General features: G+C 45.8%; 2 protein-coding genes across 2 annotated transcripts; both read right to left on the reverse strand.

Moving 5' to 3' along the window:
• Positions 1 to 16,728: 16,728 nt before the first annotated feature.
• On the reverse strand, positions 16,729 to 134,912 carry LOC148220092 (syncytin-2-like). Its single transcript, XM_088155776.1, has 4 exons — positions 134,894 to 134,912; positions 133,500 to 134,219; positions 17,005 to 17,007; positions 16,729 to 16,823 (listed from the first exon to the last, which is right to left on the reverse strand). The coding sequence occupies exons 1-4, from the start codon at positions 134,910 to 134,912 to the stop codon at positions 16,729 to 16,731; spliced, it is 837 nt and encodes a 278-aa protein (XP_088011902.1).
• A 3,445-nt stretch (positions 134,913 to 138,357) lies between these two features.
• Positions 138,358 to 140,464, reverse strand: LOC148220093 (endogenous retrovirus group K member 7 Gag polyprotein-like). Its single transcript, XM_088155777.1, is given in 4 exon segments — positions 138,358 to 138,378; positions 138,541 to 139,435; positions 139,437 to 139,633; positions 140,231 to 140,464. Coding segments are annotated over 4 exon segments (1,347 nt in total).
• Between the last annotated feature and the right edge of the window lie 147,894 nt (positions 140,465 to 288,358).

Raw genomic sequence — 288,358 nt, forward strand, 5'->3', positions numbered from 1 at the left:
AAGCATAAAACCCCAAAGGTATGAAATTGACAGATTTTCATTGGGAATGAGCAACTCCTGAATTCTTGGTTCTAGAACTAGGGGCTTGTAATAAATAGACTGTCTCCTTGCCAAACGTAAATTTGGTGTAATCAACTGCTCACTGCCCGTTGAAGTGCAGGGCTAGTAGACTAATATTTGCCATGGCAGGCATATTGTATGGCTTTCCTGTTAAAAAGAAATTGGTTTTGCTCATAGCAATCTAGATATGTACCCAGTCTGACACCTATTTTTTAGGCTACATTTCCAAGTAAATGGCTTCCGTGATGATGCAGTAAGTTTATGTCATGAACAGGAATGAAGTGATTGCATGCATCCTTTTTTACCCCAAGCCAGCTGCTGAATAATGAGACAGAGACTCTCACTGACGCCAAGGAGTGCCCAAACTTTTGGGAAAAGCACTGGGCAGATAAAGCCTATTACCACATTTCTTGCTAGCGTCTCCTTCAAAGTTCATGGGTTTGTTCATCTTTTAGAGCTCTACTAGATGTCTTTGTAGTTTACACGTACTAAATGTAGCAGGTATTGCTTTCATGCCGTCCTAATAGATTTGAAGTTGGGATCTACTCAGGCTTCAATGTCTCAGAAGAAGCAACGTCGATTCTTTGAATTCTATTCTTGAACTTGAGAATGGTACTTATGTAGTTAAATAATTAATTAAATCGAATTCACTTGAATGGAAAAATTGTCTTGTTCATGTAGATTTTAACTTGGGAAATTGATATTTGAGTTCTACTATTCATTGTTGTTGCTTTTCTGTATTCTTTGATTGCACAGATAGCAGATGTACTGACCAAGTATTCTGTGAAACTGCAGGAAATGTCCTTCCTCTTGGCAGCTGATGTTCACAAGCTCATTAACGCTAAGGCCATGGTAAATGTTTTACCTGGGGCAAGATAGCAGTCTGAATATTCCTAGAATGTCTTTTTTTCCCCAAATGAAATTCATTTTTTCTGCCTATCAATCACTGAAATATAGAAGAAATTTCTACTTGGTAGGGTATTGGTTATCATTTGTGTTCTTTTCTCCCCTCATTTTCTGTAGAAGAGACAATTTTTTGTTTGTTTTTGCATGTCGTATGCTGCTTCTACTTCTGGTTTTCTTTTTTACTACACAGAATATAAAGAGAGCACTGCTGGATAATGAGAGGGCAACTGCCAAGCTACTCTTGAATCGAAGGAAATCAGAGCTTGAGAAAGAAAAATGGCATCAACTGAAATGGCAAGGGAGAGTCAAGGACTGGAAGCTCATGCAAAAGAAGTGTGTAGTTCAGAGTTTCAGGTCAGAAATGTGGCAGTCTTCTTTTGGACAATGAGAAACACAAAGTGGCTAGTGTTCACTTTTGGTTTCTCTCAAATAATACTTGATCATTTTTTCTTTCAACGTGATATCATGTATGATGTCACATATATCATGTGATTCCATTCTACATATCTACTTTCCATCCTGCAGAGAATTTATTGCAAGTGAAGAAATACAGAATCCCCCAACTGTGAATATGGAAATGGAAAAGTTGGTAAAGGAGCAGATGGTAATTGCATTTATTCATCACTGCTATGCTGCTATACAGACAGATAGTCTGTTTATGATTCAACAATTCAATGGGACATCAAGTAAATAGCAAAGCAAAACTAACTACCGAAAGCACTATAAGGGCCAGAGATTAGCTTGGATCAAAACAGGTATTCTCCTAGCATTGCTTACAAAAATTCAACATGTGAAACTGAAGGCACAATGTGGTTTGTGCCTTGTTTTGGGCATGCCCGGAAGAAGGAAATTCTGATTTCACATATGGGAAAAGAAATGTTGACATTTGAATGAGATTGTTCATATGCCGGAAAAGGTTGCTTTGAAAGGTTGTGGAAGTCCTGTTAGGAAACATGGCTTTACAAGTCCTTTCCACCAGGAGACAACAGCTGCAGAACATCTGGGTGTGCCAGTGTTGAGAGCACCAGCAAAGATCAAAGTGGAGAAATTGGTGAACAATGGCAGTGGCCTGGGGGAGAGCACGTGAGCTGCTGGCTGTGGGACCAGGGGAGTCCTGACTGATTTAGGAGGCGTGTGATGGTCTGTGCCAGCAAGAGGAGTAGTGCTGTGGCCTTGGGACACTGCAAATACTGGAATTCAGTGGGGTGACTGGGCAGGCTGAGTGTCTGAGCTGCTGGAGGGACCGAGTTTGCCCACATGTAAACATCCAGTCTCACTCTTGCCAGCCACAGAAAGGAGCAGGATGTGGCTGCTGGCGATGCCTGTCATGTATATGTAGTGTATATGTGTGCTATCCCAGCCTGCTGGGAACACTTTTTCTTTGTGACTGCTTGGGCTTAGGGAGAGAAAGCAGTCGTAATTTCTGACGTTTCGAGTTTGCTCGAGTTTCTCAGGCTGTTTCTGAAGCCACCCAGAGTTCTCTTCCTTGAAGCATTTCAATTCCTGGTAATTTTCAAAATTCAAACAGACACAGCCCTAAGCTAGTTGATCTGACTTCAGAGCTATTCTTACACTGAGCTGTTGAATGATCTGATCTCCTGAGATGTCTTCCATCTCAGTTTATGACCTGGTTCTTGTGAAAAGTAGGATCTTTTAGCCTGGAGAAGAGAGGTTTCTGGAGAGACAGTATGGTGGCCTTTGAATATGTAAAGAGGGTAGAAGACAAAGGGAGAAAGACTTTTTCGGAAGGTTTGCAGAGACAGGGCAAGGGCCATGCTTTCAAACTGAAATTAGGTTTAGATTGGCTAAAAGGAAAATCTTTTCTACAATGAAGCTGGTGAGTCACTCAAATGGGTGTTCCAGAGAAGTTGTGGATGCCCCATCATTGAGAGTGCTCCTTATCAATTTGACTAGTCTTGAGCAATTTGATCTACTGTAAGATCTACCGGACAAGGAAGTTGGACTAGATGATCTTTAATCACAGACTGTTGTATGATTCCATAAAAGACAGAATGCAATGAAGCGCATATTTCAGATTTTGGTGCAGACATATTTATTATTTCTCAATTTATGCATCATTGCAATGACAACTTGTTAGCTTCTGAAATGATGAGCTGAGATTGATTTCCTTCCTTAGTTTCATTTTCCCTGTTATTCCTTCACTCTTGGACTTTTTTTTTCGCTAGATTTCCTCTTTCAGTAAACTGCCCTGAAGTATCACTTTGCTCCCCACCTGGCTTTTTTTTTTCAATGACATCTTTTCACTGGTTCGTTTTGGGCCTTTGCTGCTTGAAGTCCAGCAGCCTCCTTGTATGAGCATTACGGAGCTTTCTTTAGAGCTTCATCACTATGCAAAAAGCCATAAATTAGTGTGTTCGATCTCACATACCATCAAGTATCACACTAATATTCCCTCTGCTGAATAGCTGGTTGGCTTACATAGACCAGCCATATACCAGGAAATCCAGAGGGCTGCAAGAATCTTGGAGACTACTCCTGCTGTTCATTGAAATTCTGGACAAGTCACGTGAGGTATCACATTCTCTTGAAAGAAGTGTATATCATCTCTGACATTCTAGAATGGGCTATTAATATTGTCATGAGTTTCTGCCTAGACTTTTTAGTATGCAAAGTCAAATTCAAATGATCTGAAATGATAGAATTCAAGAATTTTTTTTTCCCAGAATCGAAGTATGATGGAGTTACATAGGGAGAATCTTAATCTTAGTTATTCTATTCCATCTCACATCATGGCTGGGGGCAGGGAGAAGGGAGTATCTTTGGGGGACAGTGGGTTCCAGTGTAGTCAGTAAGCTGGGCAGAGGAGCCATCAGGTATTGTCTGTTGTTGTTGGGGGGGGATTGATGTGAACTCTTCCTTTCTTGTACCCTGCCACTAGTACTGTTGCTAAAATTGTTTGTTTTCACATCCAAGTGACAAAATCAGCACACTTAATGGGGGATGAAGAGGGAGCAGCGACCTCAGAACAGGAGGAAGAAGAAGCAGAGCCTGTTGTCCTCCAGAAGAAAAAAACACAACTGGCCAACTTTGCATCATCTGTGAACTTCCTGGGCGTGTGCTCTATCCCCTTGTCCAGATCACTGATAAAGATATTAAACAGGACTGGGCCCAAGACTGAGCCTTGGGGACCAGCTGGATGAACTCTATTTCCCACCACTCTGTGGGCCTGGCCATCACCCAGTTTGTCACCCAGCAAACAGCCCACCTAACCAAACCATAAGCAGACAGTTTCCTCAGGAGAATGATGCAAGACTCATTGCAAAAAGGATCAGGGAGATGCCTAGGAAGAGTCTCAGGTGAATCCAGGAGACTATAGTGGAGGACTATTCAGTTTTCCAATCAATTTGCTTAAAAAACTCTGCAAAGGTGCAATAAAGAAACAAACAAACAAACAAACAAAAAAAGCAGACCAATCAAACACACAAAAAACCCCAACCAATAATCCCCAAAGAGGCAAAAAAGCCCACAAAAAATCCCACCCTAAACTGAAAAAAAACTCCAAACCCAGCACATAAAAAAATCAGGGTGAATGTTTTTAGTAACTTAAAAAATAACAAAACAAAACAAAAAAACCCAGAAACTCACATTTCTAAAGGTGCTGTCCCAGCCAATTCTCTCAGCAGGGAGGACATCCTGAAGTGGAGCCAGTTGGAAGAAAGCAGGACAGGGCAGCACCTGGGCCATTGTCACAGGACGGCCCTGTGGCTGCCCCATTGCCAAAACCTGGACACATAAATCAAACACAGGTATGCACATGTGATTAGACACAGCAAAAATATATTTGTCTGAAAATAATACCGGTCCATTTATATCACTGGAAAGAGCATAATGCCTCGTCTCAGCTTTCTTTTCAGTCATTACAAATGTTTCAAAAATATAGGAGTGCAGAAAATGGAAATATCCAAGATCAACATGAGGACCAATAACAAACATTCCATTTTTGAAACTGCATTGGGAATCCTCTGCAGAAATTGACTCAGAGCTCTAAGATTTACAAAAAAGACCAAGAGTATTGGAGTCAATACAACACAGTGTCTGGAGACTTCAGCTGGTTGCCTTGATTTCTCAAATATGATGGAGGAAGCACCTTAGCAACTACAGCTGCCAGTTCTCTCAGGGCCCTGACATGCCTCTGGGTGGGTCCCATGGCCTTGCATGTTGAGGTTCCTCAAGTGGTCTGAAAGCTGACCTGCTACTATGGCTTAGAATCAAGTCCACCAGTCCAATAACCTGACAGATGTGGAAATAGTGACTGGCAGTAAAAATTGAGACCAACACTTGTTGAGTACCTCAGCCTTCTCCTTGTCTGTTGTCACTAGTCCTGTCTGGCTTATGGGGCTGGGGGGGGATAGGGGAGGTGTGATAGGTTTCTTTTCATCTCCCTATCCCCACTGAAATACCCGTGGGTGCCTTTATTATTCTTATTTTTGGCATGCTTTTCCAAATTCAGCTTCAGCTGAGCGTTAGCTATACTGATCCCATCCTCACACACTCATGTGTTACCACTGTATTTTCCCCATGATTTGTCTCACTGTGTATTGTCTGCATATTACCTTCTTGCATCACATCCATTAATTTTCAATAAACTTCTGGCTTTAACTTGTTTTCAAAAAAAACTTTTTGAAACTTTTCACCTCAGAAATTCACCTGGGAAACCCAAAATCCCCAGATTCACCCTGCAGTCCTCCCTGGGATGCCCAGCACTCACCTGGAAACTCCCAGAATTCCACAAATTCCCCCCAAAATTCACGGGGAACCACCAAATCCCAGGGTATTTCAGAAAATCCAACCTGCAACCCCCAAAATCACTCAAATCACCCCCAAGACCCAGTCCCCCCAACACCTCCCAAATTCACCCCAAAATGTCTCCAAGCCCACTCAAACCCACCCAAATACACCCAAATCCACCAAATTCGCTCCAAGACCCATCTGGGACTCCCAAAAATCACCAAAATTCCCTGGGAAATCCACATGCATCCCCCCAAATTCATCCCTAAATTCTCTCACGACTCCCAAATGCTCACCTGGATACCCCAAAATCAACAGAATTCACCCCTAAATCTTCCTGGCATCCTCAAAACTCACCTGAGAACCCTAAAATTCACATGTATACCTTAAAATTCACCAATTTTCCCCCAAAATTCCCGAGATCCCTAGAATTCCACTAATTCCCCCTAAAATTCAACTGGGACTCCCAACATTCTAGAAATTCACCCCTGTCCTGGGGTACAATGCAAAAATGTGTATTCTATCACCATCTGTTAAAATGTGGGAGGGGTGGTGATCCTTATTTCTGTGGGAGATATCCCCTGCTGATGTGCCATCTGATAAGATCAGGGGGATGATCATCGTTATCTTTTCACAACCCATCCTTCCTCCAGAAGATATATTCTGTTAATGGGCCATTAAATCCTCTTGTGTGACTGATAAGATTACATCATCCCATTGGGAGATGCTCCAGCCAGGGGGAGGAGCCAAACATTTCCTACCTAGATAAAAACTGAGATTTGGAACACCAAGGCAGTCCTTTCCACTGGATCCCAGAGGAAAGTTGAACCTTTTTCCACATCATCGCTGGATCTTTGGAGGAAAAATGCACCTTCTACAGGAGCACTGCTTCAACTGAACCACAATTGTCATCCAGGAGGACTGCAGCCACCATTTATACGGACTGCTACCAACACCCTGACTGACAGGGTGTCAGGTTGTATTTCTGACTTTGTTGGTGGTTTTTCTTCTATATTATTGCACGTATTTTATTTTTTCTCATTTCTCCTATTAAATTGTATTACTGACTTGGAGTCTCGCACTGGTTTTACTTTCAAACCAACACATTTATTGGCGCCCAAGGTGGGGCACGAAAGGTACTGAGAAAGGTCAGTATTACAATTTTGTATTCACCATGATTCTCAACATGCTTACATGAGTTTTATATCTTGTTCTCTATATTTTTCCGCACATGGGGAAGTATCTGCCAGCTGTAATGCTCCTGTGTAGACCAGGATATGGTATAAAAATTGCTTTATTGGCCTATTATGTCTACTGCATGATAACCTCTGAGGCAATGAACATAATTCGGAATATATACTCGACTTTGTTTGCTTGTCCTAGTCTAGGTTGCTGAATCCGGGGTTTTAACAATCACACCCAGCCCTTGGGGGGAGGGGTAAAGAATGATTTTTTCCAATCTTTCCGGCCTGATTCCGTAGTTTTTGGAAATGTTGAGTTCCCGCTGGATGCTAAGGACAGCATAATATTGTTGTTAGTTCTGCTTTGTCTCCTCTGCACAGACTACAACATGCAGGTCACAGATGTGGTTGAGATTTGCACGGCTTGGACCAGAGATGTATTCCCGTTACCTGGCAATGCTGCAGTGGAGGGAAGGTGAGGACATGGTAGGCGTCTTGGCCAATAAACTAAGGATTTATGAGGACACTGTCACAGCCCCATTTCGTACCCATGTCTCATCCGTGGAAACAAGGCTGGTGGAGCAAGTCTGAAGCTTGATTGAAGAGGGCCATCAGAAACTAAAAAAAGAACTTAAGTAAAACAACTACCAGATCTCTCCAGAACCAACAAGAGTTTCTGCCATTAGGAGCCAGCGTTCCTCAGGCAGGGAGAGAAGACACACTCCACGAGGTAACCTCTGGTTTTTCCTTCAGAAGCATGGAGAAGACATGAGGAAGTGGGATGGAAAACCCACCTCCTCCTTAGCAGCCCGGGTACGTGAGCTGAAAAGAGGGACACCTACCACAAGAAGCTCATCTAGAGTCAATGCTGCTCCAGTCTCTCATGTACAGAACTCCAGACAGTATCAGAATGATGATATGACTGATCCTCTTGAAGGGACCTCAAGAACCTATTTACAGGAAGAGACCGACGTGTACCAAGATCAGGAATAGAGGAGCCCTGCCTCTGGCCAGGTAGAGCAGAGGGATAATCGGATCTATTGGACTGTGTGGATCCGATGGCCTGGCACATCCGACCCACAAAAACATAAGGCTTTGGTTGACACCGGCGCCCAATGTACTCTGATGCCATCAAAGTATGTAGGAGAAGAATCCATCTCTATTTCTGGGGTAACAGGAGGATCCCAGCAGCTGACTGTAGTGGAGGCCAAAGTGAGTGTAACTGGTAACAGGTGGCAGAAACACCCCATCGTGACTGGCCCAAAGGCCCCATGCATCCTTGGCATAGACTATCTTAGAAATGGATATTTCAAAGACCCAAAAGGATATCGCTGGGCTTTTGGGATAGCTGCTGTAGAGACAGACGATATTAGAAAACTGAACACCTTGCCTAGTCTTGCAGATGACCCCTCTGCTGTGGGACTACTGAGAGTTGAAGAGCAACAGGTACCAATCGCCAGAACAACAGTACACCGTCGGCAATACCGTACTGACAGAGACTCGGTGATTCCCATCCATGAAATGATCCTTAAACTGGAAAGTCAAGGGGTAGTCAGCAAAACCCATTCACCCTTCAACAGCCCCATCTGGCCTGTGCGTAAATCTGAAGGAGAATGGAGATTGACCGTAGACTATCGTGCATTGAATGAGGTGACTCCACGGCTGAGCGATGCTGTGCCGGACATGCTGGAACTCCAGTATGAGCTGGAGTCCAATGCAACAAAGTGGTACGCCACCATTGACATCACCAATGCATTTTTGTCAATTCCTCTGGCAGCAGAATGCAGGCCTCAGTTCGCTTTCACCTGGAGGGGCGTGCAGTACACCTGGAATTGTCTGCCCCAGGGGTGGAAGCACAGTCCCACCATCTGTCATGGACTGATCCAGGCTGCACTGGAAAAGGCTGAAGCCCCCGAACATCTACAGTATATCGATGACATCATGGTATGGGGCAGCACAGAAGGGGAAATCTTCGAGAAAGGAGAGAAGATTATCCAGATTCTGCTGAAAACTGGTTTTGCCATTAAGCGAAGTAAAGTTAAAGGACCAGCTCAGGAAATTCAGTTTCTAGGAGTCAAGTGGCAAGATGGACATCGTCAGATCCCAACAGAGGTAATTAATAAGATCACCGCTATGTCTCCACCTACCAACAAGAAGGAAACACAAGCCTTCCTAGGTGCCATAGGCTTTTGGAGAATGCACATTCCTGAGTACAGTCAGATTGTGAGCCCTCTCTACCTGGCTACCCGCAAGAGGAAGGATTTCCACTGGGGCCCTGAGCAGCAGCAAGCCTTCGCCCAGATCAAGCAGGAGATTGCTCATGCAGTAGCCCTTGGCCCAGTCAGGACGGGACCAGTTGTGAAGAACGTGCTCTACTCTGCAGCCGGGAACCATGGTCTGTCCTGGAGCCTTTGGCAGAAAGTGCCTTGTGAGACTCGGGGTTGACCACTGGGATTCTGGAGCAGAAGCTACAAAGGATCTGAAGCCAACTACACTCCCACAGAGAAGGAGATCTTGGCCGCCTATGAAGGAGTTCAAGCTGCCTCAGAGGTGATTTGCACAGAAACACAAGTCCTCCTGGCACCCCGACTAACAATGCTGGGTTCGATGTTCAAGGGAAAGGTGCCTTCCACACATCACGCCACTGACACCACATGGACCAAGTGGATTGCCCTCATCACTCAGCGCGCCCCTATTGGGAATCCAAATCACCCTGGGATTCTGGAAATAATTACAAACTGGCATGAAGGTGAGACTTTTGGATTGTCTTATGAAGAAGAAGAGGAGCAAGTGGCACGTGCTGAGGAAGCCCCACCATATAATGAGCTACCGAAGACTGAAAGACGATATGCCCACTTCACTGATGGTTCCTGCCGAATTGTGGGCACTAACTGGAAATGGAAAGCTGCAGTATGCAGCCCCACACGACAAGTTGCACAAGCCACCGAGGGACAAGGTGGATCGAGTCAGGCCTCAGAGCTAAAAGCCATCCACTTGGCTTTGGATATTGCTAAACGAGAGAAGTGGTCAAGGCTTTTATCTCTACACTGATTCATGGACGGTAGCTAATGCTCTATGGGGATGGCTGGATCACTGGAAAAAGGCCAACTGGCAGCGCAGAGGGAAACCCATCTGGGCAGCTGAGATTTGGAGGACATTGCTGCCCGAGTAGAGAAATTGACCATAAAGGTTCAACACATGGATGCACATGTACCCAAAAGCCAGGCTAATGAAAAACATCACAACAACGAGAAGGTGGACCGAGCTGCCAAAGTGAAAGTATCACAGGTGGATCTAGACTGGCAGCACAAGGGAGAATCATTCCGAGCTCATTGGGCCCATGATGCCTCTGGTCATCAGGGGAGAGATGCAACATACCGATGGACCCGTGACCGAGGGGTGGACCTTACCATGGACAGCATCTCACAGGTCATCCACAACTGCGAGAGCTGTGCTGCAATCAAACAGGCCAAGCGGGTGAAGCCACTGTGGTACGGTGGACGATGGTCAAAGTACAGGTATGGGGAAGCCTGGAAAATTGACTACATCACCCTTCCCCAAACCCACCAGGGCAAGCGCTGCATACTGACCATGGTGGAAGCAACTACAGGATGGTTAGAAACCTACCCTGTGCCTCATACCACTGCCCGGAACACCATCTTGGGCCTAGAAAAACAAGTCCTTAGGAGGCATGGTACCCCCGAGAGAAGTGAATCAGACAATGGAACCCATTTCAAGAACGGCCTTATCAACACCTGGGCCAAAGAACATGGTATTGAATGGATATATCATATCCCTTACCACGTGCCAGCTGCTGGGAAAGTTACACGGTCTAATGGACTCCTTAAGACTACTTTGAAAGCACCAGGTGGTGGAACCGTCTAAAATTGGGAAATGAACTTGGCCAAAGCCACCTGGATGGTTAACACCCGAGGGTCCATAAAATCGAGCCGGTCCTGCCCACTCTGAACCCCTGCACACAGAGGATGGGAACAAGTTCCCTGTGGCACACAGGAAAGGTACTTTAGGAAAGACAGTTTGGATTAATCCCACCACAGGCAAAGGCAAACCAATCCATGGGATTGTTTTTGCTTAAGGACCTGGTTGCCCTTGGTGGGTAATGCAGAAAGATGGGGAAACCCGTTGTGTACTGCAAGAAGACCTAATATTTAGAGAGAACTGTATGTAAGGTTTCATTTTGTATTATATATCTGTAACAGGGTATTGGTTTGGATATGATGTAGATGGTAATAGAATAAGGGGTGGATTATGTCCGGGGGTACAATTCAAAAATGTGTATTCTATCACCATCTGTTAAAATGTGGGAGGGGTGGTGATCCTTATTTCTGTGGGAGATATCCCCTGCTGATGTGCCATCTGATAAGATCAGGGGGATGGTCATTGTTATCTTTTCACAACCCATCCTTCCTCCAGAAGATATATTCTGTTAATGGGCCATTAAGTCCTATTGTGTGACTGATAAGATTACATCATCCCATTGGGAGATGCTCCAGACAGGGGGAGGAGCCAAACATTTCCTACCTAGATAAAAACTGAGATTTGGAACACCAAGGCAGTCCTTTCCACTGGATCCCACAGGAAAGTCAGACCTTTTTCCACATCATCGCTGGATCTTTGGAGGAAAAATGCACCTTCTACAGGAGCACTGCTTCAACTGAACCACATCTGTCATCCAGGAGGACTGCAGCCACCATTTATATGGACTGTTACCAACACCCTGACTGACAGGGTGTCATGTTGTATTTCTGACTTTGTTGGTGGTTTTTCTTTTATATTATTGCATGTATTTTATTTTTTCTCTTTTCTCCTATTAAACTGTATTACTGACTTGGAGTCTCGCACTGGTTTTACTTTCAAACAAACACAACCCCAAACCTCGCTACCCGGTATCCCCCAAAATTCCACAAATCCTCCCCCAAAATCAACCTGGGACCCCTCAAAACTCACCTGGATCTCCCCAAATCGCCCCACCCCAAATAACCTGGGAACCCCCAAATCCCCAGAATTCAACCCAAAATTCACCTGGGACCCCAAAAACCTCCAAATTCGCTCCAAAATGATTGGCAAATTTACACACTCCATTTTCCCACAAACGAATCTAGAGCTGAATCATTAAAAAAACCCTGTATAATCAAGGACAAAGTACCTCTAACTAATTAAGGTTAGAATGTGGTATGTTTATTCACCGGCGGGCGGCACGGGAGTCAACTCCGAAAGGCGTGACGGCCCTGAACAAGGTTCTTTGCCATCTATTTATTCCCCAAGATCGTACATACAATACATATGCCTAACCCCAGCACCTCCCATCCCCATCCCATATTAAAATGAGCCCATTAGTCCTTCACGCGTGCACAGCTCTTCTCTTGAATTGGGTCGGTGGTCTCGAAATGGGTCAGTGGTCTTGAAGGATGAAGTCAGGAGAGTCTTCATCAGGTCTCAGTGACCCTCTGGCACGATCCAAGGCTCCGTGCTTCATGGTTAGCAGTTTACTTATTTTACGTTCTTCTGTACGTAAATTTATAATAGCAGATAATTATACCAATTAGCTCTAGCCTAAGCATCTAGTAATTATTAACCTACCATTTACCTACCTAACTTACATCTTGGTCATGGAAACTACATCGACTCTTAGAAAAAATCTTAACTTTTTAAAACGATGATTAAGAGCCCTGGGTACTTCATATACAAACAAAACGGAAAATACCTTTCTATTCATTCTCAGCAAAAAGGCTTCCCATTCCTCCTTCTTTTGGACAAAACTGCCTTCACTTTCAAACTTATTCTCTTGCTCACTTACCTGCATAATGCTTAGTCCCTCTTCTGCATGCTCATTTTCTTCACTTTTACAAGGAATCCTCTCCTCATCTACTTCTTCCTCTGCTTCTTCCATTTCCTGTGCAAAGATCACCTGTTTCTCTGTTAGATTTGTTTCTCCAGCTCATTTTTGACAACTGTCCCTATCTTGTGGCACCGCTGGCTCGAGAGAGGTGATTGTCCTGCTCTGCTCTGGGCTGGGACTGAGCTATCTTCAAGCCCTGGAGGCAATTTTGGATGCCACAACGTCAGAAAGACCTCTGGCTATTGGAGAAATGTCCAAAGGAGGGACACAGAGATAGTGAAGAGGCTGGAGGGGAAGCGATACAAAGAGTGGCTGAGGGCATTTGGTTCAGCTGCAGAGAGGACACTGAGCTTAAACCTCACTTGGGACCTCTCACCTCCTCTCAAGGGCAGCACAAGGACATCTTTTCTCTCTGCTCTCTGCGAAGAGGGACAGGAGCCAAGGGAATGCCAGGAGCTGTGTCAGGGGACGATTAGGCTGGCTATCAGGGAAAGGTTTTTTTCCTCAGAGGCTGGTCAGGCACTGAATAGGTTCTCCAGGCAATGGGCACAGCCCCAAGCCTGCCAGAGATCCAGGAGTGTTTGGTCAATGCTCTCAGGGATGCAGAGGGTGGGAATGTTGGAGTGTCTGTGCAGGGCCAGGAGTTGGACTTTGACGATCCCTAGGGGTCCCTTCCGACTCAGGAAACTCTTACCATTTTCCCCTCTTTCCTCTCCTTGCACAATGCTCTCAGCTTACTGTTTCACTGTATGTTCCCCTTCTGAAACCTCCGCTACTTCTTTCCAGTTCAAGCACAGTTCTACTGCTTACAATCCAAATATATACAGACTGAAAAACAACCAAAAAGAAACACCTGTTTGGAATGTCGTGGTCTTATTGGTTCTCACACTATCAAGTCGATTGTGCCTTGCAAGTTCTAAAAGCAAAACAACAACAAAAAACACCCACCACACCGTTTTAACATAGGGATTTGCTTTCTTCTAAGAAATCCATACCCCTTCTCAAAATGGATCTATTTCAGTAAGAGATCACCTTTAATAGATCACTTACTATCTAAAGAACCTGGAACACTCAAATCCGTAATGATAAGCCTGTTACCTTGTCGTTTTCTGTTCCAAAGGCAAATGAATTTGCTCAAGTGCCGTTTGTAACAAGGACAGAGTTCAAAGTGCGGCTCTGAGAAATGTTTGGGTTTCCCTCTCCTATCTCTATCAAAAGCACTTTCTTCAATGGCTGAAACAATACTTGATATAGTCTGAATTTTAAAGGTCATGAAAATTTTCTCAAAAGTGAAAAATTAATGTAGCAGTCAGGTTTTAAACCAACGGGAATTTTTGTTTTACCTGTTTGAAGTTTTCCTTCACACTAAAATGCTGGCTGATGGATACCTAGAAGAAATCAATTCCCACAAAATGCTTCTGGGTAAGCCATTGCGTCATCCATTACAATTTGCTTCAGTGTCCCGTTCCTGTCCAATTGAAGGTTCCTGTTTAAGAGACTCAAGTACGGAGAGAAATAAAATTAAATTTGACTACAGTGCCTTTAAATCTAAATCGAACTTCCTGATCAAGCTCATAAAACCTTTAGGCTAAATGTTGCCATTGATCTGTTTCTACTGAACACAATCACGTCCTGGCTTGTTACAGGTTAGTTCATTACAAAGAAAGAAATGCACAGAAGTTAAAATATTTCCAAAGAAGCATTTGACATCATTACTTTTGGATGCGGAACCATTCTAACACTGCTTACATAAGAGGTCAAATTACTGTCTTCCATGTTAGTTCTGCACTGTGCTCAGCGGAGCCTTTCTGGTTTATTGGCCTTTGACTTGGACATAAAGCTGTGTCTTGTTCAGTAGGGACATTATTCTGTATTTTTACATGAAGTGAAAACCACTCTTTTTCCATACCTTCACACAACAGCATTAAAACAAGGCCTAAGTAGTACAACCAATGTTCAAAGATGCTCTACCTTTTAAGTTGACGATACTAAATTCATACCTTGTTCTCATTTGATCTCAAGAAGAAAGGGTGTTCTCCAAATACTCCTTCAGCTTTTCCTCACAGCTCACCGTTTTGCTTTTTTCTAAAATTGTATCCAGATCACTTTCATCATCTAAGGCCACATAAAAAAGCTAGTAAAAATGGTTTCGTAGATACTAAAATCTCCCCAACTATTTAGGATTCAAGGAAGTTAATTATGCACATATATTCTCCACCCAGAAGAGAAAGCTTCCTCAGCAAAACTCATCACCTATGAAAATCTTCCTAGATAATGAACATCTCTGACACTGCCACCCCAAGTTGGTTGTTGTAACAATGAGAACCTCACATCCAATCAGACTCTAGACCTGCACAAGATCTCGTAATAGCAACTTGCAGCCACTTTCTACAGAAAGCAGCAGTGATCTCTATCACTGTTGCCATACCAAGAATAAGACAGGACTGTCCATTCAGCGTGAATCAAGCAGTTAGCAAAAATGCACCTGACAGAATGAAACTGAAGAGGAGAAATTCCCATCTAAAAGTCAAAGATTACATTTTTAATTTTATAGCAGGTATTTTGAATTTCAGAGGGCTCTTTGCATTAAGAAGTCCTGTCTTTATAGCACACCCTTGTTTCTATGTTTCTACCTCTATTATGGCCATTTAGCCGTCTCCTTAAAATCACTCCAAAGAAAAACATTCAAGTGAACAAGTTCTTTATAAACTGCTGGAAGGTGAAATGAATGAGTAAGAGGATATGTAACATGATAAAAGGCTGCCTGGAATTTTACGACTGGTATCCAACATGGCGTCTTCTATCTGGAGAGTAAAAAAAAATCAGTCTCCAAGTAAACTGCTAAGAATGCGGATTATCAAAACTTTTGTTTATTCTGGCACCATAAAGCAACAAATCACATTCTATAATTTATCCCTTTAGAAACAACTGCCCGACTTTTTTTATGTATAGAAAAGATTGGAAGACATTTGGGAGATCATTTCCAGCTATTCCTAAAGTCTGATCTTAAGCAGACTGGGCCATACGTCATTCATCGCTATCATATGTATTTCAAATAGAAATGATCATAAAAATACAATCTATTTATATTACAAATAATAAACACAAGAATTATGAACACTTCCACGTGAAACTCTTCCACACCAAACTGTTTCTTTGGAGTGTTTTGTCACACTATGGACCTCCTTCTAAGGTTACATCAATAGCCTACAACGCAGTAGGCATTGCAGTTGGGAGCACAGGAAGAACAGACTAATCCCAAGGAGTGATGAAAATATATGTCATCAAATAAAAGAAATGCACATCTGTTGTGTTGCGTTCTTTAATGTTAATATTCCTTCTGTGTTGATGGTTGGTCCCAGTTTCGTTCCCCTAAGTTAAGTACATAATGATTTTTCCCTTTCCCTCCTTTGCCCTAGTCAGTAATCCTAAACCCCTCCCCTTTATCTGGAACCTTCCCTGTCCCTCACCCTAAACCCTGCCCCACTGGATGTCAATCCTTTGTAGCCCCTCCCTTTTTTCTAGAAGATTCTGTGTCAAGCATTCCCTTTTGTATTCATGTTTGGTTATATTGTATGTATTTCCCCCACGGTTTACCTTACTGGCTCAATGTACCCCTTTCCTGGCCTTCTGTACCTCGCCCCGTTAACCGTTCTTGGACAGAGTTTTGTGCCATCCCCTTGCTCCTTCCCCGTACTTAAGCCTGTGTAGAACCCCTCAAACTGCCTTTTGCGGTTCCCTCTCCCAACCGCCTGACCTGTTGCCTCTTCCTTCAGTAATTCCCTTCCCCCAGAACCGTAAAAGGTCTCTCCTGCGCCTCTTTGTCCCTCCCTGATGACTCGTCCAGGCGTAGCTGTTGCTACGCCTCTTCTGCGGCTCCCAGAGTGGTGCTGGGGAGGGGCCACTCACCGACGCAGGCTTCCCGGAGCTAGCCGGTAGCCCAGGTGAGGTGGGCAGTGGGTGGAAGAAACGTCATACATCCAAGTACTCCACTACTTCTTCAAACCTACATTTTAGTTTCTCAGTCATCTGAAGCATGTAGGAGTGCAGAACTTCAGCATCTTCTGCTGTGCAAATGTTCATATCCAACAGGGTCATCTGAAGGAAAAGAAGAACAAATTATTGACATGCACAGAAGAAATACTGTGTGGCTTTCAGAGAGCCTGGCTAAACGTAGTGTTTCTTTTCTTGTGATGGACAGAGATAGATTCAGCCTCCTACATGCCATATTAAATTAGTCAACAATACCATCTGGTTGGACACAAAGGGAAAAAGTGAGGCAGAGGTGGACTTTCTTTCCCAAGATAAGACAGATTTAGCACAAGGGCTGAGGCTCCTTGCATCTTCCACATTCATGTAGGACAGCACTCCCTTCATTACCGGCATTTGTTACGGCTTTTCCACATTTCAAGTACAAATACCAACTACTACTGTGAAACCAAACGGATGGCTTACTTTTTGAAAAGAGTAAGGTGGAGGTTAAAAAGGAATTCCACTTGTTATCTCAATGTTTGGTGCATCCTCAGACGCATTTTTCTCTAATGACACATTGGACCACGGCTATCACAGCCAAAAGCTGTGGCACTCAACTTGCACATCTGCCCTTTCTCCTGACATTTGCCCTCGACCAGCTCATACTGGATGCTCATTTTCTCCACGCACTCCACATTAGTGCTGTCTGAATGCTATGGAAGAGACCACAGTCAAAATTCCCATCTTTCATAGTGCAGTGTGACATGGAAACATGACAGAGGCCATGTGCTGAATCTCAGCACACGGAACAGATCCCAGCAGTGCCTATAGACTTTTGCCCACAGACAGCAGACACTACCAGCCAAAGAAATCAAGACATTTTCATACACAGTTCTTTATCATTATGCTTCAAAGCAGCAAGGTACTTACAATCGCTACCAACTTCTTTGCTACCATACAGGCTACAAACATCCCAACAGGATGTGCTCTGGAGCAAGAGAAGGCGGGCACACTGAGGGAAGGCATGCTGCAAGGACACAGAGAAAGGGAGTATCTCCAATACTTCCCCTCTTCTTCTCATACTTCCCCTCTTCTTCTGCAAGAGTTAAAAAGGAGTATTTTTGTATGATTGAGAAGGGATCCATGTCAAAATTAACTTTTGATTTCCCCCAGATTGATTCTAACCAAGACAGTTCCTGCTAGATCTCACCATGCACAGGTGTTTGTACAGGCCAAAGGAGAGCCATGCCACAGGCAGCTTCTTTGGCTCTTACTGCCCCCTCCAAGCAACTGAGAAGGTATGTGGGAACACACGGAACAAAGAATAGAGCAAACATGCACTCTCAAAGCAACTGTCTGCCTCATCATTGCCGGGAAAAAAGAAAATATTGCTTGAATTCCAGACTGTTCTTAGGATTACCCGACCTACCTAGACTTTTGTTTCAATTCTCCAGAGTTCTGCACCATTCGCTTCCATCAGATTTGGCACGTTTGGAGTCAACAAGGTGCTATCAAAGCAGGAAACAAGAGTCAGGTATCCTAAAATACAAACCAGTCAGTACTTCAAATATAAAATTATGAATCCGAATATCCATACTACTGGGCTTTCTTTTATTTACAGCCATCTTGGCAATGAAAATAAACCTGAGATTGTTGTTGTTCAAGGCCAGCTGTTTACTGCCCGATAAGGAACTAACTGTCATCTACCTTGTTCCTATATCCACCGTAAAAAACCTCCCTGTACAGATCGTAATGCATTGCACCCACACCAATGCGTCTTGTGTTCAGGATGGATATTCAAAAGTAGCAACGTCAGATTTCTATCCAGACTCCCCTCTGAATTTATTACGCAAATAAAATCCCACGCCATGGAGAAAAAATGCCTTGACAAAAGCACCAGCTTCTAGCTCTCCACCCATATTTGCCCATTTCTACTATGTTTCAAGATTTACTTCTGCATTCCTCCATTTTTAGAGCCTGATCGCCACCTATTAAGTGTAGCTGGGGCACTGAAAATCAAGAATGCATTTTCTCAATTCAAAAGAGCTGTACAGAAATAGGTGTAGTCCCTGCCTTATTGCTGCATTTAGCAATCGCACATTGACAGGAAGCAAAGTGCATTTTGTAGCCAAGTCCTTCATTAACTCCAGCAACAATTGCTTTCCTTTATGCTATACCTTCTTTTGCCATACCCGATATATTGCAAAACCTTCAATCTCTGCTCACTGAGTACCATCTGCTCCTTTATCAACTTGTCCATTTCCATATTCACAGTTGGGGGATTCTGTATTTCTTCACTTGCCATAAATTCTCTGCAGGATGGAAAGTAGATATGTAGAATGGAATCACATGATATATGTGATATCATATGTGATATCATGTAGAAAGAAAAAATTATCAAGTATTACTTTGATAGAAACCAAAAATGAACGCTAGCCACTTTGTGTTGCTCATTGTCCAAAAGAAGACTGCCCCATTTCTGACCTGAAACTCTGAACTACACACTTCTTTTGCATGAGCTTCCAGTCCTTGACTCTCCCTTGCCATTTCAGTTGATGCCATTTTTCTTTCTCAAGCTCTGATTTCATTCGATTCAAGAGTAGCTTGGCAGTTGCCCTCTCATTATCCAGCAGTGCTCTCTTTATATTCTGTGTATTAAAAAAAAAAACCAGAAGTAGAAACAGCATACGACATGCAAAAACAAACAAAAAATTGTCTATTCTACAGAAAATGAGGGGAGAAAAGAACACAAATGATAACCAATACCCTGCCAAGTAGAAATTTCTTCTATATTTCAGTGATTGATAGGCAGAAAAAATGAATTTCATTTGGGGAAAAAAAGACATTCTAGGAATATTCAGACTGCTATCTTGCCCCAGGTAAAACATTTACCATGGCCTTAGCGTTAATCAGCTTATGAACATCAGCTGCCAAGAGGAAGGACATTTCCTGCAGTTTCACAGAATACTTGGTCAGTACATCTGCTACCTGTGCAATCAAAGAATACAGAAAAGCAACAACAATGAAAAGTAGAACTCAAATATCAATTTCCCAAGTTAAAATCTACATGAACAAGACAATTTTTCCATTCAAGTGAATTCGATTTAATTAATTCATTAACTACATCAGTATCATTCTCACGTTCAAGAATAGAATTCAAAGAATCAACATTGCTTCTTCTGAGACATTGAAGCCTGAGGAGATGCCAACTTCAAATCTATTAGGACGGCATGAAAGCAATACCTGCTACATTTATACATGTAAACTACAAAGACATCTAGAACAGCTCTACAAGATGAACAAACCCATGAACTTTGAAGGAGACGCTAGCAAGAAATGTGGAAATAGGCTTTATCTGCCCAGTGCTTTTCCCAAAAGCTTGGGCACTCCTTGGCGTCAGTGAGAGTCTCTGTCTCATTTTTCAGCAGCTGGCTTAGAGTAAAAAAGGATACATGCCATCACTTCATTCCTGTTCATGACATAAACTTACTGCATCATCATGGAAACCATTTACTTGGAAATATAGCCTAAAAAATAGGTGTCAGACTGGGTACGTATCTAGATTGCTATGAGCAAAACCAATTTCTTTTTAACAGGAAAGCCATACAAGATGCCTGCCATGGCAAATATTAGTCTACTAGCCCTGCACTTCAACGGGCAGTGAGCGGTTCATTACACCAAATTTACGTCTGGCAAGGAGACGGTCTATTTATTACAAGCCCCTAGTTGTAGAACCAAGAATTCAGGAGTTGCTCATTCCCAATGAAAATCTGTCCATTTCATACCTTTGGGGTTTTATGCTTCTGTTCTTTACCTGTCTTGAGTGTGGCTTTCTTGTGAAGTCACTGATGGGTGTTTTTCCAACACATTTCTGCTCATTACACGGTAATTGCATGGCATCAGCAGACATCTCCGAATGTCTCTTTAAAGTATGCTTTTTACTCTTCTTAGAGGACCTTGTCTTCTTCTTTCCTTCTCCCAGAAGAACTAGTATGTCAAATACAGCAGAAGAGAAAGGCAAAATAATGAATCCTACATGCCACATGCATAACTCTCTTCATTCTAGGCTATTTTCAAAATGAGAAAAAAAAAAAAAAATCATCTTTTCCTCAGAGAGGAAAAGTGGAGTAACTGGATTGTATTGCCTTGCTTACAGTTACCAGAAAAGTCAACAGCAGAGTTGAAAACTCCTGAAGCTGGCTAACTACACCTCTAAATGTTTTGCTACTGTGTTATGATTCTGTCTTCAGTTAATAGAACCTGATATACAACAAAGTGATGGGAGCACATGGAGATGCATTGGAGAGCCTACGCTGGAGGTAACACATTCATTTTTTACTCAAACAAATCCAAATTAGAAATGTTGAAAATGACCTGGGGCCATTTCAACAGCCAGCAAACTGACTAACACAACCAACCTTTGGCTTTTATTCAATCCTTTGCTTGTTTTACCTGGGCCTTGAAGATCTGTCTGCAGCCTTCCTCTCTGCAAATATATCACACTCGTTCTATTGAGAACCCATGGCTCATCACAGCTGCTTGGCCAGGCCTGGTTCCAGAAGAACTGGCAACTACATGCTGGGAGCCAAGAGATACAACACTTCACTTGGAAAAGGGCCTTCCATGAATTCTAGAATCCCAGAATGGTATGGACTGGAAGCAACCTTAGAGATGATAGATTATCTTCTTCCCACATCCTGACATGGGCAGGGACACTTTTCCACTAGTCCAGGTTGCTCCATGTCCGCTCCAGCCTGGCCCTGGACACTTCCTGCCATGGGGCTCCCACACAGCCTCTTTGAGCAACATGTGCCAGGCCTCAGCACCCACACAAGGAAGAATTCCTTTCCAATATCCCATCTACCCCAGCCCTCTGGCAGTTTGAAGCTATTCCCCCTTGTCCTGCGAGTCCCGACCCTTTTGCAAAGTCCCTCCCCAGCTATCTTGGAGCCCCAGCAGGCACTGAAAGGGGCTCGAAGGTCTCCCTGGAGCCTTCTGTTCTCCACATTGGACACCCTCAGCTCTCCCAGTCTGTCCTAGAGTGTTGTGTTATGTTGTTTAATGTTAATTTTCCTTCTGTGTTTATGGTTCATCCCAGTTTCTTTCCCCTAAGTTAAGTACATAATGGTTTTTCCCTTTCCCGCCCTTGTCCTAGTCAGTCATCCTAAACCCCTCCCCTTTATCTGGAACCTTCCCTGTCCCTCACCCTAAACCCTGCCCCATGGGATGTCAATCCTTTGTAGCCCCCCCCTTTGTTCTAGAAGTTTCTGTGTCAAGCATTCCCTCTTGTATTCATGATTGGTTATATTGTATGTATCCCCACCCTCGGTTTGCGTTATTGGCTCAATGTACCCCTTTCCCCACCTTCTGTACCTCCCCCCGTTACCCGTTATTGGCCAGAGTTTTGTGCCTTCCCCTTGCTCCTCCCCCGTACTTAAGCCGGTGTAGAACCCATTCTAACTGCCTTTTGCGGTTCCCTCTCCCAACCTCCTGACCTGTTACCTCTTCCTTCAATAAATCCCTTCCCCCAGAACCGTAAAAGGTCTCTCCTGCGACTCTTTATCCCTCCCTGACGACTCGCCCAGGCGTAGCTGTTGCTACACCCCTTCTGCTGCTCCCGGAGTGGTGCTGGGGAGGGGCCACTCACCAACGTAGCCTTCCTGGAGCTAGCCGCAGCCCAGGTGAGGTGGGCAGCGGGTGGAAGAAACGTCACTAGAGCAGAGGAGCTCCAGCTTTCCAAGCAGCTTAGCAGCCCTCTACCCATGAAACTTGACGCCACCGCTGGCCTTCCAGGCCCTACGGATATCGCTTCTGGTGTCGCTCGGCGTCACTCCTGGCTCTCTCCCCGCCCCCCATGGGGCCCTCGGGAGATGCCGCTCGGACGCCACTCCTGCCGCTCTCACACCAACGGGGGGCGGGAGGCCAGCCCAGCCTCCTCCACAATCCACAATGTCCGCCGCGGCTGCTGCGGGCTCATGGCGGCCCACAAACCCGGAAGCAAAGCTCCGGAACTGAGGATCATAGCCCCACATTTGTGTTCGTCTCTGCACAAGTCAGGCCAGAACTGCCATGCCCGAACCTTTCAGTTCAGCACGAGCATGAGAATACACCTCCGCACTGGGGGAGGAAAGGTCAAAGAATGCTCAGACTCCGACTCTCAACTAAATGCCTAGGCCCTTGCCATTTCTGATGCTACAGTAACGCCTCTTTCGCATTGCGGGTAAGAAATGCCATTGTCCTGGTGAGCAGCTAAAGGCACAGCACAAGCAGGCCAGGGGAAAAGCTCGGGCAGTGCCCTTCCTCACAACTTAGCTGTGGTGTACTCCATGCAGTTAGAGCGAAGAGAGAAGGACGACAGCTAGAAGAAGGCCTTCTCAAAGTAGTCCTCTGTCAAGCAGCTGTGAAAGGGCGCATAACACACGGCGTCTCGCTGCCCTCCATTCTACATACTTGCAACTCCCTTTGCCGACTGGAAAAAGTTGCTACCAGAGCAGAGAGGGCCAGATTGAAGAGGCAGTGCCTAGGTTCACCTTCTACTTACTGCACGTAAGCCACGTCCAGCTCGTCGCTGCACTCTGTATTTCCCTTCTCCGCAGCATTTACCGTGGTGCTCTCTGCAACTCGGAGCCTAGAAGTGACTGCCAATGTGTCCACATCCTGCTGCAAGTGGAACCAAGGAGCAGCACAAGCAGCAGAGCTTCAGCTTGTTCCTTTCGACTGCTAGGGTCATGTGGGAAGGCAAGCGAGAGGCAGCCACCTTCCTCTCCTAGTAGCCTGTATCATAGTGCACACAAGCATGGTACTTGTGCGGGTTTGTTCACGGCCCTCGCCCACTCCTGGCGCAGCTTTCACTCCCCCGCGGCCAGAAGCCGCTGAAGCGGGCCCATAGAGCAAGCAGTGTGCCGGCAGCCAAGCACTAGAGAATGCTGCTTCTGCCCAAGCCCACCTAGGGCGTGCACCTTTGTTCTCAGAGCTCCGTGCAACAGTCTACCTCTCTCGCAGTTCAAATGGAAAATGAAAGCTTTTTGCCTGCGCCCTTCACAGAGATCTGTTGCCAGGACGAGAAGGTCTTGTGGCCGGAATTCGCCCCTGTCACGATCCTCTGTTAATACAGAGCGGGGGTCATGATGGTTCTTTTCATCTTAAAGGTACAAACAGGCAAAGTGCTGGGGACAAAATCAGTTTATTGAACAGCAGACAATCAGTTTATTCAACAACAGCAATGCATTTAATCAAATGCAAACAACTCAGTTACGGTAAGGGGGAGAGGTATAGGAAACAAAGTATAGGGAGAGGGGAAGGAAAGAAAGGGATGGGGAAATAGCTACAAACAAACGAGACGGGCGTCCTCACGGGTCATTCGATAGACGAGTTTTCGTCCGTGGGGAGATCTCAGGGGTCTTCTTCAGGGGGTAGACGGGTCTTCATCAGTGGAGAGATCTCAAAGGGTCTTTCTCAGAGGATCGCTCTTTTATAGTCCTTCTCCAAAGCGAGTGGCCTCTGGGAAGATTTATGGACCATTGTGTGGTGCTGCAGGAGACAGGTACGGTCAAGCAGTCCTCACTTGGTGGTACAACACAACCTCTGGTTGGTGCCATGACAGCACAGTCCAGTGAACACAATACACCAGCACACAGTCACGAGCATCCACCTTGGCCGGGCCAGGAAACCATTGTTCAGAGTCAGACTGGGTGGGGGGTCCTCGACGTCTCCTTGCGACGGACAGGAGGCAAAATCGAGGGGAACTTCGGACCAACCCTTATACCACCCCATGACTCACGATCGTCGTCCAGAGCACCCCTTTGTAGAGTCGTGGTGGAGTCTTCAGTTGTGGTGTCTTCAGGACTCGTCCAAGTTGGTAGCATATCCTGGAAAACAGAGACAGGAAAGTAGGAAAAAGATAAGGGACAGGATAAGGAAAAGGAGAAAAAAGGAAACCAGTTCAATTATATTCAATTTTTGATTACTAACAATCTTAAACAATTTGTTCAAGTCTTTAATTTTTCAATTTTTGATTAGAAATAAATCAAAATTTTAAAGCAAAATTTTGATTAAACAATTTTAATTGCAATTTGAAGATTATCAATTCTAGTTAAAAATCATATTTTATCCTATTTGAAACCTTGTGTCAATAACCCTAGGGATGCCAACAATAACCGATCTGGATACATTTGTCACAGATGCCAATTGTGCTAACCGTTTCGTTATTCTCCAACTCATAATGTATAGGATTGCTGATAAAACAAAACCAATTAAAACCAAAATCAAGAGAACAATGGTGGGATGACACAATTTGTTCAGGACACCTGTAGCAGTAGGTGACCACCCAAATAGAGTATCCCACCACCTGTGTTCAGCATCTGTCTTTACCCTTTCCAAAACACCATGTATTTTTTCCACATTGTGATGAACAGCTATTAGAGTTTTCTGTCCGTTTTTCTTGATCTTCTCCAAAATTTCGATCAAATCTTGGTGGAGCAACAATTGCTTCACCAGAGAGAGGTTCATTCCAATTGGAGTGGGCAATAGATGGTGAATCAGTGTGTAATTTGACTGCAAAAGATGGTGAGAATTAACTGGGGCTACATACGAAAAATCACATCCTGAAATCCTAGTAAAGTTACAGACACAAAAGTTTGAATGATTTTTAGTATTCAGTACCAAATTTTCTATGAAAACATTATCACGAGCAGTTTTAAAGCATGTACATCCATTGCCTACATATACCAGTACTGTTTCAGGAATTTCGTTTGGATGAATTTCAAGATTGCAAACATTCTGTTGTGTATCCAAGCAGATATCTTGAGCTCTGATTGCATTACTTTCACAGATAAACCCTTGTTGTTCCCGGACAATGCAAGTTTCCAAATAGACAGTTTGCCACCTCCCACCAATTTGACGGGCCCATTCCCTATGCTCGAAAGGATAGAGAATAGCTCCGTCATGGTTCAACCCTAATGCAATTATGGGGAATATTGAATGTACTGAAGCATTACGTATAGTCAGTACAAAGGCTGTGGCTGTGTTTGTGCTGGGATCATAGGTAAAATTTACGAAGTTCCTCCAGGACTGGAATTCTTTTTCAAAATCAGTGGCGCTGTCCCAGACTATCTTTCGAATTTCAGTGGGAAAAGTGCCTTCCTCACCTTCTCTTATAATTAAAGCAGCAACCGACTGCATCCACAACTGGGCCTGGATACAACTGAGAGCCAAAGAGATGTTATTTTGTGTAGCACCAAGTGCATCGATTATCAATTTGTGGTCATTTACATTTACCTTTTCCCAACATGGTAATATGTCTGATAACAACCACTGTTGAGTCCCCAGAGCTGTTAAGGATGTTTGCAGGGGCCGTTGTAATTTGGTTACATCTCCAGCTGTGGTAGCCAATTTATTTATTAGTACTTCTGAATCAATGCTATTCAAAATTCCCAATCCTGTTCCCACAACACCGGTTATGTCTCTTGCCATTCGTTTTTTGGAAGGATTCCGTTTCCGCAACCAGGTTGTCCATCCCTCAAAAGAAGTCTGTAGAAAGGGTGAACAAGCTGGCTGAACTTCTGAGACATTATTTTGCATCAGCAATTTGATTTGTTTGAGAGACCATGCCGGATTAAACAATATTTGTTGTTGGCCAGTTTTTCTAATTACGTATGGCCCAAATTGAAAAATCGTAGGGCTCAACACAACCGGTGGTTAGGTGGTAGGTGTTACAACATTAACATCAAGTTCCCCCCAGTATTTTGTATTGTTTTTTCCACACATGACTTTATAGGAAAATTTTATAGCAGTTAAATTTAGCCAACAGTCTTGATTTTGGGTTCTACAATATAAAGTCCAGCCATGGGGTCTTATGCCATAACTGTATGCAGGTTCGGTGAGGGATCCAGCCACTAATTTATAAATTATTGCGACGTCATCACCTTGCGTCACCACGAAAGGAGGGAAAACCTTGGTTTTGTCATCCAACACTAAGGGGGTGCTTACACCATGGTATGCAACTACTGCGGTCAGTGTGGGTTTTTCTATGGCATTTATTTTGAACCTATAGGTCAGACCTTTCAAGCTGGACTCATCTGTTGTGTTATTCTGCCAGGAGCATGTTACATAGGTTGGTCTCGTTAAAGTAAAGTTATGCCAACAGTCAGTAAGTTCATCCGCACAAAGCTTTGTAACTTCGACGTTGTTGGCGTCAGGGTCCAAGGTATAGTTACCAACCTTCCTTTGGCCACAGCACAGTATTAGGGGGACTTGCTTTTTACAGGTCCATACTGTCGTGGGGCAGAGACTCGCCGTGATGTTAGGGTGCAAGCTACTAGTTATATCTGATTTTAAGTAATTCCCGGCGATTGCAATGGTAGTGGCTTTCTCATGAAGGGATTTCTCCACTTTTCTGCATCCTACCTTGATTTCTTCACCAATTGTTCCTATTAGTACCCTAGCCCAGTCCTTTTTGTCCCAACCCCAGTCACTTGAACGGTATACCTCAGAATCGTGCAGTACTACGGTCGCAAGGCTTGGGTGACGATCTCTGGGGTAGGGTCCTAAAGCACTGGTATATCTGATGGAAGCTTCAGACCACGGCCACTCGGCCGAGTTTTGGCCATGGTGTTGTGGTAGGATACAGAGAAGTATCAAAAAGGTGATCACGGTTTGTCCGGTTCCCATGTCCCTCGGTGTTCTTCTGTGAAAAGTAAACACAACAGAGTCTGCCACCAAGAGGCAGGAGGTCAAAATGATGGAACAATCCAACGGGTACTTATCCGATGCTCCTTTCCCAGAGCATTGGTGGCTACCCATGCATATTTATTCAGAGGAGTTTTTAGTACAAGTGGTACTTCTCCTACAGTAGGGAGGTTTACTAAAACAGGTTGCCCAGGGTAATGGGCTGGATTTTTAGGATCCTTAGGTCCCTGTAGTGCAGGAATGATGCTTGGGGCTTTTGGACAAAAAGCAGTTATTTTGGGACACCCGTTTACCCCCCATCTATCATTTATACCTTTTACAGCTTGCCATAATCAAAGATCCCAACTTCCCTCATGTGGTTTTAGGAGTCGCTTCAGAAGACCATTGGTCCTTTCTACAATCCCGTTGGCTTGAGGGTAATAGGGGGTGTGAAAAGTCCACTTTATTCCTTCCTCCCTTGCCCATTCCTGTACTACTTTAGCAGTAAAGTGAGACCCATTATCAGATTGAATCTCCTGTGGCTTTGGAAAAGTTCCAAACCATTCTTGTAATGCCTTAACAGTGTTTTCTCCCGTAGCTCTGTTAAAGGCTTCAGCTTGAGCTAACCCTGATATTATTTCCACTCCTACCAGCACGAAATGTTTACCACCAGACTTCTTAAAGGGACCGATATAATCTACCTGCCACGCGTCCCATAAGCCTTTACCTTTCCTTAAGTGCAAAGGGTCATCTTCCAAAGGATGCCTTTCTAGTTGTCTGCGGCATTGTTCACAAGCTGATATGCATGTTTTACACATTTCCCTGGTGACAGGCCAGCCACGAGCAAGGGCTTCTTTGTACAAATCTTTCGCACCTGTATGTTGTCTTTTTATATGCAGCCATTCTAGCAGGTGCTCCCAATCCTCTGTAATTTGTTCCTTTTTCAGGGGACTTAGTCTTGCTAACTCATCAGCAGCATTATTCCACTCACCAGCTAAATTTCCATCTGTCTGATGAGAAGCCGCCCACCCCACAGCAAAGTTTCCTTGATTGGCTATATCTAGAATTTCTTGCCATTTTTCCTTATGCCATACTGGGATCCTGTTAACTTCCCAATCATTTTGCTGCCAGAAAGGAAGCCACTCTGTACATCCTTTAAACACAGCATAGGAGTCAGTGTAAATACAAACAAGAGAGGTATTATGTACCTCATGCTTGAAAACACTCCATACAGCAATCAGCTCACCAGCCTGAGCACTGCCTTCTCCCTCAGTAATAATTCGTTCACCAGATGAACTATGGAGAGCTACTGCCCTGTATTTCCACACCTTTCCTTCTCGTTTAGCAGAAGCATCAGTAAACCAAGAATTCACTGATTGTTCAGGGGAGAAAGGAGGGGCCACTTTAATTACTGAGGCAGGTTTATCGTGGCTGCTAGCCAAGTTCTCAGTTTCTTGTATAGCCAGATTTTTTACAGCTCCTTCTGTTACAGAGAAGATGTTACAGTAATGTTCTATCTGGGCATACCACTTCCTAACTGAGGGTTTCTGGATCACCCCGTCAGGGGGAGGGGTCCCTCTGGTGACTGTTTTAATAACTTTAAAAGGGCCTCTTAATACAATTGGTTGCTGACGTGTAATTTTCTCCACTTCTATGAGAGCTATGCTGACAACAAAAAGCCCCTTTTCCCAGGTAGTGTATCTTTTTTCAGCATCTTTAAAACCACGAGAATAAAAACCAACAGGCCTTGTAGGGCCTTCTGGGCCTCGTTGCCATATGTGCACTGACAACCCCGAGGTGGCAAATCCCCATTCTACCTGGAAAGGATCTGTGGGATGAATAGGGCCTAGAGCTTGATGTGCAGTTGCTTCAAAAATCAGCAGTTGTAATGCTTCCTCCTGAGAAGGAGTCCAATCCCATTTTACCCTTTTCCTCTGCAAGTCATAAAGAGGTCTAGCAATAATTGAAAAAACAGGGATGTGTTTTCTCCAAAACACTAATAATCCCAGAGCTTGTTGAAGCTCTTTCCTGGATCCAGGCATTTTAATTTGATCTAGGGAGGTTAGGGTATCAGGTGGAATGCATGTCATACCTCCTTTCCACCAAATCCCAAAAAACTTCACCTCCTGAGAAGGTTTCTGAATTTTCTCTGGGGGAATTTGTAAGTCAAGGCTTTCCAGATGAGAGATTATTTTCTGTTGGCTATCCCCCACTACTTCTATTTCATCTCCCCCCACCAGAATACCATCAATGTATTGATAGACAGCTACATTGTCAGGTTTGGGTATCTTTTCTAATTCCTGTGCTAAAGCATGGTGGGCTAGAGTAGGGGAGTGTTTGTACCGTTGAGGAAGCCTAGTGAAGGTGTATTGCTGTCCTTCCCACGTGAAGGCAAAACAGTCCATGTCCTCTGGCTGTATAGGTATCATAAAGAACATGTCTTTGACATCTATAGTTGCCATGATTGTATGAGTCTTCTCCTGAATTGAAGTTATAAGTTCAGCTAAATTTGGGACAGCTGCTGTGAGAGGATCTGTGTTTGCATTTAGTCTACGAAAATCTACTGTCAGCCTCCACTTTCCATTAGGTTTACGGACTGGCCACACTGGAGAGTTAAAGGGAGAATGAGTGTCAATTATCACTCCCTGATCTCTCAGGTCCTGAATAACTGGCTTGATTCCTTCTTTGGCACCAGTGGGAAGTGGGTATTGTTTCACATTAGTAATTTTACTGAAAGGTAAGGAAGGTGCGGATTGAAGCAGATTAATATTAAAACGTGGTGTGCCAAAGGACCAGAGACAACCCTCCTCGTCTTCCCACTGTCTTCCAGCAAGGACATCCATTCCCAATAAATCATTTGGAATATCTCCAATTACAATTTTGATAAGTAACAAATTCTCCTCTCCAGGTAGTAAGATTTTTATCAGAGCTATATCCATAGCTTCTGTGGTCCCCAAGGCATTGAGAACAAAGCATTGTCTCCTTGGAACAACTCCACATTTCTGAACAGCTTTTCTTGTTAGTGCAGAAATTTGGGCTCCAGTGTCAACCACAAAGGTAACAGGTGATCTTTTAGGGCCAACCATTGCTGTTATCAGGAGGTCCCCAGTATTAGGATTTCTGGTGAGCGTTCTAATGAATAACCAGTTCCTCCCCCCATCCCTCTGCCCACCCACGAGAGACGGGGTTTCTAGTTTCCCTGCTGCTGAAGCCGTTTCAGTTCCACTCCCAAAAACTGAGAAGGAGGAAACTCTGACCCAGCTCTCAGAACCTGTGGAGGAGATTGATTTGGCTCACTGCCCAGAACCTGTGGAGGGGTTAAGTTTGACTCACTGACCACAACCGGTGGAGGAGGAGGTGCACTAGGCTGGACAGTAGGAGAGTTTGATGTAAGGATCTTAGGGCAATGCAAATTCACAACAATTTTTATCAACATGTCAAGTGGTAAGCCATCCATAACATCTTTAGGAATTTGTTTCTTTAACCCCAACGACCACCAGTACTGACAGGGAGTATTCAATTTCCCCTTTTCTGGCTTATCACTAGGAGAAACAATATGTCTAACACCTTTAGTTTTCTCCACTTTATCCTCTGGGACTTTTACGGGTCCATATTTCCTGCTGTAATTCAACAATTCCTCTGCAACTTCGCTCCATGTCCAAACTTTACGGTTATTGTCAGGAGATTCTGGAGTCCGTCTAGAGGGGGATTCATAGGGAGGGAAAGAGTCCACGGAACCAGATCGCTCACGTGAGTTTCCAAGAAATCTATCTAATCGTTCTACAGGTGTCATGGATGCGATAGTTTTTTGAAGGAGAATTGTGGTAGATTTGAGTGTTTCTGGGAGACCACGAATTAAAGGGGTCATGATTTCAGGCATTGCAGGCAATTGCATAGGTGATTCATAGGTGGTAGTCAGTTTTCTCTCATGTATAATTTGCAGGCAAGCAGCTTTGTGAATGTTTTCCAAAAGTTGGTTGGGAGTACCAACTAAAGCTATAGGGTCTCCACTTTCCAGGGGGTTAAGCCCCCCGGCCCAAAAAGCTGCACGTTGGGTCAAGGACCATGGGTAGCTCTTATCTCCGGTTGTTAAGAAGACCCCATGTCCCCAATACCCACTAGCTTCACTTTCTGATAATCCAATCTGATCTCCCCCAGTAAGAGACACTCGAAATACATATTCAGTCTCTGTTTCATGAGGGAGTCGCCCATATTCCTTTGTCAGTTTTGCTGATTCAGTGGCAGAATATGGGATTTCTTTTGTAGAAATGTTTGGTACAAAATCATCCGGACCAATATAAGTATATTGTGTTTTAACCATAGGTCTCAACTTCGGACAACAGTGCTCCCCAAGATTTTTCATTATAGTTAACTCCTTTTGGGGATAAATTTGATTAATGTGAACAATCTCCTTCTCTTCTGTTTCTGCATGTGTTTCATTCTGCTTTACTTTCTTGGTACTTTCTTCTCTTAGGGCAGCCTGTAGCAAATGATTTTCATCTCACAACAAACGGCTCTCATTCCTTTCTGGATCTAATTGTTTTTGCAGAGTTTGAACAAGAGTTTGCAAAGAATCTATAATTGTACTTTCATCACTAACTCGCTTAGAGCGAGTTTCTATGGCTGCCGTAAGACAAGCTCCCAAAACTGAGCAGAGTATGGTTTTATTTTTGCCCAGTTTGAACTTTGATTCATGTTGCAAAGAATATATTCTATCAGTCACATTGTCCAGATTAAACCAATTACTGTTCGCCCATTCCTCCCCACCTTGGGACGGTCTGGCGCTACACTTAGCTAATAGAGCATAAAATGCAGCTTTATCTGTTACGGTGGAATTCTCAGTCATTTTGTGAAGGGATAAGTAAAAACCACAACAGGGAGGTCTATTGCTTAAGTTACCACACACAACGAAACAGCTTTCGCTGTGTGCCCCCCTTCGCTTCCCTGTGCGGGTGAAGAGACCAAACTACTTGGGAGGCATTCCTTAGTTACAAAACACCAGGTTGTCTCTTCACTACACCAAGTATCAAAAACATCATAAAAAACAACAACAACAACAACAACAGTGTCCCGCCTATTGCACCAGCAGATCTTTTGTGAAATTCTGACGACAGAGGCCTCAAGCAAGTCTGGGGATGCTCCACACCAAGGTGTCTGCAGTCTGCGGGAAATCAGAAAAACCCCCCTTGCTTTCTAGACAGGCTCACCCATCCAAGGTGGCCAGCTAGGTGAGGCTGGAGTAAGACTTCCTTCCCCTGATACAGACTACAGACAACCTTGCATCCCTTCTGTCTGTCAGAATATCCTGTCCATGATGCCAATTTAATGTCACGATACGCTATTAATACGGAGCGGGAGTCATGATGGTTCTTTTGATCTTAAAGGTGCAAACAGGCAAAGTGCAGGGGACAAAATCAGTTTATTCAACAGCAGAAAATCAGTTTATTCAACAACAGCAATGCATTTCATCAAATGCCACCAACTCAGTTACGGTAAGGGGGAGAGGTATAGGAAAGAAAGTATAGGGAGAGGGGAAGGAAAGAAAGGGATGGGAAACTAGCTACCAATAGACGAGACGGGCGTCCTCATGGGTCATCCGATAGACGAGTCTTCGTCCGTGGGGAGATCTCAGGGGTCTTCTCCAGGGGGTAGACGGGTCTTCATCAGTGGAGAGATCTCAAAGGGTCTTTTCCAGAGGGTCGCTCTTTTATAGTCCTTCTCCAAAGCGAGTGGCCTCTGGCCAAGAGGTGGGAAGATTTATGGACCATTGTGTGGTGCTGCAGGTGACAGGTACGGTCAAGCACTCCTCAGTTGGTGGTACAACACAGACTCTGGTTGGTGCCATGACAGCACAAGCCAGTGAACACAATACAACAGCACACAGTCACGGGCATCCACCTTGGCCGGGCCAGGAAACCATTGTTCAGAGTCAGCCTGGGTGGGTGTGCTCGAGTTCTCCTTGCGACGGTCGGGAGGCAAAATCGAGGGGAACTTCGGACCGACCCTTACAGCCCCCGACGCGAGGACGCTGCTATTAGCACCGCATTGCAGGGGCACTTCTCGTTCCTTGACTACTTGCTCAGCGCTCTCCGAATTCGCTGCTAGCACCACGGTCCTTCTTAGCTGCAAGTAGCAGCGCTCATAGTACATAGACCTTCGCATGGACGGAGGACTTGGAGGGACATATCGCACACGAAAATGTGCCAAGACAGAGACGTGTTCTATATTGTCCCTTCTCGTCGTCATGTTTGTGCTACTGCTGCTTCTGCTGTTAGGAATCACTCCTTGAAAGACGAGCAAGAGCGTCTTTCTGGGTGCATTGCACTGAGTGAGAGCTCGCTAGGGACTTTGCACTCGGAGCCAAGGCAACAGGGCGTGCTTGCCCGCAGAACTGAGAACAAGCTGTTGGGCAGAGCTGAAACTGGGCGCTGGAGTTCAGCTCTGTCTGGAAGGCAGAAGGCGAAGAACGAAGCTGCAGGTTACCGGGCTTGCGGGCCCAGTGCAGCGAAGAGCACACGAGCAGTCAAATAGCTCCTTCACAATCTCTTTCACTTCTCAGTGCTCTTGCTGCTTGGAAAAGTAGCACACAGCCGTTGCACGGCAGGGCAAAAGCTGCGGCAATGCCCTTCCTCACACCTTCGCTGTGGTGTACTCCACTGGTGGGGGTTAAAAGCTTCCCTTTTCTTTCTGTGGAATTTATCCCATTGTTATGCTAAGCGGCTATACCTTAAGGTAATGTTCTCTCGAAGGGAGGTGGGTGGAGGGAGGGGGGGAGGGAACAGGAAAAAGGAAAGGTGGGACGGGTTTCGGGAGCGGGCCGGAAAACACTCTCGTTTGGCTCGTGGAGGGAGAGGACGCCCCGTGCTCCTATCTGGAATCTCCCCTGCCACACCAGCACTGAGATCCACGCTCCCTGCCTTTGGACATCGCTCTGCTGCTTTCCCACCTCACCCTACTACCTCCGGACACTCTGCCGAGCACCACGACCGACACCGTGAGGGGGGAGTCACTTTCCCCATCCCTCTCACCCCTGGGCCGCTGCCGCCGTCACTCCAGCCCTCTTCAACTGCTCGGGACCCGCCCTGCCCCCACAGCATTGGTAACTGAGCACAGGGAGAAGGCCTACAGCCAAAAAGGACTGGAACTGAGTTATACTGTACTGTTCTGTTCTGTTGTTAATTTTTATAGCTGTTGTTGTTTTCTGCCTTGTTAGATATCAGTAAAGAACTGTTATTCTTATCCCCACATCTCCTGCCTGAAGGCCTCTGATTTGGACCTAAAATAATTAAAAGGGAGGGCTGTTGCACTCTGCATCGCAGGAAAGGGGCTCTTGCCTTTCCTTAGACCATACCTGTCTTTCAAACCAAGACAAATTTTGGGGCCCGGAACATGTGGCTTTGCCTGAGGGCATTGAGAGAGGGATAGAAAAGGGGATAACAGTTATTGAATTACCCAAGCTTGTGGTAGGTGACACCATGCTGTCCAGCTTACCCTGGATTGGCCTCCATGTGGTCACCTCTATATCTCTCCCATTTGCAAGGCCTTTTTTAAACATGAGTCTCATAACCAAGGTTACTGTGGCTATTATCCGGTTCATTTTGTGGATTGATCAGCTGAGGAATTCATGGATTTTTAATTTTCTCTGGAAGATGGCCACATGGATTCAGAGCTATTGCACTCTAAGTGTGTGTTTCTGGGGCTACTTCAATAATGGTCCTTACTGTGAGGAAGTGGCAGCAGGTGAAATCTTCTCCCAACCCATCACACGGTTTTTGAAGTTCAGCCCACCAGTCTACAAGGGGTTCAGATCCCCATAAATGTTAATGAAAGCAAAGAATGAATCCGCAGGGCATCGGGCTTGCGAGTGCAGTTGAGTGAAGAGCACACGAGCAGCCAAAGAGCTCCTTCACAATCACTTTCACTTCTCAGTCCTCTTGCTGCTTGGAAAAATAGCACACAGCCGTTGCACACCAGGGCAAGAGCTGGGGCAGTGCCCTTCCTCACACCTTCGCTGTGGTGTACTCCATTCAGCTAGAGCGAAGCGAGAAGGACGCGAGGAAGAAGAAGGCATTCTTAAAGTAGCCCTCTGTCAGCAGTCCTGAAAGGGGGCATAACACACGGTGTCTCACTGCCCTCCATTCTACATACTTGCAGCTCCCTTTGCTGACTTGCAAAAGTTGCTACCAGGACTGAGGGGGCCAGATTGAAGAGGCAGTGCCTAGATTCACCTTCTACTTATTGCACGTAAGCCCCGTCCAGCTCCTCGCTGCACTCTGTATTTCCCTTCTCTGCGGCATTTACCGTGGTGCTCTCTGCAACTCGGCGCCTAGAAGTGACCGCCAATGCTTCCACAGCAGGCTGCAAGGGAACCAAGGAGCAGCATAACCATCACTGCTGAGGCTTTTTCTCGGCCCTAAAAATGGGGTCTTCACCTTTTCCTCCGGTCTAGCTCAGGTGTTAGGATGAAGCCTCCTGGGCCCTTGCCTCATGGATCTAAATAAGATAATAAAAGAGGCTGTTTTCCCTGATGAAGTTGCAGGGTTTATTTCTCGTGGGTAGCAAGGAAAAGAGGGAGAAAGAGAGGGAGAAAGAGACAGAGGTCAGGGGCTACAGATCTTTTCTAGGGTCTGAAAAGGGGGGTGGGGAGAAATTGGATCCCAGCCAGCCCTGTATGGCCAGGAGGGGAGAGGAACCAAGCTACAGGGCATATCAGGGGTCACGGAATGTGCTGTTTACAATTCTCCTAGGAAATGCAGTATCTCCCCGTTTTTTGTTTTACACAGTTGAAAGAAGGATATTAGCTTCATTTTAATTATGACTTTGCCCACCAACCTGTGAATCCCCAGCCTTTGAACAGTCCATTGAACTAATCTTCAGATTAGGGTAGCATGGATGTTAGCAGCTTTTGAGGTCTGGTCCATGCAGCAAAGTCCTTCACATTCCTGGCCCTCATGTCCGTGCAGTAGTAGGAGAAAATCTATGCCCGCACGATTCTGGAGTGTGTGTGCCAGGTTCATCTAGAGGTTTTGACGTGGCTGAAGGACGATTCATGCAGCTGCTAAGCTCTTCAGTGTTAACAGGAAGACAACTTGAATGGGGTTCATCACAGGACCTAGAGAAGGGAAGCTTTTCTCTAAAAGGAAAGACAAACATTGTAAAACCTATTAAAAGTTTCTAACTGCCGGAATGTCATCCTCTATGAGGATTTCTTTTTCTTTTTTTCGGCGGTGTCTTCTTTTTGAAGCCACAGCCACCTGATCCTCATTCCCCTCAGTTGGAACAGGATGTTTCTGGACATAGGGTTTCACCCACTTTTGGGGAATCCACCGAGGGCCTGAGGGAGTGGATACGCACCCATAGCCACGCCCCCAGGTAACGAGCTCATAGGGACCTTTGATTTCCCAGGTTTCTGGGTGCTTAATAAAGACTGAAGGATGTTGGGATAACTTGAACTGTTTACCACTGTTAAAGTGACGTACCACAGGTGGACTCATGTTCTCAAATGAACAATTCAGGAAACTGATAGTAAACATGGCTTTGCAGAGCTTCTGCTGTGGAGACATCCACGCAGTTGAACTGCGCAGTTTAGCCAAAACCTGCTTGAGCATCTGATTGGCTCGCTCAACTACACCTTGGCCTGTGGGGGAGTGGGAGGTGCCAGTTTTTTGTTCCACTCCCCACTGCTGGACGAATTCCAGGAAGTCCTTGGACTTATACGCTGCACCCTGATCAGTTTTCATTTCCTTAGGGATCCCCCATACTGAAAAGGCTTGCACTAGGTGTTTTTTAGAGTGCATTGCCCTTTCACCTGGGTGGGCAGAGGCATAGACTGCGCCTGAATATGTGTCAATGCTAACATGCACATATTTGAGGCGACCGAAACTAGGAATGTGTGTGATGTCTGTCTGCCATACCTCACAACTGCCAAGACCTCGGGGGTTAACCCCCATGCCTATTGAGGGCATGGTGTGCAGCTGACAATTGGGACAGGTGGCCACAATGGCCCGAGCCTGACTCCGTGTTAGCTGGAACTGACGCATTAGACCTGGTGCCTTTTGGTGATACTGCTGGTGGCTCAGCTTTGCCTGTTGGAAGATGTCAGGAAGGCGTGCTTGTTCTGCTGGGGTTGCAAGGGGGTCTGCCTGATGGTTCCCTTCTGCAATTTCACCTGGCAAATCTGTGTGTGATCTCACATGCATCACATAGAACGGGTGTTCTCTATGAGAAATCAAATAAATTAGTTTGGAAAGCAACCTGAAAAGCTGCTCATTCTCGATGTCTCTGAGCACTGCCTGCTCCACTCTGGACACTACCCCCCCTACATAGGCTGAGTCTGTTACCAAGTTGATTGGCTCTGAGAACTTCTCAAAGGCTCTCACAACTGCTGCCAGTTCAGCTATCTGGGGTGATCCTTCCACTAACTCAACATCAGCTTCCCAATGCTGAGTCTGGGGATTTTTCCAAGTCATCACCGACTTGTGGGACGTCCTGGATGCATCCGTGAACACTGTGAGAGCTTTGAGTGGTCTCCGACTCCTCTTCTCACGAGAAATGAGGTGGAATTCCTCATTAAACAGCTTGTGAGAGGGGGCATGGACTGATATTTGTCCTCTGAAGGTGTCCAGGGCTAATTGGAGACTGGCATTGCTCTGGAGCAAGTGCTCAAACATCTCTTTAGTCAGTCTTTCAGGACAGTTCCTTCCCTCCTCAGACAGTTTTACTGGGAGGTGAATACACGTGAAGTCACAACCAGCTAGTTCATACTGTCTCATCCTTGCTTTCTGAACCAGGTGAGCTATTAACTCTTGTGGCTTAGTGATAGTTTTGGATCTTTGGTGGGAGAGGAAGACCCACTCTATGATTAAGATTGACTCTCTCTGCCCCTGGATCCATTGGAATATTAACCCATGTAAGTGTAGCAGTTTTCCTAGGACAATGAATTTGAAGGGCAGCTCGGGCTGGTAACGGTGAGCTTGCCTCTCTCCTAAAGTCTTTTGTACATTTTTGATTGCCGTCTTTGCCTCTGGGGTCAGTTCCCTGGGAGAAAGCAGCTCTCTCTCCCCATTCAATAAATTGAAGAGAGGTTCTAGGTCCTCATTAGTGAGGCCTAGCCAGGGCATAACCCAATTCAATGACCCACACAGGGAATGGAGATCTGCTAAAGTTTTTGGATTACAATTAATTTCCAATTTCTGCGGAACAATGGTCCGTGCAGTAATTTCCAAGCCCAGGTACTTCCAAGGTGGCATCCTTTGGACTTTGTCCTCCTGCAATTCAAATCCAGCAGAGGTTAAAACTTTAACCACTAGGTCAAGTGTGTCTTGGAGTAGAGAGTTATCGGGGGCACACACAAGCACATCATCCATGTAATGAAGGATGATGGCCTCCCCTCTCTGGGCACGCACCTGGGACAGCAATGAGGCCACATGCCACTGGCAGATGGAGGGACTACATTTTAATCCCTGGGGCAAAACTTTCCAGTGGTAGGGCTTCATTGGTGCTTTCTCGATTGATGGTAGGAACCGAGAAGGCGAACCGTGGGGCATCCTCTGGGTGTAGGGGAATGTGGAAGAAACATTCCTTGATGTCTAGAACATCCAATTGCCAATCTTTAGGAAGCATTGTTGGAGAAGGCATTCCAGGTTGGAGAGACCCCATGTCCTCAATTTCTTTGTTTATTTCCAGGAGGTCGTGGAGCAGCCTCCACTTGTCCTTCCCCAGTATCTTTATCACAAAAACCGGAAAATTCCATGCACTTGTGGTCTCTTCTATGTGGCCTTTAGCCAATTGTTCCTCCAGAAGCTCCTCAAGCGCCCTGAGCTTCTCCGTACTCATCGGCCACTGTGCTCCCCACTTTGGGGTATCATCTAGCCATTTCAACTTTTGGGTAGGGCGCTCTCCCGTGGCTGCCTCTAAAAATCCCGAGGAGTCTTAGGAATAATCAATTTTACCCGCCACTGGGACATGGTGTCTCTCCCCCATAGAGGGCATTTATAGTCTGTAACAAATGGACGGATGCTAGCCAATTTTCCATCCGGCCCCTCAATTTGTACGATGCTTTTTGATATTTTTGCCAATTTTACTCCTCCTACACCTTGGATTCTGCCTGCCACAAGCTGAAGTTCCCAATGTGACTGCCACATCCTTTCGGGTATGATAGTCACATCAGCACCTGTGTCCAGTAGCCCCTCCACATGGAGGTGATCTGATCCACCGGTTAGGTTGCATGCCAGAGAAGGTTTGTCCTCACCCAGCACTTCTGCCCAGTAGACTTCAGGTGATTTTCCATCTACTGGGACCTCCGCTGGAACAGGAATGGCCTGGGCAAGGATTTATCCCTCAACCAGGTAATATGGTGGTAGAGGACATCGTGCCAGGAGAATGAGGCCGGTTATGCTTCCCTTGATGGTCATGGGAGATACCTCAATCTCTAGGCGTGTGTGTGCTGTGTCACCGACAACAAAGTACTCACTGTCCAGTTTCATGTGGTTTAACGTCACGTCCTGTGTACTGTTAGGTAAGTCCACTGTTATGACTGTCCAATCAGGTGACCTGAAATGAAAACTTCTGGTAGTCACAAGCCTAAAAACGGCCTAGTGGCTTCCAAACCTTGTTAACTGAACATTTAATATTTTCATTGCCATGCATCCCCACACCCTCTATCCCATCCTCCCCCTTTTTGTTTATTAAGAGATAGTCCTTTGCGAGCCGAGGGCTATATTGTGTTAATGGCGGGTACACGCTGTAAAGCTAGTTTTTTTGTTTGTTGGTCTTCTTCTGTTTCTGGTTGTGTGGACAGTCTCTGGCGAAGTGTCCTGGCTGCTTGCACTGGAAGCAGATGATGTGCTGCAGCTGCTCTGGTGACATTGGTTGCTTCTTGTCTTCTGGTGTTACAGTTGCCATGGTCTTTGGGTGTGCCAGTCCTGGATTTCTCTCGTGTCCACTGAGCAGTTCTGCTTTCCTGGTGCAGGCTTCTATCATCTATGCTAAGCTAGGTGCTGGCTCTAGGGGAAGGCCAAGAATAAGCCTACGGCAGGTTTCATTACCATTCCTCTGAGCCATCTCTTTAATTAATTCAGCTTGTACCCCTGGATCAGACACCTGTCTTTCCACTTGCACACGAAGGCGGTCCACAAACTGTAAGAAATTCTCAGAAGCAAACTGTTTAATGTTAACATAACTGCCTTTAGTATCTACTGTTGGTAATTGATTAAAAGCCTTTCCTGCAACATTGCATATTTTATCCAGGACAGACTTGGATAGTACTCTGGTTTGGCTTTCGGGGCAATGCCAATCCTTTTCCCCACATAGGTGTTCATATGTTATGTCATTATTATCAGCATCTTTTGCATCATCTGAGCTTTTTAAAATCTCTAGTAAAAGCACTTTCAAAGATCTTTTCCACAGGCTTTCCCATAGATCATATTCTGAAGGAGTTAACAGACATCGGAAAAGCTCTTTGATATCATATGGAACCAGTTCGTTTGAGTTAAAGGTGGCTCTCATCATGCCTTTAAAGATGTCACTATTTCTACCAAATTCTCTCTGTACTTTACAAATTTCCTTTTTTATCTTGATAGGACAAAGGTTGATAACTTCTTCTACCATTCCTCTTACCAAGATAAACTACAAGAGCAACAGATGGTATATACTCTTTTCACTGGTGTTGACTTTCAGGGCTGGGTATCCCCCCCCCCCACCCGCAAGGGCTGTGGGCTGATCCCTCCCCACCCCCACCGGCACTGAACTCAGCAGGGGCTCCACTGCCCTCCCCCACCCCACAGCAGCTTGGAGGGAAGGAATGTGAAACCGGAGCGGGGCAGGGGTGGTGGGATCCAGGGTTGCAACACCTGTGGGCGGGGTCGCTGGGTGCCGTGCAGGGCTGGGTCTTGGAGCGGGGAGGGGGCAGTGGAGCCAAGGGTAGGGATGGGTTATGGGAGGGGACAGGCTTAGGGGCAGGGACCGGAGGGTGAAGGGGGTTGCGGGATGAAGGAGGAGAAACGTGGCTGCCACCATATGGGACCCCCTCTACGGGCTGTATGGCATGGCCAGAGCTATCTGGGACCCCGACACCTTCAGGTGTAGCCACGTGGCTGTGGCCCAGGGGGGAAGGGAACAAGGAAGGAGTGCGGACAATTTTCGAAAAATTATCAGAACCGGGATACCGGGGAGGACCCAGGGACTCAGAGCAGCCACAGCAGTGCTGGGAGCATCGCACCCCCCAGGGAGACCCGTGGGTCCCCTCCAGGTCCGGGTTATAGGGTTTTGGGGAAAGGGAAGGTGAGTCTGAACCGTTTTGCTGCTGCTCTCTGCTGTTTTCTGTCTGAATTAAAGTTTCCGAATTTCTAAAAAATTCGGGAGGAATACAGAAGCTGTTTTATCTTTATTTTCCACTTTTAAAGTTAATAAATCCCCTATTTCATCCCAAAATGAAATCGAATTTATATTTTGCAATTCAAGGTCAGATTTTTCAACAGACAGCCAGCTGCCAAAACGGGCTAATTTTTTCTTAGATATTAAAACATTTCCTGAACTTAATATTTCCCTTAGTTGGTTTCTCATACTCTTTTGTAATGCAGATTGCTGTAAGCCCATGATGTTTAGCAATTTGCCACTATATCTACCCCTCTACAGTTAAAAACACAGGAAGAGAGTTAGTTGTTAAAACGTGCCAGGTACACAACGGTTTTCAGGCTTTACTGGATGCGGATCCGATGTTAATTTCGCCGTTTCTGTCGGTAAAACCCACGCGGCGCCCGCGCTGCTGTAGGGACCGACCCCGCCGCAAAAACCCGCAAAAATAGCAAAAAACCGCAAAAAAAACTCCGTGCCACGGAGGAAAAAAGCCTTTCCCTGATAGCCAGCCTAATCATCCCCTGACACCGCTCCTGGCATTCCCTTGGCTCCTGTCCCTGGTCGCAGAGAGTAGAGAGCAAAGCTGTCCCTGTGCTGCCCTTGAGAGGGGCTGAGAGGTCCCAAGTGAGGTGTGAGCTCAGTGTCCTCTCTGCAGCTGAACCAAATGCCCTCAGCCACTCTTTGTATGGCTTCCCCTCCAGTTCCTTCACGGTCTCTGTGTCCCTCCTTTGGACATTTCTCCAATAGCCTGAGGTCTTTCTGACGTTGTGGCATCCAAAATTGCCCCCAGGGCTTGAAGAGAGCGCAGTCCCAGCCCAGAGCAGAGCAGGACAATCACCTCTCTCGAGCGAGCGGTGCCACAAGATAGGGACAGTTGTCAAAAATCAGCTGGAGAAACAAATCTAACAGAGAAACAGGTGATCTAGGCACAGGAAATGGAAGAAGCAGAGGAAGAAGTAGATGAGGAGAGGATTCCTTGTAAAAGTGAAGAAAATGAGCATGCAGAACAGGGACTAAGCATTATGCAGGTAAGTGAGCAAGAGAATAAGTTTGAAAGTGAAGGCAGTTTTCTCCAAAAGAAGGAGGAATAGGAAGTCTTTTTGCTGAGAATGAATAGAAAGGTTTTTTCGGTTTAGTTTGTATATGAAGCACCCAGGGCTCTGAATCATGGTTTTAAAAAGTTAAGGTTTTTGCTAAGAGTAGAAGTAGTTTCCATGACCAAGATGTAAGTTAGGTAGGTAAATGGTAGGTTAATAATTACTAGATGCTTATATTATAAATTTACGTGCAGATGGACGTAAAATAAGTAAACTGCTAACCATGAAGCACGGAGCCTTGGATAGTGCCAGAGGGTCACTGAGACCTGATGAAGACTCTCCTGATTTCATCCTTCGAGACCACTGACCCATTTCGAGACCACCGACCCAATTCAAGAGAAGAGCTCTGCACGCGTGAAGGACTAATGGGCTCATTTTAATATGGGATGGGAGGTGGTGGGGTTAAGCATATGTATTGTATGTAAGATCTTGGGGAATAAATAGATAGCAAAGAACCTTGCTCGGGGCGGTCACGCCTTTTGGAGGTGACTCCCGTGCCGCCCGCCGGTGAATAAACATACCACATTCTAACCTTAATTAGTCAGAGGGTCTTCTCTCAGTGATTAATGATTCAGCTCTAGATCCTATTGTGGGAAAATGGAGTGTGTAAAGTTGCCTATCATTTTGGAGCGAATTTGGAGGTTTTTGGGGTCCCAGGTGAATTTTGGGTTGAATTCTGGGGATTTGGGGGTTCCCAGGTGAATTGGGGGCGGGGGGGGATTTGGGGAGATTCAGGTAAGTTTTGAGGGGTCCCAGGTTGATTTTGGGGGAGGATTTGTGGAATTTTGGGGGATACCGGGTAGCGAGGTTTGGGGTTGTGTTTGTTTGAAAGTAAAACCAGTGCGAGACTCCAAGTCAGTAATACAGTTTAATAGGAGAAAAGAGAAAAAATAAAATACATGCAATAATATAAAAGAAAAACCACCAACAAAGTCAGAAATACAACCTGACACCCTATCAGTCAGGGTGTTGGTAGCAGTCTGTATAAATGGTGGCTGCAGTCCTCCTGGATGACAGATGTGGTTCAGTTGATGCAGTGCTCCTGTAGAAGGTGCAGTTTTCCTCTGAAGATCCAGCGATGATGTGGAAAAAGGTCCGACTTTCCTCTGGGATCCAGTGGAAAGGACTGCCTTGGTGTCCCAATCTCAGTTTTTATCTAGGTAGGAAATGTTTGGCTCCTCCCCCTGTCTGGAGCATCTCCCAATGGGATGATGTAATCTTATCAGTCACACAATAGGACTTAATGGCCCATTAACAGAATATATCTTCTGGAGGAAGGATGGGTTGTGAAAAGATAACGATGACAATCCCCCTGATCTTATCAGATGGCACATCAGCAGAGGCTATCTCCCACAGAGATAAGGATCACCACCCCTCCCACATTTTAACAGATGGTGATAGAATACACATTTTTGCATTTTACCCCAGGACATAATCCACCCCTTATTCTATTACCATCTACATCATACCCAAACCAATACCCTGTTACAGATATATAATCCAAAATGAAACCTTACATACAGTTCTCACTAAAAATTAGGTCTCCTTGCAGTACACAACGGGTTTCCCCATCTTTCTGCATTACCCACCAACTGCAACCAGGTTCTTGATCAAAAACAATCCCACGGATTGGTTTGCCTTTGCCTGTGGTGGGATTAATCCAAACAGTCTTTCCTAAAGTACCTTTCATGTGTGCCACAGGGACCTTGTTTCTATCCACTGTGTGCAGGGGTTCAGAGTGGGCAAGACAGGCTCAGTTGATGGACCCTCGGGTGTTAACCATCCAGGTGGCTTTGGCCAAGTTCATTTCCCAATTTTAGACGGTTCCACCACCTGGTGCTTTCAAAGTAGTCTTACGGAATCCATTAGACCGTTCAACTTTCCCGGCAGCTGGCGCGTGGTAAGGGATATGATATATCCATTCAATACCATGTTCTTTGGCCCAGGTGTTGATAAGGCCGTTCTTGAAATGGGTTCCATTGTCTGATTCAATTGTCTCAGGGATACCATGCCTCCAAAGGGCTTGTTTTTCTAGGCCGAAGATGGTGTTCTGGGCAGTGGCATGAGGCACAGCGTCGGTTTCTAACCATCCTGTAGTTGCTTCCACCATGCTCAGTACGTAGCGCTTGCCCTGGTGGGTTTGGGGAAGGGTGATGTAGTCAATTTTCCAGGCTTCCCCATACCTGTACTTTGACCATAGTGCACCGTACCACAGAGGCTTCACCCGCTTGGCCTGTTTGATTGCGACACAGGTCTCGCAGTCGTGGATGACCTGTGAGATGCTGTCCATGGTAAGGTCCACCCCTCGGTCACGGGTCCATCGGTATGTTGCATCTCTCCCCTGATGACCAGAGGCATCATGGGCCAAACGAGCTAGGAATGATTCTCCCTTGTGCTGCCAGTCTAGATCTACCTGTGATACTTTCACTTTGGCAGCTCGGTCCACCTGCTCTTTGTTGTGATGTTCTTCATTAGCCCGGCTTTTGGGTACATGTGCATCCACGTGTCAAACCTTTATGGTCAATTTCTCTACTCGGGCAGCAATGTCCTGCCAAATCTCAGCTGCTCAGATGGGTTTCCCTCTGTGCTGCCAGTTGGCCTTTTTCCAGCGATCCAGCCATCCCCACAGAGCATTAGCTACCATCCATGAGTCAGTGTAGAGATAAAGCCTTGGCCACTTCTCTCGTTCAGCAATATCCAAAGCCAACTGGACGGCTTTTAGCTCTGCGACCTGACTTGATCCACCTTGTCCCTCGGTAGCTTGTGCAACTTGTAGTGTGGGGCTCCATACTGCAGCTTTCCATTTCCGGTTAGTGCCTACAATTGGGCAGGAACCATCAGTGAAGAGGGCATATCGTCCTTCAGTCTCCGGTAGCTCATTATATGGTGGGGCTTCCTCAGCACGTGCCACTTGCTCCTCTTCTTCTTCAGAAGACAATCCAAAAGTCTCACCTTCAGGCCAGTTTGTAATTATTTCCAGAATCCCAGGGCAATTTGGATTCCCAATACATCAGCAGAGGATATCTCCCACAGAGATAAGGATCACCACCCGTCCCTCATTTTAACAGATGGTGATAGAATACACATTTTTGCATTGTAGCCAAGGACAGGAGTGAATTTGTAGAATGTTCGGAGTCCCAGTTGAATTTTAGGGGGAATTTGTGGAATTCTAGGGATCTCAGGGGAATTTTGGGGGGAATTTGGTGAATTTTCGGCTCTACATGTGAATTTTAGGGTGCTCAGGTGAGTTTTGGGGATGCCAGGTGGATTTTGGGGTGAATTCTGACGATTTTGGGGTATCCAGGTTAGCATTTGGGAGTCGTGGGAGAATTTATGGATGAATTTGGGGGGATGCAGGTGGATTTTCCCGGGAATTTTGGTGATTTTTGGGAGTCCCAGATGGATCTTTAAGTGAATTTGGTGGATTTGGGGGTATCTGGGTAGGTTTTGAGGGGGCTTGGAGACATTTTGGGGTGAATTTGGGAGGTGTTGGGGGGACTGGATCTTGGGATTGATTTGAGGGATTTTGGGGGTTGCAGGTGGGATTTTGGGGAGAAGCCCTGGGATTTGGTGGTCCCCCATGAATTTTGGGGTGAATTTGTGGAATTCTGTGAGTTGCTAGGTGAGTGCTCTGCATCCCAGGGGGGACTTCTGGGTGAATTTTGGGGATTTTGGGTTTCCCAGGTGAATTTCTGAGGTGAAAAGGTTCAAAAAGGGTTTTTTGAAACAAAGTTAAAGCCAGGAGCTTATTGAAAATTAATAGATGTGATGCAAGAAGGTAATATGCAGACAATACACAGTGAGACAAATGATGGGAAAAATACAGTGGTAACACATGAGTGTGTGAGGATGGGATCAGTATAACTAAGGCTCAGTTGAAGCTGAATTTGGAAAAGCATGCCAAAAATAAGAATAATAAAGGCACCTACGGGTATTTCAGTGGGAAAAAGAAAATAAAAAGAAACCTATCACTCCTCCCCTATTCCCCCCCACCCCCATAAGCCAGACAGGACTAGTGACAACAGACAAGGAGAAGGCTGAGGTACTCAACAAGTGTTGGTCTCAATTTTTACTGCCAGTCACTATTTCCACATCTGTCAGGTTATCGGACTGGTGGACTTGATTCTAAGCCATTGTAGCAGGTCAGCTTTCAGACCACTTGAGGAACCTGAGCATGCAAGACCATGGGACCCACCCAGAGGCATGTCAGGGCCCTGAGAGAACTGGCAGCTGTAGTTGCTAAGCTGCTTCCTCCATCATATTTGAGAAATCAAGGCAACCAGCTGAAGTCTCCAGACACTGTGTTGTATTGACTGCAATACTCTTGGTCTTTTTTGTAAATCTTAGAGCTCTGAGTCAATTTCTGCAGAGGATTCCCAATGCAGTTTCAAAAATGGAATCTTTGTTATTGGTCCTCATGTTGATCTTGGATATTTCCATTTTCTGCACTCCTATATTTTCGAAACATTTGTAATGACTGAAAAGAAAGCTGAGACGAGGCATTATGCTCTTTCCAGTGATATAAATGGACCAGTATTCTTTTCAGACAAATACATTTTTGCTGTGTCTAAGCACATGTGCATACCTGTGTTTGATTTATGTGTCCAGGTTTTGGCAATGGGGCAGCCACAGGGCCGTCCTGTGACAATGGTGCTGCCCCGTCCCGCTTTCTTCCAACGGGCTCCACTTCAGGATGTCTTCCCTGCTGAGAGAAGAGGCTGGGACAGCACCTTTAGAAATGTGACTTTATGGGTTTTTCTGTTTTCTTTTGTTATTTTTAAAGTTACTAAAAGCATTCACCCTGATTTCCTGATGTGTCGGGTTTGGAGATTTTTTTCAGTTTAGCTTTTTTTGTGGGCTTTTTTGTCTCTTTGGGGATTATTGTTTGGGGTTTTTTGTGTGTTTGTTTGGTCTGCTTTTTTTTGTTTGTTTGTTTGTTTGTTTTTTTATTATGGTTTTGCAGTATTTTTTAAGCAAATTGATTGGAAAACTGAATAGCGCTCCACTGTAATCTCCTGGATTCACCTGAGACTCTTCCTAGGCATCTCCCTGATCCTTTTTGCAATAAGTCTCACATCATTCTCGTGAAGAAACTGTCTGCTTATGGTTTGGTTAGGTGGGCTGTTTGCTAGCTGACCAACTGGGTGATGGCCAGGCCCACAGAGTGGTGGGAAATAGAGTTCATCCAGCTGGTCCCCAAGGCTCAGTCTTGGGCCCAGTCCTGTTTAATATCTTTATCAGTGATCTGGACAAGGGGATAGAGTACACGCCCAGGAAGTTCACAGATGATACAAAGCTGGCTGGGAGTGTTTTTTTCTTCTGGAGGACAGCAGGCTCTGCTTCTTCTTCCTCCTGTTCTCAGGTCACTGCTCCTCTTCATCCCTCATTAAGTGTGCTGATTTTGTCACTTGGATGAGAAAACAAACAATTTTAGCAAAAATACTAGTGGCAGGGTACAGGATAGGAAGTGTTCACATGAATCCCCTCCATCAACAGACAATACCTGATGGCTCCTATGCACAGCTTACTGACTACACTGGAACCCACTGTCCCCCAAAGATACTCCCTTCTCCCTGCCCCCAGCCATGATGTGAGATGGAAAAGAAAAACTAAGATTAAGATTCTCCCTATCTAACTCCATCATACTTTGATTCTGAGAAAAAAAAATCTTGAAGTTCTATCATTTCAGATCATTTGAATTTGAATTTGCATATGAAAAAGTCTTGCCAGAAACTCATGACAATATTAATAGCCCATTCTAGAATGTCAGAGATGATATACACTTCTTTCAAGAGAATGAGATGCCTCAAGTGACTTCTCCAGCATTTAAATGAAAAGCGGGAGTAGTCTACAAGATTCTTGCTGTCATCTGGATTTCCTGGTATTTGGCTGGTCTATGTAAGCCAACCAGCTATTCAACAGAGGGAATATTAGTGTGATACTTGCTGGTATGTGAGATGGAACACAGTAATTTATGGCTTTTTGCATAGTGATGAAGCTGTAAAGAAAGCTCCATAATGCTCATACAAGGAGGCTGCTGGACTTCAAGCAGCAAAGGCCCAAAACAAACCAGTGATAAGGTGTCATTGGAAAAAAAAAAAAGCCAGGTGGGGAGCAAAGTGATACTTAAGGGCAGTTTACTGAAAGAGGAAATCTAGTGAAAAAAAAAGTCCAAGGGTGAAGGAATAAGAGGGAAAATGAAACTAAGGAAGGAAATCAATCTCAGCTCATCATTTCAGAAGCTAACAAGTTGTCATTGCAATGATGCATAAAGTGAGAAATAATAAATATGTCTGCGCCAAAATCTGAAATATGACCTTTATTGCATTCTGTCTTTCACGGAATCGTACAACAGTCTGTGATTAAAGATCATCTAGTCCAACTTCCTTGCCCAGTAGATCTTACAGTCGATCAAATTGCTCAAGACTAGCCAAACTGATAAGGAGCACTCTCAATGATGGGGCATCCACAGCTTCTCTGGAACACCTGTTTGGCTAAAAGGAAAAACTTTTCTACAATGAAGCTGGTGAGACACTCAATCTAAACCTAGTCTCAGTTTGAAAGCATGGCCCCTTGTCCTGTCTCTGCAAACCTTCCTAAAAAGTCTTTCTCCATTTGTCTTATACTCTCTTTACATATTCAAAGGCCACCATACTGTGTCTCCAGAAACGTCTCTTCTCCAGGCTAAAAGATCCTACTTTTCACAAGAACCAGGTCATAAACTGAGATGGAAGACATCTCAGGAGATCATATCATCCAACAGCTCAGTGTAAGAATAGCTCTGAAGTCAGATCAACTAGCTTAGGGCTGTGTCTGTTTGAATTTTGAAAATTACCAGGAATTGAAATGCTTCAAGGAAGAGAACTCTGGGTGGCTCCAGAAACAGCCTGAGAAACTCGAGCAAACTCGAAACCTCAGAAACTACCACTGCTTTCTCTTCCTCAGCCCAAGCAGTCACAAAGAAGAAGTGTTCCCAGCAGGCTGGGATAGCACACATATACACTACATATACAAGACAGGGATTGCTAGCAGCCACATCCTGCTCCTTTCTGTGGCTGGCAAGAGTGAGACTGGATGTTTACATGTGGGCAAATTGGGTCCCTCCAGCAGCTCAGACACTCAGCCTGCCCAGTGACCCCACTGAATTCCAGTATTCGCAGTGTCCCAAGGCCACAGCACTACTCCTCTTGCTGGCACAGACCATCACACGCCTCCTAAATCAGTCAGGACTCCCCTTGTCCCACAGCCAGCAGCTCCCGTGCTCTCCCCCAGGCCACTGCCATTGTTCACCAACTTCTCCACTTTGATCTTTACTGGTGCTCTCAACACTGGCACACCCAGATGTTCTGCAGCTGTTGTCTCCTGGTGGAAAGGACTTGTAAAGCCATGTTTTCTAACAGGTCTTCCACAACCTTTCAAAGCAACCTTTTCTGGGGTATGAACAATCTCATTCAAATGTCAACATTTCTTTTCCCATATGTGAAATCAGAATTTCCTTCTTCCGGGCATGCCCAAAACAAGGCACAAACTACATTGTCCCTTCTGTTTCACATGCTGACTTGTTTGTAAACAATGCTAGGAGAATACCTGTTTTGACCCAAGCTAATCTCTGGCCCTTATAGTGCTTTCGGTAGTTAGTTTTGCTTTGCTATTTACTTGATGTCCCATTGAATTGTTGAATCATAAACAGACTATCTGTCTGTATAGCAGCATAGCAGTGATGAATAAATGCAATTACCATCTGCTCCTTTACCAACTTCTTCATTTCCATATTCACAGTTGGTGGATTCTGTATTTCTTCACTTGCCATAAATTCTCTGCAGGATGGAAAGTAGATATGTAGAATGGAATCACATGATATATGTGATATCATACGTATCACGTAGAAAGAAAAAATGATCAAGTATTACTTTGATAGAAACCAAAAGTGAACACTAGCCACTTTGTGTTGCTCATTGTCCAAAAGAAGACTGCCACATTTCTGACCTGAAACTCTGAACTACACACTTCTTTTGCATCAGCTTCCAGTCCTTGACTCTCCCTTGCCATTTCAGTTGATGCCATTTTTCTTTCTCAAGCTCTGATTTCATTCGATTCAAGAGTAGCTTGGCAGTTGCCCTCTCATTATCCAGCAGTGCTCTCTTTACATTCTGTGTATTAAAAAAAAAAAACAGAAGTAGAAGCAGCATACGACATGCAAAAAGAAACAAAAATTGTCTCTTCTACTGAAAATGAGGGGAGAAAAGAACACAAATGATAACCAATACCCTGCCAAGTAGAAATTTCTTCTATATTTCAGTGATTGATAGGCAGAAAAAATGAATTTCATTTGGGGAAAGAAAGACATTCTAGGAATATTCAGACTGTTATCTTGCCCCAGGTAAAACATTTACCATGGTCTTAGCATTAATGAGCTTGTGAACATCAGCTGCCAAGAGGAAGGACATTTCCTCCAGTTTCACAGAATACTTGGTCAGTACATCTGCTATCTGTGCAATCAAAGAATACAGAAAAGCAACAACAATGAAAAGTAGAACTCAAATATCAATTTCCCAAGTTAAAACCGACATGAACAAGACAATTTTCCCATTCAAGTGAATTCGATTTAATTAATTCATTAACTACATCAGTATCATTCTCACGTTCAAGAATAGAATTCAAAGAATCAACGTTGCTTCTTCTGAGACATTGAAGCCTGAGGAGATCCCAACTTCAAATCTAGTAGGACGGCATGAAAGCAATACCTGCTACATTTAGTACATGTAAACTACAAAGACGTCTAGAACAGCTTTAAAAGATGAACAAACCCATGAACTTTGACGTAGATGCTAGCAAGAAATGTGGAAATAGGCTTTATCTGCCCAGTGCTTTTCCCAAAAGCTTGGGCACTCCTTGGCGTCAGTGAGAGTCTCTGTCTCATTATTCAGCAGCTGGCTTGGTCTAAAGAAGGATGCATGCAATCACTTCATTCCTGTTCATGACATAAACTTACTGCATCATCATGGAAGCCATTTGCTTGGAAATATAGCCTAAAAATTAGGTGTCAGACTGGGTACATATCTAGGTTGCTATGGGCGAAACCAATTTCTTTTTGACAGGAAAGCCATACAATATGCCTGCCATGGCAAATATTTGTCTACTAGCCCTGCACTTCAACGGGCAGTGAGCAGTTCATTACACCAAATTTACATTTGTCAAGGAGACAGTCTATTTATTACAAGCCCCTAGTTCTAGAACCAAGAATTCAGGAGTTGCTCATTCCCAATGAAAATCTGTCCATTTCATACTTTTGGGGTTTTATGCTTCTGTTCTTTACCTGTCATTAGTGTGGCTTTCTTGTGAAGTCACTGATGGGTGTTTTTCCAACACATTTCTACGGATTACATGATAATTGCATGGCATCAGCAGACATCTCTGAATGTCTCTTAAAAGTATGCTTTTTACTCTTCTTAGAGGACCTTGTCTTCTTCTTTTCTTCACCCAAAAGGTGGGCTAAGTGAGCCTTCAAAGAAGCATCATCTCAACAATTAGAATTCTTTCAAACCTACTTAATGGAGAACAGCAACAAAAAAAAATTTAAAAAAAACCTAGTACGCGAAAAACAGCAGAAGAGAAAGGTAAAATAATGAATCCAACATGCCACATGCATAACTCTATTCATTTGAGGGTATTTTTAAAATGAGAAAAAAAAAAAAAAAAGATCATCTTTTCCTCAGGGAGGAAAAGTGGAGTAACTGGATTGTGTTGCCTTGCTTACAGTTACCAGAAAAGTCAACAGCAGAGTTGAAAACTCCTGAAGCTGGCTAACTACACCTCTAAATGTTTTACTACTGTGTTATGATTCTGTCTTCAGTTAATAGAACCTGATATACAACAAAGAGATGGGAGCACATGGAGATGCATTGGAGAGCCTACGCTGGAGGTAACACATTCATTTTTTACTCAAACAAATCCAAATTAGAAATGTTGAAAATGACCTGGGGCCATTTCAACAGCCAGCAAACTGACTAACACAACCAACCTTTGGCTTTTATTCAATCCTTTGCTTGTTTTACCTGGGCCTTGAAGATCTGTCTGCAGCCTTCCTCTCTGCAAATATATCACAGTCGTCCTATTGAGAAGCCATGGCTCATCACAGCTGCTTGGCCCTGCCTGCTTCCAGAAGAACTGGCAACTACAGGGCTGGGTGCCAAGAGATACAACACTTCACTTGGAAAAGGGCCTTCCATGAATCCTAGAATCCCAGAATGGTTTGGACTGGAAGCGGCCGTAGAGATGATAGATTATCTTCTTCCCACATCCTGACATGGGCAGGGACACTTTTCCACTAGTCCAGGTTGCTCCATGTCTGCTCCAGCCTGGCCCTGGACACTTCCTGCCATGGGGCTCCCACACAGCCTCTTTGAGCAACATGTGCCAGGCCTCAGCACCCACACAAGGAAGAATTCCTTTCCAATATCCCATCTACCCCAGCCCTCTGGCAGTTTGAAGCTATTCCCCCTTGTCCTGCGAGTCCAGACCCTTTTGCAAAGTCCCTCCCCAGCTATCTTGGAGCCCCAGCAGGCAATGCAAGGGGCTCGAAGGTCTCCCTGGAGCCTTCTGATCGCCAGATTGGACACCCACAGCTCTCCCAGTCTGTCCTAGAGCAGAGGAGGTCCAGCTTTCAAAGCAGCTTAGAAGCCTCCTACCCTTGAAACTCGAGGCCACCGCTGGCCTTTTGGGCCCTATGGATATCGCTTCCGGTGTCGCTCAGGGGCACTCCCGGCTCTCTCCCCGACCCCCATGGGGCCCTCAGGACATGCCGCTCAGATGCCACTCCTGCAGCTGAAGACCAACGGGTGTCGGGCAGCCGCCCCAGCCTCATCCACAATCCACAGAGTCCTCTGCGGCTGCTGCAGGCTCATGGCTGCCCACACACCCGGAAGCAGAGCTCTAGAACAGAGGATCATAGCCCCACATTTGTGCTCGTCTCTGCACAAGGCAGCCCAGAATTGCCATGCCCGGACTTTTCAGTTCAGCACAATAATGAGAATACACCAGCACCATGGGGGAGGAATCCTCTAAAGACTCCCTCATTCGTGGTCTCTCTATGTTATGCCTAGGCCGTTGCCATTCCTGAGGCTACACTAACGCCTTTTTTACCTTGAGGGTAAGAAATGCCATTGTTTTGGTGTGCAGCTAAAGGCACAGCACAGGCAGGCCTAGGCAAAAGCTGGGGCAGTGCCCTTCCTCACACCTTCGCTGTGGTGTACTCATTGCAGCTAGAGCGAAGCGAGAATGACGCGAGGAAGAAGAAAGCGTTCTTAAAGTAGCCCTCTGTCAAGCAGCCGTGAAAGGGCGCATAACACACGGCGTCTTGCTGCCCTACATTCTACACACTCGCAGCCCACTTTGCTGACTTGCAAAAGTTGCTACCAGAGCAGAGGGGGCCAGATTGAAGAGGCAGTGCCTAGGTTCACCTTCTACTTAAGGCACGTAAGCCCCGTCCAGCTCCTGGCTGCACTCTGTATTTCCCTTCTCGCTGCATGTACCGTGGTGCCATGTGCAATTCGGCGCCTAGAAGTGACCGGCAATGTTTCCACAGCGGGCTGCAAGGGAACCAAGGAGCAGCACAAGCAGCAGTGCTTCACCTTGCTCCATTCGACTGCTAAGGGCACTTGTGAAGGCAAGCGAGAGGCAGCCACCTTCCTCTTCTAGTAGCCTGTAACGTGGTGCACACAAGCACGGTACTTGTGCGGCTTCGTTCACCGCCCTCGCCCACTCCTGGCGCCTCTTTCAGTTCCCGGCGGCCAGAAGCCGCTGAGGCAGCGCAACACAGCCAGCAGTGTGCCAGCAGCCAAGTGCTCGAGAACGCTGCTTCTGCCCAAGCCCACCTAGGGGGTGCACCTTTGTTCTCAGAGCTCCATGCAACAGTCTGCCTCTCTTGCAGTTCGAATGGAAAACGAAAGCTTTTTGCCTATGCCTTTCACAGAGAACTGTTGCCAGGATGAGAAGGTCTTGTGGCGGGAGCTGGCCCCGAAGCGAGGTCGCTGCTATTAGCACCGCATTGCAGGGGCACATCTCGCTCCTTGACTATGTGCTCAGCGCTCTCCGAATTCGCTGCTAGCTCCACGGTCCTTCTCAGCTGCAAGTAGCAACGATTACAATACATAGAGCTTCGCATGGACCAAGGACCTGGAGGGACATATCGCACACGAAAATGTGCCAGGACAGAGATGTGATCTACACTGTCCCTTTTCGTCATCCAGTTTGTGCTTCTGCTGCTTCTGCTGTTAGGAATCTCTCCTTGAAAGACGAGCGAGAGCGTCTTTCTGGGTGCATTGCACTGAGTGAGAGCTTGCTAGGGACTTTGCACTAGAAGCCAAGTCAACAGGGCGTGCTTGCCCGCAGAACTGAGGACAGGCTGTTGGGCAGAGCTGAAACTGACCCCAGGAGTTGAGCTCTGTCCGGACGGCAGAAGGCGAAGAACGAAGCTGCTTGTGAGCGCAGTGCAGCGAAGAGCACACGAGCAGTCAAAGAGCTCCTTCACAATCACTTTCACTTCTCAGTGCCCTTGCTGCTTGGAAAAGTAGCTCGCAGCCGTTGCACACCAGGGCAAAGGCTGGGGCAGTGCCCTTCCTCACACCTTCGCTGTGGTGTACTCCACTGTTGGGGGTTCAATGCTTCCCTTTTCTTTCTGTGGAATTTATCCCATTTTTGTGCTAATTGGCTACATCTTTAGGTAATGTTCTCTCCCAGGGAGGTGTGTGGAGGGAGGGTGGGTGAAACGGGAAAAAGGAAATGTGGGCTGGAAAACTCTCTCCTTTGGCTCCTGGAGGGAGATGACGCCCCGTGCTCCTATCTGGCATCTCCCCTGCCACCCCAGCACTGAGATCCACGCTCCCTGCCTTTGGACATCGCTCTGCTGCTTTCCCACCTCACCCTACTACCTCCGGACACTCTGCCGAGCACCCCGACCGACACCGTGAGGGGGGAGTCACTTTCCCCATCCCTCTCACCCCTGGGCTGCAGCCCTCTTCAACTGCTCGGGACCCGCCCTGCCCCCACAGCATTGGTAACTGAGCACAGGGAGAAGGCCTACAGCCAAAAAGGACTGGAACTGAGTTATACTGTACTGTTCTGTTCTGTTGTTAATTTTTATAGCTGTTGTTGTTTTCTGCCTTGTTAGATATCAGTAAAGAACTGTTATTCTTATCCCCACATCTCCTGCCTGAAGGCCTCTGATTTGGACCTAAAATAATTAAAAGGGAGGGCTGTTGCACTCTGCATCGCAGGAAAGGGGCTCTTGCCTTTCCTTAGACCATACCTGTCTTTCAAACCAAGACAGATTTTGGCGCCCGGAACGTGAGGCATTGCCTGAGGGCATTGAGTGAGGGATAGAAAAGGGGATAACAGTTCTTGAATTACCCAAGCTTGTGGTAGGTGACACCATGCTGTCCAGCTTACCCTGGATTGGCCTCCATGTGGTCACCTCTATATCTCTCCCATTTGCAAGGCCTTTTTTAAACATGAGTCTCATAACCAAGGTTACTGTGGCTATTATCCGGTTCATTTTGTGGGTTGATCAGTTGAGGAATTCATGGATTTTTAATTTTCTCTGGAAGATGGCCACATGGATTCAGAGCTATCGCACTCTAAGTGTGTGTTTCTGGGGCTACTTCAATAATGGTCCTTACTGTGAGGAAGTGGCAGCAGGTGAAATCTTCTCCCAACCCATCACAGGGTTTTTGAAGTTCACCCCACCAGTCTTCAAGGGGTTCCAATCAGCTTTAAATGCTAATGACATTATACTGTGGCTAGTGTTGCTTATATCCCTGTTTAACCTGTTCTATCTAACATTCAGAGATAAGGGGAGATTGACTTTGATAACGACGGTGATACCTACCTCAGGGACTAGGGATGTTACCCCAGAGCCTGACCCTGTTCCAGAGACTAGGGATATTAATCCAGCATTTGACCCTGCCCCACAGCCCACCTTGGAAAGGAACCACCCAGAATGGGTGGGGGTGCTAGCGAAGGAGATACATGAGATGGGCCAGATGCTGAAGGAGTACCTCTCCCCAGCTGGTGAGAAACCTTCCCCCTGCCTTAAAGAGGGAGACTCTGATGGTGCAGCAGTGGGACCCACAGACATTACATCTGTCCAGGTTCCAGGGGAACTGCAAGGGCACTCAGCAGCAGCAGTTGCCCCTGTGGAAACTTGGAAGTCTAAGATGAAAACAAGGCACCCAGAAAATAAGGGTCAGGAAGGGGGCCCCTCACAACCAGCAGGGAAGCCAGAAGTTGAGATCATCACTGAGTCCCTGTCAAACGAGAGTCTCCGCAACCTGCGAAAAGACATTGTACGACGGGGCCGTGAGCCTTTTACAACCTGGTTACTGCGGGTCTGGGACCTTATGGGCGCAGGTGTGCAACTGGATGGTACTGAGGCAAGGAATTTGGGAGCCTTGACCCAGGACTCAGGTGTGGACCAAGTATTTGTAAGGGAGACAGGTCTCCTTTACCTCTGGGAGCGACTTTTAATGAGTGTGAGAGAGAGATTTGTCCACAGGGAAAGAATGTGGGAGCACCACCAGAGAATGCGTTGGAATACCCTTGAGGAAGGGATCCAACAGCTGAGAGAAGTGGCAGTACTGGAGGTGCTCTTTGGGAGGGATGGACAGCATGACAATGACCCTGACAAGGTCAGGTGCACAGGGCAGAGGTTGTGGAATCTGGCAAACCTGGGCCCATCTCAATATACCCCCTTTATTGCAATGATTAATGCTGATACCAACCAAGTGACAGTGGGTTCTGTTGCCAACAGGCTCAGGAATTTTCAGAGTATGATGGCTGGCCCAATGCAGGCTCATGTCTCTGCTGTGGTTAAGGACCTCAGAGAGGACTTTAAGGAGGAGATAAAGGAGATAAGGGAAGAGGTGAGGAAGATCAGTGCAGCACCAGTGAGTCATGGACCCCAAAAGTAGAGCCCAACGCCCCCCAGCTAGGGAGAGAGGGTACACCCCACGTGCTGACCTGTGGTTTTTTCTACGTGACCACGGGGAAGACATGAGAAGGTGGGATGGGAAACCCACTTCTGTCCTGGCAGCACGGGTGCGCCAACTCAGGGAGGGGAACACTAACAGAGGGAACTCCACTAAAGTGAAGGTAGCCTCAGCCACCCATGACCAAGGTGCAGGGTATTACAGAAGGGAAGATGATCTGTCAGATCCCCTTGAAGGAACCTCCACTATGTATGCCCAGGAGAGAAATAATAACCAGGGCTAGAGGGGCCCTGCCTCTAGCCAGGGAGAGGCACGGGAAAAACGGATTTTTGGACGGTGTGGATCCCATGGCCTGGCACATCAGAGCCACAGGAACACAGTGCATTGGTTGACACTGGTTCACAGTGTACATTAATACCATCGGGACATGTCGGGGAGGAACCTGTTTCAATTGCTGGGGTTATGGGGGGATCTCAGGAATTGACTTTGCTGGAGGCTGAGGTGAGCCTGACTGGGAAAGAGTGGCAGAAACATCCAATTGTGACTGGCCCAGAGGCACCATGTATCCTAGGCATAGACTTCCTAAGGAGAGGCTATTACAAAGACCCAAAGGGACTCAGGTGGGCTTTTGGAATAGCTGCTGTGGCAGCAGAGGGCATTAAGCAGTTGAACACCCTGCCTGGGCTATCAGAAAACCCATCTGCAGTGGGACTCCTCAGAGTGAAAGAGCAACAGGTGCCAATTGCTACCTCAACAGTGCACCGCCGGCAGTACCGGACGAATCGAGATGCCGTGATCCCCATCCACAAGATGATCCGTGAGCTGGAGAGCCAAGGGTGGGTCAGTAAAACCCACTCACCCTTCAACAGCCCCATCGGGCCTGTGCGTAAATCTGAAGGAGAATGGAGATTAACCGTGGACTATTGTGCATTGAATGAAATGACTCCACCACTGAGCGCTGCTGTGCTGGACATGCTGGAACTCCAGTACGAGCTGGAGTCCAAGGCAGCAAAGTGGTACGCCACCATTGACATCGCCAATGCATTTTTCTCCATTCCTCTGCCAGTAGAGTGCAGGCCTCAGTTTGCTTTCACCTGGAGGGGTGTGCAATGCAGGTGGAACCGACTGCCCCAGGGGTGGAAACACAGCCCCACCATCTGTCATGGACTGATCCAGGCTACACTGGAGAGGGGTGGATCTCCAGAACATCTGCAGTACATTGATGACATCATTCTGTGCGGGGACAGGGAAATGGAGGTATTTCAGAAAGGAAAAAAGATAATTGATATTCTGTTGTGAGCCGGCTTCGCCATTCAAAAGAGCAAAGTTGAAGGGCCTGCCCAAGAGATCCAGTTCCTGGGAGTAAAATGGCAAGATGGATGGCGCCAGATTCCCAGTGAGTTCCTCAATAAGATCACTGCAATGTCTTCACCAACCAGCAAGAAGGAAACACAAGACTTCGTAGGTGCCATAGGCTTTTGGAGAATGCACATTCCTGAGTACAGCCAGATTGTGAGCCCTCTTTACCTGGTCACCTGCAAGAAGAACGATTTCCATTGGGGCCCTGAGCAGCAGCAAGCCTTTGCCCAGATCAAGCAGGTGATCGCTCATGCAGTAGCCCTTGGCCCAGTCAGGACGGGACCAGATGTGAAGAACGTTCTCTACTCTGCAGCCAGGAACCATGGTGTGTCCTGGAGCCTGTGGCAGAAGGTGCCTGGTGAGACACGAGGCCAAAAACTGGGATTCTGGAGTCGAAGCTACAGAAGGTCCGAAGCCAACTATACTCCAACAGAGAGGGAGATCTTGGCAGCCTATGAAGGGGTTCAAGCTGCCTCAGAGGTGGTTGGCAGGGAAACACAACTCCTCCTGGCTCCCGGACTGCCAGTGCTGTTGTGGATGTTTAAAGGAAAGGTTCCCTCAACCCACCATGCCACTGACGCCACATGGAGCAAATGGATTGCCCTCATCACACAACGCACCCGTACTGGAAACCCGAATCGCCCTGGGATTTTGGAGATAATTGCCAACTGGCCGGAAGGGGAAGACTTTGGTCTTGCCGACGAAGAGGAACAGGAACAAGTGACCCGGGCTGAAGAAGCCCCACAGTATAACCAACTGCCAGCAGATGAAACATGCTATGCTCTTTTCACTGATGGTTCCTGCCCCATCGTGGGGATGAACCGGAAGTGGAAAGCAGCCGTATGGAGCCCCACACGACAGGTTGCACAAGCTACCGAAGGAGAAGGTGGATCGAGTCAACTTGCTGAACTCAAAGCTGTTCAGCTGGCCCTGGACATTGCTGAAAGAAAGAAGCGGCCAAAACTCTGCCTTTACACTGATTCATGGATGGTAGCCAATGCTCTGTGGGGTTGGCTGGAAAGGTGGAAAAACGCTAACTGGCAACGTAGGGGAAAGCCAATCTGGGCTGCCGATGAATGGAAAGACATTGTCACCCGGGTAGAGAAGCTGCCTGTGAAAGTCCGTCACGTAGATGCCCATGTCCCCAAGAGTCGGGCTAATGAGGAACACCGACACAATGAGCAGGTAGATCAGGCTGCACAGATAGAGGTGTCGAAGATAGATTTAGATTGGCAGCACAAGGGAGAGTTGTTCCTGGCTCGATGGGCCCACGATGCCTCAGGTCATGAGGGCAGAGATGCCACCTATAAGTAGGCACGAGACCGAGGGGTGGATCTAACCATGGACAGTATTTCTCAAGTTATCCATGACTGTGAGACATGTGCTGCCATCAAGCAGGCCAAGCGGGTGAAGCCCCTCTGGTATGGGGGGCAATGGTCCAAATATAAGTATGGAGAGGCCTGGCAGATTGACTACATCACACTGCCTCAAACCCGCCAGGGCAAGCGCTATGTACTGACCATGGTGGAAGCCACCACTGGATGGTTAGAGACCTACCCTGTGCCTCATGCCACTGCTCGGAACACCATCTTGGGCCTGGAAAAACAAGTTCTTTGGAGGCATGGTACCCCTGAGAGAATTGAGTCAGACAATGGGACTCATTTCAAGAACAGCCTTATACACACCTGGGCTAGAGAACACGGCATTGAGTGGGTGTACCATATCCCCTACCATGCAGCAGCTGCAGGCAAAGTTGAAAGCTTCAATGGCCTGCTTAAAACCACCTTGAAGGCACTGGGTGGGGGAACTTTGAAGAACTGGGAGATTCATCTACCAAAGGCCACATGGTTAGTGAACACCCGAGGTTCCACTAACCGAGCAGGCCCTGCCCAGTCTGAGCCTTTGGGAATATCAGATGGAGATAAGGTTCCAGTAGTACACATGAGAGGTATGCTAGGAAAAACTGTTTGGGTGAATCCTGTCTCCAGCAAAGACAATCCCATCTGTGGAGTTGTATTCGCTCAGGGACCAGGTTGCACCTGGTGGGTGATGCAAAAGAGTGGGGAGACGCAATGCATCCCCAAGGAGACCTTGTTTTAGGGTGAAATACCTATAGTACTGTGCCTATGTCTTTAACTGCGTGTATGTATATATAATGCAACGGTTTAATTTGATATAGCATATTAGTATGGGAGAAATTCAGGGGTGGATAATGTTGGGGGTTGAATGCTTCCCTTTTCTTTCTGTGGAATTTCTTCCATTGTTATGCTAAGTGGCTACACCTGAAGGTAATGTTCTCTCACAGGGAGCTGGGTGGAGGGAGGAGGGGGGGAAACGGGAAAAGGAAAGGTGGGACAGGTGGTCTGGAGTGGGGGACTCTCTCTCGCTTGGCTACTGGAGTGGGAGGACAGCCCGGGCTCAGGTCTGGCATCTCCCCTGCCATCCCAGCACTGAGATCCACACTCCCTGCCGTTGGACATCGCTCTGGTGCTCTCCCAACTCACCCTACTACCACTGGACACTCTGCTGAACACCACGACCGACACCGTGACGGGGAGTCACTTTCCCATCCCACTCACCCCTGGCCCGCCGCCATCACTCCAGCCCTCTTCGACTGAGCGGGACCTGTCCGGCCTACAGCACCGGTAACTGAGTGCAGGGAGACGGCCTGAGGCCAAAAGGGGCTGGAGCTGTGCTATACTGTTCTGTTCGGTTGTCAATTTTTATAGCTGTTGTTGTTTTCCTGCCTTGTTAGATATCAGTAAAGAAATGTTACCCTTATCCCCACATCTCCTGCCTGAAGGCCTCTGATTTGGACCTAAAATAATTAAAAGGGAGGGGGTTGCATTCTGCATCTCAGGAAGGGGGCTATTGCCTTTCCTTAGACCATACCTGTCTTTCAAACCAAGACGGAGACTCATTGCAAAAAGGATCAGGGAGATGCCTAGGAAGAGTCTCAGGTGAATCCAGGAGATTACAATGGAGTGCTATTCAGTTTTCCAATCGCTTTCCTTAAAAACTCTACAAAACCGTAATAAAAAACCAAACAAACAAACAAAAAAAGCTGACCAAACAAACACACAAAAAAACCCAAACAATTATCCCCAAAGGGACAAAAAAACCCACCCGAAACTGAAAAAAAACCCCAAACCCAACGCATCAAAAATCAGGGTGAAGGTTTTTAATAATTTTAAGAATAACAAAACAAAACAAAACAAAACACCCCAGAAAGTCACATTTACAAAGGTGCTGTCCCAGCCTCTTCTCTGAGCAGGGAGGACATCCTGAAGTGGAGCCGGTTGGAAGAAAGCGGGACAGAACAGCACCTGGGCCATTGTCACAGGACGGTCCAGTGGCTGCCCCATTGCCAAAACCTGGACACATAAATCAAACACAGGCATGCACATGTGCTTAGACACAGCAAAAATATATTTGTCTGAAAAGAACACTGGTCCATTTATATCACTGGAAAGAGCATCTCAGCTTTCTTTTCAGTCATTACAAATGTTTCAAAAATATAGGAGTGCAGAAAATGGAAATATCCAAGATCAACATGAGGACCAATAACAAAGATTCCATTTTTGAAACTGCATTGGGAATCCTCTGCAGAAATTTACTCGGAGCTCTAAGATTTATTAAAAAAACCAAGAGTATTGCAGTCAATACAACACAGTGTCTGGAGACTTCAGCTGGTTGCCTTGATTTCTCAAATATGATGGAGGAAGCAGCTTAGCAACTACAGCTGCCAGTTCTCTCAGGGCCCTGACATGCCTCTGGGTGGGTCCCATGGTCTTGCATGCTCAGGTTCCTCAAGTGGTCTGAAAGCTGACCTGCTACAATGGCTTAGAATCAAGTCCACCAGTCCGATAACCTGACAGATGTGGAAATAGTGACTGGCAGTAAAAATTGAGACCAACACTTGTTGAGTACCTCAGCCTTCTCCTTGTCTGTTGTCACTAGTCCTGTCTGGCTTATGGGGGTGGGGGGGAATAGGGGAGGAGTGATAGGTTTCTTTTTATTTTCTTTTTCCCACTGAAATACCCGTAGGTGCCTTTATTATTCTTATTTTTGGCATGCTTTTCCAAATTCAGCTTCAACTGAGCCTTAGTTATACTGATCCCATCCTCACACACTCATGTGTTACCACTGTATTTTTCCCATCATTTGTCTCACTGTGTATTGTCTGCATATTACCTTCTTGCATCACATCTATTAATTTTCAATAAGCTCCTGGCTTTAACTTTGTTTCAAAAAACCCTTTTTGAACCTTTTCACCTCAGAAATTCACCTGGGAAACCCAAAATCCCCAAAATTCACCCAGAAGTCCCCCCTGGGATGCAGAGCACTCACCTAGCAACTCACAGAATTCCACAAATTCACCCCAAAATTCATGGGGGACCACCAAATCCCAGGGCTTCTCCCCAAAATCCCACCTGCAACCCCCAAAATCCCTCAAATCAATCCCAAGATCCAGTCCCCCCAACACCTCCCAAATTCACCCCAAAATGTCTCCAAGCCCCCTCAAAACCTACCCAGATACCCCCAAATCCACCAAATTCACTTAAAGATCCATCTGGGACTCCCAAAAATCACCAAAATTCCCGGGAAAATCCACCTGCATCCCCCCAAATTCATCCATAAATTCTCCCACGACTCCCAAATGCTAACCTGGATACCCCAAAATCGTCAGAATTCACCCCAAAATCCACCTGGCATCCCCAAAACTCACCTGAGCACCCTAAAATTCACATGTAGAGCCGAAAATTCACCAAATTCCCCCCAAAATTCCCCTGAGATCCCTAGAATTCCACAAATTCCCCCTAAAATTCAACTGGGACTCCGAACATTCTACAAATTCACTCCTGTCCTTGGCTACAATGCAAAAATGTGTATTCTATCACCATCTGTTAAAATGAGGGACGGGTGGTGATCCTTATCTCTGTGGGAGATATCCTCTGCTGATGTATTGGGAATCCAAATTGCCCTGGGATTCTGGAAATAATTACAAACTGGCCTGAAGGTGAGACTTTTGGATTGTCTTCTGAAGAAGAAGAGGAGCAAGTGGCACGTGCTGAGGAAGCCCCACCATATAATGAGCTACCGGAGACTGAAGGACGATATGCCCTCTTCACTGATGGTTCCTGCCCAATTGTAGGCACTAACCGGAAATGGAAAGCTGCAGTATGGAGCCCCACACTACAAGTTGCACAAGCTACCGAGGGACAAGGTGGATCAAGTCAGGTCGCAGAGCTAAAAGCCGTCCAGTTGGCTTTGGATATTGCTGAACGAGAGAAGTGGCCAAGGCTTTATCTCTACACTGACTCATGGATGGTAGCTAATGCTCTGTGGGGATGGCTGGATCGCTGGAAAAAGGCCAACTGGCAGCACAGAGGGAAACCCATCTGAGCAGCTGAGATTTGGCAGGACATTGCTGCCCGAGTAGAGAAATTGACCATAAAGGTTTGACACGTGGATGCACATGTACCCAAAAGCCGGGCTAATGAAGAACATCACAACAAAGAGCAGGTGGACCGAGCTGCCAAAGTGAAAGTATCACAGGTAGATCTAGACTGGCAGCACAAGGGAGAATCATTCCTAGCTCGTTTGGCCCATGATGCCTCTGGTCATCAGGGGAGAGATGCAACATACCGATGGACCCGTGACCGAGGGGTGGACCTTACCATGGACAGCATCTCACAGGTCATCCACGACTGCGAGACCTGTGTCGCAATCAAACAGGCCAAGCGGGTGAAGCCTCTGTGGTACGGTGCACTATGGTCAAAGTACAGGTATGGGGAAGCCTGGAAAATTGACTACATCACCCTTCCCCAAACCCACCAGGGCAAGCGCTACGTACTGAGCATGGTGGAAGCAACTACAGGATGGTTAGAAACCGACGCTGTGCCTCATGCCACTGCCCAGAACACCATCTTCGGCCTAGAAAAACAAGCCCTTTGGAGGCATGGTATCCCTGAGACAATTGAATCAGACAATGGAACCCATTTCAAGAACGGCCTTATCAACACCTGGGCCAAAGAACATGGTATTGAATGGATATATCATATCCCTTACCACGCGCCAGCTGCCGGGAAAGTTGAACGGTCTAATGGATTCCGTAAGACTACTTTGAAAGCACCAGGTGGTGGAACCGTCTAAAATTGGGAAATGAACTTGGCCAAAGCCACCTGGATGGTTAACACCCGAGGGTCCATCAACTGAGCCTGTCTTGCCCACTCTGAACCCCTGCACACAGTGGATAGAAACAAGGTCCCTGTGGCACACATGAAAGGTACTTTAGGAAAGACTGTTTGGATTAATCCCACCACAGGCAAAGGCAAACCAATCCGTGGGATTGTTTTTGATCAAGAACCTGGTTGCAGTTGGTGGGTAATGCAGAAAGATGGGGAAACCCGTTGTGTACTGCAAGGAGACCTAATTTTTAGTGAGAACTGTATGTAAGGTTTCATTTTGGATTATATATCTGTAACAGGGTATTGGTTTGGGTATGATGTAGATGGTAATAGAATAAGGGGTGGATTATGTCCTGGGGTAAAATGCAAAAATGTGTATTCTATCACCATCTGTTAAAATGTGGGAGGGGTGGTGATCCTTATCTCTGTGGGAGATAGCCTCTGCTGATGTGCCATCTGATAAGATCAGGGGGATTGTCATCGTTATCTTTTCACAACCCATCCTTCCTCCAGAAGATATATTCTGTTAATGGGCCATTAAGTCCTATTGTGTGACTGATAAGATTACATCATCCCATTGGGAGATGCTCCAGACAGGGGGAGGAGCCAAACATTTCCTACCTAGATAAAAACTGAGATTGGGACACCAAGGCAGTCCTTTCCACTGGATCCCAGAGGAAAGTCGGACCTTTTTCCACATCATCGCTGGATCTTCAGAGGAAAACTGCACCTTCTACAGGAGCACTGCATCAACTGAACCACATCTGTCATCCAGGAGGACTGCAGCCACCATTTATACAGACTGCTACCAACACCCTGACTGATAGGGTGTCAGGTTGTATTTCTGACTTTGTTGGTGGTTTTTCTTTTATATTATTGCATGTATTTTATTTTTTCTCTTTTCTCCTATTAAACTGTATTACTGACTTGGAGTCTCGCACTGGTTTTACTTTCAAACAAACACAACCCCAAACCTCGCTACCCGGTATCCCCCAAAATTCCACAAATCCTCCCCCAAAATCAACCTGGGACCCCTCAAAACTTACCTGAATCTCCCCAAATCCCCCCCCGCCCCCAATTCACCTGGGAACCCCCAAATCCCCAGAATTCAACCCAAAATTCACCTGGGACCCCAAAAACCTCCAAATTCGCTCCAAAATGATAGGCAACTTTACACACTCCATTTTCCCACAATAGGATCTAGAGCTGAATCATTAATCACTGAGAGAAGACCCTCTGACTAATTAAAGTTAGAAAGTGCTATGTTTATTCACCGGCGGGCGGCACGGGAGTCACCTCCAAAAGGCGTGACCGCCCCGAGCAAGGTTCTTTGCTATCTATTTATTCCCCAAGATCTTACATACAATACATATGCTTAACCCCACCACCTCCCATCCCATATTAAAATGAGCCCATTAGTCCTTCACGCGTGCAGAGCTCTTCTCTTGAATTGGGTCGGTGGTCTCGAAATGGGTCAGTGGTCTCGAAGGATGAAATCAGGAGAGTCTTCATCAGGTCTCAGTGACCCTCTGGCACTATCCAAGGCTCCGTGCTTCATGGTTAGCAGTTTACTTATTTTACGTCCATCTGCACGTAAATTTATAATATAAGCATCTAGTAATTATTAACCTACCATTTACCTACCTAACTTACATCTTGGTCATGGAAACTACTTCTACTCTTAGCAAAAACCTTAACTTTTTAAAACCATGATTCAGAGCCCTGGGTGCTTCATATACAAACTAAACCGAAAAAACCTTTCTATTCATTCTCAGCAAAAAGACTTCCTATTCCTCCTTCTTTTGGAGAAAACTGCCTTCACTTTCAAACTTATTCTCTTGCTCACTTACCTGCATAATGCTTAGTCCCTGTTCTGCATGCTCATTTTCTTCACTTTTACAAGGAATCCTCTCCTCATCTACTTCTTCCTCTGCTTCTTCCATTTCCTGTGCCTAGATCACCTGTTTCTCTGTTAGATTTGTTTCTCCAGCTGATTTTTGACAACTGTCCCTATCTTGTGGCACCGCTCGCTCGAGAGAGGTGATTGTCCTGCTCTGCTCTGGGCTGGGACTGCGCTCTCTTCAAGCCCTGGGGGCAATTTTGGATGCCACAACGTCAGAAAGACCTCAGGCTATTGGAGAAATGTCCAAAGGAGGGACACAGAGACCGTGAAGGAACTGGAGGGGAAGCCATACAAAGAGTGGCTGAGGGCATTTGGTTCAGCTGCAGAGAGGACACTGAGCTCACACCTCACTTGGGACCTCTCAGCCCCTCTCAAGGGCAGCACAGGGACAGCTTTGCTCTCTACTCTCTGCGACCAGGGACAGGAGCCAAGGGAATGCCAGGAGCGGTGTCAGGGGATGATTAGGCTGGCTATCAGGGAAAGGCTTTTTTCCTCCGTGGCACGGAGTTTTTTTTGCGGTTTTTTGCTATTTTTGCGGGTTTTTGCGGCGGGGTCGGTCCCTACAGCAGCGCGGGCGCCGCGTGGGTTTTACCGACAGAAACGGCGAAATTAACATCGGATCCGCATCCAGTAAAGCCTGAAAACCGTTGTGTACCTGGCACGTTTTAACAACTAACTCTCTTCCTGTGTTTTTAACTGTAGAGGGGTAGATATAGTGGCAAATTGCTAAACATCATGGGCTTACAGCAATCTGCATTACAAAAGAGTATGAGAAACCAACTAAGGGAAATATTAAGTTCAGGAAATGTTTTAATATCTAAGAAAAAATTAGCCCGTTTTGGCAGCTGGCTGTCTGTTGAAAAATCTGACCTTGAATTGCAAAATATAAATTCGATTTCATTTTGGGATGAAATAGGGGATTTATTAACTTTAAAAGTGGAAAATAAAGATAAAACAGCTTCTGTATTCCTCCCGAATTTTTTAGAAATTCGGAAACTTTAATTCAGACAGAAAACAGCAGAGAGCAGCAGCAAAACGGTTCAGACTCACCTTCCCTTTCCCCAAAACCCTATAACCCGGACCTGGAGGGGACCCACGGGTCTCCCTGGGGGGTGCGATGCTCCCAGCACTGCTGTGGCTGCTCTGAGTCCCTGGGTCCTCCCCGGTATCCCGGTTCTGATAATTTTTCGAAAATTGTCCGCACTCCTTCCTTGTTCCCTTCCCCCCTGGGCCACAGCCACGTGGCTACACCTGAAGGTGTCGGGGTCCCAGATAGCTCTGGCCATGCCATACAGCCCGTAGAGGGGGTCCCATATGGTGGCAGCCACGTTTCTCCTCCTTCATCCCGCAACCCCCTTCACCCTCCGGTCCCTGCCCCTAAGCCTGTCCCCTCCCATAACCCATCCCTACCCTTGGCTCCACTGCCCCCTCCCCGCTCCAAGACCCAGCCCTGCACGGCACCCAGCGACCCCGCCCACAGGTGTTGCAACCCTGGATCCCACCACCCCTGCCCCGCTCCGGTTTCACATTCCTTCCCTCCAAGCTGCTGTGGGGTGGGGGAGGGCAGTGGAGCCCCTGCTGAGTTCAGTGCCGGTGGGGGTGGGGAGGGATCAGCCCACAGCCCTTGCGGGTGGGGGGGGGGGATACCCAGCCCTGAAAGTCAACACCAGTGAAAAGAGTATATACCATCTGTTGCTCTTGTAGTTTATCTTGGTAAGAGGAATGGTAGAAGAAGTTATCAACCTTTGTCCTATCAAGATAAAAAAGGAAATTTGTAAAGTACAGAGAGAATTTGGTAGAAATAGTGACATCTTTAAAGGCATGATGAGAGCCACCTTTAACTCAAACGAACTGGTTCCATATGATATCAAAGAGCTTTTCCGATGTCTGTTAACTCCTTCAGAATATGATCTATGGGAAAGCCTGTGGAAAAGATCTTTGAAAGTGCTTTTACTAGAGATTTTAAAAAGCTCAGATGATGCAAAAGATGCTGATAATAATGACATAACATATGAACACCTATGTGGGGAAAAGGATTGGCATTGCCCCGAAAGCCAAACCAGAGTACTATCCAAGTCTGTCCTGGATAAAATATGCAATGTTGCAGGAAAGGCTTTTAATCAATTACCAACAGTAGATACTAAAGGCAGTTATGTTAACATTAAACAGTTTGCTTCTGAGAATTTCTTACAGTTTGTGGACCGCCTTCGTGTGCAAGTGGAAAGACAGGTGTCTGATCCAGGGGTACAAGCTGAATTAATTAAAGAGATGGCTCAGAGGAATGGTAATGAAACCTGCCGTAGGCTTATTCTTGGCCTTCCCCTAGAGCCAGCACCTAGCTTAGCATAGATGATAGAAGCCTGCACCAGGAAAGCAGAACTGCTCAGTGGACACGAGAGAAATCCAGGACTGGCACACCCAAAGACCATGGCAACTGTAACACCAGAAGACAAGAAGCAACCAATGTCACCAGAGCAGCTGCAGCACATCATCTGCTTCCAGTGCAAGCAGCCAGGACACTTCGCCAGAGACTGTCCACACAACCAGAAACAGAAGAAGACCAACAAACAAAAAAACTAGCTTTACAGCGTGTACCCGCCATTAACACAATATAGCCCTCGGCTCGCAAAGGACTATCTCTTAATAAACAAAAAGGGGGAGGATGGGATAGAGGGTGTGGGGATGCATGGCAATGAAAATATTAAATGTTCAGTTAACAAGGTTTGGAAGCCACTAGGCCGTTTTTAGGCTTGTGACTACCAGAAGTTTTCATTTCAGGTCACCTGATTGGACAGTCATAACAGTGGACTTACCTAACAGTACACAGGACGTGACGTTAAACCACATGAAACTGGACAGTGAGTACTTTGTTGTCGGTGACACAGCACACACACGCCTAGAGATTGAGGTATCTCCCATGACCATCAAGGGAAGCATAACCGGCCTCATTCTCCTGGCACGATGTCCTCTACCACCATATTACCTGGTTGAGGGATAAATCCTTGCCCAGGCCATTCCTGTTCCAGCGGAGGTCCCAGTAGATGGAAAATCACCTGAAGTCTACTGGGCAGAAGTGCTGGGTGAGGACAAACCTTCTCTGGCATGCAACCTAACCGGTGGATCAGATCACCTCCATGTGGAGGGGGTACTGGACACAGGTGCTGATGTGACTATCATACCCGAAAGGATGTGGCAGTCACATTGGGAACTTCAGCTTGTGGCAGGCAGAATCCAAGGTGTAGGAGGAGTAAAATTGGCAAAAATATCAAAAAGCATCGTACAAATTGAGGGGCCGGATGGAAAATTGGCTAGCATCCGTCCATTTGTTACAGACTATAAATGCCCTCTATGGGGGAGAGACACCATGTCCCAGTGGCGGGTAAAATTGATTATTCCTAAGACTCCTCGGGATTTTTAGAGGCAGCCACGGGAGAGCGCCCTACCCAAAAGTTGAAATGGCTAGATGATACCCCAAAGTGGGGAGCACAGTGGCCGATGAGTACGGAGAAGCTCAGGGCGCTTGAGGAGCTTCTGGAGGAACAATTGGCTAAAGGCCACATAGAAGAGACCACAAGTGCATGGAATTTTCCGGTTTTTGTGATAAAGATACTGGGGAAGGACAAGTGGAGGCTGCTCCACGACCTCCTGGAAATAAACAAAGAAATTGAGGACATGGGGTCTCTCCAACCTGGAATGCCTTCTCCAACAATGCTTCCTAAAGATTGGCAATTGGATGTTCTAGACATCAAGGAATGTTTCTTCCACATTCCCCTACACCCAGAGGATGCCCCACGGTTCGCCTTCTCGGTTCCTACCATCAATCGAGAAAGCACCAATGAAGCCCTACCACTGGAAAGTTTTGCCCCAGGGATTAAAATGTAGTCCCTCCATCTGCCAGTGGCATGTGGCCTCATTGCTGTCCCAGGTGCGTGCCCAGAGAGGGGAGGCCATCATCCTTCATTACATGGATGATGTGCTTGTGTGTGCCCCCGATAACTCTCTACTCCAAGACACACTTGACCTAGTGGTTAAAGTTTTAACCTCTGCTGGATTTGAATTGCAGGAGGACAAAGTCCAAAGGATGCCACCTTGGAAGTACCTGGGCTTGGAAATTACTGCACGGACCATTGTTCCGCAGAAATTGGAAATTAATTGTAATCCAAAAACTTTAGCAGATCTCCATTCCCTGTGTGGGTCATTGAATTGGGTTATGCCCTGGCTAGGCCTCACTAATGAGGACCTAGAACCTCTCTTCAATTTATTGAATGGGGAGAGAGAGCTGCTTTCTCCCAGGGAACTGACCCCAGAGGCAAAGACGGCAATCAAAAATGTACAAAAGACTTTAGGAGAGAGGCAAGCTCACCGTTACCAGCCCGAGCTGCCCTTCAAATTCATTGTCCTAGGAAAACTGCTACACTTACATGGGTTAATATTCCAATGGATCCAGGGGCAGAGAGAGTCAATCTTAATCATAGAGTGGGTCTTCCTCTCCCACCAAAGATCCAAAACTATCACTAAGCCACAAGAGTTAATAGCTCACCTGGTTCAGAAAGCAAGGATGAGACAGTATGAACTAGCTGGTTGTGACTTCACGTGTATTCACCTCCCAGTAAAACTGTCTGAGGAGGGAAGGAACTGTCCTGAAAGACTGACTAAAGAGATGTTTGAGCACTTGCTCCAGAGCAATGCCAGTCTCCAATTAGCCCTGGACACCTTCAGAGGACATATATCAGTCCATGCCCCCTCTCACAAGCTGTTTAATGAGGAATTCCACCTCATTTCTCGTGAGAAGAGGAGTCGGAGACCACTCAAAGCTCTCACAGTGTTCACGGATGCATCCAGGACGTCCCACAAGTCGGTGATGACTTGGAAAAATCCCCAGACTCAGCATTGGGAAGCTGATGTTGAGTTAGTGGAAGGATCACCCCAGATAGCTGAACTGGCAGCAGTTGTGAGAGCCTTTGAGAAGTTCTCAGAGCCAATCAACTTGGTAACAGACTCAGCCTATGTAGGGGGGGTAGTGTCCAGAGTGGAGCAGGCAGTGCTCAGAGACATCGAGAATGAGCAGCTTTTCAGGTTGCTTTCCAAACTAATTTATTTGATTTCTCATAGAGAACACCCGTTCTATGTGATGCATGTGAGATCACACACAGATTTGCCAGGTGAAATTGCAGAAGGGAACCATCAGGCAGACCCCCTTGCAACCCCAGCAGAACAAGCACGCCTTCCTGACATCTTCCAACAGGCAAAGCTGAGCCACCAGCAGTATCACCAAAAGGCACCAGGTCTAATGCGTCAGTTCCAGCTAACACGGAGTCAGGCTCGGGCCATTGTGGCCACCTGTCCCAATTGTCAGCTGCACACCATGCCCTCAATAGGCATGGGGGTTAACCCCCGAGGTCTTGGCAGTTGTGAGGTATGGCAGACAGACATCACACACATTCCTAGTTTCGGTCGCCTCAAATATGTGCATGTTAGCATTGACACATATTCAGGCGCAGTCTATGCCTCTGCCCACCCAGGTGAAAGGGCAATGCACTCTAAAAAACACCTAGTGCAAGCCTTTTCAGTATGGGGGATCCCTAAGGAAATGAAAACTGATCAGGGTGCAGCGTATAAGTCCAAGGACTTCCTGGAATTCGTCCAGCAGTGGGGAGTGGAACAAAAAACTGGCACCTCCCACTCCCCCACAGGCCAAGGTGTAGTTGAGCGAGCCAATCAGATGCTCAAGCAGGTTTTGGCTAAACTGCGCAGTTCAACTGCGTGGATGTCTCCACAGCAGAAGCTCTGCAAAGCCATGTTTACTATCAGTTTCCTGAATTATTCATTTGAGAACATGAGTCCACCTGTGGTACGTCACTTTAACAGTGGTAAACAGTTCAAGTTATCCCAACATCCTTCAGTCTTTATTAAGCACCCAGAAACCTGGGAAATCAAAGGTCCCTATGAGCTCGTTACCTGGGGGCGTGGCTATGGGTGCGTATCCACTCCCTCAGGCCCTCGGTGGATTCCCCAAAAGTGGGTGAAACCCTATGTCCAGAAACATCCTGTTCCAACTGAGGGGAATGAGGATCAGGTGGCTGTGGCTTCAAAAAGAAGACACCGCCGAAAAAAAGAAAAAGAAATCCTCATAGAGGATGACATTCCAGCAGTTAGAAACTTTTAATAGGTTTTACAATGTTTGTCTTTCCTTTTAGAGAAAAGCTTCCCTTCTCTAGGTCCTGTGATGAACCCCATTCAAGTTGTCTTCCTGTTAACACTGAAGAGCTTAGCAGCTGCATGAATCGTCCTTCAGCCACGTCAAAACCTCTAGATGAACCTGGCACACACACTCCAGAATCGTGCGGGCATAGATTTTCTCCTACTACTGCACGGACATGAGGGCCAGGAATGTGAAGGACTTTGCTGCATGGACCAGACCTCAAAAGCTGCTAACATCCATGCTACCCTAATCTGAAGATTAGTTCAATGGACTGTTCAAAGGCTGGGGATTCACAGGTTGGTGGGCAAAGTCATAATTAAAATGAAGCTAATATCCTTCTTTCAACTGTGTAAAACAAAAAACGGGGAGATACTGCATTTCCTAGGAGAATTGTAAACAGCACATTCCGTGACCCCTGATATGCCCTGTAGCTTGGTTCCTCTCCCCTCCTGGCCATACAGGGCTGGCTGGGATCCAATTTCTCCCCACCCCCCTTTTCAGACCCTAGAAAAGATCTGTAGCCCCTGACCTCTGTCTCTTTCTCCCTCTCTTTCTCCCTCTTTTCCTTGCTACCCACGAGAAATAAACCCTGCAACTTCATCAGGGAAAACAGCCTCTTTTATTATCTTATTTAGATCCATGAGGCAAGGGCCCAGGAGGCTTCATCCTAACACCTGAGCTAGACCGGAGGAAAAGGTGAAGACCCCATTTTTAGGGCCGAGAAAAAGCCTCAGCAGTGATGGTTATGCTGCTCCTTGGTTCCCTTGCAGCCTGCTGTGGAAGCATTGGCGGTCACTTCTAGGCGCCGAGTTGCAGAGAGCACCACGGTAAATGCCGCAGAGAAGGGAAATACAGAGTGCAGCGAGGAGCTGGACGGGGCTTACGTGCAATAAGTAGAAGGTGAATCTAGGCACTGCCTCTTCAATCTGGCCCCCTCAGTCCTGGTAGCAACTTTTGCAAGTCAGCAAAGGGAGCTGCAAGTATGTAGAATGGAGGGCAGTGAGACACCGTGTGTTATGCCCCCTTTCAGGACTGCTGACAGAGGGCTACTTTAAGAATGCCTTCTTCTTCCTCGCGTCCTTCTCGCTTCGCTCTAGCTGAATGGAGTACACCACAGCGAAGGTGTGAGGAAGGGCACTGCCCCAGCTCTTGCCCTGGTGTGCAACGGCTGTGTGCTATTTTTCCAAGCAGCAAGAGGACTGAGAAGTGAAAGTGATTGTGAAGGAGCTCTTTGGCTGCTCGTGTGCTCTTCACTCAACTGCACTCGCAAGCCCGATGCCCTGCGGATTCATTCTTTGCTTTCATTAACATTTATGGGGATCTGAACCCCTTGTAGACTGGTGGGCTGAACTTCAAAAACCGTGTGATGGGTTGGGAGAAGATTTCACCTGCTGCCACTTCCTCACAGTAAGGACCATTATTGAAGTAGCCCCAGAAACACACACTTAGAGTGCAATAGCTCTGAATCCATGTGGCCATCTTCCAGAGAAAATTAAAAATCCATGAATTCCTCAGCTGATCAATCCACAAAATGAACCGGATAATAGCCACAGTAACCTTGGTTATGAGACTCATGTTTAAAAAAGGCCTTGCAAATGGGAGAGATATAGAGGTGACCACATGGAGGCCAATCCAGGGTAAGCTGGACAGCATGGTGTCACCTACCACAAGCTTGGGTAATTCAATAACTGTTATCCCCTTTTCTATCCCTCTCTCAATGCCCTCAGGCAAAGCCACATGTTCCGGGCCCCAAAATTTGTCTTGGTTTGAAAGACAGGTATGGTCTAAGGAAAGGCAAGAGCCCCTTTCCTGCGATGCAGAGTGCAACAGCCCTCCCTTTTAATTATTTTAGGTCCAAATCAGAGGCCTTCAGGCAGGAGATGTGGGGATAAGAATAACAGTTCTTTACTGATATCTAACAAGGCAGAAAACAACAACAGCTATAAAAATTAACAACAGAACAGAACAGTACAGTATAACTCAGTTCCAGTCCTTTTTGGCTGTAGGCCTTCTCCCTGTGCTCAGTTACCAATGCTGTGGGGGCAGGGCGGGTCCCGAGCAGTTGAAGAGGGCTGGAGTGACGGCGGCAGCGGCCCAGGGGTGAGAGGGATGGGGAAAGTGACTCCCCCCTCACGGTGTCGGTCGTGGTGCTCGGCAGAGTGTCCGGAGGTAGTAGGGTGAGGTGGGAAAGCAGCAGAGCGATGTCCAAAGGCAGGGAGCGTGGATCTCAGTGCTGGTGTGGCAGGGGAGATTCCAGATAGGAGCACGGGGCGTCCTCTCCCTCCACGAGCCAAACGAGAGTGTTTTCCAGCCCGCTCCCGAAACCCGTCCCACCTTTCCTTTTTCCTGTTCCCTCCCCCCCTCCCTCCACCCACCTCCCTTCGAGAGAACATTACCTTAAGGTATAGCCGCTTAGCATAACAATGGGATAAATTCCACAGAAAGAAAAGGGAAGCTTTTAACCCCCACCAGTGGAGTTCACCACAGCGAAGGTGTGAGGAAGGGCATTGCCGCAGCTTTTGCCCTGCCGTGCAACGGCTGTGTGCTACTTTTCCAAGCAGCAAGAGCACTGAGAAGTGAAAGAGATTGTGAAGGAGCTATTTGACAGCTCGTGTGCTCTTCGCTGCACTGGGCCCGCAAGCCCGGTAACCTGCAACTTCGTTCTTCGCCTTCTGCCTTCCGGACAGAGCTGAACTCCAGCGCCCAGTTTCAGCTCTGCCCAACAGCTTGTTCTCAGTTCTGCGGGCAAGCACGCCCTGTTGCCTTGGCTCCGAGTGCAAAGTCCCTAGCGAGCTCTCACTCAGTGCAATGCACCCAGAAAGATGCTCTTGCTCGTCTTTCAAGGAGTGATTCCGAACAGCAGAAGCAGCAGTAGCACAAACATGACGACGAGAAGGGTCAATATAGAACACGTCTCTGCCCTGGCACATTTTCGTGTCCGATATGTCCCTCCAAGTCCTCCGTCCATGCGAAGGTCTATGTACTGTGAGTGCTGCTACTTGCAGCTGAGAAGGACCGTGGAGCTAGCAGCGAATTCGGAGAGCGCTGAGCATGTAGTCAAGGAGCGAGAAGTGCCCCTGCAATGCGGTGCTAATAGCAGCGTCCTCGCGTCGGGGGCTGTAAGGGTCGGTCCGAAGTTCCCCTCGATTTTGCCTCCCGACCGTCGCAAGGAGAACTCGAGGACACCCACCCAGGCTGACTCTGAACAATGGTTTCCTGGCCCGGCCAAGGTGGATGCCCGTGACTGTGTGCTGTTGTATTGTGTTCACTGGCTTGTGCTGTCATGGCACCAACCAGAGTCTGTGTTGTACCACCAACTGAGGAGTGCTTGACCGTACCTGTCACCTGCAGCACCACACAATGGTCCATAAATCTTCCCACCTCTTGGCCAGAGGCCACTCGCTTTGGAGAAGGACTATAAAAGAGAGACACTGTGAGAAAGACCCTTTGAGATCTCTCCACTGATGAAGACCCGTCTACCCCCTGGAGAAGACCCCTGAGATCTCCCCACGGACGAAGACTCGTCTATCGGATGACCCATGAGGACGCCCGTCTCGTCTGTTGGTAGCTAGTTTCCCATCCCTTTCTTTCCTTCCCCTCTCCCTATACTTTCTTTCCTATACCTCTCCCCCTTACCGTAACTGAGTTGGTGGTATTTGATGAAATGCATTGCTGTTGTTGAATAAACTGATTTTCTGCTGTTGAATAAACTGATTTTCTCCCCTGCACTTTGCCTGTTTGCACCTTTAAGATCAAAAGAACCATCATGACTCCCGCTCTGTATTAATAGCGTATCGTGACATTAAATTGGCATCATGGACAGGATATTCTGACAGACAGAAGGGATGCAAGGTTGTCTGTAGTCTGTATCAGGGGAAGGAAGTCTTACTCCAGCCTCACCTAGCTGGCCACCTTGGATGGGTGAGCCTGTCTAGAAAGCAAGGGGGGTTTTTCTGATTTCCCGCAGACTGCAGACACCTTGGTGTGGAGCATCCCCAGACTTGCTTGAGGCCTCTGACGTCAGAATTTCACAAAAGATCTGCTGGTGCAATAGGCGGGACACTGTTGTTGTTGATGTTGTTGTTTTTTATGATGTTTTTGATACTTGGTGTAGTGAAGAGACAACCTGGTGTTTTGTAACTAAGGAATGCCTCCCAAGTAGTTTGGTCTCTTCACCCGCGAAGGGGGGCACACAACGAAAGCTGTTTCGTTGCGTGTGGTAACTTAAGCAATAGACCTCCCTGTTGTGGTTTTTACTTATCCCTTCACAAAATGACTGAGAATTCCACCGTAACAGATAAAGCTGCATTTTATGCTCTATTAGCTAAGTGTAGCACCAGACCGTCCCAAGGTGGGGAGGAATGGGCGAACCGTAATTGGTTTAATCTGGAGAATGTGACTGATAGAATATATTCTTTACAACATGAATCAAAGTTCAAACTGGGCAAAAATAAAACCATACTCTGCTCAGTTTTGGGAGCTTGTCTTACGGCAGCCATAGAAACTCACTGTAAGAGAGTTAGTGATGAAAGTACAATTATAGATTCTTTGCAAAATCTTGTTCAAATTCTGCAAAAACAATTAGATCCAGAAAGGAATGAGAACCGTTTGTTGTGAGATGAAAATCATTTGCTACAGGCTGCCCTAAGAGAAGAAAGTACCAAAAAAGTAAAGCAGAATGAAACACACGCAGAAACAGAAGAGAAGGAGATTGTTCACATTGATCAAATTTATCCCCAAAAGGAGTCAACTATAATGAAAAATCTTGGGGAGCACTGTTGTCCGAAGTTGAGACCTATGGTTAAAACACAATATACTTATCTTGGTCCTGATGATTTTGTACCAAACATTTCTACAAAAGAAATCCCATATTCTGCCACTGAATTAGCAAAACTGACAAAGGAATATGGGCGACTCCCTCATGAAACAGAGACTGAATATGTATTTCGAGTGTCTCTTACTGGGGGAGATCAGATTGGATTATCAGAAAGTGAAGCTAGTGGGTATTGGGGACATGGGGTCTTCTTAACAACCGGAGATAAGAGCTACCCATGGTCCTTGACCCAACGCGCAGCTTTTTGGGCCGGGGGGCTTAACCCCCTGGAAAGGGGAGACCCTATAGCTTTAGTTGGTACTCCCAACCAACTTTTGGAAAACATTCACAAAGCTGCTTGCCTGCAAATTATACATGAGAGAAAACTGACTACCACCTATGAATCACCTATGCAATTGCCTGTAATGCCTGAAATCATGACCCCTTTAATTCGTGGTCTCCCAGAAACACTCAAATCTACCACAATTCTCCTTCAAAAAACTATCGCATCCATGACACCTGTAGAAAGATTAGATCGATTTCTTGGAAACTCACGTGAGCGATCTGGTTCCGTGGACTCTTTCCCTCCCTATGAATCCCCCTCTAGACTGACTCCAGAATCTCCTGACAATAACCGTAAAGTTTGGACATGGAGCGAAGTTGCAGAGGAATTGTCGAATTATAGCAGGAAATATGGACCCGTAAAAGTCCCAGAGGATAAAGTGGAGAAAACTAAAGGTGTTAGACATATTGTTTCTCCTAATGATAAGCCAGAAAAGGGGAAATTGAATACTCCCTGTCAGTACTGGTGGTCGTTGGGGTTAAAGAAACAAATTCCTAAAGATGTTATGGATGGCTTACCACTTGACATGTTGATAAAAATTGTTGTGAATTTGCATTGCCCTAAGATCCTTACATCAAACTCTCCTACTGTCCAGCCTAGTGCACCTCCTCCTCCACCGGTTGTGGTCAGTGAGTCAAACTTAACCCCTCCACAGGTTCTGGGCAGTGAGCCAAATCAATCTCCTCCACAGGTTCTGAGCGCTGAGTCAGAGTTTCCTCCTTCTCAGTTTTTGGGAATGGAACTGAAACGGCTTCAGAAGCAGGGAAACTAGAAACCCCGTCTCTCGTGGGTGGGCAGAGGGATGGGGGGGGAACTGGTTATTCATTAGAACGCTCACCAGAAATCCTAATACTGGGGACCTCCTGATAACAGCAATGGTTGGCCCTAAAAGATCACCTGTTACCTTTGTGGTTGACACTGGAGCCCAAATTTCTGCACTAACAAGAAAAGCTGCGCAGAAATGTGGAGTTGTTCCAACAAGGAGACAATGCTTTGTTCTCAATGCCTTGGGGACCACAGAAGCTATGGATATAGCTCTGATAAAAATCTTACGACCTGGAGAGGAGAATTTGTTACTTATCAAAATTGTAATTGGAGATATTCCAAATGATTTATTGGGAATGGATGTCCTTGCTGGAAGACAGTGGGAAGACGAGGAGGGTTGTCTCTGGTCCTTTGGCACACCAAATTTTAATATTAATCTGCTTCAATCCGCACCTTCCTTACCTTTCAGTAAAATTACTAATGTGAAACAATACCCACTTCCCACTGGTGCCAAAGAAGGAATCAAGCCAGTTATTCAGGACCTGAGAGATCAGGGAGTGATAATTGACACTCATTCTCCCTTTAACTCTCCAGTGTGGCCAGTCCGTAAACCTAACGGAAAGTGGAGGCTGACAGTAGATTTTCGCAGACTAAATGCAAACACAGATCCTCTCACAGCAGCTGTCCCAAATTTAGCTGAACTTATAACTTCAATTCAGGAGAAGGCTCATACAATCATGGCAACTATAGATGTCAAAGACATGTTCTTTATGATACCTATACAGCCAGAGGACATGGACTGTTTTGCCTTCACATGGGAAGGACAGCAATACACCTTCACTAGGCTTCCTCAACGGTACAAACACTCCCCTACTCTAGCCCACCATGCTTTAGCACAGGAATTAGAAAAGATACCCAAACCTGACAATGTAGCTGTCTATCAATACATTGATGGTATTCTGGTGGGGGGAGATGAAATAGAAGTAGTGGGGGATAGCCAACAGAAAATAATCTCTCATCTGGAAAGCCTTGACTTACAAATTCCCCCAGAGAAAATTCAGAAACCTTCTCAGGAGGTGAAGTTTTTTGGGATTTGGTGGAAAGGAGGTATGACATGCATTCCACCTGATACCCTAACCTCCCTAGATCAAATTAAAATGCCTGGATCCAGGAAAGAGCTTCAACAAGCTCTGGGATTATTAGTGTTTTGGAGAAAACACATCCCTGATTTTTCAATTATTGCTAGACCTCTTTATGACTTGCAGAGGAAAAGGGTAAAATGGGATTGGACTCCTTCTCAGGAGGAAGCATTACAACTGCTGATTTTTGAAGCAATTGCACATCAAGCTCTAGGCCCTATTCATCCCACAGATCCTTTCCAGGTAGAATGGGGATTTGCCACCTCGGGGTTGTCAGTGCACATATGGCAACGAGGCCCAGAAGGCCCTACAAGGCCTGTTGGTTTTTATTCTCGTGGTTTTAAAGATGCTGAAAAAAGATACACTACCTGGGAAAAAGGGCTTTTTGTTGTCAGCATAGCTCTCATAGAAGTGGAGAAAATTACACGTCAGCAACCAATTGTATTAAGAGGCCCTTTTAAAGTTATTAAAACAGTCACCAGCTGGACCCCTCCCCCTGACGGGGTGGCCCAGAAACCCTCAGTTAGTAAGTGGTATGCCCAGATAGAACATTACTGTAACATCTTCTCTGTAACAGAAGGAGCTGTAAAAAATCTGGCTATACAAGAAACTGAGAACTTGGCTAGCAGCCACGATAAACCTGCCTCAGTAATTAAAGTGGCCCCTCCTTTCTCCCCTGAACAATCAGTGAATTCTTGGTTTACTGATGCTTCTGCTAAACGAGAAGGAAAGGTGTGGAAATACAGGGCAGTAGCTCTCCATACTTCATCTGGTGAACGAATTATTACTGAGGGAGAAGGCAGTGCTCAGGTTGGTGAGCTGATTGCTGTATGGAGTGTTTTCAAGCATGAGGTACATAATACCTCTCTTGTTTGTATTTACACTGACTCCTATGCTGTGTTTAAAGGATGTACAGAGTGGCTTCCTTTCTGGCAGCAAAATGATTGGGAAGTTAACAGGATCCCAGTATGGCATAAGGAAAAATGGCAAGAAATTCTAGATATAGCCAATCAAGGAAACTTTGCTGTGGGGTGGGCGGCTTCTCATCAGACAGATGGAAATTTAGCTGGTGAGTGGAATAATGCTGCTGATGAGTTAGCAAGACTAAGTCCCCTGAAAAAGGAACAAATTACAGAGGATTGGGAGCACCTGCTAGAATGGCTGCATATAAAAAGACAACATACAGGTGCGAAAGATTTGTACAAAGAAGCCCTTGCTCGTGGCTGGCCTGTCACCAGGGAAATGTGTAAAACATGCATATCAGCTTGTGAACAATGCCGCAGACGACTAGAAAGGCATCCTTTGGAAGATGACCCTTTGCACTTAAGGAAAGGTAAAGGCTTATGGGATGCGTGGCAGGTAGATTATATCGGTCCCTTTAAGAAGTCTGGTGGTAAACATTTCGTGCTGGTAGGAGTGGAAATAATATCAGGGTTAGCTCAAGCTGAAGCCTTTAACAGAGCTACGGGAGAAAACACTGTTAAGGCATTACAAGAATGGTTTGGAACTTTTCCAAAGCCACAGGAGATTCAATCTGATAATGGGTCTCACTTTACTGCTAAAGTAGTACAGGAATGGGCAAGGGAGGAAGGAATAAAGTGGACTTTTCACACCCCCTATTACCCTCAAGCCAACGGGATTGTAGAAAGGACCAATGGTCTTCTGAAGCGACTCCTAAAACCACATGAGGGAAGTTGGGATCTTTGATTATGGCAAGCTGTAAAAGGTATAAATGATAGATGGGGGGTAAACGGGTGTCCCAAAATAACTGCTTTTTGTCCAAAAGCCCCAAGCATCATTCCTGCACTACAGGGACCTAAGGATCCTAAAAATCCAGCCCATTACCCTGGGCAACCTGTTTTAGTAAACCTCCCTACTGTAGGAGAAGTACCACTTGTACTAAAAACTCCTCTGAATAAATATGCATGGGTAGCCACCAATGCTCTGGGAAAGGAGCATCGGAGAAGTACCCGTTGGATTGTTCCATCATTTTGACCTCCTGCCTCTTGGTGGCAGACTCTGTTGTGTTTAATTTTCACAGAAGAACACCGAGGGACATGGGAACCGGACAAACCATGATCACCTTTTTGATACTTCTCTGTATCCTACCACAACACCATGGCCAAAACTCGGCCGAGTGGCCGTGGTCTGAAGCTTCCATCAGATATATCAGTGCTTTAGGACCCTACCCCAGAGATCGTCACCCAAGCCTTGCGACCGTAGTACTGCACGATTCTGAGGTATACCGTTCAAGTGACTGGGGTTGGGACAAAAAGGACTGGGCTAGGGTACTAATAGGAACAATTGGTGAAGAAATCAAGGTAGGATGCAGAAAAGTGGAGAAATCCCTTCATGAGAAAGCCACTACCATTGCAATCGCCGGGAATTACTTAAAATCAGATATAACTAGTAGCTTGCACCCTAACATCACGGCGAGTCTCTGCCCCATGACAGTATGGACATGTAAAAAGCAAGTCCCCCTAATACTGTGCTGTGGCCAAAGGAAGGTTGGTAACTATACCTTGGACCCTGACGCCAACAATGTCGAAGTTACAAAGCTTTGTGCGGATGAACTTATTGACTGTTGGCATAACTTTACTTTAACCAGACCAACCTATGTAACATGCTCCTGGCAGAATAACACAACAGATGAGTCCAGCTTGAAAGGTCTGACCTATAGGTTCAAAATAAATGCCATAGAAAAACCCACACTGACCGCAGTAGTTGCATACCATGGTGTAAGCACCCCCTTAGTGTTGGATGACAAAACCAAGGTTTTCCCTCCTTTCGTGGTGACGCAAGGTGATGACGTCGCAATAACTTGTAAATTAGTGGCTGGATCCCTCACCGAACCTGCATACAGTTATGGCATAGGACCCCATGGCCGGACTTTATATTGTAGAACCCAAAATCAAGACTGTTGGCCAAATTTAACTGCTATAAAATTTTCCTATAAAGTCATGTGTGGAAAAAACAATACAAAATACTGGGGGGAACTTGATGTTAATGTTGTAACACCTCCCATCCAACCACCGGTTGTGTTGAGCCCTACGATTTTTCAATTTGGGCCATACGTAATTAGAAAAACTGGCCAACAACAAATATTGTTTAATCCGGCATGGTCTCTCAAACAAATCAAATTGCTGATGCAAAATAATGTCTCAAAAGTTCAGCCAGCTTGTTCACCCTTTCTACAGACTTCTTTTGAGGGATGGACAACCTGGTTGCGGAAACGGAATCCTTCCAAAAAACGAATGGCAAGAGACATAACCGGTGTTGTGGGAACAGGATTGGGAATTTTGAATAGCATTGATTCAGAAGTACTAATAAATAAATTGGCTACCACAGCTGGAGATGTAACCAAATTACAACGGCCCCTGCAAACATCCTTAACAGCTTTGGGGAGTCAACAGTGGTTGTTATCCGACATATTACCATGTTGGGAAAAGGTAAATGTAAATGACCACAAATTGATAATCGATGCACTTGGTGCTACACAAAATAACATCTCTTTGGCTCTCAGTGGTATCCAGGCCCAGTTGTGGATGCAGTCGGTTGCTGCTTTAATTATAAGAGAAGGTGAGGAAGGCACTTTTCCCACTGAAATTCGAAAGATAGTCTGGGACAGTGCCACTGATTTTGAAAAATAATTCCAGTCCTGGTGGAACTTCGTAAATTTTACCTATGATCCCAGCACAAACACAGCCACAGCCTTTGTACTGACTATACGTAATGCTTCAGTGCATTCAATATTCCCCATAATTGCATTAGGGTTGAACCATGACGGAGCTATTCTCTATCCTTTCGAGCATAGGGAATGGGCCCGTCAAATTGGTGGGAGGTGGCAAACTGTCTATTTGGAAACTTGCATTGTCCGGGAACAACAAGGGTTTATCTGTGAAAGTAATGCAATCAGAGCTCAAGATATCTGCTTGGATACACAACAGAATGTTTGCAATCTTGAAATTCATCCAAACGAAATTCCTGAAACAGTACTGGTATATGTAGGCAATGGATGTACATGCTTTAGAACTGCTTGTGATAATGTTTTCATAGAAAATTTGGTACTGAATACTAAAAATCATTCAAACTTTTGTGTCTGTAACTTTACTAGGATTTCAGGATGTGATTTTTCCTATGTAGCCCCAGTTAATTCTCACCATCTTTTGCAGTCAAATTACACACTGATTCACCATCTATTGCCCACTCCAATTTGAATGAACCTCTCTCTGGTGAAGCAATTGTTGCTCCACCAAGATTTGATCGAAATTTTGGAGAAGATCAAGAAAAACGGACAGAAAACTCTAATAGCTGTTCATCACAATGTGGAAAAAATACATGGTGTTTTGGAAAGGGTAAAGACAGATGCTGAACACAGGTGGTGGGATACTCTATTTGGGTGGTCACCTACTGCTACAGGTGTCCTGAACAAATTGTGTCATCCCACCATTGTTCTCTTGATTTTGGTTTTAATTGGTTTTGTTTTATCAGCAATTCTATACATTATGAGTTGGAGAATAATGAAACGGTAAGCACAATTGGCGTCTGTGACAAATGTATCCAGATCGGTTACTGTTGGCATCCCTAGGGTTATTGACACAAGGTTTTAATTAGGATAAAATATGATTTTTAATTAGAATTGATAATCTTCAAATTGCAATTAAAATTGTTTAATCAAAATTTTGCTTTAAAAATTTGATTTATTTCTAATCAAAAATTGAAAAATTAAAGAATTGAACAAATTGTTTAAGATTGTTAGTAATCAAAAATTGAATATAATTGATCTTTTTTGTTTTCCTTTTTTTTCCTTTTCCTTATCTTTTTCCTACTTCCCTTTCTCTGTTTTCCAGGATATGCTACCAACTTGGACGAGTCCTGAAGACACCACAACTGAAGACTCCACCACGACTCTACAAAGGGGTGCTCTTGACGACGATCGTGAGTCACGGGGTGGTGTAAGGGTCAGTCCAAAGTTCCCCTCGATTTTGTCTCCCGACCTTCGCAAGGAAACCTCGAGGACCCCCACCCAGGCTGACTCTGAACAATGGTTTCCTGGCCCGGCCAAGGTGGATGCTCGTAACTGTGTGCTGTTGTATTGTGTTCACTGGAATGTGCTGTCATGGCACCAACCAGAGGTTGTGTTGTACCACCAACTGAGGAGTGCTTGACCGTACCTGTCTCCTGCAGCACCACACAATGGTCCATAAATCTTCCCACCTCTTGGCCAGAGGCCACTCGCTTTGGAGAAGGACTATAAAAGAGAGACACTGTGAGAAAGACCCTTTGAGATCTCTCCACTGATGAAGACCCGTCTACCCCCTGGAGAAGACCCCTGAGATCTCCCCACGGACGAAGACTCGTCTATCAGATGACCTGTGAGGACGCCTGTCTCGTCTGTTGGTAGCTATTTCCCCATCCCTTTCTTTCCTTCCCCTCTCCCTATACTTTGTTTCCAATACCTCTTCCCCTTACAGTAACTGAGTTGTTGGCATTTGATGAAATGCATTGCTGTTGTTGAATAAACTGATTTTCTGCTGTTGAATAAACTGATTTTCTCCCCTGCACTTTGCCTGTTTGCACTTTTAAGATCAAAAGAAACATCATGACTCCCGCTCTGTATTAAAAGTGGATCGTGAGAGGGGCGAGCTCCGGCCGCAAGAACTTCTCGTCCTGACAACAGATCTCTGTGAAGGGCATAGGTGAAAAGCTTTCATTTTCCATTCGAACCGCGAGAGAGGCAGACTGTTGCACGGAGCTCTGAGAAAAAAGGTGCACGCCCTAGGCGGGCTTGGGAAGAAGCTGCGTTCTCGAGCACTTGGCTGCCGGCACACTGCTGGCTGTCTGGCGCCGCTTCAGCGGCTTCTGGCCACCGGGGAGTGAAAGCAGCGCCAGGAGTGGGAGAGGGCCGTGAACAAAGCCGCACAAGTAGCGTGCTTGTGTGCACTACGATACAGGCTACTACGAGAGGAAGGTGGCTGCCTCTCGCTTGCCTTCCCATATGACCCTAGCAGTCGAAAGGAGCAAGCTGAAGCACTGCTGCTTGTGCTGCTCCATGGTTCCCTTGCAGCCCGCTGTGGAAACATTGGCAGTCACGTCTAGGTGCCGAGTTGCACACAGCACCACGATAAATGCCACGGAGAAGGGAAATGCAGAGTGCAGCGAGGAGCTGGACGGGGCTTACGTGCAATAAGTAGAAGGTGAACTTAGGCACTGCCTCTTCAATCTGGCCCCCTCTGCTCTGGTAGCAACTTTTGCAAGTCGGCAAAGGGAGCTGCGAGTATGTAGAATGAAGGGCAGCAAGACGCCGTGTGTTATGCGCCCTTTCATGGCTGCTTGACAGAGGGCTACTTTAAGAACGCCTTCTTCTTCCTCGCATCCTTCTCGCTTCGCTCTAGCTGCATGGAGTACACCACAGCGAAGGTGTGAGGAAGGGCACTGCCCCAGCTTTTGCCCTGGCCTGCCTGTGCTTTGCCTTTAGCTGCGCACCAGGACAATGGCACTTCTTAACCGCAAGGCAAAAGAGGCGTTAGTGTATCCTCAGGAATGGCAAGGGCCTAGGCATTGAGTTGAGAGTCAGCATCTGAGCAGTCTTTAGAGGTTTCCTCCCCCATGGCGCTGGTGTATTCTCATTCTGGTGCTGAACTGAAATGTCCGGGCATGGCAATTCTGGGCTGCCTTGTGCAGAGACGAGCACAAATGTGGGGCTATGATCCTCTGTTCCGGAGCTCTGCTTCTGGGTGTGTGGGCCGCCATGAGCTTGCAGCAGACACCGAGGACACTGTGGATTGTGGATGAGGCTGGGCTGGCCCCCCGCCCCCCATTGGTCTGACGGCAGCTGGAGTGGTGTCCGAGCAGCATCGCCTGAGGGCCCCATGGGGTCAGGGAGAGAGCCGGGAGTGACCCTGGGCGACACCCCAAGCGATATCCATAGGGCCCGGAAGGCCAGCAGTGGCGTCGAGTTTCACGGGTAGGAGGCTGCTAAGCTCCTTTGAAAGCTGGAGCTCCTCTGCTCTAGGACAGACTGGGAGAGATGAGGATGTCCAATGTGAAGAGCAGAAGGCTCCAGGGAGACCTTCGAGCCCCTTGCAGTGCCTGCTGGGGCTCCAAGATAGCTGTGGAGGGACTTTGGAAAAGGGTCTGGACTCGCAGGACAAGGGGGAATAGTTTCAAACTGCCAGAGGGCTGGGGTAGATGGGATATTGGAAAGGAATTCTTCCGTGTGTGGGTGCTGAGGCCTGGCACATGTTGCTCAAAGAGGCTGTGTGGGAGCCCCATGGCAGGAAGTGTCCAGGGCCAGGCTGGAGCGGATATGGAGCAACCTGGACTAGTGGAAAAGTGTCCCTGCCCATGTCAGGATGTGGGGAGAAGATAATCTATCATCTCTAAGGTCGCTTCCAGTCCAAACCATTCAGGGATTCTAGGATTCACGGAAGGCCCTTTTCCAAGTGAAGTGTTGTATCTCTTGGCTCCCAGCTAGTAGTCGCCAGTTCTTCTGGAAGCAGGCAGGGCCAAGCAGCTGTGATGAGCCATGGCTTCTCAATAGGACGACTGTGATATATTTGCAGAGAGGAAGGCTGCAGACAGATCTTCAAGGCCCAGGTAAAACAAGCAAAGGATTGAATAAAAGCCAAAGGTTGGTTGTGTTAGTCAGTTTGCTGGCTGTTGAAATGGCCCCAGGTCATTTTCAACATTTCTAATTTGGATTTGTTTGAGTAAAAAATGAATGTGTTACCTCCAGCGTAGGCTCTCCAATGCATCTCCATGTGCTCCCATCTCTTTGTTGTATATCAGGTTCTATTAACTGAAGACAGAATCATAACACAGTAGTAAAACATTTAGAGGTGTAGTTAGCCAGCTTCAGGAGTTTTCAACTCTGCTGTTGACTTTTCTGGTAACTGTAAGCAAGGCAACACAATCCAGTTACTCCATTTTTCCTCCCTGAGGAAAGATGATCTTTTTTTTTTTCTCATTTTGAAAATACCCTCAAATGAAGAGAGTTATGCATGTGGCATGTAGGATTCCTTATTTTACGTTTCTCTTCTGCTGTCTTTCGCGTACTTGTTTTTTGTAAATTTTTTTTTTGCTGTTCTCCATTCAGTAGGTTAGAAAGAATTCTAATTGTTGAGATGATGATTCTTTGAAGGCTCGCTTAGCCCACCTTTTGGGTGAAGGAAAGAAGAAGACAAGGTCCTCTAAGAAGAGTAAAAAGCATACTTTAAAGAGACATTCAGTGATGTCTGCTGATGCCATGCAATTACCGTGTAATCAGCAGAAATGTGTTGGAAAAACACCCATCAGTGACTTCACAAGAAAGCCACACTCAAGACAGGTAAAGAACAGAAGCATAAAACCCCAAAGGTATGAAATGGACAGATTTTCATTGGGAATGAGCAACTCCTGAATTCTTGGTTCTAGAACTAGGGGCTTTTAATAAATAGACTGTCTCCTTGCCAAACGTAAATTTGGTGTAATGAACTACTCACTGCCCGTTGGAGTGCAGGGCTAGTAGACTAATATTTGCCATGGCAGGCATATTGTATGGCTTTCCTGTTAAAAAGAAATTGGTTTTGCTCATAGCAATCTAGATATGTACCCAGTCTGACACCTATTTTTAAGGCTATATTTCCAAGCAAATGGCTTCCATGATGATGCAGTAAGTTTATGTCATGAACAGGAATGAAGTGATTGCATGCATCCTTTTTTACCCTAAGCCAGCTGCTGAATAATGAGACAGAGACTCCCACTGAGGCCAAGGAGTGCCCAAGCTCTTGGGAAAAGCACTGGGCAGATAAAGCCTATTTCCACATTTCTTGCTAGCGTCTCCTTCAAAGTTCATGGATTTGTTCATCTTTTAGAGCTGTTCAAGATGTCTTTGTAGTTTACATGTAATAAATGTAGCAGGTATTGCTTTCATGCCGTCCTAATAGATTTGAAGTTGGGATCTACTCAGGCTTCAATGTCTCAGAAGAAGCAACGTTGATTCTTTGAATTCTATTCTTGAACGTGAGAATGATACTTATGTAGTTAATGAATTAATTAAATCGAATTCACTTGAATGGAAAAATTGTCTTGTTCATGTAGATTTTAACTTGGGAAATTGATATTTGAGTTCTACTTTTCATTGTTGTTGCTTTTCTGTATTCTTTGATTGCACAGATAGCAGATGTACTGACCAAGTATTCTGTGAAACTGGAGGAAATGTCTTTCCTCTGGGCAGCTGATGTTCACAAGCTCATTAACGCTAAGGCCATGGTAAATGTTTTACCTGGGGCAAGATAGCAGTCTGAATATTCCTTGAATGTCTTTCTTTCCCCAAATGAAATTCATTTTTTCTGCCTATCAATCACTGAAATATAGAAGAAATTTCTACTTGGCAGGGTATTGGTTATCATTTGTCTTCTTTTCTCCCCTCATTTTCTGTAGAAGAGACAATTTTTTGTTTGTTTTTGCATGTCGTATGCTGCTTCTACTTCTGGTTTTCTTTTTTACTACACAGAATATAAAGAGAGCACTGCTGGATAATGAGAGGGCAACTGCCAAGCTACTCTTGAATCGAAGGAAATCAGAGCTTGAGAAAGAAAAATGGCATCAACTGAAATGGCAAGGGAGAGTCAAGGACTGGAAGCTCATGCAAAAGAAGTGTGTAGTTCAGAGTTTCAGGTCAGAAATGTGGCAGTCTTCTTTTGGACAATGAGCAGCACAAAGTGGCTAGTGTTCACTTTTGGTTTCTATCAAAGTAATACTTGATCATTTTTTCTTTCTACGTGATACGTATGATATCACATATATCATGTGATTCCATTCTACATATCTACTTTCCATCCTGCAGAGAATTTATGGCAAGTGAAGAAATACAGAATCCACCAACTGTGAATATGGAAATGGAAAAGTTGATAAAGGAGCAGATGGTACTCAGTGAACAGAGACTGAAGGTTTTGCAATATATCGGGTAAGGCAGAAGAGGGTATAGCATAAAGGAAAACAGTTGTTGCTGGAGTTAATGAAGGACTTGGCTACAAAATGCACTTTGCTTCCTGTCAATGTGCGATTGCTAAATGCAGCAGTAAGAGAGGGACTACATCTATTTCTGTACAGCTCTTTTGAATGGAGAAAATGCATTCTTGATTTTCAGTGCCCCAGATACACTTAATAGGTGGCGACCAGGCTCTAAAAATGGAGGAATGCAGAAGTAAATCTTGAAACATAGTAGAAATGGGCAAAGATGGGTGGAGACCTAGAAGTTGGTGCTTTTGTCAAGGCATTTTTTCTCCATGGCTTGGGATTTCATTTGCGTAATAAATTAAGAGAGGAGTCTGGATAGAAATCTAACTTTCCTAAGTTTAAATATCCATCCTGAACACAAGACGCTTTGGTGTGGGTGCAATGCATTGCGATCTTTACAGGGAGGTTTTTACGGTGGATGTAGGAACAAGGTAGATGACAGTTAGTTCCTTATCGGGCAGTAAACAGTTGGCCTGGAACAACAACAATCTCAGGTTTATTTTCATTGCCAAGATGCCTGTAAATAAAAGAAAGCCCAGTAGTATGGATATTCGGATTAATAATATAATATTTGAAGTACTGACTGGTTTGTATTTTAGGATACCTGACTCTTGTTTCCTACTTTGATAGCACCTTGTTGCCTCCAACACGTGCCAAATCTGATGGAAGCGAATAGTGCAGAGCTCTGGAGAATTGAAACAAAAGTCCAGGTAGGTCAGGAAATCCTAAGAACAGTCTGGAATTCAAGCAATATTTTCTTTTCTCCCGGGCAATGATGAGGCAGACAGTTGCTCTGAGAGTGCATGTTTACTCTATTCTTTGTTCCGTGTGTTGCCACATACCTTCTCACTTGCTTGGAGGTGGCAGTAAGAGCCACAGAAGCTGCCTGTGGCATGGCTTTCCTTTGGCCAGTACAAACAACTGTGCATGGTGAGATCTAGCAGGAACGGCTTGGTTAGAATGAATCTGGGGGAAATCAAAACTTAATTTTGACATGGATCCCTTCGCAATCATACAAAAATACTCCTTTTTAACTCTTGCAGAAGAAGAGGGGAAGTATGAGAAGAAGAGGGGAAGTATTGGAGATACTTCCTTTCTCTGTGTCCTTGCAGCATGCTTTCCCTCTCTGAGTCTGCCTTCTCTTGCTCCAGAGCACATCCTGTTGGGATGTTTGTAGCCTGTATGGCAGCAAAGAAGTTGGTAGTGATTGTAAGTACCTTGCTACTTTGAAGCATAATGATAAAGAGCTGTGTATGAAAATGTCTTCATTTCTTTGGCTGGTAGTGTCTGGTGTCTGTTGGCAAAGGTCTGTAGGCACTGCTGGGATCTGTTCCGTGTGCTGAGATTCAGCACATGGCCTCTGTCATGTTTCCATGTCACACTGCACTATGAAAGATGGGAATTTTGACTGTGGTCTGTTCCATATCATTCAGACAGCCCTAATGTGGAGTGCGTGGAGAAAATGAGCATCCAGTATGAGCTGGTCGAGGGCAAATGTCAGGAGAAAGGGCAGATGTGCAAGTTGAGTGCCACAGCTTTTGGCTGTGATAGTCGTGGTCCAATGTGTCATTTGAGTAAAATGCGTCTGAGGATGCACCAAACATTGAGATAACAAGTGGAATTCCTTTTTAACCTCCGCCTTACTCTGTTCAAAAAGTAAGCCATCCTTTTGGTTTCACAGTAGTAGTTGGTATTTGTACATGATACGTGGAAAAGCCGTAACAAATGCCGGTAATGAAGGGAGTGCTGTCCTACGTGAATGTGGAAGATGCAAGAAGCCTCAGCCCTTGTGCTAAATCTGTCTTAACTTGGGAAAGAAATTCCACCTCTGCCTCAATTTCTCCCTTTGTGTCCAACCAGATGGTATTGTTGACTAATCTAATATGGCATATAAAAGGCTGAATCTATCTCTGTCCATCACAAGAAAAGAAACACTACGTTTAGCCAGGCTCTCTGAAAGCCACACAGTATTTCTTCTGTGCATGTCAATAATTTGTTCTTCTTTTCCTTCAGATGACCCTGTTGGATATGAACATTTGCACAGCAGAAGATGCTGAAGTTGTGCACGCCAATATGCTTCAGATGACTGAGAAACTAAAACGTAGGTTTGAAGAAGAGGAGCGCGTGGATGTATGACGTTGCTTCCACTCACTGCCCACCTCACCTGGGCTACCAGCTAGCTCCGGGAAGCCTGCCTCGGTGAGTGGCCCCTCCCCAGCACCACTCTGGGAGCCGCAGAAGAGGTGTAGCAACAGCTACGCCTGGGCGAGTCGTCAGGGAGGGACAAAGAGGCGCAGGAGAGGCCTTTTACGGTTCTGGGGGAAGGGATTTATTGAAGGAAGAGGTAACAGGTCAGGAGGTTGGGAGAGGGAACCGCAAAAGGCAGTTTGAGGGGTTCTACACAGGCTTAAGTACGGGGAGGAGCAAGGGGAGGGCACAAAACTCTGTCCAATAACGGTTAACGGAAGGAGGTACAGAAGGCGGGGCAAGGGGTACATTGAGCCAATATGGTAAACCGAGAGTGGGGATACATACAATATAACCAATCATGAATACATAAGGGAATGCTTGACACAGAAACTTCTAGAACAAAGGGAGGGGCTTCAAAGGATTGACATCCAGTGGGGCAGGGTTTAGGGTGAGGGACAGGGAAGGTTCCAGATAAAGGGGAGGGGTTTAGGATGACTGACCAGGGCAAAGGCGGGAAAGGGAAAAACCATTATGTACTTAACTTAGGGGAACGAAACTGGGACCAACCATCAACACAGAAGGGAAATTAACATTAAATAACGCAACACTACATCTCCCCCTTTCTTTTTAAACAGAAGTGTCATTTTCAAAGTCCTCACCAGAGGTGAATCCCTCCTTCACTTCCTCAACTGCTTTCATGTCTTCACCATTTGGGGGATCTTCGAGATCCAAATCCAGGATAGGCCCCACCTCTGCGCGGTTAACTTGGGGTGATGGGGAGATGCTGCGGACAACTAAGATCTTAATAATGGGGATAGCAATACAAACGAGAATAATAACAAGAACAATAGAAATAATGGTTTTGACAACTGAAGCCAGCCAACCCGAAAGTCCCCAGCCTTTAAAGATGTTTCTCAGCCAGTCTTCTGATTCCTCCTTGATGTTTGTGACAAGACCTTGTATTTACTGTATCTTGGAGTGGACACTGCTGCTCCGAGATGATAAGTTGAGACAGCAGAGGCCTTTGAAGTCCTCGCAGCCGTGGCCATGCGCAAGCAACAGGAAATCTATTGCTGCCCGATTTTGTAGGGTCGCCTGCCTGGTAATTTCCTCATCTGCTAGGAGGTCGTTTAAGGCCACTGACGTAAGGTTTGCCTGTTTCGCTACCCAGCACTCTAGGCGGCCCAATTCACCTAGGGCTTTAGCCGCTGCCACCCACGGTAAAAAGATGGAGACAGCAACTCTTTTGGACTTAGACCAATGAAAAACATCTGCATTGCAATTTTCGTCCAAATTATGAGCTTCTCTCTTTTGGATTGCCGATTTTGTGTTTTTAGATTTCCAATTCGAAATTTGGGTACGGTTAGGCGAAAACAGGGTCAGTCGTCCAAGGGTGCACAGCCCTCCTATCAGGCGAGAGGGGATGCCTGCCCACGCCCAGTCGCCACAGATCAAGAAGACCCCCTTACCTAGTGGACGAGGTTGGTCTAGAGGGGTCCCCTCAATCTGGGCGGTGGCGTTGCACCACACGGCAGCTCTATAGTCAAGGTTGGGTTGGATAACGTTTAGGTATGATTCTGGGTTGGACCATCTATAATGATTCTGAACACAAAAAGGGGATGGGGCTGAACCAAGTAACTCTAATTCCTGAGGTTCCTCGGGTGCTTTGGGAAGGTCTTTAGACCACTCCTGCCACACCCAGAGGGGGTTGGTCATAGGATAGGAGGCATAGGAGGGGTGCCACCACCGGGGGTTAAAATCATCCCGCATGTTGATGATTGTCTTGGGATATTCGTCAGGCTGAAATGGGATCCCCACCAGGCAGGTTGAAAGTGGGTTCCCTGTTGCCGCAGCTGATAAGCAGAGATGGTCCTGCTGCATGGCCTGGGCCAGGGTGACCCACACATTCTTCCTCGGCTGCGGGACTATCCACTCCACCGAAGACTGGCAGAGGCACTCCCAGATGACAAGGGCGTACCACATCCTGGGGCTCTGGGTGGCTGAATAAAACAGAACAGGAAAAGGGAATGGGTTACTCAAATAGGTCCTGAACTTCAGGGGGAGGAAACAACTTGGAGAAGGGGCTGTCCCGCCCTCTGGGGGACCCTTGGTGTTCCAGGGAGGGGCGCTGGCGACGACGAAGCGCTGCATATTTGACATCTCCGGAGGTTGGCCCTGACAGATGTCCCTGCCTGGCAGTATAGGGCCGGACCCACCTTTGAGGGACCCACCTCAAACCAAAGGGCGTGGATACTCAAGCGTACCTATGACCCCAGGTAACTAACTCATGTGGGCCCTCCGTTTTACCGGTCTCCGGGTTCTTCACCACCACGGGAGGGTGTTTTCTCAACCGTAATGATGAAGAGTTCGTGAAGTGCCTCACAATGGGAGGACTCAGCACTTCGAAGGAGCAGTTAAGAAAGTTGATGGTAAAAAGGGCTTTATGCAATTTAGTATGAGGTGTATCGAATTGAGTATTGCCCTGTTGCTGCTCCAGGACCCGTTTGAGCGTTTGATTGGGTGCGCTCAACCATGCCCTGACCTGCGGGGGAATAACGGGATGCCAGTCTTATGTTTGATTGCCCACCTCTGCAGGAACTCCCGGAAGGCCGTGGAAGCATATGCTGGGCCATTGTCCGATTTCAATTCCCTTGGGATCCCCAACACAGAGAAGGCCTGTACAAGGTGTTTCTGTACGTCCTTGGCCTTCTCCCCTGTGTGGGCAGAAGGGAAGACTGCCCCAGAAAAGGTGTCCACACTCACATGTACCTATTTCAACCTGCCGAACTGCGGAACGTGGGTGACATCAATCTGCCATAACTCACAGCTCTCCAGGCCTCTAGGATTGATGCCAGAGCTCAGGGTTGGCACCCCAAGCTTCTGGCACTGGGGACATGTGGCCACAATGTCCTTGGCCTGGTCACGGCTTAGTTGGAATTGCCATACCAAGCCAGGCGCATTCTGATGGAATTTCTGATGGCTCAGCTTTGCCTGTTGGTAAATATCAGGAATCCTGGCCATATCAGCTGGTGCGGCCAAGGTGTCCGCTCTCTGGTTAACCTCGGCGATAAAGCCTGGCAGGTCTGTGTGCGATCTTACGTGCATCACGAAGTACGGATGCTCTCGGTGGGAGACAGCATATATCAGCTTCGAGAGCAGACCGTGGAGGTTCGGATTAGAGACTTCTTTCAAAACAGCGTTCTCTGCCCTTGACACCACACCCGCCACATAGGCCGAATCTGTAACCAAATTAAGTGGCTCTGAGAACCTCTTGAAAGCTCTAACGACTGCATCTAACTCAGCAATTTGAGGGGAACCCTCAACAACCTTAACATCCGCCTCCCACTGCTGAGTCTGGGGGTTCTTCCAAGTCATGACTGACTTGTGCAAAGCCGGAAATGGGTCTGTAAAAACAGTTAGAGCTTTGATAGGCACCCGGCTCAATTTTTCTTTCGGGACCAGATTGAAATTTGAATTGAATAATTTATGACTTTGGTGGTGGACAGATGTTTGTCCTGTGTAGCTATCAAGGGCAAAGAGAAGAGTCTCATTCTCCGGGAGCAAATGCTCCCAAACCTCCTTAGTCAGCTTGCCTGATGATAAGGCAAGTGGTACTCGGATGAACGCAAAATCGCAACCCGCCAGCTCTCCCAAACGGGCCCTGGCCTTCCTGATCAGCTGCGCCATCAGCTCCTGTGGCCTGGTGATACTTTTGGACCTCTGATGACTGAGGAACACCCACTCTGTAATCAAGAGGGGGTCCCTCTGGTCCTGGTCCCACTGGTAAATGAGGCCGTGGAGGTGCGGCAGCCGTCCCAGGATAATAAACTCAAATTGCAGGTTCGGCAGGTAGCGATGGGCTTGTCTCGTCCCCATCGCCTTCTGTACCTTTTCCAGAGCTGCCCTCGCATCTGGGGTCAGCACCCTAGGAGAAAGTAACTCATCTCCCCCTTTCAATAAATTGAAAAGGGGAGCTAGGTCCTCGGTGGTCAATCCTAGCCAGGGTCTGACCCAATTCAATGACCCACACAGCTGGTGGAAATCCGCAAGGGTTTTTGGCTTGGTGTTAATTGCCAATTTCTGTGGGACAATAGTCCTGCTGGTAATTTGGAGCCCGAGATACTTCCACGGGGGCATCCTCTGAACTTTCTCCTTCTGGAGCTCAAACCCTGCAGAGATCAAAACCTCGATGACAAGGTCAAGGACATACTGCAGTATGTTGTCCGTGGGGGCACAAATTAGCATGTCATCCATATAGTGCAGGATGATGGCCTCCTCTGCCTTGGCACTGACAGGAGAAAGCAATGAGGCCACGTACTATTGACAGATACTGGGGCGGTTCTTCATGCCCTGAGGCAGTACCCACCAATGGAAGCGCCTCATTGGGGCTTCCCGGTTGATGGATGGAACCGAGAAGGCAAACCGTGGTGCATCCTCGGGGTCGAGGGGAATTGGGAAGAAACAATCCTTGATATCTAGGACTGCCAGATTCCAATTTTGTGGCAGCATTGAGGGTGAGGGCATACCTGGTTGCAGAGACCCCATGTCTTCTATCTTTTTATTTATTTCACGAAGGTCGTGAAGGAGCCGCCATTTGTCCTTCCCTGGCTTTTTGATGACGAAGACCTGAGAATTCCAAGGGCTCCAGGTTGGCTCGATGTTACCTTTGGCTAACTGCTCCTCCATGATTTCATTGAGCGCCTGCAATTTCTGTTTGTTAAATGACCACTGATCTATCCATACTGGTTCATCAGATAGCCAATTCAGTTTCTGGACAGGGCGCTCCACAGTGGCCGCTAAGAAAAATCCCGCGGGGTTTTCAGGATCTCAATACGAACACCCCATTTCGACATGGCATCTCTACCCACAGGGGAGCTTTATACTCCATAACAAAAGGGCAGACATTAGCCACCTGCCCTTCAGGTCCCTCAATTTTAATTACGCTTTTTGACTGCCGAGCCAATTGGGCCCCCCTGACTCCTTGTATTCTGCCAGCCACGGGTTGCAACTCCCAATGTGACGGCCAATTCTCGGTTGGTATAATTGTCACATCTGCTCCTGTATCGAAGAGTCCTTCGAGGTAAAAGTAGTCTTCACCCCGACGGAGTCCGCATCCAATGACTGGTTTATCCTCACCAATGACTTCCGCCCAATAGACGCAGGGATTAGCCGGAATCGCCTGCGCTACTAGTTGTTCCTTTGGCAGGAAGTATGGTGGCTGGATGCACCGTGCCAGGAGAGAGAAACCGTCCGGACACAAAAGCTGTGTCTGTGGCACGATTTCAATCTCCGGAGGGGTACACTTTGTATCCCCAAGCACGACATACGTGCAGTCGAGTCCGGCGAACAAACCCGGTGATGTGGGCTTCACCGACACCAACTGCCAGTCCTGTGTTTCAAAATAAGTGTTATCTGTCAGGGCCAAGCTCAGGGGAGGACGAGGAGTCCACCCTGGCGCTATTCGTCGTGTTCGGTAAATGTCGGATCCGGTGGGAATGTCACATCCAGTATTAGTATTGCCCCCCCCCCAAGGTCCCCCTCGCAGCCCGCCTCATTCTTGTTTTCACGCGAGGCGGGGTCGCTCTCCCCAGTTCGTTTTTTTTTGCTTGTGTGTTTCGTCCCACCTGCCCCTGCCCATTATCGATTTTATTTTTAAGAGGGCACACGCGCGCGATGTGACCAAGCTGGTTGCAGAGGAAGCAGCGCACAGGGAAAGTCTTTGCAGCTGCAGTCATCGCCGCCATCTTCACTCCTCCTCTGGTGGGAATAGGTGGCGCTGGCACAACTGCGCGCTTGACACAGGCCTCCACTATAAGCTGGAGAGACGGCTCAGGGTAGAGAGGTAGAGATGTTATAACCTGTTTACATGCATCGTTAGCATTTAACTTTATCATTTCCATTATTAGTTCTTCTAGGGTGTCCTGCTTTTTCACTTGCTTTTCAATTTCTCTCTTTAGCCTCTCCACGAACTCAGTGATAGGTTCCGCCGGCCCCTGTTTGATGGAGGCATAGTGGACACGGGGCTCGGTGGTCAGCATCACCATGAATGCCTTCTCGGCAGCAGCTTGAATTTTTAAAATCACAGGCTTTGGGATTTTTTTCTGCCTGTGCTTCTGCCTGGGACCACTGCCCTTCGCCTCACAAATGATCCATCGTGATCGGATTTTGTCTGCGTCAATGGCGCACTTGGGCATCTGTAAGAGCTCAGGCAGGAGTTCCCCTAGCATCCTTTTCCATGTGTCCTCCCACAATCTGTACTCAATTGATAGGAGGAGACATTTAAACAATCAAGTCGCTAGGGACCAAGATATTGGAGGAAAAAGTAGCTTCCAATAAGCCTTTAAAATATTCGCTCTTTCTCCCAAACTCCTTCTGTGCCCTACAGAGCTCCTTTTTATGGGAGTATTCAAATGGCCGCCAATTTGGAATACCCCTTTGCCAAGAATAAAAAACCGGAGAGGCAATGAGTGTGGTCTCCAGTTCCGGGTTCCGATCCCCTGGCCTGTCACTTCCGGTTTCCGGAGCGTGGAAACCGGAAGGAGGGCGTGGGAAGCGGAAGGAGGGCGTGGGAATCGGAAGTCGGAAGCGGAGGGGCAGGACCGCTTACCGAGGAGGAGCCAGAACACTGGCAACATTCATGGTGATGGGTGGGACCTGTTGAGCTCGGGGGCCGCCTCTCTGGGGGTGGAGTAAGAGGAGGAGTTTTAGTAGGAGGACGAGGAGGAGCCTGGGGAGGAGGAACACCCCTCCCGTGGGAGGAGACAGGGGCAGGACTTGGGGAAGGAGGCGGGAACAGAAAGGGGTTGGGACACGGTGTAGGGGGCGGAGCCACAGTCGGAGGAGGGTACAGATCAATGAGGAAGGGAGTCTGGGAAGTAAAAGGAGCCAGAGCACAAGGGACCGGCCACGCCACGTGGCCGGCGCCATCTTGTGCGCCGGAGTCCAGGAGGCTATTTTGTGGCTCTGGGGGGGATGACTGGAACCTGACTGACTTTGGGGTTTTTGGGGTAGAGCCTGGGGGAGGAGCGGGGGAGGGTTTCGGGGTACATTTACAAACTTCACAACTCTTTAAAAGAGGTTTCAGGGCAGAACTCGGCGTGCAACTGGGAGAAACGAAACTGCGGGAAGAGGGATTAGGGGAAGGCTCCCTGACGGCTGGCGCCTTGCCGCCCGGGCTAGGGTATCGGGAGGACCGAGAGGGGCCAGGCGAGCAGCGGCTGGTCTCCCTGGCCGGGCTGGTCTGCAATCGTTGCCAAGCTGCCCGTCTCGGATCCCCCGATGCAGGGGTAGGGGGATTGGAATGAGGGTTAGGAGAGGGGGGAACAACTGGGGGAACCCGGGATGGCTTGCTTCCCTTCCCCACCCTCTCCTGGCGGGGCAGGGCCGGGCGCACGCTCCCTGCCTTTTCTTTTACAGCTGTATGAATTTGAATGTATAAACTGAAAAGCCGATCCACGGAGGTGTCGTCCTGATTGCTCAACGCCATGAGCCTTTGTCCTACTAGTTCCCAAAATTGGACCGACTCCATTTGCTGGGGTGACACCCCGGGGAATTGGGAAGCAAGCCATTTTATGAACTTCTTTTATGAACCCCGTGAAAACTTTTTTTCCCTCCCTCCAGGGTACCCACAACTTGGAAAAACATCTCCCGCTGCTGTGTGGACAGCTTTGCGCCCATTATGGTGTGCCTCGTACCCACACAGCAGAACTCACTCTCCCACTGCAGCAAAAGAAAACTGAAACAACTGAGAATAAAGGTCCCAGGGCCAGTGAGTCCCTCACCCCCAGGGACTAAAGGAAGGGGCTTTTTTACGGGCCCCCACACCTAGGGCTGCACACCCCGCCCCGCCTAATGGTAAGCCCCCCTGCACCCCGTTGGGGGATACTTACCGGCTCCGTTGGCCTCTGGAACAGGAGCTGCAACAGGAGGCCCCTCCCTCGAAAGTGGTCCTCCGGGCGCAGAGGTTTGCCACCTTCTCCCCTGGAGCGCTGCCGAATTGGCCGGCTCCGACCGGGGTAGTCGACGCCCAATGCCTCTGATCGTCAGATCTTAGAGGTTCTTCATGGGGTCACCGGCGAAGTGGCCCCGCGGGGAGAGCCAAACTGACGTTTCTTCCACCCACTGCCCACCTCACCTGGGCTACCGGCTAGCTCCGGGAAGCCTGTGTCGGTGAGTGGCCCCTCCCCGGCACCATTCTGGGAGCTGCAGAAGAGGTGTAGCAACAGCTACGGCTGGGCGAGTTGTCAGTGAGTGTCCTGGTTTTGGCCAAATTTGGGGGAAAACTTCCAGAAGGAGCCCCCAGACAGCAAACCCCACGACTCCTCCCCCCTCCCCCCCCCCCCCCCCCACCGGGTTCAGGAAGAATTTCCTCAGAGAAGAGTGGGAGAAAAAACCTGTTTATTTAACAAGAAAGACACTCCCCAGCACAGGGAAAAAGACAACACCAGCTGACAAAAAAAAACCTTTCACCGTTCTGAAGGGATGACAAGTTCAGTCTCTCTGGCGAGTGGTCGCTCAGTTATCAGTCTCTGGCGCTGGGGAATGACTGCTGCAGGTGACAAAGTGTAGACTCCCGGTGTTTCTTGGGGTTTCCCAGGTCCCCGTCCGGAAGAGGTTCAGATGGTATCCAGGAGAGGGAGGGGACAGGGTGGAAGAGAAAACAGTCCAGGGAAAAAGTTGGACTGCCTAGCTGAACTAACTAATAAGCAAAAAGCAAGGGCAAAGCGAAGGAAAGAAAAAGAGGCAGAAGCGAGCAAGCAGGCAAGCAAGCAGGCAAGCAAGCAAGCAAGCAAGCCGAGCTAAAACCTCTCCTAAACATAGACCATGGGGGAGGTGAGCCGGCTGATAACAAGACAAAACAAAGCTTCACTCTCAGAGTCAGTCCTGGAAGCACAGGACATAATACCAAACATAATCAGAACACACGATTGGAGATACAAACACCATAACATCACAGGGAGGTACAAAGAGGCGCAGGAGAGACCTTTTACGGTTCTGGGGGAAGGGATTTATTGAAGGAAGAGGTAACAGGTCAGGAGGTTGGGAGAGGGAACCTCAAAAGGCAGTTTGAGGGGTTCTACACAGGCTTAAGTACGGGGGAGGAGCAAGGGGAGGGCCAATAACGGTTAACGGGGGGAGGTACGGAAGGAGGGGAAAGGGGTACATTGAGCCAATAAGCCAAACCGAGGGTGGAGATACATACAATATAACCAATCATGAATACAAAAGGGAATGCTTGACACAGAAACTTCTAGAACAAAGGGAGGGGCTACAAACGATTGACATCCAGTGGGGCAGGGTTTAGGGTGAGGGACAGGGAAGGTTCCAGATAAAGGGGAGGGGTTTAGGATGACTGACTAGGGAAAAGGTGGGAAAGGGAGGAAACATTATGTACTTAGGGGAACGAAACTGGGACCAGCCATCAACACAGAAGGAATATTAACATTAAACAACGCAACACAACAGATGTACGTTTCTTTTATTTGATGACATATATTTTCATCACTCCTTGGGATTAGTCTGTTCTTCCCGTGGTCCCACCTGCAATGCTTTTTTCTGCGTGGTAGGTTATTGATGTCACCTTAGAAAGAGGTCCATAGTGTGACAAAACACTCCAAAGAAACAGTTTGGTGTGGAAGAGTTTCATGTGGAAGTGTTCATAATTCTTGTGTTTATTATTTGTAATATAAATAGATTATATTTTTATGATCATTTCTATCTGAAATATATATGATAGCGATGAACGACGTATGGCCCAGCCTGCTTAAGATCAGACTTTAGGAATAGCAGGAAATGATCTCCCAAATGTCTTCCAATCTTTTCTATACATAAAAAAAGTCGGGCAGTTGTTTCTAAAGGGATAAATCATAGAATGTGATTTGGTGCTTTGTGGTGCCAGAATAAACAGAAGTTTTGATAATCTGCATTCTTAGCAGTTTACTTGGAGACTGATTTTTTCTTACTCTCCAGATAGGAGACGCCATGTTGGATACCAGTCGTAAAATTCCAGGCAGCCTTTTATCATGTTACATATCCTCTTACTCATTCATTTCACCTTCCAGCAGTTTAGAAAGAACTTGTTCACTTGAATGTTTTTCTTTGGAGTGTTTTTAAAGAGACGGCTAAATGGCCATAATACAATTAGAAACATAAAAACAAGGGTGTGCTATAAAGACAGGACTTCTTAATGCAAAGAGCCCTCTGAAATTCCAAATACCTGCTATAAAATTAAAAATGTGATCTTTGACTTTTAGATGGGAATTTCTACTCTTCAGATCCATTCTGTCAGGTGCATTTTTGCTAACTGCTTGATTCATGCTGAATGGACAGTCCTGTCTTATTCTTGGTATGGCAACAGTGATAGAGATCACTGCTGCTTTCTGTAGAAAGTGGCCGCAAGTTGCTATTACGAGATCTTGTGCAGGTCTAGAGTCTGATTGGATGTGAGGTTCTCATTGTTTCAACAAGCAACTTGGGGTGGCAGTGTCAGAGGTGTTCATTATCTAGGAAGATTTTCATAGGCGATGAGTTTTGCTGAGGTAGCTTTCTCTTCTGGGTGTACAATATATGTGCATAATTAACTTCCTTGAATCCTAAATAGTTGGGGAAATGTTAGTATCTATGAAACCATTTTTACTAGCTTTTTTATGTGGCCTTAGATGATGAAAGTGATCTGGATACAATTTTAGAAAAAAGCAAAACGGTGAGCTGTGAGGAAGAGCTGAAGGAGTATTTGGAGAACACCCTTTCTTCTTGAGATCAAATGAGAACAAGGTATGAATTTTGTATCGTCAACTTAAAAGGTAGAGCATCTTTGAACATTGGTTGTACTACTTAGGCCTTGTTTTAATGCTGTTGTGTGAAGGTATGGAAAAAGAGTGGTTTTCACTTCATGTAAAAATACAGAATAATGTCCCTACTGAACAAGGTTAAGGCAAATAATGCCCACGGTTTAGGAATGGGACAAGGGAAGACTGCTATCATTCAAAAACCATAGCACATCAGTATTACTGTGCATACCATCACATCCATGCCTTATTCAGAAGGTCAAAGTAGTAGCGCAGATACTTGGATCACCAGAATCAGAAGTTGGTCTGCACCATCATCTCTTCACTCATAGATTTGATTTCATTCAAAGTTCTAGGAACTCAGATGTTTAAGATAGCCAAGCACTTGCAACTTTAAATATAATCTAAAAATTGTTACTATACCGCTCTCCTTCCTGAAGAGGTTAGCAGCAGCTCTGAAGCCATAGAGGAAGCAGCACTGTTCACACACCCAGGAGGTCTTTCCTACCTGCTCGATCAGAGGCACATTAGAAGAGCAGTATGGACCTGAGGGGCAGATGCACATACCTTCACACACCTCGCAGTGGGACTGTGGTTAGAGCTGGAGGTTTGATACTCTTCCTAATAATTTGAGCCGTTTAAACAAAGCCGGAGGTAACAGGCCAAGTGAAAATACAATGCCAGGTTGCGGAATGAGAATGTTACCTAGCTGAACAACTACATAAATTCCCCATCATTCTTTGTTTAGGAGACCAAGCCAATGCCCGTGTAAATGAAAACAAGTGTGAATATTGATTTTTCTTGAATCAAGACTCAGCTTTATGTCCAAGTCAAAGGCCAATAAACCAGAAAGGCTCCACTGAGCACAGTGCAGAACTAACATGGAAGACAGTAATTTGACCTCTTATGTAAGCAGTGTTGGAATGGTTCTGCATCCAAAACGAAGGATGTCAAATGCTTCTTTGGAAATATTTTAACTTCTGTGCATTTCTTTCTTTGTAATGAACTAATCTCTAACAAGCCAGGAGGTGATTGTGTTCAGTAGAAACAGATCAATGGCAACATTTAGCCTAAAGGTTTTATGAGATTGATCAGGAAGTTCGATTTAGATTTAAAGGCACTGTAGTCAAATTTAATTTTATTTCTCTCCGTACTTGAGTCTCTTAAACAGGGAACTTCAATTGGAAAGGAACAGGACACTGAAGCAAATTGTAATGGATGACTTAATGGCATACCCAGAAGCATTTTGTGGGAATTGATTTCTTCTAGGTATCCATCAGCCAGCATTTTAGTGTGAAGGAAATCTTCTAACAGGTAAAACAAAAATTCCCATTGGTTTAAAACCTGACTGCGACATTAATTTTTCACTTTTGAGAAAATTTCCAGGACCTTTAAAATTCAGACTATAGCAGGTATTGTTTCAGCCATTGAAGAAAGTGCTTTTGATAGAGATAGAAGAGGGAAACCAAAACATTTCTCAGAGCCACACTTTCAACTCTGTCCTTGTTACAAACGGCAATTGAGCAAATTGATTTGCCTTTGGAACAGAAAACAACAAGGTAACTGGCTTATCATTACGGATTTGAGTGTTCCAGGTTCTTTAGATAGTAAGTGATCTATTCAAGATGATCTCTTACTGAAATAGATCCATTTTGAGAAGGGATATGGATTTCTTAGAAGAAAGCAAATCCCTATGTTAAAACGGTGTGGTGGGTGTTTTTTGTTGTTGTTGTGCTTTTAGAACTTGCAAGGCACAATCGACTTCATAGTTCGAGATCCCAAATAAGACCACGACATTCCAAACAGGTGTTTCTTTTTGCTTGTTTTTCAATCTGTATATCTTTGGATTGTAACCAGTAGAACTGTGCTTGAACTGGAAAGAAGTAGCTGAGGTTTCAGAAGGGGAACATACAGTGGAACAGTAAGCTGAGAGCATTTTGCAAGGAGAGGAAAGAGGGGAAAATGGTAAGAGTTTCCTGAGTCGGAAGGGACCCCTAGGGATCGTCAAAGTCCAACTCCTGGCCCTGCACAGACACTCCAACAGTCCCACCCTCTGCATCCCTGAGAGCATTGGCCAAACACTCCTGGATCTCTGGCAGCCTTGGGGCTGTGTCCATTGCCTGGAGAACCTATTCAGTGCCTGACCAACCTCTAAGGAAAAAAACCTTTCCCTGATAGCCAGCCTAATCATCCCCTGACACCGCTCCTGGCATTCCCTTGGCTCCTGTCCCTGGTTGCAGAGAGCAGAGAGCAAAGCTGTCCCTGTGCTGCCCTTGAGAGGAGCTGAGAGGTCCCATGTGAGGTGTGAGCTCAGTGTACTCTCTGCAGCTGAACCAAATGCCCTCAGCCACTCTTTGTATGTCTTCCCCTCCAGCCTCTTCACTATCTCTGTGTCCCTCCTTTGGCCATTTCTCCAATAGCCTGAGGTCTTTCTGACGTTGTGACATCCAAAATTGCCCCCAGGGCTTGAAGAGAGCGCAGTCCCAGCCCAGAGCAGAGCAGGACAATCACCTCTCTCGAGCGAGCGGTGCCACAAGATAGGGACAGTTGTCAAAAATCAGCTGGAGAAACAAATCTAACAGAGAAACAGGCGATCTTGGCACAGGAAATGGAAGAACCAGAGGAAGAAGAAGATGAGGAGTTGATTCCCTGTAAAAGTGAAGAAAACGAGCATGCAGAACAGGGACTAAGCATTATGCAGGCAAGTGAGCAAGAGACTAAGTTTGAAAGTGAAGGCAGTTTTGTCCAAAAGAAGGAGGAATAGGAATTCTTCTTGCCGAGAATGAATAGAAAGTTTTTTTCCGTTTAGTTTGTATATGAAGCACCCAGGGCTCTAGATCCTTTTGTGGGAAAATGGAGTGTGTAAAGTTGCCAATCATTTTGGAGCGAATTTAAAGGTTTTTGGGGTCCCAGGTGAATTTTGGGTTGAATTCTGGGGATTTGGGGGTTTCCAGGTGATTGGGGGAGGGGGGGGGGAATCTGGGGAGATCCAGGTGAGATTTGAGGGGTCCCGGGTTGATTTTGGGGGAGAATTTTTGGCATTTTGGGGGATCCCGGGTAGCGAGGTTTGGGGTGAATTTGTGGAATGTGAGGACTTCCAGTTGAATTTTAGGGGGAATTTGAGGAATTTTGGGGATCTCAGGGGAATTTTGGGTGGAATTTGGTGAATTTTAGGGTATACATGTGATTTTTAGGGTTCTCAGGTGAGTTTTGGCGATGCCAGGAAAATTTTGGGGTGACTTCTGACGATTTTGGGGTATCCAGGTAAGCATTTGGGAGTCGTGGGACAATTTATGGATGAATTTGGGGGGATGCAGGTGGATTTTCCGGGGAATTTTGGTGATTTTTGGGAGTCCCAGATGGATCTTAAAGTGAATTTGATGGAATTGGGGGTATCTGGCTGGGTTTTGAGGTGGATTGGAGACATTTTGGGGTGAATTTGGGAGGTGTTGGGTATACTTGGTCTTGGGGGGGATTTGAGGGATTTTGGGTGTTGCAGGTGGGATTTTGGGGTGAAGCCCTGGGATTTGGGGGTCCCCCGTTAATTTTGGGGTGAATTTGTGGAATTCTGGGAGTTGCCAGGTGAGTGCTGGGCCTCCCAGGGGGGACTTCGGGGTGAATTTTGGGGATTTTGGGTTTCCCAGGTGCATTTCTGAGGAGAAAAGTTTCAAAAAGGTTTTTTCTTGATTAGAAATTAAAGCCAGAAGGTTATTGAAAATTAATAGATGTGATGCAAGTAGCTAATATGCAGACAATACACAGCGAGACAAATCATGGGAAAAATACAGTGGTAACACATGAGTATGTGAGGGTGGGATCAGCATAGCTAAGGCTCAGTTGAAGTTGAATTTGGGAAAGCATGCCAAAAATAAGAATAATAAAGGCACCTACAGGTATTTCAGTGGGAAAAGGAAGATGAAAAGAAACCTATCACTCCTCCCCTCTCCCACCCACCCCCATAAGCCAGACAGGACTAGTGACAACAGACAAGGAGAAGGCTGAGGTACTCAACAAGTGTTGGTCTCAATTATTACTGCCAGTCACTGTTTCCACGTCTGTCACGTTATTGTTCTGGTGGACTTGATTCTAAGCCATAGTAGCAGGTCAGCTTTCAGACCACTTGAGGAACCTGAGCATGCAAGACCATTGGACCCACCCCAAGGCATGTCAGGGCCCTGAGAGAACTGGCAGCTGTAGTTGCTAAGGTGCTTCCTCCATCATATTTGAGAAATCAAGGCAACCAGCTGAAGTCTCCAGACACTGTGTTGTATTGACTCCAATACTCTTGGTCTTTTTTATAAATCTTAGAGCTCTGAGTCAATTTCTGCAGAGGATTCCCAATGCAGTTTCAAAAATGGAATCTTTGTATTGGTCCTCATGTTGATCTTGGATATTTCCATTTTCTGCTCTCCTATATTTTTCGAAACATTTGTAATGACTGAAAAGAAAGCTGAGACGAGGCATTATGCTCTTTCCAGTGATATAAATGGACCAGTATTCTTTTCAGACAAATATGTTTTTGCTGTGTCTAAGCACATGTGCATACCTGTGTTTGATTTATGTGTCCAGGTTTTGGCAATGGGGCAGCCACAGGGCCGTCCTGTGACAATGGCCCGGGTGCTGCCCTGTCCCGCTTTCTTCCAACTGGCTCCACTTCAAGATGTCCTCCCTGCTGAGAGAAGAGGTTGGGACAGCACCTTTAGAAATGTGACTTTCTGGGTTTGTTTTGTTTTGTTTTGTTATTTTTAAAGTTACTAAAAGCATTCAGCCTAATTTTTTGATGTGTTCAGTTTGGAGGTTTTTTTTCAGTTTTGCGTGGGTTTTTTTGTGGGCTTTTTTTGGGGCCTTTTTTGTCGCTTTGTGGATTATTGGTTGGGGTTTTATGTGTGTTTGTTTGGTCTGCTTTGTTTGTTCGTTTGTTTGTTTGTTACGGTTTTGTAGAGTTTTTTAAGCAAATTGATTGGAAAACTGAATAGTCCTCCACTATAGTCTCCTGGATTCACCTGAGACTCTTCCTAGGCATCTCCCTGATCCTTTTTGCAATGAGTCTTGCATCATTCTCCTGAGGAAATTGTCTGCTTATGGTTTGAATGGGTGGGCTGTTTGCTGGGTGACAAACTGGGTGATGGCCAGGCCCACAGAGTGGTGGGAAATAGAGTTCATCCAGCTGGTCCCCAAGGCTCAGTCTTGGGCCCAGTCCTGTTTAATATCTTTATCAGTGATCTGGACAAGGGGATAGAGTACACGCCCAGGAAGTTCACAGATGATACAAAGCTGGCTGGGAGTGTTTTTTTCTTCTGGAGGACAGCAGGCTCTGCTTCTTCTTCCTCCTGTTCTCAGGTCACTGCTCCTCTTCATCCCTCATTAAGTGTGCTGATTTTGTCACTTGGATGAGAAAACAAACAATTTTAGCAACAATACTAGTGGCAGGGTACAAGGAAGGAAGAGTTCACATGAATCCCCCCCCAACAACAGACAATACCTGATGGCTCCACTGCCCAACTTATTGACTACAGCAGAACCCATTGTCCCCCAAAGATACTCCCTTCTCCCTGCCCCCAGCCATGATGTGAGATGGAATAGAATAACTAAGATTAAGATTCTCCCTATGTAACTCCATCATACTTCGATTCTGGGAAAAATATTTCTTGAAGTTCTATCATTTCAGATCATTTGAATTTGAATTTGCATACTAAAAAGTCTACCCAGAAACTCATGACAATATGAATCGCCCATTCTAGAATGTCGGAGATGATATACACTTCTTTCAAGAGAATATGATACCTCACGTGACTTCTCCAGAATTTAAATGAAAAGTGGGAGTAGTCTACAAGATTCTTGCTGCTATCTGGATTTCCTGGTATTTGGCTGGTCTATGTAAGCCAACCAGCTATTCAGCAGAGGGAATATTAGTGTGATACTTGATGGTATGTTGTCGGAGAAGGGAGACGCGGACACCATATGGTCATCAGCAAAGTCTCGTTTATTGATACGCAGAGTGGCGATTAAATACAGTGCTTAATTAGCTCATGCATAGTGCAAAATCTGAGCTCATCATTGGTTTAGATGTGCGACTTAGCTAAGCACTTCGGCATTCATGTTTTTCTCAATTCTGCGTGCCTTCCTTATCTCAAGGACACTGTATCCGTGAGACTGAGGCCCACTTTGCTAGCTTCACTAAGTTGATCTGACTATGGCCTTTTTCTTCCAGCTATTCCTGCACCAGGCTCTCTACACTTCCCCCGTTTTCTTTTTGAGCTAGAAGAGTGGCATGCCAAGCTTTGCTGACAGTCTTTTGAATAAAATTTTGTAAGCAAGTTATCAAGCAAGGTAGCAATAAAGCTAAGCACAAGAATATACCTAACACCATAATAGCATAGCGAATGTTACCCATACGTTCTCCCGAGGTGCATGCTGCATTGGAAAAGATTTTGTGCGAGCAAAGTTAGCAAGCATAAGCAGTGCAATGATCATCATTTTGATTTCTTTGGCGGCCTATTCTTTTTACGCTTTGTATTGCTCCCTGTTATCTGCAGTTGTTTCACCTCTTCTATACTCTGATTTAATACCTCCTCTGGGTCTGTACCGGGCTTAACTGGTCCTACCCGAGGCCAAGGTAGGTGTGGGACTTTATGTCTGCATCTTGCAGCGATAATGTGTGAATTTGCATAGATGTGCTGCCTCTTAATCCAGTTGGTAAGTTCCCACCGGGCCCAAGCTAACAGGAGTTGTTCTGGTGTCTCGTATAGGTTTCCTACCTGGGCATATGGCACTCCTGCTTCTTTTTCTAGGGCCCGACCCCAATTTGAATCTCTTAGGTCGTCACTTTGACACCTCCAGCACCACAAACTAAACACTGCTCTCTGTTCCACCCACGAGCAGTCCCCACAGCCCCCGCACTTTAGGGCTACCCAGGCTTCACACCATGACCCCCCACACGCACAACAAGGACGGCTGCTGAGAGGCTGTTCTTTCTAGTACCCGTGTCTTCCGCGTTTTCTTTTGTAGCTGCGTGAGTGCACCGAGTAGGTGGTTGGCAGTACTTCAGATGGTAAGATTGATGGGCGAGGAGATATTTCGGCGGGAGACAAACCCTTTATCGATGCAGCGTATAATACCCTTGAGGGCTTCATGTTGTTGCGGGGTTACGGTTACGGGTGTGGTTGGGTCAGTTCCTTTGAGTAGTGGCCTGAGGGAGTCTAGCAAGGAGTTGGGTATCCCAACAATCGGCTTGAGCCATTGCAGATCTCCTAGCAGTCGCTGTGCCTCATTTAGAGTGGTGATCTTTGTTGCAAGCTGGAGCTTCTGTGGCCGTACGATTTGGTCTGTGATAGACCACCCCAAGTACCTCCATGGTGTGGATCGCTGTATTTTTTCTTGAGCTATTATGAGGGATGCCTTTGCTAGGGTGCTTTGAATTTCCTGCATCTGAGTGTCTGTAAATGCTGATTCTTGAGCAAAGAGGATATCATCCATATAATGATAAATAATTGTGTTGGGCCACTGTATCCTCAATGGTTGTAATGCGGCATCAACATACAGTTGGCACAGGGTAGGCGAGTTTTTCATTCCTTGTGGAAGAACAGTCCATTCATACCGTTTATCAGGTTCTTCTCTGTTTATTGCTGGTAGGGTGAACGCAAATCTTTTAGTATCTTGAGGGTGTAAAGCAATAGTGAAGAAGCAGTCCTTTAGATCAATGATTAGAAGAGGCCAATGCTGTGGGAGCATTGCTGGGTTGGGGAGGCCTGGTTGTAATGCCCCCATTGTCTCCATCTGATCATTTACTGCTCTTAAATCGTGCAGAAGACGATATTTTCCTGACTTCTTTTTGATCACAAAAATTGGCGTGTTCCATGGGCTTGTCGAGAGTTTCAAATGTCCTTGTTGGAATTGTTCTTTTACGAGTTGATGTGCTTGTATTAGACTTTCCCTTTTTAGAGGCCATTGCTTAACCATTACTGGTTCATTGGTAGTCCAGGTGATTGGGATCGGGAAAGTCCAAGCAATGGCAATTACCCCAAAGGGTGCTCGTTGGATAAAACGACCCCCATCTGAGCCAAGATGTCCCTTCCAATCAAGCAATGTACCGATGGTGGTAACGCAACTACGGACAACACAGTCACCAAATCTTGCCCATCTATAGTGACCCTTACTGGAGGAGTTTTTCTGGCAAGGGTGAATCCTCCGACACCCGTCACGGTATCCGTGGTCTGCAGCGATGGCCAGTTGTGGGGCCATTTTTCTGGTGAGACAATGCTGGTATCTGCCCCAGTGTCTAGGAGTCCCATCATTTCTATTGTCTGTCCTGCATAGGTTAGTTTCACCTTCTTTTTGGGTCTGGTATGGAGATCCATTGTGAGCATAGCAATACCTGATGATCCGAATCCTTGGTCTCCACGTGGGGTTTGTCTTTCTGGTTGAACACCCCGGCTCAACTGTGGAAGTGGAATAAATTGAGCAATACGCTGACCTGCCTCAATTGTCAGAGGAGGAAAAGGAGTATAAACCATTATTTGTATTTCTCCCGTGTAGTCTGCATCGATGACACCTGGTAGCACAAACAGTCCTACAATGGAGCTCGACGAGCGTCCCACTATTAGTCTTCCATGAGCTTGTCCTTTGATATTTATCGGGCCATAAACTCCAGTTGGGACTTTGACAGGGCGAGCTGTTATCAAAGATGTTTTTACTGCGGCTGCCAGGTCGAGTCCCAGGCTCCCTGTTGTGGCTGGTTGTAGACAGGAGATGGCGCTGGTGTCACAGCGGCTACTTGTGACCGGGGCCAATATGGCGGCGGCCGCCGGGGGCTGATCGGCGGCGCCCGTTGGGCCGCGCCGCATCCACCCGCATCTGTAGCAGCGCGCCGAGGGAGGCCGGTGGTCGTTCGATGTGGCCGGGGCCGCCGTAGAAGCACGGAGCGGAGCAAGAGCGGCTAACACCTGTGACTGTGTGGACTCGGCTTGTTTCTGCAGTCCCAAGCCTAATTCTTTTAGTGCATTAACCAAGAAAACCTGCGCCCCTCTCATATACTCTGGGACTCCTGCCTTTTCAATAGCAGCAGCAGCCTTATCTACAAAGTCCCCAAAGGATTTATTTCTTCCCTGTTTTATCCCCATATACATGGGTATGCCTGAGCTATCTTTGACCTGACCGATGGCATTCCTTACTAGACGCATGGCTTCCCTAACCTTGTCGGGTCCCGAAATCATTTGAGCCTCTGTCCTGCGGTATTGACCCAATCCCATTAGTTCGTCTATGGTAATTCCAGCTAACGGATCTCCCGGGCCCCTCTGTGTTGCAACTGACTCCTGAACAAGAGCTTGCCAGTGGGCGTTAAATAGCAACTGCTGATGTTGCGTGAAAATCAGTTTCACTATACTTCTCATATCATTTGGCAACAGCAGGTATGTATCGAACAAGAAATCTAGCATCTGCTTAGCTGGCTCACTCCGGAAACCAAACTGACTCACTGTCTGTCTTAGCTGGGCTAGCAGCTTCCAGTCGGGAGGCGAATATGCTCCCACTTGGACGGCTTGTCCTTGTTGATTTATTCCCTGTGTATACGTGACGGGGAAAACCCAGGCTTTCGCTGCGTCAACAGCGCTCTCGTCCCCAGTCTCCAAGCCGTGTCTGGCTAGCATACTCCACGCCTCCCCCCGCCGTCTTGCCATCTCCTCCCAGAGGTCGCTTTCCGCCCTAGGGACCGGAGCCGGCTCCACGGCGGGCTTAGGGACGCTGGGCTCAGACCGGCAAGGGGATTTTTCGCCGCCGGTCTGGGGCCCTTCGCCCTCGGAAGGCGGGGTTACTCCGCCTTCTGCAATTGTCTCCGCCGCCGAGGCGGAATCCTCCTCAAGCTCTTCTAAGGGGGGTGCAGAGGGCCAAGCGCAGCTAGCCATGTCTGTCATTCCTGCCGCCTCCCCAGAGATAGGTATTTCTACTCTGGTCGTGCTGGGTGCTCGGGGCTCATTATCACCATACTGAGCATTCCTTTGATATGCCTCTACTGCCTCCCGAGCCGCCCTTCTCTCCGCCTGCTGCTTTAGCAGCGCGTTATGAACTACCCGCCAGATCTTTCCCAGCTTTTTTGCTGTTTTATCATCCTCTAATACCGCCTCCCACAGTGCATCCCCTAACTTACGCCACTCATTTAAATCATGCACGGTGTGAGGATTAGAGAATAAACCTTTAGCATAACCCCAGACTAACAACCCCGGTATGTCCTTCCTGGGATTAATCTCTTTTAACCCTAACTTATCTATATGTACTAAAAATAAATCATATGCTGCTTGCCTGTCCATTTTTTGTCGTCAGCGCTGTTGCAACTCTCCGGCTTCGGCAGCACGTATGGCCCAGGACCACCTTTATGGCTCCTGGGGGTGTCTTCCCTACGTCGTTTGACACCGACCCGGTTGCAGCAGGCCCCAACTCTACTTCACCGACCGTGGCGCGTTCTCCCCCGTTTTCTTTTTCAGCGACGGAGGGCACGTCGGGGTTCACCATTTGTCGGAGAAGGGAGACGCGGACACCATATGGTCATCAGCAAAGTCTCGTTTATTGATACGCAGAGTGGCGATTAAATACAGTGCTTAATTAGCTCATGCATAGTGCAAAATCTGAGCTCATCATTGGTTTAGATGTGCGACTTAGCTAAGCACTTCGGCATTCATGTTTTTCTCAATTCTGCGTGCCTTCCTTATCTCAAGGACACTGTATCCGTGAGACTGAGGCCCACTTTGCTAGCTTCACTAAGTTGATCTGACTATGGCCTTTTTCTTCCAGCTATTCCTGCACCAGGCTCTCTACAGTATGTGAGATGGAACACAGTAATTTATGGCTTTTTGCGTAGTGATGAAGCTGTAAAGAAAGCTCCATAATGCTCAGACAAGGAGGCTGCTGGACTTCAAGCAGCAAAGGCCCAAAACAAACCAGTGATAAGGTGTCATTGAAAAAAAAAAAGCCAGGTGGGGAGCAAAGTGATACTTAAGGACAGTTTACTGAAAGAGGAAATCTAGTGAAAAAAAAAGTCCAAGAGTGAAGGAATAACAGGGAAAATGAAACTAAGGAAGGAAATCAATCTCAGCTCATCATTTCAGAAGCTAACAAGTTGTCCTTGCAATGATGCATAAAGTGAGAAATAATAAATATGTCTGCACCAAAATCTGAAATATGAACTTTATTGCATTCTGTCTTTCAGGGAATCATACAACAGTCTGTGATTAAAGATCATCTAGTCCAACTTCCTAGCCAGGTAGATCTTACAGTCGATCAACTTGCTCAAGACTAGCCAAACTGATAAGGAGCACTCTCAATGATGGGGCATCCACAACTTCTCTGGAACACCCGTTTGAGTGTCTCACCAGCTTCATTGTAGAACAGTTTTTCCTTTTAGCCAGTCTAAACCTAGTCTCAGTTTGAAAGCATGGCCCCTTGTCCTGTCTCTGCAAACCTTCCTAAAAAGTCTTTCTCCATTTGTCTTATACTCTCTTTACATATTCAAAGGCCACCATACTGTCTCTCCAGAAACCTCTCTTCTCCAGGCTAAAAGATCCTACTTTTCACAAGAACCAGGTCATAAACTGATATGGAAGACATCTCAGGAGATCAGATCATTCAACAGCTCAGCGTAAGAATAGCTCTGAAGTCAGATCAACTAGCTTAGGGCTGTGTCTGTTTGAATTTTGAAAATTACCAGGAATTGAAATGCTTCAAGGAAGAGAACTCTGGGTGGCTCCAGAAACAGCCTGAGAAACTCGAGCAAACTCGAAACCTCAGAAACTACCACTGCTTTCTCTCCCTCAGCCCAAGCAGTCACAAAGAAGAAGTGTTCCCAGCAGGCTGGGATAGCACACATATACACTACATATACATGACAGGCATGGCCAGCAGCCACATCCTGCTCCTTTCTGTGGCTGGCAAGAGTGAGACTGGATGTTTACATGTGGGCAAATTGGGTCCCTCCAGCAGCTCAGACACTCAGCCTGCCCAGTGACCCCACTGAATTCCAGTATTCGCAGTGTCCCAAGGCCACAGCACTACTCCTCTTGCTGGCACAGACCATCACACGCCTCCTAAATCAGTCAGGACTCCCCTTGTCCCAGAGCCAGCAGCTCCCGTGCTCTCCCCCAGGCCACTGCCATTGTTCACCAACTTCTCCACTTTGATCTTTGCTGGTGCTCTCAACACTGGCACACCCAGATGTTCTGCAGCTGTTGTCTCCTGGTGGAAAGGACTTGTAAAGCCATGTTTCCTAAAAGGACTTCCACAACCTTTCAAAGCAACCTTTTCTGGGGTATGAACAATCTCATTCAAATGTCAACATTTCTTTTCCCATATGTGAAATCAGAATTTCCTTCTTCCGGGCAAGCCCAAAACAAGGCACAAACGACATTGTCCCTTCTGTTTCACATGCTGACTTCTTTGTAAACAATGCTAGGAGAATACCTGATTTGATCCAAGCTAATCTCTGGCCCTTATAGTGCTTTCGGTAGTTAGTTTTGCTTTGCTATTTACTTGATGTCCCATTGAATTGTTGAATCATAAACAGACTATCTGTCTGTATAGCCGCATAGCAGTGATGAATAAATGCAAGAGAAGGAGCAAGGTGATTGTTTTGCTAGACTCTTCCTAGAAACTGAGAAATCTGTTACTTAATGCTGACCACAGCAGATGGAGGAAACATCCTACATGATGTCAAAGCAATGAAACTGTAATCACTTTTATGATTACAGTCAAGGCACTGCTTTTGCCCCCATAAGTGGAGTGCAGGGAATCTTAAAAGACGACACTGTAACTGTTGTCCATGCTCACTGAGAAAATAATGCTTTTACAGCGGAGCAGGTCTCACCGCAGCTAAATCATGGCTTCAGCTGAACACCGCCTTCAAAAAAGCCCACAAAAAGACAAATGAAAGGATTTGGAACCCAAGGGAATCTGGGATGGTGACATCAGCTCACTTTGGTTTCTTTCCAAATTCTCAATTCCATTTTCTTCCTAGCCAATTATCCCACCTAACCTGAGATGTAATTTATGGATTTCCAACACATCCAGTTACCTTAGAATTAGATTGCCACTAGGCAAAAAGACAGAAACAAGCAATTAATTTCAGACTGAATCCAAGGGTGTTTAGAACAGAAATACTTGGAAGAAACTAGTCTTAATAAAACAAAAAGTTTTAGGACTGACCCATGTATTTTTGGAGGTGGAAAAAGTTTTACATCCAAAAGTCCCTAGGGAGCTCTCACTCAGTGCAATGTGCCTGGAAAGGAGCTCTCGTTCGTCTTTCAAGGAACGATTCGTCACAGGAGAGGCAGCAGGAGCACAAGCTTGATGACGAGAAGGGACAATGTAGAACACGTCCCTGTTGTGACACATTTTCGTGTGCAATATGTCCCTCTAGGTCTTGGGAACATACAAAGCTCTCTGTAATGTGAGCGCTGCTACTTGCAGCTGAGAAGGACCGTGGAGCTAGCAGCAAATTCAGAGAGCGCTGAGCAGGTAGTCAAGGAGCGAGATGTGCCCCTGCAATGCGGTGCTAATAGCAGCTTCCTCGCTGCGGGGGCGAGCTCCGGCCACAAGACCTTCACGTCCTGGCAACAGATCTCTGTGAAGGGTGTAGGCGAAAAGCTTTCGTTTTCCATTCGAACTGCGAGAGAGGCAGACTGTTGCACGGAGCTCTGAGAACAAAGGTGCACGCCCTAGGCGGGCTTGGGCAGAAGCAGCGTTCTCGAGCGCTTGGCTGCCGGCACACTGCTGGCTGTGTGGCGCCGCTTCAGCGGCTTCTGGCCGCCGGGGAGTGAAAGGGGCGCCAGGCGTGGGCGAGGGAGGTGAACGAAGAAGCACAAGTACCGTGCTTGTGTGCACCACGTTACAGGCTACTATGAGAGGAAGGTGGCTGCCTCTCGCTTGCCTTCCCAAGTGCCCTTAGCAGTCGAAAGGAGCAAGCTGAAGCACTGCTGCTTGTGCTGCTCCTTGGTTCCCTTGCAGCCCGCTGTGGAAACATTGGCGGTCACGTCTAGGCGCCGAGTTGCGGAGAGCACCACGGTAAATGCCGCGGAGATGGGAAATACAGACTGAAGCAAGGAGCTGGACGTGGCTTACGTGCAATAATAGAAAGTGAACCTAGGCACTGCCTCTTCAATCTGGCCCCCTCAGTTTTGGTAGCAACTTTTGCAAGTAGGCAAAGGGTGCGGCGAGTATGTAGCAGAGAGGGCAGCGAGACGCCGTGTGTTATGCGCCCTTTCAGCACTGCTTGACAGAGGGCTACTTTAAGAACGCCTTCTTCTTCCTCGCGTCCTTCTCGCTTCACTCTAGCTGCATGGAGTACACCATAACAAAGGTGTGAGGAAGGGCACTGCCCCAGCTTTTGCCCTGCCGTGCAACAGCTGTGTGCTACTTTTCCAAGCAGCAAGAGCACTGAGAAGTGAAAGTGATTGTGAAGGAGCTATTTGGCTGCTCGTGTGCTCTTTGCTGCACTGCTCCCCCAAGCCAAGTGCGCTGCGGCTTCGTTCTTCGCCTTCTGCCGTCCAGACAGTGCTGAACTCCAGTGGTCAGTTTCAGCTCTGCCCAACAGCTTGTCCTCAGTTCTGCAGGCAAGCACGCCCTCTTGCCTTGGCTCCGAGTGCAAAGTCCCCAGCGAGCTCTCACTCAATGCAATGCACCCGGAAAGACGCTCTAGCTCGTCTTTCAAGGAGCGATTCCAACCAGAGTTTGTGTTGTACCACCAACTGAAGAGTGCTTGTCTGTACCTGTCTCCTGCAGCACCACACAATGGTCCATCAATCATCCAACCTCTTGGCCAGAGGACACTCACTTTGGAGAAGGACTATAAAAGAGCGACCCTCTGAGAAAGACCCTTTGAGATCTCTCCACTGACGAAGACCTGTCTATCGGATGACCCATGAGGACGCCCGTGTCGTCTGTTGGTAGCTATTTTCCCATCCCTTTCTTACCTTCCCCTCTCCCTATACTTTCTTTCCAATACCTCTTCCCCTTACCGTAACTGAGTTGTTGGCATTTGATGAAATGCATTGCTGTTGTTGAATAAACTGATTTTCTGCTGTTGAATAAACTGATTTTGTCCCCTGCACTTTGCCTGTTTTACCTTTAACATCAAAAGAACCATCATGATCCCCGCTCTGTATTAATAGCGGATGGTGACACTAAATTGGCGTCACGGTCAGGATATTCTGACAGACAGAAGGGATGCAAGGTTGTCTGTAGTCTGTATCAGAGGAAGGAAGTCTTACTCCAGCCTCACCTAGCTGGCCACCTTGGATGGGTGAGCCTGTCTAGAAAGCAAGGGGGGTTTTTCTGATTTCCCGCAGACTGCAGACACCTTGGTGTGGAGCATCCCCAGACTCGCTTGAGGGCTCTGTCGACAGAATTTCACAGATGATCTACTAGTGCAAAAGGCGGTACACTGTTGTTGTTGTTGTTGTTTTTTATGATGTTTTTGATACTTGGTGTAGTGAAGAGACAACCTGGTGTTTTGTAACTAAGGAGTGCCTCCCAAGTAGTTTGGTCTCTTCACCCGCGAAGGGGGGCACACAGCGAAAGCTGTTTCGTTGTGTGTGGTAACTTAAGCAATAGACCTCCCTGTTGTGGTTTTTACTTATCCCTTCACAAAATGACTGAGAATTCCACCGTAACAGATAAAGCTGCATTTTATGCTCTATTAGCTAAGTGTAGCACCAGACCGTCCCAAGGTGGGGAGGAATGGGCGAACAGTAATTGGTTTAATCTGGAGAATGTGATTGGTAGAATATATTCTTTGCAACATGAATCAAAGTTCAAACTGGGCAAAAATAAAACCATACTCTGCTCAGTTTTGGGAGCTTGTCTTACGGCAGCCATAGAAACTCACTGTAAGAGAGTTAGTGATGAAAGTACAATTATAGATTCTTTGCAAAATCTTGTTCAAATTCTGCAAAAACAATTAGATCAAGAAAGGAATGAGAACCGTTTGTTGCGAGATGAAAATCATTTCCTACAGGCTGCCCCAAGAGAAGAAAGTACCAAAAAAGTAAAGCAGAATGAAACACACGCAGAAACAGAAGAGAAGGAGATTGTTCACATTAATCAAATTTATCCCCAAAAGGAGTTAACTATAATGAAAAATCTTGGGGAACACTGCTGTCCGAAGTTGAGACCTATGGTTAAAACACAATATACTTATCTTGGTCCTGATGATTTTGTACCAAATATTTCTACAAAAGAAATCCCATATTCTGCCACTGAATTAGCAAAACTGACAAAGGAATATGGGCGACTCCATCATGAGGCTTTTACTTGGCCCTAAAATGGGGTTTTTCCCTTTCTTCCGGTCTAGCTCAGGTTTTAGGGTGAAGTTTCCTTGGGCCCTTGCCTAATGGACATAAATAATATAACAAAGGAGGCTCTTTTCCCTAATGAAGTTACAGGGTTTATTTCTCGTGGGTAGCAAGGGAAAGAGGGAGGGGAAGAAAAGAGGGGAAAAAGAGACAGAGGCCAGGGGGTACCGACCTTTTCTAAGGTCTGGAAAGGGGGGCGGGGAGAAATTGGGTCCCAGCCAGCCCTGTATGGCCAGGAGGGGAGAGGGACCAAGATATAGGGCACAGCAGGGGTCACAGAATGTACCAATTACAATGTATCTAGGAAATGCAGCATCACCCCGTTTTTTTGTTTAACAAAGTTGAAAGAAGGATATTAGTTTCATTCAAATTATGATGTTGCCCACCACTTGCAGTTGGTGGGAGGGTGAGATTGTTCTAAGTTTTTCATTTCTATGTGATTGACTACTGAGGTCGAGGAAATGAGACCATTAATGGCCTTGAAAACTAAGTGACGTAGGGTCCCGAATGCCGTTATTACAAGAAAAAAAATAACAAAAATTAACGTAATTGTTTTGACTATAGATGTCCACCACCCTGTGAGTCCCCAGCCTTTGAACAGTCCATTGAACCAATCTTCAGATTCTTGCTTCACTGTTCCGATTAAGTTGTTCATGTTTCGGAGGGCAGCATGGATGTTAGGAGCTCTCGAGGTCAGGTCCATACAGCAAAGTCCTTCAAATTCCTGGCACTCATGTCCCTGCAGCAGCAAGAGAAAATCTATAGCAGCACGATTTTGTAGTGTGGCCTGCCTGGTAATTTCCTCGTCTTCTAGGAGGGAGCTGATTGCGGTGCATGTTAAGTTTGCTTGTTTGACTACCCAACACTCTAGGTGGCCCAATTTGCCTAGAGCTTTAGTTGCTGCAACCCACGGAAGAAACAGGGACACAGCAATTCTTTTGGACTTGGCCCAATGGAAAATTTCAGAATCACAGTTTGGGTCCAAATTGTCTGCACTTCTTTTTTGGATTTTATTACCTGATTTGTTTTTGTGAGCCCAATCGTTTATTAAGGTTTCGTTGGGTGCCAACAGGGACAACCGACCGAAGGTGCATGGCCCTCCTAAGAGCCGAGAAGGAATCCCTGCCCATGCCCGGTCTCCACAAATTAAGAACAATCCCTTTGGGAGGCTTTTGGGGCTTGAATAAGTTGGGGTGTCAGCTGCAATATGGCTTATAGTATTGCACCACCTTTTGGCAGTGAATTCCCCACGATATTGCATTATGTTGTGGAATTCCTTTATGCCAGAAGGTTTTGGGAAGATCCTAAAGTGAATGCAATATTGTGCTGGGTAGGAACGTAACAACTCTAGTTCTTGGGGTTCCTGACTTGATTTGGGCAAACTTGGCAGCAACTCCTCTATGGGGTTCTTACTTACCCCAGCTTGCTGTCTATGATTTTTGTGTGATGAAATGGTGTGTGACTCACGATTTTCATTGGGCAAGTGTGTTTCAAAACTGGCTGAATATTCTCCAGCCTTCAATGGGATTCCTACGAGGCAGGTGGACATAGGGTTGGCTGTTGCTGCTGTGAACAGACATATGTTTTCTTGTTGGAGCGTTTGTGCCAGGGTGACCCAGATGTTCTGACGTGGTTGAGGGACGATCCATGCAGCTGCCAGACTGTTCAGTGTTAACAGGAAGACAGCTTGGATGGGGTTCATCACGGGACTGAGAGAAGAGAAGCTTTTTTCTAAAAGGAAAGACTAACATTATAAAACCAGTTAAAAGTCTCTATCTGCCGCAATGCCACCCTCTATGAGGATTGTTTTCCTTTTTTCCGGCGGCATCTTATATTTGAAGCCACAGCCACCTGCTCCTCGTTCCCCTCAGTTGGAGCAGGATGTTTGGGAACATACGGTTTCACCCACTTTTGGGGAATCCAAGGAGGGCCTGAGGGAGTGGGTACGCACGCATAACCACGTCCCCAGGTAACGAGCTCATAGGGACCTTTAATTTCCCAGGTTTCTGGGTCCCTAATCAAAACTGGATGATGTTGGGATAACTTGAACTGTTTACCACTGTTAAAGTGACATACCACAGGTGGACTCATGTTCTCAAATGAACAATTCAGGAAATTGATAGTAAACATGGCTTTACAGAGCTTCTGCTGTGGAGACATCCACGCAGTTGAACTGCTCTGTGTAGCCAAAACCTGCTTGAGTGTCTGATTAGCTCGCTCAACTACACCTTGACCTCTGGGGGAGTGGGAGGTGCCAGTTTTATGTTCCACACCCCACTGCTGGACGAATTCCAGGAACTCCTTGGACTTATACGCAGCGCCCAGATCAGTTTTGATTTCCTTAGGGATCCCCAATACTGAAAAGGCTTGCACTAGGTGTTGTTTGGCGTGCACTGCCCTTTCTCCTGCATGGGCAGAGGCATAGACTGCGCCTGAATATGTGTCTATGCTAACATGCACATATTTGAGGCGACCAAAACTAGGAATGTGTGTGATGCCTGTCAGCCATGCTTCCCAACTGCTAAGACCTCGGGGGTTAACCCCCATGCCTATTGAGGGCATGGTGTGCAGCTGACAGTCGGGACAGGTGGCCACAGTGGCTCGAGCCTGACTCCGTGTTAGCTGGAACTGACGCATTAGATCTGGTGTATTTTGGCGATACTGCTGGTGGCTCAGCTTTGCCTGTTGGAAGATGTCAAGAAAGCGTGCTTGTTCTGCTGGGGTTGCTTTTTTGGTGGGGTTGCAAGGGAGTCTGCCTGACGGTTCACTTCTGCAATTTCGCCTGGCAAATCTGTGTGTGATCTCACATGCATCACATAGAACGGGTGTTCTCTATGAGAAATCAAATAAATTAGTTTGGAAAGCAACCTGAAAAGCTGCTCATTTTTGATGTCTCTGAGCTCTGCCTGCTCTGCCAGGGACACTATCCCTGCTACATAGGCTGAGTCTCTTACCAAGTTTATTGGCTCTGAGAACTTTTCAAAGGCTCTCACGACTGCTGCCAGTTCGGCTACCTGGGGTGATCCCTCCAGAAACTCAGCATCAGCTTCCCAATGCTGAGTCTGAGGATCTCTCCAAGTCATCAGCAACTTGTGGGACGCCCCAGATGCATCCGTGAACACTGTGAGAGCTTTGAGTTGTCTCCGACTCTTCTTCTCAGGAGGAATGAGGTGGAATTCCTCATTAAACAGCTTGTGAGAGGGGGCATGGACTGATATTTGTCCTGTATAGCTGTCCAGGGCTAATTGGAGACGGGCATTTCTCTGGAGCAAGTGCTCAAACATCTCTTTAGCCAATCTTTCAGGAGAGTTCTTTCCCTCCTCAGACAGTTTAACAGGGAGGTGAATACATGTGAAGTCACAACGAGCTAGTTCATACAGTCTGATCCTTGCTTTCCGAATCAGCTGTGCTATTAACTCTTGTGGCTTAGTGATAGTTTTGGATCTCTGGTGGGAGGGGAAGACCCACTCTATGATTAAGAGTGACTCTCTCTGCTCCTTGATCCATTGGAATATTAACCTGTGTAAGTGTGGCAGTTTTCCTAGGACAATGAATTTGAAGGACAGCTCGGGCTGGTAACGGTGAGCTTGTCTCTTGCCTAAGGTCTTTTGTACCTTTTAGATTGCAGTCTTTGCCTCTGGGGTCAGTTCCCTGGGACAAAGCAGCTCTCTCTCCCCATTCAATAAATTGAAGAGACGTTCTCTGTCCTCATTAGTGAGGCCTAGCCAGGGCATAACCCAATTCAGTGACCCACACAGGGAATGGAGATCTGCTAAAGTTTTTGGATTACAATTAATTTCCAATTTCTGCGGAACAATGGTCCGTGCAGTAATTTCCAGGCCCACGTACTTCCAAGGTGGCATCCTTTGGACTTTGTCCTCCTGCAATTCAAATCCAGCAGAGGTTAAAACTTTAACCACTAGGTCAAGTGTGTCTTGGAGTAGAGAATTATCGGGTGCACACACAAGCACAACATCCATGTAATGAAGTATGATGGCCTCCCCTCTCTGGGCACACACCTGGGAGAGCAATGAGGCCACATGCCACTGGCAGATGGAGGGACTACATTTTAATCCCTGGGGCAAAACTTTTCAGTGCTAGGGCTTCATTGGGGCTTTCTCGATTGATGGTAGGAACCGAGAAGGCGAACCGTGGGGCATCCTCTGGGTGTAGGGGAATGTGGAAGAAACAGTCCTTGATGTCTAGAACAGCCAATTGCCAATCTTTAGGAAGCATTGTTGGAGAAGGCATTCCAGGTTGGAGAGACCCCATGTGTAAGGCTTTTTCTCGGCCCAAAACAGGGTCTTTCACCCTTCCTCCGGTCTAGCTCAGGTGTTAGGGTGAAATTCCCCTGGGCCCTAGCCACAGGGACGTAGTTAAGATATCAAAAGAGGCTCTTTCCCCTAATAAAGTTACAGGTTTATTTCTCGTGGGTAGTGAGTGAAAAGGGAAGGGAAAAGAGCGGGGGAAGAGAGAGAAAAGCGGGGGAAGAACAGGGTAAGAGCGTGGGGGAAAAGAGCACAGGGGAAGAGAGAAAAGTCGGGGAAAGAGGTGGGTAAGAGAGCGGGGGAAAAAAGGAGCGGGGGCAAGAGGACGGGAAAAAAGCGCGGGGGAAGAGAGTGGGGGGAAAAAGAGGGGGAGGCCAGGGGGTACTGAACTTTTCTAGGGTCTGGAAAGGGGGGACGGGGAGAAATTGAATCTCAGCCAGCTCTGTGTGGCCCGGAGGGGAGAGGGACCAAGATATAGGGCACAGCAGGGGTCACGGGATGTACCATTTACAATGTATCTAGGAAACGCAACATCTCCCCGTTTTTTGTTTAACAAAGTTGAAAGAAGTATATTGGTATCATTCAAATTACGATTTTGCCCACCACTTGTAGCTGGCGGGAGGGTTAGATTGTTTCAAGTCTTTCATTTCTATGTGATTGACTACTGAGATAGAGGGAATTAGACTATGAATAGCCTTGAAAACTAAGTGACGTAGGATCCCGAATGCCATTATTACAAGAAAAAGAATAACAAAAATTAACATAATTGTTTTGACTATAGATGTCCACCACCCTGTGAGTCCCCAGCCTTTGAACAGTCCATTGAACCAATCTTCAGATTCTTGCTTCACTGTTCCGATTAAGTTGTTCATGTTTCGGAGGGCAGCATGGATGTTAGGAGCTCTCGAGGTCAGGTCCATACAGCAAAGTCCTTCAAATTCCTGGCACTCATGTCCGTGTAGTAGCAAGAGAAAATCTATAGCAGCACGATTTTGTAGTGTGGCCTGCCGTGGACAGACGTATGTTTTTCTGTTGGAGCGTCTGTGCCAGGGTCACCCAGATGTTCTGACGTGGCTGAGGGACGATCCATGCAGCTGCTAGACTGTTCAGTGTTAGCAGGAAAACAGCTTGGATGGGGTTCATCACGGGACTGAGAGAAGAGAAGCATTTCTCTAGAAGGAAAAACAAACATTATCAAACCTATTAAAAGTCTCTATTTGCCGGAATGCCACCTTCTATGAGGATTTCTTTTCCTTTTTTCCAGCGGCGTCTTCTTTTTGAAGCCACTGCTACCTGCTCCTCGTTCTCCTCAGTTGGAGCAGGATGTTTGGGAACAAACGGTTTCACCCACTTTTGGGGAATCCACCGAGGGCCTGAGGGAGTGGATACACATGCATAGCCACGCCCCCAGGTAACAAGCTCATAGGGACCTTTGATTTCCCAGGTTTCTGGGTCCCTAATCAAAACTGGAGGATGTTGGGATAACTTGAATTGTTTACCATTGTTAAAGTGACGTACCACAGGTGGACTCATGTTTTCAAATGAACAATTTAGGAAATTGATAGTAAACATGGCTTTGCAGAGCTTCTGCTGTGGAGACATCCACGCAGTTGAACTGCTCTGTTTAGCCAAAACCTGCTTGAGTGTCTGATTAGCTCGCTCAACTACACCTTGGCCTGTGGGGGAGTGGGAGGTGCCAGTTTGATGTTCCACACCCCACTGCTGGACGAATTCCAGGAACTCCTTGGACTTATACGCAGCGCCCAGATCAGTTTTGATTTCCTTAGGGATCCCCAACACTGAAAAGGCTTGCACTAGGTGTTGTTTAGCGCGCACCGCCCTTTCTCCTGCATGGGCAGAGGCATAGACTGCGCCTGAATACGGGTCAATGCTAACATGCACATATTTGAGGCGACCAAATTAGGAATGTGTGTGATGTCTGTCTGCCATAATTCACAACTGCCAAGACCTCGGGGGTTAACCCCCATGCCTATTGAGGGCATGGTGTGCAGCTGACAGTTGGGAACGGAGGCCACAAGGGCTCGAGCCTGACTCCGTGTTAGCTGGAACTAATGCATTAGACCTGGTGTATTTTGGTGATACTGCTGGTGGCTCAGCTTTGTCTGTTGGAAGATGTCAGGAAGGCGTGCTTGTTCTGCTGGGGTTGCTTGCTCTGCTGGGGTTGCAAGGGAGTCTGCCTGACGGTTCCCTTCTGCAATTTCGCCTGGCAAATCTGTGTGTGATCTCACATGCATCACATAGAATGGGTGTTCTCTATGATAAATCAAATAAATTAGTTTGGAAAACAACCTGAAAAGCTGCTCATTTTTGATGTCTCTGAGCACTGCCTGCTCTGCCCTGAACACTACCCCCGCTACATAGGCTGAGTCTGTCACCAAGTTTATTGGCTCTGAGAACTTTTCAAAGGCTCTCACGACTGCTGCCAATTCAGCTACCTGGGGTGACCCTTCCACAAACTCAACATCAGCTTCCCAATGCTGAGTCTGAGGATCTCTCCAAGTCATCACCGACTTGTGGGATGCACCAGATGCATCCGTGAACACTGTGAGAGCTTTGAGTGGTCCCCGACTCCTCATGAGGAATGAGGTGGAATTCCTCATTGAACAGCTTGTGAGACGGGGCATGGACTGATATTTGTCCTCTGTAGCTGTCCAGGGCTAATTGGAGACTGGCATGGCTCTGGAGCAAGTGCTCAAACATCTCTTTAGTCAATTTGTCAGGAGAGTTCTTTCCCTCCTCAGACAGTTTAACAGGGAGGTGAATACATGTGAAGTCACAGCCAGCTAGTTCATACAGTCTGATCCTTGCTTTCCGAATCAGCTGTGCTATTAACTCTTGTGGCTTAGTGATAGTTTTGGATCTCTGGTGGGAGGGGAAGACCCACTCTATGATTAAGAGTGACTCTCTCTGCTCCTTGATCCATAGGAATATTAACCCGTGTAAGTGTGGCAGTTTTCCTAGGACAATGAATTTGAAGGGCAGCTCGGGCTGGTAACGGTGAGCTTGCCTCTGTCCTAAAGTCTTTTGAACCTTTTCGATTGCCGTCTTTGACTCTGGGGTCAGTTCCCTGGGAGAAAGCAGCTCTCTCTCCCCATTCAATAAATTGAAGAGACGTTCTCTGTCCTCATTAGTGAGGCCTAGCCAGGGCATAACCCAATTCAGTGACCCACACAGGGAATGGAGATCTGCTAAGGTTTTTGGATTACAATTAATTTCCAATTTCTGCGGAACAATGGTCCGTGCAGTAATTTCCAGGCCCACGTACTTCCAAGGTGGCATCCTTTGGACTTTGTCCTCCTGCAATTCAAATCCAGCAGAGGTTAAAACTTTAACCACTAGGTCAAGTGTGTCTTGGAGTAGAGAGTTATCGGGTGCACACACTAGCACATCATCCATGTAATGAAGGATGATGGCCTCCCCTCTCTGGGCACACACCTGGGACAGCAATGAGGCCACATACGACTGGCAGATGGAGGGACTACATTTCATTCCCTGTGGAAGAACTCTCCACTGGTAGTGCTTCATTGGGGCCTCTCGATTGATGGTAGGAACCGAGAAGGCGAACCGTGGGGCATCCTCTGGGTGTAGGGGAATGTGAAAGAAACAGTCCTTGATGTCTAGAACAGCCAATTGCCAATCTCTGGGAAGCATTGTTGGAGAAGGCATTCCAGGTTGGCGAGACCCCATGTCTTCAATTACTTTGTTTATTTCCCGGAGGTCGTGCAGCAGCCTCCACTTGTCTTTCCCTGATTTCTTTATCACAAAAACCGGGAAATTCCACGCACTTGTGGTCTCTTCTATGTGGCCTTTAGCCAGTTGTTCCTCCACAAGCTCCTCAAGCGCCCTGAGCTTCTCCTTACTCATCGGCCACTGTGCTACCCACTTTGGGGTATCATCTAGCCATTTCAACTTTTGGGTAGGGCGCCCCACAGTGGCCGCTTCTAAAAATCCCGAGAAGTTTTAGGAATAATTAATTTCACCCCCCACTGGAACATGGTGTCTCTTCCACATAGAGGGCATTTATAGTCTGTAATAAATGGACGGATGCTAGCCAATTTTCCATCCGGCCCCTCAATTTGTACAATGCTTTTTGATATTTTTGCCAGTTTGAATCCTCCTACACCTTGGATTCTGCCTGCCACAGGCTGAAGTTCCCAATGTGACGGCCATATCCTTTCAGGTATGATAGTCACATCAGCTCCTGTGTCCAGTACCCCCTCCACATGGAGGTGATCTCATCCACGGGTTAGGTTGCATGCCAGAGAAGGTTTGTCCTCACCCACCACTTCTGCCCAGTAGACTTCAGGTGTTTTTCCATCTACTGGGAACTCCGCTGGAACAGGAAATGCCTGGGCAAGGATTTGTCCCTCAGCCAGGTAATATGGTGGTAGAGGACATCGTGCCAGGAGAATGAGGCCAGTTATGCTTCCCTTGATGGTCATGTGAGCTACCTCAATCTCTGGGGGTGCATGTGCTGTGTACCCGACAACAAAGCACTCACTATCCAGTTTCATGTGGTTTAACATCACGTCCTGTGTACTGTTAGGTAAGTCCACTGTAATGACTGTCCAATCAGGTGACCTGAAATGAAAACCTTTGGTAGTCACAAGCCTAAAACGGCCTAGTGGCTACCAAACCTTGTTAATTGAACATTTAATATTTTCATTGCCATGCATCCCCACACCCTCTATCCCATCCTCCCCCTTTGTGTTTATTAAGAGAGAGTGTTTTGCGAGTGTGGGGCCCGCAGTATTTATAGCCGAGCGCGCTATGGTGTTAATGGCGGGTATGCGCTGTAAAGTTAGTTTTTTTGTTTGTTGGTCTTCTTCTGTTTCTGGTTGTGTGGACAGTCTCTGGCGAAGTGTCCTGGCTGCTTGCACTGGAAGCAGATGATGTGCTGCAGCTGCTCTGATGACATTGGTTGCTTCTTGGCTTCTGGTGTTACAGTTGCCGTGGTCTTTGGCTGTGCCAGACCTGGATTTCTCTCGTGTCCACTGAGCAGTTCTGCTTTCCTGACGCAGGCTTCTATCATCTATGCTAAGCTAGGTGCTGGCTCTAGGGGAACGGCAAGAATAACCCTATTGCAGGTATCGTTAGCATTCCTCTGAGCCATCTCTTTAATTAATTCAGCTTGTACCACTGGATCAGACACCTGTCTTTCCACTTGCACACGAAGGCGGTCCACAAACTGTAAGAAATTCTCAGAATCAAACTGTTTAATGTTAACATAACTGCCTTTAGTATTGACTGTTGGTAATTGATTAAAAGCCTTTCCTGCAACATTGCATATTTTATCCAGGACAGACTTGGATAGTACTCTGGTTTGGCTTTCGGGGCAATGCCCATCCTTTTCCCCACATAGGTGTTCATATGTTATGTCATTATTTTCAGCATCTTTTACATCATCGGAGCTTTTCAAAAGCTCTAGTAATAAAAGCACTTTCAAAGATCTTTTCCACAGGCTTTCCCATAGATCATATTCTGAAAGAGTTAACAGACATTGGAAAAGCTCTTTGATATCATATGGAACCAGTTCGAGTTAAAGGTGGCTCTCATCATGCCTTTAAAGATTTCACTATTTCTACCAAATTCTCTTTGTACTTTACAAATTTCCTTTTTTATCTTGTTAGGAGAAAGGTTGATAACTTCTTTTTCCGTTTCTCTTACCAAGATAAACTACAGGAGCAACTGATGGTATAAACTCTGTTCCCTGGTGTTGACTTTCACGGCTGGGCATCCCCCCCCACCCGGACCGGGGGGCTGCCCACTCCCCCCCCACCAAGGGGACACCATCCGTCCCGCAGGGGCTATGAGCTGACCCCTCCCCACCCCCACCCCCACCGGCACTGAACTCGGCAGGGGCTCCACTGCCCTCCCCCACCCCACAGCAGCTTGGAGGGAAGGAATGTGAAACTGGAGCGGGGCAGGGGTGGTGGGATCCAGGGTTGCAACACATGTGGGCGGGGTCGCGGGGTGATGTGCAGGGCGGGGTCTTGGAGGGGGGAGGGGACAGTGGAGCCGAGGGCGGGGATGGCTTATGGGAGGGGACAGGCTTAGGGGCAGGGACTGGAGGGTGAAGGGGATTTCAGAATGAAGGAGGAAACACGTGGCTGCCACCATTTGGGACCCCCCCTATGGGCTGTATCGCATGGCCAGAGCTATCTGGGACCCCGACACCTTCAGGCGTAGCCAAGTGGCTGTTGCCCAGAGGGGCAGGGAACAAGGAAGGAGTGCTGGCAATTTTGGAAAAATTGTCAGAACCGGGATACCGGGGAGGACCCAGGGACTCAGAGCAGCCAGAGCAGTGCTGGGAGCCCTGCACCCCCCAGGGAGACCCGTGGGTCCCCTCCAGGTCCGGGTTATAGGGTTTTGGGAAAAGGGAAGGTGAGTCTGAACCGTTTTGCTGCTGCTCTCTGCTGTTTTCTGTCTGAATCAAGTTTCCGAATTTGTAAGAAAATCAGGAGGAATACAGAAACTGTTTTATCTCCATTTTCCACTTTTAAATTTAATAAATCCCCTATTTCATCCCAAAATGAAATCGAATTCATATTTTGCAATTCAAGGTCAGATTTTTCAACAGACAGCCAGCTGGCAAAACGGGCTAATTTTTTCTTAGATATTAAAACATTTCCTGAACTTAATATTTCCCTTAGTTGGTTTCTTATACTCTTTTGTAAGGCAGATTGCTGTAAGCCCATGATGTTTAACAATTTGCCACTATATCTACCCCACTACAGTTAAAAACACAGGAAGAGAGTTAGTTGTTAAAACGTGCCAGGTACACTACGGTTTTCAGGCTTTACTGGATGCCGACCCGATGTTAATTTCGCTGTTTCTGTTGGTAAAACCCACGTGGCGCCCGCAGAGCTGTAGGGACCGACCCAGCCGCAAAAACCCGCAAAAACAGCAAAAAACCGCAAAAAAACCCTCCGTGCCACCCCTTTGAAACCGATCAAATCTGCCTGCCTGCCGCTGCGCCTGGGTGACTGCGTCCAGCCCCCCCACTCCGCGCACCACACAACGTGGGCTCAGGCACACTGAGTCGTGCGCACACCTAGCACACGCCCGCGCCGTCTCTCTCCTCGAGAGCTGTTCCGTGCCAGCCAAATGCCACCAGTGAGACCCCCACGCGGAGCTCCAGGAACCCAAACGCCGCAAAAGGAGGCTTCCACTCACCTTTTTTTTTCTTGCAGGCAGAGACGTCTGAGTAACTGTAGTGAGTCTATGTCCAGAACCGATCTGCCTGGGCTTCTGACAGGCTCCCGGTTCGTGCTTAAAAGTCTTCGAACTGCACAAAATGCAGCTAAAAGAAATTTAAGCTAGTTTATCAGCTCCAAGGCTTCTTGAATCCCAAAAATAGGAGTCACAGCCGAACGTGGGGTGCTCTGTAGAGACCATTCACTTAGGGCGTCAACTGAGGCTTTTTCTCAGCCCTAAAATGGGGTTCTTCGCCCTTCCTCCGGTCTAGCTCAGGTGTTAGGGTGATGGCTCCCGGGGCCCTTGCCTCATGGATGTAAATTAGATAACAAAAGAGGCTCTTTTCCCTGATGAAGTTACAGGGTTTATTTCTTGTGGGTAGCGAGGAAAAGAGGGAGCAAGAGTAAAAGAGACAGAGGTCAGGGGGCACAGATCTTTTCTAGGATCTGAAAAGGGGGTCTGGGAGAAATTGGATCCCAGCCAGCCCTGTATGGCCAGAAGGGGAGAGGGACCAAGCTACAGGGCATAGCAGGGGTCACGGAATGTACCATTTACAATGCATCTAGGAAATGCAACAGTCTTTCCTACCTGCTCGATCTGAGGCACATTAGAAGAGCAGTATGGACCTGAGGGGCAGATGCACATACCTTCACACACCTCGCAGTGGGACTGTGGTTAGAGCTGGAGCTTTGATACTCTTCCTAATAATTTGAGCCGTTAAAACAAATCCAGAGGTAACAGACCAAGTGAAAATACAATGCCAGGTTGCGGAAAGAGAATGTTACCTATCTGAACACCTACATAAATTCCCCATCATTCTCTTTGTTTAGGAGACCAAGCCAATGTCCGTGTAAATGAAAACAAGTGTGAATACTGATTTTTCTTGAATCAAGACTCAGCTTTATGTCCAAGTCAAAGGCCAATAAACCAGAAAGGCTCCACTGAGCCCAGTGCAGAACTAACATGGAAGACAGTAATTTGACCTCTTATGTAAAGCAGTGTTTGCTGGGGTCTTCATGCTGGAGAACAGGAATCAATAACAGGCACTCAATATAAATGCAAAGAGCAGAGTCTTTATTTTTAACAAAGAGATGATTTTTATACGTTTTCAGTGGTTACTTAGAGTTTGTTACAAAGAGTACGATTGGTTACACAAAAGACGTATTGTCTTGGGGTGACTGTATGATGCCTATATCCCCAAATTGTCTGTTCTGTTGGTGTTGAATATTAAATTCTTCAACTTTAAGACTGGTTCCAGGAGTGAAAGTGCAGAGGGGGGAAGAAGAAGTGCAGAGTTTGTTATCAGAGACTGCACTGGCTCCCCCGCATTCCTGCTCTCAGACTGTGTTGTCTGCGGTGGACAGCGAGAGAGAGCTCTCCTTTGCTCTTGGTTAGTTTTTTGGCTAGCTGAGGCAGAGAAGCCCCCTGGATTGTTTTTTTGTTGTTGTTTTTTTTTTCCCATTTTTTTTTCTGTTTTCCTGGAACTGTTTGAACCTGCTTTGGACTGAAAACCCAGAAGAGCACCGGGAGCTCACACCTGTGGCCCACCGGGCCTGGCCTGGGCCGCAGCATTCCCCAGCACCAGAGGGACTGAGAGCAGACTGAGTGAGCCAGGCAGCCCACGGAAAGAACTCTTCTAAATCTGCCATCTCCTCGGAACGGCGAGAGGTTTTGCTGTGTGATATTGTTCATTGTTGCGCTGGGAGGTGTGTTGCCTGTTGAATAAACAGTTCTTTTTTTTCCACTTCTCTCCAATTTTTTTTTCCTTTTCCTTTTTCCCGAGGGACCTCATTCAGAGGTTTCCTCCCAAATTTGCCCTAAATCAGGACACGTATATATGTTTATAGTAATTCTATTGGTTCATCTAAGATCTATCTTTCTACAGTCTAGTTATTGCGTAAGATACTCTTTGAAGTGGACATGGTATGTCAACTAAACAGGATCTTGCTTCCCCAGATGTCTTTTCCTTTGTTCTTGCTTATCTCAACGTTAAAATTTATGATTTTGTTTTTCTCCTATAGTCACGCCAAGGACACGGTAACCTTGAACAGCCCTTTAACATAACTAAGGTAGTTTTCTATAGACAGGCTGCAGAGCCAGAGCTCCTACTAGGCCGCCAACATCTCCCCCTTTCTTTTCAAGAACAGCATTGGCCATACGTCGAATTTGAAAGGAAAAACCCTGGATGATGCAAGGTCCCATACATAACACAATTACTACAATTAGTACAACAATAATTCCTATCTTAAGGATATATTTTACCCATGCAGAAATCCCAAAAGACATTAACCCGTCATCAAGGGGGTTGTGATTGACAGTAATCTTCTTAGCGTGATCTTGAAGCCATTCTAGCTGCTTCTGGATTGAATCACTATGATCGGACAAGTTAAAACAACACATTCCTTCAAAATCTTCACAGCCTTTACTTTGGGCCAACAAAAGGTAATCAATAGCTGCTCTGTTTTGAAGAATAGCTTGTCGGAGACTACTCATATCTTGAGCCATTTGGGACAGAACTTGTGTAGTGACATTGGCCTGTTTAGCTGTCCAGCACGCTAGGTGTTGGATCTCAGTTAGCGCTTGTGTTGTTCCCACTGGGGGTAGTAACGCTGCAAAAAATCGAGCGGTTCTACTCCATAGTTCCACTTCATCATTGCATTTATCATCTAATTCCGAGACTTGTCGTTTTTCCCTTCGATTTTTGGAAATGTTCCAGGCAATCAAATGATTATAAGAGGGTAGCATTAAAGATAACTTGCCAAGGTAACAAGGACCCCCATAAGCATGATGAGGTATTCCTTGCCAGGCTCTATCTCCACAGATTAAATATAGGCCTTGAGGTAGGGAAAGGGGCTTAGAAATGTCTAAGTGAATATGACCTGAACCCCACCCATAGGGGGATGATCCACAATGTTCACTACTATTGTAAAACTTACGAGGGGTTAGCCAGACGTGTTTTTTAGATTCGTTAATGTTCCAACTAGTCTGCCCAAAATACACACATCCGGAGTGATTTGCTTTTCGGCTGTCTAGTAAATTTAACTCTTGAGGATCCCATGGCAGGGTTGTATTTAGAGATTTGATTATTTTTGCCAGGCAGTGACTGTTGTTTTTTACTTCTGAGCAATTGATAGGGGGGGCTATAGTGATTTCTTGTGGTTGTACCGGTGACCCAATGAGGCAAGTTTTAAATGGGTCAGTGGCTGCACTAAGATGTAAACAAAAATTTGTGTTACCAGTTTTGTTGGCCCAAGCGATCCAGAAGTTCTCTTGAGGGAGGGTGATTGATTGCGAAAAGCACTGGGTAAGAGTCAAACATAGTGTTAGTAGCTTAATTAGCATCATTATTGCTATGGATTTTGAAGGCAACAGTATATTGGCTAGATATAATAATAGTACAGCAAGCTGTCTCAACTATTTTTGTATAATTTAAAATATACCACGCATGCAATGCTAAATTCCTTTCTTCTATTGATTCAAATAAGCTTATAGCTTCACTAACAGTTAAGTCAGGCAGTTTTAACCACTTTCTAAGTGATTCTAAAGGTCTTACTGATTGGCGTTCCTGACATGCATTACATCCATAAAAGCAAGTATAAATATCACTGGAGTTATACTCCCTTTTACAATTTCCACATAAGAAAGTTCCTAATTTCCATACTACACAACTGCAACGAGGAAATAATACTTCTTGTATTCTAGACCTAAGATATTTCTGTACTAGTCTATGCAAATCAATCACATCTGGAAAGTCGGGGATATTAGGGTGTGTTCTTATTGGTTCCTTGAGAATAATGATTAGGATCGGGATGAGATCTTGCACTCTATTCTTCCACCGTTGAATTTGGCTCCTTGTCTTCTCCAGTTTCCCCAATCTTTGATATCCAAGGCTTGACCCACTTGGCTGGGATCCAATTAGGTTTAGCACCTGTTAATACACAAGCATAACCCTGTCCCCATGTCAATAATTGGTGGGGACCAGTCCATTGTTGTGATTGGGGTTCCCATACAGATACTTGTATCTTATGAACAGTCAAAGATTCATCCTTGCAAAAATGCAGTGTAATGGGCAACATTTGGGTTTTTAGCTCAGGGCGTTCCATCCACATTTTCCAATTGTGGACATACAATGTTTTTGCTACGATTTCTTGTGGAGAGAGGGTGACATTCCCCTCCCTTTTTAAAGCAGAGAAAAGGCGTTTAAGGTCTTGATGTTTGCGTTCTACAATAGCTTGCCCAGTACTATTGTGAGGTACTCCTGTGACATGGGTAATGTTCCATCTACGTAGGAACTCACGTGAAGTAGAACTAACATAATTAGGACCATTATCTGTTTTTATGTGTTGTGGGACACCATGCACTGCAAAAGCTTCTAACCAGTGTCTGCAGGTTGCCTTACTTTTGGCGTTTATCATAGGCATTGCCCATACTAGTCTGCTACAGGTATCAACAGTGACATGTACATGTTTAAAGCGTCCAAATGATGGCACGATTGTGACATCTGATTGAAACAATGTTCTAGGGTGGAGACCACGAGGGTTCACTCCTTGTAACTGGATTGGGGGTAGTTTTGCACAATCAGGACAACATGCTATGATACCTCGTGCCTCTCGTTTTGTTAGATGGAATTCCTTCTGTAGGCTTAATGCTGACTGGTGAAAAAAGGCATGAGAGGCAATGGCAAGGTCAAAATTACTGAGTCCAATGGCTGGTGAGGATACGATTTGGTCAATTTTGGCGTTTCCTTCTGATAAAAACCCTGGTAGATTGAGATGGCTGCGGATATGTGTTGAGAAAAAGGCATGGTGCCTGATATTAATTACATTTACTAGAAGAATGAGTTCATGATAAATTAAGGAGTTTGAGATTCGACCTATTAATGCATCCTCAATTCTTTCCAAGATAGAGGCAACATACAAGGAATCGCTAACGAGATTAATTTCTTAAAAGTCAAAGTGTTGAAAAGCTAAGGTTACAGCCTTGAGTTCAAGTAATTGCACTGATCCTTCCGGATGTTGGTAAACTACGACATCCCAGTTGCCATTTTTCCATATTGCATATCCGAACCTTTTGGTCCTTCCACTGGCATCAGTAAAAACAGTGATCGCATTGGGAATTGGCTTAGAGTTTCGCAATGTTTGACCTTTTAGTGGGAGGTTAGTGGAAAACAAGGCATGTGACGGATAATGATTATCAAGTTCTAAGCCAATAGTGGCTGTAGTGAATGTATACGATAGTGATTGCCATTCAGTGCAAAGAGACAAATTATTTATGGGCACATAAAGAGAAGATGCATCAACTCCAAAAACAGTACGCACTCGTTGGCGTGCTTTCAGAATTAAGGATCCTAAATGATCAATACGTCTTGTAAAAGAGGAAATGGGGTTACATGCTAAAAACACCCATTCCAATAAGAAGAAAGTCTTGAATGATTCCTGCCCAATTATAGCAATTTGTTCAGCAGGGTAGTTAATGATATAAAGGTTTATTGGTATGGTAGGATCAAACCTAAAAGCAGTTGTACAATGCAACTTTTTAGCAATTATTTGCAGTGCTTGTTTCCCTTCTTGGGTTAATTCCCTTTTATCATTAATGTCCTTTGAACCTTGCAACAATTTTCTTAAAGGATCTAAGTCTTGATTTGAAATACCTGCCCATGCACGTATGCTTTGAATGTCTCCTAGAAGCTTTTGCACATCATTGACTGTTTCAATATTTGCATGTAAAGTTACCTTTTGAGGCACAAAGCGAGCTTGTGTTATTTTAAAGCCCAAGTAAGACCAAGGGTCGGAGAATTGCACCTTTTTTTCTGCCACTTTCAATCCCCACTTTTCTAATTCTAGCAATAATTCCTTTTGTTTTAAGTGGGGTAATGGAAATTCACTTGCGACTAAAATGTCATCCATATAATGATATGTTAGAAAATTTGGATTATTAAGTCTCCATTGATGTAAGGCTTGGTCTACAAACCATTGACAAATTGTAGGACTATTTTTCATACCTTGAGGGAGTACCACCCACTCATATCTTTTCATAGGTGCACTGTAATTAATGGAGGGCACACTAAATGCAAATCGTTTGGTATCTTCAGGGTGCAACGGAATGCTAAAAAAGCAATCTTTGATATCAATAATAAACAGGTGATAGTTTTTTGGTAAACCAGCTGGCGATGGCAAACCTGGTTGCAGAATTCCTAAAGAGTGCATTTGATTATTGACTGCCCTTAAGTCATGTAAAAATCTCCATTTTCCTGACTTTTTTTGTATAACAAAAACGGGGGTTTTCCAGGGACTCATAGAAGGTTGTAATTGACCAAAGGCTAATTGTTCTTGTACTAATGAATGGAGATGCTCTAATTTATCTTTAGTGATGGGCCACTGAGCCACCCATACTGGTTGGTCAGATTTCCATGTTAGTTGTATAGTGGGTCGAGCACCTATCGGCTCAGTGGCCACCCCTGAAAATGTTGGTTGGTTAAAATGACATTCCATTGACTAAGTGTGTCTCTACCAAGGATCCAAAGAGGAGTGTCTAGTACATAAGGTTTTACTACAGCCTTGTTTCCCTCTTTATCAGTAATTTCTACGAATTCCTGACTTTGTAAAGTACGGGTGGTTCCAGCAACTCCTAAGATTTGCTCATTTAAGAGTGTAGTGGGCCACTGCTGAGGCCAAGCAGTTAGTGGTATTATGGTGACGTCTGACCCAGTGTCTAGCATCATTGAATGTTCAAGCATTTTGGAATCATCGATATTATCTGAATACAATTTTACGGTTACTTGCCGGGTCGGTCTATCACTAGTCATGACTTGAGCAAAGGCAATTAAGGGTCCAGTACTACCAAAACCACCAGATCTTTGTGAATTAGTAGCTGTTGGAACCTGGGGAAGAAAAGGAACAAGTTGAGCAATTACACTACCTTGTGGAATGAACATTGGTGGGGAAAAGACTTTCACTACTATTCTGATAACACCACTATAATCAGCATCAATTACACCAGGTAAAACGAAAATGCTGTCTAAAGTGGCCGACGATCTCCCTAGCAATAATGTGGCCATACAGCCACCTAGTGGACCTTTGGTAGTACTATCAATGACGGTAACAGAATCATCAAAAATAGTCACGGAGTCTCTAGTTACCAAATCGACTCCAGCGCTCCTTTTTGTGGCGGGGAGCATGTTGTAGAGACAGCCATGGCTACTGAGGGGTTCTTTTTGTTCGCAGAGCCCCCCTGGCGGCTCATCTCGTTTCCCGCCAACGGTGTCCCATCCTTTTTAAATTTGGATCGGCATTCATTTGCCTTGTGGCCAAACTTTTCGCATCGGCGGCAAGTGCCGACAAATGATGTAGATGTGAGGTTCGTATTGTTATTTTGTTGTTGTTTTGCCAAACGTGAAGGACAATGCTTTCTAATATGTCTGGTATGACCGCAATTATAGCATGTATTGGGAGGGCCTTTGTCCCCGTTCCCTTGCTTGTGTGCTTGAGTAATGGCTGCAGCTAAAGCAGCAGCATGAATTCGAGCTTTGTCCTTTTCAATTTCTAAAGGGGCTCGTGAACATTGTTCAATCATTTGTATTATTGTCATATGAGCTGGTAATGCTGCTAATAATCTCTTGCAGGTGGCATTTGCATTTTGCATAGCTATTTCTTTTACTAAAGTATCTTTCATATCAGGAGGGACATCTGGTGCTACCTCTACTCCTTCTTTAATTCTGTCCACAAAAGACAAAAAGAATTCATCTTCCTTTTGCTGAATATGTAAATAAGGTTGTCGAGGCTTACCTACTTGGGGCAAGTTGTTAAAAGCTTCTAAAGCAGCAGACTTGCTTTGAGCTAAAATGCGAGCCCCTAACATTGCCTGTCTTTGTGGATCGATGAATTGACCATTTCCCATAAGCATATCTAGCGTGGCAAAGCGTAGAGGATCGCCTTGCGGCAAATTGACATTATCTAATTGTTTAAGCTCCAATCTTTGTTGCCACTTTGTTAAAAATAACATATAACTAGTAGGTCCTAGTATAAGCTCAAACATAGCCTTAAGGTCGGCAGGGAGGAGTTCTTGATATTTTAGCAATGCTTCCACTTGCCGCCTTATTATCAACACCGTAGTCCATTACAGATTTTTGAACCCTTGCTATCATTTGCCAGTCTAAGGGCTGCCAACCATTATTACCACCACTTCCTCGCACCACCGGAGCTGAGACAAACTGAAAATCTCCCGTCAACTCAGCATTTGTTACCACTCCTTTCCACCTCTTATTCATGTCAAAAGAAGGGTCTTTGGGGATGCAAGTTTAGTCAGGACCTTTCCCTGAGCCTCCCAAGCCTCCCGAGCCTCCTGAGCCTCCCTCCCCTCCTTTGTTCCACCAACGCTGAAAAGAGTCATTAAAGGTAGTTAACAATCCCGTCCCTTCCTTTTCTGTAGAATGAGAAACATTTGTGTTTTCAATTTCAGAAAGCATTATTGGGGGTAAACCTTTAGATGTTAGAAATTGATTTGCAGTAGGCATATCCCACTCCCCCACCTTAACCAAATTGATAATGTTCTGTCGGCGTTGAGATGTAGAAGTATTCGGTGCAGAAAAAGAATTTTCCTCTAAAGTTTTGAGGCCGGAGAGAATGGCGTTATGGGCCTTTTTATATGCTTCCCGAATCGTTTTACTTTTGGAACCCTTATCAAGCCGCTTCATTTCACCTAACAGTTCAAGCATGGTTTCGGTCTGCTTTTGCAGTGTGGACTGTAAATCGTCCGTGTCCATTTCTGTTTCTTTGGGAAGAGGCACAGTCGCTGGGTCGAAAGTGGGAGGTGAGGGCAGATGTAACACGGGGTCCGTATTAGTGGGATTAGCGGGCGCTACGCTCATTGTTACTGGGGGTGCCATAGGTACCGAGGGCGCAGAGGGTGCTGTAGGTGCCGGGGGTGCAAAGGAAGGCACATTATGAACATCGGTAGGGTCCCAGGGTGGTATTAAATCATCATAGGGGCCACGGGCCTCAGGGGCTGACACGTACGCGGGTGGGACAGTAGCAGACTCTTGGGTGAGTTTACCAGCTACGGCAGTGACCATGGTCTGTGCTGCGAGTTCCAGCTCAATTTCAGCACCCATTTGTTCAATTAACATGCGCAGCTGTGGGTACGTAGGAGCTAAGGATTTTACCTCCTTATTCCCAGTTTGTATAGCTTCCCACAAAGCTGCCCCAACTTCTTGCCAAGTAGTCGCTTTAAAAACATCGGTAGAGTCTTTTAAAAAAACACGACGTTTAGCCCAATACAGTAAATTCACGAGCAAAGACCGATCAACAGTCTCTCCTTAATTTTGGGCAAGTCTCATTAAGGCATCACCAGCGGGCTGCGGGCTCCACACTCCCAAAGGACTCTGTCTTAATAAACAGAAAGGGGGAGGATGGGATAGAGGGTGTGGGGATGCATGGCAATGAAAATATCAAATGTTCAATTAACAAGGTTTGGAAGCCACTAGGCCGTTTTAGGCTTGTGACTACCAGAGGTTTTCATTTCAGGTCACCTGATTGGACAGTCATTACAGTGGACTTCCCTAACAGTACACAGGACGTGACGTTAAACCACATGAAACTGGACAGAGAGTACTTTCTTGTCGGGGACACAGCACACACACGCCTAGAGATTGAGGTGGCTCCCATGATCATCAAGGGAAGCATAACTGGCCTCATTCTCCTGGCACGATGTCCTCTACCACCATATTACCTGGCTGAGGGACAAATCCTTGCCCAGGCCATTCCCGTTCCACAGGAGGTCCCAGTAGATGAAAAATCACCTGAAGTCTACTGGGCAGAAGTGGTGGGTGAGGACAAGCCTTCTCTGGCATGCAACCTAACCTGTGGATCAGATCGCCTCCATGTGGAGGGGGTACTGGACACAGGTGCTGATGTGACTATCATACCCGAAAGGATGTGGCAGTCACATTGGGAACTTCAGCCTGTGGCAGGCAGAATCCAGGGTGTAGGAGGATTCAAATTGGCAAAAATATCAAAAAGCATTGTACAAATTGAGGGGCCGGATGGAAAATTGGCTAGCATCCGTCCATTTGTTACAGATTATAAATGCCCTCTATGGGGGAGAAACACCATGTCCCAGTGGGGGGTGAAATTGATTATTCCTAAAACTCCTTGGGATTTTTAGAAGCGGCCACTGTGAGGCGCCCTACCCAAAAGTTGAAATGTCTAGATGATACCCCAAAGTGGGTAGCACAGTGGCCGATGAGTAAGGAGAAGCTCAGGGCGCTTGAGGAGCTTGTGGAGGAACAATTGGCTAAAGGCCACATAGAAGAGACCACAAGTGCGTGGAATTTCCCGGTTTTTGTGATAAAGAAACCAGGGAAAGACAAGTGGAGGCTGCTCCACGACCTCCGGGAAATAAACAAAGTAATTGAGGACATGGGGTCTCTCCAACCTGGAATGCCTTCTCCAACAATACATCCCAGAGATTGGCAATTGGCTGTTCTAGACATCAAAGACTGTTTCTTCCACATTCCCCTACACCCAGAGGATGCCCCAAGGTTCGCCTTCTCGGTTCCTACCATCAATCGAGAGGCCCCAATGAAGCGCTACCACTGGAGAGTTTTGCCCCAGGGATTAAAATGTAGTCCCTCCATCTGCCAGCGGTATGTAGCCTCATTGCTGTCCCAGGTGCATGCCCAGAGAGGGGAGGCCATCATCCTTCATAACATGGATGATGTGCTAGTGTGTGCACCCGATAACTCTCTACTCCAAGACACACTTGACCTAGTGGTTAAAGTTTTAACCTCTGCTGGATTTGAATTGCAGGAGGACAAAGTCCAAAGGATGCCACCTTGGAAGTACCTGGGCCTGGAAATTACTGCACGGACCATTGTTCCGCAGAAATTGGAAATTAATTGTAATCCAAAAACCTTAGCAGCTCTCCATTCCCTGTGTGGGTCATTGAAGTGGGTTAGGCCCTGGCTAGGCCTCACTAATGAGGACAGAGAACGTCTCTTCAATTTATTGAATGGGGAGAGAGAGCTGCTTTCTCCCAGGGAACTGACCCCAGAGGCAAAGACGGCAATCGAAAAGGTACAAAAGACCTTAGGACAGAGGCAAGCTCACGGTTACCAGCCCGAGGTGCCCTTCAAATTCATTATCCTAGGCAAATTGCCACATTTACACGGTTTAATATTCCAATGGATCAAGGAGCAGAGAGAGTCACTCTTAATCATAAAGTGGGTCTTCCTCTCCCACCAAAGATCCAAAACTATCACTAAGCCACAAGAGTTAATAGCACAGCTGATTCGGAAAGCAAGGATCAGACTGTATGAACTAGCTCGTTGTGACTTCACATGTATTCACCTCCCTGTTAAACTGTCTGAGGAGGGAAGGAACTCTCCTGTAAGATTGACTAAAGAGATGTTTGAGCATTTGCTCCAGAGCAATGCCAGTCTCCAATTAGCCCTGGACAGCTACAGAGGACAAATATCAGTCCATGCCCCGTCTCACAAGCTGTTTAATGAGGAATTCTACCTCGTTCCTCGTGAGGAGTCGGAGACCACTCAAAGCTCTCACAGTGTTCACGGATGCATCTGGGGCGTCCCACAAGTCGGTGATGATTTGGAAAGATCCTCAAACTCAGAATTGGGAAGCTGATGTTAAGTATGTGGAGGGATCACCCCAGGTAGCTGAACTGGCAGCAGTCGTGAGAGCCTTTGAAAAGTTCTCAGAGCCAATAAACTTGGTGACAGACTCAGCCTATGTAGCGGGGGTAGTGTTCAGGGCAGAGCAGGCAGTGCTCAGAGACATCAAAAATGAGCAGCTTTTCAGGTTGCTTTCCTAACTAATTTATTTGAATTCTCATAGAGAACACCCATTCTATGTGATGCCTGTGAGATCACACACAGATTTGCCAGGTGAAATTGCAGAAGGGAACCGTCAGGCAGACTCCCTTGCAACCCCAGCAGAACAAGCAACCCCAGCAGAACAAGCACGCTTTCTTGACGTCTTCCAACAGGCAAAGCTGAGCCACCAGCAGTATCACCAGAATACACCAGGTCTAATGCGTCAGTTCCAGCTAACACGGAGTCAGGCTCGAGCCATTGTGGCCACCTGTCCCACTTGTCAGCTGCACAACATGCCCTCAATGGGCATAGGGGTTAACCCCCGAGGTCTTGGCAGTTGTGAGGTATGGCCAACAGGCATCACACACATTCCTAGCTTTGGTCGCCTCAAATATGTGCATGTTAGCATAGACACATAATCAGGCGCAGTCTATGCCTCTGCCCATGCAAGAGAAAGGGCAGTGCACGCCAAACAACACTTAGTGCAAGCCTTTTCTGTATTGGGGATCCCTAGGGAAATCAAAACTGATAAGGGCACAGCGTATAAGTCCAAGGAGTTCCTAGAATTCGTCCAGAAGTGGGGAGTGGAACATAAAACTGGCACCTCCCACTCCCCCACAGGCCAAGGTGTAGTTGAGCGAGCTAATCAGACACTCAAGCAGGTTTTGGCTAAACAGAGCAGTTCAACTGCGTGGATGTCTCCACAGCAGAAGCTCTGCAAGGCCATGTTTACTATCAATTTCCTAAATTGTTCATTTGAAAACATGAGTCCACCTGTGGTACGTCACTTTAACAGTAGTAAACAATTCAAGTTATCCCAACATCCTCCAGTTTTGATTAGGGACCCAGAAACCTGGGAAATCAAAGGTCCCTATGAGCTTGTTACCTGGGGGCGTGGCTATGCGTGCGTATCCACTCCCTCAGGCCCTCGGTGGATTCCCCAAAAGTGGGTGAAACCGTATGTTCCCAAACATCCTGCTCCAACTGAGGATAACGAGGAGCAGGTAGCTATGGCTTCAAAAAGAAGATGCCGCCGGAAAAAAGGAAAAGAAATCCTCATAGAGGGTGGCATTCCGGCAGATAGAGACTTTTAATAGGTTTTATAATGTTTGTCTTTTCTTCTAGAGAAAAGCTTCTCTTCTCTCACTCCTGTGATGAAGCCCATCCAAGCTGTCTTCCTGTTAACACTGAACAGTCTGGCAGCTGCCTGGATCGTCCCTCAGCCACGTCAGAACATCGGGGTGACCCTGGCACAGACGCTCCAACAAAAAAACATATGTCTGTCCACAGCAGCAACAGCAAACCGGACAGGCCACACTACAAAATCGTGCTGCTATAGATTTTCTCTTGCTTCTGCACAGACATGAGTGCCAGGAATTTGAAGGACTGTGCTGTATGGACCTGACCTCAAAAGCTCCTAACATCCATGCTGCCCTCCGAAACATGAACAACTTGATTGGAACAGTGAAGCAAGAATCTGAAGATTGGTTCCATGGACTGTTCAAAGGCTGGGGGCTCACAGGGTGGTGGACATCTATAGTCAAAACAATTATGTTAATTTTTGTTATTCTTTTTCTTGTAATAACGGTGTTCCTAATCCTACGTCAGTTTTCAAAGCCATTAATAGTCTCATTCCCTCTACCTCAGTAGTCAATCACATAGAAATGAAAAACTTGGAACAATCTAACCCTCCCACCAACTACAAGTGGTGGGCAAAATCATCATTTGAATGAAACTAATATCCTTATTTCAACTTTATGAAACAAAAAACAGGGAGATGTTGCGTTTCCTAGATACATTGTAAATGGTACATTCCGTGACCCCTGCTGTGCCCTGTATCTTGGTCCCACTCCCCTCCTGGTCACACAGAGCTGGCTGGGATCCAATTTCTCCCCGCTCCCCCTTTCCAGACCCTAGAAAAGATCAGTACCCCCTGGCCTCGCACTCTTTTCTCTCTTTTTCCCTCTTTCTGGCTTTTTTCCCACTTTTCCCCTCCCTTTTCCCTTCCCTTTTTCACTCGCTACCCACGAGAAATGAACCTGTAACTTTATTAGGGGAAAGAGCCTCTTTTGATATCTTATTTACATCCATGAGGCAAGGGCCCAGGGGAACTTCACCCTAACACCTGAGCTAGACCAGAGGAAGGGTGAAGAACCCCATTTTGGGGCCAAGTAAAAGCCTCACCTCTGCGTGGCCAGTTGGCCTTTTTCCAGCGATCCAGCGATCCCCACAGAGCATTAGCTACCATCCATGAGTCAGTGTAGAGATAAAGCCTTGGCCACTTCTCTCGTTCAGCAATATCCAAAGCCAACTGGACGGCTTTTAGCTCTGCGACCTGACTCGATCCACCTTGTCCCTCTGTAGCTTGTGCAGCTTGTCGTGTGGGGCTCCATACTGCAGCTTTCCATTTCCAGTTAGTGCCTACAATTTGGCTGGAACCATCCGTGAAGAGGGCATATCATCTTTCAGTCTCCGGTAGCTCATTAGTGCCTACAATTTGGCTGGAACCATCCGTGAAGAGGGCATATCATCTTTCAGTCTCCGGTAGCTCATTATATGGTGGGGCTTCCTCAGCACGTGCCCCTTGCTCCTCTTCTTCTTCAGAAGACAATCCAAAACTCTCACCTTCAGGCCAGTTTGTAATTATTTCCAGAATCCCAGGGCGATTTGGATTCCCAATATGAGCGTGCTGAGTGATGAGGGCAATCCACTTGCTCCATGTGGTGTCAGTGGCGTGATGTGTGGAAGGCACCTTTCCCTTGAACATCCAACCCAGCACTGGTAATCGGGGAGCCAGGAGGAGTTGTGTTTCTGTGCCAATCACCTCTGAGGCAGTTTGAACTCCCTCATAGGTGGCCAAGATCTCCTTCTCTGTGTGAGTGTAGTTGGCTTCAGATCCTTTGTAGCTTCTGCTCCAGAATCCCAGTGGTCGACCCCGAGTCTCCCCAGGCACCTTCTGCCAAGGGCTCCAGGACAGACCATGGTTCCCGGCTGCAGAGTAGAGCACGTTCTTCATATCTGGTCCCGTCCTGACTGGGCCAAGGGCTACTGCATGAGCAATCTCCTGCTTGATCTGGGCGAAGGCTTGCTGCTGCTCAGGGCCCCTCATTCAATGCACGATAGTCTACGGTCAATCTCCATTCTCCTTCAGATTTACGCACAGGCCAGATGGGGCTGTTGAAGGGTGAGTGGGTTTTGCTGACCACCCCTTGACTCTCCAGTTTACTGATCATTTCATGGATGGGAATCACTGAGTCTCTGTCAGTACGGTACTGCCAATGGTGTACTGTTGTTCGGGCGATTGGTACCTGTTGCTCTTCAACTCTCAGTAGTCCCACAGCAGAGGGGTCATCTGCAAGACCAGGCAAGGTTTTCCGTTTTCTAATGTTGTCTGTCTCTACAGCAGCTATCCCAAAAGCCCAGCGATATCCTTTTGGGTCTTTGAAATATCCATTTCTAAGATAGTCTATGCTAAGGATGCATGGGGCCTCTGGGCCAGTCACGATGGGGTGATTCTGCCACCTGTTCCCAGTTAAACTCACTTTGGCCTCCACTACAGTCAGCTGCTGGGATCCTCCTGTTACCCCAGAAATAGAGATGGATTCTTCTCCTACATACTTTGATGGCATCAGAGTCCATTGGGCGCCGGTGACAACCAAAGCCTTATGTTTTTGCGGGTCGGATGTGCCAGGCCATCGGGTCCACACAGTCCAATAGATCCGATTATCCCTCTCCTCTACCTGGCTAGAGGCCGGGCTCCTCTATTCCTGATCTTGGTACATGTCGCTCTCTTCCTGTAAATAGGTTCTTGAGGTCACTTCAAGAGGATCAGTCATATCCTCATTCTGATACTGTCTGGAGTTCTGTACACGAGAGACTGGAGCAGCATTGACTCTAGATGAGCTTCTTGTGGTAGGTGTCCCTCTTTTCAGCTCACGTACCCGGGCTGCTAAGGAGGAGGTGGGTTTTCCATCCCACTTCCTCATGTCTTCTCCATGCTTCTGAAGGAAAAACCAGAGGTTACCTCGTGGAGTGTGTCTTCTCTCCCTGCCTGAGGATTGCCGGCTCCTAATGGCAGAAACTCTTGTTGGTTCTGGAGAGATCTGGTAGTTGTTTTCCTTAAGTTCTTTTTTTTAGTTTCTGATGGCCCTCTTCAATCAAGCTTCAGACTTGCTCCACCAGCCTTGTTTCCACGGATGAGACATGGGTACGAAATGGGGCTGTGACAGTGTCCTCATCAATTCTTAGTTTATTGGCCAAGACGCCTACCATGTCCTCACCTTCCCTCCACTGCAGCGTTGCCAGGTAACGGGAATACATCTCTAATCTAAGCCGTGCAAATCTCAACCACATCTGTGACGTGCACCGGACACAGTCTGGGCTCTTAGGAAATCTCTCATCTTCTGAGAAAATGATCTCCAGCACGGCCAATTCCCTCAGGCATCGGATACCTTGTTCTATTGTGCTCCATTTTCCTTGGTGCACCTGGAGATCTTCTTTACAAAGGTATCTGTCCTTCACACTTGTCAGCAGTCGCCTCCAGAGGCTGAGAGTTTCTTGGGTTCTCCCAATCCCCTGGTCAATGACCACATCCCGGGACAGAGATCCCAGTTGCCTGGCCTCACTTCCATCCAGAATGGTGTCATTGGCTGCAGCACCTCGGTGCGGAGCAGCCAGGTCAAGATGGACTCATTTGTCTGGTGAGTGAATTCCCTCCGCAGGTCACGCAGCTCACCCAGGGATAGAGAGCGAGTGATGATTTCTGGCTCTGTCTCTTCTGCTGGGTGCGAAGGTCCTGCCACGTCCTCGTCAGTCACTATGCGGACTGATTTGCTCTTTGATTTCTTCTTCTGAACGGGGGCAACTGCTACTGGTCTAGGCTGTTCTGGTGCAGTGATGGTTTGTGTGGAGATGCTGATGGCGCTTCTGGATTTTTTTCTCCTCTGTGGCAGTCTGCGTAGACATGGACACTGTTGCTTTGTGTTTGGTTCTTCTCCTCTTTGTGATATTGTGTGCAGACGTGGACGAAGTTGATTTGTTTCTTTTTCCTCTTCCTCAAGAATACGCAGCAATACACCATGTAGTGTTTTATTTCTAAGCATGTTGTAGGCTGTGCAGAGGAGACAAAGCAGAACTAACAACAATATTATGCTGTCCTTAGCATCCAGCGGGAACTCAACATTTCCAAAAACTACTGAATCAGGCCGGAAAGATTGGAAAAATCATTCTTTACCCCTCCCCCCAAGGGCTGGGTGTGATTGTTAAAACCCCGGATGTAGCAACCTAGACTAGGACAAGCAAACAAAGACGAGAATATATTCGGAATTATGTTCATTGCCTCAGAAGTTATAATGCAGTAGACATAATAGGCCAATAAAGCAATTTTTATACCATATCCTGGTCTACACAGGAGCATTACAGCTGGCAGATAGTTCCCCATGTGTGGAAAAATATAGACAACAAGATATAAAACCCATGTAAGCATGTTGAGAATCATGGTGAATACAAAATTGTAATACTGACCTTTCTCAGTACCCTTCGTGCCCCACGTTGGGCGCCAATAAATGTGTTGGTTTGAAAATAAAACCAGTGCGAGACTCCAAGTCAGTCATACAATTTAATAGGAGAAAAAAGAAAAAATAAAATACATGCAATAATATAAAAGAAAAAACCACCAACAAAGTCAGAAATACAACCTGACACCCTGTCAGTCAGGGTGTTGGTAGCATTCCATATAAATGGTGGCTGCAGTCCTCCTGGATGACAGATGTGGTTCAGTTGAAGCAGTGCTCCTGTAGAAGGCGTAGTTTTCCTCCGAAGATCCAGCGATGATGTGGAAAAAGGTCCGACTTTCCTCTGGGATCCAGTCGAAAGGACTGCCTTGGTGTTCCAAATCTCACTTTTTATCTAGCTAGGAAGTGTTTGGCTCCTCCCCCTGTCTGGAGCATCTCCCAATGGGATGATGTAATCTTATCAGTCACACAATAGGACTTAATGGCCCATTAACAGAATATATCTTCTGGAGGAAGGATGGTGTTGGGGGTTGAATGCTTCCTTTTTCTTTCTGTGGAATTTCTCCCATTGTTATACTAAGTAATTGCGGCTACACCTTAAAATGACAGATAATATTCTCTTGTAGGGGGGTGGGTGGAGGGGTAAGGGGGGGAACAGGAAAAGGAAGGGTGGGACGCAGGGTCTGGAGCAGGGGACTCACTCTGGCTTGGCTCGTGGAGTGGGAGTACAGCCCGGGGCTCCGGTCTGGCATCTCCCCTGCCATCCCAGCACTGAGATCCACGCTCCTTGCCGTTGGACATCGCTCTGCTGCTCTCCCATCTCACCCTACTATCTCCAGACACCCTGCTGAGCATAACGAACGACACCGTGAGGGGGAGTCACTTTCCCAGCCTCTCTCACCCCTGGGACGCTGCCGCCATCACTCCAGCCCTCTTCAACTGCGCGGGACCTGCCCTGCCCCCACAGCACCGGTAACTGAGCGCAGGGAGACGGCCTGCCGCCAAAAGGGACTGGAGCTGAGCTATACTGTTCTGTTCTGTTGTCAATTTTTATAGCTGTTGTTGTTTTTTCTGCCTTGTTAGATATCAGTATAGAACTGTTACCCTTATGCCCACATCTCCTGCCTGAAGGCTTCTGATTTGGACCTAAAATAATTAAAAGGGAGGGGGTTGCATTCCGCATCTCAGGAAAGAGGTTCTTGCCTTTCCTTAGCAGATACCTGTCTTTCAAACCAAGACAATAATACAACATAATATAACATAACAAGGTGATTTTAAACAGAATTATTTAATCATATAATTTCCTTTATCTAGTGTCCATGCTTCACTTCAGAGCTTCATATTCTGGTTTATGCAAACCCCAATGCTTTTGTGATTAACACGAATCTTTTATCAATTGTCACAATTTCCCCACTTCTCTTTTTTTATCCCATTGATTTGTGTTCTGGTTTCAAATTTTGTCAGTACCTCTTGTACTGCCATTAATTTTGTTGCCTTCTCAGGGTCTATTGGTATTGTAGCAACTTGCATTCCTTGAACCACCGACTGGATTAGTCGAATGAAGCATGGAACAAGACAAGGGATGAACAGTAGTCCTAATAATGCACATGTTAACATAAATCCTAATTTCTTCCACCAAGTTTCCCCCAACAGGTTATTCCGTCAATTATCATTAAGCATAGAGTTCCCGGTTTGTACAGGTACATGGCTATTCGTTTTATTTCTTCTGCAATTTTAGTAATTACTTCACCATTATCATTAATTTCTAAGCAGCATTCAGAATTATTAAACTTTCCACACACTCCCCCTTCTTCAGCTAACAGATAGTCTAGAGCCAGTCGGTTTTGATATACTGCTGCTCTAGTTTGGGTAAGTTGTTTAGCTATCAATTCCATTGCTCGGGCTGTCTGGTTTGAAGTAATTTCTACCATGGCTTGTAGCCTGATAATTCTATTTAGCATATAAATTGGAGTGCGATAGCCCCAGCTCCCATCTTGAGCCCAGGTAGCTGGTCCATAATATTCAATAATTCGTTCTGGGGGCCATTCATCATCCTTTCATATTTGTGTTCCCCCTATGTCTGTGCTCCTTTTATTTCGATACAAAGTTTCATACAAAGGAACTCCTAACACTCTATTACCCTTTTCCTTTGGTAATGTAAAAAACGCAGGCTGGATAATCCCTAGAGTACATGTCCCTCTCCATCTTTTTGGTAGGGTATTATAAGCTTTTTTCCCACAGATCCAAAATATTCCATCTGGGGCTTTCCAGCTTAGTTTAACTGATTCAGGTTGTTGCCAATAGGTCCTTACACTTTTTACTTCTTCATATGGGTTGGCTCTATTTTTATTATACCAGCATAGTCCTGTAAAATTGTTCTTTATACAGTTACCTTTACTTAACTTTGCCCAATATCCTTCTGGAGCTTTGGGCCACCAAGACTGTTTGCTTGCATTTATAATCAGGATAGTCTTACAGGGGGTGTGCCCCACATATTGGGTAAAGTTAGTTCCCTGACATGTTATACATACCTCTCCTATTACCTCATGACTTAGAACCCACCCTTCAGGTCTATTGACTCCCCTTGATATTTCCGTTTGATTCCACTGTAACAACTGCTCTGGGCCCAATCCCTCCCCCCTCCATGGCCAGTGTTCAGTCATTTGCATTCCTCCACAGATCCAACAGTGAGTTCAGTTCAGTTCAGTAGTGATTTCTTTCATTAATTCTACAAATAAATTTTTCCCCAAGGTGGGCAAGTCCCGTTCGCTGAGTTGTTGTTTTATTTTCTCATACAAGTTAAAATTTCCCCCATGGTTTGTCTTTGTTCCTTTGAACACCTTAGTTATATTTTTTATCAATTCTTCCTTGTAGTGATCTTGCACTCCTCCCTGATCTGAATATCCCCACATACCTTCTTTTGTGAAGCAGAGGTGTGTCTCTCCTACTGGACAACTTTGGTATGCTGATGGAGCCCACCCTCCTTTTCCCAAATTGGTGGCTCCCCAGTAACTTCTTCCCATAATAGTGCAAGTTTCTAAGTTGTGTTTATTATAGCAGGCCGAATTGATATGTGTATGGAAGGCAAGGGTGGATACCGTGCATCTGCCATACTTAATTGTCTGGTAACACTTGGAACAAGCATCAGCACTATTTCCTTTTATCATCATTAGCAATAGGATGACTCCCATGACAATTTTCATCCCTCTGCCTCCCTCAAGGCCTACGGGGTTGCTGCCAGTAGCCGAGGTTTGTTTAATCTTCTCGGCAGCAGGGAATATGTCCTGGGGTCTCCCACATTGTCTTTCTCTTTTGGTAGTGTTTCTTAATTTTGTCCCAGCTTTTAGCTTTAACATTCCAGTACAAGGTACAGCAGTAACAGCACAGTATACACAACCCTTCTGACACTTTCTTGTCAATACCTCTGCTCTGGCTCTCTTTTTTTTCCTTATTCCTCCCACCAGTTATGATCATCAATTTCGATTTCTCCTTGTGCTGATAGGGTATTAATACTTTAATAGTTTCCTTACATTCATTTCTTCTACACTGGACACATAATGCGAATGGGGGATACCCACCATAGGAATAACACCACAACAACTCAGTACAATATGGACACCTTTTCTTGATGAACAGGCTACACCCGGGTTTGGGGCAGGTGACTTTCAGTCCTGATTAGGAGACCTTTGAGACGAATTGATCCGGTATTGACATCAAGTCTTCCGAATTCGCACTTTGAGGTCTCCAGGCTCAGATGTCACTGGCCAACCTGCAGTAGGAGGGGTTACAGGACCCTTGCCTCTACTCACATGTCCATCCCTTTTCAGCTGTCCTCACAGCTGTTTCAGTCGTTAACAGAACTAAATACAGTCTTTCCCATTTTGGAGCTAGATTTTCTTCTTTCCATACTTTCATTAACACATGTTGTCCTGGCTTAATTTTATGTATGGCAAATCCTAGAGGGACAGTTTGAGCTAAAATCCCCTTCTCTCTTAATTCTTCCAAGATTTTGCTGATTGTTATTATGTAATTCTGAAGAGAAGGGTCCTGAACTAAGGTCGGATCAAGGTGTACTCCTTTAGGGTAAGGCATACCATACAGCATTTCATATGGTGAAATCCCTGTTTTTGAATTTGGCATTGTTCGTATATTAGACAGGGCTAGTGGGAGGCACTTTGTCCATGGCATTTTAGTCGCAATCATTAATTTTGACAGCTGTTGTTTTAATGTTTGATTCATCCTTTCAACCCTCCCAGAACTCTGAGGGTGCCAAGGTGTATGATACTCCCAGATGATGCCCAGCGCCAAGGTCAGTAATTTAAGCACCTTTGATGTAAAGTGCGTCCCCTGGTCTGAGTCTATTGCTTGAACCAGGCCATACCTTGGGATTATGTGTTCCAACAATATTTTGGCTACCACTTGTGATGTGGCCCTAGCTGCAGGGTATGCCTCTACCCAGTGGGTTAATTGGTCTACTCTCACTAGTAAGTATTTCCACCTTCCTATTTTTGGTAATTCTGTAAAATCTACTTGTATTCTTTCAAAGGGCCTGTAAGCAGTTTTCCGTCCTCCTAACGGACCTTGTCGCATACCTTTTTTATTAATTTTCTGACAAGTTAAACAACCCTGTACACTCTGCTTTGCAATATCAAAAATGCCGATGCATGCAAAAAATTTTAAAAATTGGTCTGCTAGCGCTCTGGTTCCCCAATGTGTTTGTTGGTGTACTTGTTCAATAATTTGTCTGGCCTGGGTCTTAGGTAAAATTTCCCTGCCATCTGGTAAAACCCATTTGTTCTCATGCTGTTCTCCCTTTAATCTTTTTATCGCTTCTTTTTCCTGAGGACTAAATAGCTTCTGTAATTCCTGGTTGGGGCTGAGATCTTTAACTGTAGTACTTAATACGGAAACCGGTTTTTGCTTCAATGCTGCTTTTTTTGCTTCTTTGTCAGCCAGATTATTCCCCCTTGTATGGTAGCTTGTTCCTTTTTGGTGCCCTCTTATATGGACCACAGCAATTTCAGTGGGGCCCCTAAGAGCCTCTAGTATTCTAACAATTAATTCTTGATGTATCAACCCCTGTCCTTGAGTGTTAATTAACCCCCTTTCTTCCCAAATTTTACCAAATGTGTGGACTATGCCATAGGCATACTTAGAATCTGTATATATCATCCCTTTTTTATCTTCTAAATAAGATAATGCCGTATAAAGAGCAAATAGTTCACAAGCCTGAGCGGACCATGCTGCGTTTAAGGGTCCAGATTCTAATAATTTCAATTCTTCTCCTCCTACTATGGCATATCCCGATTATTTTCGTTTTCCTTCCACCACTCAAGAAGATCCATCTATAAACAATTTTACTCCATCCTTAAATTCAACTTCTCCCAAGTCAGGTCTAATTTTTGTTTGTAATTCTATAACATCCACACAATCATGTTCTAAATTTTCTCCTGGTTCCCCATATAGGAATTGTGCAGGACTTTGAGCAGTTGTTGTTCTTAGCTCCAAATCTGGGGAAGTGATTAGAATAGCTTCATATTTTAATATTGGGGCATCGGTTAAGCATTTCTCAGCTTTTTGATTCAGAATTCCCCTTACGTTATGAGGGGTGTGGACCACTAGGGGTGCCCCAAAGGTAATTTTTCGGGCTTCTTCAATTAAAAGTGCTGTGACCACTAGGGCCTGGAGGCATGTGGGCCAACCCCGACTGAAAGGGTCGAGCAGTTTAGAATAATATCCCACTGGCTTTCTACTGCCTGCCCATTCCTGGGTGAGTACCCCATATGCTGTTTGATCAGAGGTATTTACAAATAACTGAAATGGTCTCTCCAAGTCTGGGAGACTGAGTACAGGGGCTTGAATTAAAGCATGTTTGACCTTTTCAAAACTTTTATCATCCTCTTCTGTCCATTTTAGGCAATTAGTGGTAAGTTTTCCATATAGAAATTTTACTTTCCCACTAAATCCCTCTATCCATTGGCGACAATATCCCAGCAATCCCAAAAGTTTCCTCACTTCTTTTTTGGTTTTTGGAGGTCCCAGACTTAATATTCCAGAGAATATATTAGGATCCAATTTCTTTTTCCCTTTACTTAGACAATGTCCCAAATATTTTACTTCTGGTTCTGTGAACTGTAATTTGGCTTTGGATACCTTCAATCCCTGTTGTCCCAAAAAGTTTAAAAGTTTTATAGTCCCATTTCTAGTAGATTTCTCATCTTTTCCTGCTATTAATAGATCATCTACATATTGTAACAATTTCACCCCATCTGGTGACTCAAAAGACTGCATTAATTCTTCTAGGGCTTGTCCAAATAGATTAGGGGATTCTGTAAAGCCCTGAGGCAATACTGTCCAAAGCAGTTGTTGTTTCCTGGCCTTATCAGGATCTTCTCATTCAAAGGCAAAGTAATCTCTACTACTTTCTTCTAATGGGCATGCCCAGAAGGCATCTTTTAGATCTATTACACTATACCAAGTGTAGTCAGGGGACAACTGGCTTAAGAGTGTGTAAGGGTTTGCTACTACAGGAAATTTGGTAACAGTTTGCTGATTTATAGCTCTCAAATCCTGTACCAATCTGTAATTCCCGTCTGTCTTTTTGACAGGCACAATAGGAGTATTATGTGGGGACATACATGGTTCCAAAGCCCCCTGTTGCAAAAGGTTTTCTATGAGAGGCTTAAGGCCCCGTCTCCCTTCCAGAGATATTGGATATTGACGAACTCGGATAGGCAAATCGGGATCAGTGATTTTCACTTTGATAGGTTTCATTTTTAACTTCCCTATTTCTCCAGGGGTGTACCACACCTCAGGACATATTTGCTCCTCGTCCTTTTGAGTTAAAGCAAAAATTTTAAGCTGACCTTGGGATACTTCAATTTTCAAATCCAATGCTATTATTAAATCCCTCCCCAATAAATTATTTTCTGCCTCTGGCAGTAACAGCAGATCTTTTAATTCAATTTTGGTTTGGGTCTCAATTTGCACGTTTTTAATAATAGGGACCCGAAATGGTTCACCTTTTGCTCCAACCACGAGTGCTGTTTCTCTACTAGGTTTACACCCTTTTGGTAGGTGTTTAATTGTGGAATTTTCGGCTCCTGTATCTACTAAAAATTCCACCTCCTCCCCCTGGGGACCAATCTTTAAATTTATCAAGGGCTCTTTGGATGGTATGGTCCCTAATACATACAGCCCCTGACACCCCTATTCATCTTCCTGGAACATTTTTTCATCCCGTATCCATTCTTTACAATTTTTCTTTATATGACCTTTCTTGTTGCAGTAAAAGCAGGTTCGCCCTGGTGAATTATTTCCTGCTTCGTTTCCTTGTTTTGGTGGGGGTTTTCGTGGTTTTCCTCCCCCTTTCTGCTGGGTTTCTTTCTGTGTTTCACGAACTGCAGCTATAAAGATTTTTGCTTTTGCTTTCTGCTTCTCTTCATCCCTCCTTACATAAACTTTTTGTGGTTCTATTAGCAATTCTTGTAACCCCCGATCTTGCCAATCATCTAACTTGTCTAATTTCTTTCTAATATCTCCCCATGATCGAGCAACAAATTGGGTTTTGAGGAGTGCCTGACCCACTTGTGTATCAAGGTCTATCCCGGAGTACATTTGGAGATCTTTCCTCAGCCGCTCCAACCAGTCAGTAGGGGATTCATCCTTTTTTTGTTGTTCACTAAAGGCTTTATTAATATTTTGTCCTTTCGGAACTGATTCTCAGATACCTTTAACGAGTATCCATCTTAAGTCCATCATATTCTGGCGATGGACATAATTCTGATTATCCCAGTTAGGATTATTTAATGGCCATTTCTGGTCTCCCCTAGGTCCAATCTGATGCTCCCGGTCCCATACCCTCATTCCAGCCTGTCTGATCATTTCCCGTTCTTCCGTGGTGAATAGGATACTTAATATAGATTGTAATTCCATCCAAGTATACATACTTGGTCCGAGGAATTGATCTAGTCTCTCTGATACCCCTATAGGATCTTTTAATAGTTTTCCCATTTCTTTTTTAAAGTTGCTCACTTCCCCTGTGTTCAAGGGAACATTTACAAATCCAATTAAGCCAGTCTGTTGTCCTGCTAATGGCACTTCCCTCAGGGGGTAAAGGTGAGCCTTTGTATTGTTATCTCCCTCCTCTCTGGTGATACTATCTCTCCTGGTATTCCTTTGACTGGAGCGAGTTCTTAGAGGTATGGGAGTACCAGGAGGAGAAGTGGGTGCGTGGGGGGGGTCTCCTGTATTTTCTGTATTATACAGAGGTGGGAGATTATCGAGGGGTTCCCAGGTAACCTTTTTTTTATCTTCATCCTCTTTTTCTTTTAAAGTATATATCAAGGATGGCTTGGACTGTTTTGCCCACAGGGCAGCATACTCACATTCCTCTCTGTTAAATGGTTCTTTATGAGCCACATATGTATTTAATGCCCCACAAATCCAACCCTCAAATTATCCGAACACGGGCCAGTATAGGTTATCTTTACGGATCATTTCTCTGGTCCACTCCACCATGCAATATTGAATCAATTTTTCTTTACTTTTTCCTCTGTATACCACCCCTGTGTCCCAACATTTTAATATTACTCCCAAAGGGCTGCCTGGTGGTATTTCTGGAAACCTACTTGTTTTGTCTTTATTTTCCCAGTCTCCTTGTGGACCAAATGAACTTGAACCTCTTCGTGAGTCCCTGGGACTCAGAATCTTACTCCCTCTTTTTCCCATTTTTACCTCAAGGGACTGTCTTGAGGTGTTTGTACTCCCCGATGTGTTCCGCCCAAACCCCTGCCTCTCCTTGGGTCAGGATGGACTGGAACCCACCTCTACCTGGGCTGGGATGGGAAAAGCAGCTTTTCCCTTCTCCCTCCGTGACTGGTGTGTTGCAATCAGCTTTTGTTTCCTACCCCTTCCCCTCGCCCCCCCCCCCCCCCCCCGCCCCGCGCCTTCCCGGGTCCTGCCTTTGCCTGGACTAGGATGGGATGGACCTAGCCTCTACCTGGACTAGGATGGGAAGGACTTAGCCTCTACCTGGGCTAGGACAAGAAAATCTCTCTCTCCCTTTGTGCTCACTCACTTCGTCCTGTCACCAGCCAGGTGCCTGGCGGGATGCTGTAAATGCAGATAGAAGGACTCCACTCTCGCTTCGCAGCAAAGGCCACGTCTCATTCAGACAAACACACAGTCATCCCCACCAAACCAGACAGATACTCACAGTCCGATGCTCCTGTCTGGGTCTTCGTGCACAAGAATTACAGGTGATTTTGCCGCGGTCTTCTGGGGAGATTTTCCTTGCTCAGTCTATATGGTGCGGTACGTCGATGGGTCCCGAGAATCACTGACGAACCGGGGCCAGAGCAGTGGGGAGCCTCCCCAAAATCGCAGTGCCTCTCAGGGCTCACAGGACGTCCCGGGTTTCGGCACCAAATTGTTATAAATGAGAGACAAAAGTATCAATATTCAGCAAAATTTTGGATTGCGTTATTTGATATAGAAAGAGCAAACAGTGCACTGGGGAACGCGAGGGGTCACCGCCCACTCCACACTCCACCGAACCTTGGTTTGCAGCCTCTTCTTATACTCCGATTCCGCGTTGTAATCAATAATTTTTGGGGTTTTTTTGATGTCATAATTTTGCCAGGTAAGCAGTGGTGGTCGAATAAACATCCTTACACATATTCACAAAGCCTCCGGGCGATAATCAGTCACAGATAGCCATCTGGTCCTTGTAGATAACCACCAGAGAAGTTCTGGAAGTCTGGTCCTTGAGATAAGCAGTATTGACCAGACAAAGGCAAAAAGGGCTTTTTGGGAAGTCCGATTTCACAAGCTGGCAGCCGATACAACTTATTTGAAAAACATAATATAATATAACATAATGCAATATAACATAATACAACATAATATAACATAACAAGGTGATTTTAAACAGAATTATTCAATCATATAATTTCGTTTATCAAGTGTCCATGCTTCACTTCAGAGCTTAGTATTCTGGTTTATGCAAAACCCAATGCTTTTGTGATTAACATGAATCTTTTATGAATTGTAACATCTGCTTCCGGGTGTGTGGGCCACCATGAGCCCGCAGGACACTGTGGATTGTGGATGAGGCTGGGCTGGCCCCCCGCGCCTCGTTGGTCTGACAGCAGCAGGAGTGGCATCCGAGCAGCATCTCCTGAGGGCCCAATGGGGGGCGGGGAGAGAGCCGGGAGTGACCCTGAGCGACACCGGAAGTGATATCCGTAGTGCCCGGAAGGCCAGCGGTGGAGTCGAGTTTCACGGGTAGGAGGCTGCTAAGCTGCTTTGAAAGCTGGAGCTCCTCTGCTCTAGGACAGACTGGGAGAGCTGAGGGTGTCCAATCTGGCGAACAGAAGGCTCCAGGGAGACCTTCGAGCCCCTTGCAGTGCCTGCTGGGGCTCCAAGATAGCTGGGGAGGGACTTTGGAAAAGGGTCTGGACTCGCAGGACAGGGGGGAATAGCTTCAAAGTGCCAGAGGGCTGGGGTAGATGGGATATTGGAAAGGAATTCTTCCTTGTGTGGGTGCCGAGGCCTGGCACATGTTGCTTAAAGAGGCTGTGTGGGAGCCCCATGGCAGGAAGTGTCCAGGGCCAGGCTGGAGCAGACATGGAGCAACCTGGACTAGTGGAAAAGTGTCCCTGCCCATGTCAGGATGTGGGAAGAAGATAATCTATCATCTCTAAGGTCGCTTCCAGTCCAAACCATTCTGAAATTCTAGGATTCATGGAAGGCCCTTTTCCAAGTGAAGTGTTGTATCTCTTGGCTCCCAGCTTGTAGTTGCCAGTTCTTCTGGAAGCAGGCCTGGCCAAGCAGCTGTGATGAGCCATGGGTTCTCAACTGGACGAGTGTGATATATTTGCAGAGAGGAAGGCTGCAGACAGATCTTCAAGGCCCAGGTAAAACAAGCAAAGGATTGAATAAAAGCCAAAGGTTGGTTGTGTTAGTCAGTTTGCTGGCTGACGAAATGGCTCCAGGTCATTTTCAACATTTCTACTTTGGATTTGATTGAGTAAAAAATGAATGTGTTACCTCCAGCGTAGGCTCTCCAATGCATCTCCATGTGCTCCCATCTCTTTGTTGTATATCAGGTTCTATTAACTGAAGACAGAATCATAACACAGTAGTAAAACATTTAGAGGTGTAGTTAGCCAGCTTCAGGAGTTTTCAACTCTGCTGTTGACTTTTCTGGTAACTGTAAGCAAGGCAACACAACCAGTTACTCCACTTTTCCTCTCTGAGGAAAAGATGATCTTTTTTATTTTTTTTTCCTCACTTTGAAAATAGCCTTGAATGAAGAGAGTTGTGCATGTGGCATGTAGGATTCATTATTTTACCTTTCTCTTCTGCTGTCTTTCACGTACTAGTTTTTTTAAATTTTTTGGTTGCTTTTCTCTATTCAGTAGGTTTGAAAGAATTCTAATTGTTGAGATGATGCTTTATTGAATGCTCACTTAGCCCACCTTTTGTGTGAAGGAAAGAAGAAGACAAGGTCCTCTAAGAAGAGTAAAAAGCATACTTTAAAGAGACATTCAGAGATGTCTGCTGATGCCATGCAATTACTGTGTAATCAGCAGAAATGTGTTGGAAAAACACCCATCAGTGACTTCACAAGAAAGCCACACTCAAGACAGGTAAAGAACAGAAGCATAAAACCCCAAAGGTATGAAATGGACAGATTTTCATTGGGAATGAGCAAGTCCTGAATTCTTGGTTCTAGAACTAGGGGCTTGTAATAAATAGACTGTCTCCTTGCCAAACGTAAATTTGGTGTAATGAACTGCTCACTGCCCATTGAAGTGCAGGGATAGTAGACTAATATTTGCCATGGCAGGCATATTGTATGGCTTTCCTGTTGAAAAGAGATTGGTTTTGCTCATAGCAATCTAGATATGTACCCAGTCTGACACCTATTTTTTAGGCTATATTTCCAAGTAAATGGCTTCCATGATGATGCAGTAAGTTTATGTCATGAACAGGAATGAAGTGATTGCATGCATCCTTTTTTACCCTTAGCCAGCTGCTGAATAATGAGACAGAGACTCCCACTGAGGCCAAGGAGTGCCCAAGCTCTTGGGAAAAGCACTGGGCAGATAAAGCCTATTTCCACATTTCTTGCTAGCGTCTCCTTCAAAGTTCATGGGTTTGTTCATCTTTTAGAGCTGTTCTAGATGTCTTTGTAGTTTACATGTACTAAATGTAGCAGGTATTGCTCTCATGCCGTCCTAATAGATTTGAAGTCGGGATCTACTGAGGCTTCAATGTCTCAGAAGAAGCAACGTTGATTCTTTGAATTCTATTCTTGAACGTGAGAATGATACTTATGTAGTTAATGAATTAAATAAATCGAATTCACTTGAATGGGAAAATTGTCTTGTTCATGCAGATTTTAACTTGGGAAATTGATATTTGAGTTCTACTTTTCATTGTTGTTGCTTTTCTGTATTCTTTGATTGAACAGATAGCAGATGTACTGACCAAGTATTCTGTGAAACTGGAGGAAATGTCCTTCCTCTTGGCAGCTGATGTTCACAAGCTCATTAACGCTAAGGCCATGGTAAATGTTTTACCTGGGGCAAGATAGCAGTCTGAATATTCCTTGAATGTCTTTCTTTCCCCAAATGAAATTCATTTTTTCTGCCTATCAATCACTGAAATACAGAAGAAATTTCTACTTGGCAGGGTATTGGTTATCATTTTTGTTCTTTTCTCCCCTCATTTTCTGTAGAAGAGACAATTTTTGTTTGTTTTTGCATGTCGTATGCTGCTTCTACTTCTGGTTTTATTTTTTAATACACAGAATATAAAGAGAGCACTGCTGGATAATGAGAGGGCAACTGCCAAGCTACTCTTGAATCGAATGAAATCAGAGCTTGAGAAAGAAAAATGGCATCAACTGAAATGGCAAGGGAGAGTCAAGGACTGGAAGCTCATGCAAAAGAAGTGTGTAGTTCAGAGTTTCAGGTCAGAAATGTGGCAGTCTTCTTTTGGACAATGAGCAACACAAAGTGGCTAGTGTTCACTTTTGGTTTCTATCAAAGTAATACTTGATCATTTTTTCTTTCTACGTGATATCACATATGATATCACATATATCATGTGATTCCATTCTACATATCTACTTTCCATCCTGCAGAGAATTTAGGGCAAGTGAAGAAATACAGAATCCCCCAACTGTGAATATGGAAATGGAAAAGCTGATAAAGGAGCAGATGGTACTCAGTGAACAGAGACTGAAGGTTTTGCAATATATCGGGTATGGCAAAAGAGGGTATAGCATAAAGGAAAACAATTGTTGCTGGAGTTAATGAAGGACTTGGCTACAAAATGCACTTTGCTTCCTGTCAATGTGTGATTGCTAAATGCAGCAGTAAGAGAGGGACTACATCTATTTCTGTACAGCTCTTTTGAATGGAGAAAATGCATTCTTGATTTTCAGTGCCCCAGATACACTTAATAGGTGGCGACCAGGCTCTAAAAATGGAGGAATGCAGAAGTAAATCTTGAAACATAGTAGAAATGGGCAAAGATGGGTGGAGACCTAGAAGTTGGTGCTTTTGTCAAGGCATTTTTTCTCCATGGCTTGGGATTTCATTTGCGTAATAAATTAAGAGAGGAGTCTGGATAGAAATCGAACGTTGCTACGTTTGAATATCGATCCTGAACACAAGACGCATTGGTGCGGGTGCAATGCATTCCGATCTTTACAGGGAGGCTTTTTATGGTGGATGTAGGAACAAGGTAGATGACATTTAGATCCTTATCGGGCAGTAAACTGTTGGCCTTGAACAACAACAATCTCAGGTTTATTTTCATTGCCAAGATGGCTGTAAATACAAGAAAGCCCAGTAGTATGGAGATTTGGATTCATAATTTTATATTTGAAGTACTGAGTGGTTTGTATTTTAGGATACCTGACTCTTGTTTCCTGCTTTGATAGCACCTTGTTGCCTCCAACACGTGCCAAATCTGTTGGAAACGAATGGTGCAGAACTCTGGCTCGTACTGCCACCTCCAAGCAACTGAGAAGGTATGTGGGAGCACACGGAACAAAGAATAGAGTAAACATGCACTCTCAAAGCAACTGTCTGCCTCATCGTTGCCCGGGAGAAAAGAAAATATTGCTTGAATTCCAGACTGTTCTTAGGATTTCCTGACCTACCTAGACTTTTGTTTCAATTCTCCAAAGAAGCAGCCTGTGGCATGGCTTTCCTTTGGCCAGTACAAACACCTGTGCATGGTGAGATCTAGCAGGAACTGGCTTGGTTAGAATGAATCTGGGGGAAATCAAAAGTTAATTTTGACATGGATCCCTTCTCAATCATGCAAAAATACTCCTTTTTAACTCTTGGAGAAGAAGAGGGGAAGTATGAGAAGAAGAGGGGAAGTATTGGAGATACTTCCTTTCTCTATGTCCTTGCAGCATGCCTTCCCTCTCTGTGTCTGCCTTCTCTTGCTCCAGAGCACATCCTGTTGGGATGTTTGTAGCCTGTATGGTAGCAAAGAAGTTGGTAGCGACTGTAAGTACCTTGCTCCTTTGAAGCATAATGGTAAAGAGCTGTGTATGAAAATGTCTTGATTTCTTTGGTTGGTAGTGTCTGATGTCTGTAGGCAAAGGTCTGTAGGCACTGCTGGGATCTGTTCCGTGTGCTGAGATTCAGCACGTGGCCTCTGTCATGTTTCCATGTCACACTGCACTATGAAAGATGGGAATTTTGAATGTGGTCTGTTCCGTAGCATTCAGACAGACCTAATGTGGAGTGCGTGGAGAAAATGAGCATCCAGTATGAGCTGGTCGAGGGCAAATGTCAGGAGAAAGGGCAGATGTGCAAGTTGAGTGCCACAGCTTTTGGCTGTGATAGCCGTGGTCCAATCTGTCATTCGAGTAAAATGCGTCTGAGGATGCACCAAACATTGAGATAACAAGTGGAATTCCTTTTTAACCTCCGCCTTACTCTGTTCAAAAAGTAAGCCATCCGTTTGGTTTCACAGTACTAGTTGATATTTGTACTTGCAATGTGGAAAAGCCGTAACAAATGCCCGTAATGAAGGGAGTGCTGTCCTACGTGAATGTGGAAGATGCAAGGAGCCTCAGCCCTTGTGCTAAATCTGTCTTATCTTGGGAAAGAAATTCCACCTCTGCCTCAATTTCTCCCTTTGTGTCCAACCAGATGGTATTGTTGACTAATCTAATATGGCATGTAGGAGGCTGAATCTATCTCTGTCCATCACAAGAAAAGAAACACTACGTTTAGCCAGGCTCTCTGAAAGCCACACAGTATTTCTTCTGTGCATGTCAATAATTTGTTCTTCTTTTCCTTCAGATGACCCTGTTGGATATGAACATTTGCACAGCAGAAGATGCTGAAGTTGTGCACTCCAGCATGCTTCAGATGACTGAGAAACTAAAATGTAGGTTTGAAGAAGAAGTGGAGCACGTGGATGTACGTTTCTTTTATTTGATGACATATATTTTCATCACTCCTTGGGATTAGTCTGTTCTTCCTGTGCTCCCACCTGCAATGCCTTCTGCGTGGTAGGCTATTGATGTCACCTTAGAAAGAGGTCCATAGTGTGACAGAACACTCCAAAGAAACAGTTTGGTGTGGAAGAGTTTCATGTGGAAGTGTTCATAATTCTTCTGTTTTTTATTTGTAATATAAATAGATTGTATTTTTATGATCATTTCTATCTGAAATACATATAATAGCGATGAATGAGGTATGGCCCAGTCTGCTTAAGATCAGACTTTAGGAATAGCTGGAAATGATCTCCCAAATGTCTTCCAGTCTTTTCTATACATAAAAAAGTCGGGCAGTTGTTTCTAAAGGGATAAATTATAGAATGTGATTTGGTGCTTTATGGTGCCAAAATAAACAGAAGTTTTGATAATCCGCATTCTTAGCAGTTTACTTGGAGACTGATTTTTTTTTACTCTCCAGATACATGACGCCATGTTGGATACCAGTCGTAAAATTCCAGGCAGCCTTTTATCATGTTACCTATCCTCTTATTCATTTCACCTTCCAGCAGTTTAGAAAGAACTTGTTCACTTGAATGTTTTTCTTTGGAGTGATTTTAAGGAGACGGCTAAATGGCCATAATACAATTAGAAACATAAAAACAAGGGTGTGCTATAAAGACAGGACTTCTTAATGCAAAGAGCCCTCTGAAATTCCATATACCTGCTATAAAATTCAAAATGTAATCTTTGAGTTTTAGATGGGAATTTCTACTCTTCAGATCCATTCTGTCAGGTGCATTTTTGCTAACTGCTTGATTCACGCTGAATGGACAGTCCTGTCTTATTCTTGGTATGGCAACAGTGATAGAGATCACTGCTGCTTTCTGTAGAAAGTGGCTGCAAGTTGCTATTACGAGATCTTGTGCAGGTCTAGAGTCTGATTGGATGTGAGGTTCTCATTGTTACAACAACCACCTTGGGGTGGCAGTGTCAGAGGTGTTCATTATCTAGGAAGATTTTCATAGGCGATGAGTTTTGCTGAGGTAGCTTTCTCTTCTGGGTGTACAATATATGTGCATAATTAACTTCCTTGAATCCTAAATAGTTGGGGAAATGTTAGTATCTATGAAACCATTTTTACTAGCTTTTTTATGTGGCCTTAGATGATGAAAGTGATCTGGATACAATTTTAGAAAAAAGGAAAATGGTGAGCTGTGAGGAAGAGCTGAAGGAGTATTTGGAGAACACCCTTTCTTCTTGAGATCAAATGAGAACAAGGTATGAATTTTGTATCGTCAACTTAAAAGGTAGAGCATCTTTGAACATTGGTTGTACTACTTAGGCCTTGTTTTAATGCTGTTCTGTGAAGGTATGGAAAAAGAGTGCTTTTCACTTCATGTAAGAATATAGAATAATGTCTCTACTGAACAAGGTTAAGGCAAATATCACCCGCGGTTTAGGAATGGGACAAAGGAAGACTGCTATCATTCAAAAACCATAGCACATCAGTATTACTTTGCATACCATCACATCCATGGCTTATTCAGAAGGTAAAAGTAGTAGTGCAGATTCTTGGATCACTGGAATCAGAAGTTGGTCTGCACTATCATCTCTTCACTCATAGATTTGATCTCATTCAAAGTTCTAGGAACTCAGATGTTTAAGATAACCAAGCAGTTACAACTTTAAAAACCATCTAAAAATTGGTACAATACTGCTCTCCTTCCTGAAGATCTTAGCAGCAGCTCTGAAGCCATAGAGGAAGCAGCACTGTTCACACACCCAGGAGGTCTTTTGAGGCTTTTTCTCGGCCCTAAAATGGGGCTCTTCACCCTTCTTCCGGTCTAGCTCAGGTGTTAGGGTGATGGCTCCCGGGGCCCTTGCCTCATGGACGTAAATAAGATAACAAAAGAGGCTCTTTTCCCTGATGAAGTTACAGGGTTTATTTCTCGTGGGTAGGGAGGAAAAGAGGGAGCAAGAGAAAAAGAGACCAAGGACAGGGGGCGCAGATCTTTTCTAGGGTCTGACAAAGGGGGGTGGGGAGAAATTGGATCCCAGCCAGCCCTTTATGGCCAGGAGGGGAGAGGGACCAAGCTACAGGGCATAGCAGGGGTCACGGAATGTACCATTTACAATGCATCTAGGAAATGCAACATCTCCCCTTTTTTTGTTTAACAAAGTTGAAAGAGGGATATTAGTTTCATTCAAATTATGGTTTTGCCCACCACTTGCAGTTGGTGGGAGGGTTAGATTGTTCCAAGTTTTTCATTTCTATGTGATTAACTACTGAGATAGAGGGAATGAGACCATTAATAGCCTTGAAAACTAAGTGACGTAGGATCCCGAACGCCATTATTACAAGGAAAAGAATAATAAAAATTAACATAATTGTTTTGACTACAGATGTCCACCACCCTGTGAGTCCCCAGCCTTTGAACAGTCCATTGAACCAATCTTCAGATTCTTGTTTCACTTGTCCGATCAAGTTGTTCATGTTTCGGAGGGCAGCATGGATGTTAGGAGCTCTCGAGGTCAGGTCCATACAGCAAAGTCCTTCAAATTCCTGGGACTCATGTCCCTGCAGTAGCAAGAGCAAATCTATAGCAGCACGATTTTGTAGTGTGGCCTGCCTGGTAATTTCCTCGTCTTCTAGGAGGGGGCTGATTGCGGTGGATGTTTAGTTTGGCTGTTTGACTACCCAACACTCTAGGTGGCCCTATTCGCCTAGAGCTTTAGCTGCTGCAGCCCACAGAAGAAAGAGGGATGCAGCAATTATTTTTGACTTGGCCCAGTGGAAGATTTCAGAATCACAGTTTGGGTCCAAATTGTCTGCACTTCTTTTTTGGATTTTATTACCCTATTTGTATTTGTGAGTCCAATCGTTTATTAAGGTTTCGTTGGGTGCCAACAGGGACAACCGACCGAAGGTGCATGGCCCTCCTAAGAGCTGAGAAGGGATCCCTGCCCACGCCCGGTCCCCACAAATTAAGAACAATCCCTTTGGGAGGCTTTTGGGGCTTGAATAAGTTGGGGTATCAGCTGCAATATGGCTTATAGTATTGCACCACCTTTTGGCAGTGAATTCCCCACGATATTGCTTTATGTTGTGGAATTCTTTTATGCTAGAAGGTTTTGGGAAGATCCTAAAGTGAATGCAATATTGTGCTGGGTAGGAACCTAACAGCTCTAATTCTTGGGGTTCCTGAGCTGCTTTGGGCAAACTTGGCAGCAACTCCTCTATGGGGTTTTTACTTACTCCAGCTTGCTGCGTATGATTTTTGTGTGATGAAATGGTATGTGACTCAGGAATTTCATTGGACATATGTGTTTCAAAACTGGGTGAATATTTTCCAGCCTTCAATGGGATTCCTACCAGGCAGGTGGACATAGGGTTTGCTGTTGCTGCTGTGGACAGACATATGTTTTCTTGTTGGAGCGTCTGTGCCAGGGTCACCCAAATGTTCTGACGTGGTTGAGGGACGCTTCATGCAGCTGCCAGAATGTTCAGTGTTAACAGGAAGACAGCTTGGATGGGGTTCATCACGGTACTGAGAGAAGAAAAGCTTTTCTCTAAAAGGAAAGACAAACATTATAAAACCTATAAAAAGTCTCTATCTGATGGAAGGTCAACCTGAAAAGGTGCTCATTCTCAATGTCTCTGAGCACTGCCTGCTCTGCCCTGGACACTATCCCCGCTACATAGGCTGAGTCTGTTACCAAGTTTATTGGCTCTGAGAACATTTCAAAGGCTCTCACGACTGCTGCCAGTTCAGCTACCTGGGGTGACCCTTCCACAAACTCAACATCAGCTTCCCAATGCTGAGTCTGAGGATTTCTCCAAGTCATCACCGACTTGTGGGACGCCCCAGATGCATCCGTGAACACGGTGAGAGCTTTGAGTGGTCTCCAATTCCTCTTCTCACGAGGAATGAGGTGGAATTCCTCATTAAACAGCTTGTGAGACAGGGCATGGACTGATATTTGTCCTCTATAGCTGTCCATGGCTAATTGGAGACTGGCATTGCTCTGGAGCAAGTGTTCCAACATCTCTTTAGGCAATTTTTCAGGAGCGTTCCTTCCCTCCTCAGACAGTTTAACAGGGAGGTGAATACATGTGAAGTCACAGCCAGCTAGTTCATACAGTCTCATCCTTGCTTTCTGAATCAGCTGAGCTATTAACTCTTGTGGCTTAGTGATAGTTTTGGATCTCTGGTGGGAGAGGAAGACCCACTCTATGATTAAGAGTGACTCTCTCTGCTCCTTGATCCGTTGGAATACTAACCCGTGTAAGCGAGGCAGTTTCCCTCGGACAATGAATTTGAAGGGCAGCTGGGGCTGGTAACCGTGAACTTGCCTCTCTCCTAAAGTCTTTTGTACCTTTTCGATTGCAGTCTTTGCCTCTGGGGTCCGTTCCCTGGGAGAAAGCAGCTCTCTCTCCACCTTCAATAACTTGAAGAGAGGTTCTAGGTTCCCATTAGTGAGGCCTAGCCAGGGCCTAACCCAGTTCAATGACACACACAGGGAATGGAGAGCTGCTAAGGTTTTTGGATTACAATTAATTTCCAATTTCTGTGGAACAATGGTCTGTGCAGTAATTTCCAAGCCCAGGTACTTCCAAGGTGGCATCCTTTGGACTTGGATAGTACTCTGCTTTGGCTTTCAGGGCAATGCCAGTCCTTTTCCCCACATAGGTGTTCATATGTTATGTCATTATTATCAGCATCTTTTGCATCATCTGAGCTTTTTAAACCTCTAGTAAAAGCACTTTCAAAGATCTTTTCCACAGGCTTTCCCATAGATCATATTCTGAAGGAGTTAACAGACATCGGAAAAGCTCTTTGATATCATATGGAACCAGTTCGTTTGAGTTAAAGGTGGCTCTCATCATGCCTTTAAAGATTTCACTATTTCTACCAAATTCTCTCTGTACTTTACAAATTTCCTTTTTTATCTTGATAGGACAAAGGTTGATAACTTCTTCTACCATTCCTCTTACCGAGATAAACTACAGGAGCAACTGATGGTATATACTCTTTTTCCTGGTGTTGACTTTCAGGGCTGGGCATCCCCCCCCACCCAGCCCGGGAGGCTGCCCACCCCCCCCCCCCCCCCAGCACGTGGACACCATCCGTCCCGCAGGGGCTGTGAGCTGATCCCTCCCCACCCCCACCCCCACCCCCACCGGTGCTGAACTCAGCAGGGGCTCCACTGCCCTCCCCCACCCCGCAGCAGCTTGGAGGGAAGGAATGTGAAACCGGAGCGGGGGAGGGGTGGTGGGATTCAGGGTTGCAACACCTGTGGGCAGGGTCGCTGGGTGCCGTGCAGGGCGGGGCGTTGGAGGGGGAAAGGGCAGTGGAGCCGAGGGCAGGGATGGGTTATGGGAGGGGACAGGCTTAGGGGCAGGGACCAGAGAGTGAAGGGGGTTGCGGGATGAAGGAGGAAACACGTGGCTGCCACCATATGGGACACCCCTACGCGGTGGATCGCATGGCCAGAGCTATCTGGGACCCCGACACCTTCAGGTGCAGCCAAGTGGCCATGGCCCAGGGGGGAAGGGACCAAGGAAGGAGTGCCGACAATTTTCGAAAAATCATCAGAACCGGGATACCAGGGAGGACCCAGGAACTCAGAGCAGCCACAGCAGTGCTGGGCGCCCTGCACCCCCCAGGGAGACCTGTGGGTCCCCTCCAGCTAAAGGTTACAGAGTTTTTGGGAAAGGGAAGGTGAGTCTGAACTGTTTTGCTGCTGCTGTCTGTTGTTTTCTGTCTGAATTAAAAGTTTCCGAATTTGTAAGTAAATCGGGAGGAATACAGAAGCTGTTTTATCTCCATTTTCCACTTTTAAAGTTAATAAATCCCCTATTTCATCCCAAAATGAAATCGAATTTATATTTTGCAATTCAAGGTCAGATTTTTCAACAGAGAGCCAGCTGGCAAAACGGGCTAAATTTTTCTTAGATATGAAAATATTTCCTGAACTTAATATCGCCCTGAGTTGGTTTCTTATACTCTTTTGTAAGGCAGATTGCTGTACGCCTATGATGTTTAGTAATTTGCCACTATATCTACCCCACTACAGTTAAAAACACAGGAAGAGAGTTAGTTGTTAAAACGTGCCAGGTACACTATGGTTTTCAGGCTTTACTGGATGCGGAGCCGATGTTAATTTCGCCGTTTCTGTCGGTAAAACCCACGTGGAGACCGCGCTGCTGTAGGGACCGACCCCGCCGCAAAAACCCGCAAAAAACCTCCGTGCCACCGCTTTGAAACCGATCGAAGCTGCCTGCCTGACGCTGCGCCTGGGTGACTGCGTCCAGCTCCCCCCCAGTCCGTACGCCACACCACGTGGCCGCGGGCACACCGACCCGCCCGCACGCCGCACAAATACTCGCACCGTCTCTCTCCTAGAGAGCTGCACCGCCCCGGCCAAATGCCGGCGATGAGACCCCGCCGCAAAGCTCCAGGAACCCACCCACCGCGAAAGGAGGCTTCCACTCACCTTTTTTTTTCTTGCAGGCAGAGGCGTCTCAGTAACTGTGGTGGGTCTACGTCCAGAAGCGACCTGCCTGGGCTTCTGACAGGCTCCCGGTTCGTGCTTAAAAGTCTTCGAACTGCACAAAATGCAGCTAAAAGAAATTTAAGCTAGTTTATCAGCTCCAAGGCTTCTTGAATCCCAAAAATAGGAGTCACAGCCGAACGTGGTGTACTCTGTAGAGACCAATCACGTTGGGCTCCAACTGAGGCTTTTCCTCAGCCCTAAAATGGGGTTCTTCGCCCTTCCTCTGTTCTAGCTCAGGTGTTAGGATGATGGCTCCCGGGGCCCTTGCCTCATGGACGTAAATAAGATAACAAAAGAGGCTCTTTTCCCTGATGAAGTTACAGGGTTTATTTCTCGTGGGTAGAGAGGAAAAGAGGGAGCAAGAGAAAAAGAGACAGAGGTCAGGGGGCACAGATCTTTTCTAGGGTCTGAAAAAGGGGGGCGGGGAGAAACTGGATCCCAGCCAGCCCTGTATGGCCAGGAGGGGAGAGGGACAAAGCTACAGAGTATAGCAGGGGTCACGGAATGTACCATTTACAATCCATCTAGGAAATGGAACAGTCTTTCCTACCTGCTCCATCAGAGGCACATTAGAATAGCAGTATGGACCTGAGGGGCACATGCACATACCTTCACACACCTCGCAGTGGGACTGTGGCTAGAGCTGGAGGTTTGATATTCTTCCTAATAATTTGAGCCGTTAAAACAAAGCCAGAGGTAACAGACCAAGTGAAAATACAATGCCAGGTTGCGGAAAGAGAATGTTACCTATCTGAACACCTACATAAATTCCCCATCATTCTCTTTGTTTAGGAGACCAAGCCAATGCCCGTGTAAATGAAAACAAGTGTGAATATTGATTTTTCTTGAATCAAGACTCAGCTTTATGTCCAAGTCAAAGGCAAATAAACCAGAAAGGCTCCGCTGAGCACAGTGCAGAACTAACATGGAAGACAGTAATTTGACCTCTTATGTAAGCTGTGTTGGAATGGTTCCCCATACAAAAGGAAAGATGTCAAATGCTTCTTTGGAAATATTTTAACTTCTGTGCATTTCTTTCTTTGTAATGAACTAATCTCTAACAAGCCAGGACGTGATTGTGTTCAGAAGAAACAGATCAATGGCAGCATTTAGCCTAAAGTTTTTATGAGCTTGATCAGGAAGTTCGATTTAGATTTAAAGGCACTGTAGTCAAATTTAATTTTATTTCTCTCCGTACTTGAGTCTCTTAAACAGGGACCTTCAATTGGACAGGAACGGGACACTGAAGCAAATTTTAATGGATGACGTAATGGCTTACCCGGAAGCATTTTGTGGGAATTGATTTCTTCTAGGTATCCATCAGCCAGCATTTTAGTGTGAAGGAAATCTTCTAACAGGTAAAACAAAAATTCCCATTGGTTTAAAACCTGACTGCGACATTAATTTTTCACTTTTGAGAAAATTTCCAGGACCTTTAAAATTAAGACTATATCAAGTATTGTTTCAGTCATTGATGAAAGTGCTTTTGATAGAGATAGGAGAGGGAAACCCAAACATTTCTCAGAGCCGCACTTTGAACTCTGTCCTTGTTATAAACGGCACTTGAGCAAATTCATTTGCCTTTTTAAAAGAAAACGACAAAGTAACAGGCTTATCAATATGGATCTGAGTGTTCCAGGTTCTTTAGATAGTAAGTGATCTATTCAAGATGATCTCTTACTGAAATAGATCCATTTTGAGAAGGGATATGTATTTCTTAGAAGAAAGCAAATCCCTATGTTAAAACGGTGTGGTGGGTGTTTTTTGTTCTTGTTTTGCTTTTAGAACTTGCAAGGCACAATCGACTTCATAGTTCGAGATCCAAATAAGACCACGACATTCCAGAGAGGTGTTTATTTTTGCTTGTTTTTCAATCTGTATATTTTTGGATTGTAACCAGTAGAACTGTGCTTGAACTGGAAAGAAGTAGCGGAGGTTTCAGAAGTGGAACATACGGAGGAACAGTAAGCTGAGAGCATTGTGCAAGGAGAGGAAAGAGGGGAAAATGGTAAGAGTTTCCTGAGTCGGAAGGGACCCCTAGGGATCGTCAAAGTCCAACTCCTGGCCCTGCACAGACACTCCAACAGTCCCACCCTCTGCATCCCTGAGAGCATTGGCCAAACGCTCCTGGATCTCTGGCAGCCTTGGGGCTGTGCCCATTGCCTGGAGAACCTATTCAGTGCCTGACCAGCCTCTGAGGAAAAAAACCTTTCCCTGATAGCCAGCCTAATCATCCCCTGACACAGCTCCCGGCATTCCCTTGGCTCCTGTCCCTGATCGCAGAGAGCAGAGAGCAAAGCTGTCCCTCTGCTGCCCTTGAGAGGAGCTGAGAGGTCCCAAGTGAGGTGTGAGCTCAGTGTCCTCTCTGCAGCTGAACCAAATGCCCTCAGCAACTCTTTGTATGGCTTCCCCTCCAGCCTCTTCACTATCTCTGTGTCCCTCCTTTGGCCATTTCTCCAATAGCCTGAGGTTTTTCTGACGTTGTGGCACCCAAAATTGCCCCCAGGGCTTGAAGAAAGCACACTCCCAGCCCAGAGAAGAGCAGGACAATCACCTCTCTTGAGTGAGCGGTGCCACAAGATAGGGACAGTTTTCAAAAATCAGATGGAGAAACAAATCTAACAGAGAAACAGGCGATCTTGGCACAGGAAATGGAAGAAGCAGAGGAACAAGAAGATGAGGAGAGGATTCCTTGTAAAAGTGAAGAAAATGAGCATGCAGAACAGGGACTAAGCATTATGCAGGTAAGTGAGCAAGAGAATAAGTTTGAAAGAGAAGGCAGTTTTGTGCAAAAGAAGGAGGAATAGGAAGTCTTTTTGCTGAGAATTAATAGAAAGTTTTTTTCCGTTTAGTTTGTATACGAAGCGCACAGGGCTCTAGATCCTTTTGTGGGAAAATGGAGTGTGTAAAGTAGCCAATCATTTTGGAGCGAGTTTGGATGTTTTTGGGATCCCAGGTGAATTTTGATTTGAATTCTGGGGATTTGGGGTTCCCAGGTGAATTGGCGTGGGGGGGGGGGGATTTGGGGAGATCCAGGTGAGTTTTGAGGGGTCCCAGGTTGATTTTGGGGGAGAATTTGTGGAATTTTGGGGGATCCCGGGTAGCGAGGTTTGGGGTGAATTTGTGGAATGTGGGGAGTCCCAGTTGAATTTTAGGGGGAATTTGTGGAATTCTAGGGATCTCAAGGGAATTTTGGGGAGAGTTTGGTGAATTTTAGGGTATACATGTGTATTTTAGGGTTCTCAGGTGAGTTTTGGTGATGCCAGGCAGATTTTGGGGTGAATTCTGTCGATTTTGGGGTATCCAGGTGAGCATGTGGGAGTCGTGGGAGAATTTTGGGATGAATTTGGGGGGATGCAGGTGGATTTTCCGGGGAATTTGGGTGATTTTTGGGAGTCCCAGATTGGTCTTGGAGTGAATTTGGTGGATTTGGGGGTATCTGGGTGGGTTTTGAGGGGGATTGGAGAGATTTTGGGGTGAATTTGGGTGGTGTTGTGGGGACTGGGTATTGGGGGTGATTTGAGGGATTTTGGGGGTTGCAGGTGGGATTTTGGGGAGAAGCCCTGGGATTTGGTGGTTCCCCGTGAATTTTGGGGTGAATTTGTGGAATTTTGGAAGTTGCCAGGTGAGTGCTGGGCATCCCAGGGGGTACTTCGGGGTGAATTTTGGGGATTTTGGCTTTCCCAGTTGAATTTCTGAGGTGAAAAGTTTCAAAAAGTTTTTTTTTGAAAACAAGTTAAAGCCAGAAGGTTATTGGAAATTAATAGATGTGATGCAAGAAGGTAATATGCAGACAATACACAGTGAGACAAATCATGGGAAAAATACAGTGGTAACACATGAGTGTGTGAGGATGGGATCAGTATAGCTAAGGCTCAGCTGAAGCTGAATTTGGAAAGCATGCCAAAAATAAGAATAATAAAGGCACCTACGGGTATTTCAGTGGAAAAAAGAAGATGAAAAGAAACCTATCACACCTCCCCTATTCCCCCACCCCACCCCTATAAGCCAGACAGGACTAATGCCAACAGACAAGGAGAAGGCTGAGGTACTCAACAAGTGTTGGTCTCAATTTTTACTGCCAGTCACTATTTCCACATCTGTCAGGTTATTGGACTGGTGGACTTGATTCTAAGCCATAGTAGCAGGTCAGCTTTCAGACCACTTGAGGAACCTCAACATGCAAGACCATGGGACCCACCCAGAGGCATGTCAGGGCCCTGAGAGAACTGGCAGCTCTAGTTGCTAAGGTGCTTCCTCCATCATATTTGAGAAATCAAGGCAACCAGCTGAAGTCTCCAGACACTGTGTTGTATTGACTCCAATACTCTTGGTCTTTTTTGTAAATCTTAGAGCTCTGAGTCAATTTCTGCAGAGGATTCCCAATGCACTTTTAAAAATGGAATCTTTGTTATTGGTCCTCATGTTGATCTTGGATATTTCCATTTTCTGCACTCCTATATTTTCGAAGCATTTGTAATGACTGAAAAGAAAGCTGAGACGAGGCATTATGCTCTTTGCAGTGATATAAATGGACCAGTATTCTTTTCAGACAAATATATTTTTGCTGTGTCTAAGCACATGTGCATACCTGTGTTTGATTTATGTGTCCAGGTTTTGGCAATGGGGCAGCCACAGGGCCGTCCTGTGACCATGGCCCGGGTGCTGCCCTGTCCCGCTTTCTTCCAACTGGCTCCACTTCAGGATGTCCTCCCTGCTGAGAGAAGAGGCTGGGACAGCATCTTTAGAAATGTGACTTTCTGGGTTTCTTTGTTTTGTTTTGTTATTTTTAAAGTTACTAAAAACATCCACCCTGATTTTTTTATGTGCTGGGTTTGGAGTTTTTTTTCAGTTTAGGGTGGGTTTTTTTGTGGGCTTTTTTGTCTGTTTGGGGATTATTGGTTGGGTTTTTTTGTGTGTTCGATTGCTCTGCTTTTTTTGTTTGATTGTTTGTTTCTTTATTGCACCTTTGTAGAGTTTTTAAGCAAATTGATTGGAAAACTGAATAGTCCTCCACTATAGTCTCCTGGATTCACCTGAGACTCTTCCTAGGCATCTCCCTGATCCTTTTTGCAATGAGTCTCACATCATTCTCCTGAAGAAACTGTCTGCTTATGGTTTGGTTGGGTGGGCTGTTTGCTGGGTAACAAACTGGGTGATGGCCATACCCACAGAGTGGTGGGAAATAGAGTTCATCCAGCTGGTCCCCAAGGCTCAGTCTTGGGCCCAGTCCTGTTTAATATCTTTATCCGTGATCTGGACAAGGGGATAGAGTACAAGCCCAGGAAGTTCACAGATGATGCAAAGTTGGCCGGTTGTGTTTTTTTCCTTCTGGAGGACAGCAGGCTCTGCTTCTTCTTCCTCCTCTTCTGAGGTCGCTGCTCCCTCTTCATCCCCCATTAAGTGTGCTGATTTTGTCACTTGGATGAGAAAACAAACAATGTTAGCAACAATACTAGTGGCAGGGTACAAGAAATGAAGAGTTCACATGAATCCTCCCCCCCCCCAAAAAATAGACAATACCTGATGGCTCCTCTGCCCAGCTTACTGACTACACCGGAACCCACTGTCCCCCAAAGATACTCCCTTCTCCCTGCCACCAGCCATGATGTGAGATGGAATAGAATAACTAAGATTAAGATTCTCCCTATGTAACTCCATCATACTTCGATTCTGGGAAAAATATTTCTTGAAGTTCTATCATTTCAGATCATTTGAATTTGAATTTTCATACTAAAAAGTCTAGGCAGAAACTCATGACAATATTAATAGCCCATTCTAGAATGTCTGAGATGATATACACTTCTTTCAAGAGAATGTGATACCTCACGTGACTTCTCCAGAATTTCAATGAACAGCGGGAGTAGTCTACAAGATTCTTGCTGCCATCTGCATTTCCTGGTATTTGGCTGGTCTATGTAAGACAACCAGCTATTCAGCAGAGGGAATATTAGTGTGATACTTGATGGTATGAGAGATGGAACACAGTAATTTATGGCTTTTTGCATATTGATGAAGCTGTAAAGAAAGCTCCATAATGCTCAGACAAGGGGGCTGCTGGACTTCAAGCAGCAAAGGCCCAAAACGAACCAGTTAAAAGGTGTCGTTGAAAAAAAAAAAGCCAGGTGGGGAGCAAAGTGATACTTAAGGGCATTTGACTCAAAGAGGAAATCTAGTGAAAAAATAGTCCAAGAGTGAAGGAATAAGAGGGAAAATGAAACTAAGGAAGGAAATAAATCTCAGCTCATCATTTCAGAAGCTAACAAGTTGTCATTGCAAAGATGCATAAAGTGAGAAATAAATATGTCTGTGCCAAAATCTGAAATATGAACTTTATTGCATTCTGTCTTTCACGGAATCATACAACAGTCTCTGATTAAAGATCATCAAGTCCAACTTCCTTGCCAGGTAGATCTTACAGTAGATGAAATTGTTCTAGACTAGCCAAACTGATAAGGAGCACTCTCAATGATGGGGCATTCACAACTTCTCTGGAACACCTGTTTGAGTGTCTCACCAGCTTCATTGTAGAAAAGTTCTTCCTTTCAGCCAATCTAAACCTGGTCTCAGTTTGAAAGCATGGCCCCTTGTCCTGTCTCTGCAAACCTTCCTAAAAAGTCTTTCTCCATTTGTCTTATACACTCTTTACATATTGAAAGGCCACAATACTGTCTCTCCAGAAACCTCTCTTCTCCAGGCTAAAAGAATCTACTTTTCACAAGAACCAGGTCATAAACTGAGATGGAAGACATCTCAGGAGATCAGATCATTCAACAGCTCAGCGTAAGAATAGCTCTGAAGTCAGATCAACTAGCTTAGGGCTGTGTCTGTTTGAATTTTGAAAATTACCAGGAATTGAAATGCTTCAAGGAAGAGAACTCTGTGTGGCTCCAGAAACAGCCTGAGAAACTCGAGCAAACTCGAAACCTCAGAAACTACCACTGCTTTCTCTCCCTCAGCCCAAGAAGTCACAAAGAAGAAGTGTTCCCAGCAGGCTGGGATAGCACACATATACACTACATATACATGACAGGCATCGCCAGCAGCCACATCCTGCTCCTTTCTGTGGCTGGCAGGAGTGAGACTGGATGTTTACATGTGGGCAAACTGGGTCCCTCCAGCAGCTCAGACACTCAGCCTGCCCAGTGACCCCACTGAATTCCAGTATTCGCAGTGTCCCAAGGCCACAGCACTGCTCCTCTTGCTGGCACAGGCCATCACACGCCTCCTAAATCAGTCAGGACTCCCCTGGTCCCACAGCCAGCACCCCACTTGCTCTCCCCCAGGCCACTGCCATTGTTCACCAACTTCTCCACTTTGATCTTTGCTGGTGCTCTCAACACTGGCACACCCAGATGTTCTGCAGCTGTTGTCTCCTGGTGGAAAGGACTTGTAAAGCCATGGTTCCTAACAGGACTTCCACAACCTTTCAAAGCAACCTTTTCTGGGGTATGAACAATCTCATTCAAATGTCTGCATTTCTTTTCCCATATGTGAAATCAGAATTTCCTTCTTCCGGGCATGCCCAAAACAAGGCACAAACTACATTGCGCCTTCTGTTTCACATGCTGACTTGTTTGTAAACAATGCTAGGAGAATACCTGTTTTGATCCAAGCTAATCTCTGGCCCTTATAGTGCTTTCGGTAGCTTTGCTTTGCTATTTACTCGATGTCCCACTGAATTTTTGAATCATAAACAGACTATCTGTCTGTATAGCAGCATAGCAGTGATGAATAAATGCAATTACCATCTGCTCCTTTACCAACTTTTCCATTTGCATATTCACAGTTGGGGGATTCTGTATTTCTTCACTTGCCATAAATTCTCTGCAGGATGGAAATTAGATATGTAGAATGGAATCACATGATATATGTGATATCATACGTGATATCCCGTAGAAAGAAAAAATGATCAAATATTACTTTGATAGAAACCAAAAGTGAACACTAGCCACTTTGTGTTGCTCATTGTCCAAAAGAAGACTGCCACATTTCTGACCTGAAACTCTGAACTACACACTTCTTTTGCATGAGCTTCCAGTCCTTGACTCTCCCTTGCCATTTCAGTTCATGCCATTTTTCTTTCTCAAGCTCTGATTTCATTCGATTCAAGAGTAGCTTGGCAGTTGCCCTCTCATTATCCAGCAGTGCTCTCTTTACATTCTGTGTATTAAAAAATAAAACCAGAAGTAGAAGCAGCATACGACATGCAAAAACAAACAAAAAATTGTCTCTTCTACAGAAAATGAGGGGAGAAAAGAATGCAAATGATAATCAATACCCTGCCAAGTAGAAATTTCTTCTATATTTCAGTGATTGATAGGCAGAAAAAATGAATTTCATTTGGGGAAAGAAAGACATTCAAGGAATATTCAGAGTGCTATCTTGCCCCAGGTAAAACATTTACCATGGCCTTAGTGTTAATGAGCTTGTGAACATCAGCTGCCAAGAGGAAGGACATTTCCTCCAGTTTCACAGAATACTTGGTCAGTACATCTGCTATCTGTGCAATCAAAGAATACAGAAAAGCAACAACAATGAAAAGTAGAACTCAAATATCAATTTCCCAAGTTAAAATCTACATGAACAAGACAATTTTTCCATTCAAGTGAATTCGATTTAATTAATTCATTAACTACATAAGTATCATTCTCACGTTCAAGAATAGAATTCAAAGAATCAACGTTGCTTCTTCTGAGACATTGAAGCCTCAGTAGATCCCGACTTCAAATCTATTAGGACAGCATGAAAGGAATACCTGCTACATTTAGTACATGTAAACCACAAAGACATCTAGAACAGCTCTAAAAGATGAACAAACCCATGAAGTTTGAAGAAGACGCTAGCAAGAAATGTGGAAATAGGCTTTATATGCCCAGTGCTTTTCCCAAAAGCTTGGGCACTCCTTGGCATCAGTGAGAGTCTCTGTCTCATTATTCAGCAGCTGGCTTAGGGTAAAGAAGGATGCATGCAATCACTTCATTCCTGTTCATGACATAAACTTACGGCATCATCACGGAAGCCATTTACTTGGAAATATAGCCTAAAAACTATGTGTCAGACTGGGTACATATCTAGATTGCTATGAGCAAAACCAATTTCTTTTTAACAGGAAAGCCATACAATATGCCTGCCAAGGCAAATATTAGTCTACTAGCCCTGCACTTCAACGGGCAGTGAGCAGTTCATTACACCAAATTTACGTTTGGCAAGGAGACAGTCTATTTATTACAAGCCCCTAGTTCTAGAACCAAGAATTCAGGACTTGCTCATTCCCAATGAAAATCTGTCCATTTCATACTTTTGGGGTTTTATGCTTCTGTTCTTTACCTGCCTTTTGTGTGGCTTTCTTGTGCAGCCACTGATGGGTGATTTTCCATCACATTTCTGCTGATTACATGGTAATTGCATGACATCAGCAGGCATCTCCGCATGTCTCTTTAAAGTATGCTTTTTACTCTTCTTAGAGGACCTTGCCTTCTTCTTTCCTTCACCCAAGAGGTGGGCTAAGTGAGCCTTCAAAGAAGCATCATATCAACAATTAGAATTCTTTCCAACCTACTGAATGGAGAGCAGCAACAAAAAAAATTAAAAAAAAACTAGTACGCGAAAAACAGCAGAAGAGAAAGGTAAAATAATGAATCCTACATGCCACATGCATAACTCCATTCAAGGCTATTTTCAAAATGAGAAAAAAAAAAAAAAGATCATCTTTTCCTCAGGGAGGAAAAGTGGAGTAACTGGATTGTGTTGCCTTGCTTACAGTTACCAGAAAAGTCAACAGCAGAGTTGAAAACTCCTGAAGCTGGCTAACTACACCTCTAAATGTTTTACTACTGTGTTATGATTCTGTCTTCAGTTAATAGAACCTGATATACAACAAAGAGATGGGAGCACATGGAGATGCATTGGAGAGCCTACGCTGGAGGTAACACATTCATTTTTTACTCAAACAAATCCAAATTAGAAATGTTGAAAATGACCTGGGGCCATTTCAACAGCCAGCAAACTGACTAACACAACCAACCTTTGGCTTTTATTCAATCCTTTGCTTGTTTTACCTGGGCCTGGAAGATCTGTCTGCAGCCTTCCTCTCTGCAAATATATCACAGTCGTCCTATTGAGAACCCATGGCTCATCACAGCTGCTTGGCCAGGCCTGCTTCCAGAAGAACTGGCAACTACAAGCGGGGAGCCAAGTGATAGAACACTTCACTTGGAAAAGTGCCTTCCATGAATCCTAGAATCCCAGAATGGTTTGGACTGGAAGCGACATTAGAGATGATAGATTATCTTCTTCCCACATCCTGACATGGGCAGGAACACTTTTCCACTAGTCCAGGTTGCTCCATGTCCGCTCCAGCCTGGCCCTGGACACTTCCTGCCATGGGGCTCCCACACAGCCTCTTTGAGCAACATGTGCCAGGCCTCAGCACCCACACAAGGAAGAATTCCTTTCCAATATCCCATTTACCCCCGCCCTCTGGCACTTTGAAGCTATTCCCCCTTGTCCTGCGAGTCCAGACCCTTTTCCACGTCCCTCCCCAGCTATCTTGGAGCCCCAGCAGGCACTGCAAGGGGCTCGAAGTTCTCCCTGGAGCCTTCTGTTCTCCACATTGGACACCCACAGCACTCCCAGTCTGTCCTAGAGCAGAGGAGCTCCAGCTTTCAAAGCAGCTTAGCAGCCTCCTACCTGTGAAACTCGACGCCACCGCTGGCCTTTTGGGCCCTACGGATATCACTTCCGGTGTCGCTCAGGGTCACTCCTGGCTTTCTCCCCGACCCCCATGGGTCCCTCAGGCGATGCCGCTCAGACGCCACTCCTGCAGCTGTCAGACCAACGGGGGGCGGGCAGCCGCCCCAGCCACATCCACATTCCACAGTGTCCTCTGCAGCTGCTGCAGGCTCATGGCTGCCCACACACCCGGAAGCAGAGCTCTGGAACAGAGGATCATAGCCCCACATTTGTGTTTGTCCCTGCACAAGGCAGGCCAGAATTGCCATGCCCGGACTTTTCAGTTCAGCACGAGAATGCGAATACACCAGCTCCATGGGGGAGGAATCCTCTAAAGACTCCCTCATATGTGGTCTCTCTACGTTATGCCTAGGAACTTGCCATTCCTGAGGATACACCAACGCCTTTTTTACCTTGAGGGTAAGAAATGCCGTTGTTTTGGTGTGCAGCTAAAGGCGCAGCATAGGCAGGCCTAGGAAAAAGCTGGGGCAGTGCCCTTCCTCACACCTTCACTGTGGTGTACTCCATGCAGCTAGAGCGAAGTGAGAAGGACGCAAGGAAGAAGAAGGCGTTCTTAAAGTAGCCCTCTGTCAAGCAGCCCTGAAATGGCGCATAACACACGGCGTCTTGCTGCCCTACATTCTACACACTCACAGCCCATTTTGCTGACTCGCAAAAGTTGCTACCAGAGCAGAGGGGGTCAGACTGAAGAGGCAGTGCCTAGGTTCACCTTCTACTTATTGCACGTAAGCCCCGTCCAGCTCCTCGCTGCACTCTGTATTTCCCTTCTCCGCGGCATTTACCGTGGTGGTCTCTAAAACTAGGCGCCTGGAAGTGACCGCAAATGTTTCCACAGCTGGCTGCAAGGGAACCAAGGAGCAGCACAAGCAGCAGTGCTTCAGCTTGCTCCTTTCGACTGCTAAGGGCACTGGGGAAGCCAAGCAAGAGGCAGCCACCTTCCTCTCCTAGTAGCCTGTAACGTGGTGCACACAAGCACAGTACTTGTGCGGCTTCGTTCACCACCCTCGCCCAACGCCTGGCGCCGCTTTCAGTTCACGGCGGGCAGAAGCCCCTGAGGCAGCGCAACACAGCCAGCAGTGTGCCAGCAGCCAAGTGCTCGAGAACGCTGCTTCTGCCCAAGCCCACCTAGGGCGTGCACCTTTGTTCTCAGAGCTCTGTGCAACAGTCTGCCTCTCTCGCAGTTCGAATGGAAAACGAAAGCTTTTTGCCTATGCCTTTCACAGAGATCTGTTGCCAGGACGAGAAGGTCTTGTGGCCGGAGCTCGCCTCCGACGCGAGGTCGCTGCTATTAACACCGCATTGCAGGGGCACTTCTCTCTCCTTGACTACGTGCTCAGCGCTCTCCGAATTCGCTGCTAGCTCCTCCATCCTTCTCAGCTGCAAGTAACAGCGCTCACAGTACATAGAGCTTCGCATAGACGGAGGACTTGGACGGACATATCGCGCACGAAAATGTGTCAGGACAGAGACGTGTTCTACATTGTCCCTTCTCGTCAACCAGTTTGTGCTTCTGCTGCTTCTGCTGTTAGGAATCGCTCCTTGAAAGACGAGCGGGAGCGTCTTTCTGGGTGCATTGCACTGAGAGAGAGCTCGCTAGGGACTTTGCACTAGAAGCCAAGGCAACAGGGCGTGCTTGCCCGCAGAACTGAGGACAGGCTGTTGGGCAGAGCTGAAACTGACCCCAGGAGTTGAGCTCTGTCCGGACGGCAGAAGGTGAAGAACGAAGCCGCTTGCGAGCGCAGTGCAGCGAAGAGCACACGAGCAGTCAAAGACCTCCTTCACAATCGCTTTCACTTCTCAGTGCCCTTGCTGCTTGGAAAAGTAGCTCGCAGCTGTTGCACGCCAAGTCAAAAGCTGGGGCAGTGCCCTTCCCCACACCTTCGCTGTGGTGTCCTCCATTGTTGGGGGTTAAAAGCTTCCCTTTCCTTTCTGTGGAATTTCTCCCATTGTTATGCTAAGTGGCTACACCTTAAGGTAATGTTCTCTCGAAGGGAGGTGGGTTTAGGGAGTGGGGGGGGGGGAAACCGGAAAAAGGAAAGGTGGGACGGGGATCGGGAGGGGGCTGGAAAACTCTCTCGTTTGGCTCGTGGAGGGAGAGGACACCCCGTGCTCGGATCTGGCATCTCCCCTACCACCCCAGCGCTGAGATCCACCCTCCTTGCCTTTGGACATCGCTCTGCTGCTCTCCCACCTCACCCTACTACCTCCGGACACTCTGCCGAGCACCACGACGGACACCGTGAGGGGGGAGTCACTTTCCCCATCCCTCTCACCCCTGGGCTGCAGCCCTCTTCAACTGTGCAGGACCTGCCCTGCCCCTACAGCATTGGTAACTGAGCACAGGCAGACGGCCTGCGGACAAAAGGGATTGGAACTGAGTTACACTGTTCTGTTCTGTTGTCAATTTTTATAGCTGTTGTTGTTTTCTGCCTTGTTAGATATCAGTAAAGAACTGTTATTCTTATCCCCACATCTCCTGCCTGAAGGCCTCTGATTTGGACCTAAAATAATTAAAAGGGAGGGGGGTTGCACTCTGCATCGCAGGAAAGGGGCTCTTGCCTTTCCTTAGACCATACCTGTCTTTCAAACCAAGACAGATTTTGGCGCCCGGAACTTGAGGCATTGCCTGAGGGCATTGAGAGAGGGTTAGAAAGGGGGATAACAGTTCTTGAATTACCCAAGCTTGTGGTAGGTGACACCATGCTGTCCACCTTACCCTGGATTGGCTTCCATGTGGTCACTGCTATATCTCTCCCATGTGCAAGGCCTTTTTTAAACATGAGTCTCATAACCAAGGTTACTGTGGCTATTATCCGGTTCATTTTGTGGATTGATCAGCTGAGGAATTCATGGATTTTTAATTTTCTCTGGAAGATGGCCACATGGATTCAGAGCTATCGCACTCTAAGTGTGTGTTTCTGGGGCTACTTCAATAATGGTACTTACTGTGAGGAAGTGGCAGCAGGTGAAATCTTCTCCAAACACATCACATGGTTTTTGAAGTTCACCCCACCAGTCTTCAAGGGGTTCCAATCAGCTTTAAATGCTAATGACATTATACTGTGGCTAGTGTTGCTTATATCCCTGTTAAACCTGTTCTATCTAACATTCAGAGATAAGGGGAGATTGACTTTGATAACGACGCTGATACCTACCTCAGGTACTAGGGATGTTACCCCAGAGCCTGACCATGTTCCAGAGACTAGGGGTATTAACCCAGCGTTTGAGCCTGCCCCACAGCCCACCTTGAAAAGGAACCACCCAGAATGGGTAGGGGTGCTAGCGAAGGAGACACATGAGATGGGCCAGATGCTGAAGGAGTACCTCTCCCCAGCTGGTGAGAAACCCTCCCCCTGCCTTAAAGAGGGAGACTCTGATGGTGCAGCAGTGGGACCCACAGACATTACATCTGTCCAGGTTCCAGCTGAACTGCAAGGGCACTCAGCCGCAGCAGTTGTCCCTGTGGAAACTAGGAAGTCTAAGATGAAAACAAGGCACCCAGATAATAAGGGTCGGGAAGGGGGCCCCTCACAACCAGCAGGGGAGCCAGAAGTTGAGATCATCACCGAGTCCCTGTCATACGAGAGTCTCCGTAACCTGCGAAAAGACATTGTACGACGGGGCCGTGAGGCTTTTACAACCTGGTTACTGCGGGTCTGGGACCTTATGGGCACAGGTGTGCAACTGGATGGTACTGAGGCAAGGAATTTGGGAGCCTTGACCCAGGACTCAGGTGTGGACCAAGTATTTGTAAGGGAGACAGGTCTCCTTTCCCTCTGGGAGCGACTTTTAATGAGTGTGAGAGAGAGATTTGTCCACAGGGAAAGAATGCGGGACCACCACCAGAGAACGCGTTGGAATACCCTTGAGGAAGGGATCCAACAGCTGAGAGAAGTGGCAGTACTGGAGGTGCTCTTTGGGAGGGATGGACAGCATGACAATGACCCTGACAAGGTCAGGTGCACAGGGCAGAGGTTGTGGAATCTGGCAAACCTGGGCCCATCTCAATATACCCCCTTTATTGCAATGATTAATGCTGATACCAACCAAGGGACAGTGGGTTCTGTTGCCAACAGGCTCAGGAATTTTCAGAGTATGATGGCTGGCCCAATGCAGGCTCATGTCTCTGCTGTGGTTAAGGACCTCAGAGAGGAGTTTAAGGAGGAGATGAAGGAGATAAGGGAAGAGGTGAGGAAGATCAGTGCAGCACCAGTGCGAGTCATGGGCCCCAAAAGTAGACCCCAACGCCCCCCAGCTAGGGAGAGAGGGTACACCCCACGTGCTGACCTGTGGTTTTTTTCTACGTGACCACGGGGAAGACATGAGAAGGTGGGATGGGAAACCCACTTCTATCCTGGCAGCACGGGTGCGCCAACTCAGGGAGGGGAACACCAACAGAGGGAACACCACTAAAGTGAAGGTAGCCTCAGCCTCCCATGACCAAGGTGCAGGGTATTACAGAAGGGAAGATGATCTCTCAGATCCCCTTGAAGGAACCTCCGCTATGTATGCCCAGGAGAGAAATAATAACCAGGGCTAGCGGGGCCCTGCCTCTAGCCAGGGAGAGGCACGGGAAAACCGGATCTTTTGGACGGTGTGGATCCCATGGCCTGGCACATCACAGCCACAGGAACACAGTGCATTGGTTGACACTGGTTCACAGTGTACATTAATACCATCGGGACATGTCGGGGAGGAACCTGTTTCAATTGCCGGGGTTACGGGGGGATCTCAGGAATTGACTCTGCTGGAGACTGAGGTGAGCCTGACTGGGAAAGAGTGGGAGAAACATCCAATTGTGACTGGCCCAGAGGCACCATGTATCCTAGGCATAGACTTCCTCAGGAACGGCTATTACAAAGACACAAAGGGACTCAGGTGGGCTTTTGGAATAGCTGCTGCGCCAGCAGAGGGCATTAAGCAGTTGGACACCCTGCCTGGGCTATCAGAAAAGCCATCTGCAGTGGGACTCCTCAGGGTGAAAGAGCAACAGGTGCCAATTGCTACCTCAACAGTGCACCGCCGGCAGTACCGGACGAATCGAGATGCCGTGATCCCCATCCACAAGATGATCCGTGAGCTGGAGAGCCAAGGCGTGGTCAGTAAAACCCACTCACCCTTCAACAGCCCCATCTGGCCTGTGCGTAAATCTGAAGGAGAATGGAGATTAACCGTGGACTATCGTCCATTGAATGAAATGACTCCACCACTGTGAGCTGCTGTGCTGGATATGGTGGAACTCCAGTACGAGCTGGAGTAAAAGGCAGCAAAGTGGTACTCCACCATTGACATCGCCAGTGCATTTTTCTCCATTCCTCTGGCAGCAGAATGCAGGCCTCAGTTTGCTTTCACCTGGAGGGGCTTGCAGTACACCTGGAGTCGTCTGCCCCAGGGGTGGAAGCACAGTCCCACCATCTGTCATGGACTGATCCAGGCTGCACTGGAAAAGGGTGAAGCCCCCGGACATCTACAGTATATCGATGACATCATTTTATGGGGCAGCACAGAAGGGGAAGTCTTCGAGAAAGGAGAGAAGATTATCCAGATTCTGCTGAAAGAAGGTTTTGCCATTAAGCGACGTAAAGTTAAGGGACCGGCTCAGGAAATTCAGTTTCTAGGAGTCAAGTTGCAAGATGGACGTTGTCAGATCCCAACAGAGGTAATTAATAAGATCACCTCTATGTCTCCACCTACCAACAAGAAGGAAACACAAGCTTTTCTAGGTGCCATAGGCTTTTGGAGAATGCACATTCCTGAGTACAGTCAGATTGTGAGCCCTCTCTACCTGGTTACCTGCAAGAGGAACGATTTCCGCTGGGGCCCTGAGCAGCAGCAAGCCTTCGCCCAGATCAAGCAGGAGATTGCTCATGCAGTAGCCCTTGGCCCAGTCAGGATGGGACCAGATGTGAAGAACATGCTCTACTCTGCAGCCGGGAACCATGGTCTGTCCTGGAGCCTTTGGCAGAAGGTGCCTGGGGAGACTCGGGGTCGACCACTGGGATTCTGGAGCAGAAGCTACAAAGGATCTGAAGCCAACTACACTCACACAGAGAAGGAGATCTTGGCCACCTATGAGGGAGTTCAAACTGCCTCAGAGGTGATTGGCACAGAAACACAACTCCTCCTGGCACCCCGATTACCAGTGCTGGGTTGGATGTTTAAAGTAAAGGTGAATTCCACACATCCCGCCACTGACACCACATGGAGCAAGTGGATTGCCCTCATCACTCAGCGTGCTCGTATTGGGAATCCAAATCGCCCTGGGATTCTGGAAATAATTACAAACTGGCCTGAAGGTGAGAGTTTTGGATTGTCTTCTGAAGAAGAAGAGGAGGAAGCGGCACGTGCTGAGGAAGCCCCACCATATAATGAGCTACCGGAGACTCAAAGACGATATGCCCTCTTCACTGATGGTTCCTGCCAAATTGTAGGCACTAACCGGAAATGGAAAGCTGCAGTACGGAGGCCCACACGACAAGTTGCACAAGCTACCGAGGGACAAGGTGGATAGAGTCAGGTTGCAGAGCTAAAAGCCGTCCAGTTGGCTTTGGATATTGCTGAAGTAGTGGCCAAGGCTTTATCTCTACACTGACTCATGGATGGTAGCTAATGCTCTGTGGGGATGGCTGGATCGCTGGAAAAAGGCCAACTGGCAGGGCAGAGGGAAACCCATCTGGGCAGCTGAGATTTGGCAGGACATTGCTGCCCGAGTAGAGAAATTGACCATAAAGGTTTGACACGTGGATGCACATGTACCCAAAAGCCGGGCTAATGAAGAACATCACAACAACGAGCAGGTGGACCGAGCTGCCAAAGTGAAAGTATCACAGGTAGATCTAGACTGGCAGCACAAGGGAGAATCATTCCTAGCTCATTGGGCCCATGATGCCTCTGGTCATCAGGGGAGAGATGCAACATACCGATGGGCCCGTGACCGAGGGGTGGACCTTACCATGGACAGCATCTCACAGGTCATCCACGACTGCGAGACCTGTGCTGCAATCAAACAGGCCAAGCGGGTGAAGCCTCTGTGGTACGGTGGACGATGGTCAAAGTACAGGTATGGGGAAGCCTGGCAAATTGATGACATCACCCTTCCCCAAACCCACCAGGGCAAGCGCTAATACTGACCATGGTGGAAGCAACTACAGGATGGTTAGAAACCTACCCTGTGCCTCATGCCACTGCCCAGAACACCATCTTGGGGCAAGAAAAACAAGCCCTTTGGAGGCATGGTATCCCTGAGAGAATTGAATCAGACCAGGGAACCCATTTCAAGAATGGCCTTATCAACACCTGGGCCAAAGAACATGGTATTGAATGGATATATCATATCCCTTACCACGTGCCAGCTGCCGGGAAAGTTGAACTGTCTAATGGACTCCTTAAGATGACTTTGAAAGCACCAGGTGGTGGAACCTTCAGAAATTGGGAAATGAACTTGGCCAAAGCCACCCGGATGGTTAACACCCGAGGGTCCATCAATCGAGCCGGTCCTGCCCACTCTGAACCCCTGCACACAGTGGATGGGGACAAGGTCCCTTTGGCACACAGGAAAGGTATTTTAGAAAAGACTGTTTGGATTAATCCCACCACAGGCAAAGGCAAACCGATCCGTGGGATTGTTTTTGCTCAAGGACCTGCTTGCAGTTGGTGGGTAATGCAGAAAGATGGGGAAACCCGTTGTGTACTGCAAGGAGACCTAATTTTTAGTGAGAATTGTAGGTAAGGTTTAATTTTGTATTATATATCTGTAATAGGGTATTGGTTTGGGTATGATGTAGATGGTAATAGAATAAGGGGTGGATTATGTCCTGGGGTACAATGCAAAAATGTGTATTCTATCACCATCTGTTAAAATGTGGGAGGGGTGGTGATCCTTATCTCTGTGGGAGATATCCTCTGCTGATGTGCCATCTGATAAGATCAGGGGGAGGATCATCTTTATCTTTTCACAACCCATCCTTCCTCCAGAAGATATATTCTGTTAATGGGCCATTAAATCCTCTTGTGTGACTGATAAGATTACATCATCCCACTGGGAGGTGCTCCAGACAGGGGGAGGAGCCAAACATTTCCTACCTAGATAAAAACTGAGATTTGGAACACCAAGGCAGTCCTTTCCACTGGATCCCAGAGGAAGGTCGGACCTTTTTCCACATCATCGCTGGATCTTCAGAGGAAAACTGCACCTTCTACAGGAGCACTGCTTCAACTGAACCACATCTGTCATCCAGGAGGACTGCAGCCACCATTTATATGGAATGCTACCAACACCCTGACTGACAGGGTGTCAGGTTGTATTTCTGACTTTGTTGGTGGTTTTTCTTTTATATTATTGCATGTATTTTATTTTTTCTTTTTTCTCCTATTAAATTGTATTACTGTCTTGGAGTCTCGCACTGGTTTTACTTTCAAACCAACAGAACCCCAAACCTCGCTACCCGGTATCCCCCAAAATTCCACAAATTCTCCCCCAAAATCAACCTGGGACCCCTCAAAACTCACCTGGATCTCCCCAAATCCCCCCCTCCCCCCAATTCACCTGGGAACCCCCAAATCCCCAGAATTCAACCCAAAATTCACCTGGGACCCCAAAAACCTCCAAATTCGCTCCAAAATGATTGGCAACTTTACACACTCCATTTTCCCACAATAGGATCTAGAGCTGAATCATTAAAAAACCCGGTATAATCACGGACAAAGACTCTCTAACTAATTAAAGTTAGAAAGTGGAATGTTTATTCACCGGCGGCCGGCACGGGAGTCACCTCCGAAAGGCGTGACGGCCCTGAACAAGGTTCTTTGCCATCTATTTATTCCCCAAGATCTTACATACAATACATATGCATAACCCCAGCACCTCCCATCCCCATCCCATATTAAAATGAGCCCATTAGTCCTTCACGCGTGCACAGCTCTTCTCTTGAATTGGGTCAGTGGTCTCGAAGGATGAAGTCAGGAGAGTCTTCATCAGGTCTCAGTGACCCTCTGGCACGATCCAAGGCTCCGTGCTTCATGGTTAGCAGTTTACTTATTTTACGTTCTTCTCTACGTAAATTTATAATAGCAGATAATTATACCAATTAGCTCTAGCCTAAGCATCTAGCAATTATTAACCTACCATTTACCTATCTAACTTACATCTTGGTCATGGAAACTACTTCTACTCTTAGCAAAAATCTTAACTTTTTAAAACCATGATTCATTCCCCACTCCTTCTTCACAGTTAGTAAATTCTTTTCCTAATAACAATGCTTTGGTTACTTTTCATGCTTTGACAGTTTTGGTAGGGAAAGTTTCTGGCCACCCTGAAAAGGTACCTATTAATAACAATAGGTATTGCTACCCCCCTCTCCTGGGTAGTTCTGAAAAATCAATTTGCCATTGTTGCCCAGGCCCATAGCCTTTTTCAATTTGTCCAGGCTTTGGTTTAGGAATATTCTTGAGATTAGTTTGGAGGCAAGGCTACATTGGCGAGTCACCTGAATTACTGCACCTTGCAAGTTTCTGGCCATGATTTGATCTTTCAAATAATTGTACAGAGCATCAATTCCCCAATGTGTTTTCTCATGGTCCTTTTTCACTAATAACCATAACATGTAAGAGAGGATCACAAGCCTACCTTTTCCTCTGTCTGTAATAGCCCACCCCTCTTGGTTATAACTCCTGTTTTCTTCTCTAATGAGCTTTTTGTCCCTTTTATTGTATCTTGGCTTACCTTCCATAGAAATTTGCCCATCTAGAATTAAAGCTGCCTCAATGGTTTTAATAATTACCTTACCTTTAGCTGTTTCTTTTGCCTTTCTGTCCACCAGCTCATTTCCTTTTTCCAATTCAGAGCTCACTTTTTGGTGTATTCATGTTGATTTCTTTTCTTTTAGCTAGCTCTAAGGCCTGGGTTAAAGTGATTATTTCAGCCTTCTGTGCAGAGGTGTTTGTTGGCAATGGTCCAGACTATCACCTCTCTATTGTGGTAACCGCATACCCAGCATATCTTTTTCCACTGATGATGTAGATGCTCCCATCAGTGAACCAAGTTGCAGCGTCCTCGAGAGGGGTGTCCTTCATATCCAGGCAACTGGAGTAAGTGGCTTCAATGGTCTCCAGGCAGTCATGGATCACTGGTTGTCCCATACTCCCGCTGAGGAAAGAAGCTGGATTGACAGTGTTAGTTACCACAATTTCAACATCATCTTGTTCTACTAGTATGTCCTGGTACTTTAGAAATCTTTGTGGGGAAAGCCAATGTCTTCCTTTCACCTCCAGGACTGCAGCTTCTGGCTTAGGGTGAATTTGTGTGCCTCTTACTGCTGCAACAGCTCTGAGGCACCCTGGCCACCCCTTGGCTGCCGTGTCCAGCTGTTTGGAGAGGTAGGTGACTGCCCTCCAGTACGGGCCCAGGTCTTGTGCTGGTATTCCCAGAGCAATCCCCTGCTTTTTGTGGGAAAACAGAAAGAATGGTTTACTCACATCTGGAAGTCCCAGGGCTGGAGCTGACATGAGAGCCTTCTTTAGTTGGTCAAAGGCTCATGTTGCTTCTTTCATCCGTTGGAGATCTCTGCTTCCTTCCGTAATCAAGGTATATAGGGGTTTGACTAACAGCCCATAATTGTAAATCCACAGTCTGCACCACCCTGTCATGCCCAAGAAGGTTCTCAGTTCTTTCACTGTTTGGGGTTTTGGGGTCTGGCATATTGTTTCCTTGCAATCCCGTCCCAAGGTTCTTTGTCCAGCACTAATCTCATAGCCCGGATAGACAACTGTTCGTCTCACCATCTGGGCTTTCTTCTGTGATACTCGATACCCCTGTAGACCCCAAAAAATTTAGGAGGCTTACCGTCCACTCCATACATGCTTCTTGAGTTTTACTAGCTCTCAGGAGGTCCTCCACATACTGTAACAGCTGTCCTTCTCTTGATGGAGCTTCCCAGGATTCTAGATCTTTTGCCAGCTCTTCTCCAAATATGGTAGGGGAATTCTTGAACCCCTGGGGTAGTACACACCATGTGAGCTGAGTTTTACCTCCAGTTTTGGGATTTTCCCATTCAAATGTAAAAATTTTCTGGCTGGTTTCACGGAGAGGAAGGCAAAAGAAAGCATCCTTTAAATCTAAAACAGTAAACCAGGTTAGTTTGGATGTTAAACGAGTTAACAAGGTGTAGGGGTTGGCTACCACTGGTAACAGCTCGCAAATCTTGTAGTAACCTGTATGATCCATCGGGCTTTTTTACAGACAAAATAGGAGTATTAAAATCAGATTGACATTTTTTTAGTAGTCCTATTTGCAAAAAGTTCTTAATTACTGGACTAATCCCTTCCCTACTTTTCTTTTTTAAGGGGTATTGCCTAATTTTAACTGGTTGTTTTCCTTCTTTAAGCCGGATTTGTACTGGTAGAGCATTCTTTGCTCTCGCTGGTATATTGGAGGCCCACACCCCAGGGAGCAGCTGATCTATTATTTTCTTAATAATTTCTTCTTTGTTTTCAGCCACAATATCTTTGGTTATTAGCATTACATTTAGCAGTTCCACATATTGCTGATCATTTACCTCCAAACTAATTTCCCCATTTTTGAGTATTATTTTTGTTTTTAATACTTCCAATAGATTCTTACCCAAAAGTGCTAATGGAGCATTGGGCATATATAAAAACCTGTGAATTCGCCATGGTTTCCCAAACTTATATTTCAATGGGCTGCAAAAATAAGCCCTTTCAGATTGGCCAGTTGCCCCCTTTACCATGACATAATCATCTGTTATTGGTATTAAGGCTTTATTTAACATCCAATATGTTGCTCCTGTGTTTATCAAATTTTTTTTTCTTTGTTCCCTACTTTTATGATAACCAGAGGGTCTCCTAGGGTAAGATCCTCTGCTCCATTCCTCTTTTCAATCTCCTCTTCTTTGATCATCACCTTTTCTTCCTTCTGGATACTGGAGTTGAAATAGAAATTGCTTTAACTAGAGTGGGGGATGGAACATAGGCTGGAGTCTGGATAGAAGAAGAAATCTCAGGAGGTGGAATGAGGGAAGAGGAGCTGAAGTAACGCGAGCTGGCTTTTTTTCAGTAGAAGGTAAAGCGGGAGTTGAGGTTAATAACCGTCTCAAATTTGCTTCCCCTCTCACCCCGCTTTGCCTTTTAGTGGGTGGTTCAAACAAATTCCCCAATTCTTATTCCAGAGGGTTAGCTGGATACACCTTATCAGGGTGGAGCACATACTACAACATTATTTTAACTTAGCCTCGTTGTCTTTTTCTAAGACCAATACCAAGGGGTCAGAGGGGGCTCTGAGTCCACAATCTTTCTGCCACTCAAGGTGATTCAGGAGAAAAAAAACCCAAAAATCCAAAACAGTCAGAGTAAGTCACCTCCTCCCATTTCTGTGTCTGAAAAATAACATAAGCTGCAACAAAGTTTCATAATGTAAATATCCAACTGAGGGCCACCTGGCTCCCCCCTCAAGTTTATAAAGTGGCCACCATTGTGTACAAAACTTTACAAGGGTCTTTTGGTTCTCTGAGTCTCCATACCCCACTAGCTCCTTCCAATGTGCCAAAACGCACCCCAAAGGACAAGTTTTAGGGATCTCTTAACTCTGGTTAGTTCCCGTCATCCCTCCTTAACAAAACTGGTACTCTCCTTTAATTCTTATTATCTTGTCCATTGCTTCTTGTCCTGCTTTTCACTCAGCAGGTGAAAAGTCAGTCTTTTCCTAGACTTTTTCTTACAGCCCACAGCTCAGGTACTAAATGTAACTTTCCACTTATCAGCTCGATCAAGGAGCATTTTAGTCGAATGACACATGGGACCATGGCTATCACAGCCAAAAGCTGTGGCACTCAACTTGCACAGCTGCCCTTTGTCCTGACATTTGCCCTCGACCAGCTCATACTGGATGCTCATTTTCTCCACGCACTCCACATTAGGGCTGTCTGAATGCTATGGAACTGACCACAGTCAAAATTCCCATCTTTCATAATGCAGTGTGACATGGAAACATGACAGAGGCCATGTGCTGAAACCCAGCACACGGAACAGATCCCAGCAGTGCCTACAGACCTTTGCCTACAGACACCAGACACTACCAGCCAAAGAAATCAAGACATTTTCATACACAGCTCTTTATCATTATGCTTGAAAGTAGCAAGGTACTTACAACCGCTACCAACTTCTTTGCTGCTATACAGTCTACAAACATCCCAACAGGATGTGCTCTGGAACAAGAGAAGGCAGACCCAGAGAGGGAAGGCATGCTGCAAGGACACACAGAAAGGAAGTATCTCCAATACTTCCCCTCTTCTTCTCATACTTCCCCTCTTCTTCTGCAGGAGTTAAATAGGAGTATTTTGTATGATTGAGAAGGGATCCATGTCAAAATTAACTTTTGATTTCCCCCGATTCATTCTAACCAAGCCAGTTCCTGCTAGATCTCACCATGCACAGGTGTTTGTACAGGCCAAAGGAAAGCCATGCCACAGGCAGCTTCTTTGGCTCTTACTGACACCTCCAAGCAACTGAGAAGGCATGTGGGAACACACGGAACAAAGAATAGAGCAAATATGCACTCTCAAAGCAACTGTCCGCCTCATCGTTGCCCGGGAGAAAAGAAAATATTGCTTGAATTCCAGACTGTTCCAAGGATTTCCGGACCTACCTAGACTTTTGTTTCAATCCTCCAGAGTTCTGCACTATTCGCTTCCATCAGATTTGGCACGTGTTGGAGGCAACAAGGTGCTATCAAAGTAGGCAACAAGAGTCAGGTATCCTAAAATACAAACCACTCAGTATTTCAAATATAAAATTATGAATCAGAATATCCATACTACTGGGCTTTCTTTCATTTACAGCCATCTTGGCAATGAAAATAAACCTGAGATTGTTGTTGTTCAAGGCCAACAGCTTACTGCCCGATAAGGAACTGTCATCTACCTTGTTCCTACATCCACCATAAAAAAACCTCCCTGTAAAGATCGGAATGCATTGCACCCACACCAATGCGTCTTGTGTTCAGGATGGATATTCAAATGTAGCAACGTTAGATTTCTATCCAGACTCCTCTCTTAATTTATTACGCAAATAAAATCCCACGCCATGGAGAAAATATGCCTTGACAAAAGCACCAGCTTCTAGCTCTCCACCCATCTTTGCCCATTTCTACTATGTTTCAAGATTTACTTCAGCATTCCTCCATTTTTAGAGCCTGGTCGCCACCTATTAAGTGTAGCTGGGGCACTGAAAATCAAGAATGCATTTTTTCCATTCAAAAGAGCTGTACAGAAATAGATGTAGACCCTGCCTTACTGCTGCATTTAGCAATCACACATTGACAGGAAGCAAAGTGCATTTTGTAGCCAAGTCCTTCATTAACTCCAGCAACAATTGTTTTCCTTTATTCTATATGCTCTTTTGCCATACGCGATATATTGCAAAACCTTCAGACTCTGTTCACTGAGTATCATCTGCTCCTTTATCAACTTTTCCATTTCCATATTCACAGTTGGGGGATTCTGTATTTCTTCACTTGCCATAAATTCTCTGCAGGATGGAAAGTAGATATGTAGAATGGAATCACATGATATATGTGATATCATATGTGATATCACGTAGAAAGAAAAAATGATCAATTATTATTTGATAGAAACCAAAAGTGAACACTAGTCACTTTGTGTTGCTCATTGTCCAAAAGAAGACTGCCACATTTCTGACCTGAAACTCTGAACTACACACTTCTTTTGCATGAGCTTCCAGTCCTCGACTCTCCCTTGCCATTTCAGTTGATGCCATTCTTCTTTCTCAAGCTCTGATTTCATTCAATTCAAGAGTAGCTTGGCAGTTGCCCTCTCATTATCCAGCAGTGCTCTCTTTACATTCTGTGTATTAAAAAATAAAACCAGAAGTAGAAGCAGCATACGACATGCAAAAACAAACAAAAAATTGTCTCTTCTACAGAAAATGAGGGGAGAAAAGAATGCAAATGATAATCAATACCCTGCCAAGTAGAAATTTCTTCTATATTTCAGTGATTGATAGGCAGAAAAAGTGAATTTCATTTGGGGAAAGAAAGACATTCTAGGAATATTCAGAGTGCTATCTTGCCCCAGGTAAAACATTTACCATGACCTTAGCGTTAATGAGCTTGTGAACATCAGCTGCCAAGAGGAAGGACATTTCCTCCAGTTTCACAGAATACTTGGTCAGTACATCTGCTATCTATCCAATCAAAGAATAAAGAAAAGCAACAACAATGAAAAGTAGAACTCAAATATCAATTTCCCAAGTTAAAATCTACATGAACAAGACAATTTTTCCATTCAAGTGAATTCGATTTAATTAATTCATTAACTACAGAAGTATCATTCTCACGTTCAAGAATAGAATTCAAAGAATCAACGTTGCTTCTTCTGAGACATTGAAGCCTGAGTAGATCCCAACTTCAAATCTATTAGGACGGCATGAAAGCAATACCTGCTACATTTAGTACATGTAAACCACAAAGACATCTAGAACAGCTCTAAAAGATGAACAAACCCATGAACTTTGAAGGAGACGCTAGCAAGAAATGTGGAAATAGGCTTTATCTGCCCAGTGCTTTTCCCAAAAGCTTTGGCACTCCTTGGCGTCAGTGAGAGTCTCTGTCTCATTATTCAGCAGCTGGCTTGGGGAAAAAAAGGATGCATGCAATCACTTCATTCCTGTTCATGACATAAACTTACTGCATCATCACGAAAGCCATTTACTTGGAAATATAGCCTAAAAAATAGGTGTCAGACTGGGTACATATCTAGGTTGCTATGGGCGAAACCAATTTGTTTTTAACAGGAAAGCCATACAATATGCCTCCCATGGCAAATATTAGTCTACTAGCCCTGCACTTCAACGGGCAGTGAGCAGTTCATTACACCAAATTTACGTTTGGCAAGGAGACAGTCTATTTATTACAAGCCCCTAGTTCTAGAACCAAGAATTCAGGAGTTGCTCATTCCCAATGAAAATCTGTCCATTTCATACCTTTGGGGTTTTATGCTTCTGTTCTTTACCTGCCTTGAGTGTGGCTTTCTTGTGAAGTCACTGATGGGTGTTTTTCCAACACATTTCTGCTGATTACATGGTAATTGCATGGCATCAGCAGACATCTCTGAATGTCTCTTTAAAGTATGCTTTTTACTCTTCTTAGGGGTCCTTGTCTTCTTCTTTCCTTCACCCAAAAGGTGGGCTAAGTGAGCCTTCAAAGAACCATCATCTCAACAATTAGAATTCTTTCAAACCTACTGAATGGAGAACAGCGACAAAAAAAATTTAAAAAAACTAGTACGCAAAAGGCAGCAGAAGAGAAAGGTGAAATAATGAATCCTACATGCCACATGCATAACTCTCTTCATTCGAAGCTATTTTCAAAATGAGAAAAAAAAGAAAAAAAGTTCATCTTTTCCTCAGAGAGGAAAAGTGGAGTAACTGGATTGTGTTGCCTTTTTTACAGTTACCAGAAAAATCAACAGCAGCGTTGAAAACTCCTGAAGCTGGCTAACTACACCTCTAAATGTTTTACTACTGTGTTATGATTCTGTCTTCAGTTAATAGAACCTGATATACAACAAAGAGATGGGAGCACATGGAGATGCATTGGAGAGCCCACGCTGGAGGTAACACATTCATTTTTTTCTCAAACAAATCCAAATTAGAAATGTTGAAAATGACCTGGGGCCATTTCAACAGCCAGCAAACTGACTAACACAACCAACCTTTGGCTTTTATTCAATCCTTTGCTTGTTTTACCTGGGCCTGGAAGATCTGTCTGCAGCCTTCCTCTCTGCAAATATATCACAGTCGTCCTATTGAGAACCCATGGCTCATCACAGCTGCTTGGCCCTGCCTGCTTCCAGAAGAACTGGCAACTACAAGCTGGGAGCCAAGAGATACAACACTTCACTTGGAAAAGGGCCTTCCATGAATCGTAGAATCCCAGAATGGATTGGACTGGAAGCGACATTAGAGATGATAGATTATCTTCTTCCCACATCCTGACATGGGCAGGAACACTTTTCCACTAGTCCAGGTTGCTCCATGTCCGCTCCAGCCTGGCCCTGGACACTTCCTGCCATGGGGCTCCCACACAGCCTCTTTGAGCAACATGTGCCAGGCCTCAGCACCCACACAAGGAAGAATTCCTTTCCAATATCCCATTTACCCCAGCTCTCTGGCAGTTTGGAGCTATTCCCCAGTGTCCTCCGAGTCCAGACCCTTTTCCAAAGTCCCTCCCCAGCCATCTTGGAGCCCCAGCAGACACTGCAAGGGGCTTGAAGGTTTCCCTGGAACCTTCTGTTCTCCAGATTGGACAACCTCAGCTCTCCCAGTCTGTCCTAGAGCAGAGGAGCTCCAGCATTCAAAGCAGCTTAGCAGTCTCCTACGCGTGAAACTCGACCCCACCGCGGGCCATCCGGGCCCTACTGATATCGCTTCCAGTGTCACTCAGGGTCACTCCCGGCTCTCTCCCCGCCCCCCATGGGGCCTGAGGCGATGCCGCTCGGACGCCACTCTTGCTGCTCTCAGACCAACGGGAGCCAGGGGGCCAGCCCAGCTTCATCCACAATCCACAGTGTCCTCGGTGGCCCACCGGCTCATGGCGGCATACACCCGGAAGCAGAGCTCCGGAACAGAGGATCATAGCCCCACATTTGTGTTTGTCCCTGCACAAGGCAGGCCAGAATTGCCATGCCCGGACTTTTCAGTTCAGCACGAGAATGAGAATACAACAGCTCCATGGGGGAGGAATCCTCTAAAGACTCCCTCATACGTGGTCTCTCAATTTAATGCCTAGGCACTTGCCATTCCTGAGGCTACACTAACGCCTTTTTTACCTTGCGGGTAAGAAATGCCATTGTACTGGTGTGCAGCTAAAGGCGCAGCACAGGCAGGGCAGGGCAAAAGCTGGGGCTGTGCCCTTCCTCACACCTTTGCTGAGGTGTACTCCATGCAGTTAGAGCGAAGCGAGAAGGACGACAGGAAGAAGGCATTCTTAAAGTAGCACTCTGTCAAGCAGCCCTGAAAGGGCGCATAACACACAGCGTCTCGCTGCCCTCCATTCTACATACTCGCAGCTCCCTTTGCCGACTGGCAAAAGTTGCTACAAGAGCAGAGGGGGCCAGATTGAAGAGGCAGTGACTAGGTTCACCTTCTACTTATTGCACGTAAGCCACGTCCAGCTCCTCGCTGCACTCTGTATTTCCCTTCTCCGTGGCATTTACCATGGTGGTCTCTGCAACTCGGAGCCTAGAAGTGACCGCCAATGTGTCCACAGCCTACTGCAAGTGGAACCAAGGAGCAGCACAAGCAGCAGAGCTTCAGCTTGCTCCTTTTGACTGCTAGGGTCATGTGGGAAGGCAAGCGAGAGGAAGCCACCTTCCTCTCCTAGTAGCCTGTATCGTAGTGCACACAAGCACGGTACTTGTGCGGCTTTGTCACGGCCCTCGCCCACTCTTGGCGCAGCTTTCACTCCCCCACGGCCAGAAGCCGCTGAAGCGGTGCCACAGAGCCAGCAGTGGGCCGGCAGCCAAGTGCTCGAGAACGATGCTTCTGCCCAAGCCCGCCTAGGGCGTGCACCTTTGTTCTCAGAGCTCTGTGCAACAGTCTGCCTCTCTCGCAGTTCAAATGGAAAATGAAAGCTTTTCGCCTGCGCCCTTCACAGAGATTTGTTACCAGGACGAGAAGGTCTGCCCCCTGTCACGATCCACTATTAATACAGAGCGGGGGTGGTGATGGTTGTTTTGATCTTAAAGGTGCAAACAGGCAAAGTGCAGGGGACAAAATCAGTTTATTCAACAGCAGAAAATCAGTTTATTCAACAACAGCAATGCATTTCATCAAATGCCAACAACTCAGTTATGGTAAGGGGGAGAGGTATAGGAAACAAAGTATAGGGAGAGGGGAAGGAAGGAAAGGGATCGGGAAATAGCTACCAACAGATGAGATGGGCGTCCTCATGGGTCATCAGATAGAGGAATCTTCGTCCGTGGGGAGATCTCAGGGGTCTTCTCCAGGGGGTAGATGGGTCTTCATCAGTGGAGAGATCTCAAAGGGTCTTTCTCAGAGGATCCCTCTTTCATAGTCCTTCTCCAAAGCGAGTGGCCTCTGACCAAGAAGTGGGAAGATTTGTGGACCATTGTGTGGTGCTGCAGGAGACAGGTACGGTCAAGCAGTCCTCAGCTGGTGTTACAACACAACCTCTGGTTTGTGCCACGACAGCACAGTCCAGTGAACACAATACACCAGCACACAATCACGAGCACCCACCTTGGCCAGGCCAGGAAACCATTGTCCAGAGTCAGCCTGGGTGGGGGTCCTCGAGGTCTCCTTGCAATGGTCGGGAGGCAAAATCGAGGGGAACTTCGGACCGACCCTTACACCACCCCGTGACTCACGATCGTCGTCAAGAGCACCCCTTTGTAGAGTCGTGGTGGAGTCTTCAGTTGTGGTGTCTTCAGGACTCGTCCAAGTTGGTAGCATATCCCGGAAAACAGAGACAGGGAAGTAGGAAAAAGATAAGGGACAGGATAAGGAAAAGGAGAAAAAAGGAAAACAAAAAAGATCAATTATATTTAATTTTTGATTACTATCAATCTTAAACAATTTGTTCAATTCTTTAATTTTTCAATTTTTGATTAGAAATAAATTTTTAAAGCAAAATTTTGATTAAAGAATTTTAATTGCAATTTGAAGATAATCAATTCTAGTTAAAAATCATATTTTATCCTATTTAAAACCTTGTGTCAATAACCCTAGGGATGCCAACAGTAACCGATCTGGATACATTTGTCACAGATGCCAATTGTGCTAACCGTTTCATTATTCTCCAACTCATAATGTATAGGATTGCTGATAAAACAAAACCAATTAAAACCAAAATCAAGAGAACAATGGTGGGATGACACAATTTGTTCAGGACACCTGTAGCAGTAGGTGACCACCCAAATAGAGTATCCCACCACCTGTGTTCAGCATCTGTCTTTACCCTTTCCAAAACACCATGTATTTTTTCCACATTGTGATGAACAGCTATTAGAGTTTTCTGTCCGTTTTTCTTGATCTTCTCCAAAATTTCGATCAGATCTTGGTGGAGCATCAATTGCTTCACCAGAGAGAGGTTCATTCCAATTGGAGCGGGCAATAGATGGTGGATCAGTGTGTAATTTGACTGCAAAAGATGGTGAGAAGTAACTGGGGCTACATAGGAAAAATCACATCCTGAAATCCTTGTAAAGTTACAGAAACAAAAGTTAGAATGATTTTTAGTATTCACTACTAAATTTTCTATGAAAACATTATCACAAGCAGTTCTAAATCATGTACATCCATTGCCTACATATACCAGTACTGTTTCAGGAATCTCTTTTGGATGAATTTCAAAGTTACAAACGTTCTGTTCTGTGTCCAAGCAGATATCTTGAGCTCTAATTTCATTACTTTCACAGATAAACCCTTGTTGTTCCCGGACAATGCAAGTTTCCAAATTGACAGTTTGCCACCTACCACCAATTTGACGGGCCCATTCCCTATGCTCGAAAGGATAGAGAATAGCTCCGTCATGGTTCAACCCTAATGCAATGATGGGGAATATTGAATGCACTGAAGCATTACGAATAGTCAGTACAAAGGCTGTGGCTGTGTTTGTGCTGGGATCATAGGTAAAATTTACTAAGTTCCACCAGGACTGGAATTCTTTTTCAAAATCAGTGGCACTGTCCCAGACTATCTTTCGAATTTCAGTGGGAAGAGTGCCTTCCTCACCTTCTCTTATAATTAAAGCAGCAACCGACTGCATCCACAACTGGGCCTGGATACAACTGAGAGCCAAAGAGATGTTATTTTGTGTAGCACCAAGTGCATCGATTTTCAATTTGTGGTCATTTACATTTACCTTTTCCCAACTTGGTAGTATGTTTTATAACAACCACTGTTCAATCCCCAAAGCTGTTAAGGTTGTTTGCAGGGGCCGTTGTAATTTGGTTACATCTCCAGCTGTGGTAGCCAATTTATTCATTAGTACTTCTGAATCAATGCTATTCAAAATTCCCAATCCTGTTCCCACAACACCGGTTATGTCTCTTGCCATTCGTTTTTTGGAAGGATTCCGTTTCCGCAACCAGGTTGTCCATCCCTCAAAAGAAGTCTGTAGAAAGTGTGAACAAGCTGGCTGAACTTCTGAGACATTATTTTGCATCAGCAATTTGATTTGTTTGAGAGACCATGCCGGATTAAACAATATTTGTTGTTGACCAGTTTTTCTAATTACATATGGCCCAAATTGAAAAATCGTAGGGCTCAACACAACCGGTGGTTGGGTGGTAGGTGTTACAACATTAACATCAAGTTCCCCCCAGTATTTTGTATTGTTTTTTCCACACATGACTTTATATGAAAATTGTATAGCAGTTAAATTTAGCCAACAGTCTTGATTTTGGTGTCTACAATATAAAGTCCGGCCATGGGGTCCTATGCCATAACTGTATGCAGGTTCGGTGAGGGATCCAGCCACTAATTTACAAGTTATTGCGACGTCATCACCTTGCGTCACCACGAAAGGAGGGAAAACCTTGGTTTTGTCATCCATCACTAAGGGGGTGCTTACACCATGGTATGCAACTACTGCGGTCAGTGTGGGTTTTTCTATGGCATTTATTTTGAACCTATAGGTCAGACCTTTCAAGCTGGACTCATCTGTTGTGTTATTCTGCCAGGAGCATGTTACATAGGTTGGTCTCGTTAAAGTAAAGTTATGCCAACAGTCAGTAAGTTCATCCGCACAAAGCTTTGTAACTTCGACGTTGTTGGCGTCAGGGTCCAAGGTATAGTTACCAACCTTCCTTTGGCCACAGCACAGTATTAGGGGGACTTGCTTTTTACATGTCCATACTGTCGTGGGGCAGAGACTCGCCGTGATGTTAGGGTGCAAGCTACTAGTTATATCTGATTTTAAGTAATTCCCGGCGATTGCAATGGTAGTGGCTTTCTCATGAAGGGATTTCTCCACTTTTCTGCATCCTACCTTGATTTCTTCACTAATTGCTCCTATTAGTACCCTAGCTCAGTCCTTTTTGTCCCAACCCCAGTCACTTGAACGGTATACCTCAGAATCGTGCAGTACTACGGTCCAAGGCTTGGGTGACGATCTCTGGGGTAGGGTCCTGAAGCACTGGTATATCTGATGGAAGCTTCAGACCACGGCCACTCGGCCGAGTTTTGGCCATGGTGTTGTGGTAGGATACAGCTAAGTATCAAAAAGGTGATCATGGTTTGTCTGGTTCCCATGTCCCTGGGCGTTCTTCTGTGAAAAGTAAACACAACAGAGTCTGCCACCAAGAGGCAGGAGGTCAAAATGATGGAACAATCCAACGGGTACTTATCCGATGCTCCTTTCCCAGAGCATTGGTGGCTACCCATGCATATTTATTCAGAGGAGTTTTTAGTACAAGTGGTACTTCTCCTACAGTAGGGAGGTTTACTAAAACAGGTTGCCCAGGGTAATGGGCTGGATTTTTAGGATCATTAGGTCCCTGTAGTGCAGGAATTATGCTTGGGGCTTTTGGACAAAAAGCAGTTATTTTGAGACACCCGTTTACCCCCCATCTATCATTTATACCTTTTACAGCTTGCCATAATCGAAGATCCCAACTTTCCTCATGTGGTTTTAGGAGTCGCTTCAGAAGACCATTGGTCCTTTCTACAATCCCGTTGGCTTGAGGGTAATAGGGGGTGTGAAAAGTCCACTTTATTCCTTCCTCCCTTGCCCATTCCTGTACTACTTTAGCAGTAAAGTGAGACCCATTATCAGATTGAATCTCCTGTGGCTTTGGAAAAGTTCCAAACCATTCTTGTAATGCCTTAACAGTGTTTTCTCCCGTAGCTCTGTTAAAGGCTTCAGCTTGAGCTAACCCTGATATTATTTCCACTCCTACCAGCACGAAATGTTTACCACCAGACTTCTTAAAGGGACCGATATAATCTACCTGCCACGCATCCCATAAGCCTTTACCTTTCCTTAAGTGCAAAGGGTCATCTTCCAAAGGATGCCTTTCTAGTCGTCTGCGGCATTGTTCACAAGCTGATATGCATGTTTTACACATTTCCCTGGTGACAGGCCAGCCACGAGCAAGGGCTTCGTTGTACAAATCTTTCGCAGCTGTATGTTGTCTTTTTATATGCAGCCATTCTAGCAGGTGCTCCCAATCCTCTGTAATTTGTTCCTTTTTCAGGGGACTTAGTCTTGCTAACTCATCAGCAGCATTATTCCACTCACCAGCTAAATTTCCATCTGTCTGATGAGAAGCCGCCCACCCCACAGCAAAGTTTCCTTGATTGGCTATATCTAGAATTTCTTGCCATTTTTCCTTATGCCATACTGGGATCCTGTTAACTTCCCAATCATTTTGCTGCCAGAAAGGAAGCCACTCTGTACATCCTTTAAACACAGCATAGGAGTCAGTGTAAATACAAACAAGAGAGGTATTATGTACCTCATGCTTGAAAACACTCCATACAGCAATCAGCTCACCAACCTGAGCACTGCCTTCTCCCTCAGTAATAATTCGTTCACCAGATGAAGTATGGTGAGCTACTGCCCTGTATTTCCACACCTTTCCTTCTCGTTTAGCAGAAGCATCAGTAAACCAAGAATTCACTGATTGTTCAGGGGAGAAAGGAGGGGCCACTTTAATTACTGAGGCAGGTTTATCGTGGCTGCTAGCCAAGTTCTCAGTTTCTTGTATAGCCACATTTTTTACAGCTCCTTCTGTTACAGAGAAGATGTTACAGTAATGTTCTATCTGGGCATACCACTTGCTAACTGAGGATCTCTGGGCCACCCCGTCAGGGGGAGGGGTCCCACTGGTGACTGTTTTAATAACTTTAAAAGGGCCTCTTAATACAATTGGTTGCTGACGTGTAATTTTCTCCACTTCTATGAGAGCTATGCTGACAACAAAAAGCCCCTTTTCCCAGGTAGTGTATCTTTTTTCAGCATCTTTAAAACCACGAGAATAAAAACCAACAGGCCTTGTAGGGCCTTCTGGGCCTCGTTGCCATATGTGCACTGACAACCCCCAGGTGGCAAATCCCCATTCTACCTGGAAAGGATCTGTGGGATGAATAGGGCCTAGAGCTTGATGTGCAGTTGCTTCAAAAATCAGTAATTGTAATGCTTCCTCCTGAGAAGGAGTCCAATCCCATTTTACCCTTTTCCTCTGCAAGTCATAAAGACGTCTAGCAATAATTGAAAAATCAGGGATGTGTTTTCTCCAAAACACTAATAATCCCAGAGCTTGTTGAAACTCTTTCCTGGATCCAGGCATTTTAATTTGATCTAGGGAGGTTAGGGTATCAGGTGGAATGCATGTCATACCTCCTTTCCACCAAATCCCCAAAAACTTCACCTCCTGAGAAGGTTTCTGAATTTTCTCTGGGAGAATTTGTAAGTCAGGGCTTTCTAGATGAGAGATTATTTTCTGTTGGGTATCCCCCACTACTTCTATTTCATCTCCCCCCACCAGAATATCATCAATGTATTGATAGACAGCAACATTGTCAGGTTTGGGTATCTTTTCTACTTCCTGTGCTAAAGCATGGTGGGCTAGAGTAGGGGAGTGTTTGTACCGTTGAGGAAGCCTAGTGAAGGTGTATTGCTGTCCTTCCCATGTGAAGGCAAAACAGTCCATGTCCTCTGGCTGTATAGGTATCATAAAGAACATGTCTTTGACATCTATAGTTGCCATGATTGTATGAGCCTTCTCCTGAATTGAAGTTATAAGTTCAGCTAAATTTGGGACAGCTGCTGTGAGAGGATCTGTGTTTGCATTTAGTCTGCGAAAATCTACTGTCAGCCTCCACTTTCCGTTAGGTTTACGGACTGGCCACACTGGAGAGTTAAAGGGAGAATGAATGTCAATTATCACTCCCTGATCTCTCAGGTCCTGAATAACTGGCTTGATTCCTTCTTTGGCACCAGTGGGAAGTGGGTATTGTTTCACATTAATAATTTTACTGAAAGGTAAGGAAGGTGCGGATTGAAGCAGATTAATATTAAAACGTGGTGTGCCAAAGGACCAGAGACAACCCTCCTCGTCTTCCCACTGTCTTCCAGCAAGGACATCCATTCCCAATAAATCATTTGGAATTTCTCCAATTACAATTTTGATAAGTAACAAATTCTCCTCTCCAGGTAGTAAGATTTTTATCAGAACTATATCCATAGCTTCTGTGGTCCCCAAGGCATTGAGAACAAAGCATTGTCTCCTTGTTGGAACAACTCCACATTTCTGAGCAGCTTTTCTTGTTAGTGCAGAAATTTGGGCTCCAGTGTCAACCACAAAGGTAACAGGTGATCTTTTAGGGCCAACCATTGCTGTTATCAGGAGGTCCCCAGTATTAGGATTTCTGGTGAGCGTTCTAATGAATAACCAGTTCCCCCCCCCATGCCTCTGCCCACCCACGAGAGACGGGGTTTCTAGTTTCCCTGCTTCTGAAGCCGTTTCCTTTCCTTTCCCAAAAAGTGAGAAGGAGGAAACTCTGACTCAGCTCTCAGAACCTGTGGAGGAGATTGATTTGGCTCACTGCCCAGAATCTGTGGAGGGGTTAAGTTTGACTCACTGACCACAACCGGTGGAGGAGGAGGTGCACTAGGCTGGACAGTAGGAGAGTTTGATGTAAGGATCTTAGGGCAATGCCAATTCACAACAATTTTTATCAACTTGTCAAGTGGCAGGCCATCCATAACATCTTTAGGAATTTGTTTCTTTAACCCAAACGACCACCAGTACTGACGAGAAGTAATCAATTTCCCCCTTTCTGGCTTATCACTAGGAGAAACAATGTGTCTAACACCTTTAGATTTCTCCACTTTATCCTATGGGACTTTTACGGGTCCATATTTCCTGCTGTAATTCAACAATTCCTCTGCAACTTCGCTCCATGTCCAAACTTTACGGTTATTGTCAGGAGATTCTGGAGTCCGTCTAGAGGGGGATTCATAGGGAGGGAAAGAGTCCACGGAACCAGATCGCTCACGTGAGTTTCCAAGAAATCGATCTAATCTTTCTACAGGTGTCATGGATGCGATAGTTTTTTGAAGGAGAATTGCGGTAGATTTGAGTGTTTCTGGGAGACCACGAATTAAAGGGGTCATGATTTCAGGCATTACAGGCAATTGCATAGGTGATTCATAGGTGGTAGTCAGTTATCTCTCATGTATCATTTGCAGGCAAGCAGCTTTGTGAATGTTTTCCAAAAGTTGGTCGGGAGTACCAACTAAAGCTATAGGGTCTCCCCTTTCCAAGGGGTAAAGCCCCCTGCCCAAAAAGCTGCACATTGGGTCAAGGACCATGGGTAGCTCTTATCTCCGGTTGTTAAGAAGACCCCATGTCCCCAATACCCACTAGCTTCACTTTCTGATAATCCAATCTGATCTCCCCCAGTAAGAGACACTCGAAATACATATTCAGTCTCTGTTTCATGAGGGAGTCGCCCATATTCCTTTGTCAGTTTTGCTAATTCAGTGGCAGAATATGGGATTTCTTTTGTAGAAGTGTTTGGTACAAAATCATCAGGACCAAGATAAGTATATTGTGTTTTAACCATAGGTCTCAACTTTGGACAGCAGTGTTCCCCAAGATTTTTCATTATAGTTAACTCCTTTTGGGGATAAATTTGATCAATGTGAACAATCTCCTTCTCTTCTGTTTCTGTGTGTGTTTCATTCTGCTTTACTTTTTTGGTACTTTCTTCTCTTAGGGCAGCCTGTAGCAAATGATTTTCATCTCACAACAAACGGTTCTCATTCCTTTCTTGATCTAATTGTTTTTGCAGAATTTGAACAAGATTTTGCAAAGAATCTATAATTGTACTTTCTTCACTAACTCGCTTAGAGCGAGTTTCTATGGCTGCCGTAAGACAAGCTCCCAAAACTGAGCAGAGTATGGTTTTATTTTTGCCCAGTTTGAACTTTGATTCATGTTGCAAAGAATATATTCTATCAGTCACATTCTCCAGATTAAACCAATTACTGTTCACCCATTCCTCCCCACCTTGGGACGGTCTGGCGCTACACTTAGCTAATAGAGCATAAAATGCAGCTTTATCTGTTACGGTGGAATTCTCAGTCATTTTGTGAAGGGATAAGTAAAAACCACAACAGGGAGGTCTATTGCTTAAGTTACCACACACAACGAAACAGCTTTCGCTGTGTGCACCCCTTCGCTTCCCTGTGCGTGTGAAGAGACCAAACTACTTGGGAGGCACTCCTTAGTTACAAAACACCAGGTTGTCTCTTCACTACACCAAGTATCAAAAACATCATAAAAAACAACAACGTCTTCTATACTGTCCCTTCTCATCATCCAGTTTGTGCTTCTGCTGCTTCACCTGTTAGGAATCGCTCCTTGAAAGACGAGCGAGAGCGTCTTTCCGGGTGCATTGCACTGAGTGAGAGCTCGCTAGGGACTTTGCACTCGGAGCCAAGTCAACAGGGCGTGCTTGCCCGCAGAACTGAGGACAAGTGTTGCGTTTCCTAGATACATTGTAAATGGTACATTCCGTGACCCCTGCTGTGCCCTGTATCTTGGTCCCTCTCCCCTCCTGGCCACACAGAGCTGGCTGGGATCCAATTTCTCCCCGCCCCCCCTTTCCAGACCCTAGAAAAGGTCAGTACCCCCTGGCCTCTCTCTCTTTTCTATCTTTTTCCCTCTTTTCCCTCTCTTTTTCTCTCTTTTTCCGTCTTTTCCCTTCCCTTTTTCCCTCGCTACCCACGAGAAATAAACCTGTAACTTTATTAGGGGAAAGAGCCTCTTTTGATATCTTATTTACATCCATGAGGCAAGGGCCCAGGGGAACTTCACCCTAACACCTGAGCTAGACCGGAGGAAGGGTGAAAAACCCCATTTTGGGGCCAAGTAAAAACCTCAGTTGGCGCTCCAAGTGCGTGGTCTCTACAGAGCACCCACATTCCGCTGTGACTCCTATTTTCGGGATTCAACAAGCCTGGGAGCTGATCAACTAGCTTAAATTTCTTTAAGCTGCAGTTTGTGCAGTTCGAAGACTTTTCAGGACGAACCGGCAGCCTGTCAGGAGCCCAGACAGGTTGGTTCTGGACGTGGATCCACTAGAGTTACACAGACGTCTCTGCCTGCAAGAGGAAAGGTGAGTGAAAGAGTCCTTTCGTGGCGGGTGGTTCCCGGAGCTCCTCGGCGGGGTCTCACCAGTGGCATTTTGCCGGCCCAGACCCATTCTCGGGAGGAGAGGCGGGGCGGGCGTTTGCAGCGTGCACGGCTCGGGAGCTCGCGGCCACGTGGTGCGGCGCGGGGGCTGGGGAAGGGGCTGGACGTGGCGACCCCAGGCCGGGCGCGGCAGGCAGATAGCTTTGGTCGGTTTCAAAGCTGCGGCACAGGGAGGTTTTTTTTTTGCAGTTTTTGCGGTTTTTACGGTTTTTTGCGGTGGGGTCGATCCCTACAGAGGTGCGGGTGCCACGTAGGTTTTACTGACAAAAACCGGCGAAATAAACATGGGCTCCGCATCCAGTAAAGCCTAAAAACCGTAGAGTACCTAGCACATCTTAACAACTAACTCCTTTCCTGTGTTTTAACTGTAGTGGGGTGGATATAGTGCAAATTGCTAACACCATGGGCTTACAGCAATCTGCCTTACAAAAGAGTATAAAAAAACAACTCAAGGAAATATTAAGTTCAGGAAATGTTTTAATATCTAATAAAAAATTAGCCCGTTTTGCCAGCTGCCTGTCTGTTGAAAAATCTGACCTTGAATTGCAAAATATAAATTCGATTTCATTTTGAGATGAAATAGGGGATTTATTAACTTTAAAAGTAGAAAATGGAGATAAAACTGCCTCTGTATTCCTCCCGATATTCTTACAAATTCGGAAACTTTTAATTCAGACAGAAAACAACAGACAGCAGCAGCAAAATGATTCAAACTCACCTTCCCTTCCCCAAAAACCCTATAACCAGAACCTGGAAAGCACCCTCGGGTCTCCCTTGGAAATGTAGGGTGCCCAGCACGGCTGTAACTGTTCTGAATCCCCGAATCCTCCCCAGTATCCCGGTTCTGACAATTTTTCAAAAATTATCACCTCTCCTTCCTTGTTCCCTTCCCCTCCGGGCCACGGACACGTGGCCGTATCTCGACAGGTCAGGATCGGGGTCCCAGATAGCATTGGATATGCGGTACAGGGAGAGGGGGGGGTCCCCCATATGGTGGCAGCCACCTGTCTCCTCCTTCATCCCGCAACCCCCTTTACCCTCCGGTCCCTGACCATAAGCCTGTCCCCTCCCATAACTCATCCCTGCCCTCACCTCCACCGCCCCCTCCCCCCTCCAAGACCCTGCCCTGCACGGCACCCGGCGACCCCGCCCACAGGTGTTGCAACCCTGGATTCCACCACCCCTCCCCCTCTCCGGTTTCACATTCCTTCACTCCAAGCTGCTGCGGGGTGGGGGAGGGCAGTGGACCCCCTGCTAGTTTCAGTGCCAGTGAGGGTGGGGGTTGGGAGGGATCAGCTCACAGCCCCTGGGGGATGGATGGTGCTCCCGTGGTGGGGGGGGGGGGGGGTGGGCAGCCTCCCGGTCCGGGTGGGGGGGGATGCCCAACCCTGAAAGTCAACACCAGGAAAAAGAGTATATACCATCAGTTGCTCCTGTAGTTTATCTTGGTAAGAGGAATGGTAGAAGAAGTTATCAACCTTTGTCCTATCAAGATAAAAAAGAAATTTGTAAAGTACAAAGAGAATTTGGTAGAAATAGTGAAATCTTTAAAGGCATGATGAGAGTCACCTTTAACTCAAACGAACTGGTTCCATATGATATCAAAGAGCTTTTCCGATGTCTGTTAACTCCTTCAGAATATGATCTATGGGAAAGTCTCTGGAAAAGATTTTTAAAAGTGCTTTTACTAGAGCTTTTAAAAAGCTCAGATAAGGCAAAAGATGCTGATAATAATGATATGACATATGAACACCTATGTGGGGAAAAAGATTGGCATTGCCCTGAAAGCCAAACCAGAGTACTATCTAAGTCTGTCTTAGATAAAATATGCAATGTTGCAGAAAAAGCCTTTAATCAATTACCAACAGTAGATACTAAAGGCAGTTATATTAACATTAAACAGTTTACTTCTGAGAATTTCTTACAGTTTGTGGACCGCCTTCGTACGCAAGTAGAAAGACAAGTGTCTGATCCAGTATTACAAGCTGAATTAATTAAAGAAATGGCTCAGAGGAATGCTAATGAAACCGGCCGTAGGGTTATCTTTGGCCTTCCCCTGGAGCCAGCACCTAGCTTAGCACAGATGATAGAAGCCTGCGCCAGAAAAGCAGAACTGCTCAGTGGACACGAAAGAAATCCAGGACTGGCACACCCAAAAACCATGGCAGCTGTAACACCAGAAGCCAAGAAGCAACCAATGCCACCAGAGCAACTGCAGCACATCATCTGCTTCCAGTGCAAGCAGCCATGAAAATTCACCACAGACTGTCCACACAACCAAAAACAGAAGAAGACCAACAAACAAAAAAACTCGCTTTACAGTGCGTACCCGCCATTAACACCATAGCGCTCTCGGCTATAAATACTGCGGGCTCCACACTCGCAAAGGACTCTCTCTTAATAAACAAAAAGGGGGAGGATGGGATAGAGGGTGTGGAGATGTATGGCAATGAAAATATCAAATGTTCAATTAACAAGGTTTGGAAGCCACTAGGCCGTTTTAGGCTTGTGACTACAAAAGGTTTTCATTTCAGGTCACCTGATTGGACAGTCATAACAGTGGACTTACCTAACAGTACACAGGACGTGACGTTAAACCACATGAAACTGGACAGTGAGTACTTTGTTGTCGGTGACACAGCACACACACCCCCAGAGATTGAGGTAGCTCCCATGACCATCAAGGGAACCATAACTGGCCTAATTCTCCTGGCACGATGTCCTCTACCACCATATTACCTGGTTGAGGGACAAATCCTTGCCCAGGCCATTCCTGTTCCAGCGGAGTTCCCAGTAGATGGAAAATCACCTGAAGTCTACTGGGCAGAAGTGGTGGGTGAGGACAAACCTTCTCTGGCATGCAACCTAACCCATGGATCAGATCACCTGCATGTGGAGGGGGTACTGGACACAGGTGCTGATGTGACTATCATACCTGAAAGGATGTGGCCGTCACGTTGGGAACTTCAGCCTGTGGCAGGCAGAATCCAGGGTGTAGGAGGAGTCAAATTGGCAAAAATATCAAAAAGCATCATGCAAATTGAGGGGCCGGATGGAAAATTGGCTATTATCCGTCCATTTGTTACAGATTATAAATGCCCTCTATGGGGGAGAGACACCATGTCCCAGTGGGGGGTAAAATTGATTATTCCTAAAACTCCTTGAAATTTTTAGAAACAGCCACTGTGGGGCGCCCTACCCAAAAGTTGAAATGGCTAGATGATACCCCAAAGTGGGTAGCACAGTGGCCGATGAGTAAGGAGAAGCTCAGGGCGCTTGAGGAGTTTGTGGAGGAAAAATTGGCTAAAGGCCACATAGAAGAGACCACAAGTGCGTGGAATTTCCCGGTTTTTGTGATAAAGAAACCAGGGAAAGACAAGTGGAGGCTGCTCCACGACCTCCGGGAAATAAACAAAGTAATTGAGGACATGGGGTCTCTCCAACCTGGAATGCCTTCTCCAACAATGCTTCCCAGAGATTGGCAATTGGCTGTTCTAGACATCAAGGACTGTTTCTTCCACATTCCACTACACCCAGAGGATGCCCCAAGGTTCACTTTCTCCGTTACTACCATCAATCGAGAAGCCCCAATGAAGCGCTAGCACTGGAGAGTTTTGCCCCAGGGATTAAAATGTAGTCCCTCCATCTGCCAGTGGTATGTGGCCTCATTTCTGTCCCAGGTGCGCGCCCAGAGAGGAGAGGCCATCATCTTGCATTACATGGATGATGTACTAGTGTGTGCCCCCGATAACTCTCTACTCCAAGACACACTTGACCTAGTGGTTAAAGTTTTAACCTCTGCTGGATTTGAATTGCAGGAGGACAACGTCCAAAGGATGCCACCTTGGAAGTACCTGGGCTTGGAAATTACTGCACAGACCATTGTTCCACAGAAATTGGAAATTAATTGTAATCCAAAAACCTTAGCAGATCTCCATTCCCTGTGTGGGTCATTGAATTGGGTTAGGCCCTGGCTAGGCCTCACTAATGAGGACCTAGAACCTCTCTTCAATTTATTGAAAGGGGAGAGAGAGCTGCTTTCTCCCAGGGAACTGACCCCAGAGGCAAAGACTGCAATCAAAAAGGTACAAAACACCTCAGGAGAGAGGCAAGCTCACTGTTACCAGCCCGAGCTGCCCTTCAAATTCATTGTCCTAGGAAAACTGCCACACTTATATGGGTTAATATTCCAATGGATCAAGGAGGAGAGAGATTCACTCTTAATCATAGAGTGGGTCTTCCTCTCCCACCAAAGATCCAAAACTATCGCTAACCCAAAAGAGTTAATAGCACAGCTGATTCGGAAAGCAAGGATCAGACTGTATGAACTAGCTGGTTGTGACTTGACATGTATTCACCTCCCTGTTAAACTGTCTGAGGAGGGAAAGAACTCTCCTGACAAATTGACTAAAGAGATGTTTGAGCATTTGCTCCAGAGCAATGCCAGTCTCCAATTAGCCCTGGACAACTACAGAGGACAAATATCAGTCCATGCCCCCTCTCACAAGCTGTTTAATGAGGAATTCCACCTCATTCCTCGTGAGAAGAGGAATTGGAGACCACTCAAAGCTCTCACCCTGTTCACGGATGCATCTGGGGCGTCCCACAAGTCGCTGATGACTTGGAGAGATCCTCAGACTCAGCATTGGGAAGCTGATGTTGAGTTTGTGGAAGGGTCACCCCAGGTAGCTGAACTGGCAGCAGTCGTGAGAGCCTTTGAAAAGTTCTCAGAGCCAATCAACTTGGTAACAGACTCAGACTATGTAGCTAGGGTAGTGTCCAGGGCAGAGCAGGCAGTGCTCAGAGACATCGAGAATGAGCAGCTTTTCAGGTTGCTTTCCAAACTAATTTATTTGATTTCTCATAGAGAACACCCGTTCTATGTGATGCATGTGAGATCACACACAGATTTGCCAGGCGAAATTGCAGAAGGGAACCGTCAGACAGACTCCCTTACAACCCCAGAAGAACAAGCAACCCCAGCAGAACAAGCACGCCTTCCTGACATCTTACAACAGGCAAAGCTGAGCCACCAGCAGTATCACCAGAATACCCCAGGTCTAATGCGTCAGTTCCAGCTAACACGGAGTCAGGCTCGAGCCATTGTGGCCACCTGTCCCAACTGTCAGCTGCACACCATGACCTCAATAGGCATGGGGGTTAACCCCCGAGGTCTTGGCAGTTGTGAGGTATGGCAAACAGACATCACACACATTCCTAGTTTTGGTCGCCTCAAATATGTGCATGTTAGCATTGACCCGTATTCAGGCGCAGTCTATGCCTCTGCCCATGCAGGAGAAAGGGCAGTGCACGCCAAATAACACCTAGTGCAAGCCTTTTCAGTGTTGGGGATCCCTAAGGAAATCAAAACTGATAAGGGCGCCGCGTATAAGTCCAAGGAGTTCCTAGAATTCGTCCAGAAGTGGGGAATGGAACATAAAACTGGCACCTTCCACTCCCCCACAGGCCAAGGTGTAGTTGAGCGAGCTAATCAGACACTCAAGCAGGTTTTGGCTAAACAGAGCAGTTCAACTGTGTGGATGTCTCCACAGCAGAAGCTCTGCAAAGCCATGTTTACTATCAATTTCCTGAATTGTTCATTTGAGAACATGAGTCCACCTGTGGTACGTCACTTTAACAGTGCTAAACAGTTCAAGTTATCCCAACATCCTCCAGTTTTGATTAGGGACCCAGAAACCTGGGAAATCAAAGGTCCCTATGAGCTCGTTACCTGGGGGCGTGGCTATGCGTGTGTATCCACTCCCTCAGGCCCTCGGTGGATTCCCCAAATGTGAGTGAAACCGTATGTTCCCAAACATCCTGCTCCAACTAAGGAGAACGAGGAGCAGGTAGCTGTGGCTTCAAAAACAAGACGCCACTGGAAAAAAGGAAAAGAAATCCTCATAGAAGGTGGCATTCTGGCAGATAGAGACTTTTAATAGGTTTTATAATGTTTGTCTTTCCTTCTAGAGAAAAGCTTCTCTTCTCTCAGTCCCGTGATGAACCCCATCCAAGCTGTCTTCCTGTGAACACTGAACAGTCTAGCAGCTGCATGGATCGTCCCTCAGCCACGTCAGAACATCTGGGTGACCCTGGCACAGACGCTCCAACAAGAAAACATCTGTCCACAGCAGCAACAGCAAACCCTATGTCCACCTGCCTGGTAGGAATCCCATTGAAGGCTGGAGAATATTCAGCCAGTTTTGAAACACAAATGTCCAGTGAAATTCCTGAGTCACACACCATTTCATCACACAAAAATCATAGGCAGCAAGCTGGAGTAAATAAAAACGCCATAGAAGAGTTGCTGCCAAGTTTGCCCAAAACAGCTCAAGAACCCCAAGAATTAGAACTTTTAGGTTCCTACCCAGCACAATATTGCATTCACTTTAGGATCTTCCCAAAACCTTCTTGCATAAAGGAATTCTACAACATAATGCAACATCGTGGGGAATTCACTGCCAAAAGGTGGTGCAATACTATAAGCCATATTGCAGCTGATACCCCAACTTATTCAAGCCCCAAAAGCCTCCCAAAGGGATTGTTCTTAATTTGTGGAGACCGGGCGTGGGCAGGAATTTCTTCTCGGCTCTTAGGAAGGCCATGCACCTGCGGTTGGTTGTCCCTGTTGGCACCCAACGAAACCTTAATTAGCGATTGGACTCACAAAAACAAATCAGGTAATATAATCAAAAAACGAAGTGCAGACAATATGGACCCAAACTGTAATTCTGAAATTTTCCATTGGGCCAAGTCCAAAAGAATTGCTGTGTCCCTGTTTCTTCCGTGGGTTGCAGCAGCTAAAGCTCTAGGCGAATTGGGCCACCTAGAGTGTTGGGTAGTCAAACAGACAAACTTAACATCCACCGCAATCAGCCCCCTCCTAGAAGACGAGGAAATTACCAGGCAGGACACACTACAAAATCGTGCTGCTATAGATTTTGTCTTGCTACTGCACGGACATGAGTGCCAGGTATTTGAAGGACTGTGCTGTATGGACCTGACCTCGAGAGCTCCTAACATCCATGCTGCCCTCCGAAACATGAACAACTTGATCGGACAAGTGAAGCAAGAATCTGAAGATTGGTTCAATGGACTGTTCAAAGGCTGGGGACTCACAGGGTGGTGGACATCTATAGTCAAAACAATTATGTTAATTTTTGTTATTCTTTTTCTTGTAATAACAGCGTTCGGGATCCGATGTCACTTAGTTTTCAAAGCCATTAATAGTCTCATTCCCTCTACCTCAGTAGTCAATCACATAGAAATGAAAAACTTGGAACAATCTAACCCTCCCACCAACTACAAGTGGTGGGCAAAATCATAATTTGAATGATACCAATATCCTTCTTTCAACTTTGTTAAACAAAAAATGGGGAGATGTTGCGTTTCCTAGATACATTGTAAATGGTACATTCCGTGACCCCTGCTGTGCCCTGTATCTTGGTCCCTCTCCCCTCCTGGCCACACAGAGCTGGCTGGGATCCAATTTCTCCCCGCCCCCCTTTCCAGACCCTAGAAAAGGTCAGTACCCCCTGGCCTCTCTCTCTTTTCTATCTTTTTCCCTCTTTTCCCTCTCTTTTTCTCTCTTTTTCCGTCTTTTCCCTTCCCTTTTTCCCTCGCTACCCACGAGAAATAAACCTGTAACTTTATTAGGGGAAAGAGCCTCTTTTGATATCTTATTTACATCCATGAGGCAAGGGCCCAGGGGAACTTCACCCTAACACCTGAGCTAGACCGGAGGAAGGGTGAAAAACCCCATTTTGGGGCCAAGTAAAAGCCTCAGACAAGCTGTTGGGCAGAGCTGAAACTGACCGCTGGAGTTCAGCTCTGTCCAGAAGGCAGAAGGCAAAGGACGAAGCCGCTTCCCAGTGCAGTGCAGCAAAGAGCACGTGAGCAGCCAAAGAGCCCCTTCACAATCGCTTTCACTTCTCAGTGCTCTTGCTGCTTGGAAAAGTAGCACACAGCCGTTGCACGCCAGTGCCCTTCCTCACACCTTCGCTGTGGTGTACTCCATTGTTGGGGATTGAATGCTTCCCTTTCCTTTCTCTGGAATTTTGCCCCTTGTTATGCTAAGTGGCTGCACCTTAAGGCAATGTTCTCTCGCAGGGAGGTGGGTGGAGGGAGGGGGGGGGAAACCGGAAAAAGGAAAGGTGGGACGGGGGTCGGGAGGGGGCTGGAAAACTCTCTCGTTTGGCTCGTGGAGGGAGAGGACTCCCCGTGCTCGGATCTGGCATCTCCCCTGCCACCCCAGCGCTGAGATCCACACTCCCTGCCTTTGGACATTGCTCTGCTGCTCTCCCACCTCACACTACTACCTCCGGACACTCTGCCAAGCACCACGACAGACACCGTGAGGGGGGAGTCACTTTCCCCATCCCTCTCACCCCTGGGCCGCTGTCGCCGTCACTCCAGCCCTCTTCAACTGCCCGGGACCTGCCCTGCCCCCACAGCACCGGTAACTGAGCACAGGGAGACGACCTGCGGCCAAAAGGGACTGGAACTGAGTCATACTGTTCAGTTCTATTGTCAATTTTTATAGCTGTTGTTGTTTTCTGCCTTGTTAGATATCAGTAAAAACTGTTATTCTTATCCCCACATCTCCTGCCTGAAGGCCTCTGATTTGGACCTAAAATAATTAAAAGGGAGGGGGGTTGCACTCTGCATCGCAGGAAAGGGGCTCTTGCCTTTCCTTAGACCATACCTGTCTTCCAAACCAAGACAGATTTTGGTGCCCGGAACGTGAGGCATTGCCTGCGGGCATTGAGAGAGGGTTAGAAAAGGGGATAACTGTTCTTGAATTACCCAAGCTTGTGGTAGGTGACACCATGCTGTCCAGCTCACCCTGGATTGGCCTCCATGTGGTAACTGCTATATCTCTCCCATTTGCAAGGCCTTTTTTAAACATGAGTCTCATAACCAAGGTTACTGTGGCTATTATCCGGTTCATTTTGTGGATTGATCAGTTGAGGAATTCATGGATTTTTTATTTTCTCTGGAAGATGGCCACATGGATTCAGAGCTATCGCACTCTAAGTGTGTGTTTCTGGGGCTACTTCAATAATGGTACTTACTGTGAGGAAGTGGCAGCAAGTGAAATCCCCCAACCCATCACAGGGTTTTTGAAGTTCTCCCCACCAGTCTTCAAGGGCTTCAAATCTGCTTTAAATGATAATGAAGGCAAAGAAGGAAGCCACAGGGCACCGGACTTGCAAGCACAGTGCAGCGAAGAGAACATGAGCAGCCAAAGAGCTCCTTCATAATCACTTTCACTTCTCAGTGCTCCTGCTGCTTGGAAAAGTAGTACACAGCCATTGCAAAAAAAGGGCAAAAGCTGGCCCAGTGCCGTTCCTCACTCCTTCTCTGTGGTGTACTCCATGCAGCTAGAGCGAAGCGAGAAGGACGCGAGGAAGAAGAAGGCATTCTTAAAGTAGCTCCCTGTCAGCAGCCCTGAAAGGGCGCATACAACAGGGCGTCTCGCTGCCCTCCATTCCACATACTCGCAGCTCCCTTTGCCGACTTGCAAAAGTGGCTGCCAGAACTGAGAGGGCCAGATTGAAGAGGCAGTGCCTAGGTTCACCTTCAACTTATTGCACGTAAGCCATGTGCAGCTCCTTGTTGCATTGTGTATTTCCCTTCTCAGCGACATTTACCGTGGTGCTCCCTGCAACTAGGCGCCTAGAAGTGACCGCCAATGTTTCCACAGCCTGCTGCAAGTGGAACCAAGGAGCAGCACAAGCAGCAGTGCTTCAGCTTGCTCCTTCTGACTGCTCAGGGCACTAGGGAAGGCAAGCGATGGGCAGCTGCCTTCCTCTCCTAGTAGCCTGTAACGAGGTGCACACAAGCACGGTACTTTGTGCTGCTTCGTGCACTGCCCTCAGCCACGCCTGGCGCCGCTTTCACTCCCTGGTGGCCAGAAGCCTCTGAAGCGGGGCCACGCAGCCAGCAGTGTGCCGGCAGCCTAGCGCTCGAGAACGCTGCTTCTGCCCAAGCCTGCCTAGGGCGTGCACCTTTGTTCTCAGAGCTCCGTGCAAAAGTCTGCCTCTCTCGCAGTTCGAATGGAAAACGAAAGCTCTTCGCCTACGCCTTTCACAGAGATCTGTTGCCAGGACGAGAAGGTCTTGTGGCAGGAACTCGCCCCCGCCGCGGGGAAGCTGCTATTAGCACGGCATCGCAGGGGCACTTCTCGATCCTTGACTACGTGCGCAGCGCTCTCCGAATTCGCTGCTAGCTCCACTGTCCTTCTCAGCTGCAAGTAGCAGCGCTCACAGTACATAAGGCTTCGCAAGGACCAAAGTCCTGGAGGAACATATCGCACACGAAAATGTGCCAGGGCACAGACGTTCTACACTGAGTAGAGACAGAGACAGACAGAGAGTTCTACACTGCCCCTTTTCGTCAACCGTCTTGTGCTCTGGGTGCCTCTGCTGTGACAAAGCGTTCCTTGAAAGATGAGCGAGAGCGCCTCTCCAGGCATATTGCATTGAGTGAGAGCTCCCTAGGGACTTTTGTGTGTAAAACTTTTTCAACCTCCAAAAATATATGGCTAAGTCCTAAAAGTTTTTGTTTTATTAAAAATAGTTACGTCCAAATATTGCTGTTCCAAACACCCTTGGTTTCAGTCTGAAATTAACTGCTTGTTTCTGTCTTTTTGCATAGTGGCAATCTAATACCAAGGTATCTAGATGTGTTGGAAATCCATAAATTACATCTCAGATTAGGTGGGATAATTGGCTTGGAAGAAAATGGAATTGAGAATTTGGAAAGAATCCAAAGTGCGCTGATGCCACCATCTAAGATTCCCTTGGGTTCCAAATCCTTTCATTTGTGTTTTTGTGGGCTTTTTTGAAGGCGGTGTACAGTTGAAGCCATGATTTAGCTGCGGTGAGACCTGCTGTGCTGTAAAAGCATTATTTTCTCAGTGAGCATGGACAACAGTTACAGTGTCGTCTTTTAAGATTCCCTGCACTCCACTTATGGTGGCAAAAGCAGTGCCTTGACTGTAATCATAAAAGCGATTACACTTTCATTGCTTTGTCATCATGTAGGATGCTTCCTCCATCTGCTGTGGTCAGCATTAAGTAACAGATTTCTCAGTTTCTAGGAAGAGTCTAGCAAACAATCACCTTGCTCCTTCTCTTGCATTTATTCATCACTGCTATGCTGCTATACAGACAGATAGTCTGTTTATGATTCAACAATTCAATGGGACACCAAGTAAATAGCAAAGCAAAACTAACTACCGAAAGCACTATAAGGGCCAGAGGTTAGCTTGGATCAAAACAGGTATTCTCCTAGCATTGTTTACAAAGAAGTCAGCATGTGTAACAGAAGGCGCAATGTAGTTTGTGCCTTGTTTTGGGCATGCCCGGAAGAAGGAAATTCTGATTTCACATATGGGAAAAGAAATGTTGACATTTGAATGAGATTGTTCATACCCCAGAAAAGGTTGCTTTGAAAGGTTGTGGAAGTCCTGTTAGGAAACATGGCTTTACAAGTCCTTTCCACCAGGAGACAACAGCTGCAGAACATCTGGGTGTGCCAGTGTTGAGAGCACCAGCAAAGATCAAAGTGGAGAAGTTGGTGAACAATGGCAGTGGCCTGGGGGAGAGCAAGTGAGCTGCTGGCTGTGGGACCAGGGGAGTCCTGACTGATTTAGGAGGGGTGTGATGGTCTGTGCCAGCAAGCGGAGTAGTGCTGTGGCCTTGGGACAGTGCAAATACTGGAATTCAGTGGGGTCACCGGGCAGGCTGAGTGTCTGAGCTGCTGGAGGGACCCAGTTTGCCCACATGTAAACATCCAGTCTCACTCTTGCCAGCCACAGAAAGGAGCAGGATGTGGCTGCTGGCCATGCCTGTCATGTATATGTAGTGTATATGTGTGCTATCCCAGCCTGCTGGGAACACTTTTTTTTGTGACTGCTTGGGCTTAGGGAGAGACAGCAGTGGTAGTTTCTGACGTTTCGAGTTTGCTCGAGTTTCTCAGGCTGTTTCTGGAGCCACCCAGAGTTCTCTTCCTTGAAGCATTTCAAATCCTGCTAATTTTCAAAATTCAAACAGACACAGCCCTAAGCTAGTTGATCTGACTTCAGAGCTATTCTTACGCTGAGCTGTTGGATGATCTGATCTCCTGAGATGTCTTCCATCTCAGTTTATGACCTGGTTCTTGTGAAAAGTAGGATCTTTTAGCCTGGAGAAGAGAGGTTTCTGGAGAGACAGTATTGTGGCCTTTGAATATTTAAAGAGGTTATAAGACAAATGGAGAAAGACTTTTTAGGAAGGTTTGCAGAGACAGGACAAGGGGCCATGTTTTCAAACTGAGACTAGGTTTAGATTGGCTAAAAGGAAAAACTTTTCTACAATGAAGCTGGTGAGACACTCAAACGGGTGTTCCAGAGAAGTTGTGGATGCCCCATCATTGAGAGTGCTCCTTATCAGTTTGGCTAGTCTTGAGCAATTTGATCTACTGTAAGATCTACCTGGCAAGGAAGTTGGACTAGATGATCTTTAATCACAGACTGTTGTATGATTCTGTGAAAGACAGAATGCAATAAAGTTCATATTTCAGATTTTGGCGCAGACATATTTATTATTTCTCACTTTATGCATCATTGCAATGACAACTTGTTAGCTTCTGAAATGATGAGCTGAGATTGATTTCCTTCCTTAGTTTCATTTTCCCTGTTATTCCTTCACTCTTGGACTTTTTTTTTCGCTAGATTTCCTCTTTCAGTAAACTGCCCTGAAGTATCACTTTGCTCCCCACCTGGCTTTTTTTTTTCAATGACATCTTTTCACTGGTTCGTTTTCGTCCTTTGCTGCTTCAAGTCCAGCAGCCCCCTTGTCTGAGCATTATGGAGCTTTCTTTACAGCTTCATCACTATGCAAAAAGCCATAAATTGCTGTGTTCCATCTCGCATACCATCAAGTATCACACTAATATTCCCTCTGCTGAATAGCTGATTGGCTTACATAGACCAGCCAAATACCAGGAAATCCAGATGGCAGCAAGAATCTTGTAGACTACTCAAGCTGTTCATTGAAATTCTGGAGAAGTCAAGTGAGGTATCACATTCTCTTGAAAGAAGTGTATATCATCTCGGACATTCTAGAATGGGCTATTAATATTGTCAAGAGTTTCTAGCTAGACTTTTTAGTATGCAAATTCAAATTCAAATGATCTGAAATGATAGAACTTCAAGAAATATTTTTCCCAGAATCGAAGTATGATGGAGTTACATAGGGAGAATCTTAATCTTAGTTATTCTATTCCATCTCACATCATGGCTGGTGGCAGGGAGAAGGGAGTATCTTCGGGGGACAGTGGGTTCCAGTGTAGTCAGTAAGCTGGGCAGAGGAGCCATCAGGTATTGTCTGTTGCTGGGGGGGGGATTCATGTGACCTCTTCCTTTCTTGTACCCTGCCACGAGTATTGTTGCTAAAATTGTTTGTTGTCAAACAAGAAAAGCAGACCAATCAAACACGCAAAAAACCCCATCCAATAATCCCCAAAGAGACAAAAAAGCCCACCAAAAACCCCACCCAAAAGTGAAAAAACTTCAAACCCAACTCATAAAAAAATCAGGGTGAATGTTTTTAGTAACTTTAAAAATAACAAAACAAAACAAAAAAAACCCCAGAAAGTCACATTTCTAAAGGTGCTGTCCCAACCTCTTCTCTCAGCAGGGAGGACATCCTGAAGTGGAGGCAGTTGGAAGAAAATGGGACAGGGCAGCACCTGCGCCATTGTCACAGGACGGCCCTGTGGCTGCCCCATTGCCAAAACCTGGACACATAAATCAAACACAGGTATGCACATGTGCTTAGACACAGCAAAAATATATTTGTCTGAAAAGAATACTCGTCCATTTATATCACTGCAAAGAGCATAATGCCTCGTCTCAGCTTTCTTTTCAGTCATTACAAATGTTTCGAAAATATAGGAGTGCAGAAAATGGAAATATCCAAGACCAACATGAGGACCAATAACAAAGATTCCATTTTTGAAACTGCATTGGGAATCCTCTGCAGAAATTGACTCAGAGCTCTAAGATTTACAAAAAAGACCAAGAGTATTGGAGTCAATACAACACAGTGTCTGGAGACTTCAGCTGGTTGCCTTGATTTCTCAAATATGATGGAGGAAGCACCTTAGCAACTACAGCTGCCAGTTCTCTCAGGGCCCTGACATGCTTCTGGGTGGGTCCCATGGTCTTGCATGCTCAGATTCCTCAAGTGGTCTGAAAGCTGACCTGCTACTATGGCTTAGAATCAAGTCCACCAGTCCAATAACCTGACCGATGTGGAAATAGTGACTGGCAGTAAAAACTGAGACCAACACTTGTTGAGTACCTCAGCCTTCTCCTTGTCTGTTGTCACTAGTCCTGTCTGGCTTATGGGGGTGGGGGGGGAATAGGGGAGTTGTGATAGGTTTCTTTTCATCTTCCTTTTCCCACTGAAATACCCGTAGGTGCCTTTATTATTCTTATTTTTAGCATGCTTTTCCAAATTCAGCTTCAACTGAGCCTTAGCTATACTGATCCCATCCTCACACACTCATGTGTTACCACTGTATTTTTCCCATGATTTGTCTCGCTGTGTATTGTCTGCATATTAACTACTTGCATCACATCTATTAATTTTTAATAACCTTCTGGCTTTAACTTGTTTTCAAAAAAAACCTTTTTGAACCTATTCACCTCAGAAATTCACCTGGGAAACCCAAAATCCCCGAAATTCACCCCGAAGTCCCCCCTGGGATGCCCAGCACTCAACTGGAAACTCCCAGAATTCTACAAATTCACCCCAAAATTCACGGGGGACCCCCAAATCCCAGGGCTTCACCCCAAAATCCCACCTGCAACCCCCAAAATCCCTCAAATCACCCCCTAGACCCAGTCCCCCCAACATCTCCAAATTCACCCCAAAATGTCTCCAATCCCCCTCAAAACCCACCCAGATACCCCCAAATCCACCAAATTCACTCCAAGACCAATCTGGGACTCCCAAAAATCACCAAAATTCCCCGGAATATCCACCTGCATGCCCCCAAATTCATCCCAAAATTCTCCCAAACTCCCACATGCTCACCTGGATACCCCAAAATCGACAGAATTCACCCCAAAATCTGCCTGGCATCACCACAACTCACCTATGAACCCTAAAATTCACATGTATACTCTAAAATTCACCAAATTCCCCCCAAAATTCCCCTGAGATCCCAAGAATTCCACAAATACCTTTTAAAATTCAACCGGGACTCCCCACATTCCACAAATTCACCCCTGTCCTGGGGTGCAATGCAAAAATGTGTATTCTATCACCATCTGTTAAAATGTGGGAGTGGTGGTGATCCTTTTCTCTGTGGGAGATATCCTCTGCTGATGTGCCATCTGATAAGATCAGGGGGATGATCACTGTTATCTTTTCACAACCCATCCTTCCTCCAGAAGATATATTCTGTTAATGGGCCATTAAGTCCTATTGTGTGACTGACAAGATTACATCATCCCATTGGGAGATGCTCCAGCCAGGGGGAGTAGCCAAACATTTCCTACCTAGATAAAAAGTGAGATTTGGAACACCAAGGCAGTCGTTTCCACTGGATCCCAGAGGAAAGTTGGACCTTTTTCCACATGATCGCTGGATCTTCGGATGAAAACTGCACCTTCTACAGGAGCACTGCTTCAACTGAACCACATCTGTCATCCAGGAGGACTGCAGCCACCATTTATATGGAATGCTACCAACACCCTGACTGACAGGGTGTCAGGTTGTATTTCTGACTTTGTTGGTGTTTTTTTCTTTTATATTATTGCATGTATTTTATTTTTTCTCTTTTCTCCTATTAAATTTTATTATTGACTTGGAGTCTCGCACTGGTTTTACTTTCAAATCAACAGAACCCCAAACCTCGCTCCCCGGGATCCCCCAAAATTCAAAAAATTCTCCCCCAAAATCAACCTGGGACCCCTCAAAACTCACCTGAATCTCCCCAAATCTCCCCTACCCCATCCGCAATTCACCTGGGAACCCCCAAATCCCCAGAATTCAACCCAAAATTCACCTGGGACCCCAAAAACCTCCAAATTCGCTCCAAAATGATTGGCAACTTTACACACTCCATTTTCCCACAATAGGATCTAGAGCTGAATCATTAAAAAACCCGGTATAATCACGGACAAAGACTAACTAATTAAAGTTAGAAAGTGGAATGTTTATTCACCGGCGGCCGGCACGGGAGTCACCTCCGAAAGGCGTGACGGCCCTGAACAAGGTTCTTTGCCATCTATTTATTCCCCAAGATCTTACATACAATACATATGCATAACCCCAGCACCTCCCATCCCCATCCCATATTAAAATGAGCCCATTAGTCCTTCACCCGTGCACAGCTCTTCTCTTGAATTGGGTCAGTGGTCTCGAAGAATGAAGTCAGGAGAGTCTTCATCAGGTCTCAGTGACCCTCTGGCACGATCCAAGGCTCCGTGCTTCATGGTTAGCAGTTTACTTATTTTACATTCTTCTGTACGTAAATTTATAATAGCAGATAATTATACCGATTAGCTCTGGCCTAAGCATCTAATAATTATTAACCCACCATTTACCTATCTAACTTACATCTTGGTCATGGAAACCACTTCTACTCTTAGCAAAAATCTTAACTTTTTAAAACCATGATTCAGAGCCCTGGGTGCTTCATATATAAATGAAATGGAACAAAACTTTCTATTCATTCTCAGCAAAAAGACTTCCTATTCCTCCTTCTTTTGGAGAAAACTGCCTTCACTTTCAAACTTATTCTCTTGCTCACTTGCCTGCATAATGCTTAGTCCCTGTTCTGCATGATCATTTTCTTCACTTTTACAAGGAATCCTCTCCTCATCTTCTTCTTCCTCTGCTTCTTCCATTTCCTGTGCCTAGATCACCTGTTTCTCTGTTAGATTTGTTTCTCCAGCTGATTTTTGACAACTGTCCCTATCTTGTGGCACCGCTCACTCGAGAGAGGTGATTGTCCTGCTCTGCTCTGGGCTGGGACTGCGCTCTCTTCAAGCCCTGGGGGCAATTTTGGATGCCACAATGTCAGAAAGACCTCAGGCTATTGGAGAAATGGCCAAAGGAGGGACACAGAGATAGTGAAGAGGCTGGAGGGGAAGCCATACAAAGAGTTGCTGAGGGCATTTGGTTCAGCTGCAGAGAGGACACTGAGCTCACACCTCACTTGGGACCTCTCAGCTCCTCTCAAGGGCAGCAGAGGGACAGCTTTGCTCTCTGCTCTCTGCGATCAGGGACAGGAGCCAAGGGAATGCCGGGAGCTGTGTCAGGGGATGATTAGGCTGGCTATCAGGGAAAGGTTTTTTTCCTCAGAGGCTGGTCAGGCACTGAATAGGTTCTCCAGGCAATGGGCACAGCCCCAAGGCTGCCAGAGATCCAGGAGCGTTTGGCCAATGCTCTCAGGGATGCAGAGGGTGGGACTGTTGGAGTGTCTGTGCAGGGCCAGGAACTGGACTTTGACGATCCCTAGGGGTCCCTTCCGACTCAAGAAACTCTTACCATTTTCCCCTCTTTCCTCTCCTTGCACAATGCTCTCAGCTTACTGTTCCACTGCATGTTCCACTTCTGAAACCTCCGCTACTTCTTTCCAGTTCAAGCACAGTTCTCCTGGTTACAATCCAAAAATATACAGATTGAAAAACAAGCAAAAAGAAACACCTGTTTGGAATGTCGTGGTCTTATTTGGATCTCGAACTATGAAGTCGATTGTGCCTTGCAAGTTCTAAAAGCAAAACAACAACAAAAAACACCCACCACTCCGTTTTAACATAGGGATTTGCTTTCTTCTAAGAAATACATATCCCTTCTCAAAATGGATCTATTTCAGTAATAGATCATCTTGAATAGATCACTTACTATCTAAAGAACCTGGAACACTCAAATCCGTAATGATAAGCCTGTTACCTTGTCGTTTTCTATTCCAAAGGCAAATGAATTTGCTCAAGTGCCGTTTTTAACACGGACAGAGTTCAAAGTGTGGCTCTGAGAAATGTTTTGGTTTCCCTCTCCTATCTCTATCAAAAGCACTTTCTTCAATTGCTGAAACAATACTTGATATAGTCTGAATTTTAAAGGTCATGAAAATTTTCTCAAAAGTGAAAAATTAATATAGCAGTCAGGTTTTAAACCAACGGGAATTTTTGTTTTACCTGTTTGAAGATTTCCTTCACATTAAAATGCTGGCTGATGGATACCTAGAAGAAATCAATTCCCACAAAATGCCTCCGGGTAAGCCATTACGTCATCCATTACAATTTGCTTCAGTGTCCCGTTCCTGTCCAATTGAAGGTCCCTGTTTAAGAGGCTCAAGTACGGAGAGAAATAAAATTAAATATGACTACAGTGCCTTTAAATCTAAATCGAACTTCCTGATCAATCTCATAATACCATTAGGCTAAATGTTGCCATTTATCTGTTTCTACTGAACACAATCACGTCCTGGCTTGTTAGAGATTAGTTCATTACAAAGAAAGAAATGCACAGAAGTTAAAATATTTCCAAAGAAGCATTTGACATCTTTCCTTTTGTATGGGGAGCCATTCCAACACTGCTTACATAAGAGGTCAAATTACTGTCTTCCATGTTAGTTCTGCACTGTGCTCAGCGGAGCCTTTCTGGTTTATTGGCCTTTGACTTGGACATAAAGCTGAGTCTTGATTCAAGAAAAATCAATATTCACACTTGTTTTCATTTACACGGACATTGGCTTGGTCTCCTAAACAAAGAGAATGATGGGGAATTTATGTAGGTGTTCAGATAGGTAACATTCTCTTTCTGCAACCTGGCATTGTATTTTCACTTGGTCTCTTACCTCTGGCTTTGTTTTAACTGCTCAAATTATTAGGAAGATTATCAAACCTCCAGCTCTAACCAAAGTCCCACTGCTAGGTGTGTCAAGGTGCATGCATCTGCCCCTCAGGTCCATACTGCTCTTCTAATGTGCCTCTGATCGAGCAGGTAAGAAAGACCTCCTCGCTGTGTGAAAACAGTGCTGCTTCCTCAATGGCTTTGGAGCTGCTGCTAATAACTTCAGGAAGGAGAGCGGTATTGTACCAATTTTTAGATGGTTTTTAAAGTTGCAAGTGCTTGGCTATCTTCAACTTCTGAGTTCCTAGAACTTTGAATGAGATCAAATCTATGAGTGAAGAGATGATGGTGCAGACCAACTTCTGATTCCGGTGATCCAAGAATCTGTGCTACTACTTTGACCTTCTGAATAAGGCATGAATGTGATGGTATGCACAGTAATACTGATGTGCTATGGTTTTTGAATGATAGCAGTCTTCCTTTGTCCCATTCCTAAACCGTGGGCATTATTTGCCTTAACCTTGTTCAGTAGGGATATTATTCTATATTTTTACATGAAGTGAAAACCACTCTTTTTCCATACCTTCACACAACAGCATTAAAACAAGGCCTAAGTAGTACAACCAATGTTCAAAGATGCTCTACCTTTTAAGTTGACGATACAAAATTCATACCTTGTTCTAATTTGATCTCAAGAAGAAAGGGTGTTCTCCAAATACTCCTTCAGCTCTTCCTCACAGCTAACCGTTTTCGTTTTTTCTAAAATTGTAACCAGATCTCTTTCATCATCTAAGGCCACATAAAAAAGCTAGTAAAAATGGTTTCATAGATACTAACATCTCCCCAACTATTTAGGATTCAGGGAAGTTAATTATGCACATATATTCTACACCCAGAAGAGAAAGCTACCTCAGCAAAACTCATCGCCTATGAAAATCTTCCTAGATAATGAACACCTCTGACACTGCCACCCAAAGTTGCTTGTTGAAACAATGAGAACCTCACATCCAATCAGACTCTAGACCTGCACAAGATCTCGTAATAGCAACTTGCAGCCACTTTCTACAGAAAGCAGCAGTGATCTCTATCACTGTTGCCATACCAAGAATAAGACAGGACTGTCCATTCAGCGTGAATCAAGCAGTTAGCAAAAATGCACCTGACAGAATGAAACTGAAGAGTAGAAATTCCCATCTAAAAGTCAAAGATCATATTTTTAATTTTATAGCAGGTGTTTTGAATTTCATAGGGCTCTTTGCATTAAGAAGTCCTGTCTTTATAGCACACCCTTGCTTTTATGTTTCTACCTGTATTATGGCCATTTAGCCGTCTCCTTAAAATCACTCCAAAGAAAAACATTCAAGTGAACAAGTTCTTTCTAAACTGCTGGAAGGTGAAATGAATGAGTAAGAGGATATGTAATATGATAAAAGGCTGCCTGGAATTTTACGACTGGTATCCAACATGGCATCTTCTATCTGGAGAGTAAAAAACAACAGTCTCCGAGTAAACTGCTAAGAATGCGGATTATCAAAACTTCTGTTTATTCTGGCACCATAAAGCACCAAATCACATTCTATAATTTATCCCTTGAGAAACGACTTCCCGACTTTTTTATGTATAGAAAAGATTGGAAGACATTTGAGAGATCATTTCCAGCTATTCCTAAAGTCTGATCTTAAGCAGACTGGGCCATACGTCATTCATCGCTATCATATATATTTCAGACAGAAATGATCATAAAAATACAATCTATTTATATTACAAATAATAAACACAAGAATTATGAACACTTCCACATGAAACTCTTCCACACCAAACTGTTTCTTTGGAGTGTTTTGTCACACTATGGACCTCTTTCTAAGGAGACATAAATAGCCTACCATGCAGAAGGCATTGCAGGTGGGAGCACAGGTAGAACAGACTAATCCCAAGGAGTGATGAAAATATATGTCATCAAATAAAAGAAACATACATCGACGTGCTCCACTTCTTCTGCAAATCGACATTTTGGTTTCTCAGTCATCTGAAGCATGTTGGAGTGCACAACTTCAGCATCTTCTGCTGTGCAAATGTTCATATCCAACAGGGTCATCTGAAGGAAAAGAAGAACAAATTATTGACATGCACAGAAGAAATATGTGTGGCTTTCAGAGATCCTGGCTAAATGTAGTGTTTCTTTTCTTGTGATGGACAGAGATAGATTCAGCCTCCTACATGCCATATTAGATTAGTAAACAATACCATCTGGTTTGACACAAAGGGAGAAATTGAGGCAGAGGTGGAATTTCTTCCCCTAGATAGGACACATTTAGCACAAGGGCTGAGGCCCCTTGCATCTTCCACATTCACGTAGGACAGCACTCCCTTCATTACCGGCATTTGTTACAGCTTTTCCACATTTCAAGTACAAATACCAACTACTGCTGTGAAACCAAACGGATGGCTTACTTTTTGAACAGAGTAAGGCGGAGGTTAAAAACGAATTCCACTTGTTATCTCAATGTTTGGTGCGTCCACAGACGCATTTCACTCTAATGACGCATTGGACCACGGCTATCACAGCCAAAAGCTGTGGCACTCAACTTGCACAGCTGCCCTTTGTCCTGACATTTGCCCTCGACCAGCTCATACTGGATGCTCATTTTCTCCACGCACTCCACATTAGGGCTGTCTGAATGCTATGGAACTGACCACAGTCAAAATTCCCATCTTTCATAATGCAGAGTGACATGGAAACATGACAGAGGCCATGTGCTGAATCTCAGCACACGGAACAGATCCCAGCAGTGCCTACAGACCTTTGCCTACAGACACCAGACACTACCAGCCAAAGAAATCAAGACATTTTCATACACAGCTCTTTATCATTATGCTTCAAAGTAGCAAGGTACTTACAACCACTACCAACTTCTTTGCTACCATACAGGCTACAAACATGCCAACAGGATGTGCTCTGGAGCAAGAGAAGGCAGACACAGAGAGGGAAGGCATGCTGCAAGGACACAGAGAAAGGAAGTATCTCCAATACTTCCCCTCTTCTTCTCATACTTCCCCTCTTCTTCTGCAAGAGTTAAAAAGGAGTATTTTTGTATGATTGAGAACGGATCCATGTCAAAATTAACTTTTGATTTCCCCCAGATTCATTCTAACCAAGCCAGTTCCTGCTAGATCTCACCATGCACAGGTGTTTGTACAGGCCAAAGGAAAGCCATGCCACAGGCAGCTTCTTTGGCTCTTACTGCCACCTCCAAGCAACTGAGAAGGTATGTGGGAACACACGGAACAAAGAATAGAGCAAACATGCACTCTCAAAGCAACTGTCTGCCTCATCGTTGCCCGGGAGAAAAGAAAATATTGCTTGAATTCCAGACTGTTCTTAGGATTTCCAGACCTACCTAGACTTTTGTTTCAGTTCTCCAGAGTTCTGCACCACTCCCTTTCATCAGATTTGGCACGTGTTGGAGGCAACAAGGTGCTATCAAAGTAGGAATCAAGAGTCAGGTATCCTAAAATACAAACCAGTCAGTACTTCAAATATAAAATTATGAATCAGAATATCCATACTACTGGGCTTTCTTTTATTTACAGCCATCATGGCAATGAAAATAAACCTCAGATTGTTGTTGTTCAAGGCCAACAGCTTACTCCCCGATTAGGAACTGTCATCTACCTTGTTCCTACATCCACCGTTAAAAAACCTCCCTGTAAAGATCATAATGCATTGCACCCACACCAATGTGTCTTGTGTTCAGGATGGATATTCAAATGTAGCAACGTTAGATTTCTATCCAGACTCCTCTCTTAATTTATTACGCAATAAAATCCCACGCCATTGAGAAAATATGCCTTGACAAAAGCACCAGCTTCTAGCTCTCCACCCATATTTGCCCATTTCTACTATGTTTCAAGATTTACTTCTGCATTCCTCCATTTTTAGAGCCTGATCGCCACCTATTAAGTGTAGCTGGGGCACTGAAAATCAAGAATGCATTTTTTCCATTCAAAAGAGCTGTACAGAAATAGATGTAGACCCTGCCTTACTGCTGCATTTAGCAATCACACATTGACAGGAAGCAAAGTGCATTTTGTAGCCAAGTCCTTCATTAACTCCAGCAACAATTGTTTTCCTTTATGCTATACCCTCTTTTGCCATACCCAATATATCGCAAAGCCCTCAGTCTCTGTTCACTGAGTACCATCTGTTCCTTTATCAACTTTTCCATATTCACAGTTTGGGGATTATGTATTTCTTCACTTGCCATAAATTCTCTGCAGGATGGAAAGTAGATATGTAGAATGGAATCACATGATATATGTGATATCATATGTGATATCACGTAGAAAGAAAAAATGATCAAGTATTATTTGATAGAAACCAAAAGTGAACACTAGCCACTTTGTGTTGCTCATTGTCCAAAAGAAGACTGCCACATTTCTGACCTGAAACTCTGAACTACACACTTCTTTTGCATGAGCTTCCAGTCCTTGACTCTCCCTTGCCATTTCAGTTGATGCCATTCTTCTTTCTCAAGCTCTGATTTCATTCGATTCAAGAGTAGCTTGGCAGTTGCCCTCTCATTATCCAGCAGTGCTCTCTTCATATTCAGTGTATTAAAAAATAAAACCAGAAGTAGATGCAGAATACGACATACAAAAACAAACAAAAAATTGTCTCTTCTACAGAAAATGAGGGGAGAAAAGAACACAAATGATAACCAATACCCTGCCAAGTAGAAATTTATTTTATATTTCAGTGACTGATAGGCGTAAAAATTGAATTTCATTTGGGGAAAGAAAGACATTCTAGGAATATTCAGACTGTTATCTTGCCCCAGGTAAAACATTTACCATGGCCTTAGCGTTAATGAGCTTGTGAAAATCAGCTGCCAAGAGGAAAGACATTTCCTCCAGTTTCACAGAATACTTGGTCAGTACATCTGCTATCTGTGCAAAGAATACAGAAAAGCAACAACAATGAAAAGTAGAACTCAAATATCAATTTCCCAAGTTAAAATCTACATGAACAAGACAATTTTTCCATTCAAGTGAATTCGATTTAATTAATTCATTAGCTTCATAAGTATCATTCTCACGTTCAAGAATAGAATTCAAAGAATCAACGTTGCTTCTTCTGAGACATTGAAGCCTGAGTAGATGCCAACTTCAAATCTATTAGGACGGCATGAAAGCAATACCTGCTACATTTAGTACATGTAAACTACAAAGACATCTAGAACAGCTCTAAAAGATGAACAAACCCATGAACTTTGAAGGAGACGCTAGCAAGAAATGTGGAAATAGGCTTTATCTGCCCAGTGCTTTTCCCAAAAGCTTGGGCAATCCTTGGCATCAGTGATAGTCTCTGTCTCATTATTCAGCAGCTGGCTTGGGGAAAAAAAGGATGCATGCAATCACTTCATTCCTGTTCATGACATAAACTTACTGCATCATCATGGAAGCCATTTACATGGAAATATAGCCTAAAAAATAGGTGTCAGACTGGGTACATATCTAGGTTGCTATGAGCAAAACCAATTTCTTTTTAACAGGAAAGCCATACAATATGCCTGCCATGGCAAATATTAGTCTACTAGCCCTGCACTTCAACGGGCAGTGAGCAGTTCATTACACCAAATTTACATTTGGCAAGGAGAAAGTCTATTTATTACAAGCCCCTAGTTCTAGAACCAAGAATTCAGGAGTTGCTCATTCCCAATGAAAATCTGTCCATTTCATACCTTTGGGGTTTTATGCTTCTGTTCTTTACCTGTCTTGAGTGTGGCTTTCTTGTGAAGTCACTGATGGGTGTCTTTACAACACATATCTGCTGATTACACGGTATTTGCATGGCATCAGCAGACATCTCTGAATGTCTCTTTAAAGTATGCTTTTTACTCTTCTTAGAGGACCTTGTCTTCTTCTTTCCTTCACCCAAAAGGTGGGCTAAGTGAGCCTTCAAAGAAGCATCATCTCACCAATTAGAAACCTTTCAAACCTACTGAATGGAGAACAGCCACAAAAGAAATTAAAAAAACCAGTACGCGAAAGACAGCAGAAGAGAAAGGTAAAATAATGAATCCTACATGCCACATGCGTAACTCTCTTCATTCGAGGCTATTTTTAAAACGAGAAAAAAAAAAAAAAGATCATCTTTTCCTCAGAGAGGAAAAGTGGAGTAACTGGATTGTGTTGCCTTGCTTACAGTTACCAGAAAAGTCAACAGCAGCGTTGAAAACTCCTGAAGCTGGCTAACTACACCTCTAAATGTTTTACTACTGTGTTATGATTCTGTCTTCAGTTAATAGAACCTGATATACAACAAAGAGATGGGAGCACATGGAGATGCATTGGAGAGCCTACGCTGGAGGTAACAGATTCATTTTTTACTCAAACAAATCCAAATTGGAAATGTTGAAAATGACCTGGGGCCATTTCAACAGCCAGCAAACTGAATAACACAACCAACCTTTGGCTTTTATTCAATCCTTTGCTTGTTTTACCTGGGCCTTGAAGATCTGTCTGCAGCCTTCCTCACTGCAAATATATCACACTCGTCCTATTGAGAACCCATGGCTCATCACAGCTGCTTGGCCAGGCCTGCTTCCAGAAGAACTGGCAACTACAAGCTGGGAGCCAAGAGATACAACACTTCACTTGGAAAAGGGCCTTGCATGAATCCTAGAATCACAGAATGGTTTGGACTGGAAGCGACCTTAGAGATGATAGATTATCTTCTTCCCATATCCTGACATGGGCAGGGACACTTTTCCACTAGTCTAGGTTGCTCCATATCCGCTCCAGCCTGGCCCTGGACACTTCCTGCCATGGGGCTCCCACACAGCCTCTTTGACCAACATGTGCCAGGCCTCAGCACCCACACAAGGAAGAATTCCTTTCCAATATCCCATCTACCCCAGCCCTCTGGCAGTGTGGAGCTATTCCCCCTTGTCCTGCGAGTCCAGACCCTTTTCCAAAGTCCCTCCCCAGCTATCTTGGAGCCCCAGCAGGCACTGCAAGGGGCTCGAAGGTCTCCCTGGTGCCTTCTGTTCTCCACATTGGACACCCTCGGCTCTCCCAGTCTGTCCTAGAGCAGAGGATCTCCAGCTTTCAAAGCAGCTTAGCAGCCTCCTACCCATGAAATTCGATGCACCTCAGGCCTTCCGGGTGCGACGGATATAGCTTCCAGTGTCGCTCAGGGTCACTCCTGGCTTTCTCCCCGCCCCCCATGGGGCCTTCAGGTGATGCCGCTCGGACGTCACTCCTGCCGCTGTCACACCAACGGGGGGCGCTGGGCCAGCTCAGCCCCATCCACAATCCACAGTGTCCTCTGCGGCTGCTGCTGGCTCATGGCGGACCGCACACCCGGAACCAGAGCTCCGGAACAGAGGATCGTAGCCCCACATTTGTATTCGTCTCTGTACAAGGCAGGCCAGAATTGCCATGCCCGGACTTTTCAGTTCAGCATGAGAATGAGAATACACCTGCTCCATGGGGGAGGAAATCTCTAAAGACTCCCTCATACGTGGTCTCTCAAGTTAATGCCTAGGCACTTGCCAATACTGAGGCTACTAACACTTATTTTACCTTTTGGGTAAGAAATGCCGTTGTTCTGGTGTGAAGCTAAAGGCGCAGCAGAGGCAGGCCAGGGCAAAAGCTGGGGCAGTGCCCTTCCTCACCTCTTCGCTATGGTGTTCTCCATGCAGCTAGAGAGATGTGAGAAGGACGCGAGGAAGAAGAAGGCGTTCTTAAAGTAGCCCTCTGTCAGCAGCCCTGAAAGGGCGCATAACACACTGCGTCTCGCTGCCCTCCATTCTACATACTTGCAGCTCCCTTTGCCGACTTGCAAAAGTTGCTACAAGAGCAGAGGGGGCCAGATTGAAGAGGCAGTGCCTAGGTTCACCTTCTACTTATTGCATGTAAGCCACGTCCAGCTCATCGCTGCACTCTGTATTTCCCTTCTCCGCGGCATTTACCGTGGTGCTGTCTGCAACTCGGAGCCTAGAAGTGACCTCCAATGTTTCCACAGAGGGCAGCAAGGGAACCAAGGAGCAGCACAAGCAGCAGTGCTTCAGCTTGCTCCTTCCGACTGCTAAGGGCACTTGGGAAGGCAAGCGAGAGGCAGCCACAGTCGTCTCCTAGTAGCCTGTTACGTGGTGTGTGAGGTTTCTGGGGACCTCCGGGTGCCTCTTGTGCACCCACACTCTCAGGCTACTTCTTCTTTTATGTAAAAAGCAAAGCAGCTAATAGTAGCTGTAAAGTTATTTATTGCAGAAGCACATCAGTCTCAAATGCAGAGTCAGAGCTAACAAAGTCCATTCCAGGTTCTAGCTCAAAGTCCCAAACAGAAGCAGAAGCTCCCCGTGGTCCCAGCAGGGCCGGAGGAGCCGGGCAGCTCCTATCTTCTTCTCAGGTCTTGATTTCAGCGGCGAAAACAAAAGCGGAGCAAAAGCTGTGCCATAAAAGCAATAGCTAAAAGCAATGTCTCTTTCCAAGCCTCTTCTTTTATAGAAACTTATGAGCAAACTAAGACGTAGAATCGGAGCAGACTCGGACCACTACTTCTTAACCTATTAGAATTCTAATTTCTTAACACGCCAAGCTACGTATAAATTACGTTCATGGCTTATCTTGTTCTAACTGGAAAATGTCAGCAATTTTCTTAACTCTAACTCTATTATGTCTATAGCTAAATTCTTGGAGCCTCTAAGAAAACACTAGCATGTTTTTCAACCTTCACTAGAACATGTAGTACTTCTTAGGCATCTAAGACCTTTTGCTCACTAAAAGCACTTAAAACTTATTCCATTTACTTACTTATTTTCTTTCTCTTATGTTATAGCTTAAGTCTACACCTCTGCCTTATAAGTAAGAGGCCTAATATACTTCAATCCATCCAAAGGTTTCAACTCAATCCCTGCATTCTGATCTCTCCCTGAAGGATTCAGAGAAACTCCTGACTTTCTGACTCCAACATCTCCCCCTCCTCTTTCGACCATAAAGATCCCCTCAACAGATCTTTCAATTATCCGTCGAATACATCGGAAAAAATGGGCCACCATAATTAGTACCACTATTATAATAACTAAAACATATAAACCCATTTTTAAAAGCTTCTTTGCCTACGACTTCAGGTCTAATCCATTAAAGAAATCATCTAACCAAGTTCCATCATCAATTTTGATCTTTGCCATACCTTCACTAAGAAGTTGTATACTTTTATGAATGGATTCTGAATGATCAGATAAATTCATGCAACACATTCCATCAAAATCTTCACATCCATGGCCATGGGCTAACAAAAGGAAATCAATTGCAGCTCTATTTTGGAAAGTTGCATGTCTATTACTGCTAACATCCGTTAACATATCACTCATTGCAAGGGAAGTAGCACTGGTCTCTTTACTCAACCAGCACCCCAATCGATCTAATTGCTTCAATGCCACTGCCGAACTAAGTTGTGGCAAAAGAAGAGACGATGGAAGTCTCTTCCCAAGACCCCAAGGTGTAAAATCATCCTTGCAGTCTGGTTTGTAAAGATGGGTAAATCTCCTCACTCTATACTTCATAGACTTCTTCATTTTGGGTGCTAGCAAAGTAAGTTTTCCAATACTACATGGTCCACCTTTGATGTGCGCCGGGATGGCAGGCCAAACTCTGTCCCCACAAATAAAAAACATCCCTCGTGGCAACTGATAAGTAACATTATTAAACGTCAATTGGACCAAAAAAGTCTGATTACACCAAAAAGTTTGATTTTTATAAATAACATGATGGGAAGAAACATCTTTAACTAAAGCTCGATTTTCTTCTGTGTAGTTAAACACAGCACAAAATTTCATTTTCACGGAACCAAAAATGTCCAATTCTTGTGGTTCTGAAATTGTTTCAGGAAGATGGGGAACCCACCACTCCCACGTACTAACAGGGGTTTGAAGGTCCCATTTTGGCGTTCCTGCCAAAGGTCCTCGTATAGCTCTATCAACTTCTATGGGAATTGGCCAAACATCCACAGTCACACCAACTAAACAAATTGAAAATGGCTTCTCCGGGGTTGTGTTGGACAGACATATAGTATCCAGACCGGTCACATTAGCTAATGTCACCCAAACATTCGTCGTAGTCTGGCTAATTGGCAAATCTGTACTACTAATAGTAAACAAAGCAAAGCAATAAAAGCACAGCATAAAATGAAACCCCATATTTCCCTAAACTAATACAAAACAAAATTCTACAATACTACTGATTCCCCCTCTTTAGAAAAAAAAAAAAAAAAAAAAAGAACAGAGCACACAGTCTTCTTTAGATGAAGCATGAGATATCAGGTGTAAGTAAAGATCTTTAACAGTTCACGTTTGTGTGCCCGCTTCTTCACTGGAGGAGTGGGTAGTGCTTTCTTGCTCTTGGAAAGGTTTCACGTTCTTATCTGGAATCCACTTGGGTCCTGAATCTGTGGAAATACAAGCAAAACCCTTGCCCCAAGTTATTAAAGGAAATGGGCCTTCAATTTTCCCAGTTTCTTAATTTTTGATCAAAACTGGAGGATTTTCTTTCAATTTTGCCCGTGTATTGTTATAGAAATGCCTAAAAATTGGTGGGTCAGGCTCTGTAGGAGAGCTATTCAAAAAATTATAAACATACAAAGCTTTACTCAATCTCATTTGTGGTGTGGCTTGTGCCAATCCTCCTTCCTGCTGATCTAAGATACGTTTTAAAGAGCGATGCGTTCTTTCAACAATTCCTTGACCTGTGGAAGAATGAGCGATACCAAAAACATGTCGAACAGCCCAATCCATCAAAAAATCAGACAATCTTTTGGCCTTATATGCTAGGCCATTGTCAGTTTTTATCTCCTGAGGCACACCCAATGAAGCAAAAGCTTGCAAAAAATGTTGACACACCTGGTTAGCTGTCTCCCCTGTATGAAGGGAGGCATAAACTGCACCTGAAAAAGTGTCCACTGACACATGGATGTTTTTAAACTTCCCAAATGATGGGTACTTAGTAATATCTGTTTGCCACAATTCAAGGCTGTGTAACCCTCGTGGACTGACTGCTCCTGTGGAGACAGGAGGTTGCACCAATTGACAGTCAGGACAGGCACTTATAATTGCCTTCGCCTGATCTTTAGAAAGGTGAAAGGTCCGCACAAGTGCTTGAGCATTTTGGTGAAAGAAGGCATGACTCAATTTTGCTTGCCCAAAAATGTTGGGCAAAGTATTAACAGCAGCCACTGTCAGCTCATCAGCCCTAGCATTCCTTTCTGCCAGAAATCCTGGAAGTGAAGAATGAGCCCTAATATGGGAAACAAAATATGGATTAGTTCTATTTTGCAAGATAGTATAAAGACATGCAAGGTATCAATATAAATCATCATTATTGACATCTTTTAGAATTGATCCCTCTATTCTGTTTACTATATTTGCTACATATGCAGAATCTGTGATCAAATTAAAAGGTTCTGGAAAAAGTTGAAACGTTCTAACTACAGCTGCTAACTCCACAACTTGATGTGAACCTTCCACTGACTGAATATCTGACTCCCAGTCTTTAGTTTTTTCGTTTTGCCACGTAATAACTGACTTATGGGTTCTCCCTGAACCATCAGTAAACACTAATAGCTTCCAGAGGCACTTGACTTAAAATGGGCTTTTCCCTAAAATTTAATTTTGCTTGCAATAACTTGTGACTTGGGAAATGTAGAGAACAAATACCAGAAAAATTTAACAACACAATCTGCAAATCCTCTGACTTTTGCAATGCCAAATCAAAATACTCTCTCCTCAAAGGCAAGTAGATTATGGTAAAATCCCGACCTGCAATGGCCATTAACCTTTCCCTGGCTCTAATTACAATCTGAGCCAACATTTCCATCTTGGTAAAAATTGTCTTGGGAGACCTAGAAGATAAAAAAACCCATTCTATTATCAACAAAGAGTCCCCTTTCAGAAAGTCCCACTGAAATATCAGTCCATATAACTGTTTGTTTCCCCCCAAAATTGCAAGAAAATAAGGCAATGAATGCACACATCGATGAGCTTGTCTAGATTGAAGGGCTTCAGTGACCTTTTCAAGGGCTTTCTGAGCTTCAGGTGTCAAAGATCTCGGAAAAGTGATGTCACAATTCCCTCTAAGCAAGTCAAAAACCGGAGCAAATTCATCATTGGTAATCCCTAAAGTAACTCTGATCCAGTTGATTTCCCCCAAGAGTTGCTGCAGATCTTGTAAGGTGTTGACCTTAGTTTGGAGCTGAATTTTCTGAGGCTTGATGGAATGCTCTGTCATTCTCCACCCTAAATACTTCCATGGTGAAACTTCTTGTATTTTTTCAGTGGAGATTTCAAGTCCTGCTTCCTGAACTGCTGCAACAACATTATCACAAACCTCTTTTACTTCCTTTGGAGTCAAAGCTGAAATAAGTAAATCGTCCATGTAATGTAAAATCATTGCTCGAGGATGCTTTTGCTGCACAGGGGCCAAAGCCTGAGCCACAAACCATTGACATATAGTAGGAGAGTTCTTCATTCCATGTGGCAGAACCACCCAGTGGTATCTTTGCAGGGGTTCTTGTCTGTTGATACTTGCAATAGAAAAAGCAAACCGTGGAGCGTCATCTGGATGAAGTGGGATATTGAAAAAACAGTCTTTTAAGTCAATAATAACAAGAGGCCAGTCTCTCGGGATCATTGAGAGCGAAGGGAGACCCGGTTGTAGTGGTCCCATGTCTTCTATTACCTCATTGATCTTCCTGAGGTCTTGAAGCAGCCTCCAGGCACCAGATGCTTTCTTTCGAATGACAAACACTGGTGAATTCCACAGACTGTTCGTCACTCTAATGTGGCCTTTTCTTAGTTGTTCTCTAATCAGTTCTTTAAGAGCACTCAAGTTCTCTTCCTCCAGAGGCCATTGACTCACCCATACAGGATTATTAGTTTTCCAGGATAATTTTGGAGTGATAAATGCTGTCATGGCTTTTCACAAAAATCCACTTCCAGCCTTGCTCCCCACTGAGACAGCAGGTCCCTTCCCCAGGCTGTGATGGGTCTTTGCACCACAAAGGGACAGATGGCCGCTGTCTTCCCCACTGGTCCTCTGACTGTGATCATGTATTCACTTCGTTGACAAACAGTGGCCCCTCTGATACCTGTAATAGGATCTAAAGGAGTAATTAAAGTCCAGTCCTTTGGCCAAAGCAAATAAGAAATCACTGTAACATCAGCACCAGTGTCCAGGAGACCTGTAATTTCAATAGTTTTGTTATTATGAGTTAGGCTGCAAGTCAGTTTTGGTCGGTTGCGGCCTATATGTTCCACCCAAAAAACATGAGAAGCTGTATTCATGTTCCCAGTTGACATCCGTTGACCTTCAACAAGCTGCTCCTCTATATTAGGTGGCAAAGCAACAGCTGTAGCTATTGGAGTTCCTGCTGGAATAGCAAGTGGAAGGCACCAGGCTTGAACTAAAACTGTCAATTCTTCATTACAATTTGCTGAAACAATAGTCGGAAAAACCACAAGTCCCAAAATACGATTCCTTTCTTTACCTATAATTAGAAAATCTTGTCTCCTTTGTGAAGTTCCCTCACTCCTGTAGAAACAACTGCATGACAATTCTGTAAAAAGCAGGTTAATTTGCAAGTTGCCAGCTCGAATTGTGCCCCTGGGGGTAAAAGGGTGGGATCGTTGGGTAACTGACTGGCCACCCAGGGTATGATGGGGCCGGATAATTCATGTATCCTGCCTCAGGGAAACCTCCTGGCTGCTGGAAAGCCACTATTTGTTTCGGCACGAGGTGGGGCGCGCTCACTCTCCCGTTTCCCATCAACAGATTCCCTTCAATATCATATTTAGAACGACATTGGTTAGCCTGATGCTTCCCCTTTCTGCATCTTGGGCAACGACCAGTTGACTTTTTGCTCTCTGCTGGGTCTGGGCAATTCTTTATCAAATGTCCTGATTTTCCACATCTATAACATGATCCTTTAGAAGCACCATCTTTCTGAAACTTATTATTTTGCAAAAGTGCTGAACTAATATTATCAAGAGCCTTTGCAAGGTAATCATTATTCTCTTTAAGTTTTTCCCCAATCTTCTCTCCCATAGTATCTGCTGGAAGAGTAGCTATATGTTGGGGAGTGCCAATCTTACTGCAAGCCTCTAGCATCCGTGAGAGATCAGGGTTAGAATCTGGCAGGCTTTGAATACCTTTTTTTACACTCACTATTAGCATTCATGAAAGCAAGAGTTTGAAGCATCAGTGTACGGATTCTATCATCTTCACATTGCCTGTCCAGGGCCTGTGATAGGCGGTCAACAAATGTTGCATAGGGTTCTGTTGGCCCTTGTTTAATTTGCACAAAATCTCCCTCTGGGGTCCCCGCTGGCTGAGTCAGAAGCAAGGCTTTGCAGGCAGCCCTCTTAATATCATTGAGCACTGCTCTAGGCAAATCTACTGCCTGGTGTTCAGTTCTATCATGTGGGGCTTCTCCTGCTAAATCTGCCAGTGTAAACTGAGCATTGGGACCCCCAGCATATCCTTCAATTAATTGATTTAAAAACCTTTTCCACCTTCCTTCCCACAAAATTAACTGTGATTCTGTCAACAATGCTCCAGCAATACAACGGCAATCATGCGGTGTCAAATCCACACTGTTAAACATTCCTCTCAATAATTGCCTAAAATATGGTGAGCCCAATCCATCCTCCTTCAATACCTTCCTCAGCTCCTTAACATCTTGATGATCTATTGGTTCCCATCTAGGGTTCGCTCCTCCTCTGCCGTATCTAACAGGCAGAGCTAATAACGGTTCAGTAGCTAAATGAAAATCTTTCTCTTTAATTGCTTGGTGCCTCATTGCTGTCCAATTTACAGAAACATGCTGTGGAGTCTTTGACTGAGAATCCTCAGGCTTAAAAACAGACGAACTTCTTTCCCCGTTTGAGTTTTCTGGCTTTGATGTTGGAACCTCTGATCTCCCTGGAACGGGACAATCAACTCCTCTCTTTTTCTCAACAGCCCACTGATCCCTCTCACCCTCAATCACGCCTTCCTGCCCCTCCTCCCTCCAATTCCCCCTCTTCTTTGCCAACTCTGCCTCATCTATGGACACAGAAGGAGGGTTGTCCCATGCAGGCACAGAAACCGCAGCACCGCGGCTACGCGGGGGGGAGGCGGGGATCCCGATCTCCCGATCACATTGCCTGTCCGGCTGTGGGCGGGGACCGGCAACTCCGCCTCCGTAGGTGCACAATGAACACAGCAACGAGGGCCGGGTTGGGGACCCGCAGGCGCAGAAGATGCGACGGCTGCCCGATGCAAAGGACAGACGTCATGAGGCAGCACTTGTTCGAAAACTTCCGCGCTGTCCCGATAAGTATGCAGAGATGGAAAACTCCCCGAATGCGCTCCGAATTCAAACTCGCGGCATAAGGTATGAAAGCCGACTGAGTCATTTGTGGAAAAGGCCCGTAAAATGCAGCAAAGCCCGCATCGTCCCGGTGCAAGGTAGAAAAAAACGGCGGAGCAGCTACCGTTAAAGGAAGCGGCCCGCACGGCAGGTACCTAGCACCCGCAGTCATGCCGTAAAAATCGCGACGTGCTTCCAGCGCAGCCAAAACTGGCGCTGCCGCTCGACTCAACCGCGGAGGGGAGGGAAACTGACAATCACCCGAATCCCCGACACTGGAACCCGGTACAGGACCCGCAGCTCTTTCGCCCTCGAAACTCCGTTCGGGGGCCGGTGGGACAGAACCAGGTCCCGCACTCGCAAAACAGGGCTCACTGTGTAACAATCGTGGCGGCGAGACCCCGAGATCGCATTCAGGGCCATCCTCCCTAGCTGCAGGAGACCGCGGTGGGGTGGCTGCCCGAGATCGCGGTGGGGGGGGGCTCGGTACCAGAATTTCCCTCAAAGGCTCGCAACGGCATCACAGAAGGGAGAGAGGAAACCTCTGTATCGACACGATTATGCATTAACAGAGAATCACTAACATACTTCCAAGTTGGTAACAGCAACGGGGCTGTCTTATCACCTCGAGTAATATCTTCAAAAAGCATAAATCCTATCTGATCCCAATAAGAAGCACTTAAGGCAGAATCAAGATCTATATCAGGAAACACACTATGAGCATATACTAAAAGCTCTTTCAACTTTTTTTCAGAAACGTTAAAACAATGCTTTCTTAAAAAGAATTTTAAGTAATCAAAGACTTATTTCTGCTCTTTTGGCATATAATTTCGCATTTCTCTAATTCTAAATGGCACTACTCTTCACCCCAAAGCTCACCTCAATATAAGACAGGCAATGAGAAGGTCCAGACACAGCCCCCTTCATCCACCTTTTAGGGGTGCTTGCTCCTCTCAGCAACCGGTGGGGTGTCCAGCCTTCTTCTTACCACACTCAAATGAGGGTTCCAGGGAGGCCCGACAGTAGATATAAAGCCTTGCACAGCGAGGTGAAAGCATGGCACCAAACACGGGGCACCAAATGTGAGGTTTCTGGGGACCTCCGGGTGCCTCTTGTGCACCCACACTCTCAGGCTACTTCTTCTTTTATGTAAAAAGCAAAGCAGCTAATAGTAGCTGTAAAGTTATTTATTGCAGAAGCACATCAGTCTCAAATGCAGAGTCAAAGCTAACAAATTCCATTCCAGGTTCTAGCTCAAAGTCCCAAACAGAAGCAGAAGCTCCCCGTGGTCCCAGCAGGGCCGGAGGAGCCGGGCAGCTCCTATCTTCTTCTCGGGTCTTGATTTCAGCGGCGAAAACAAAAGCAGAGCAAAAGCTGTGGCATAAAAGCAATGGCTAAAAGCAATGTCTCTTTCCAAGCGTCTTTTTTATAGAAACTTATGAGCAAACTAAGACGTAGAATCGGAGCAGACTCGGACCACTACTTCTTAACCTATTAGAATTCTAATTTCTTAACACGCCAAGCTACGTATAAATTACGTTCATGGCCTATCTTGTTCTAACTGGAAAATGTCAGCAATTTTCTTAACTCTAACTCTATTATGTCTATAGCTAAATTCTTGGAGCCTCTAAGAAAACACTAGTATGTTTTTCAACCTTCACTAGAACATGTAGTACTTCTTAGGCATCTAAGACCTTTTGCTCACTAAAAGCACTTAAAACTTATTCCATTTACTTACTTATTTTCCTTCTCTTATGTTATAGCTTAAGTCTACACCTCTGCCTTATAAGAGGCCTAATATACTTCAATCCATCCAAATGATTCAACTCAATCCCTGCATTCTGATCTCTCCCTGAAGGATTCAGAGAAACTCCTGACTTACTGACTCCAACAGTGCTGCACACAAGCACGGTACTTGTGCGGCTTCGTTCACTGCCCGCGCCCGCGCCTGGCGCCGCATTCACTCCCCCGCGGCCAGAAGCCGCTGAAGCGGCACCATACAGCCAGCAGTGTGCCGGCAGCCAAGCGCTCGAGAACGCTGCTTCTGCCCAAGCCCGCCTAGGGCGTGAACGTTTGTTCTCTGAGCTCCGTGCAACAGTCGGCCTCTCTCGCAGTTCGAATGGAAAATGAAAGCTTTCTGCCTACGCCCTTCACAGAGATCTGTCGCCAGGACGAGAAGGTCTTGTGGCCGGAGCTCGCCCCCCCCCCGCGAGGAAGCTGGTATTAACACCGCATTGCAGGGGCACTTCTCACTCCTTGCCTACGTGCTCAGCGCTCTCCGAATTCGCTGCTAGCTCCATGGTCCTTCTCAGCTGCAAGTAGCAGGGCTCACAGTACATAGAGCTTCGCATGGACCGACGACCTGGAGGGACATATCGCACACGAAAATGTGCCAGGACAGAGACGTGTTCTACATTGTCACTTCTCGTGATCCAGTTTGTGCTTCTGCTGCTTCTGCTGTTAGGAATGGCTCCTTGAAAGACGAGCGAGAGCGTCTTTCTAGGTGCATTGCACTGAGTGAGAGCTCGCTAGGGACTTTGCACTCGGAGCCAAGGCAACAGGGCGTGCTTTCCCGCAGAACTGAGGACAAGCTGTTGGGCAGAGCTGAAACGGACAGCTGGAGTTCAGCTCTGTCCAGAAGGCAGAAGGTGAAGAACGAAGCCGCTTGCGAGCGCAGTGCAGCGAAGACCACACGAGCTGCCAAAGATCTCCTACACAATCACTTTCACTTCTCAGTGCTCTTGCTGTTTGGAAAAGTAGCACCCAGCCATTGCACGCCATGGCAAAAGCTGGGGCACTGCCCTTCCTCACACCTTTGCTGTGGTGTACTCCATGCAGCTAGAGCGAAGCGAGAAGGACGCGAGGAAGAAGAAGGCGTTCTTAAAGTAGCCCTCTGTCAGCAGCCCTGAAAGGGCGCATAACACACGTCGTCTCGCTGCCCTCCGTTCTACATACTCGCAGCTCCCTTTGCAACCTTGCAAAAGTTGCTTCCAGAGCAGAGGGGGCCAGATTGAAGAGGCAGTGCCTAGGTTCACCTTGTACTTATTGCACGTAAGGCATGTCCAGCTCCTCTCTGCTCTCTGTATTTCCCTTCTCCGCGGCATTTACAGTGGTGCTCTCTGCAACTTGGTGCCTGGAAGTGACCGCCAATGTTTCCACAGCGGGCTGCAAGGGACCCAAGGAGCAGCACAAGCAGCAGTGCTTCAGCTTGCTCCTTTCGACTGCTAAGGGCACTTGGGAAGGGAAGCGAGAGGCAGCCACCTTCCTCTCCCAGTAGCCTGTAACGTGGTGCACACAAGCACGGTACTTGTGTGGCTTCGTTCACCGCCCTCGCCCACGCCTGGCGCCGCTTTCACGATCCACTATTAATACAGAGCAGGGGTCATGATGGTTCTTTTCATCTTAAAGGTGCAAACAGGCAAAGTGCAAGGCACAAAATCAGTTTATTCAACAGCAGAAAATCGGTTTATTCAACAACAGCAATGCATTTCATCAAATGCCAACAACTCAGTTATGGTAAGGGGGAGAGGTATAGGAAACAAAGTATAGGGAGAGGGGAAGGAAAGAAAGGGATGGGGAAATAGCTACCAACAGACAAGACGGGCTTCCTCACGGGTCAACCGATAGACGAGTCTTCATCGGTTGGGACATCTCAGGGGTCTTCTTCAGGGGGTAGATGCGTCTTCATCAGTGGAGAGATCTCAAAGGGTGTTTCTCAGAGAGTTGCTCTTTTATAGTCCTTCTCCAAAGCGAGTGGCCTCTGGCCATGAGGCAGGAAGATTTATGGACCATTGTGTGGTGCTGCAGGAGACAGGTACGGTCAAGCACTCCTCATTTGGTGGTACAACACAAACTCTGGTTTGTGCCATGACAGCACAGTCCAGTGAACACAATACAACAGCACACAGTCACGGGCATCCACCTTGGCCGGGCCAGGAAACCATTGTTCGGAGTCAGCCTGGGTGGGGGTCCTCGAGTTCTCCTTGCGACGGTCGGGAGGCAAAATCGAGGGGAATTTCGGACCAACCCTTACAGCCCCCGCCGCGAGGAAGCTGGTATTAACACCGCATTGCAGGGGCACTTCTCACTCCTTGCCTACGTGCTCAGCGCTCTCCGAATTCGCTGCTAGCTCCATGGTCCTTCTCAGCTGCAAGTAGCAGGGCTCACAGTACATAGAGCTTCGCATGGACCGACGACCTGGAGGGACATATCGCACACGAAAATGTGCCAGGACAGAGACGTGTTCTACATTGTCACTTCTCGTGATCCAGTTTGTGCTTCTGCTGCTTCTGCTGTTAGGAATGGCTCCTTGAAAGACAAGCGAGAGCGTCTTTCTAGGTGCATTGCACTGAGTGAGAGCTCGCTAGGGACTTTGCACTCGGAGCCAAGGCAACAGGGCGTGCTTTCCCGCAGAACTGAGGACAAGCTGTTGGGCAGAGCTGAAACGGACAGCTGGAGTTCAGCTCTGTCCAGAAGGCAGAAGGTGAAGAACGAAGCCGCTTGCGAGCGCAGTGCAGCGAAGACCACACGAGCTGCCAAAGATCTCCTACACAATCACTTTCACTTCTCAGTGCTCTTGCTGTTTGGAAAAGTAGCACCCAGCCATTGCACGCCATGGCAAAAGCTGGGGCACTGCCCTTCCTCACACCTTTGCTGTGGTGTACTCCATGCAGCTAGTGCGAAGTGAGAAGGACGCGAGGAAGAAGAAGGCATTCTTAAAGTAGCCCTCTGTCAGCAGCCCTGAAAGGGAGCATAACACACGTCGTCTCGCTGCCCTCCATTCTACATACTTGCAGCTCCCTTTGCCGACTTGCAAAAGTTGCTGCCAGGACTGAGAGGGCCAGATTGAAGAGACAGTGCCTAGGTTCACCTTGTACTTATTGCACGTAAGCCACGTCCAGCTCCTCTCTGCTCTCTGTATTTCCCTTCTCTGCGGCATTTAACGTGGTGCTCTCTGCAACTCGGCGCCTAGAAGTTACCGCCAGTATTTCCACGGCGGGCTGCAAGGGAACCAAGGAGCAGCACAAGCAGCAGTGCTGAGGCTTTTTCTCGGCCCTAAAAATGGGGTCTTCAACTTTTCCTCCGGTCTTGCTCAGGTGTTAGGATGAAGCCTCCTGGGCCCTTGCCTCATGGACCTAAATTAGATAACAAAAGAGGCTCATTTCCCTGATGAAGTTGCAGGGTTTATTTCTCGTGGGTGGCGAGGAAAAGAGGGAGAAAGAGAGGGAGAAAGAGACAGAGGTCAGGGGGTACGGATCTTTTCTAGGGTCTGAAAAGGGGGGCGGGGAGAAATTGGTTCCCAGCCAGCCCTGTATGGCCAGGAGGGGAGAGGGACCAAGCTACAGGGCATAGCAGGGGTCACGGAATATGCCATTTACAATGCATCTAGGAAATGCAATATCTCCCCATTTTTTGTTTTACAAAGTTGAAAGAAGGATATTAGTTTCATTTAAATTATGGCTTTGCCCACCACCCTGTGAATCCCCAGCCTTTGAACAGTCCATTGAACCAATCTTCAGATTAGGGTAGCATGGATGTTAGGAGCTCTTGAGGTCAGGTCCATACAGCAAAGTCCTTCAAATTCCTGTCACTCACGTTGGTGCAGTAGTAGGAGAAAATCTATAGCAGCACGATTCTGGAGTGTGTGTGCCAGGTTGATCTACATGTTTTGATCTGGCTGAAGGACAATTCATGCATCTGCTAAACTGTTCAGTGTTAACAGGAAGACAACTTGAATGGGTTTCATCACAGTACTTAGAGAAGGGAAGCTTTTCTCTAAAAGGAAAGACAAACATTATAAAACCTATTAAAAGTCTCTATCTGCAGGAATGCCACCCTCTATGAGGATTTATTTTCCTTTTTTCCGGTGGCGTCTTCTTTATGAAGCCACAGCCACCTGCTCCTCGTTCCCTTCAGTTGGAGAAGGATGTTTGGGAACAAACGGTTTCACCCACTTTTGGGGAATCCACCGAGGGCCTGAGGGAGTGGATACACACGCATAGCCACGCCCCCAGGTAACGAGCTCATAGGGACCTTTGATTTCCCAGGTTTCTGGGTCCCTAATCAAAACTGGAGGATGTTGGGATAACTTGAACTGTTTAGCACTGTTAAAGTGACGTACCACAGGTGGACTCATGTTCTCAAATGAACAATTCAGGAAATTGATAGTAAACATGGCTTTGCAGAGCTTCTGCTGTGGAGACATCCACGCAGTTGAACTGCTCTGTTTAGCCAAAACCTGCTTGAGTGTCTGATTAGCTCGCTCAACTACACCTTGGCCAGTGGGGGAGTGGAAGGTGCCAGTTTTATGTTCCACTCCCCACTGCTGGACGAATTCCAGGAACTCCTTGGACTTATACGCTGCTCCCTTATCAGTTTTGATTTCCTTAGGGACCCCCAACACTGAAAAGGCTTGCACTTGGTGTTGTTTGGCGTGCACAGCCCTTTCTCCTGCATGGGCAGAGGCATAGACTGCGCCTGAATACGTGTCAATGCTAACATGCACATATTTGAGGCGACCAAAACTAGGAATGTGTGTGATGTCTGTTTGCCATACCTCACAACTGCCAAGACCTCGGGGGTTAACCCCCATGCCTATTGAGGTCATGGTGTGCAGCTGACAGTTGGGACAGGTGGCCACAATGGCTCGAGCCTGACTCCGTGTTAGCTGGAACTGACGCATTAGACCTGGGGTATTCTGGTGATACTGCTGGTGGCTCAGCTTTGCCTGTCGGAGGATGTCAGGAAGGCGTGCTTGTTCTGCTGGGGTTGCTTGTTCTTCTGGGGTTGTAAGGGAGTCTGCCTGACAGTTCCCTTCTGCAATTTCGCCTGGCAAATCTGTGTGTGATCTCACATGCATCACATAGAACGGGTGTTCTCTATGAGAAATCAAATAAATTAGTTTGGAAAGCAACCTGAAAAGCTGCTCATTTTCGTTGTCTCTGAGCACTGCCTGCTCCAATCTGGACACTACCGCCCCTACATAGGCTGCATCTGTCACCAAGTTTATTGGCTCTGAGAACTTCTCAAAGTGGGGTGATCCTTCCACAAACTCAACATCAGCTTCCCAATGCTGAGTCTGAGGATCTCTCCAAGTCATCAGCGACTTGTGGGACACCCCAGATGCATCCGTGAACACTGTGAGAGCTTTGAGTGGTCTCCGACTCCTCACGAGGAATGAGGTGGAATTCCTCATTGAACAACTTGTGAGACGGGGCATGGACTGATATTTGTCCTCTGTAGTTGTCCAGGGCTAATTGGAGACTGGCATTGCTCTGGAGCAAGTGTTCCAACATCTCTTTAGTCAATTTTTCAGGAGCGTTCCTTCCCTCCTCAGACAGTTTAACAGGGAGGTGAATACATGTGAAGTCACAACCAGCCAGTTCATACAGTCTCATCCTTGCTTTCCGAATCAGCTGAGCTATTAACTCTTGTGGCTTAGTGATAGTTTTGGATCTTTGGTGGGAGAGGAAGACCCACTCTATGATTAAGAGTGAATCTCTCTGCCCCTGGATCCATTGGAATATTAACCAGTCTAAGTGTGGCAGTTTTCCTAGGACAATGGATTTGAAGGGCAGCTTGGGCTGGTAACGGTGAGCTTGCCTCTCTCCTAAGGTGTTTTGTACCTTTTCGATTGCCGTCTTTGCCTCGGGTCAGTTCCCTGGGAGAAAGCAGCTCTCTCTCCCCTTTCAATAAATTGAAGAGAGGTTCTAGGTCCTCATTAGTGAGGCCTAGCCAGGGCCTAACCCAATTCAATGACCCACACAGGGAATGGAGATCTGCTAAGGTTTTTGGATTACAATTAATTTCCAATTTCTGCGGAACAATGGTCCGTGCAGTAATTTCCAGGCCCACGTACTTCCAAGGTGGCATCCTTTGGACTTTGTCCTCCTGCAATTCAAATCCAGCAGAGGTTAAAACTTTAACCACTAGGTCAAGTGTGTCTTGGAGTAGAGAGTTGTCGGGGGCACACACTAGCACATCATCCATGTAATGCAGGATGATGACCTCCCCTCTCTGGGCACGCACCTGGGATAGCAATGAGGCCACATGCCACTGGCAGATGGAGGGACTACATTTTGATCCCTGGGGCAAAACCTTCCAGTGGTAGCGCTTCATTGGGGCGTCTCGATTGATGGTAGGAACCGAGAAGGCGAACCGTGGGGCATCCTCTGGGTGTAGGGGAATGTGGAAGAAACAGTCCTTGATGTCTAGAACAGCCAATTGACACTCTTTAGGAAGCATTGTTGGAGAAGGCATTCCAGGTTGGAGAGACCCCATGTCCTCAATTACTTTGTTTATTTCCCGGAGGTCCTGGAGCAGCCTCCACTTGTCCTTCCCCGGCTTCTTTATCACAAAAACCAGATAATTCCATGCACTTGTGGTCTCCTCTATGTGGCCTTTAGCCAATTGCTCTTCCACAAGCTCCTCAAGCACCCTGAGCTTTTCCTTACTCATCGGCCACTGTGCTACCCACTTTGGGATATCATCTAGCCATTTCAACTTTTGGGTAGGGTGCTCTACAGTGGCCGCCTCTAAAAATCCCGAGGAGACTTAGGAATAATCAATTTTACCCGCCACTGGGACATGGTGTCTCTCCCCCTTAGAGGGCATTTATAGTCTGTAACAAATGGACGGATGCTAGCCAATTTTCCATCCGGCCCTTCAATTTGCACGATGCTTTTTGATATTTTTGCCAATTTTACTCCTCCTACACCTTGGATTCTGCCTGCCACAGGCTGAAGTTCCCAACGTGACGGCCGCATCCTTTCGGGTATGATAGTCACATCAGCACCTGTGTCCAGTACCCCCTCCACATGGAGGTGATCTCATCCAAGGGTTAGGTTGCATGCCAGAGAAGGTTTGTCCTCACCCACCACTTCTGCCCAGTAGACTTCAGGTGATTTTCCATCTACTGGGACCTCCTGTGGAACAGGAATGGCCTGGGCGAGGATTTGTCCCTCAACCAGGTAATATGGTGGTAGAGGACATCGTGCCAGGAGAATGAGGCCAGTTATGCTTCCCTAGATGGTCATGGGAGCTACCTCAATCTCTGGGGGTGTGTGTGCTGTGTCCCCGACAAGAAAGTACTCACTGTCCAGTTTCATGTGGTTTAACGTCACGTCCTATGTACTGTTAGGTAAGTCCACTGTTATGACTGTCCAGTCAGGTGACCTGAAATGAAAACCTTTGGTAGTCACAAGCCTAAAACGGCCTAGTGGCTTCCAAACCTTGTTAATTGAACATTTAATATTTTGATTGCCGTGCATGCCCAAACCCTCTCTACCATCCTCCCCCTTTTTGTTTATTAAGAGAGAGTCCTTTGCAAGTGTGGAGCCCACCGCATTTATAGCTGAGCGCGCTATTTTGTTAATGGCGGGTACGGGCAGTAAAGCTAGTTTTTTTGTTTGTTGGTCTTCTTCTGTTTCTGCTTGTGTGGACCGTCTCTGGTGAAGTGTCCTGGCTGCTTGCACTGGAAGCAGATGATGTGCTGCAGTTGCTCTGGTGCCATTGGTTGCTTCTTGGCTTCTGGTGTTACAGTTGCAGTGGTCTTTGGGCGTACCAGTCCTGGATTTCTCTCCTGTCCACTGAGCAGTTCTGCTTTCCTGGCGCAGGCTTCTATCATCTGTGCTAAGCTAGGTGCTGGCTCTAGGGGAAGGCCAAGAATAACCCTACGGCAGGTTTCATTAGCATTCCTCTGAGCCATCTCTTTAATTAAATCAGCTTGTACCCCTGGATCAGACACCTGTCTTTCCACTTGCGCACGAAGGCGGTCCACAAACTGTAAGAAATTCTCAGAAGCAAGCTGTTTAATGTTAACATAACTGCCTTTAGTATCTACTGTTGGTAATTGATTAAAAGCCTTTTCTGCAACATTGCATATTTTATCCAGGACAGACTTGGATAGTACTCTGGTTTGGCTTTCAGGGCAATGCCAATCCTTTTCCCCACATAGGTGTTAATATATTATTTCATTATTATCAGCATCTTTTGCATCATCGGAGCTTTTTAAAAGCTCTAGTAAAAGCACTTTCAAAGATCTTTTCCACAGGCTTTCCCATAGATCATATTCTGAAGGAGTTAACAGACATCGGAAAAGCTATTTGATATCATATGGAACCAGTTCGTTTGAGTTAAAGGTGGCTCTCATCATGCCTTTAAAGATTTCACTATTTCTACCAAATTCTCTCTGTACTTTACAAATTTCCTTTTTTATCTTGATAGGACAAAGGTTGATAACTTCTTCTACCATTCCTCTTACCAAGATAAACTACAGGAGCAACTGATGGTATATACTCTTTTCACTGGTGTTGACTTTCAGGGCTGGGCATCCCCCCCCACCCAGACCGGGAGGCTGCCCACCCCCTTCACCACGGTGACACCATCAGTCCCCCAGGGGCTGTGAGCTGATCCCTCCCCACCCCCACCGGCACTGAACTCAGCAGGGGCTCCACTGCCCTCCCCCACCCCACAGCAGCTTGGAGGGAAGGAATGTGAAACCGGAGTGGGGGAGGGGTGGTGGGATTCAGGGTTGCAAAACCTGTGGGCGGGGTCGCGGGGTGCCATGCAGGGCTGGGTCTTGGAGGGGGGAGGGGGCAGTGGAGCCGAGGGCAGGGATGGGTTATGGGAGGGGACAGGCTTAGGGGCAGGGACCGGAGGGTGAAGGGGGTTGCGGGATGAAGGAGGAGACACGTGGCTGCCACCATATGGGACTCCCCCTCCTACGGGCTGTATCGCATGGCCAGAGCTATCTGGGACCCCGACACCTTCAGGTGTAGCCACATGACCGTTGCCCAGAGGGGAAGGGAACAAGAAAGGAGTGCTGACAATTTTCGAAAAATTATCAGAACCGGGATACCGGGGAGGACCCAGGGACTCAGAGCAGCCACAGCAGTGCTGGGAGCCCTGCACCCCCCAGGGAGACCCGTGGGTCCCCTCCAGGTCCGGGTTATAGGGTTTTGGGGAAAGGGAAGGTGAGTTTGAATCATTTTGCTGCTGCTGTCTGTTGTTTTCTGTCTGAATTAAAAGTTTCCAAATTTGTAAAAAATTCGGGAGGAATACAGGAGCTGTTTTATCTCCATTTTCCACTTTTAAAGTTAATAAATCCCCTAATTCATCTAAAAATGAAATGGAATTTACATTTTGCAATTCAAGGTCAGATTTTTCAACAGACAGCCAGGTGGCAAAACGGGCTAACTTTTTCTTAGATATTAAAACATTTCCTGAACTTAATATTTCCCTGAGTTGTTTTTTTATACTCTTTTTTAAGGCAGATTGCTCTAAGCGCATGATGATTAGCAATTTGCCACTATATCTACCCCACAACAGTTGAAAACACAGGAAAGGAGTTAGTTGTTAAAACGTGCCAGGTACACTACGGTTTTCAGGCTTTACTGGATGCGGAGCCGATGTTAATTTCGCTGTTTCTGTTGATAAAACCCACATGGGGCCCGCGCCGCTGTAGGGACCGATCCCTCGGCAAAAACCCACAAAAACCGCAAAAAACCGCAAAAAAACCTCTGTGCCACCACTTTGAAACCGATCAAAGCTGCCTCCCTCTGCGTGAAAGGAGGCTTCCACTCACCTTTTTTTTTCTTGCAGGCAGAGGCGTCTAAGTAACTGTAGTGGGTCTACGTCCAGAACCGACCAGCCTGGGCTTCAGACAGGCTCCCGGTTCATGCTTAAAAGTCTTTGAACTGCACAAAATGCAGCTAAAAGAAATTTAAGCGGGTTGATCAGCACCAAGGATTCTTCAATCCCGAAAATAGGAGTCACAGCCGAACGTGGGGTGTTCTGTAGAGACCATTCACTTAGGGTGCCAACTGAGGCTTTTTCTCGGCCCTAAAATGCAGTTCTTCGCCCTTCCTCTGGTCTAGCTCAGGTGTTAGGGTGATGGCTCCCGGGGCCCTTGCCTCATGGACGTAAATAAGATAACAAAAGAGGCTCTTTTCCCTGATGAAGTTACAGGGTTTCCCGTTTGTTTAAAACCTGACTGCTATAATAATATTTCACTTTTGAGAAAATTTTCATTACCTTTAAAATTCAGACTACAACAAGTATTGTTTCAGCCATTGAAGAAAGTGCTTTTGATAGAGATAGGAGCGGGAAACCAAAACATTTCTCAGAGCCTCACTTTGAACTCTGTCCTTGTTACAAACGGCACTTGAGCAAATTCATTTGCCTTTGGAACAGAAAATGACAAGGTAACAGGCTTATCATTACGGATTTGAGTGTTCCAGGTTCTTTAGATAGTAAGTGATCTATTCAAGATGATCTCTTACTGAAATAGATCCATTTTGAGAAGGGGTATGGATTTCTTAGAAGAAAGCAAATCCCTATGTTAAAACGGTGTGGTGGGTGTTTTTTGTTGTTGTTTTGCTTTTAGAACTTGCAAGGCACAATCGACTTCATAGTTCGAGATCCAAATAAGACCACGACATTCCAAACAGGTGTTTCTTTTTGCTTGTTTTTCAATCTGTATATCTTTGGATTGTAACCAGTAGAACTGTGCTTGAACTGGAAAGAAGTAGCGGAGGTTTCAGAAGGGGAACATAAGGTGGAACGGTAACCTGAGAGCATTGTGCAAGGAGAGGAAAGAGGGGAAAATGGTAAGAGTTTCCTGAGTCGGAAGGGACCCCTAGGGATCGTCAAAGTCCAACTCCTGGCCCTGCACAGACACTCCAACAGTCCCACCCTCTGCATCCCTGAGAGTATGGGCCAAACACTCCGGGATCTCTGGCAGCCTTGGGGCTGTGCCCATTGCCTGGAGAACCTATTCAGTGCCTGACCAGCCTCTGAGGGAAAAAACCTTTCCCTGATAGCCAGCCTAATCGTCCCCTGACACAGCTCCTGGCATTCCCTTGGCTCCTGTCCCTGGTTGCAGAGAGCAGAGGGCAAAGCTGTTCCTGTGCTGCCCTTGAGAGGAGCTGAGAGGTCCCAAGTGAGGTGTGAGCTCAGTGTACTCTCTGCAGCTGAACCAAATGCCCTCAGCCACTTTTCGTATGGCTTCCCCTCCAGCCCCTTCACGGTCTCTGTGTCCCTCCTTTGGACATTTCTCCAATAGCCTGAGGTCTTTCTGACGTTGTGGCATCCAAATTTGCCCCCAGGGCTTGAAGAGAGCGCTGTCCCAGCCCAGAGCAGAGCAGGACAATCACCTCTCTCGAGCGAGCGGTGCCACAAGATAGGGACAGTTGTCAAAAATCAGCTGGAGAAACAAATCTAACAGAGAAACAGGTGATCTAGGCACAGGAAATGGAAGAAGCAGAGGAAGAAGAAGAACAGTGGATTCCTGGTAAAAGTGAAGAAAATGAGCATGCAGAACAGGGACTAAGCATTATGCAGGTAAGTGAGCAAGAGAATAAGTTTGAAAGTGAAGGCAGTTTTCTCCAAAAGAAGGAGGAATAGGAAGTCTATTTGCTGAGAATTAATAGAAAGGTATTTTCCATTTAGTTTGTATACGATGCTCACAGGGCTCTTGATCCTTTTGTGAGAAAATGGAGTGTGTAAAGTTGCCAATCATTTTGGAGTGAATTTGGAGGGTTTTGGGGTCCCAGGTGAATTTTGGGTTGAATTCTGGGGATTTTGGGGTTCCCAGGTGAATTGGGGGGGGTGGGGGTTGGGCAGATCCAGGTGAGTTTTGAGGAGTCCCAGGTTGATTTTGGGGGAGAATTTGTGGAATTTTGGGGGATCCCGGGGAGCGAGGTTTGGGGTTCTGTTGGTTTGAAAGTAAAACCAGTGCGAGACTCCAAGTCAGTAATACAATTTAATAGGGGAAAAGAGAAAAAATAAAATACATGCAATAATATAAAAGAAAAAACCACCAACAAAGTCAGAAATACAACCTGACACCCTGTCAGTCAGGGTGTTGGTAGCAGTCTGTATAAATGGTGGCTGTAGTCGTCCTGGATGACAGATGTGGTTCAGTTGAAGCAGTGCTCCTGTTGAAGGTGCAGTTTTCCTCCGAAGATCCAGCAATCATGTGGAAAAAGGTCCAACTTTCCTGTGGGATCCAGTGGAAACGACTGCCTTGGTGTTCCAAATCTCACTTTTTATCTAGGTAGGAAATGTTTGGCTACTCCCCCTGGCTGGAGTATCTCCCAATGGGATGATGTAGTCTTGTCAGTCACACAATAGGACTTAATGGCCCATTAACAGAATATATCTTCTAGAGGAATGATGGGTTGTGAAAAGATAATGATGATCATCCCCCTGATCTTATCAGATGGCACATCAGCAGAGGATATCTCCCACAGAGAAAAGCATCACCACCCATCCCACATTTTAACAGATGGTGATAGAATACACATTCTTTTTATTGTACCCCAGGACAGGGGTGACTTTGTGGAATGTGGGGAGTCCCGGTTGAATTTTAGGTGGAATTAGTGGAATTCTAGGCATCTCAGGGGAATTTTAGGGTATACATGTGAATTTTAGGGTTCTCAGGTGAGTTTGGGGGACGCCAGGCAGATTTTGGGGTGAATTCTGTCGATTTTGGGGTATCCAGGTGAGCATTTGGGAGTCGTGGGAGAATTTTGAGATGAATTGGGGGGGATGCAGGTGGGTATTACTGGGAATTTTGGTGATTTCTGGGAGTCCCAGATGGGTCTTGGAGTGAATTTGGTGGATTTGGGGGTTTCTGGGTGGGTTTTGAGGGGGATTGGAGACATTTTGGGGTGAATTTGGAAGGTGTTGAAGGACTGGGTCTTGGGGGTGATTTGAGGGATTTTGGGGGTTGCAGGCAGGATTTTGGGGTGAAGCCCTGGGATTTGGGGGTCCCCCGTGAATTTTGGGGTGAATTTGTGGCATTCTGGGATTTGCCAGGTGAGTGCTGGGCATCCCAGGGGGGACTTCGGGGTGAATTTTGGGGATTTTGGGTTTCCCAGGTGAATTTCTGAGGTGAAAAGTTTCAAAAAGGTTTTTTTTGAAAACAAGTTGAAGCCAGAAGGTTATTGAAAATTAATAGATGTGATGCAAGTAGGTAATATGCAGACAATACACAGCGAGACAAATCATGGGAAAAATACAGTGGTAACACATGAGTGTGTGAGGATGGGATCAGTATAGCTAAGGCTCAGTTGAAGCTGAATTTGGAAAAGCATGCCAAATATAAGAATAATAAAGGCACCTACAGGTATTTCAGTGGGAAAAGGAAGATGAAAAGAAACCTATCACTCCTCCCCTATTCCCCCCCACCCCCATAAGCCAGACAGGACTAGTGACAACAGACAAGGAGAAGGCTGAGGTACTCAACAAGTGTTGGTCTCAGTTTTTACTGCCAGTCACTATTTCCACATCTGTCAGGTTATTGGACTGGTGGACTTGATTCTAAGCCATTGTAGCAGGTCAGCTTTCAGACCACTTGAGGAACCTGAGCATGCAAGACCATGGGACCCACCCAGAGGAATGTCAGGGCCCTGAGAGAACTGGCAGCTGTAGTTGCTAAGGTGCTTCCTCCATCATATTTGAGAAATCAAGGCAACCAGCTGAAGTCTCCAGACACTGTGTTGTATTGACTCCAATACTCTTGGTCTTTTTTGTGAATCTTAGAGCTCTGAGTCAATTTCTGCAGAGGATTCCCAATGCAGTTTCAAAAAGGGAATCTTTGTTATTGGTCCTCATGTTGATCTTGGATATTTCCATTTTCTGCACTCCTATATTTTCGAAACATTTGTCGTGACTGAAAAGAAAGATGAGACAAGGCATTATGCTCTTTCCAGTGATATAAATGGACCAGTATTCTTTTCAGACAAATATATTTTTGCTGTGTCTAAGCACATGTGCATACCTGTGTTTGATTTATGTGTCCAGGTTTTGGCAATGGGGCAGCCACAGGGCCGTCCTGTGACAATGGCCCAGGGGCTGCCCTGTCCCATTTTCTTCCAACTGGCTCCACTTCAGGATGTCCTCCCTGCTGAGAGAAAAGGTTGGGACAGCACCTTTAGAAATGTGACTTTCTGGTTTTTTTTGTTTTGTTTTGTTTTGTTATTTTTAAAGTTACTGAAAACATTCACCCTGATTTTTTCATGTGTTGGGTTTGGGGTTTTTTTCCAGTATGGGAGGTTTTTTGTAAGCTTTATTTGTGGCCTTTTTGGTCTCTTTGGGGATTATTGGTTGGGGTTTTTTGTGTGTTTGTTTGGTCTGCTTTTTTTGTTTGTTTGTTTGTTTTTTTATTATGTTTTTTTCGAGTTTTTTAGGCAAATTGATTGGAAAACTGAATAGTCCTCCACTATAGTCTCCTGGATTCACCTGAGACTCTTCCTAGGCATCTCCCTGATCCTTTTTGCAATGAGTCTCACATCATTCACCTGAGGAAACTGTCTGCTTATGGTTTGGATGGGTGGGCAGTTTGCTGGGTGACAAACTGGGTGATGGCCAGGCCCACAGAGTGGTGGGAAATAGAGTTCATCCAGCTGGTCCCCAAGGCTCAGTCTTGGGCCCAGTCCTGTTTAATATCTTTATCAGTGATCTGGACAAGGGGCTAGAGTACACACCCAGGAAGTTCACAGATAATGCAAAGTTGGCTGGTAGTGTTTTTTTCTTCTGGAGGACAGCAGGCTCTGCTTCTTCTTCCTCCTGTTCTGAGGTCGCTGCTCCCTCTTCATCCCTCATTAAGTATGCTGATTTTGTCACTTGGATGAGAAAACAAACAATTTTAGCAACAATACTAGTGGCAGGGTACAAGAAAGGAAGAGTTCACATGAATCCCCCCCCAGCAACAGACAATACCTGATGGCTCCTCTGCCCAGCTTACTGACTACACTGGAACCCACTGTCCCCCAAAGATACTCCCTTCTCCCTGCCACCAGCCATGATGTGAGATGGAATAGAATAACTAAGATTAAGATTCTCCCTATGCAACTCCATCATACTTCGATTCTGGGAAAAAAATTTCTTGGAGTTCTATCATTTCAGATCATTTGAATTTGAATTTGCATACTAAAAAGTCTAGCCAGAAACTCATGACAGTATTAATAGCCCATTCTAGAATGTCTGAGGTGATATACACTTCTTTCAAGAGCATGTGATACCTCACGTGACTTCTCCCGATTTTCAATGAACAGCTTGAGTAGTCTACAAGATTCTTGCTGCCATCTGCATTTCCTGGTATTTGGCTGGTCTATGTAAGCCAACCAGCTATTCAGCAGAGGGAATATTAGTGTGATACTTGATGGTATGTGAGATGGAACACAGTAATTTATGGCTTTTTGCATAGTGATGAAGCTCTAAAGAAAGCTCCATAATGCTCAGGCAAGGGGGCTGCTGGACTTCAAGCAGCAAAGGCCCAAAACGAACCAGTGAAAAAGTGGCATTGAAAAAAAAAAAGCCAGGTAGGAAGCAATGTGATACTTAAGGGCAGTTTACTAAAAGAGGAAACCTAGTGAAAAAAAAAGTCCAAGAGTGAAGGAATAACAGGGAAAATGAAACTAAGGAAAGAAATCAATCTCAGCTCATCATTTCAGAAGCTAACAAGTTGTCATTGCAATGATGCATAAAGTGATAAATAATAAATATGTCTGCGCCAAAATCTGAAATATGAACTTTATTGCCTTCTGTCTTTCACGGAATCATAGAACAGTCTGTGATTAAAGATCATCTAGTCCAACATCCTTGCCCAGTAGATCTTACAGTAGATCAAATTGCTCAAGACTAGCCAAACTGATAAGGAGCACTCTCAATGATGGGGCATCCACAACTTCTCTGGAACACCCGTTTGAGTGTCTCACCAGGTTCATTGTAGAAAAGTTTTTCCTTTTAGCCAATCTAAACCTAGTCTCAGTTTGAAAGCATGGCCCCTTGTCCTGTCTCTGCAAACATTCCTAAAAAGTCTTTCTCCATTTGTCTTATACCCTCTTTACATATTCAAAGGCCACAATACTGTCTCTCCAGAAACCTCTCTTCTCCAGGCTAAAAGATCCTACTTTTCACAAGAACCAGGTCATAAACTGAGATGGGAGACATCTCAGGAGATCAGATCATCCAACAGCTCAGCGTAAGAATAGCTCTAAAGTCAGATCAACTAGCTTAGGGCTGTGTCTGTTTGAATTTTGAAAATTAGCAGGATTTGAAATGCTTCAAGGAAGAGAACTCTGGGTGGCTCCAGAAACAGCCTGAGAAACTCGAGCAAACTCAAAACCTCAGAAACTACCACTGCTTTCTCTCCCTCAGCCCAAGCAGTCACAAAGAAGAACTGTTCCCAGCAGGCTGGGATAGCACACATATACACTACATATACACGACAGGCATCACCAGCAGCCACATCCTGCTCCTTTCTGTGGCTGGCTAGAGTGAGACTGGATGTTTACATGTGAGCAAACTGGGTCCCTCCAGCAGCTCAGACACTCAGCCTGCCCAGTGACCCCACTGAATTCCAGTATTTGCACTGTCCCAAGGCCACAGCACTACTACCTCCTAAATCAGTCAGGACTCCCCTGGTCCCACAGCCAGCACCCCACTTGCTCTCCCCCAGGCCACTGCCATTGTTCACCAACTTCTCCACTTTGATCTTTGCTGGTGCTCTCAACACTGGCACACCCAGATGTTCTGCAGCTGTTGTCTCCTGGTGGAAAGGACTTGTAAAGCCATGTTTCCTAACAGGACTTGCACAACCTTTCAAAGCAACCTTTTCTGGGGTATGAACAATCTCATTCAAATGTCAACATTTCTTTTCCCATATGTGAAATCAGAATTTCCTTCTTCCGGGCATGCCCAAAACAAGGCACAAACTACATTGCGCCTTCTATTTCACAAGATGACTTGTTTGTAAACAATGCTAGGAGAATACCTGTTTTGATCCAAGCTAATCTCTGGCCCTTATAGTGCTTTCAGTAGTTAGTTTTGCTTTGCTATTTACTTGATGTCCCATTGAATTGTTGAATCATAAACAGACTATCTGTCTGTATAGCAGCATAGCAGTGATGAATAAATGCAAGAGAAGGAGCAAGGTGATTGTTTGCTAGACTCTTCCTAGAAACTGAGAAATCTGTTACTTAATGCTGACCACAGTAGAAGGAAGAAACATCGTACATGATGTCAAAGCAATGAAACTGTAATCACTTTTATAATTATAGTCAAGGCACTGCTTTTGCCACCATAAGTGGAGTGTAGGGAATCTTAAAAGACAACACTGTAACTGTTGTCCATGCTCACTGAGAAAATAATGCTTTTACAGCGGAGCAGGTCTCACCGCAGCTAAATCATGGCTTCATCTGTACACCACCTTCAAAAAAGCCCACAAAAGCACAAATGAAAGGATTTGGAACCCAAGGGAATCTCGGATTTTGACATCAGCTCACTTTGGTTTCCTTCCAAATTCTCAATTCCATTTTCTTCCTAGCCAATTATCCCACCTAACCTGTGATGTAATTTATGGATTTCCAACACATCTAGTTACCTTGGTATTAGATTGCCACTATGCAAAAAGACAGAAACAAGCAGTTAATTTTAGACTGAAACCAAGGGTGTTTAGAACAGCAATACTTGGACATAACTAATCTGAATAAAACTAAAACTTGTAGGACTTAGCCATGTATTTTTGGAGGCGGAAAAAGTTTTACATCGAAAAGTCCCTAGGGAGCTCTCACTCAGTGCAATGTGCCTGGAGAGGTGCTCTCGCTCGTCATTCAAAAAACGATTTGTCACAGCAGAGGGAGCAGGAGCACAAGATGGTCGACGAGAAGGGGCAGTGTAGAACTCTCTGTCTCTGTCTCTACTCAGTGTAGAACGTCTCTGCCGTGGCACATTTTCCCATGCGATATGTCCCTCCAAGTCATTGGTCCTTGCGAAGCTCTATGTACTGTGAGCGCTGCTACTTGAAGGTGAACCTAGGCACTGCCTCTCCAATCTGGCCCCCTCTGCTCTGGTAGCAACTTTTGCACGTCGGCAAAGGGAGCTGCAAGTATGTAGAATGGAGGGCAGCGAGACGCCGTGAGTCATGCGCCCTTTCAAGGCTGCTGACAGAGGGCTACTTTAAGAACGCCCTCTTCTTCCTCGCGTCCTTCTCACTTTGCTCTGGCTGCATGGAGCACACCGCATCGAAGGTGTGAGGAAGGGCACTGCCCAGCTTTTGCCCTGGCTTCCAAGGGCTCTGTGCTATTTTTCCAAACAGCAAGAGCACTGAGAAGTGAAAGCGATTCTGAAGGAGCTCTTTGACTGCTCCTGTGCTCTTTGCCGCACTGTGCTCTCAAGCCCGGTGCCCTGCGGCTTCGTTCTGCTCCTTCTGCCTTCCGGACAGAGCTGAACTCCATTGGTCAGTTTCAGCTCTGCCCAACAGCTTGTCCTCAGTTCTGCGGGCAAGCACGCCCTGTTGCCTTGGCTCCCAGTGCAAAGGCCCTAGCGATCTCTCACTCAGTGCAATGCACCCAGAAAGATGCTCTCTTGTCTTTCAAGGAGCGATTCCTAACAGCAGAAGCAGCAGAAGCACAAACTGGATGGCAAGAAGGGACAATGTAGAACACGTCTCTGTCCTGGCACATTTTCGTGTGGGATATGTCCCTCCATGTCCTCTGTCCATGCGAAACTCTATGTATTGTGAGCGCTGCTACTTGCAGCTGAGAAGGACCGTGGAGCTAGCAGCGAATTCGGAGAGCGCTGAGCACGTAGTCAAGGAGCGAGAAGTGCCCCTGCAATGCGGTGCTAATAGCAGCTTCCTCGCGTCGGTGGCGACCTCCGGCCACTAGACCTTCTCGTCCTGGCAACAGATCTCTGTGAAGGGCGTAGGCAAAAAGCTTTCGTTTTCCATTCGAACTGCGAGAGAGACAGAGTGTTGCACGGAGCTCTGAGAACAAAGGTGCACGCCCTAGGCGGGCTTGGGCAGAAGCAGCGTTCTCGAGCGCTTGGCTGCTGGCACCCTGCTGGCTGTGTGGTGCCGCTTCAGCTACTTCTGGCCGCCCGGGAGTGAATGCGGCGCCAGGCGTGGGTGAGGGCGGTGAACGAAGCCGCACAGGTACCGTTCTTGTGTACATTACTATACGGGCTACTAGGAGAGGAAGGTGGCTGCCTCTCGCTTGCCTTCCCAAGTGCCCTTAGCAGTCGAAAGGAGCAAGCTGAAGCACTGCTGCTTGTGGTGCTCCTTGGTTCCCTTTGTGACAATTGATAAAAGATTCATGTTAATCACAAAAGCATTGGGGTTTGCATAAACCAGAATACTAAGCTCTGAAGTGAAGCATGGACATTAGATAAAGGAAATTATATGATTAAATAATTCTGTTTAAAATCACCTTGTTATGTTATATTATGTTGTATTATGTTACATTACATTATGTTATATTATGTTATGTTTTTCAAATAAGTTGTATCAGCTAGCCAGCTTGCAAAATCGGACTTCCCATAAAGCCCTTCCTACCTTTGTCTAATCAATACTGCCTATCCCAAAAACCAGACTCCCAGAACTTCTCTGGTGGTCATCTACAAGGACCGGATGGCTATCTGTGACTAATTATCACCCAAAGGCTTTGTGAATTTGTGAACAACGAGAACCCACAGTATAAGAAGAGGCTGCAAACTGTGATAAATGTGATTCGTGGTAATTAAATTGTAACTATATTTGCAAAATTGTATTTAGATCAATAGAAGACTATTGTTACCGAGTGAAAGGGGGGGAGATGGGTGAGACAGGACAAAAGACATCTTCCAGATGTTGGGAGTCAAAGAAGAAGGTTACAAGAAAGTCAGATAAGAATAGTAGAAGGACGTAGGTCTGATAAGCAGCATCTAGAAATACAGCTTCAACCTTGAAGCTGTCAAAAATGGAATGATTCCAAGCATGGGACTTAATTAGAGTCATGTTATGGAAAACATCTGCTCAGTCACACAGGGTGCCTGCGCTACCTGCAGGTCACACCTCGGTCACCGATGAAGATGATGAGCCTTCACCGGAAATAAGACCCTCAAAAGGATAAGAGACCCCCTAACCCATTAGTAGAGCATGCGCCGTGCAGTATAGTTACGTAGATTTTAGGAATAGAAACTAGGAGGAGCTTCCTAGAAACTTTTGTAGCCTATAGTATATAAGTGGGATTGTTAGCCCAAATGCTTTGGTACAAGAGGAAGGGCAGGCCCCTCCCCGTACCCCCGGTCGGTTTTGCTTATGCTTTATAAGAACCTCAATTATACTAAAACACTTACTCTCAAATTTTATCCATCCCAAATTATACAACTGTAATACTTTACTTGGATGGTATTTAGTTTCAATAATTTTTGTAATCATCTTTAATACTTCTGATTGTATTCATTTATAATTGTTACTATTAAAAATTTGTTGTTACTTTTAATCTTTGTTGTTTGTTTAATTGGAAAAATAGAAAACCATTCATAACAATACCAAGGTTCGGTGGAGCGTGGAGGGGGCGGTGACCCCTCGCGTTCCCCAGCGTGCTGCTTGCTTTTTCTATAGCAAATAAAGCAATCCAAAATTTTGCTTAATATCGAGACTTTTGTCTCTCATTTATAACAATTTGGTGCCGAAACCCGGGACTTCCTTGGAGCCCTGAGAGGCACTGCGATTTCAGAGAGGCGCCCCACTGCTCTGGTCCCGGTTCGTAAGTGAATCTCAGGAGCCATGGACGTACCGCACCATATAGACTGAGCAAGGAAAATCTCCCCGGAAGACCGCGGCAAAATCACCTGTAATTCTTGTGCATGAAGACCCAGACAGGAGCATCGGACTGTGAGTATCTGTCTTGTTTGGTGGGGATGACTGTGTGTTTGTCTGAATGAGACGTGGCCTTTGCTGCGAAGCGAGAGTGGAGTTCTATCTGCGTTTCCAGCATCCCGTGAGGGACCTGGCCGGTGACCGGACGAAGCGAGTGAGCACAAAGGGAGAGACAGATTTTCTTGTCCTAGCCCAGGTAGAGGCTAAGTCCTTCCCATCCTAGTCCAGGAAAAGGCAGGACCCGGGAAGGGGGGGGCGGGTGGGGAAGGGGGAGGAAAAGAAAAGCAGATTGCAACACACCAGTCACGGAGGGAGAAGGGAAAAGCTGCTTTTCCCATCCCAGCCCAGGTAGAGGTGGGTTCCAGTCCATCCTGACCCAAGGAGAGGCAGGGGTTTGGGCGGAACACATCGGGGAGTACAAACACCTCAAGACAGTCCCTTGAGGTAAAAATGGGAAAAAGAGGGAGTAAGATTCTGAGTCCCAGGGACCCACGAAGAGATTCAAGTTCATTTGGTCCACAAGGAGACTGGGAATATAAAGACAAGACAAGTAGGTTGCCAGAAATACCACCAGGCAGCCCTTTGGGAGTAATATTAAAATGTTGGGACACAGGGGTGTTATACAGAGGAAAAAGTAAATAAAAATTTATTCAATATTGCATGGTGGAGTGGACCAGAGAAATGATCCGTAAAGATAACCTATACTGGCCCATGTTCGGATCATTTGAGGGTTGGATTTGTCGGGCATTAAACACATATGTGGCTCATAAAGAACCATTTAACAGAGAGGAATGTGAGTATGCTGCCCTGTGGGCAAAACAGTCCAAGCCATCCTTGATATATACTTTAAAAGAAAAAGAGGATGAAGATAAAAAAAAGGTTACCTGGGAACCCCTTGATAATCTCCCACCTCTGTATAATACAGAAAATACAGGAGACCCCCCCACACACACCCACTTCTCCTCCTGGTACTCCCATAGCTCTAAGAACTCACTCCAGTGAAAGGAATACCAGGAGAGATAGTATCACCAGAGAGGAGGGAGATAACAATACAAAGGCTCGCCTTTACCCCCTGAGGGAAGTTCAATTAGCAGGACAACAGGCTGGCTTAATTGGATTTGTAAATGTTCCCTTGAACACAGGGGAAGTGAGCAACTTTAAAAAAGAAATGGGAAAACTATTAAAAGATCCTATAGGGGTATCAGAGAGACTAGATCAATTCCTCGGACCAAGTATGTATACTTGGATGGAATTACAATCTATATTAAGTATCCTATTCACCACGGAAGAACGGGAAATGATCAGACAGGCTGGAATGAGGGTATGGGACCGGGAGCATCAGATTGGACCTAGGGGAGACCAGAAATGGCCATTAAATAATCCTAACTGGGATAATCAGAATTATGTCCATCGCCAGAATATGATGGACTTAAGATGGATACTCGTTAAAGGTATCCGAGAATCAGTTCCGAAAGGACAAAATATTAATAAAGCCTTTAGTGAACAACAAAAAAAGGATGAATCCCCTACTGACTGGTTGGAGTGGCTGAGGAAAGATCTCCAAATGTACTCCGGGATAGACCCTGATACACAAGTGGGTCAGGCACTCCTCAAAACCCAATTTGTTGCTCGATCATGGGGAGATATTAGAAAGAAATTAGACAAGTTAGATGATTGGCAAGATCGGGGGTTACAAGAATTGCTAAGAGAAGCACAAAAAGTTTATGTAAGGAGGGATGAAGAGAAGCAGAAAGCAAAAGCAAAAATCTTTATAGCTGCAGTTCGTGAAACACAGAAAGAAACCCAGCAGAAAGGGGGAGGAAAACCACGAAAACCCCCACCAAAACAAGGAAATGAAGCAGGAAATAATTCACCAAGGCGAACCTGCTTTTACTGTAACAAGAAAGGTCATATAAAGAAAAATTGTAAAGAACGGATACGGGATGAAAAAATGTTCCAGGAAGATGAATAGGGGTGTCAGGGGCTGTATGTATTAGGGACCATACCATCCAAAGAGCCCTTGATAAATTTAAAGATTGGTCCCCAGGGGGAGGAGGTGGAATTTTTAGTAGATACAGGAGCCGAAAATTCCACAATTAAACACCTACCAAAAGGGTGTAAACCTAGTAGAGAAACAGCACTCGTGGTTGGAGCAAAAGGTGAACCATTTCGGGTCCCTATTATTAAAAACGTGCAAATTGAGACCCAAACCAAAATTGAATTAAAAGATCTGCTGTTACTGCCAGAGGCAGAAAATAATTTATTGGGGAGGGATTTAATAATAGCATTGGATTTGAAAATTGAAGTATCCCAAGGTCAGCTTAAAATTTTTGCTTTAACTCAAAAGGACGAGGAGCAAATATGTCCTGAGGTGTGGTACACCCCTGGAGAAATAGGGAAGTTAAAAATGAAGCCTATCAAAGTGAAAATCACTGATCCCGATTTGCCTATCCGAGTTCGTCAATATCCAATATCTCTGGAAGGGAGACGGGGCCTTAAGCCTCTCATAGAAAACCTTTTGCAACAGGGGGCTTTGGAACCATGTATGTCCCCACATAATACTCCTATTCTGCCTGTCAAAAAGACAGACGGGAATTACAGATTGGTACAGGATTTGAGAGCTATAAATCAGCAAACTGTTACCAAATTTCCCATAGGAGCAAACCCTTACACACTCTTAAGCCAGTTGTCCCCTGACTCCACTTGGTATAGTGTAATAGATCTAAAAGATGCCTTCTGGGCATGCCCATTAGAAGAAAGTAGTAGAGATTACTTTGCCTTTGAATGGGAAGATCCTGATAAGGGCAGGAAACAACAACTGCTTTGGACAGTATTGCCTCAGGGCTTTACAGAATCCCCTAATCTCTTTGGACAAGCCCTAGAAGAATTAATGCAGTCTTTTGAGTCACCAGACGGGGTGAAATTGTTACAATATGTAGATCATCTATTAATAGCAGGAAAGGACGAGAAATCTACTAGAAATGGGACTATAAAACTTTTAAACTTTTTGGGACAACAGGGATTGAAGGTATCCAAAGCCAAATTACAGTTCACAGAACCAGAAGTAAAATATTTGGGACATTGGCTAAGTAAAGGGAAAAAGAAATTGGATCCTAATAGAATCTCTGGAATATTAAGTCTGGGACCTCCAAAAACCAAAAAAGAAGTGAGGAAAATTTTGGGATTGCTGGGATATTGTCGCCAATGGATAGAGGGATTTAGTGAGAAAGTAAAATTTCTATATGAAAAACGTACCATTAATCGCCTAAAATGGACAGAAGAGGATGATAAAAGTTTTGAAAAGGTCAAACATGCTTTAATTCAAGCCCCTGTACTCAGTCTCCCAGACTTGGAGAGACCATTTGAGTTATTTGTAAATACATCTGATCAAACAGCATATGGGGTACTCATCCAGGAATGGGCAGGCAATCGAAAGCCAGTGGGATATTATTCTAAACTGCTCGACCCTGTCAGTCGGGGTTGGCTCACATGCCTCCAGGCCCTAGTGGCCACAGCACTTTTAATTGAAGAAGCCCGAAAAATTACCTTTGGGGCACCCCTAGTGGTCCACACCCCTCATAACGCAAGGGGAATTCTGAATCAAAAAGCCGAGGAATGCTTAACCGATGCCCAAATATTAAAATATGAAGCTATTCTAATCACTTCCCCAGATTTGGAGCTAAAAACAACAACTGCTCAAAGTCCTGCACAATTCCTATATGGGGAACCAGGAGAAAATTTAGAACATGATTGTGTGGATGTTATAGAATTACAAACAAAAATTAGACCAGACTTGGCAGAAGTTGAATTTAAGGATGGAGTAAAATTGTTTATAGATGGATCTTCTTGAGTGATGGAAGGAAAACGAAAATCGGGATATGCCATAGTAGGAGGAGAGAATTGAAATTAGTAGAATCCGGACCCTTAAACGCAGCATGGTCCGCTCAGGCTTGTGTACTATTTGCTCTTTATAGGGCATTATCTTATTTAGAAGGTAAAAAAGGGATGATATATACGGATTCTAAGTATGCCTATGGCATAGTCCACACATTTGGTAAAATTTGGGAAGAAAGGGGGTTAATTAACACTCAAGGACGGGGGTTGATACATCAAGAATTAATTGTTAGAATACTAGAGGCTCTTAGGGGCCCCACTGAAATTGCTGTGGCCCATATAAGAGGGCACCAAAAAGGAACAAGCTACCATACAAGGGGGAATAATCTGGCTGACAAAGAAGCAAAAAAAGCAGCATTGGAGCAAAAACCGGTTTCTGTATTAAGTACTACAGTTAAAGATCTCAGCCCCAACCAGGAATTACAGAAGCTATTTACTCCTCAGGAAAAAGAAGCGATAAAAAAATTAAAGGCAGAACAGCATGAGAACAAATGGGTTTTACCAGATGGCAGGGAAATTTTACCTAAGACCCAGGCCAGACAAATTATTGAACAATTACACCAACAAACACATTGGGGAACCAGAGCGCTAGCAGACCAATTTTTAAAATTTTTTGCATGCATCGGCATTTTTGATATTGCAAAGCAGAGTGTACAGGGTTGTTTAACTTGTCAGAAAATTAATAAAAAAGGTATGCGACAAGGTCCGTTAGGAGGACGGAAAACTGCTTACAGGCCCTTTGAAAGAATACAAGTAGATTTTACAGAATTGCCAAAAATAGGAAGGTGGAAATACTTACTAGTGAGAGTAGACCAATTAACCCACTGGGTAGAGTCATACCCTGCAGCTAGGGCCGCATCACAAGTGGTAGCCAAAATATTGTTGGAACACATAATCCCAAGGTATGGCCTGGTTCAAGCAATAGACTCAGACCAGGGGACGCACTTTACATCAAAGGTGCTTAAGTTACTGACCTCAGCGCTGGGCATCAGCTGGGAGTATCATACACCTTGGCACCCTCAGAGTTCTGGGAGGGTTGAAAGGATGAATCAAACATTAAAACAACAGCTGTCAAAATTAATGATTGAGACTAAAATGCCATGGACAAAGTGCCTCCCACTAGCCCTGTCTAATATACGAACAATGCCAAATTCAAAAACAGGGATTTCACCATATGAGATGCTGTATGGTATGCCTTACCCTAAAGGAGTACACCTTGATCCGACCTTAGTTCAGGACCCTTCTCTTCAGAATTACATAATAACAATCAGCAAAAACTTGGAAGAATTAAGAGAGAAGGGGATTTTAGCTCAAACTGTCCCTCTAGGATTTGCCATACATAAAATTAAGCCAGGACAACATGTGTTAATGAAAGTATGGAAAGAAGAAAATCTAGCTCCAAAATGGGAAGGACCGTATTTAGTTCTGTTAACGACTGAAACAGCTGTGAGGACAGCTGAAAAGGGATGGACACGTGAGTAGAGGCAAGGGTCCTGTAACCCCTCCTACTGCAGGTTGGACAGTGACATCTGAGCCTGGAGACCTCAAAGTGCGAATTCGGAAGACTTGATGTCAATACCGGATCAATTCGTCTCAAAGGTCTCCTAATCAGGACTGAAAGTCACCTGCCCCAAACCCGGGTGTAGCCTGTTCATCAAGAAAAGGTGTCCATATTGTACTGAGTTGTTGTGGTGTTGTTCCTATGGTGGGTATCCCCCATTCGCATTATGTGTCCAGTGTAGAAGAAATGAATGTAAGGAAACTATTAAAGTATTAATACCCTATCAGCACAAGGAGAAATCGAAATTGATGATCATAACTGGTGGGAGGAATAAGGAAAAAAAAGAGAGCCAGAACAGAGGTATTGACAAGAAAGTGTCAGAAGGGTTGTGTATACTGTGCTGTTACTGCTGTACCTTGTACTGGAATGTTAAAGCTAAAAGCTGGGACAAAATTAAGAAACACTACCAAAAGAGAAAGACAATGTGGGAGACCCCAGGACATATTCCCTGCTGCCGAGAAGATTAAACAAACCTCGGCTACTGGCAGCAACCCCGTAGGCCTTGAGGGAGGCAGAGGGATGAAAATTGTCATGGGAGTCATCCTATTGCTAATGATGATAAAAGGAAATAGTGCTGATGCTTGTTCCAAGTGTTACCAGACAATTAAGTATGGCAGACGCACGGTATCCACCCTTGCCTTCCATACACATATCAATTCGGCCTGCTATAATAAACACAACTTAGAAACTTGCACTATTATGGGAAGAAGTTACTGGGTAGCCACCAATTTGGGAAAAGGAGGGTGGGCTCCATCAGCATACCAAAGTTGTCCATTAGGAGAGACACACCTCTGCTTCACAAAAGAAGGTATGTGGGGATATTCAGATCAGGGAGGAGTGCAAGATCACTACAAGGAAGAATTGATAAAAAATATAACTAAGGTGTTCAAAGGAACAAAGACAAACCATGGGGGAAATTTTAACTTGTATGAGAAAATAAAACAACAACTCAGCGAACGGGACTTGCCCACCTTGGGGAAAAAATTTATTTGTAGAATTAATGAAAGAAATCACTACTGAACTGAACTGAACTCACTGTTGGATCTGTGGAGGAATGCAAATGACTGAACAATGGCCATGGAGGGGGGAGGGATTGGGCCCAGAGCAGTTGTTACAGTGGACTCAAACGGAAATATCAAGGGGAGTCAATAGACCTGAAGGGTGGGTTCTAAGTCATGAGGTAATAGGAGAGGTATGTATAACATGTCAGGGAACTAACTTTACCCAATATGTGGGGCACACCCCCTGTAAGACTATCCTGATTATAAATGCAAGCAAACAGTCTTGGTGGCCCAAAGCTCCAGAAGGATATTGGGGAAAGTTAAGTAAAGGTAATTGTATAAAGAACAATTTTACAGGACTATGCTGGTATAATAAAAACAGAGCCAACCCATATGAAGAAATAAAAAGTGTAAGGACCTACTGGCAACAACCTGAATCAGTTACACTAAGCTGGAAAGCCCCAGATGGAATATTTTGGATCTGTGGGAAAAAAGCTTATAATACCCTACCAAAAAGATGGAGAGGGACATGTACTCTAGGGATTATCCAGCCTGCCTTTTTTACATTACCAAAGGAAAAGGGTAATAGAGTGTTAGGAGTTCCCTTGTATGAAACTTTGTATCGAAATAAAAGGAGCACAGACATAGGGGGAACACAAATATGGAAGGATGATGAATGGCCCCCAGAACGAATTATTGAATATTATGGACCAGCTACCTGGGCTCAAGATGGGAGCTGGGGCTATCGCACTCCAATTTATATGCTAAATAGAATTATCAGGCTACAAGCCGTGGTAGAAATTACTTCAAACCGGACAGCCCGAGCAATGGAATTGATAGCTAAACAACTTACCCAAACTAGAGCAGCAGTATATCAAAACCGACTGGCTCTAGACTATCTGTTAGCTGAAGAAGGGGGAGTGTGTGGAAAGTTTAATAATTCTGAATGCTGCTTAGAAATTGATGAAGATGGTGAAGTAATTACTAAAATTGCAGAACAAATAAAACGAATAGCCCATGTACCTGTACAAACCGGGAACTCTATGTTTAATGATAATTGGTGGAATAACCTGTTGGGGGAAACTTGGTGGAAGAAATTAGGATTTATGTTAACATGTGCTTTATTAGGACTACTGTTCATCCCTTGTCTTGTTCCATGCTTCCTTAGACTAATCCAGTCGGTGGTTCAAGGAATGCAAGTTGCTACAATACCAATAGACCCTGAGAAGGCAACAAAATTAATGGCAGTACAAGAGGTACTGACAAAATTGGAAACCAGAACACTAATCAATGGGATAAAAAAAGAGAAGTGGGGAAAGTGTGACAATTGATAAAAGATTCGTGTTAATCACAAAAGCATTTGGGTTTGCATAAACCAGAATACTAAGTTCTGAAGTGAAGCATGGACACTAGATAAAGGAAATTATATGATTAAATAATTCTGTTTAAAATCACCTTGTTATGTTATATTATGTTATATTATTGTCTTGGTTAGAAAGACTGGTATCTGCTAAGGAAAGGCAAGAACCCCTTTCCTGAGATGCGGAATGCAACCCCCTCCCTATTAATTATTTTAGGTCCAAATCAGAAGCCTTCAGGCAGGAGATGTGGGCATAAGGGTAACAGTTCTATACTGATATCTAACAAGGCAGAAAAAACAACAACAGCTATAAAAATTGACAACAGAACAGAACAGTATAGCTCAGCTCCAGTCCCTTTTGGCGGCAGGCCGTCTCCCTGCGCTCAGTTGCCAGTGCTGTGGGGGCAGGGCAGGTCCCGCGCAGTTGAAGAGGGCTGGAGTGATGGCGGCCGCGGCCCAGGGGTGAGAGAGGCTGGGAAAGTGACTCCCCCTCACGGTGTCGTTCGTTATGCTCAGCAGGGTGTCTGGAGATAGTAGGGTGAGATGGGAGAGCAGCAGAGCGATGTCCAACGGCAAGGAGCGTGGATCTCAGTGCTGGGATGGCAGGGGAGATGCCAGACCGGAGCCCCGGGCTGTACTCCCACTCCACGAGCCAAGCGAGAGCGAGTCCCCTGCTCCAGACCCTGCGTCCCACCTTTCCTTTTCCTGTTCCCCCCCTTCCCCCTCCACCCACCCCCCTACAAGAGAATATTATCTGTCATTTTAAGGTGTAGCCGCAATTACTTAGTATAACAATGGGAGAAATTCCACAGAAAGAAAAAGGAAGCATTCAACCCCCAACACCATCCTTCCTCCAGAAGATATATTCTGTTAATGGGCCATTAAGTCCTATTGTGTGACTGATAAGATTACATCATCCCATTGGGAGATGCTCCAGACAGGGGGAGGAGCCAAACACTTCCTACCTAGATAAAAAGTGAGATTTGGAACACCAAGGCAGTCCTTTCCACTGGATCCCAGAGGAAAGTCGGACCTTTTTCCACATCGTCGCTGGATCTTCGGAGGAAAACTACGCCTTCTACAGGAGCACTGCTTCAACTGAACCACATCTGTCATCCAGGAGGACTGCAGTCACCATTTATACGGACTGCTACCAACACCCTGACTGACAGGGTGTCAGGTTGTATTTCTGACTTTGTTGGTGGTTTTTTCTTTTATATTATTGCATGTATTTTATTTTTTCTCTTTTCTCCTATTAAATTGTATGACTGACTTGGAGTCTCGCACTGGTTTTATTTTCAAACCAACACATTTATTGGCGCCCAACGTGGGGCACGAAGGGTACTGAGAAAGGTCAGTATTACAATTTTGTATTCACCATGATTCTCAACATGCTTACATGGGTTTTATATCTTGTTGTCTATATTTTTCCGCACATGGGGAACTATCTGCCAGCTGTAATGCTCCTGTGTAGACCAGGATATGGTATAAAAATTGCTTTATTGGCCTATTATGTCTACTGCATTACAACTTCTGAGGGAATGAACATAAATCCGAATATATACTCGACTTTGTTTGCTTGTCCTAGTCTAGGTTGCTACATCCGGGGTTTTAACAATCACACCCAGCCCTTGGGGGGAGGGGTAAAGAATGATTTTTCCAATCTTTCCGGCCTGATTCAGTAGTTTTTGGAAATGTTGAGTTCCCGCTGGATGCTAAGGACAGCATAATATTGTTGTTAGTTCTGCTTTGTCTCCTCTGCACAGCCTACAACATGCTTAGAAATAAAACACTACATGGTGTATTGCTGCGTATTCTTGAGGAAGAGGAAAAAGAAACAAATCAACTTCGTCCACGTCTGCAGACAATATCACAAAGAGGAGAAGAACCAAACACAAAGCAACAGTGTCCATGTCTACGCAGACTGCCACAGAGGAGAACAAAAGCCAGAAGCGCCATCAGCATCTCCACACAAACCATCACTGCACCAGAACAGCCTAGACCAGTAGCAGTTGCCCCCTTCAGAAGAAGAAATCAAAGAGCAAATCAGTCCGCATAGTGACTGACGAGGACGTGGCAGGACCTTCGCACCCAGCGGAAGAGACAGAGACAGAAATCATCACTCGCTCTCTATCCCTGGGTGAGCTGCGTGACCTGCGGAGGGAATTCACTCACCAGACAAATGAGTCCATCTTGACCTGGCTGCTCCGCACCGAGGTGCTGCAGCCAATGACACCATTCTGGATGGAAGTGAGGCCAGGCAACTGGTATCTCTGTCCCGGGATGTGGTCATTGACCAGGGGATTGGGAGAACCCAAGAAACTCTCAGCCTCTGGAGGCGACTGCTGACAAGTGTGAAGGACAGATACCTTTGTAAAGAAGATCTCCAGTTGTACCAAGGAAAATGGAGCACAATAGAACAAGGTATCCGATGCCTGAGGGAATTGGCCGTGCTGGAGATCATTTTCTCAGAAGATGAGAGATTTCCTAAGAGCCCAGACTGTGTCCGGTGCACGTCACAGATGTGGTTGAGATTTGCACGGCTTAGATCAGAGATGTATTCCCGTTACCTGGCAACGCTGCAGTGGAGGGAAGGTGAGGACATGGTAGGCGTCTTGGCCAATAAACTAAGAATTGATGAGGACACTGTCACAGCCCCATTTCGTACCCATGTCTCATCCGTGGAAACAAGGCTGGTGGAGCAAGTCTGAAGCTTGATTGAAGAGGGCCATCAGAAACTAAAAAAAGAACTTAAGGAAAACAACTACCAGATCTCTCCAGAACCAACAAGAGTTTCTGCCATTAGGAGCCGGCAATCCTCAGGCAGGGAGAGAAGACACACTCCACGAGGTAACCTCTGTTTTTTCCTTCAGAAGCATGGAGAAGACATGAGGAAGTGGGATGGAAAACCCACCTCCTCCTTAGCAGCCCGGGTACGTGAGCTGAAAAGAGGGACACCTACCACAAGAAGCTCATCTAGAGTCAATGCTGCTCCAGTCTCTCGTGTACAGAACTCCAGACAGTATCAGAATGAGGATATGACTGATCCTCTTGAAGGGACCTCAAGAACCTATTTACAGGAAGAGAGTGATGCCTACCAAGATCAGGAAGAGAGTATCCCTGCCTCTAGCCAGGTAGAGGAGAGGGATAATCGGATCTATTGGACTGTGTGGATCCGATGGCCTGGCACATCCGACCCACAAAAACATAAGGCTTTGGTTGTCACCGGCGCCCAATGGACTCTGATGCCATCAAAGTATGTAGGAGAAGAATCCATCTCTATTTCTGGGGTAACAGGAGGATCCCAGCAGCTGACTGTAGTGGAGGCCAAAGTGAGTTTAATTGGGAACAGGTGGCAGAATCACCCCATCGTGACTGGCCCAGAGGCCCCATGCATCCTTAGCATAGACTATCTTAGAAATGGATATTTCAAAGACCCAAAAGGATATCGCTGGGCTTTCGGGATAGCTGCTGTAGAGACAGACGGCATTAGAAAACGGAACACCTTGACTGGTCTTGCAGATGACCCCTCTGCTGTGGGACTACTGAGAGTTGAAGAGCAACAGGTACCAATCGCCAGAACAACAGTACACCATCGGCAATACCGTACTGACAGAGACAGTGATTCCCATCCATGAAATGATCCGTAAACTGGAGAGTCAAGGGGTGGTCAGCAAAACCCACTCACCCTTCAACAGCCCCATCTGGCCTGTGCGTAAATCTGAAGGAGAATGGAGATTGACCGTAGACTATCGTGCATTGAATGAGGTGACTCCACCGCTGAGCACTGCTGTGCCGGACATGCTGGAACTGCAGTATGAGCTGGAGTCCAAGGCAGCAAAGTGGTATGCCACCACTGACATCAACAATGCATTTTTCTCCATTCCTCTGGCAGCAGAATGCAGGCCTCAGTTTGCTTTCACCTGGAGGGGCGTGCAGTACACCTGGAATCGTCTGCCCCAGGGGTGGAAGCACAGCCCCACCATCTGTCATGGACTGATCCAGGCTGCACTGGAAAAGGGTGAAGCCCTCGAACATCTACAGTATATCAATGACATCATTGTATGGGGCAGCACAGCAGGGGAAGTCTTCTAGAAAGGAGAGAAGATTATCCAGATTCTGCTGAAAGCTGGTTTTGCCATTAAGAGAAGTAGTTAAAGGACCAGCTCAGGAAATTCAGTTTCTAGGAGTCAAGTTGCAAGATGGACGTTGTCAGATCCCAACAGAGGTAATTAATAAGATCACCGCTATGTCTCCACCTACCAACAAGAAGGAAACACAAGCTTTTCTAGGTGCCATAGGCTTTTGGAGAATGCACATTCCTGAGTACAGTCAGATTGTGAGCCCTCTCTACCTGGTCACCCGCAAGAAGAACGATTTCCACTGGAGCCCTGAGCAGCAGCAAGCCTTCGCCCAGATCAAGCAAGAGATTGCTCATGCAGTAGCCCTTGGCCCAGTCAGGACGGGACCAGATGTGAAGAACGTGCTCTACTCTGCAGCCGGGAACCATGGTTTGTCTTGGAGCCTGTGGCAGAAGGTGCCTGGTGAGACTCGGGGTCGACCACTGGGATTCTGGAGCAGAAGCTACAAAGGATCTGAAGCCAACTACACTCCCACACAGAAGGAGATCTTGGCCGCCTATGAAGGAGTTCAAGCTGCCTCAGAGGTGATTGGCACAGAAACACAACTCCTCCTGGCACCCAGACTCCCAGTGCTGGGTTGGATGTTCAAGGGAAAGGTGCCTTCCACACATCACGCCACTGACACCACATGGAGCAAGTGGATTGCCCTCATCACTCAGCACGCTCATATTGGGAATCGAAATCGCCCTGGGATTCTGGAAATAATTACAAACTGGCCTGAAGGTGAGAGTTTTGGATTGTCTTCTGAAGAAGAAGAGGAGCAAGGGGCACGTGCTGAGGAAGCCCCACCATATAATGAGCTACGGGAGACTTAAAGATGATATGCCCTCTTCACGGATGGTTCCAGCCAAATTGTAGGCACTAACTGGAAATGGAAAGCTTCAGTATGGAGCCCCACACGACACGTTGCACAAGCTACCGAGGGACAAGGTGGATTGAGTCAGGTCGCAGAGCTAAAAGCCGTCCAGTTGGCTTTGGATATTGCTGAACAAGAGAAGTGGCCAAGGCTTTATCTCTACACTGACTCATGGATGGTAGCTAATGCTCTGTGGGGATGGCTGGATCGCTGGAAAAAGGCCAACTGGCCACGCCGAGGTGAGGCTTTTACTTGGCCCCAAGATGGGGTTTTTCACCCTTCCTCCGGTCTAGCTCAGGTGTTAGGGTGAAGTTCCCCTGGGCCCTTGCCTCATGGATGTAAATAAGATATCAAAAGAGGCTCTTTCCCCTAATAAAGTTACAGGTTTATTTCTCGTGGGTAGCGAGTGAAAAAGGGAAGGGAAAAGGGAGGGGAAAAGAGGGAAAAAAGCCAGAAAGAGGGAAAAAGAGAGAAAAGAGAGCGAGGCCAGGGGGTACTGATCTTTTCTAGGGTCTGGAAAGGGGGGGGGCGTGGAGAAATTGGATCCCAGCCAGCTCTGTGGGGCCAGGAGGGGAGAGGGACCAAGATACAGGGCACAGCAGGGGTCACGGAATGTACCATTTACAATGTATCTAGGTGTCTTGGTTTGAAAGAGAGGTATGGTCTAAGGAAAGGCAAGAGCCCCTTTTCTGCGATGCAGAGTGCAACCCCCCTCCCTTTTAATTATTTTAGGTCCAATTCAGACACCTTCAGGCAGGAGATATGGGGATAAGAATAACAGTTCTTTACTGGTATCTAACAAAGCAGAAAAACAACAACAGCTATAAAAATTGGCAACAGAAACAGTCTAGCTCTGCTCCAGTCCCTTCTGGCCGCAGGCCGTCTCCCTGTGCTGTTACCGGTGCTGTGGGGGCAGGGCAGGTCCCGCGCAGTTGAAGAGGGCTGGAGTGATGGCGGCCGCGGCCCAGGGGTGAGAGGGATGGGAAAGTGACTCCCCCCTCACGGTGTCAGTCGTGGTGCTCAGCAGAGTCTCCGGAGGTAGTAGGGTGAGCTAGGAGAGCAGCAGAGCGATGTCCAAAGGCAGGGAGCGTGGATCTCAGTGCTGGGATGGCAGGGGAAGATGCCAGAGCAGAGCCCAGTTTGTCTTCCCACTCCACGAGCCAAGCGAGAGAGAGAGAGCCCAGCTCCAGACCCCCGTCCCACCTTTCCTTTTCCGGTTCCCCCCCCCTCCCCCTCCAGCCACCCCCCTACGAGAGAACATTATCTGTCGTTTTAAGGTGTAGCCACAATTACTTAGCATAACAATGGGAGAAAATTCCACTGAAAGAAAAGGGCTTAATTCAACCTCCAACACCAGGAAACGCAACACAGAGGGAAACCCATCTGGGCAGCTGAGATTTGGCAGGACATTGCTGCCCAAGTAGAGAAATTGACCATAAAGGTTTGACATGTGGATGCACATGTACCCAAAAGCTCGGCTAATGAAGAACATCACAACAACGAGCAGGTGGACAGAGCTGCCAAAGTGAAAGTATCACAGGTGGATCTAGACTGGCAGCACAAGGGAGAATCATTCCTAGCTCGTTGGGCCCATGATGGCTCTGGTCATCAGGGGAGAGATGCAACATACCGATGGGCCCGTGACCGAGGGATGGACCTTAGCATGGACAGCATCTCACAGGTCATCCACGACTGCGAGACCTGTGTTGCAATCAAACAGGCTAAGCAGGTGAAGCCTCTGTGGTACTGATACCGAAATAATGAGAAAAAGGACTAATGTAGATATAGTAGTAGTCATGCTAAGGCTTAGAAAACTGCAGTTCTCGAACAGGCCCTGGGAACCAGCCCTGGGAATGAGCTGGGGACTGTGGAAACAATAATTAAAGATAATTAAAGAATTTAGTGGAGCATATAAGAACATCTAGAAACTTTCAGGATAAGGCTAAAGTATAATAATAAATAAAGGGTTCTGGTGATGGGAAAACATGCAAGGGGGAATTAAAGGGGGGGTAGCCTATAGTTTTGAATAGACAAGCATGCAAAATTTATAACTTTTAGGAATGATATCTACAAGATTTATGTATCTGTATTGTCTTGAAGAATGTGTACCTCTGCACGTGGACTACTTTGTAAAAAGGTATAAAAAACTTGACGAAAAAGGGAACTGTGGGACCCTGACTTTGGACGCTAGTCCGCAGGTTCCCCGGGCCCTGAATAAAGCACCGCATAAACTGACACTCTGTTAGTTTGTGTTCTGTTTGGGGCATCGGGCAGCAGTTTTCTGGCGACCCAGATGGGACTCCGGAGGCGGCAGGGGCGGTTCGCGAGCTGATCCACTCCACGCCGGCACCAGGTGATTTCTGGGGAGGACATCAACCCGTGCCCGACCCCGCGCCTGACGGACGACCAGGAGGTAAGCCCGAAGGTGCTTTATTCCTTTTATCAAGGGAAAGGGGGGCCTGCCGATTAAGTCGGAACGGCGTTTCCGCACGGGGGTCACAGACGTCTTTAAGGTTGTGGAAAAAGCCTAGGCGCTGACCGTCAGACGCAGCAGTGACTGCGCAGGTTCAGCACTTGCCACTCGCAGAGACGAGAAAGGCAAGATTTGTGGAAAGGGTGTGAGTGTAAAGGGTGTGAGTGTTGTGTGTGGTGTGTATTGGAAAGGGTGTGAGTGCTGTGTGTGGTGTGTATTGTGTTAAAAAAAAAAAAAAAAAAAAAAAAAAAAAAGAGGAGGAAAAAAAAAAAGAAAAAAAAAAAAAAAGAAAAAAAGAAAAAAGTGTAATGATGCCTTTAAAAACGTTTAAGACTCTAGCAAGTTCTGGGATGGAAATCCCGGACGATTCACCATTGGGCTGTTTATTACAACACTGGAATGTGGGGAACTTTGGTCAAGAATTAAGTAAAAGGAAATTGATTGATTTCTGTAATCATGTATGGCCTTTATATGAACCCAATGGTATGCAATGGCCTAGGAACGGTACACTGAATCCTGACATTATTACACCTTTGATGCATTTCCTGCAAAGTAATGAAAAATGGGATGAAATACCGTACCTAGACCTCTTTTATTATTTGAAAGATAAACCAGAGTGGCAAAAGGAGTGTGGGATCATGGTTTTGAAAACATTAAACCTGAATTGTGAAGGATGTAAGGGGTGGCAGAAAGAGAAGGAATGCTCAGTTAAGTTTTTGGAACCTGAAGAGGATGTTTCTTTGCTGATAGCCCCTAGTGCTCCTCCGATGGAAGAACGTGGAGAAAGTATGTTAGAGGCAGAAAGGGAGGATAAAGAAACAAAAATAGGAACCACAGATATACCACGAACCCCCTTATGTGAAAGAACTCGGAGAGGGAGGTGGGAGGTAGAAAGGAAGAAAAAGGGAGGAGGTGCTCATTTAATGGTTCCGCTGCGTGAAGCAGTCGGGCCGCAGGGGGAACGGGTCATAGTGAAAGTTCCCTTTTCTCCGAATGATTTGCTAATTTGGAAACAATCAGCGGGGGCGTATCGGGAGGATCCTGAACGAACTGCGCGGGTGGTAAAAATGGTAATTAAGACTCAGAACCCAGATTGGAATGATTTACAAGTTCTGTTAGACACAATAATGGATTCTACTGAAAAGGAAATGGTGTTTAAAGCCATGACAGAGAAAGCACGGGAAATGATTAGGTTGCAGCTTGCGGATGGTACAGTAAATGACTTGGTGCCTAGGGAAGATCCGGAGTGGGATCCCAACTCGACGGGCGGGTCTCAGAGACTTAAAGCTTATCAGGATTTGTTAACAGAAGGAATACGGAATGGAATACCAAAAACTTTGAATTGGTCCAAGTTATATTCGGTCAGACAGGAAAAGAATGAGTCTCCATCAACCTTTTTAGAGCGGCTTAAGGAGACAGCTCGTAGATACACTAATTTAGAAGTTGAGGGAGAATCGGGAAAATTACAGCTAGCATTAATTTTTATGGGGCAGTCCCAGGAAGATATTAGAAAGAAATTACAAAAATTGGAGGGAGAAGATACTCGGAATTTAGATAAACTATTGGAAGTTGCGTGGAAGGTATATAATAACAGGGAAAAAGAAACGGCCAGGAAACAACAGGCTACTATGTTAGCGGTGTTACAGCAAGTGGCTGGAAATAATATGAGAGGAGGGAGTCGTGGACGTGGACGAGGAAGGGGTAGAGGAATAGCAAAGGGGGAAATGCCAATGGGGGCGGGAGGACTCATGGGACAATTGAATATGGGAAGAGGAAGAATGCAGCTGGGGATAGATCAATGTGCTCTATGTAAAAATAGAGGACATTGGAAAAATGAGTGCCCTCTCAACCAAGGAATGGGTTTTGGGGGAGGAATTATAGCCAGTGGGGATGGAAATCAGGGACTGATGAATAATACAGGTGCTTTCCCGGGAAATCCACAAGGTGCCGCCCAGGCCTTTATGATGGGGAATTACCAGAATCAGAGCTGACTAGACCAGGATTTAAAGGTAATAATGGAAGTAGATGGGGAACCGTTAGAATTTAGAGTAGATACTGGGGCATCATTTTCAGCTGTCAACACTAAGATAGGACCTTTGAGTGATTCTACTATTCAAGTAGTGGGAGTTACGGGACAAGTTGAGGAACGAACATTTTTGCGGCCATTAGATATAAAATTTGGGGGGAAGGAATTTGACCATCGATTTTTATATATGCCAAATAGCCCAGAATCACTATTTGGGAGGGATTTATTGTCAATGTTAGAAGCAAAGATAATATTTGAAAAAGGTAGAGTAAGATTGGAATTTCCCGAGGAGAATATTGCTAAGCTGTTTGTAGTGAAAGAAGTAGAAGCAGTAGAAATACCACAAGAAATAGAGCAAGCTGTAGTACCATGGGTATGGGAAACAGGAGTACCTGGAAAATCAAAAGCGGCACAACCGGTTGTAATAGAACTAAAAGAAGGAGCCTCCCCAGTAAGGGTAAAACAATATCCTTTGAAATTGGAAGCACGAATAGGAATAGCACCTATGATTGAACAATTTCTTAGCTTAGGAATTTTACAGGAATGTGAGTCAGAATTCAATACTCCGATATTCCCAGTTAGAAAGCCAAATGGTAAGTATAGATTAGTTCAAGATTTAAGAGCAATTAATAATATCACTAAAGATATACACCCAGTAGTAGCTAATCCGTATACATTGTTGACAGCTGTGTCGGAAAAGTTTAAGTGGTTCACAGTGATTGATTTGAAAGATGCATTTTTCTGTATCCCCTTGGCACTTGAAAGTAGGAAATACTTTGCTTTTGAGTGGGAGAACCCAGACACGGGACGCAAGAAGCAGCTCACCTGGACGCGTCTACCACAAGGATTCAAAAACTCACCAACTATTTTTGGAAATCAATTGGCTCGAGAGTTAGAAGAATGGAAGATGACTCAGGTAAAAGAATCACCTTTTTTATATGTTCTCCTACAATATGTTGATGATATCTTTATAGCCTCCGCAGAAAAGGATGTTTGCCTTAGACTCACCATTGAATTACTTAATATGCTGGGACAAGCTGGATACCGAGTATCGAGAGAAAAAGCTCAGCTGGTAAGAACCCAAGTGATTTACTTAGGCTGCGAAATTTCACAAGGGGTGCGAAAGTTAGGAATCAATCGAGTACAAGCAATTTGCACCATACCCACACCACGAAATCCACAAGAGTTAAGATCCTTTTTGGGCATGATAGGGTGGTGCCGCTTGTGGATTCCGGAATTTGGACTGAAAGCAAAACCCTTGTATGAAGCAGCCAAAAGCCCTGTGTTTCAGTGGGGACAAACACAAGAAAAGGCATTTCAGAGTCTGAAACAAGCTTTAAAGGAAGCCCCAGCACTAGGATTGCCAGATCTCACAAAACCTTTTCAACTATAAGTAAATGAAAGACAGAGACTGGCAATAGGGGTTCTCACCCAAAAATTGGGCTCATGGAAACGCCCGGTGGGGTACTTCTCAAAGCAGCTAGACTCTGTAAGTGCCGGATGGCCCAGTTGTCTTAGGGCTGTGGCAGCAACAGTGCTCCTAATTCGAGAAGCCAGAAAATTGACTTTGGGAAAAAGGATGGAAGTATTTGTTCCCCATATGGTCATTGCAGTTTTGGAACAAAAAGGGGGGCATTGGCTCTCGTCGAGTCGCATGTTACAATATCAGGCACTCCTCCGAGAACAGGATGACATTGAATTAAAAATAACCAATCATCTTAATCCAGCAGAATTTCTTAGGTGCAGCAGCCAGGAAGAAGGAGGCGAATTGACACATGATTGCGTAGAAATCATTGAACAGGTATATGCCAGCCGGAAGGACCTGAAAGATGAGCCTTTGGAAAATCCGGAATGGGAACTGTTTACAGATGGATCCAGCTTTGTGGAAAACGGAATCAGGTATGCGGGATACGCAGTAGTGACTTTGACACAAATAATAGAAGCTCGAGCTTTAACCCCGGGAACTTCAGCCCAGAAAGCCGAGATACAAGCTCTGGTAAGAGCCTTAGAATTGAGTCAGGGGAAAAGAGTAAACATTTGGACTGATTCAAAATATGCCTTTGGAGTAATACATGTACATGGAGCACTGTGGAAAGAAAGAGGACTGTTGAATTCTCAAGGATCAGAAATTAAGCACAAAGAACAAATATTAGCACTATTGGAAGCAGTGCATAAACCTCAGGCAGTAGCAGTGATGCATGTAAAAGGACATCAAAAGGAAGAGGGAAAAGCGTTCCAAGGAAACCAGCTGGCTGACAGAGTTGCCAAACAGGTTGCTCGAGAGGTATGGACACAATTAGCTTTATTGCCAGTGCGAATTAACCCTGCCACTTCTTTTCTTGAGCAGAAACCATGGTATACACATGAAGATGAGAAGCTTGCTCAATTTGTTCAGGCCCAGAAGAATGAAAAAGGATGGTATGTCACAGCTGAAGGTCAGGTTGTATTGCCAACAAAAGTAATGAAAACAATTTTAGAAATCGAACATAACAAGTGCCATTGGGGAGCAGACGCATTGGTACAGTTTTTAAAACGTGAGATAATTTCCAATCGGATGTTAACAATGGCAAAACGGATTAACGCCATGTGTCCAGTCTGTATTAAAAATAACCCAGTGACACGAAGGCAGATACAATTAGGAAAGTTACAAGTGGGGCCGCAACCAGGAGACTATTGGCAAATAGATTTCTCAGAGCTACCAAAAGCACAAGGGTACCGTTATTTACTGGTGTATGTGTGTACCTTTTCAGGGTGGCCAGAAGCCTTCCCATGCAGGACTAACCAAGCAAAGGAAGTAATTAAAACTTTACTACGGGAAATCATCCCTAGATTTGGAATCCCATTAGGAATGTCCTCAGATAGAGGACCTCACTTTGTAGCTAGAGTAGTCCAAGAGGTAGCCAGAGTGTTAGGGATAGTTTGGAATCTCCATACGCCCTGGAGACCACAATCTAGTGGCCAAGTGGAACGGATGAATCAGACATTAAAAGGGCAAATTAAGAAAATTTGTCAGGAAGCGAAGATACAGTGGCCTCAGGCACTACCTCTAGCCCTGCTAAGAATCAGGATTAAACCCAGAGAAAGGATAGGAGTAAGTCCATACGAAATTTTGTATGGCAAACCATATCATGCTACAACCTACAAAGGGGACCCTCACTTAGTAGGAGATCAAGTATTGTTGAGTTACATTTTGTCTTTAAATAAAGTCCTTACAGCGCTGCGAGGAGCATTGCAGTGGAACCGGCCTCTGCCCTTGGAGAATCCTGTCCATGACATACAGCCAGGAGATCAAGTATATGTGAAAAACTGGAATACGGAACCCTTGAAAGAAGTATGGGACGGTCCTCACCAGGTGATCATGACTACCTACACGGCAGTGAAAGTCCAAGGGATCGAAAACTGGATTCACTACACTCGAATCAAGAAGGTCCCGTCAAGATGGGAAGTACAGCCTTTGTCAGCAACAAAGCTGGTGTTCAGGGCAAGGCCTTAGTTCTTTTAACATTAGTCTGTATAATGCAGGTGGGAGAAGCGTTTGTTAAAATTACAGTTCCGGAGCCAGATGTAATGGTGCCTGAGGGTGCGGGAGTAAATTTAACCTGTTTGTTTTCTGACAACCAGAGAACTGGATTAAAAGAAGTACATGCAGCCTGGAGACAAATCACCACAGACGAGGTATTTACAGAAGGAATTGTGACACTTTGGGATATGGAACAGCAAAGAGGTAACACCACATTGACAATATCTCATAAGCAAGCTGATCAGGTAGGACAATTCTCATGCATTGTGCGGATTAGAGAAAGTTTTGATTATGGGAACATAAATGTAGGTATTCTAAAAGAGAATGGGAGAACATGGCAGGTGACAGAAGCTGGAAAAACACAACAAGAATTGGGACAAGAAAATTTAATAGTGGGATTAGTTAGGGATTTTGGACAAGTACAAAATACTACGTCCATCACTGCATGTTTACCTTTACCTAAAGCGGCGGGAGATCCAATACCATGGGGCATCATTCCCATTGGGGAAATGCCTCCAGTAACTATAAATGGGACAAAAAGATGTAATAAAGAAGTACGGAATCATACTAAGATGATAGAGGAAACCTATACAGTTCGAGGGAAATGGTCAACACCGGGACAAAAGAGTGAGTGCCTAAAATTACTAAATCCAGTTTTTACAAGAATTGGACGGTTCAAGAATGTAGGATGGTGTACTTATGACATAAGACAAAAAAGACAAAAACCAGTCACAGAATTTTCTTATGAGATAGTATGTCAAGAAGGGAAGGAAGAATGGGAACATTGGAAAACGATTTGGGGTCCTAGTTTGTTAGAACCTTACAGTTACATAGGACCAGTACATTGGTGTGTCGAATGGTCGGGCCAGAGAGAG

This window comes from Sturnus vulgaris, chromosome W (genome assembly GCF_052056855.1).
Source record: "Sturnus vulgaris isolate bStuVul1 chromosome W, bStuVul1.hap1, whole genome shotgun sequence".
NCBI lineage: Eukaryota > Metazoa > Chordata > Aves > Passeriformes > Sturnidae > Sturnus > Sturnus vulgaris.